Source organism: Meleagris gallopavo, chromosome Z, assembly GCF_905368555.1.
Source record: "Meleagris gallopavo chromosome Z, MGAL_WU_HG_1.1, whole genome shotgun sequence".
In the NCBI taxonomy this organism is placed as follows: domain Eukaryota; kingdom Metazoa; phylum Chordata; class Aves; order Galliformes; family Phasianidae; genus Meleagris; species Meleagris gallopavo.
In genome coordinates, this window is record NC_139435.1 from 63,213,982 (window position 1) to 63,502,339 (window position 288,358).

General features: G+C 39.2%; 1 protein-coding gene across 1 annotated transcript; it reads left to right on the forward strand.

Moving 5' to 3' along the window:
- The first annotated feature begins 29,336 nt into the window (after positions 1-29,336).
- On the forward strand, positions 29,337-184,290 carry CHSY3 (chondroitin sulfate synthase 3). Its single transcript, XM_019610565.3, has 3 exons — positions 29,337-30,311; positions 31,508-31,791; positions 177,526-184,290. Exons 1-3 carry the CDS (start codon positions 29,609-29,611, stop codon positions 179,089-179,091), a joined length of 2,553 nt encoding a protein of 850 aa, XP_019466110.3. The 5' UTR covers positions 29,337-29,608; the 3' UTR covers positions 179,092-184,290.
- Positions 184,291-288,358: the final 104,068 nt, after the last annotated feature.

Here is a 288,358-nt window from a genome sequence, read left to right on the forward strand (position 1 = left end):
TTACTGACTGAATGCATTTCTGCAGTAATGACACCCTTTCTAAAATCTTAGTCTAAATGCATAAATGTTTCCTTACACCTTTTTTTTTTTTTGGAGGACAAGAAAAACAAAAACTAGACCACTAAATCTCTGGGTTCCTATCAAAATAATTGCCTGAAATCTGTGAGAGGGTTTCTTCACTCCAGAGTCCAGATCTACAAATACGGACCATCTTTCACACTTCAAAATGTGGAGAGCTAATATTTTTTAACAGCTAACACTTCAGGATTTGGAGAAAGATTTGGTGAGCGCTAAAGTTGAAACAAATTTGAATATATCTATTTGAAAGACCGAATGTATACAGTCATTCTGTAAAAAAGGGTCTTTGAAAATGAAAGAGAAAAGATTCAACTAAGTTCCAGCAGAAAAATTCAGGAGGATGACAATACAAGGTGAAATTAAAAGTAAGTGAACAAAGAGAAAACCATATTAATTTTTTATTTTATCTCTAAAAGTTCAAACTCTTTATACTCTGCAAACTCTTTATAGCTCTCCCAGGGCAAAGGCCTACAAATACCGATGTGCTGGTGATTTCCCTCAGTAACACAAGAGAACTCTCACTTGATGGAATTGAGTGCACCCTCAGCAAGGTTGCTGATGACACTAAGCTGAGCAGTGTGCTTGCTACATTGGAGAGAAGGGAAGCCATCCAAAGGGACCTAGACAGGCTGGAGAAGTGGGCCCATGAAAACCAGATGAGTTTCCACAAGGCCAAGTGCAAGGTGCTGGGGCAATCCCAGGTATTTATACAGACTGAGGGAAGAACTCCTTGAGAGCAGCCCTGCGGAGAAGGACTTGGGGGTTCTGGTGGACGAGAAGCTGGGCATGAGCCAGCAGTGTGCGCTTGCAGCCCAGAAGGACAACTGTGTTCTGGGCTGCATTGAGGTGATTGTCCCTCTCTACTCAGTTCTTGTGAGGCCCCATCTGGAGTACTGTGTCCAGGCATGGGGCTCCCAGCACACAAAGAACCCTTGGAACAGGTCCAAAGGAGGGCCACTAAGATGATCAGAGGGCTGGAGCACCTCTTCCCTAAGGAAAGGTTGAGGGAACTGGGCTTGTTTAGCTTGGAGAAGGCTCCGGGGAGACCTCATTGTGACCTTCAAGTACTTAAAGGGAGCATATAAACAGAAGGGAGTATGGCTGTTTACGAGGGTGGGTAGTGGCAGGACAAGGGAGAATGGTTTTAAACTGAGACAGGAGAGGTTTAGGTTAGTTATTAGGAGGAAGTTTTTCACTTCCTCCTAGTAACTAACCACCTTTCACAGAGGGTAGGGACGCACTGGAACAGGTTGCCCAAGGATGTTGTGGATGCCCCATCCCTGGAGGCATTCAAGGCCAGGCTGGATGTGGCTCTGGGCAGCCTGGTCTGGTGGTTGGTGACCCTGCACATAGCAAGGGGGTTGAAACTAGGTGATCATTGTGGTCCTTTTCAATCCAGGCCATTCTATGATTCTATGATTAATCTGGTAATCAGCCAACAGCAAAGCTTTAGCAGCATTTAAATGCATTGGCATAAAATTATTATCTGCATTATAATATAGAACATTGCTGTAAATAACGTGGGAAGGAAGCTTGATCTCTCAGCCCGCTGCAGCAGTGGTGTGGATGGGTGTTCTTGTCTGAAAGATCAGAGGCACTTGGCTTCTGAAAGTAAGAACCAAGGGCCATTCCACAAGACTAATAGCTAACATTATGAAGTAATTATTCATATTAAAGCAACAATACTTAACTGTTTTTTGTTTTTTTTTTTTAACCGTGGTGAATTTGCTTTAAGTGAATTACATACAATGCAGAGACATATTTTTCTAAATTATCAAGGCCTGTAGGCGGGACGCCTAAAAGTAAAAAGCTCTGTAATTTCCAGGAAAATAGCCAATAATGAGAGTTTCTTAACTGCATTGCTCTCTGAGGGTTTAGCAGTAGAATAAAATCGTTTTCTCCACAAGTCCATTTACCGCTGCTTCGGCTTTGCTGCTGTCATCTAGCGGAGAGTCAGAAAAGGAGGAAAAGGCTCCAAGCGGCACTTTGCTGGTCCGAAGTAACGCGCGTTTATTTATTTGAGGTTTTTTTTTTTTTTTTTTTTTTTTTTTTAACGGTATGTGCAGGTTCTTCTGCTGCCACCTGGTGGCCGAAGCGCGCCGGGAGCGGAGATCCCGCGCAGTCCCCGCGCAGCCCCCTTCTCCCCCTCCCCCCCGCTTCCGGTCACCCGCACGTAGCCTCGATTATGGAAGTGCTTAAGTGTTAAAAACGGGGCGGGGGAGGGGGAGGGGGAGAGGGAGAGGGAGAGAGGAGAGGGAGAGGGAGGGCGGGCGGGCGGGCGGGCGGGGGGAAGCGTGGAGCTTCTCTGCTGCCCGTGCGGAGAGGCCCCCTGCTGCTACGCGCCTGGAAGAGCATTCGCAGGGGGACAGCCCGTCATTGTCTGAATGAGGGCCGCGCTCTGGCCTTTGGGAAAATACACAACAATTGAATGCTTGAGGGGGGAGGATAGAACTGAGAGACAAAGACCTCTTTTCAAGTAGATGGGAATCCTCCCTGAAATGTGCTTCATCCAGAAGCAGTCGAGGAGACACCCATCTTTAACCCCTGGATGTGATGCAGGGTACATTTATTATACAAGAACAGCTTTATTTGTTAAGGTTGCTTTATGCCACCTCTTTACTATGTGATTTTAATATATTTTTTTTATTCCTTAGAGGCAAGAGCTGAAGCACAAAAGTCATCGTGTAACATTTATAAAGTGGGATTAGGATAGGTGTTTGGAAAACAGAATGTTTAGTGTATTCCAAAAGAGCTTTTAAAACTGGATGAATAAAACAACTCTACTAGGTAATGACATTCAAATGGGACATACAGCATTTTTTCCACAGTAAGTAATCTCCAAGATCTAAATTCATTGGTCTGTTCCTGGCCTGAGAGAATACTTACGCATACGCTCTGCTTGACTTCAATGGGATTTAAGCAGGTGCTTAAGTAAAGAAGTCAATTTTGGATCAGAACAGAAACAAATGTTGGCGAGGTTTTGAATTTTTTATTCCAGCAGTAATCAGCTCAAATGCCAGCAAAGTCTCCTGCTTAATAGCCAGTAAAACTGTGACATGCAGCACCAGGCTGATACATAGATACCATGCCAGCACCTTCTCATATGATGTAGAACAAGAGGGTAACTGCTGCAGAATGCTACCTTTGATGGGGAAAGCTGGTACTTGCAGGGAGATGTAGAAGAATTTGTTCTTATGAAATGTGCAGCTGTAACCTGGAACGAAATAGCAGTGACAGTTCACACAGGCTCTGCCAACTTATAATTACACAGGCAGTTACTGTATTCTGCAAGTGATGTGAGAAAACTTAGTTCCTACTCTTCAGCAATTAAGGATTGGTTTTCAAAACTGCCTATGGATTTGAACTTTATTTTTTATTGCCTTTTAGTACAACTGCTCTAAAATCACTATTTTGGAAAACTCAACCCCAACCTTTCTTTTCCTCTGCCACATTCTTCTTTCCCGAAAACTACCAGTAAATACACACCTGAGTTCTCATTTTATTTATTTTCATCCTGTGAAGCTGTGGGACAGAGGCTCCTGCTTGGGTCTGGGGCACCAGAAGGCATTACCAGGGGAAACTACACCTGCCATTCTATTTTAGTGAAGTACAGAGCTGGCTCAGTAGAGATGGATCTTAGCAGGGCTTATTACTTCAGTATGGTGTATATATTCACACTTTGTCTTCTTTACTTTTCTTCTGCTGATGCACTTATCAAACAACACAGGTTCTAAAACGGAAGAGGATAGGGACAGAGGCATTTTTGTGTTTGCCATGTGTAAACTTGATCATACTAGGATTTAAAAAGGAAAAATACGGCATGAGTTGTGAGGTATCATTTACCATGTTCCTGGACAGGACGGATGTTACTCCTTCATTTATAGCGTATTGATGAGTTCATACTTATTTAAACAACCAAGAATGGTAAGAGTAAAACATGTGGATGCTAAATATCTGACTCACTATCACTGGAAGGTCAGGATGGTCCCTGCAAGTCCTCCTAACCAAGAAGATCCCTCTGATCAGTGCAGATATGTTTTGAAGCTGCTCAGTTGTACTATTAATTCACTGAAATATGAATTTAGAGGTATAAGTCAGTTAAACTAAACTCAGCAAAGCCTTCCAACACAACTACTGTGATGTTCCCACCAATTATTTCCTCATGCAATTTTACTGTTCAGAAAATGAACCTATACTTACAAGATCTGAAGCAGCAAGAAATTGTCTCCATAGAGCATTACGTGCTGTAATAGTGATCAGTATAAGATAATGCGTACTATCTCTTTTGCCACACAAGATAGATTTTAGAAGTTTTGAAGCATCCAGTACTTTAAGTAAATTAAACTTTTTGGTTTAACATCAGATAACATATCCTCTTGTACAATATCTTTTATTAAAAAAAAATTACTTTTTGTACAGATTTTTAAAATTGTTTAGGATTTCCTAGAAAGATTTATCCCTGTAAATAAAGAAAGACACAAGTCTGGAGTTTTTTCTGTGGATTCATGGATCTCTTTTGGCCTCACCTGCACCACTTAAAATTACTATTTGCACTTTACAGGAATGTGTTAATAAATGCAGGGGAGACTCTAGTAACAGCAAGCTTCTGTTCTCACTGAGGATTTCACAGTACCAGTGCTTTCTTCCACAACACTGATTCAGGCCCAGGTGACATGTAGGTGCACACTCAGTGCACCTGGATCCATGGGTAAGGGCATGGCACATGCCACGGCTCAGCTCCTTTCTCAGCTGTTTGGCAGCTGTGTAAATCCGGAATAATACATCAAATCTGACAGCCTGTGCCCATTGTGTCCCATTGGCTGGAAAGAGAAAACAGAACAACGTCTTTGAGAAAAATAAATCTCTTCATATAATACTGCATTCCAGTCTATGAATCTAAATCTTCAAAATATTTAAGTTGCAAAATATTTATGGTCTGAGGAATGTTTTTTACTCCCTTTTTTTTTTCCTACCTTTTTTTTCTTTTTTTTTCCCCCATGGCGTTTTATTCATTTTATTCACAATGTTTCATTTAAGTTCCTGAGGACTGGGATTTGTGTTTCAGACAAATATACTGCCTACCCATTGAGCTAAACCCAAATGATAAGCTTTAATTAAGCTACATCTTGAAGATGGCTAGCTGCGTAGGTCTGCTCAGCTTCTCTGGACTTGTCCAACTGCAAACAGCGATCAATGGATGAAGTTTGCAGCTATCCAAATACAAATACCACTAAGCTACCCTTACACATGTGCTTCCCAACATGAAACAAAATCTAGACAGACTTCTATTGAAGCACAGATACACAGCAAGAGTGAGTGGAAGTGGAATCTGAGCACAGGTGGTTCAAGATAAGGAGCGTCAGCCCAGATCACTGAAGAGGTGTGATGCCGTCTCTTTCCTTTTGCAGCAGTTTTTGGTGGACACCTCCAAGCAACCAGTCTGGCTGCAGTGCATATGCATACCGATTGCTTATCCTCTTCATGCCAGAAGGACTTGTCAGGGTGCTCCGGCTGTGGGACCCGCTTCAGGCTGGTCCTGAAACTCCTCTAAAGCTGACCAGGATATGCTGAATCCTAGAGTCACAGATCCAGTTACCAATGACTTGTTAACTTTTTCATCTCCAGAGCTGATGGAACTCATCTGGCTGTGGAAAATGAATGCTGAGCGCTCTTTCCTGAGAAACATGAAGTTTGATTAAATCAACCCAGCAACAAAATTCCTGTACATAGACTTAATTTCGGTGCATTACTGAAACAAGCTGGCAGACAGTTTTTGTGTTATAAGAGAGAGGAATGGTGAGTCAATAGAAGCATGACATATGGTATTTTCAGGAGAACGTGTAAATCCCAAGTTGCTGTTCATTCTTGCTCCCACCCACGTTTAGCTTCACAGGAAGCTTTAAACAACCCAGGAAAAGAGTCAGGCTTCCCAAAGAGGACTTGTTTTCCTCTGGGATTTTTTTTGTTCATACTGTGCTCTTCTTGATTGGGCTCCAAAAGGCCACTTCCAGCTTACAATTTGCTGCAGCTGCTGCAGTAAACTGAAATTCTTGTAGCAATAAGTAGGCTCATCTGGGAAGATTCTTCATACTTCTTGAAGGAAGTGGTGTGGAGGTCAGGTGGAAAGGAGACAGTTTTGCTCCAGCACACAGCTGCTGTACCACAGAAAGCATTCTGGATTGAATGCTTATTTTCATTTAAATTTGGTAGATTTCTGTCTTTAAACACATCTGAATGTGATGTACATGCCCTGTACATCACCTCATCTTCATTTTCCCCGTGCTTTAGTAGGGCTTTTGGGAGAATCTGCACCATGATCTTGCCAAGCATAGAGGTGAGACTGACTGGCTGTAGTTCCCTTGATCTTCCTTTTTTCCTTCTTGAAAATGATGGTTGCGTTTCCCCTTTTCTAACCAGTGGGAGCTTCACCAGTCTAAGGTTGGAATGAGAAATCAGCTTATTCAGGGTTTTATTGACAAACTAAAAAAACATGTGATGGTAGGATTTATGCAGTGAGTGTTATCGAGTTGTATATGATCTTCCTTTATCTCTGATGGGACTTTTGCCTGTCAGTACTCTGCACTTATTCACATCTGACAATTCTGCAGTGAAAGCAGGTGTTGCCTTGTCTCCAAACACAGAAGAATGCCCCAGAGCTAAATATAGCCTCTTTGGGAAGGAAGTAATTTTCCTTACATGGGATCTACTGCATCATCTACTGCTTCTGAAAAGTGGCATCCCGGTCACCCTTCAGCATGAAGAAGCTTTCAAATTCAACTCGGAGAACAGAAAAAATGAAACAATGAGTGAAAATTCTGTTATTTGATATGTGATGAAGAACACGAAAAGGCTGCCCAGAGAGGCTAGTCTCCTCTATATATTCAAGACCCATCTAGATGCCTACGTGTGCAACCTATTGTTGGGTACCTGCTTCAGCAGGGATATTAAACTCGATGATCTCTTGAGGTCCCTCCCAGCCCCTGCAATTCTCTGATTCTGTGACTGTGATATGGCTCTTTCACTTACCCTAGCATTACAAATGAAACTAAATAAATGTGAGAATGGCACATCTTAAATCTTCGCTATAATGCATAATCTGTCTTAAATTGCAAGAGTCTGACATGTAGTCCTCTGCATCCCCTGTTCCAGGGATCATAGTTTGAAACACATCAGAGCATCAGCCAAGTTTAAGTCAGTATCTTCATGTCATACAGCAAGGTCAACCTGTAGAAAAGGTTTTTTTCCAATAAATAAGTTGCACAGTCTTGTGTCGTTCACAGAATACTGCTCCAAGAGGGTTTTGATGCAATATTCAGTTAGTTTAAGGAAAAATATTTGTAAGCTGTATTTACTGATTTAAATATCAATTGTTTTTTTTGTATTATCAACTTCCTCACTGCAGTGGCAGCTAAAGGTCACAGATAACAAAACAGGGCTCATTGGATGCTGACATAGATTGCACTAGATGCTGACCGGCTGAGATTTAGTTAGAATATTGTTAAAAGAGTCACTAGGTGACAAATATAAGTTATCCTTGAAATTCTCAGTAATGATTACTTGAATGAAAGAAGGTAGAAATAATGATTAGTGATATGCATATTGTATATGCATATTATAAGAAGAAAATGCTTGCTGATTTTCTGTTACCAGTGAAATAAAGAAAAATATGCTTAGTAATAGACTTGTCTACTGAGTTTTATATGAACAGTTTCTTAGGTTGTGAAATTGACTGTTATTAACTCTCCATATTCAAGGAATTCCTCACTCTTAACTGTTTTTCTCATTGTACTTCATAGCTGTGCTTTCAGATGTATTTCAGGTCCTACAGAGCTGATTCTTTTTTTGTTACTTGGCTTGATGGGCCATTACTGACTGGGTTTTTTGGGCTTTTATTTCTTTTTTTCTTTGTCCCTTATTAAATGATAAGATTGAAAAAAGATGTCAGAAAGTAAGCTTTGACATGTGTCCAAGTTAGACCTGCCGGCTTGGCCAAAATGCACTCCTAATTTTCTAATGCAGGGCTCTATGCAGCTGTTTCTTTTGGGTGGACAGATTATAAAAACTCTGCCACGTCTGAAGGTCACTGATCCTTGTGTCTAGAAAGAAATCTACATCATGAAAATGATAGAATATCTTATCTGACAAATTATGTCTGGACGATTGGTATGATAATCAAGGTAAATGAACAGTTTGTCCTTCCAGCCTGAGGAAATTTTCCTGTCCCTGCTCACAAGCCACCAGCAGGCTTTTCCAGCCCCTACCTACTATGTGACATTCACGTGTGCCGCATCAGCTCAAAGGCATGAGACAACATATGGTCTTTTGGATGATAGCGCAGTGCTGTAAGTAATTCTTCCGCTCAGCCAAAGTCTACAGCTTTGCTTAGGACAAAACAGAAAGATGAGGAGCGATGTGAATTTTCTAGCCTATGTGAAAAATTGGAATACAAACAGGAAAACCCTAAAGAACAAGCTCACTCCCTTTTTTGTGGATGCTGAACCCTGCCTGTTCTGTCTAAAACAGCAACCCAATATTCTGTATTGAAATAAAACAGTTCAAACGGACAGATTCACTCTGAGCCAAGATAATGTTCTGGTCTGAAATGCATGGAGTGATTTCAGCACTATTAAACCACAGAATTATAGAATAATAGAACGGCCTGGGTTGAAAAGGATCACAATGATCACCTAGTTTCAACCCCCTACTATGTGCATGATCACCAACCACCAGACCAGGCTGCCCAGAGCCACATCCAACCTGGCCTTGAATGCCTCCAGGGATGGGGCATCCACAACCTCCTTGGGCAACCTGTTCCAGTGCGTCACCACCCTCTGTGTGAAAAACTTCCTCCTAATATCTAACCTAAACCTCCCCTGTCTCAGTTTAAAACCATTCTCCCTTGTCCTGCCACTACCCACCCTCGTAAACAGCTGTACTCCCTTCTGTTTATATGCTCCCTTTAAGTACTTGAAGGTCACAATGAGGTCTCCCCGGAGCCTTCTCCAAGCTAAACAAGCCCAGTTCCCTCAACCTTTCCTCAGGGAAGAGGTTCTCAAGGTCACAATGAGGTTTCCCTGAAGTGCTCCAGCTCTCTAAATACCATTTAACTGGAGCTCTGAAGGCTTTGTCATAAGGGCAAGTGGTGAAGAGCTAAGTCAAATGCTCAGTGGGGCACAGTAGCCTGGAAAACAACAGACATCCTTAGCAAAAATTACATGAATATTAATCAGAATGAGCCTACTGTAGTCCACAGGAGCTGCGTTTCCACATTCCAGCAGTGTTCCCATACAAAGGCAGCTCAGTGTGAGGTGAGGTGGTATTTGTCCGATGATTGCCCTAAGTTTTAAAAGCTTATCTTCTTTGAAATTTATAGTAAACCCATTAATTTTCTACAGTCTCAACCCAAGCCTGTAAGCTAAACTGCAGAATCATTTTGAGTTCTGTATATTCTCTGCAGGTTGTTACATGATGTTTAACAGTTATATAAATGGCAGCTTCCCAAGAAAGCAAATTTATTCTTTGCAACTTTTCCTTAAAATATAGGTAGTTATGTAAGCAGATTGTTATTTCAAAGCATATTTGCCTCAAATTTGCAGTCATTTTTCTAAGAATGCTAGCTGCTGAATGTATATGAAAAATAAACAAACAAATCAAATTTCGTAATTTCTCCACTATTGCAACCTCTTCAGTATAAACATTAATTGAACTGGTTAACTATATTATTTAGCTGTGCATAATTTTGTTATGCTTAAGAAAATAACAAACTTTTTCATTTAAAAAAGGTCGAATGGATATAATTTCAAACATACTTGTTCCACAATCACAGCAGACGTAAAGCTTGTATCAGTGGTTTGGGATCTATGATTCTATATGTACATCTGTAAATTTACCTTGCAAAACCTCTGGCATTTTCCAATGATACAGGTATTGAAAAACAGAAGTTAGTAGCACTTCTTAGTTTCATGCACAAAATGAACTTCCTAAGCTTTTTCCAGACTTTTCTTTTGAGATCTTAGCATTCAGTATCCTAGTACCACTGGGATTACTTCTTAGTTAATAAGAATATATTCTGCAGAATATGGGCTGACATGTAACTGAGCAACAAAGATGTGCCACAAATTACATATTAATCCAATGAAAGAGGACAAAGGAAACAGTAGATGACTTTCTGTAACTGCTGGATTCCTGTCAGCTAAATGCAGGTTTCAGTAAACAATGAAGGTAAAATTTTTCATGTGTTTACTTTACACGATTTATTGTTTAAGTAGAGCAAATGTTTCCTTGTAGGAATTTTCTGAACTCAGCGTACAACTTGGTGTCTCTTACACATATTTTTACTCACATAAAATCCTTTCAACCAGAAAACATTTTTATTGCTTTGAGAAGTTTTTCTTCATGAATGTAACTATAAAATGTTACAACACATAATTTAACTTTTTCTTTAGGGAAAAAAAAAAAAGAAAGAAAAAAAACCCACCCTATGCCTGTAGAAGATTTGTGGATTTTTTAAATTTTGTTTTTTTCCTCCCATATTCTAGACAAGATTCGGTGTATGTATTTGTATAAATCAGCTGATTTTTTTTTATTTTTTATTTTTTTTCCAAAAATACCATTCTTTTGGAAAGTCTGGTATTAAGAACAATATACATTTTGTACAACTTACTCCAGGTACATACTGCAGGAAATCACCAAATAAAACACATTTTCAAAACTGTAGAATACTTTTCACTAAGTAATCCAGAAGAACAGCTTATTTGAAAGTGTCTTCTAGTCAAGGATATAAAATAAAATTGTGTAATAATAACTTGGTTCAGAAAATAGCACATTGTGGTTCGAATGACAGTAAAATGCTGCCAGAACTCATAAGACTGCAACCACATATTACTTCACAAGGTGGCACAATTTCTCTTCATATATTCTTCCTCAGTGCCCAGTGAAGTCCTCAACATCCAATCAGTCTTGCGACACAGCTGTAAAAAGCTTACTTGTGTTAAAATGTATAAAGCATATTTACATAAACTTTGTTTCAGGCTCAGTCTAAGACTTGATACCAATAAGCTTTCCAGTGTCTTTCACGGAAATTCAATAGTTTCACCAAGGTATGTTTATTACTACTTTCAACTTTCAACATTATTTTAATATAGTTTTTATAAGGACTACTTCCCATGTTTGCACTAACCTAATCTGTCTTTTTAGCTTTGAATTTGCCAATTTTGCCATACTATTATGTATAAAATAGGACATAATTTTTCATATGATGCCTTACTACTTTAATTCAATTGGACTGATTTTTCAATTCAAGTGATTTGCATAGCAGTCTTGTCCACTGGACTGGTCTGGTAAATATTGTAACCTTGTTTTCCCCCTTTGTGAAAGCTAGATTTAAAAGAGCAAAACATTGTTTATCAAGATTGGAATTGCTGATCTAAATGGTAACTTCACCTAGTAAACTAGTGAGGTCATTTTAATTTTTCAATAAGGGAAAAGAAATGTCAGAAAGTACTGCTAAACTCAATCTAGCTTCAGTTCTGAAAAATTCATTGAGCTGAGCGGAACAGTTCCTTTGAACAATTCCTTTGGAACAGTTCTGCAGCTCAGTCTTTCAGAGAAAATATTTATCACAGCCGAATGACTACCAGTAACCTAATGAAACCATTCAATTACTATGTGTAGGTAGTTTTTTTTCACCTTCAAACAGGTGTTAAGCACAGAATTGTTAAGTTGTCTTAATTAATATGAAGTCAGTAGTGGTCATGGAGGGGACATAGTCATGTCTCAGCAAGCACCACCAGCTGAGACATGACTATGAGTTGTAGAAACAAAAAAAATCTACTGCTCATTGTACTAAGTAGATTATACATTGCATAGAATATATTTAGGATGAAATAAATAAATCATTAAAGAGGTAGTTAGAGTTACAGTGTTTCCACTGTCTTAGTCTTTTCAAGACACTCCTGCCAGGATTTCTAATCTTGTGCATGAGTAGCTAAAACAGACAACATACTAAATTTATCAGGAACAATAAGCTTGTAATACTCACCTTTCATCTGCCTTTTTAGAAACCTTAGCATGATTACTAATAAACTTTGCCAGTAATAGGAACTAGAAGCTAAAGTGACGCATCCATAATCCTACCAAATTCAATGAGGCTTCTTGTCAGGAAATCCAAAACATTTCTGTACTGCAGAAGTAGCTTTTAAACAGAATTTTTTTTATGTTTTCCTTTCTTAATGTCTCAATCCTATCACTGGTCACCAGAGAGCAGAGCTCAGCACAGTCAGTTCACTCCCTGTGAGGATCTGTAGCCTGCCATAAGGCCTCCCCTCCACCTCCTCTGCACTGGGCTGAACACACCCATGGACTTCAACTGCTCCTCATATATCTTGCTCTATATACCCTTCTCCAACTTCATAATTCTCCATTGGACACTCTAGTAGTTTAACACAGAGATCAGTCAAAGTCTTCTTTTTTGATTATTTGTGCTTCATACAGACATTTAGAGATGCAGACTAGAATGGCATTTCAATACATGAATTGATTTTGTCTCATAAAAAGTGAGGGTAAAATATCTAGAAAATTGGGAAAAAAGTTCATGTTACATACTTAGTAATATGATCTTCCACACTTCTTAAAAAAACAACTACTTCAAAGAAAATAGCATAAGAATATTATCAAAATCACATGCCTTGGGTCAGAAAAAGTCTATGCAGATTGTTGGGCTTACAGAACTCATCTAGACTTGAAGAACAAAATCCAACATTGGACTGTGCAAGTCTAACTTCATTTAATGACCCTAGTTCTATGTAGTTACTCCAGATTTAGACCAACTGGTGTTATTTAAAATTTTTTACAGGCAAGGCCAGTAAAGAGTCACAAACTGGAGATTCCTGAAGCAAATTTATCAGATCTGGATACTGCTGCATTCTGTGGGGGAAAGAGTAGAGTGATGACTATAATTTGTTCATTACATAGTTTTTGGAGTCTCTCAACTCCACAACTCCAGTGAGGCACTGGCACAAGCTGTCCAGAGAAGCTGTGGATGCCCCTTCCCTGAAGTTGTTAAGGCCAGGTTGGAAGGTGCCCTGGGCAGCCTAATCTGGTGGGTAATTGGAACTGGATGGGTTCTAAACCAAGCCATTCTATGATTCTCTGATTTTCTGATTCCATGACTGCTACTACCCAAAGAAGCCCTTTCTCTCTCTCACACAATTTCTCTCTCCCTCTACTGGTATTCTCATCTCTTATCTATGGACTAGTGAAGTAAGTAGGTGTAGATGACTTACATTTTAGTAGTGAAAGTAAAGGTTTTCTTTGGCAAGAGCCTTAATTACAATTCATGTTTCAACTCTCATCATTTTGAATTTGAAGAGCTGTTTGTAGAAAGAATATGTTGAATGTCAAGACCAACATGAGGTCTTAGAAAACTGTAGTTTCTTTTCTTTGAATCTTAAATACATCTTCTCAATGACATAGAACTCTATTGGCTTTTGCAGCAAGACCTGTATAACTCACATATTCTAAGAGAGGTTTTGTGGATAAATACAGATAGTTACCCAGAATACAACTGAAATATAGTATGAGCATTCAGCAGTGCTATATAAAACAATAAGGTAATTTTTTTTTCAGTTGTAAACTGATAATTTTTTCCTTTGAAAATGTCATTTGATTTGGTGACACAAAATATCAGAGGAGATTGAACAAGACCAAGTGCTGGGCACTGTACTTCTGACAAAAAAAAAAAAAAATTCCTGCATCACTACAGGCTTCTGGTAGAGTAGCCAGAAAGTTGTGCTAAGAAAAATAATGTGGGGGTGTTATTCCACAGCTAGCTGAACATATCATAGAATTATAGAATCACAAGTTTGGAAAAGACCTATAAGATCATCTAGTCCAACTGTCTTCTCATTACCATTGCTACCACAAGTTACTAAACCATATCTTGTAGCTCCTAATCCAGATGCTTCTTGAACACTGCCAGCGACAGCAACTACCACCTCCCTGGGCAGCCATTCCAGTACCTGACCACTCTCTGAGAGAGAAAATTTTTCCTCATATCTAATCTAAACCTCCTCTGGTACAACTTGCAGCCATTTCCCCAGGTCCTTTTGTTGCCTGGGAGAAGGGGCCAAATCCCTCCTCATCACAACCTCCCTTCAGGAAGTTGGAGAATGCAATGAGGTCTCCCCTGAGCCTCCTCTTCTCCAGACTGAACAACCCCAGCTTCCTCAGCCAATCCTCATAAGATTTGTGCTCCATATCCTTCACCAGTTTCACTGTCCTTCTCTGGACATGCTCCAGGGCCTCAATGTCTTTCTTGTAGTGAAGGGCTCAAAGCCAAACACAATACTCAAGGTACAGCCTCACCAGTGCTGAGTAGAGGGGTATGATCACCTCCCTGCTCCTGCTGGCTACACTATTTCTAATGCAGGCCAGGATGCCGTTGGCCCTCTTGGCCACGTGGGCACACTGTTGGCTCATGTTCAGCCGAGCACCAACCAACATCCCTTGGTCCCTTTCCTCTTTACAATCATCCAGCCACTTGTCCAAGCCTATAACGCTGCATGGGGCTGTTGTGGCCAAAGTGGAGGACCCAGCACTTGGCTTTGTTGAACCTCATCCTGTTCACCTCAGCCCAGCAATCCAGCTTATCTAGATCCCTCTGAAGGGCCTTCCTACCCTCAGGCAGATCCACACCACCTCCCAACTTGGTGTCACCTGCAAACTTACTGAGGGTGCACTCAATCCCCTCATCTAGGTCATCAATAAAGATATTAAACAAGATGGGCCCCAGTACCAACCCCTGGGGCACACCACTTGAAATGGATCGCCTGCTGGACTTAACTCCATTAACCATTACCCGTTGGGCACGGCCCTTTAGCCAGTTCTTTACCCATAAAAGGGTATACCTGCCCAGGCCACGGGCAGCCAGTTTCCCCAGAAGAATACTTTGAGAGACTGTGTCAAAGGCTTTGCTGAAGTCTAGGTAGACTACATCAACAGCCTTTCCCTCATCTACCAATCTCGTCATCCAGTCGTAAAAGGAGATGAGGTTGGTCACACTTGCCTTTCATGAACCCGTGCTGGCTGGGCCTGATCCCCTGGACACTATGCACATGCCATGTGAGCTCACCCAAGATGATTTGCTCCATAACCCTCCCCAGTACCAAAGTCAGGCTGACAGGCCTGTAGTTCCCCAGATTCTCCTTACAGCCCTTCTTGTATATGGGAGTCACGTCAGCAAGCCTCCAAACCTTTGGGACCTCTCCAGTTAACGAGGAATGCTGGTAGATGGCCGAGAGCAGCTTGGCACACCCCCGCCAGCTCCCTCAGCACCCAAGGGTGTAGCCCGTCCAGTCCCATGGACTTGTGACAGTCCAGATGGAGGAGGAGCTCTCCAACTGTCTCCACCTGAATCGCTAGGGGTATATTCTGAGTAGCATCCCAGATCTCCAGACCAGGCCGTAAAACGCCCGGGGAATAACTGATCCGGCTATTAAAGGCAGATGTAAAGAAGGCATTCAGGACCTCAGCCTTCTCCATATCCTCAGTGGCCACATTCCCTGCTGCATCAAGTACTGGATAAAAATTCTCGTTGGTTCTTCTTTTACTGTTGATATATTTGATATATTTGTAAAAGGATTTCTTATTCTCTTTTACTGCAGTGGCCAATCTGAGTTCAAGTTGGGCTTTTGCCTTCCTAATTTCCTCCCTGCATATCTTAGCTACTTCCTTGTAATCTCCCCAAGTAGCCTGTCCCTTTTTCCAGAGGACAAAGACTCACTTTTTCTTCTGGAGTCTCAACAGTAGTTCCCAGCTCAACCACACCAATCGTCTTCCCTACAGCTCACCTTACAGCACTTAGGGACAGCCAGTTCTTGTGCCTTTAAGATTTCCACCTTGGGGAACGTCCAGGCTTCCTGGACCCCTTTACCCTTAAGAAGCAACTCCCAAGGGACCCATGCTACAAGCATCCTGAACAGATCAAAGTCCGCCCTCTGGAAGTTCAAGAAAGCAGTTTTGCTCGTCACTCTTTTGACATCTCCAAGAATAGAGAATTCTACAATTCCATGGTCACTCTGCCCAAGACAGTCCCCAACCTTCCCATCTTCCACCAGTTCTTCTCTGTTAGTGAAGACCAGGTCTAGTAGGGCACCACCCCGGTAGGCTCTCCTACCAGTTGCATAAGGAAGCTATCTTCCATGCATTCTAGAAACTTCCTGGACTGCTTCCTCTGTGCTGTATTATATTTCCAACATATATCAGGGAAGTTGAAGTCTCCCGTGGGAACATGTACTGGCGATCGTATGACTTCTGCGAGCTGCTCATAGAATGCCTCATCCAATTCTTCATCCTGATTAGGCGGTCTATAATAGACCCCTACCAAGATGTCGCCCCTACAGGCCTTCCCCCTGATCCTTACCCATAGACACTCAACTCTGTCATTCCCAACCCCAAGCTCTTCAACATCAAAACAGTCTTTAATATAAAGGGCCACACCACCACCCTTCTTTCCTTGTCTATCCCTTCTGAAAAGCTTGTAGCACTCCAGTCATGGGAGTGGTCCCACCATGTTTTGGTAATAGCAACAAGATCATAATTAGCCTGACTCACAACCACTTCCAACTCTTCCTGGTTGTTGCTCATGCTGCGTGCATTGGCGTAGATACACTTCAGTCGAGTCATCTGCCTCACCCCCAGCTCAAGCATCGTTCCCCTAGACTCATCTCTTGCGAGGCCTGTTTCGTCCCCTTCCCCCTTTGTAGCTAGTTTAAAGCTCTTTTGATAAGCGCTCCTAGCTCCTGCCGCTAGGATTCATTGCCCCCTTTGAGATAGATGGGTTCCATGGACAGAGAACAGGCCCGGGGCTGAGTAAACTGCCCCATGATCAAAGAATCCAAAGTTTCTGGCTTGACACCAGCCTCTGAGCCAATTATTCATTGCTCGCGCTTTCCAATCCTGCTCAGTGTACCTGAAGATATAGAGCAGAAGATCACTTGAGCTCCCACTCCTTGAACTAAATGCCCTATACCCCTGAAATCTTTGTTCATAGTTTGTAGGCTTGTCTTAGCAATTTCATCACTGCCCACCTGAACTATGAGTAAGGGAAAGTAATCAGATGACCTAACCAGCTTAGGGAGTTTCCTGGTTATGTCCCTAACCCGAGCCCCAGGAAGGCAGCACACACTTCCTGACAGCCCAGGTCAGGTCTGCAAATGGGGCCCTCCATTCCCCTGAGAAGGGAGTCACCCATCATGACAACTCTTCTTTCTTTCCTGTCAGAGGCAGTCTCAAGACGTGGGAGTGACCACTTCGCCCTAGGCGCCCTCCTCAGCAGAACATCCATTGTCTCTCCACTCACCTCCCCTTCAATTTCCAGCAACTGGAACCTGTTGCTTAGAGGGAGCTGGAGAAGTGGGCTAGGCATGCGGGGGGGCTCCTGTGACACTGAGTCAGGACTCTCTTCCAACCCTCCTTATCAGTCAGGTCTGTCCGATTGTGACAGGGCAGGGGGTCCACCACCTTTCTGGGGGTATTTTCCTGGAACCCTTCCCTCTGGCAAGCCAGCAAGTTACTCCACCAGTTGATCTCCCGTTCACACTTCCTGATGGTCTTAAGTCTCTGCACCTCATCCTTGAGCTCCACCACCAGGCTAAGCAGCTCATCCACCTGCTCTCACCTCACACAGGTGGAGACCCTGCCACTCTCCCCAGGCAGCAGCAGGCTCAGACACTCCCTGCAGCCAGAGACCTGAACAGCCGCGTTTCTAGGCAGGCCCTTCATCTAGATCACCACAGTCTTCTTAGAATAAACCCACTGTCTGGTGGAGAACACATTTTGGCCTGTGGTCTCAGAGACTACCAATGAAACCTGGTCTCCTGAGTAACGAGAGATAAAAGCTTACAATCCTTACCGCTTGACCCACCTCCCACACACACAGATGTAGCGCCCTATGGGAAGCATGAGCTATACTCACTCACTGAACCTCCCCTTTCTCAGTGAACAGAAACAACAGTTACTCACCTGGTGTGTTCTGAAGGTGGAAGCTAGCTCCCCGAAGCTATTTAAAGCTTATTATCAGGTGTGAAGGTTAAGGGCAGGTGTTTAAACTGTGCCGCTAATGTGCCAGCTTCACCCCTGACTCAGGAGCCAGCCCACAAGCTGCCAGCTCCCCAGCACAAGCCCCTAGCCTCAAACAGGCTAGTTCCTAGCCTCAAAAAAACCTTAAAAAAAGCTACTCTCTGCAGCAAATTGTGAACCAAGAGTGTGACCAGGTGGTCACAGAATTACAGAGTAACCAAGCTTGGAAAAGACCTTCAAGATCATTCAGTCCAGCCACCCACCTATCACCAATAGTACTCATTAAACCATGTCCCTCAACACAAAATCCAAATATTCCTTGAACACCTCCAGGGTCGGTGACTCCACCACCTCCCTGGGCAGCCCATTCCAGTGCCTGACCACTCTTTCAGAAAAGTAGTATTTCCTAACGTCCAGCCTAAATCTCTCCTGGCACAGCTTGAAGCCATTCCCTCTAGTCCTATCACCAGTTACAGGAGAGAAGAGGCCGACTCCCAGCTCACTACAACCTCCCTTCAGGTAATCATAGAGAGCAATGAGGTCTCCTCTGAGCCTCCTCTTCTCCACACTGAACAATCCCAGCTCCTTCAGCTGCTCCTCATAAGACTTGTGTTCCAGACCCCTCACCAGCTTTGTCGCCCTTCTTTGAACATGCTCCAGGGCCTCGATGTCTTTCTTGCAGTGAGGAGCCCAAAATTGGACACAGTGCTCGAGGTGCGGCCTTACCAGAGCTGAGTACAGGGGAACAAGAAGAAGAAGGTCAATGGTATCCTGGCCATTACAATGTAATAGTGTAGCCACTGGGACTAAGGAAGTGATCATTCCCCTGTATACCTGAGGCCATACCTTCAATACTGTGTTCACTTTTGGGCTTCTCACTGCGAGAAAGACATCAAGGCCATGGAACGCGTACAGAGAAGGGCAGTAGAGCAGGTAAAGGATCTGGAGTCTTATGAGGAGTAGCTGAGGGAACTGGGACTGTTTACTTTGGAGAAGAAGAGGTTCCAGAGAAGAAGGGAAAACCTTATTCCTCTCTGAAAGCAGATCATAGCAATGTGGGGATTGGCCTCTACTCCTACTTAACTAGCGATAGGACAAGAGGGAATGACCTCAAATCTCACCAGGTGAGATTCAAGTTGTATATTAGGAAAAACTTTTTCTCAGAAAACTTTTTCTCAGGACTGGTAAAGCATTGGAACGGGCTGCCCAGGGAGGTGGTAAAGTCAGTTTCTGGGGGTGCTTAGGAAATGTAGAAGTGGCACTGAAGAATGTGCTTTAGTGGATAGGGCGGAAGTGGGATGGTGTTTGGACTTCATGATATTCATGATCTTAGTGGTCTTTTCCAACTTTTATGATACTATCATTCTGTATGTTTATGATTGTTTTTCTGAACAATCTTTCTGAACAAGTCCCACTTGTTTTGGATCATTTATATTGGAAAATAACTATTCATTTGTGGGAACACTAGCTCCTCAGCTTTTTACATACTTATTTTATTGCTTCCTTTCTAGAGTTTTCTTTTAAGTTTTCTTCATTTTTGATATTGTTGTTTAAATGTTACTTTTCCTCTGTCAGTTTTTATGTTGGTGGTGTTTTTTTGTTTTGTTTTGTTTTGTTTGTTTTTATGGCTCAAACAGAGTTTTTGGCATCTGCATCTCAGGTAGCACTTTCTCTTTTTACAGAAATACAATGGAGTACACGCTATGCTGCTTCTTCAGAAACACTGCTCCAGCTTTCAGATTATTGTCTCTTTCCAACTATCGATGGCAAGATGGTTCATAATATATGCATATCTGACGTGAGATTAAGACTCAGAAAGGAGTCAAATATTTACCCAACCAGTTTATTATACAAATTTTGGTTAACTAGGTCTGGGGATGGGAGGTGGGACAAAGAAATTGATAGTAAAAAGACAGAAAATAGAAGCAAGGATTTGTAATAGGAGGGCAGAGATAGTTACCACTGTAGTATTTCCTGAGTTTTGTTGGTAGTGGGGGTGGGAGATGCAGATTCTTTCTCAGCCAGTCACAAGGAGAAGGAAAACACAACAAAGTAGAAAGCCCATACCCAGTTTTTGCAGAGGCCGTATATATATACTGTATGATTCTTCTTGGTTTGCCCATAGTAAAGGCATGTCTGTCAGAGGTGCGACGATCCAGTGCAGGTTTATCCACATCAGAGAAGCTGGGGCTCCCACACAAGGCCAAGCCACTGCATCTCAGTGGAAGTTGATAAGTGTCAAGACATTCCCCTTATCTTCCTTGTTCCTGGCACTCCCGTGTGGGCAGAGATGCTAGAGTTGTCCTTGCACTCCACAGTAATCTTCAAGACAAAAGGAGTTTTTGTACACTGTCGTACAGTTACACAATAAGATACTTGTGTACAGAGAATATAGCTATGAGAAACTAATCTGGCCAGGTTGATCAGATGATGCTGTTACCTTTGGTATGAAAGCAGTTAATAAAAACTATTTCAACAAAATATTTTTTGATCTATTTTGGCATATAAGCATATATTAGAGCTTAAAAGAAAGCATTACATGAGTTGATTTCTTATTGTAAATATTGTAGGCAAGTTATGCTAAGCAAGAAATGTCTTTGCTTTCAGTGTTAGTCTTTCTACGTATAGTCAGTTTTCAGAGTAAATTGAGATTTAAATGTTTCTGCTAAGGTCTTTAAAAGAAAGATTTTCCCTGGTGCTGCTTATGATTGTAGCTACCTTTTTTTTTTCCAGACTGATGTGCATGAGGAGATGCAACACATTGCTGTCCTTCTTTCAAATGGAAGAAAATACTCCATTTAACTCTTGCATTTGCTATTAGAATAGTAGACAATAAATGTAACAAAAGTGTTAATACAGAAAAAAAGTCTGCATTCTCTAGTACTGGAAATATGCAAGAAGCCACGAGAAGCAGACTCATTTTGCTAACTGTTCCACTGAGATTAGCAAATCCTCAGTTCTCCTGAAACATTCTCTGGATTTTTCTGCTTGGGATTCTTTCAAGAACATTGCCCCATCCACCCAGTCAAGGCCAAAACACACTTCTCAGGATGATTACTGCAGAACAAACTCAAAATCAGGAAATCTTCAGATTTATGGTATTTTGGAAACAGTACAGAAAGTCTTATGCAGTCTCTGTCATTACATATATACTATAGCTCTAAAGAGCACTTCCATGCTTTCCAGATGAGAGTGTTTTGTTGGCAGTCCATGAGGGCTGGAGTACCTCTCCACCGAAAAGAGGCTGAGAGACTAGCCTTCTAGCTCTTAAAGGGAGCCCTGAAGAAAGCTGGAGAGAGATTCTTTACCAGGAAGTGTAGTGACAGGACAGTGGCTTTAAAATAAAAGAGGGTAATTCAGATCAGACATTGGGATTTTGAGTCACAGGAACAGGCTTCCCAAAGAGGCTTTGGATGACCCATGCCTAAAAGTGTTCAGAGTCAGGTTGGATCAGGCTTTGGGCAGTCTGATCTTGAGAAGGGTTTTGGAAGTAAGTAGTCCTTAACATCTCTTTCAACCCAAGCCATTTTATGATGATTCTGTAGTTCTATACCTTCTCATTCTGTGACTTTGAGGAGGTTAATTTAACTGTGGACTGGAAGGTACTACCCTGCTTGATCTGGTGTTAGGATCAAAGTTTATAATGTGGTGTGTTACAAAACATACCAACATTGCAGGCTGGAAGTCAACACCATCTCAATAGCAAGACAGTGCAATGAACAAAGTGCGTCTAGAAAGACACATTTTCTATCTTATCTGAGTAATTCATATGGATGTCAGCCCATCTGGGGAGAAATGACACATAACCTCCCTGAAAAACTTAGAACTATGTGAGATTATGCTTTCCATATAGATCTATTGTTATGGCAGCTGGGGAGGAAAGCAGTAAATACTGCTGTTTACTACACTGGATCATTTCAGGAATCCTACATATGGGTGGAAATTGCATATGGATGTCTCCTGTTCATAAGAAATAATAGTTTAATTTCATATCTTGTTTGTACTTCAAGATGGAGCAAGGCAAAACTACTTTTGTAAAATAAAGAAACATATTGAAAGAGGTGCAAAATACTATAGGCTTAATAAAATTTGCATATAAATTGCCAAGGTAAATTTCTGTGTCCTATCTGTCCTTCATAAATAAACATAATATATGTTAAATTTGAAAGGACTTTGATAAGTATGGATTTCAGAACCAAGCCATAGCTTATGTTATTTCACTTTTGGCTTTAGTATAAAAATAAATTATAGTATGCAGTTGCATGTTTACATTTCACTAAATTGCAAATCGACTGTAGTCAGAAGTAAAAGATGGATTTTGCAATAGCTAATGCTGCAAACCTATCTTTAATCTAAAGTTCAAGTTTCTGCTGGTTTCCAGAACCTCATATACTTCTGAAAATTATAAATGCTTTTCTCACATTAATGCCCATTTAACTTCACAGGTTTCAGTTTGGAACATGGATGAGTAAACAGAGCTTCAGAAATGGCCCTGTAGGCAATAGGAAAGGAGCACAACACTGCAACTGAACTTCTGCTCTGTTAACTGTCACTGCTCTGCAAGGAAACAGTAGTAAGATGGTAGGTGTGTAATATGTCTGATCACACAGCAGAGGCTGATCTGTCTTGAAAGAAGGGGCTATATTTATGCAAGGTTTGGCTGGGTCCAGTGCCAAGTAAAGCCAACATAAAAGTATTTAATCATACTCAGTAGAATAGCTGTGAGGGCTAACAGTCTGGACTTTTCAAAAGCAAATATGTTGAAAGGCGGATGTCCCTAAGAGTCAGACACTGCAGTAATGCTGGTATCATGTAACAATACCAAGTTAAGCACAAACACTGAATGTAACAGAACATGATGATAAAAATAAGAACAGTAAACTCTTTTAAAGTAATATAACATTAATGTAGATGATTACTCAAGATTATCAATTAATAAATACATGCTTATAAGAAAAAAAAAAAAAGGATGCTGAAATGTATGTTTCTCCATAATAATATCAAATTCTCAAGGGAAATTTCATATTTTGTTTTTGTATATAAGTTTTAATTAGTATGTTTTGTTGGAATATTGAAATTTGTCTTTTGCAAATGCCTGTCATAGCTCTAATGCGAGCAATTATGTGAGTTGGGCATATTACAGTCCATCACAGACATCCATTACATTTTCTATTATCTCATATACCTAAAAGGGATCCATTCAGTACTTCCTAATGATAAAAACAAAAGTGTATGATTTACTACAAGCAGTCAAGACAATTTTGTTTTGTCTTCAAAGACTCTTTGTCCTCAGTGCAAAATTTCCAGACTTGTCTGATTAGTCACAAAGGAATATTTCAGTCATGAGTTTCTCATTTCTTCCATCAAGAAGATACATTTCTCACTTTTTTAAAATCAGACAGTGGATTTGTGGGTTTTTGTTGTTGTTAGCTTTTTCTGTTATAGCTTTGTCTTGAAATGGCATTAGTTGTTGTGATTTTCTGATTTTTGTTATTGATATTCCGCATCACAGCATCATGTAGTGCACTGGGAGTTAAAGAGTTCATGCTCCAGTTCTGTGGATTGTTGATCTTTCTGGGTAGCTGGTTCTCAGAAGAGGAGAACTACAAACTCCAGAAGACTTTCACTGTTCTGTTTCAGTTTTCCATTTAGTGGGAAAGATAAAACTGTTCGCAAGTCACCAAGATGTCCCTTTTCTTCTTTGATAGCTCATCACTGCAGCTGTGTGCTCCCTACCTGTCTCACCTCCAGCATTAGTGTCAGGCCTTCAATTTTGGACACTCTCATTTTATTTGATTTATTAGCTTTAACTCCAATTATATTGTATTATATTGTGTTATCTTGCATTCTGATACCATATTTAGTAAATTAACTTTCCTGTTCAGATCACTGCCACTTTTGTTTTTAGGCCCATCTCCCTACCTTTTCCCCGTTTTCCCCTTTCCCCCTCTTCCAGGGCATGATTCCGTGGGTTCCCCCACCCCATTAGTCATGGAACTGGGCAGAACAGGCCTGTAAACCATTGACAGTTTCATTACTCTTCAGTAGTTTGGGAGAGTCTGAATAGATCTCAATGACTCTTACCCTATAAATTGAAGTCACCTCTAAGACCGCTTTTTCAATTCACACAATATTCAAAAACCCCTTAAAAAAATACAAAATAAGGACCTGAAATTGTTTTCCATCTCTAGGATTCTCCAAACCTGTCCTTACTAACAAAATGACAACAAAAAAATGGATGAGGCATTAAAGGGGATTTTGGTTTGTCTCAGAGTGAACATAGTTTGGAGAGCTGAGACATTCATAACACTGATAAAACCAAGTAAACAGCCTCTTGGCTGGAATATTGATTAACGTCACAACAGCTACTTGATCTTTCATCTGTACACATATATTTATGTATATACTTATGTATATATTTAATCTTAGTAATTCATGAAGCATTCCTTAGAGCAAAACTTTGAACAATTAAGTGTCAAGTGGCTTCTTTGAAAGGATGACCCTAATACATCTGGAGAAATTAATTTCTCCTTACAATTTCTCTTCAGTTTTCTTTTATAGCTGGAATACTGCATATTTTAGTAAAAAATGCCTAAAGCAGGAAAGAAATCTTGCTCTTCTAGCAAACTTATTTGCATACATAAAATAATTTGAGTTGAGTTTAAAAAAAAGCTGGGGAAGACTTCATTTCAGTAAGTTTGTTTCTGATTGTGAAATTAAATCCAATGCTTTCTCTTTAGACAGAGAGCTGAGGCTGTTCAGCCTGGAAAGGAGAAGGCTCCAGGGAGACCTAATAGTGGTCTTTCAGTACCTAAAGGTGATGTAAAAGAAAGATGGGGACAGGCTCATAGCAAAGCAAAGCACTGGAGCAGATTGACCAGAGAGACAGTGGATGCTCCATCCCTGGAGACATTCAAGGTCAGGCTGGGTGGAGTTTTGAGCAACCTCTAGATTTGAGTGTCCCTGTTCATTGCAGGGGAGTTGGAGGTGGACTAGATGACCTTTGGGGGTCACTTCCAACTCAAATAATTCTCTGGTTCTCTGATTCTCTTTCGTGTTCATCTTTAATTTTCTCCTGGGCTATGTATGTTTCAGCTGATCAACCTGTATTTTATAGCATAATTTCTTAACATTATTGACAAAGGATATGGGACCAGTGGGATAAAGGACTGCCCTAATATACCATTTCACAACCTCACCCTCACTTAAAGTGCAGTTAGTCATGATGCTGAGAACAGACTCTGAATGGAGTTGAGGCTATCTGGATTTAGATGCCATTTAATACAATAAATACAATCTGTAAGCTGCAGCTCAAGTGTGAACATTTTCAGACATCTTCACAAGCTAGTTGAGTGAAAACCAACCAAGAATGTTTCTAAGAGTGAACTTCCTTTATTTTCTGCCCAATTATGAACTTGTAGCCTATGAGGGATTATTTGCAATCTATTGCTAATGGCTTTAGATTTGTGATGGAGAGGAAAATGTCTGACCACTTCTTCCTCAGCTCAAAAAAAACCCAGCCGACCAACCAAAAAAAACAAAACAAACAAACAAGAAAACCCCCAAAAACTCCACACCAAAAAAACAAACAAGCAAAATTTATTTGAAAGCGTTGCAAAGAACTTACACCTCTCTCTGCTTCTGCAGTTCTTCCATAAAAAGGCATGTGATCAGAGACTATTAACCTACCAGTGTGATATTCTATTGCATTTTATATCTTTTTTATGTAAGACAAAAAGTAAGACAAAATGTGTCCCCTAACACTGTAATTTGAAGCACATAACATGGTGGACAGAAAGCAGATTTTCTCATTTGCAATCCAATGCTTACAGAAAATAATCTTTCAAATTTTTGAAATTAACTCTGCACCTTGGTCTCTTCCAAAGACATTCAGAGTTACACTGATGTAGTATTCTTACCAAACATATCATAACATGTAGAAGATATGCATATATGAATCCATGGTAGGCAGTTTAATGTTATTAGAACAAGTCTTTATTTTAATTGCAAAGACAACTTGGATTTTATTTTCTGAACACAGACACATGACTACTATTAACCACTAGATGCCACAGTTGCTCATATAACAGCAATCCAGTCTTTGCTTTGCTCCGTCCATTAAAAAAAAAAAAAAAAAAATTCCAACAGATTTCCCTGTGGTGTATCAAAATATCCACACACTGAGCTAAAAATACAACTGCAGGTAGATACTTGTAAGATTTCTGCTCCAAATATCCTTATACTCAACCCTTTCATAGTCCTCTTTGATAGCACAAAACAGCTTGCAGTTCAGATTCATCTTGGATGTGTTTAAAATATTTATGGTCATCTCCTACCTCCAGGTTCAATTGTTTGTTTGTTTGTTTGCTTGTTGACAAAGATAACTGCTGTTTCCCCTGCTGTCAGATCCGAGGAATCAGTGCTGCTGACATGGACCAGCAGAGTAACTCAGTGTATGTGAGAAAATGGAAGCATGTAGGTGTCATATGTCACCCCTGTGTGACCCACAGCTGCAAGCAAAAGACTGGGGGCACTGTGGCAGTAGGGTGTGTGGGTGTGCATGGGGCCCTCACTGCTGGAGACAGTGCTACAGATGAGTTGCAGGACCCAGGCAAGCTGAGTATGCAAAGCACAGGCAGTGGGAGACTGCTTTTAAGCGGAAGACTTCTATGGGAAGCTGAGATGCCCATAATGCTGGTAATCCCTAATGCTGCAGTGAATGCTTTTGAAGGATGGTTGAACCTGAGGTACAGAGCAGCCTCACTCAGCCAGGACAGCATCTCATGGCCATTGCCAAGTCCAAGAGTGCTGGTTGCCATTGACCAGCTTTTAATTTTATTAAAAATTCTTACCTCTTTTCAGCTTTCAGAAGGGGGCTAAAGCTGTCAATTCTCAAAAGCACACAGGCAACGTCACGAAGGAGGATAAAGGCAGGTGCCACAAGCCTGAGGCCTGAGGTGGGACTGCTTGGGGCTGCATAAACAGCTTGGGCCTGCACAAACTGCTGGAGGCCACTGTGGTGACAGCTGTGAGCAAATGCATAGATGGGCCTGGTAGCCAGAGGTTTGCTGACGGGCATGATAAACACTCCAGTCTGCACGTAGAGAGGCAAACAGCAATGAGCAGCTCTGGAAAGGACGTTCGGCCTCAGGGCAGCCCAGCAGTGTGTTGCCTGAGCCTGAGCGCTCACAGCTCAGAGACATGAAGAGGACACAGTCCATTTTATTTTGCAGGAAAGACTGAAAATTACTCCTGTGTGTAACCACTTCTAGCTGAGGACCATCTATTGCAGGCTTTTTTCTTCTGTTAGGTGGGCAGAGCAACTTCTGTCTATTTAGAAAAACGTCTGACACTCTTTTCTTATTGCTCCATCACTTTTGCTATCATTGCACAATGCTGAAGCCCATACCCTTCTTTTGTTCTGGCATTCATGTATGAGACTTAAAAAAATGATAATAGGCAACTCATGGCCTTTGAGAGCTACAAAATGGGTGATTTTGCTGGCAAACAATTGAACATACATCACTGCTTCTTAATTAACTTGAATTTATTTCCGTGATATGACAATTGGGCACTAGCACCATTGTAGAACTCTATGGATTTTTCTGGAGATGAGCAACTTGCATGTGGTGGATATGAACATAAGGGATGAGGGTGATTAGAAACAATCAGAGTCATAAAACAGCTTAAGTTGGAGGGGACCTCAAAACTCACCCCGTTCCAACATTTAACCATGGGCAGGGCTGCCATCCCCTCAATCTGGCTGCCTAGGACCCCAAAGCTGCTCCTGAGGGGTCCTACGGCTCATGATAACACACTCGGGCCATGGCAACAAAGGAAAATATGCAGTCGGGAAACAGCATGGAGTGGAGGCAGAAGACAGCTTCCCTCATCCCAGTCACAGTCACAAGTGGTGTCCCTCAGGGGTTGGTATTGGGATCGGTGCTCTTCAACATCTTCATCAATGACATAGATGATACACTGGAAGGAAGGGAAGCCATCCAAACCTGGACAGGCTAGAGAAGTGGGCCCATGAAAACCTTATGAGGTTCAGTAAGGCCAAGTACTGCACTTGGGTTGGGGCAATCCCAGGTATTTATACAAACCGGGCAAAGATCTCCTTGAGAGCAGCCCTGTGGACTATTTGGAGGTCTTAGTAGATGAGAAGCTCAACATGAGCCAGCAGTGTGTGCTTGCAGCCTGGAAGGCCAACTGTGCATTAAAAGAGGAGTGGCCAGCAGGGAGAGGGAGGTGAGTGTCCCCCTCTACTCAGTTCTTGGGAGGCCTCATCTGCAGTACTGTGTCCAGGCATGGGACCCCCAGCACACAAAGACATAGAGCTCTTGGAACAGGACCAGAGGAGGGCCACTAAGATGATCAGAGGGCTGGAGCACCTGTCCTATGAAGAAAGGTTGAGGGAACTGGGCTTGATTAGCTTGGAGAAAGAAGGCTCTGGGGAGACCTCATTGTGGCCTTCAAGAACTTGAAGGGAGCATATAAACAGGAGGGAGTACGGCTGTTTACGAGGGTGGGTAGTGGCAGGACAAGGGAGAATGGTTTTAAACTGAGACAGGAGAGGTTTAGGTTAGATATTAGGAGGACATTTTTCATACAGAGGGTGGTGACGCACTGGAACAGGTTGCCCAAGGATGTTGTGGATGCCCCATCCCTGGAGGCATTCAAGGCCATCTGGACAGCCTGGTCTGGTGGTTGGCAGCCTTGCATATGGCAGGGGGTTGAAACTAGATGATCATTGTGGTCCTTTTCAATCCAGGGCATTCTATGATTCTATGATTCTCCCAGCACCACATCCATATCTTTCAGGAGCGCATCTGGCGCAGACACAGCACAGGATGCTCCCGCCGCCGCCGTCCTCGGGCGACTCGCAACCATGCCCGCCGAACAGCCGAGGCGCCGCCGACGCCCGATGCCTGATCGGGGCCCGGCCGTTGGGGGGCGCCGGGGTCCAGCGGGGCACTGGAGGCCGGGCCCAGCAACGGGGCTACGGCGCGGGGCAGCTTACGGAGACCTAAAAAAACCGTTTCCTTCCGGAGCGACGGTGGCGGGGCCGTAACTTCCCCGGTTCGGACTGGGCATCGACGTCCTCCGGAGTGAGGCGCTCGGAAGCCGCGGAGGAATGTAGCGGAGCGGCAAGCGAGGGCCGCTGCCGTGTGGAGGAGGCTGAGCGGTGGGAGGGGCGGGGAGGGACCAGCCGCGGCAGTGACAAGGTGCCAGCAAGCCGAGGGGACGCTGCTAGTGCTCCACCGCCCACGTCGCCGCCCGCCCGGAGAAGTTTGCCTCGGGAGCAGTGCAACCGCCGGGGCCACCGCGGCCGGGCAGGGGAGCCGCGTCCAAGCCGCCGCGTCCGAAGGCGCCGCATCCGGAGCCGCGGCGGGACGGGGGTCGCCTCTGGCGGGACGCGGCGGGGGGACGTCGTCGCCCCGCCTGCGCCATGGCAGTGCGCTCGCGGAGACCCTGGCTGAGCGTGGTCCTGGGGCTGGTGCTGGGCTTCACTGCCGCCTCCTGGCTCATCGCTCCCCGGGTGGCCGAGATGAGCGAGAAGAAGCGGCGCGGCGCCAGCCTCTGTTCCTACTACGGCCGTGCGGCGGGGCCGGGGGCGGCCGGGGGCGCCGGCGCGGCGGGCGTGCAGCCGGCGGCCGCGGCGGTGCTGGGAGGCACGGGCGTGCGGAGCAGCCCATGGGAACTGCTGGCGGGAGAGGAAGGCACGGTGTCCAGCCCCGCCGCCGGCGGAGAAGCGGAGCAGGAGGAGGAGGAGGAAGGCGGCGAGAAGCGGAGCGGACGGCCCGGCGGCAGCCACAACGGGAGCGGTGACTGGGGAGGCGCGGCGGGCTGCGCCAAGCCTCGCAACTTCCTCTACGTGGGGGTAATGACGGCCCAGAAGTACCTGGGCAGCCGGGCGGTGGCGGCGCAGCGGACGTGGGCGCCCTCGGTGCCGGGCCGCGTGGAGTTCTTCTCCAGCCAGGGCTCGGCCGCGCCCCCAGGGCTGCCCCCGCTGCCCGTCGTCGCCCTGCCCGGCGTGGACGACTCCTACCCGCCGCAGAAGAAGTCTTTCATGATGATCAAGTACATGCACGACCACTACCTGGACAAGTACGAGTGGTTCATGCGGGCGGACGACGACGTCTACATTAAAGGTGACCGCGGGTGGCCCGACAGCTGAGGGAGGCAGGGGAGCACGGGACGCCCCGTCGGCTTCGCGGAAAGAGGCCGTCCCGTCCCACCCGGCAGTGCCCACCGCGGGGGCTGCGGTTTGGCGCTCCTCGGAGGCGGTGTCTTCAGTTACAGTGAGAATTCTCACGTGGCTGAATAGTGCTGCAAGCCGAGCAGACCCCGAAGTCTACCTGTAAAGCTGCTGTTGTGCTTTGCAGCGTGTCCAGAAAGTATCGGCCCAGGTGCCGCGTGGGTGTTGTAACACCGTTAGTTAAGGACGTTCTGCAGCCTTCTCCCTTTTGGTATGTGCTTGCCACTGCCTAAGGAAAAAAGTCGTTTTCTGATAACAAGAGAAAAACCGCTGTTATTTTTTATCCCTAGGGAGGGATGGCAGAGGCATAAGTCTGGGTTATGAGCGTGGTACGAACTGTAGAAAGTTAACTTGAGGTAACCGCGCTATTTGTCGTTTGGTTTGTCTGAGTCATTTAATAGGTTCCTAACTTGTCAGCTGTCATTCATCTCTGAACTGTTTACACACCACACCTACATGGGTTTGGATGCAGAAGTAAAAGCTGGCACTGTTGTCTTTGGGCTTAATACTGGGTTGTAGTGAACCTGTCTTTAATCGGGTCTAAGTTAAACCTGTGTGCCAACTCTAAATTTCAGGTAAATGTTGAATTACATTTCTTGCAAAAATTGGTAAGCCATTTAAAGGAAAATGCTGGATTTTTGCCGTGTTCCAAGGGGAAGAACAGAAAATTATTCTGTGTCAAAGATTTTTTTTAATTTAGGCTTGAGCTCATCTTTTCCAAAGTCAATCTCATTAGAAGTAATACCTGATATCTTTCCCCAATGTCTCTTCCTCCTCAACTTAGAACTATATTGACAAATTGTCTCGCATTAGAGAGTTTTAAACTAGTGAGGGAATGATTTCCATCAGTGTTGGCTGAATAGTGTAAGGCTTTGATCATATTTTCAGGGTACATGAAAGTGCCATTGAAATATTAATTGAGGATATTCAAAAAGAGTCTGAGAAATATAAAGTTGCCCAAAGATACTACATTGGAGGTCATTTCCTGTGATAGTCTAAGGCGCCTGCTAGATTTCAAAGAAGCTTGAGATGCAGGAAAACAGATGGCTGACTAAGCAGACAGATAACAGTGGTCTTTTATTTTTTCAGGTGAAAAATTGGAGGACTTTCTTCGTTCACTGAACAGCAGTGAGCCTCTGTATTTGGGACAGACTGGTCTGGGTAACATTGAAGAACTTGGGAAGCTGGGACTTGAGCCTGGAGAGAATTTTTGCATGGGAGGGCCAGGAATGATCTTCAGCCGGGAGGTTCTGAGGAGGATGGTGCCACACATAGGTGAATGCCTTCGTGAGATGTACACCACTCATGAAGATGTGGAGGTGGGCAGGTGCGTCCGAAGATTTGGAGGAACGCAGTGTGTTTGGTCCTATGAGGTAAGTAAAAGGATTTGTCCCACAGGGTTGTTTGTTTACAGGGTTTTGCATCTTGCAGAGTATCTGCCATCTCTTTCCACCATAATTAGGTTTTAACAAACGCATTAGAATGTAAACTGCAGACTGCAAGGAAAAGTGGTGGGGAAACATTCATAGCATGTGGCTGCAACCATCTATTATTTCTACTTGTATTTTTTAGTTTTCATTTAGTGATGGTTACTGTAGCTTCTATCTGTGAGCAGCCATATTGTAAGTATTGCTATGTGATAAGTTGCTAAAGCATTACCTGTAGGTTTTCTATAAATAACCCTTGGCAGGATGCTGCTCTATTTGATGTATTATGTTGAAGTTGGACCCTTTCAGAAATCATTTCTATATAAGCATCTGGCATATCATTTTCTTCTATGGTACAGATTCATAAAATATGTTGTGGTATTTGAAGAAGAATTGCCTGTATTTTCTTAATTATTCATATGCATTTGAACAGAAATCCTTATGGGCAAATGCAGAAATTGGGACTTCTTTTTTCTTTGTACAGACAGGAAATTTGTTATATTGCCTGTGTCCCTGATATACTTTCAACAGTATTTTACTTAGTGAACTTATTTTACTTAGTGTTTAAATTTGTCGCAGACATACACAGCACAACAAATCTTAGTATGCTTAGGTCCTTTTGGGAAAAAATGACTCCATTCAGTAGCAACATTTTCTGAAGTAATAAAGATGTGTTGCAGCTCCAAAAAAGTTTGTTTGCGGTGCTGTGACTAGGAATCAGGGCTATTTCACTAAAAACATTGTGGTTAATGGCAACATCATCTTAGCAGATTAAAATAGACTGAGTGTGCAGCTGACAGGAAAGGTGAAGAATGATAGCAAGTACGATGAATAAAATTTTAGTTATTTTGACTGGTTCTTTAATATTAATCTTTGCTCGTCCTTGTGACGTTACCTCATAAGGCAGAAGAATCATTTAAATGGGCCACTGAAAGAGGTTATGTGCTATTAAAGACAAAAAGTCAGGAAAAATAATTGTTTTTCTGCATTAGTGGTTTTTTTTTTTCTGAAAGGCCTGGAAAAAGGTGTTTGTTTAAAAATGGCTTTGGTAGGCTGCTCAGTATGAATAGTAAAAGAACAGTAAATCTTAAATTGCTAATATGGATTTAGGAGGTGGAAATCTTATCTCTTATTCCACTATAGAAATGTGTTTTTAAAGAGTATTTCAACAAGTGGTTTGAATTAAAATGTGATAAAATACACCAGCTGCAGAGCTAGAGCAGGGAAGGTGTTTGTTGTGCAGATGGGGATCAATGTTATACTAGTAGTTCTTAGTCAGACTTTTAAGCACTTGTAGCTTAATTTATATTCTGATATATTTGGACTTTGCTTGTGAAAGTTTGTTTTAAAATCCTTACAGGCATTCAATGTCTGCTTATCTATATCAGATATTAGAATTCTAATTCTGGCCTGACAGTATTATCTTGGAAGTTTTTTGTTTTCTTTTGTCTGTTTTGTCATCTTGGGAAGAAAAGTGATGATAACTTGGTTACAATTTATTTTGTGATTGAATGTAAGTGGGGTAGAACAAAATAGGAGTTTACTTTTTTTCTGTTTTGGAGACTTGTGTCTAGGATGGACTGCAAAGTGTGTTCCACATCTGTCTTGAAGTCTTCTTGAACTGAAGTACTGAACTGAGTCCTGCTGGGCTGCAAGGTTTTTAAGACCATCACTGCTTCTAGGGAGATTTTGAGGTTCGAATGTGTAGCTGAAAACTAATGTGAACTGGGAACAATTCCATTCAGGTTTGTATGTAGGAATAGAAAACCTCTAGAATAAAGTTGAATCTATGTGACATAATTTTGTTACTGGATTTATTCTTTAGGAATGGGAACTGAAAGTCTTTTTTTGTTGTTGAAGATGAAGGAAATTGAAGAACTCATGAGAAAACGTGATGTGCTTGATCTTTGCCAGGTGCCTCTGGTGGTGTAGGTGAACCTGACTGCCACTCAGGCTTTGTTTTGTTTCTGTGTAGAGGTACAGCCAGAATGTTGTGCTTGCTTGTATGCCTGTATTGGCTTACACTTATACTGGCTGGCAAGGAAAGGACTACAGTGTTATTTTAAGGGTTTTTTTTTCCGTCAGAAAGAACAGGAAAGAAAGAGGTATATGAACCTGCAGTAACTGCTGCTTAGAGAGTAATTTTCTGGACTTTAATCCTTCTTGTGCCCAGTAGGAAGCCAGGGCTGAGAACCTATCTCCCACATGCCAAGTAAGTTATGGCTGAGGTGATCTGTCTCTCTGTCTCTGCTGACAGCGCTCTTCCTCTTTAAATCACAAGCTAGTCACTGGATTGCTGAGAAGGCTTGTCTAATAACAGAGTTTTTGGGGCACTTGTGTGGAGCAGAGGAGAAACAAGCCTGCCCTGGGGCTGCTGTTTGTCAGATGCCCACAGTCAGCTGTGGCTGTTGCTGCTGGGCAATGGCTGCCCTGTACAGCTGTTCTGCTTGGCCCTGCCATGCTATGCATGCCTGTGATGAACTGGAGGAGGGTCAGGGAGAACAGCATTAGGCTGGTAGAATCTTACAGGTCAGGAACAACAGCTGATCTATGGCAGCAATGCAGTGCCCCAGCATGGGCAGGAGAGACTGATGGAGCCCTGTGTTGTGCTCAGATCGTTTCCTTCTTGCTTTTTGCAGGAAATCCATCTTTGTTCAGATGCGTTTTTCAACTGTGTCTTAACTTATTGTCCAGTTTTGGCAATGCTATAGTGATTAAGGTGTGATAAAATTGGCACATTTGCGAAAAGTGCCTCTCTAAAAAGTCTCAGAGATTTTTCTTTTTCAGCATCTTCTGTTTTCCCAGATCAATAATAATAGAAAATAAATAGGATCTTTTGTGTTCTCAGAGTCCATATTTCAAGTGACCAACTCTACCCTGCTACTTTTGAAGCCTAGAAGAGCTTTGCAGTGGATGAAGAGGGTAGCTTGGTGTTAGTGACTCACACTTTGTTTTATTCTTTGGAAAATAGAGGTACAGTTGAAAAACAGACATCGTGTTCCATGCTTTGCTTTTTATGAGGATCTATTCTGTAAGGGCTATTATGTAAATGAGAAAAACTCCCAAAACTCAAGAAGACTGATTGCTTTATTCTCATCCCTTCCTCTTTTCTTTTTTTTAAACTGATACTTATGGTGTTAAAAGATAGCTTTGTAATATATAATCTAAGTATATAACAGATAAGAAAAGGACAAAATAAATAAGGTGACTATAAAAATTCTAACAGAAATCAGACATCGTCAGAATATAGATACTATCAGTGACCCAGGAGATTTTTTTTTTTCCAGAAATGGAAAGGTGAGAAATGCAACATAAAACTAATGAAGATTTTGAGACTTTTATTCTAATGCTAAGTTTGTAAGGGTTGTCTTTTTGTAGACTTTTTTCTACTCTTTACAGGAGAAAATAGGCATTAAAACTACATTCATAGAAAATGCCCTATACACTTTAAATGTTTTGGTAATGCATACTTTGATATTGAAAAAAATGTAATTTGACTGTACATACATGCAATCCACTGCATATATTTTCTCATTGTTTAATTGTCTCATCTCATCAACTTTTTTAAAATTTTATTTTAAATACAAGAACTCTTCAGTATGGTTATTTGTTTTCTATTCCCAGTACTTGGAGTAAGTATCCTGCAAAGATATCTCTTTAGATCAAATTGCTTGCCCTGGCACTGTGACTCTCTTGAGACATAGGAATGTCTACAAATTATCTTCTGCTTCTGCTGAAAATACTTTCTTTAAATGTTGATTTTCCTTTCTTATGTCTCATAATTTTTGGTGAGGGACTTAGTTGTTTGTGTTTTGGTGTTCCTGTTTGGAGCCAGGGATTGGTCTTGGTGATCCTTGTGAACCTCTTCCAGCTTGGGATATCCCATGACTGTCTGACTTAGTCTCTCTCTATTTTGAAGATGGTGGATAAAAGTGGAGCTTTCAGTTGAACACCATATGAGTATTAAGGATGTATTTATTTTGGTGAAGATAGGACGCTGTTTTGCTGTTAGGATACTGGCATGCTTAGTTCTGAAGCAGAGACACCTAAGCAAGTGCACTTGCGATGAGCAGCTACATTAGATGTTTACTTAAATGCAACCATTATATTAAAAAGGCATAGAATACGCTGTCAGTGATCCCAGAGAAAAAAATGTATGAAAGTGTGAATAATTAAGGTTGTAGCAGTGTCTGAGGATGTGAGGAAAGGAATAGGATGATCGCAGAGGCCTCAGAATGTGCTTTCTTTAACTATTTCTTATCTAAAGTTACCTTGCGACAGCAACATTAATTATAGTTATCAGAACTGATCACTTGAAATCACAGAATCACAGAATGATAGGGGCTGGAAGGGACCTCTAGAGATCATCGAGACCAACCTCCCTGCCAAAGCAGGTTCCCTACACCACGTCGCACAGGTAGGCATCCAGGCGAGACTTGAATATCTCCAGAGAAGGAGACTCCACAACCCCCCTGGCAGCCTGTTCCAGTGCTCCGTCACCCTCACCGTGAAGAAGTTCTTACGCACATTCGTGCGAAATTTCCTATGCTGCAGCTTATGTCCGTTTCCCCTCGTCCTGTCTCCACGTACCACTGAAAAGAGACTGGCCTCACCGCTATGGCCGCCACAGCTCAGATATTTATAAACTTGGATCAGGTCCCCTCTCAGTTGCCTTTTCTCAAGGCTAAACAGACCCAGTTCACTTAGCCTTTCTTCCTAAGGGAGATGCTCCAGGCCCTTCACCATCTTTGTGGCCCTCTGCTGGACTCTTTCCAAGAGATCCCTGTCTTTTTTGCACTGGGGAGCCCAGAACTGGACACAGTACTCCAGATGAGGCCTTACCAGGGCAGAGTAGAGGGGGAGGATCACCTCCCTTGACCTGCTGGACATGCTCTTTTTAATGCACCCCGGAATGCCATTGGCCCTTTTGGCCACGAGGGCACACTGCTGGCTCATGGCCAACCTGTCGTCCATCAGGACGCCCAGGTCCCTCTCTGCAGAGCTCCTCTCCAGCAGCTCATCCCCCAACCTGTATTGGTGCATGCAATTATTCCTCCCTAGGTGTAAGACCCTACACTTGCTTTTGTTGAACCTCATCCGGTTTCTTACTGCCCAGCTCTCCAGCCTGTCCAGGTCTCGCTGAATGGCAGCACAGCCTTCAGGCGTGTCAGCCAATCCTCTCAACTTCGTATCATCAACAAACTTGCTGAGGGTGGCCACTATCCCCTCATCAAGGTCATTGATGAAGATGTTGAACAAGACCGGACCCAGCACAGACCCCTGGGGGACACCACTGGTTACAGGTCTCCAGCCAGACTCTGCACCACCAACGACGACCCTCTGCGCTCTGCCAGTCAGCCAGTTCTCAACCCACCTCACTGTCCATTTATCCCACACTTCCTCAGCTTTGTTATAAGGATGTTGTGGGAGACAGTATCAAATGCCTTTCTAAAATCAAGGTAGACTACATCTACCGCTCTTCCCCCATCCACCCAGCATGTGACAGTATCATAGAAGGCTGGTCGAGCACGACCTCCCCTTGGTGAACCCATGCTGTCTACTCCTAATAACCTCCTTTTCTCCCAGTTGTCTGAAGATGGTATCCAGCACAAGCTGTTCCATCACCTTTCCAGGGACAGAGGTGAGGCTGACAGGCCTATAATTACCCGGATCTTCCTTCTTGCCCTTTTTGAAGACCGGAGTGATATTGGCTATCCTCCAGTCTTCAGGGACCTCCCCTGTTATCCAAGACCTCTCAAAAATGATGGAGAGCAGTTCGGCAATGACCTCCGCCAGCTCCCTCAGCACACGTGGATGCACCCCATCAGGTCCTATGGACTTGTGGACCTTAGTACTGCCTAGGCACTCACGCACGTCTTCTTTCCTGACTAAAGGGAAGTCTCCCATTCCCTAGACCCTCTCACTATCCTCCAGGGTGTGAGATTCCTGCTGGAGAGCCTTTTCACTGAAGACGGAAGTAAAGAAGGCATTCAGTTTCTCTGCCTTCTCAGCGTCCCCCGTTACCAGAACCCCTCCCTCACTTAGTAAGGGACCCACATTCTCTCTACTTTCCCTTTTGCTGTTAATATACTTGAAGAAGCCTTTTTTATTATCCTTTATCACTTTAGCCAGATTCAATTCCAGACGGGCTTTAGCCTTCCTCGTTGCATCCCTGCAGGCCCTGACTACATTCCTATATTCTTCCCAAGTGATCAGACCCTTTTTCCACATTTCATGGACCTTCTTCTTTCCTTTGAGCTTGCGCATGAGCTCCTTGCTCATCCACACAGGTCTCCTGCCACCTTTTCCCGATTTCTTGCTCACAGGGACGTACCAATCCTGAGCTTGGAAGAAGAGCTGTTTAAATGCTGACCAGCTCTCAGAGGCCCCCTTACCTTCCAACAACCGAGCCCACGGGATAGCTCCAAGTAGGTCCCGGAAGAGATCGAAGTTGGCTCTCCTAAAGTCCAGGGTAGCAATCCTACTTATTGCTTTGCTTCTTCCACTCAGGATCTTGAACTCCACCATCTCATGATCACTACAACCAAAACTGCCCCCAACCTTTACTTCCTTAACAAGTCCATCCTTGTTGGTGAGAATAAGGTCCAGTAACACCCCTCCCAGCGTCGGTTCCTCCACCACCTGCATCAGAAAGTTGTCTTCAATGCACTGCAAGAACTGTCTGGACCGTGCGTGCCTGGCCATGTTGGTCATCCAGCAAATATCTGGATAATTGAAGTCCCCCATAAGCACCAGTGCCTGGGAACGTGACGCTACATCCAGTTGCTTATGGAAGGCCTCATCAACCTCCTCATCCTGATCAGGGGGCCTGTAGTACACACCCACAACAGTGTCACCCTTACCAGCCTGCCCCTTGATTCTCACTCATAAGCTCTCCACTGCTACATCACTCTCCCCCAAGTGAAGTTCAATGAAGTTCAATACATTCTAGCTGCTCTCTCACATGAAGAGCAACTCCACCACCCTGCCTAGCCAGCCGATCTTTCCTAAAAAGCACATAGCCCTCCATGACAACATTCCAGTCATGCGAGCTGTCCCACCACGTCTCCGTGATCGCAATGAGATCGTGACCTCGCGACCGCACGCGGAACTCCAGCTCTGTTTATTCCCCATGCTACGTGCATTAGTATACAGGCACTTAAGAGAAGCAGCATCCCTCCACCCCTCTCCAAGCCTTTGAACTCCACTGTCTCCACCCATCAAATTCTGTTTGGAGCCTCAAACTGCCCCCTCAGTCCCAGTGGTCCTCATTTTGTCCCCTTCCCCCTTCATACCTAGTTTAAACACCTGTCAATAAGTCTGGCCAGTTCCTCAGCTAGAACCCTGTTTCCCCATGGAGACAGGCTGCTTCCATTTGCAGCCATCATGCCAGGTGCCGAGTAAATTGCCCCATGATCAAAAAAACCAAAACTCCTGCGTTTGCACCAACTCCTAAGCAATTTGTTCAAGAGATGGGTTTTTAGGCTCATCCCAGTATCGTTTCCTGCCACTGAAGGTACAGATGTAATAACCACCTGCACACCTGTTCCTTCAACTACCCACCCCAGTCCCCTGAAGTCATCTTTGATAGCCTTCAGGCTTTTCTCACCAACTTCTTCACTGCCAGCCTGTACTATCAATAGTGGACAGTAGTCAGAAGGGCAGATCAGTCTGGGAGGTCTCCTAGCAATGTCCCTGACCCGTGCCCCAGGGAGGCAGCACACCTCTCTGCGGGTAGGGTCGGGCCGGCATATAGGGCCTTCGGTTCCTCGCAGCAGGGAGTCGCCTATGACAACCACCCTTCTATCATTCCGGGTGGAGGAAGTCTTGAGGCACGGGGGTGACTGCTTCCCCCGAGGCACCTTCACGGGTGGGCCTCCGTCCACACCTGCACGCACCTCTCCCTCGGGTTCCAGAGCCTCAAATCTATTCCGCAGAGGCACCTGGGGCGCTGAGCATGGTCTGGGGGGGGACGCCCATAATGCCGAGTAGGTATCTGTTTCCACCCGTCCTTCTCTCTCAAACAGCTTTGCTCTGCTCGGCAACAACAGGGCAGAGGCTCCTCCACTGAGCAGTGGATATCACCTTGCCCTTTTGGGAGAGAGTTTTGTCCCAGTCCCACATCCCCTAGTTCTTCATAAGTATTGTGAGGGTAAGGAGCAGACTGAGGGCTCACTGTATCAGGAGCACAGTCTGTCTGTCGATTCCTCTCCGTCACCTGTTTGCAAGGCGACTGGGGGCCACATGCTCCATAGGGAGCCTCAGTTGCATGTCGGGACCTCGGGGCTGATAGGGCCTGGCACCACCAGTCAATTTCCTTTTCATAGTCCTTGATGGTCCTCAGCCTCTCCACCTCTTCCCTCAGGCAGGCCACCAGACTGAGAAGGTCATTTACCTGGTCACACCTTACACAGGCTCTGCCTCCATCGCCTGGCACTTCAAGGGCCAGACTCTGGCACTCGTTGCAGCCAGCAACCTGAACGCTAGCGTGCTGTTTTGGGACCTCAGTCTGGGTTGCCACACTCTTCTTGGCTACAGCCTTCCTCTTACGTGTGCAGGGGACCTCTGTCTGGGTCTCCACATGTTTCCTGGCAGTAGGCTTCCGCCGGGATGCAGGCATGGCAATCCAGCAGACCCACTAGCACCAGCACAATCAGAGTAGCCTTACCAAGTGTGACTAACAGCTCCGCCCTGTTACTGAAAGTGCTGGATCTGCCCTCGTACTTTTACCAGGTCGTTGATGGGTGCAACCGCGCTTATCACCCTCTTCACAGTGACAAAACTCCTCCTCCCTGTCTGGGTGGCCAGTGGCACGCCACTGCCCTCTTCAACGCTTTTATTAGGTTCTCACCAGATTAGAAAAGTGATTTGTATTTCCATACCATTTTAGTACAGTGTTTCATAGAATCATATAGAATGCCCTGGGTTGAAAAGGACCACAATGATCATCTAGTTTCAACCCCCTGCTATGTACAAGGTCGCTAGCTTCTAGACCAGGCTGCCCAGAGCCACATCCAGCCTGGCCTTGAATGCCTCCAGGGATGGAGCATCCACAACCTCCTTGGGCAACCCACTCCAGTGCATCACCACTCTCTGAGTGAAAAGTGTTCTCCTAGTATCTAACCTAAACCTCTCCTGTCTCGGTTTAAAACCATTCCCCCTTGTCCTTCACTATCCACCCTTGTAAACAGCTGTTCCCCCTCCTGTTTATATGCTCTCTACAAATAGTGGAAGACCACAATGAGGTCTCCCTGAAGCCTTCTCTCTCCAAGCTAAACAAGCCCAGTTCCCTCAACCTTACTTTGTAGGAGAGGTGCTCCAGCCCTCTGATCATCTTAGTGGTCCTTCTCTGGACCTGTTCCAAGAACTCTTTGTGTGCTGAGGGCCCATGCCTGGATGCAAGTACTGCAGATGGGGCCTCCCAAGAACTGAGTAGAGGGGGACACTCACCTCCCTCTCCCTGCTGGCCACTCCTCCTTTAATGCAGCCCAGAACAGAGTTGGCCTTCCAGGCTGCAAGCACACACTGCTGGCTCATGTTGAGCTTCTCATCTACCAAGACCTCCAAATCGTTCTCCACAGGGCTGCTCTCAAGGAGATCTTTGGCCAGTTTGTATAAATACGTGGGATTGCCCCAGTCCAGGTGCAGCACCTGCACTAGGCCTTATTGAACTTCATTATGTGTTCATGGGCCCACTTCTCCAGCCTGTCCAGGTCCCTCTGGATGGCTTCCCTTCCCTCCAGTGTATTGGCTGCACTGCTTAGCTTGGTATCATCTGCAAACTTTCTGAGGGTGCACTCCATGCCATAGTCTACGTACCTGATCTTGTGTTTCTATGTATACATGTTACAGATTTAAAAGAAGTCATTAAAGAAATACTTCTGCAGTAACTATAGTGTTGAAATTGGGTCATTCTTCTCTTGACCCTCATGGTCCTCATTTGAGCCACGTGCTCCTGTAGCACTGTGCAGACTTTGTGAGATATTTACAGTCAACCATTTGTTCTTCTTTCCGGGCAATTTGGAGACAGATGGCTCCCTCCTTTGAGTTCTTCTCGCCCCACATCATTCTACATGGTGAATTTGGCTGGCAGTTGAAAAGGTTTGTGATTAGAAGGCAAAAATATTCCTAGTATTTTCATTTTCAAAATCTTTTTATTTCCTGTATTCTGAAGTATAACCTTCCTTTTCGCACTTACAAGTTCTATCATGTTTATTGTTTCTGACAAAGAGTTTTGTTTGACTGTGTTGCTTGAGCCTTTTTGCAGATGAGTTATGTGTTGCAAACTGATTTAACTAAATTAAATGGTATAGTGTTGCTCGAAGTGTGTGCAATATTTTTAAAGACTCTAACCAATCTGGTGGCCTTTTATGATGCAGTGACAGCATTGGTGGACAAGGAAAAGGTGACCGATGTCATTTACCTGGACTTGAGCAAGGCCATTGACATGGTCCCCCACCAGATCCTTATCTCCAAATTGGAGGGATATGGATTTGATGGGTGGACCACTCGATGGATAAGGAATTGGTTGAAAGGCCGCAGATGGAGGGTGGTGATTAATGGTTCTGTGTCCAGTGGAGGCTGGTAACGAGTGGCGTCCCACAGGGGTCTGTCTTGGGACCGGTGCTCTTTAACATTTTGCTGCCACCATGCTGGGTGGGTGCAGTTGACACAGTGAAAAGAAGGAATGCCATTCAGAGGGACCTCAGCAGACTTGAAAGGTGGGTCTGGGTCAATCTAATGAGATTCAATATCATTAAGTGCAAGGTTTTGCACTTGGGCTGGAGGAATCCCAGGCATCCATACAAACTGGGAGGAGCGGTCCTTGAGAGTAACCCCGCAGAGAAGGACTTGGGGCTTCTGGTGGATTAAGAACTTAGCATGAGCCAGCAGAGTGCTCTTGCAGCTTGGAAAGCAGATGGTGTCCTGGGCTCCATCAGAAGGGAGTTGGCCAGCAGGGACAGGGAGGTGATTGTCCCTCTCTACTCTGCTCTTGTGAGGCCCCATCTGGAGTAGTCCAGGTCTGGAGCCCCCAATACAAGAAAGACAGAGAGCTGTTGGAGAGGGCCACAAAGATGATCAGAGGGGTGCAGCACCTCCCTTACAAAGACAGGCTGAGTGACCTGGGCTTGTTCAGTCTGGAGAAGAGAAGGCTGCAAGGTGACCTGATAGCAGCATTCCAGTACCTAAAGGAGCCTATAAGCAGGAGGGGAGTCAACTCTTTGAAAGGGTTGATAACTGTAGGACAAGGGGAAATGGTTTTAAGTTGAAGGAGGGAAGATTTAGGTTGGAAGTCAGGGGGAAGTTCTTTAATGTGAGAGTGGTTGCCCATAGAGGCTGTGGATGCCCTGTCACTGGAGGTGTTCAAGACCAGGTTGGATGGGGCCCTGGGCAGCCTGGTCTAGTATTAAATGAGGAGGTTGATGTCCCTACCTGTGGTGGCGGATGTGGGGTTGGAGCTTCACGATCCTTGAGGTCCCTTCCAACCTGGGCCATTCTGTGATCCTGTGATACTGCAATAGGCAGAGGCACTATGTTCCTGCCTCTCTCAACCCCAGAATTGATGAGTTTTGTTACTTTTTCTAGACTTTTTTTAATATCTCTTTTTGTTTGTATTTAGAAAATCTCACGATAACTTTAGTCTGACTTTCCAGCTTCACATCCTTTGATGAGCTCAAAAGATGTGAGATTCTGCTAAAACAGAAATGGATCAGAAAAAGAAACTGGGAGTTTTGTGACATAAAATATTTTAAAAGTACGTCTCTTAATTTGAAGTGTAGCAAGAACTGCTGACTTTTGATGTTTCTTACTAGTTATGACTAATAATTTAAGCTCAGGATTAGTCCACAAGTTAATTACTTTTTCAGTATATATTAGAAACTGGACAGCAAATAAATGTTCCACCTGAGCTGTAATATTCTGGACTTCCTAGCTATTATGCTTAGAAAAGGCTTTTGGTCTGCTTTTAAGAAATCTTTCAAAACATACATATACCTAGGAAACAAAGAACATCTTCAGCTACAGGTATAATTTTAGGAAATTCTGGGGGAGTAATTGGCTTTGTGAATGCTGTTTTATGTATAATTTAGTCTTCAAACAAACCTAGGAAAGCGAAGGTTACTTTTACATTTATTTTAGCTGAGTACTTTGCAGTCACTTTCCACGTTGCTTGAAGTTTTATCTTAAGTAAGATAACCCCTTTTGAATGTTAAAAAAAAGTTTAAGTCTCTTTTGGGATATGTTAGTTTAAACAAACAATTGTAATATTGGAGTCTGAGGGACTTAATAAATAATTAAGTGGGTTTTTCTTTTTTTTTTTTTTGATGAATTATATTGTGGTTAAACATTCTATTTAGAAACTTGCAGCATTCCTTTTAATATTTTTGAAGTAAGATTATCATTTTTGGTACGGGGTAATTTTTTCAATTTTTTTTTTTTGCATTTGATACTGTGAGGATTTTGTTTGCAAGATGACATTAAAATCCGTAAGTTTTTGTGTTGTTTTTTTTTTATTTTTTTTTAAATTTTTTTAAAAATCAACTGGTCAAGAACAAATTAACATCTAAACGGATTTGCTATTGCCCTTTCTGGGTATGGTGTGTGTAAAGAAGCTCCCTGTGGGATGAAAGCAGATAGGCTAAAGAAATATGGTATGTTCATGCCTGTAGTGCAGTGGAAGCTCCTTAAGACCTTTTAAATTGTTCCAGGTATTTATTGCAGCCTTTCTCCTGTAAAGTTTAGGAATTTATCTTTCAGTTTGTTATTTACATTTATATCAGTGCCATATATGTTCTGGCTTCCAGCTTCATTTTAGCTTTTTGGCTTTTCATTTTTCTTGACCATAGTGTGCCTGGTAGCATAATAACTTTTCATCACCAAAGGGGACTTTCTTACCAATGAACTGCTTGAAGTACACAGCTTTTTATTTTTGATTATGATAAACAACAGTGACTTTTTCAGTAACTTTATATTGGCTTTGCGAAAAATTTTCTGAAGTACATGAGTTTTAGTTATAGAAATCAGGGAATTTAACGAGTGATGACGAAACATTTTGTCAAATGAAACTGTTTTATTAAGCTTTCCTATTTTTTTAAATTGTTAACTATTTAATTTATTAAGTATAAACCTTTGAATAACAAATGAAAACAGATTTTAGTATTTTTGATTCTTTTTTTCTTCTTTTTTTAATTTGCCTTTATGTGGGAAGGAAGGGGGAAGCAAGAGGAAAATAATTGCACCTAACCAATGTCAGGAATGAATTAACAAGAATACAAAATATTGGAAAATGGTAAAAAGTAATTTTTCTTAACATCTTGCCATGGAAATTTTGGAGAATGTGTTTTTAGTGTATACAAGAAGGTCATGTAAGTGTATATCTTTTGTGGCATCTTGGTGCTTTGAAGTTTGCTTAAAGCTGCAGAGTGTGTTTGTTTACCTCTCCCCAGCATTGGTTGCTCTTTCTACCTCCAGAAAGAATTCTGCACTGGAACTCTGCATTGGGCATCCTTATATGCATCTTGGTCATGAGTAGTCAGTGTTTGCTGCCCTGTTTGAAGTCAGTAAGCTATCATGTTTAGCATATGAAACATTAGGGTGAACCTAGCTTCAGATTTGCTTCTATTTTCCTCTTCTTCTTGAGCGTAAGCATGTATGTGTGATGGGGACAGACATGGGAGATGTGTCATCTTCCTGTAGTGACCACCTGGAATGGCTGGTTGTCAGTCTGAATGTGTTCACCAGCTGTCCAGCCCAGTCCAGTCTTCCTAGTTCATCAGCATGACAATGCTTGGAGCAGCAGTGGTGGTGTTATTTTACTGTGCATGGTGCTAGAACCAGGAGAGGGATGTGCTGAAAGAAACTAAGTTGGAACAGTAGACTGACGTGCATTGAGGTCGATGTGTTAGGAAGAGCTTCTGTTGAATCAGCACCTTGTGTTTGGGAGTTCTATCTCATAAGACTTCTCTTGTGACATATTGCCTTAAAGCAGGCATGTTTGAGGAATGTAAAAGCGCTTATGCTCCCATATTGATCTGAATAGGATTTCTGTTAGCTGTGGATGCTGTTGATAAAATGCTGACAAAAATTAATTAGCTCAGAAGGGGAAAATCTAATTGACACCCTCAAAACAGCCGTGTTAGGTATTTAAGTATGTTTCAAAATATTCTATTATATGCTATTCTTGGTTGAATAATCATTGATAAAATAGAAACTCTTACAGTTTTCTTATATCTGAACATTGGTGATGCCTACTTTTGCATTTGAAAATAGATGTAAGTATCTCTGTGGGAGCTTCCCATAAGGACTTAAAATAACTCTGCTGTTGCCAATTGGAATGTTGAGTACTGCATCATGATTTTACTAAATAACTTCATTGTTTATTTTCCATTGCTAAACATTATTTGGAAAATCTTCTGTTTTCCTTGGAAGTGACCTTTGAAAAGATCTGTTCAATCTGCATTAAAACTGTAAAGTTGCTGATAGAAGCAAACTAGTTGATAATTCCACTAGTTTTAATACCTTTTAATACCTTTGTGATCTTCATTGTAGAGGCAGTTTGTGGTCTTTATAGCTTGAGAGAAAATAAAAGATGATGCCTGGGAATGAAGTAAGGGAAGGAAGGGATTTGTACTTTTCTTGTTGATTCTGTTGTTTACGTTTAGCCATAATTACATCAGTCATTTTGGCAAAAATACAAGTCTTGGCAGATTAGGTATTACCCTCTACAAATTAAGTAATTATTTTCTTTCGTGTCACATCCATTATAGTCATGCAGGTAGATGACTAAAATGTTTCCTATGTAAAGAATTTCAGATTTATGTTAAGAGAAGCTTTAATGATAAATATGAGGACAGAATAAGTTGTTACTGTGTTTGTGTTTTTTTTTTTAATGGTTTCAAAATGTTTTTTAATGTTTTATAGTGTAATTAATAAACATTCACTGAGGGTAAATACTTCGTAAGGAGAGATGTTCAATAGAGCTCTTTTGGCATCTGTTCATCAGTACAGATTATGAGTACTTTTGTGTCTAACAGATATTTCCATTTATTCCCATATTCTAAGGAAATGCTTCTTAGTTGCTTAAGGTCTAGCTGGTTGCTGATGGATAACCTGATGCAAGAAGCCCAATTTTTTATTTGGATATTCTTGCAGAGCTTACATGGGTTTTACTGTCCAAGCTCATGAAAATCTAGGGCTTTGTGTTGATGTATTCCTGATGTATTGTATTCTGATTGCTTTAAAGGATGTGTACTGGAGCATATCATCTGACTATGTGTTGGTAAATTTTTCTTTGTAAATATGTTTGCAGCTCCTTACTGGGAGTTATTTAATTTTTCTAATAAAATTATGCGTAAATATATCATGTACTGTTTTTAGAACATGTATGTATCACATAGCAGCTCTTTGTTCTCATGAGTAACCAAAACTGACCCAGAAATTACTTAGAAATAGTATTGTAGGGGAAAAAGATTCTGCATACCACTGAAAATCATCCATTTCTGAACCTGTATTCTGTGTGTTCTTTTTCCCTCATGTAAACAACAGAAATTCTCTGTCCTTCTCGATCTTGAATATATGAAGATATTTAAAGGCATTATTGACTTTCTCGAATAAAATTCAATCTTTAAAATGCTGCTAAGTAGTGCTTCTAATCAGTGCTTGAATTATGGTATAGAGACATTTGTACTATTTTATTGCTTTTTTCTTCTTCATAGCTAACACACACATTTAATGACTGATATTCTTTATTTTTCAAAGGTTTTTTTTCTTGTTCTCTATTAAAACACACAAACTTTTCACCATATTTTCAAAAATAAAGAAACCTTCGTACCTTACAGGCTTGCTGATGCGTGATTTACTTTTTGGTTCTTGGGCTAAATGCTCTCTAGCATTTACACCTGGAGACTTGTTCTTTCTCTTCGCTTGTGAAAACGAAAGGACTTTTCTGGGAAGACTTTCCATTATTCAGCTATTATAAGCATCTCTTCACAGCCTTCCCATTTATATTGTGCTGCATTTAAATAGTAGATTTTCCCTTTTTACCTGCGCTGCGCCACAGGCAAACTGTGCCACAGGGATACTGTGAAAATCTGATTGCTTCAGTAAGTAGCTTCTTTTCTTTGCCTTTGAAGTTCAGTTTGACAAATATACAGCCGTTTGGGCCTGTACCATGCTTTATTTACCTTAGAAGGCTCTAGTTTGTTTCCTTGAACTTTGCTTTACCTTTTACTGTGGCACTAGATGTTTCTTCTACTGGAATCTGCTTCATTCCTGCAACTCAGCATTATTCATCACACTGTACATTCATTATCATTCACAGAATCACAGAATCACAGAATTGTAGGGGTTGGAAGGGACCTCTAGAGATCATCAAGACCAACCCCCCTGCCAAAGCAGGTTCCCTACACCAGGTCGCACAGGTAGGCGTCCAGGCGAGACTTGAATATCTCCAGAGAAGGAGACTCCACAACCTCCCTGGGCAGCCTGTTCCAGTGCTCCGTCACCCTCACCGTGAAGAAGTTCTTACGCACATTCGTGCAAAACTTCCTGTGCTGCAGCTTATGTCCGTTTCCCCTCGTCCTGTCTCCACGTACCACTGAAAAGAGACTGGCCTCACCGCTATGGCCGCCACACCTCAGATATTTATAAACCTGGATCAGGTCCCTCCTCAGTCTTCTTTTCTCAAGGCTAAATAGACCCAGTTCATTTAGGCTTTCTTCATAGGGGAGATGCTCCAGGCCCTTCACCATCTTTGTGGCCCTCCGCTGGACTCTTTCCAAGAGATCCCTGTCTTTTTTGCACTGGGGAGCCCAGAACTGGACACAGTACTCCAGATGAGGCCTTACCAGGGCAGAGTAGAGGGGGAGGATCACCTCCCTCGACCTGCTGGACATGCTCTTTTTAATGCACCCCAGAATGCCATTGGCCTTTTTGGCCACGAGGGCACACTGCTGGCTCATGGCCAACCTGTCGTCCACCAGGACGCCCAGGTCCCTCTCTGCAGAGCTCCTCTCCAGCAGCTCATCCCCCAGCCTGATCATTCTGCATTTGGTTGGTACTGCTAGGTCAGCGTCATCTTCAACCATTTTCAAACACTGAGCCTTTGACTAACAGAGTATTTTATATATGCTAAAATTTACTAGTTTAGCAGTCGTGTGCTTAGTCATGCCACCACTGTACAACTGTGCTGTCTTCAATGTGGTGTTTTATGAGATGAAAATTATATTTCCCTATATAAAGAGAGCAAACTTGGTTAGCCTAATGGCCTACACAGCAAAGGCAGGTGCTGCAGCAGTGGGAGGAGTGTGCTGCATTGTGTGGTCACATCCCACATGGAAAACACTCGCAGTTGTTCCAATTCTATTTCTACCTCCACTGAGAAGAATGATTAGTGAGTAAGAAAGATTTTGTCTTGCAAAGACTTTAATCACACGTGACATGAACTGCTAAGTGCTGTTCATTCTGACTATTCAGTGCATTTTACAGCATCTAATCTAAATCTTCCCTCCTTGAGCTTAAAATGTTCCCTCTTGTCCTATCACTGTCTACCCTTTTTAAAAGCTGTTTCTCTTCCTTTGGTCTCTGTGATTAGCGATTTCTTTTTAGATTTTGTTTGTTATAGAAAATATCTTAAATAAGCATGTAAATTACTGTAAATCTCCACATGATTTGAAAGGTCTGTCTTTAAACACTGGACCTTGTTAGTAAAGTCAGTTACTTGAATGTAAAGCTGAACATCTACGGAAGATGAACATGCAGTAGTTTCCAGTGTTTGCTATGCAGCCATTGCAATCAGGACAAATACTGAATGAATACTGGACTTCATTGGTAGAGTTGATGTTTCTGGTTGAAGTATGTCAACCTTGTAGTGCAGAATTTTTCATGCCACAATTTCTTACCTAATTTATGTAAATGTAAAAAACAAAAATCTTGTGTGTGCTGCTCATGAATTCTCTAATTCTTAAGTAAGTGGAAGACTCCAATTAATTGTTTAAGGAATTGTTACTCGGACGAGTGTGTCCATATATCAATACATATGCGTGTGTGTATGTGTGTGTACATGCATATGTGTGCACATATATATATACTTAGGAACTGGGAAAACTGACAAGGTAACTTGACACACCACTAAGTTATGTCAAGCAGGTATTCCCTTGATTACAGCAGCACTGGCTGCATGAGGGTTTGCTCCTGTTGGGCGTGGACACTTGAGAGAAGCAGCGATAACATATTTAGAGGCCTATCATGTACATATTCATTACATTCCAAGGACATAGGCAGAAATTCCAAGAAATAATTAACATCTCTGGTGGTCGTGGGATGAAGGATGAAGTCATTCTCGCTGTAAATTTCCAACCTCTTAGGGGGACGTAGCCCAAACCAGTTTCCCACTGATGTTACGTTGAGCTGAGGCATCTGTTTTGCCTCTTATCTTCAACAACAGGACATCTATCCTACTTTCTTATGTTCACTTGACAACAAGCTCCACAGCTTCCTCCGCAATCTGTTCTTGAGCTTACATTTACACAAACCTCCTGTCCTTCAGTTTATATCTGCTCAAGTTATGCAAAAGGCTGTTCTTACAGTATAGAAATACTGTTCTTGTGATTCAGTACACATAGGTAAATATATATAAAAGTTAACTAGGCTAGGAAAGCAATCCAGTACTTTTAAATGTGGTAGGTAGAGCTGATTTCCTTGAAATGTCAACAATGAAATAATAATTATTTTTTTTTTTAAAGAGGCTTTTAGTTATTCAAAAGTATGTTCTTCTGAAAACAAGGACTTGGTAAATGTGAGCTCTCAAGAAAACAATGTGTATGGTGAAAATCACATCTTGAAAATGCATTATTTAGGAAAGATGTTACAGCGTCATGCATACTAGATGAATAAAGTAGGAAGCAGAATGAAAATTTCTAGTCCTGGGTGGGTACATTCTTCAAGTTTTCTGATTTGTAATGACTCTTAGCTGAACCTGCTGGCTGTTGTGAATGTGCATTTTCTTTTTACAGGTATACTGAATGAGCATTATGAAGAGACTTGCCAACATGTCACCCTGTAGCTGTCAGGAGGTTACAGTGATTTTCAGAGATTATATGGCCTTTATCTGAAATCCATGCTTTTTTTTGTTTTCCAATTATTATCTTAAGAGGCTTCTATAGTGTGTACATAGCATTTATAACCACTGTATTCAGTTGATCTATGGTCTAGTGCTGAGAATGCTGAGAACTGTATTAAAAAAAAAAAAAAAAAGATTTTGCTTTTAGAAGTTAGCAGAATCTGTCTTATTTTTTGATATTGATTTTTTTTTTCAGCCCACAATGGATGATATGTTTCAAAAATAATGCAAGTGGAATATGAATGCTCTTTTTAAATTTAGCAACTAGCTTAAATTACATTCATTACATTCATTTAAATGTGTATGTAATAAAATATTAATGTATGGTCATGTTAAGCAGATTAGCATTTGCCTTTAGTGTGAATTTCTTTGAGTATGAATAAATTATACAGCATTTTGTAAATGGTGCTACACTGAGTAATTTAAGACAGGGAGAATGCTTAAGGAATGGAGAGTCATTCAGAAACTTATCTCAGATTTCACTACAGGAACAAGTCCATACTTGTACTTTAGTTACTTTAATCTAAACATTTGTTTACATTTTAAAAATTAATTTCTAAAAATACAACTTTAATTCTAACATTCAGAGCTTTTCAGCCTCAATAATAAGTTGTAAATATTTTCTGTGCTAAATCTGTACTCCTTAAGCAGTTCAGAGGGTTTGCATCAGTCCTGTAACTAATATGAAGCAAACAACTTACTGTGTAAGTGGTCTACTTCTGCTAGCTCCAGGAGCTTTCTTGAAAGAAAAACATGAGTTTTGGCAGAATCCAGCTTGTTTTTGAACTGTTTTTTTTTCTTTTTTTTTTCCCTGAAGTCCCAAGAAAGCATCTCTACTTTTCTCTGCTTGCTTGAATTAATAACTGTGTTCACAGATACTTCTCAACTACCAACTACATTCTCTTCCTCAAATTTTGAGTTTAAAAAGCTTTTTTTTTTTTTTTTTTAATCTTTCCCAATCAGTATTCACAGAAGAATCATAATATGTAAAATGTATTCTTACATTTCCAGAGCAGCTCTGGATAACCCTTCTGTATTACAGCAGTAGTGCTGAACAGTATGTGCTGTTGCTGGAAGAACTGCTTTGACACAAGACATATTCAAACATGAAGTCAGTTGTGTTTAACAGTTCTGCATACCTCTATCATTAACTTATTTTTAGTAAAATTTTTCTGAAGTGTAGAATCATACAATTATTGCTAAGTTCAAGAGGTCAAATAGTTTATATACATCCTTTCTGTTCACTGTCAAAAATTCACCTGTTATGTAGTCGTGATAGACAGCATTTGTTATCATGAGTTTTCAAAAACTGAATAGTATGATCATCATGGGGCACTTATCTCAAGGCTTCGTCTATAATGGGTTGGAGAGAGCTTCTAGAAAGCATATTTAATGTTTAATAGCTTCATATGCATTAATTCCTAATGTTCTCTAGTTAACAAAGTCACCTAAGAATGCTTTCAGCATGATAATGTATGTTTTCTTCGAATTTTTTCTCGAATGCCAGCAGCCATGTTCTGTGTTCCAAATCTTTCAGATTTCATCAGTGGGATGTGGTTAGTTCTCAACATTAATTGAGAGATTTGTGACAGATCTTGGGTGTTCGAGAGAAATGATTCAGGTAATATCTTACGGAGTTCTTACTTTCCTGAATCCATTCTCAGTGAATGTCTTTGAATGTTGCTGAAGAGTGGAGCACTTAGGGTAGTGATTGTTGAGATGCTGTCTTCAGAAAACATGCAGAGTTTTGGTTCTGTCAACAAATGACCCAAAGAAACTCCTTGATAACTTACTTGACAGTCTTTGTCTAATTTCTTTTTTTATGATCAGCTTATGTAAGTCTCTCTACGAAGTGATAGACTATTGTTATATATCATTAGGCAGCTAATTACTTTTCATTTTGTATCTGGAGGAATTTTTGACCTTTAGAAGACCTGAACTGATTGGACTTCCATCCAATACAATGTTTCTGTGTTCATATTTTTTGTGACCTGCACTTAAGTATCCATTCTCAGTGAGACATTAAATAGTCTGTGTTAAGCAATGTTGTTGTTTCCCAGGTGAGAAGGCCCTGGCCCCGTGGGTGGTTTTGTGCACTAAAAACCCCTGCACATGTTGAGGGGATGGGCTGAAGATGAGGAAATGAAAGGCAAAACTATAAGGTCAAAGTGAAGGTGCTTGTTTGAAAACTTTTGCAGGAACTCTTGAGATGAGAGGACATTAAGGAGGACTTTATGCAACAACATGAAGAATATCAGCTTCTTCTCCAGTATAGAGGAGGAGAAAAGTATTCAGAGCAAAGTGAGCATGTGAAAGAGACAAATCAAAAAGTGAAGAAGAAATACACCCTTATATAAAGGGATGAAAACAAATGAGTCAAGTCAGAGAATCATAGAATCATAGAATGGCCTGGGTTGAAAAGGACCACAATGATCATCTAGTTTCACCCCATCTGCTATGCGGGCTGTCCAGAACCACATCCAGCCTGGCCTTGAATGCCTCCAGGGATGGGGCATCCACAACCTTCCTTGGGCAACCCACTCCAGTGCGTCACCACTCTCTGAGTGAAAAATGTTCTCCTAGTATCTAACCTAAACCTCTCCTGTCTCGGTTTAAAACCATTCCCCCTTGTCCTATCACTATCCACCCTTGTAAACAGCTGTTCCCCCTCCTGTTTATATGCTCTCTACAAATATTGGAAGACCACAATGAGGTCTCCCTGAAGCCTTCTCTCTCCAAGCTAAACAAGCCCAGTTCCCTCAACCTTACTTTGTAGGAGAGGTGCTCCAGCCCTCTGATCATCTTAGTGGTCCTTCTCTGGACCTGTTCCAAGAACTCTTTGTGTGCTGGGGGCCCATGCCTGGATGCAAGTACTCCAGATGGGGCCTCCCAAGAACTGAGTAGAGGGGACAATCACCTCCCTCTCCCTGCTGGCCACTCCTCCTTTAATGCAGCCCAGAACAGAGTTGGCCTTCCAGGCTGCAAGTGCACACTGCTGGCTCATGTTGAGCTTCTCATCTACTAAGACCTCCAAATCGTTCTCCACAGGGCTGCTCTCAAGGAGATCTTTGGCCAGTTTGTATAAATACGTGGGATTGCCCCAGTCCAGGTGCAGCACCTGCACTAGGCCTTATTGAACTTCATTATGTGTTCATGGGCCCACTTCTCCAGCCTGTCCAGGTCCCTCTGGATGGCTTCCCTTCCCTCCAGTGTATTGGCTGCACTGCTTAGCTTGGTATCATCTGCAAACTTTCTGAGGGTGCACTCCATGCCATTGTCTATGTCATTGTTGAAGATGTTGAAGAGCACTGGTCCCAAGACCGACCCCTGAGGGACACCATCTGTGACTGGTCTCCATCCTGACACAGAATCACTGATCACAACCCTTTGGCTGCATCCAGCCATCCAATTATTAATCCATGGAGCAGTCTATCCTTCAAATCCACAGCTTTCCAATGAATAGAGAAGGATGTGGTGAGAGACCATGTCAGAAGCCTTGCAGAAATCCAGGTTGATGACATTCACCGCCCCTCCCCCATCCACTGAAGCTGTCACTCCATCTTGGAGGGCCACAAGATTGGTCAGGCAAGATCTCCCCTTGGTGAAGCCATGCTGGCTGTCTCAAATCACCTCTTGATCTCATATGTGCCTTAACATAGCTTCTAGGAGGATCTGCTCCATGATCTTTCCAGGCACAGAGATGAGGCTCACTAGCCTGTAATTCCCTGGATCTTCCTTTCTCCCTTTCTTAAAAATGGGAGTAGTGTTTCCCTTTTTCCAGTCACCAGGGACTTCACCATACAGCCATGATTTTTCAAATATGATGAAGAGCAGCTTGGCAACCACATCAGCCATCTCTTTCAGAACCCTATGCCAGATACCATCCAGCCCCATGGCCTTATACACATTCAGTTTCATGATGAGGACTTGGACCTGTTCCACCATTACAGTGGGACAGAAACCACTCCCCACACCTTCACCTAGAGGCTTGTGGTCCTGGCAGACACAAGAAGCCTGACCACTCATGAAGACTGAGGCAAGGCACTCACTTCAGCTTTTTCTATGTCTAAGGAAGCCAACTCCCCCTTACCTTTCATGAGATGGTGACCACTCTCCTTGGCCTGTCTCCTCCTGCCTATGTACCTGTAGAACCCCTTCTTGTTATCCTCCACATTCCTCGCCAAGTTCAGCTCCATCTGCGCCTTGGCTTTCCTAATCCTATCTCTACACACATGGACAACATCCCTGTATTCCTCCCAGGATACACAACCCTGTTTCCACTTCCTGTACATTTCTCTTTGCTCTCAGTTTAAGCTGCAGGTCTTTGCACAGCCATGACAGTTGCCTGCCTCCCCTGCTCGACTTCATCTGCTGGGAGATGGAGAGCTGTTGTAATCTCAGAAGGGTATTGTTAAAGAGCTGCCAGCTCTTTTCTGTGCCCATGCCCTTAGGAACAGATTCCCAGGAGATTCCACTCAGCAGTTGCTTGAGCAGCCGGAATTTTGCTCTTCTGAAGCACAGGGTCCTAGCTCTGTTTTTTTCCAGGCCCTCATTCTTCAAGTATGGCTTTGAGGCAGGACCTTGAAATTGAGGACTGCTAGAGTTGATAACAAGATGCTTTCCAGAAAAGGAGATCCACCTGGGGTTCCTGTAAGCATATGAAGAAGGCATGCACTGCAGGAACGATTAAATGCTAATAACTTCAAATGGCAGTCAGTTTAAAACAAAATAGTAGTGGTGATGGGATGTTCTGAGCAAAACTGAAGTATCTGTGGTTAAGATGTGACATATGTTTTGGCAGAAGAAGCTAGTGTGCTGTTTGTTATTCTTTGAAGGACTGTATTTATTGAGGGCATATAGCTAATATAAATGAAATGTGAATGAAGTATTTACTCAATTATAGTTTTAAAAAGAAAGTCATTTCCATAAGAAGCTTTACTAAATCAGGAATTTTTTTACAGCTCTCCAGGTTTGTTCAATATAGGTCGTTTTAGTTTTTACAGCAGCAGCTTTAGACACCCAAAATAAATACAAAATGAATAAAGCTGTGCAAATAAAAGCCGTAATCCCTGAATGGAAGTAGCTTGTTTATCTTTGAAGGTATGTTTTATAATGAACTTGCCTTTACTGATGTTTTCATTTTTATTGTTCTTTTTTTCTCTTAAATTCCCTTTAATGGAATAACATTTCATTATTAAATAAAAAAATAAAAACATTAATGGCAAGTTCTGTGGTAGGATGATGATACAGTTTATTTTCTTCACTTTCAGAATGTTCACATATGTCTCATTCGCTTGTCAACTTCTAGCTTGAAACACCAGGTTGTAACACCTGGTTATTTCACCAGTCACTGAATGTATCCGTTTTACTAGGTTTGGCTCTATGTGGGTACTGGATGTTTTCTTCTATAAAAATTCATGGTATGAGTCCATTTGTAATGAACAGCAGAGAGAAAAAAAGTATAAAATTGCAGCATCTTGACTTCTAATAAACTTGTGGAAACCATTTGTAGGAAGGCATTCTACTGAGCAGCCATTTAATAAATGGCAGGTTCATGGTTTCCTTCAGTCATTACTTTTCAGTCATGGTATAGAAGTGAAGCTCTTCTGTTCAAATGCAGAGTCTAGGTCAGGAACATCTCTCTATCAAGCCTCTTAATCCCGCAGGCTTCCAGTGGTATGGGGCGTAAGACAGGGTTTGATCCCTGGAGAAAGATCTGACATTATGACCTCTCAGTTTATCCAGGAATTGAGTTAGAACTGGTGGTTTAATTACTTTTCAAAGTACTGGTGTATAAGTTTTCCGTCAGTGTGCACTTGTAGCCCAGGAGGCCAACTGTATGCTGGGTTGCATCAAGGGATGTGTGTCCACCTGGCCAAGAGAGGTGATTCTGCCTTTCTGCTCTCGTGGAGACTCCAACTGGAATACAGCATCCAGTTCTGGAGCCATCAGCACAAGAAGGACATTGTGCTGTTGGAATGGGTCCGAATGAGGGCTATAAAGATGTTCAGAGAGCTGGAGCACCTCCCCTACAAGGACATGTTGAGAGAGCTGGGGCTTTTCAGCCTAGAGAAGGCTCCAGGCGGATCTTGCAATGGCATTCCAGTACCTAAATGGGGGCCTGCAGGAAAGCTGGGGAGGGACTTTTTAAATGGGCTTGTAGTGACTGAACAAGGGGAAATGGTTTTAAACTGAAGAGGGTGGATTTAGACTATGTATTAGGAAGAAATTATTTTCTGTGAGGATGGTGCTCACAGAAACTGGAACAGGTTGCCCAGTGAAGCTGCGGATCCCCCCCTTTCTGGAAGCATTCAGGGCCAGGCTGGATGGGACTTTGAGCGACCTGGTCTGCTTTTATCTTTGTCAACTGTTTATGATGACTGTGAGCACTGTTGTTATTAAGGCAAAAAAACCCATGTTTTTTCTCATCAGGATTTTTAAATTCATGTTGTTTTTTTTTCCTCTGCTCATCAGATACATTGTGCTGTGCATGAAATGTTTTCTTTTGTTTTCAGCTGTTTTTGTTTTTTTTTTTTCTTTCTATGGAAAATTATTATCAAAAGAATAAAAGATGCAAAATGTACTCTGTTCATTCTATCAGTTTTACTGTTTTTGCTGCATTAGCTGTCTCTCTGGCAAACTTCAGTCAGTTGTTGCTTCTGTGATATGTACTTTTTTGGACATTATTTATTATTTTTAATCCAGTAAATCTTATGCTGCATATAGTCCTCTTTTATAGATCTGTAGCTTAAAGTACATATTTCTAGTTGTTCTAGTAATATTCAGTAATGAAGGTAGCTGTTGAAAGAACAACTAGAAATACGTACTGAATTGTTTACTGAAAAGCAACTTGGATTTTAATAACCTGATATGTAGAACAAGTTCTAAAGTACTCTAGCTTTGCATTTCTTAGTGTGAAGAAATGTTGGGAGATGCAGAGAAGGGATTTTGAAATGCTGACCTTCTCATCTGGCTACAGAATACCAAAGAAAAAACGGGACTCTTCCTTTTGGCAGCCAAAGAGGGACAAGAACATTTATACCTGAGTGCAGCTCAGGATTTTTTAAAAATTTGAAATGTTAATGTCTGAGTAGTTTAAAGTATCTAGCATATATGTGACATGAAATGGTCTTGCTATTCCTTGCTGATCCAGAAAGAACTCTGAGCCTTCTTGTCTCAAAAAATTTTAACAAAATGAGCTGTGGGGTTTTGTTTGTTTGTTTGTTTTTAAATTACAGAAACTGCGTTTCATTTTTTCTGGATTTTGTGTGTGTGTGTGTGTGTATGGGTATAAATCTGACTGAGAAACACAAAAGGAAAAAAATGCAGTATTTTCTTCAGCTGTAAGTTATGATTCTAAGTTCAATATTCTGAGCACTTGAGTTCTTCATGGTTACGTTATCTGACTGTTTCATTCATGTAAGCAAGGTTTTACTTTCACGTTTAATTTAAAGTTCATATTAATTTTAACCGTGTCAGCTTTGATTTTGCGTAACCATAGTTTTGAATTTCTCTGTTAAGTAATTCAGTGTTTTTTACTAGATGCGGGATTTCTACGTCTGTAAGTGGTAGATGTTCTACTTTGTGCAAGTGCTGGAGGTGTGTGTATGCACATGTATTTTTACTGTTTATAAACATGAACTTCTCTGAATGCATATATAAGTACCTATTCTGTTATTTCTTCATCCAGCCTCTTGTTCCAGACATCTTTTCCACAGAATTTGCCTTGAACAGATATTTTAGGTAGCTCTTTGTGAAAAATAGTTGTCCATCAGCTAATGAGATACATTAAAACAAATGTGGTAATGGAATATATGGAAGAGTTTGGAAGAATCAAAGAATGGCTTGGGTTGGAAGGGACCCCAAGGGTTAGCAAGTTCCAACCCCTCTACCATGGGCATGGCCACCAACCTCCAGATCTGGTACTAGACCAGGTTGCCCAGGGCCCCATCTAACCTGCTCTTGAGCACCTCCAGGGATTCCATCCTCTCTGAGCAGCCTATTCCAGCACCTCACCACTCTCTGTAAAGAACTGCCCTCTGACATCTAATCTAAATCTTCCGTCCTTGAGCTTAAAACAATTCCTTCTTGTCCTATCACTGTCTATCCTTTTAAAAAGCTGATTCTCTTCCTTTTTATAGTCCCCTTTTAAATACTGGAAGGCTGCAGTGAGGCAAGAGAAGACTCTTTCAGCCTTCTCCAGGCTGAGCAAGCCCAGCTCCTTCAGCCTGTCTTTGTAGGGGAACTACTCCAGCCCTCTTCCTTGCCCTCTTCTGTGTAATCTCTCTAACAGCTCCACATCTTTCCTGTACTGGAGGCCCCAGATCTGGACACAGTACTCCAGATGGGACCTCTCGAGGCCAGAGTAGAGCCCTGCTGATCACCCCTCTTCCGATGGAGCCCAGAATACCACTGGCTTTCTGAGTTGCAAGAGCAAAAAGTTGTGATGCAAGTACTGTATTAATTTTCACAGCCTTGCTGGTAGACTGAACTTTAGTATATGATTACTTGGTGATTGTGGAGATTTCCCCCTTTATTAAAAACTGAAAACTAAAACAATATTCTTAATTTGAGTAGAAACTGTGTCCATTAACTACTTTAGCTTGTATTCATAGCTTTAATGAGCTGTACCATAGTGGAATGATAGCATTTTTCCTGCTTAATACTTAAAAAAATTTTTTATTGCTTCTGTTGATTCCGTAGTCTAAAGAACTGTATCATTTCCCCTCTGCTGCTGGAAGTATTCCTTTTGTTTCTTGGATTATAAATGTTTTCCTACTATGCTTAATAATTTGATAGTTATGCAATAGGTTGCTGAGATTTGTAGAAAATTGGCTTGGAATCTGTTATTATAGCAATTAAAGTCAGAATGAATATCAGGTAAGATTTAAAAGACTTCTCTTTCTCTTATTTATTTTAAGGATTTATCAGTATTTTACTTTGGGAGATGTTGATTTATTTTTCTTAAACTTGATCAAAAACGAGAGATGAAATTATTTTGTAATTAAAATGAAAGTGGAGATTGGTGAACCAAAGCCAGTAATTAGCTTACCTATTTATTGAAGGATACATTGATTCAATTTCTTAGCTTTGATGGATGGAGAGTAAACTTAGTCTTTTCACTTGTATGCAGTGAAATGTTTTTAAACGCAGTTGAAAACTACTGTTTGATAGACACTTCACAGTATACCTTCAGTGATGGTAATCTTCTGAATTCTAACTTCTGCAAATAATGAGATTAATTACTGACAGTGATTTAGCCATTGAGATTAGATGACTTTGTTTCTATTGCATTCAATTCATAATCAGCAATTACTATGTGTGTTTTCCCTTCCGCTCTGAAAGATCATAGAGTAGTTGAAATTGACAGGGACCTCTGGAGGCCATCTGGTCCAGCACTCCATTCACACGGAATCCCCTAAAACACATTAACCAGGCTCTTGTCTGTGTGGCTTTTGAATATGTGCAGGGAAGGAGCCTGTTCCAGATCTCTATTACCCTCACAGTAAATATCTTTGTGCTCATGTTCAGTCAGAACTTTCTGTGTTCCAGTTTGTGCCCACTACCTCTCATCCTATCTCTGGGCACCACTGACAAGAGTGTGGCCCCATCCTCTTGACACCCTCCCTTCAGATACTTACATACCATCAATCAGATCCCTCCCGAGCCTTCTCCACGCTGTTAGATGGTGTTGTCGAGGTGGTGTTACCATGATGATGTTCTCTTTAAAGGATGGTAGGCAAAACTATTCTCCTACTAGTTTATTTTCATAATCAAACACTATCAGAAAAAAAAAAGATTAAAAGTAAAAAAACATTTTACATGTCATTTTGTGTAATTGCAACTTGTCATCTTGACAATTGTAACTTGTTTTAAAATATCCTATGTCAGTGTGTATGTAGTTCTTGTCTTTGCATGTCCTTGTGTTGTATGAGTAGAACTTTCTCTTATTAAATCGTAGCTATGCAGAAAAGCATGTTAAAAAATGAATAATGAACTTCAAAAATATGCTTTTGATACATTTTGAATTTTATTATGTTATTGCTGAAGAAGATGGAGATATTTTAGAATTTAAAAAAGAACAGAAAGGAAGATCTCCGACTCAGACTGCCTACTTATTTCATGATGATATTCTTTACATTCAGAGAGTAATTACAAGTGCAGATAATATGCTTTGACTGCATCAGAAATTGACCATGATTGAGAAAAGGCCTCTTTGTTTCCTAAAGGCAAAGAATATTCAAATTAGTTTCCAAACTGGATTTCTGCATTCTTTGCTATAAATACTGAAACTTTGCTATAAATACTTTGCTATAAATACTGAAACATTTTGTACAGGCAAATGAAATACATGCCTGTACAAAATGAATTGTATTTCAGTTCATTAGTAAGGCAGAGGAACAGAATAGATCAAAAAATCATTTCATACAGTGGTTTGAATTGAGACAGTTCTTCGTTATTGCAGGAAATACAATAAAACTCATAATGAAAACAGTAACAAGATAATCTGAGTATTATATGTTTTCTCTAAGTGGTGCTTCAGGCAATTCTAACACAGACTTTAAAAACGTATTTCCATTTGGAGCTGGATTGAGTGTGCTCTCATTTTAGAAGACTACTTGAATTTTCCATGTCATTCTCATCTTATGTTGAATACTTGATGAACAATGTGCTAAGTAGCCTGGAAAATGCCTGAACTACTGTGCCTTGTGGGCAGTAATTTATGATTCAGTGTTTAATTGCTGTTTGGTGGAAAGTGGTGTACTCAAGGTGTCCAGTACTGAATCCAGAATTGTTTATCAGAGCCTGGTTGCTGAGGAGGAAATTACCCTCTGCAAATTAGCAGGGAAGGGAAAAAACATAAGTGAGATGCAGTACAGAACAATTTTAAAGAGAAATGTAATAGCAGCCTTGAGACAATTGAAGATTGGGCATTGTGAAATCTCATGAGTTAAACAAAAATTATTGCTAAGTTCTAAGGGAAAGAATGAGGAAGAGCCAGAAGAGGACTTTGGATTTTTAGGGGATCCCAAATTGAGCCAAAAGTATGCTCAACTTGCAAATTAAGCAACCCACACTCTGGTTTGTGTTAGACATGGTCACTAGGCATTGAAGATTTGTTATCCTCTATTCAGCGGTGGAAGGATAGTACCTAATTTTGAGGGGAAGTGTAGTTGTAGCCTATAGGTAATAGAAGGACAGTTACAGAGATGATGGAAGTGGGCTTTTATCAATAGCTCTAGGCAATATAATGCATCTATCAATGCATTTTGCAGGTACAATGACTTTTGGGTGACATTAATCAGTCAGAATACGTGTTTCTCCCTCTGTTTAGTATTACTATGGCCCTGCATTGAGTATTCTCTGCATTTCTGGCTTCTACAATGTTAAAAATGTGCTGAGGGATTTGAGTATGTCCAGAAGAGCCACAGAGCTGGTAAGAGGGCTGAAAGGCATGTCCTATGAGGAGAAGCAGAGCACACCTGGCTGTCTAGTTTGGAGGAGACCAAGAGGAGACCTCATTGCTCTCTGCAGCTCCCTGAGAAGGAAAGTGGAGGAAGTGCTCATCTGTTCTCCATGGGAACTGATGGCAGAATGTACTAAAGTGGCACAGAGCTGTGCCAGCTGAGGATCAGAATGAACATGAGGAGAAATTTCTTTACTGTGAGGCTGGTCAACCACTGGCAAGTGGTTCATGCCCTAGTCCTGTAAGCATTCAAGAGATTTAACTGAGTTTAAATTTTAGTCAACTCTGGAGTGTTCAGGCAGTTGTATGTGATAACGTTTAAAGGTCCCTTCCAAAGGAAATGTTCTATTCTAAACTGTGGCTTATAAAGTTCAAGTTGTACAAGGGATGCTCTGAAAGTAATCCCTCCTATTTTATTAAGTTGGCCCAGGATGTTAGAGGTGGATTGTGGCGATATAACAGTAGAGGATGAACCAGACAATATGCTATTACTTTTTGTTGATGAGTGATGGATGGCAGCAGAGGAGCAGTCTGACAGAATGGCATCTGACATGGAAATGTGTGTGGATCAGAGGTGTGTCATTGAATTTGTCCATGCATAAAAAAATGGCACCCATTGACACTCATTGTCACCTGCTGAATGTTTATGGAGACCAAACAGTGCATGTGAGCTCAGTGAGACAGGCAGCGGGCAATACATTTCAGCAGAGATGTCAAAGACAGCAGAGGGTCAGCTCAGCTGTTGCAGATGTTTATGAGTGTGGTATGCAGGCTGTTGTTCACTGCTGGCAAAAATACATAGCTAATGGTGATGACTATGATTCAATGTTTAATGTAATTTCTCTGCATTTCCAGAAGGAAAATTTATTCTGAAATCTCCGTTAAAAACAGTTTTGATCTTGTAATGTCCATTTCCATTCTATCTATAGCCACTGGATTTCAACATTGAAATTTAGAAGGTAGCTAATTTTATGCACTGTCAGTTTCCTGGTCCAGTAATTAATAGTGGACAGCAGTAAAATATTCCATACTTCATCAGGAAATGGAGGATTGATGAAATTGTTCAGGTTCATGAAGTTCTACAAAAGCAGAAGGTTTAAGATGAAAGACTGTCTTTGAATCATAGACTCATAGAATTGCTCAGATTGGAAAAAACCTTCAAGATCATCAAGTCCAACTGCAACCTAACCATACTACTCTAAGAACCCTCCCCTAAATCATGTCCCTGAGCACCACATTCAAAGGTCTTTAAAGACATCCAGAGATGGTGACTCAAGCACCTCTTTGGGGAGCCTATTCCAGTGCTTAACAACCCTTTCTGTAAAGAAGGTTTTCCTGATATCCAACCTAAACCTTTCCTGGTGCAATTTGAGGCCATTTCCCCTCGTCCTGTCACCTGTCACCAGTAAGAAGAGACCAACCCTGGCCTCGCTGCAGTCACCTTTCAGATATTGAAAGAGAGCAATAAGGTCTCCCCTCAGCCTCCTCTTCTCAAAGTAAACAGCCCCAGTTCCTTTAGTAACTCCTCATAGGGCATATTCTCCAAGCCTTTCTTCAGCCTTGTTGTCTTTTAGACCTTTGGTCTTGTGTTTTTCCTCTTGTATGCAGAATAATATAGTATTGGCTGCAAGGAGTAAATTAATGTAATATGGAAAGCACTTTTGTCTGTGTATGAAAGTAGGCTTGCTCTTTGTGCCTGAGCTGAATTAATAGGGAGAGCAACAAAACAGTAAGGAGGAACTTAAGGTGACATGGATTGGAAATTAACTAATTGGAGCAGTATGTATAAAAAGTGTGCAGCAATATGTATCTGTTTATTTTTTGCAATAGTACAAATACTGAGTATATGGAAAAGGTTTATTCTACTTCTATTACAAATCAGGCTTGGTGTTTATTATTTAACTGGTAGAGTTATGGTAACAGGAGCCTACTCCTCCTTGCTCTCCTCTCCTTGTCTTTTAGTTTTTTCTGTTGGCTTTCTCAATAATGGTGGTTTTGAGGAGGACTTCTTCCCTGAATCATCCTCTTCTTACTCCGCTGCTTCTTCTTTCTGTTCTAGATGCAATGACACCTGTTCCCATTTCTGTCCCTCCTCACAAACAACTGGTGTTCATACTGGTGCCTCCTATTATTGATCAGGTTGCACAGTTCCAAAGCTCTTTCCCTCTAAATGGGCTCGGAATCTTCTTCTGTTGGCTTGGATCTCAGCTCAGAAGCTCTCTCTCTCTCCAGAATAGTATCATATAGAGCTTGGTAAGCACAAGCCAAGCCCCAAATAAGACATAACTCCTTAGATCTACCTAAGATGAAGCATCCCTGACTTAAATACTTTCTTAGGTTCTCGGGGTTCCGCAGGTGCACAAGAATGAAATCCCATGATGTGCGGTCCTCATCCCTCTAAGATTTTTCCTAAACTCCTCCATATTCCCTGCCACTCAGTAATCTCTGGGTTTGGAGAAGGCTTCTTCTAGATGAAGTGAATGAGAAGGAATACATTCAGGGAGATTGATAACATAATCATCAATTTAGTATTCAAAAAATGTATAAGGAACTGAGAAAACCTGGAAACCTGTTTAAACATTGTGTTGTCTGTAAAATTAGCTATTCGCTCTGGGATGTAACTGTCAGTACTCAAATCATACAGCATTACATAGATGACTCCGTCAATGCTCTCAATTGATTATGTTGTATATATAATCCAATACAGAGAATGGTGAACTTAATAAGAAACCAGTAGGTGCCAAGAGTAAAAATTTGGAACGTAATGGCCTTTAATCAATTATATACTGTTTCTAAAATAAAAAACAACTTCATGGTTGGCATGGTGCTAAAAGAAAAAAAAACTCAGCATAGTGTCCAATGTCTAGCAGACTGCCTGGGCTGTAATCTGATCTATGAAGTCAAAGCTAGCTATGTGACTATGCAACAGCACTATGTGACTCTCCGTATGGCACAGACCTCAATTTTGCAAATGTTAAAAAGCAGTTCTATAGGCCCACCAGCCCGAAAAGGTGGTGGGGACAAAAAGAGGAAAGGGAACAAAGAGGAAAAGTAAAAAAAAGAACGAAAAACCAGCGGCAGTGATTTTAGGAAGAAAACTAATCTATAAATTATAATAGCAGAAATATAAGTTAATTGGGCTTGAAGCTAATCAAATAAATGAGAGTTTCTGGGAACCGAGGTTCTTACTCTGATCCACTAGGAAGCAGAGAGTTAGTCTCATGACCTCCAGTCAGTTTTATCATCCCAACGTCTGAAAAACAGAAACAGAATAGCAGAGTTTTTTGGGAGTTGTAGTAAATTTCTTCTCATCTAAGACTGCCAGTGTACTACAGGATGTGCTGATGTGAAATATTGATAATGAAGATCATAAAACCACAACGCAAATGAAAGAAGTGGTTCCCTTGATTCCTTACTAGCTTAATAATGTGTATTTATCTGCTTAATATACCGTTACTAAATTTTCAAGGAATGAAAATTAAATATTTTAAATGTGTAATTTGAGCAACTTAATAGCATTCCTGTTTTAGTACTTCTAATTCTTTAATATTAAAGGATATGAAAGCTTTTGCCTATTCTTACAGGCATGAATAGTGGTTGTAAAGTATGTTCATCTTATCAGACTGTTTTTGCATCAAATTGGCACAAAATGCTCACAAATACTATCCTTTAATTCAGAGTCATATTGTCTTCGTTTCAGCTGTGGCAGAATTGTTTTCTTAAGAGTGTCTGGTATGATGCTGTTTTGGTTCTAGGAGAAAAACAATGTTGATAACAGACCAATGTTTACAGTTTCTGCTAAGTAGTTATATATAAGGCCAAGGCCATTTGCAGTGAAGGCCCCAAGGAGCTGGGAGGGATCAGAATCAGTACAGCTGACTTAAACTGGCTAAACAGATATTCCATACCATATGACATCATGCGGAATGAGTTTTGAAGAGGGTGGGAGCGCACTTCACTCTCTTCTGCTGCTCAAAACCTAACTGGGCATTAGTCAGGGGATGGGGGGCATTTCCTTGTGCATCACTTGTTATCTATATTGATATATAAATTCATAAGTATTTTCCTTTTCCTTTATCTTAGTAAATAGTTTTATCTCAGCCAAAGAGTTCTACTTTGCTGTTGTTTTTTTTCTCTCTCCTCCATCTCATTGGAAGGAGGGAGTGAATAAATGGCTTTGTGGTGCTGAGCCACCTGCCAGATTAAACTGCAACACAAACAAGCTATAGTTTCAGAATTTGGGGAATTACCTTGAGTTGACAACAATTTGTGTACATAAGAGCTATTTCAGCTTGCAGCGGAAGATAAGAAGGTGCTGACCCTTGCTGGTAATTAATCTGGAATGCTGTGTGGTGTTAGGGAGATCTGTCCTGTCAGAAGAAATTCTTCCTTGGCGAATTTGTTTAAGCTCTTCCATGATTTGTTGCCAAACAGGTAGAAGTTTAGCAGCCGTTCTGTCTTTAGTAATAGAAGCATCGCAGAGTTTTGCGCCAATTTTGTCTCAAAGCTCTCCATCAAAAGAGAAACCAGTTTTCGGAAATTCAGGGACATTTTTGCGTATCCATTTGAGAAAAGTAGCTAATGCTGAGGTAGATACAGGCTGATCCTGAAACGTTAAAACTAACTGTAATGCTGCAGGATTTACTTGCTGCTCCTTCGTTAGCGAACTCCCCATAGTTCCCGACTGCTCACCTTCTGTCCTGCGGAACGGTGCGGTCACGCGCCAAACAATCTCTCTGTAGTTCAGTCGGGCGGTGCTGCCAGGCTGGGCTCGCTCAGCCTTGGCTTGATTTGCCCCACGCAGAGGACACCATTTGCAGCGTCTGATGCACGGCCTCAGATGCGAACAATCCGAATCGTTTATTACAGTTCTCACATCACTTATATACCTTCACAAGTTTTCTTTTTCTAGCTTTCCCGTCCGCCCCTACAACTTTCTCATCCACCTTTACATGTCAACAGAGCATTCTACAAAACACTCTTCAACCGTTCATGCAGGCGCTTATCCAGTCAGAGCCGTGAGACGTTCTTTCTTCTTCTAGAGGTGTCCTTCGTTCTCATGCTGTTTATCTTGCTCCACGGCTTCTGCTCTGAACAGTTTTTCTTGTATTCCCACACTGTCCAGCTTATAAATTATTTGAGTGATGTGTCATCACACCTATCTCATCTTTTGCAAATTTAGATTACTCCTGGTTATCACAACAGGCTGTAGAAATGTCTATGTAGTAATAGGAGAATTTCCAGAAGCACATTTATCCTTACAAAAACTAACTGTGAGTGAAGATAGGAATTTACTGAAAGACAAAACGGTGAACAGAGTAGATGGTTTACCAAATTTCTAGCACTTTTTGAATATAAACTTACTAGAGTAGCATTTTCCATAATATTTAGAAAAATTGAGCTTTTTAGCACTTATATAACAAAAATATCTAACTTTTGACTACAATATTATGTGCTGTATTGTTTGGTTTTATTGATGAACCATTTCATTTTCAGTTTTGTAAACAGGATGTTGGTACCTTTCAAATGTTCAAATGTGACACTGAGATTCATTATTTTGCATTTTTATCTAAGTGTTACTAAGGAAAAATATAAAAGTTACATAGCTCTTGGACATCTGCGTTTTTATAATGCAAAGTTGTAGCAATATTCTTTCTCTAAAAAGTTGAACAAGGGCTTTTATTTGCCAGTTTGGTCTGAAGTCATAGAGCTTTGGGAGGATGACTTCTCTAACCTTTTGTAGCCTTTATTTCTGTTCCAGTATAGAGAAGAAGCTTAGTTTATGAGATTATTAGAGTGGAATCTGTTTTGTAAGTAGCAGATACCAATTCTCAATATATGCAAATTCAGATGTATGAAAACTGAAATTGTACAGTTCTCAACTGAATGAAATTATTTCAGTAATGATAATTGACAGTAAGTACATATTTACAGGTGATGTGCTCTTATAGTATTTATGATCACATAGAAGACTAAGAATAACTGTTGTCTCCTTTTTAAATATGTGAGTTTTTATTTTCTGCTGATTTGGACTAGAGATGAGATTAACTGAAGGAAATGGTCCAGCAGACTTGGCTGAGGTTAAAACTGGAAAAACCTCATACTCACTGTTTTATAGTAGAAATAGGTATCTTTCAATTCTCTCATAGAGAGATTAATTCTTGATAATTTAAAGTAATGATTTGTTATATAAACTGAAACCTATTATAATTTAATTCCAGATGCTGATAAGCCTTTTGAGTATGAGTGAGCAAGAAACTGTCAAATTGACTTTTTATGGATGTTTCTGTGTTTCTTTAATTTATTTACGTATATTAAGTATAATTGTAGGAAGTGAAGAACACAGAGTTCTTTAAATACAGAAAAGAGCAGTTTTACTGAAAATATGAGTTGTGGCCATTTAACATGTTGTTAGGAAATACTAATTAGTCAGAATGTGATTACTAAATAGCTTATATTTGAAGCTTTTTCAAAGGTCATGTCAGATTACTTATACTTTTTCTAAGCTCTTAAATTGTTTGAAGCTGACTATGTGTTATTCATATCATTATATACCCCAGGTGGAGATTGTAAATTCCAGCAGTTGCTTTCTTAAATTGAGATGAGTGATTTGATATTTTTTACCACAGGAAAATTTTCACTGTTATTGCATGCTTTGTGTAATATATTACTTTCAGTAGACTTCCAAAACATTGTGTGTTCTGCTGTTTTTCTCTATTAACAGGTTACCTGCCCTGGACTGATTGGAGCAGTTGTGTTGGCTTGTTGGCGGTGCACAACTGGTACCAGAGTCCTGACACAGGTCTAGATTTATCAGTCGCTGGCCTGGCTTTGTCTCTACAGCATGAACACCATTCTGTCTTCTTAAGTCTTTGTAGCAAGATAGTATTGGAGAAGTTAGAACAGCTGAATGCTCTTGCAGCAAAAGAGGGGTGGCAATGCTAGACTTCCTTTTAATGAAGTAAATGAAAGTGTGTGTGCGCATATATGTGTATATATATGTATGTATGCATAAATAAAATACTGAACATAAATTAATTTCCATACAAAACTTAGTATATGTCATCTTATGTAGGTGTAAAAGCATGCAGAAGCTGAGATGTGGTCCTGGTTCTTCCAGCTGATATATACTTCAAATTTAGGAAAGTTTTAACATGCTGGTGTTCTAAGAGTTGATCCAACTGAAGGAAACTTTTTAGTATCCTTTTTTAAGCCTCTTGCAAGTAGGAAGTTTTTTGGGACATATTTGAAATTTGTTTCTCCATTCTGGTTGTTTTCTTATTTGAACATAACTTTGTGCAAAAATATGACCGAGTAAAATGTGACCGAGTAAATCAAGTTCTAAAATTATTTTGGAAAGGAGATAATAGTCTGTTAGAAAATCCTTGATCTGCTACACTTAAGAGTTGTACATGATCTTTTGAAGTAAAAACAGACAATACAGTAGCTGTACGAACTGCAAGACTAGTAGTAGTAACCTATCTGTAAATATGATTAAACAGAAGAATGAACTGTACACTTCTGAGGACAGTAAAGCATTTAAGGGATTCCTTTGTTACAGATTGCCTCTCATTTTATTTTAATCAGTGAAAAAAAAGAGACCATTTAATGAAGTGAGGTAAAATAATGTGTGAATTGTCTGACCCGAGGATCTGAAAGTGTTTCAGAAGTTGATGTAGCTTACTTTTACATTTATATATAATAATAACTGGAACATTTTATAGGAGATACATCTCAAATATCCCCCTTTACAAAAAGAAAAACAGGAAAAAAAATGGAAAAGTCGTTTGCCATGCCATTTATATGTCACGTTGTGGGTGTGTGTGACTAGAAGACACATAGTACAGTGCAGTAGGAATTCAGTGTTATGGATGTGGTAAAACTAATGGTCATGGTTTGGGCTGAAATGATTCTTTAGCTCTGCTACTTGCTTATAGAAGTCTAGAGGTGTCATCCAGGGTGGTGTTTTGCTCCTTACTGGCAGTGTTCAATTGCTACCAACCTCTGGGAAGAATCCTTCTGAAAAGGCTTGCTTTTTGTTTTGTTCCATTTTATTTTTTGGACCTCTACACTAGATCCAGTAGTCAGGGTATGTTGTAAATTTGCTGCCTATATAGTGAAAGGAAATTACTTAATTGAACTTGCTTCTGGAATTGCTCAGTGAAATTTGAATCTGGGAAATAATTAGATTTCTTTCTAAAATACTTTTTCATTTGTCACTGAATTAAAAGCATTTATATACAGCAAACTAAACCCAGGTATTTCAAAGCAGTAATGTTGCTGTGTCAAGTACTTAAAACACTAGGGCGCAATTTCAGCGTGTCCTGCTTGTGTTAAAATGATGTAATGGTTTCATGATTTGTGATTGGCATTCTACACCATAACATTATGTAGTGCACTGGCAATTAAAGAGGTGATGCTGCTGTTCTGTAATTGTTAATAGTTCTGGTTACCTGATCTCAGAAGAGAGGAGTGAACTACAGTTCCCAGAAGACTGCATTGTTCCATTTCCATTTTCCATTTGGAGGGAAAGACAAAACTTACTGGGAGTTGTGAAACTATCTCCTTTTATCTGCTTTGCTGTGTGTGCTCCCTAGCCATTTCATCTACAGCATTGGAGTGAGGCCTTTGGTTTCAGATACTGTGTAATTTTATTTGATTTGTTAGCTTCAGTTCCAATTATATTGTATTATCATAGAATCGAAGAATCCTTAAAGTTGGAAGGGACTCTGAGGGCCATCTAGTCCAGCTCTCTGCAGTGAACAGGGATACCACAGCTAAATCAGATTGCCCAAGGCCTTATTCAGCCTCGCCATGAAAGTCTCCAGGGATGGGGCATCAAACGCATCACTGGACAACCTGTTCCAGTGCCTCACTTACTACAAAAGATTTTTTCCTTATATCTCGCCTAAATCTACCCTCTTTGAGCTTGAAGCCATTTCCCCTTGTTCTATCACCACAGACCCTGTTTGTCCCCTTTTTTCCTCGATCTCCCCTTTAGGCTGCTATCAGGTCACCTTGCAGCCTTCTCTTATTCAGGCTGAACAAGTTCAGCTCCTTCAGCCTGTCCTCGTAAGAGAAGTGTTTCATTCATTAGAACATTTTTGTGGCCCTGCTCTGAATGTGACCAACAGGTCTGTGTCTCTGCTGTACTGAAGATGCCACATCTGATGAAGTACTCCAGGTGAGGCTTCACCAGCACAGTGTAGACAGGCAAGAGCATCTCCGTTGACTTGCTGGTCATGCTTTTGATTCTACTATTTAGTAATTTGAGTTTTTCCCTCATTTTCTTCATCAAGGCCCATCTTCCTACCTTTTCTTTTCCTCCCATTCCCCCTTTCCTGGTACATAGATCCATGGGCCTTTTGTTCACTGTCATGGAAGTAAGCCAAACCAGGTGAACCATGATAAATAAGAATTTTAGTCACATTGTTGCACGTGCTCTTTCTTAATGGCTACATGTAAAACTTTGTTTTAAGGGATGTTTCTAGTATTATGTAAATGAAGTGAAATCATTGCTGTAAAGTAACATGTACTGACCTTGCTAAGGTTGTGGACTGTGTTTTCTTCTTTTTAGTTTAATACACATTTTGCCACAAATGAGATTGTAGTGATACTAAAAATGGGGTACTTATGTGTTTTGTGTTCTATAAAATGGGCTTTAGTAGCTAAACTATATACTGTGTTTTAGATTTGGGCACAAGAGAGCATATAATGAAAAGGTTAGCCTTGTCATTTGTTTCAGCCATGACTCTGAAAGTAATGGGTCCTATGTATTTCCATGGAAACTACAACAAGTGCAACTATGTTACAGGAGAATTGTCTTTTTCTCTGGCCTGACTCTGTAAGTTTGAGCCTTCAGCTTAGTCAGCATTGTGATGTAGCAGTCAGAATTGATGGGTTTGTCTGGGTTCCAGGAAATCCAGAATGATTACCTTTCCTATAGCAAAACACTGCACATCACTTTACATAATGAGTCTTGAACTTTTTCTTCATATGTGGCCACTCCGTGAACTGCATGGACTCCGACTCATAGTGGTGACACCACTTCTTGTCACTGGTGATGACGCGAGCCAGAAAGCTATCACCTTCGGTCTTGTATTTGTTCAGTAAATCCTGAGAAATATGCATACAGTATTTTTTCTGTTCCTGCAAGACTATTTGTAGGACTCACCCAGTGCAAACTTTGTGATATTCCGACATTGCCACCATTTTTTCAGTGCATTGAAAACACTATTCAGATCTGTACACAGTTCCGTGGTGGTAACCTGCTAATTGGAGCGAATTAGCTGATCAAGACACTCTTCATTTCATGGTGTGGCAGTTGTGCATGGGCATCTGGAAAGTGGCTTGTCTTTCACGTTACTGTTGCCACTGCTGAAACACATCACCCACTGACTCATTGTGCTCACATCCGCTGTTGTTCTCCATAAACATTCAGCAGACATCAGTGAATGTAAGTGGGTGCCATTTTTTTTCTGTATGAATGAATTCAGAGACATGCCTTTGCTCCACTTCCATGTCAGACACCATTTTGTCAGACTGTCTCTCTGCTGCCATCTGTCAGGCAAAAAAATGTAACAGAATATTGGTGGGAAGATTCGACCTCTACTGCTGTACCACCAGCCACGACTCTGATGTGGGCCAACATAATAAAATAATAGGCATTATTTTTCCAGCTTCCCTCAGATACCTGTGCTTGATAATGACACATTAGAGAGTGCAGAGTTGCAGAATGAGTTTTTTTTTTTTTAATTTGTTTGTTTATTTGCTAAATGAGTGCAGTTTTCCTTTCCTGTCCATTTTCGTTACCATGTTACCAAAATGTTACCATTTTGAGATGTAAGCTTTTTAACAAAATTTATTTTCAAAGCCCTTCAACTAATTATACTGAAACTTCAATAAAATGACAAAAGGAATAGAAGGAGAGTAAAAATGTCACCTGGAACATATTAATGATACTATTTAGCATAATAAGGTTTGTGTGAGGTGATGCTGGACTACTTCGGAAGTTTTAGTTGATATAATACCATAATACTTTATAATAATACTGCAACTCAAAAAGGTGTTATTTTAGAAAATAGTAAGGCACCAGAAAAAGAGTGATGAATAAAAAGGAACTATGAAAACAGTTTTAATGGAACAAATGCATCTTAGTTGGATAGAACTGTACTAAAGAGAATTGTGAATTCGAAGTTGAAGATAGTGCACCAGTTAATACATCTTTAAAGAAATTTTGTTAGTGTAGCATTTGTATGTGTGTCTGCTGACTCCAGCTAACTTGTGGTGAGGCTAGAGCAAGAAGCATGTAGTCCCTGTATTATCTGGTGTATTAGATGGGTGTGCAGCAGCTTGTGCAAAATACTTTACTGAAACACAGTGATAAATACATCATGTCTTTATGAAGTGTTTTGGAGTAGCTGAGAATGTTGTCAAGCAGAGGTGGATGTAATGGTAGATAGAAAGATCTGAGGAGTGTCTGTTCTCAACATAAACACAGACAGAGTTTTGGCTGCATACTACTAGGTAGGTAGGGGATGATGATGGTGTGTACTTGATGCCTTCTGAATAGGTTTGATTAACCAGAGAGTCCATTTACATTGGAAAGTGTTCTGATTTCCCCTATGTTACATTTACAAGATGTGTCCAGACGTTTGAGATGGGAGAACATCAGACCATTAGGCAAGTGTTCTATGGATCATTGGTTGTTTTCTAATCAAGTGCATCTTTGAGTAAAATAGACAATTTGTGTAGAATTATCTACATGCATCCTTCTTCATTTCATTTGTATTATGATGAACTTGAATGTTTATCTACTATTTTGTTTTGAACTTTGAAAAACATGGCTTTGATGGAGTGATGTGTAACAGGCTATCATTGCTGGCAGTGTAAAACTGAAGTGCTGTGGTCTCTACGTCTCGAAGTTATATGATAAAAACAACTTCTGTTTATGTTGAGTTCAACTGAATTGCACTCCAGATCATGCTTTAAAAGTTCGAGAAAAATAATCGTTTGTTACGACAGTATAGTATTCTCAAATGGCTAGAGCCATCACTTCATAAAGCAGTGTCTTCAAACACACACAGATCTATTGATTTAATTTCAGAGTTCTGTCTGTATCCAAGCTGGAACTAAAAAATGATAAAACTTCTTGAGTGAGGTTACGGGAAACATTATCTGGAAAGTTCAAGAGGATGAAAATGCATTTTTCCATTTCCTTGCTCAAGAGATAAACTTGAGGATAGTTGACAAGGTTGTAGTTTTATTTTCGTCCTGCTTTTAAGCTCTGCTTCAGCAATCTTTAAAAACATGTAATGCCAAAGGAGAAAATAGTTTCTTTTAACAGTCTTCTGTGGAAAGCTGTGTGATGACCCACTTGCTTGGGTGACATGACATCTGCTATCCTGATGATGTAAGTCAGAGCAGAGCAGATAGATACCTCAGAGGTATTTTTTAGTTATTAACAATTTCTGTGTTTCTGCTGGATGGTAGCTTAGGTATAGATCATTCATTTAAGTAGGTGTTATCTTCACTGCAGCTGAATTACTTGGCTTCATTGTCTTTCTTCAAAATAGATAGTGAAAACAGAGTGAATTCTTAATGACTTTGCATTAGTAAATTCATGAATGCACTAGTGAATGCATTAAAGCATCACTACCTAATGCTGCCTAAGGCTTAAAAGGTGCATCTCTTCAGCTGTAATTTTGTTTTTGTTGTTTAGAATAGTTTTGAAGTTAAATAATTGATATCCCATAATTTTTTTGTATATAATTCAGTAACCTGAATCTATAGGTGAGAACAGTGGGGTCTTGCTCCGAGTGTAAGGGCAGAGCAAGTCCAAGATCAACTCAGAAGATTAAATGTACACAAGTCTATGGGGCCAGATGACATGCATCAGGGTCCTATGGGAGCTGGCTAATATGGTTGCCGAGCCACATTTAAAAAAAAAGTTGGAAAAACTTTGTAGACAATAATAGACTGTACACTTTAATGGAGTTTGATTTAGAAGAGTGCTTTGTAAGATGGCACCTAATGTCATCTACATATCTATGTATTTGTTGATGTCTGGACACTACCATAATCTAAATTGTAAACCTGTTAGCTGGGTTGAAATCAAGACATGCTGTTTGATTTTTTCCTTAAGAATTTCTTTGAAATTAGTGACTAAAAATATGAGGCTCATCTCAGGTTCTTTTCTGCATTAAAAGATGAGTAATTTTTTTTGTACAGTGTATCCTCTAACTTTTCTTTGTGTCACCTTGTTATTTCAGAAAGCTGAGATGACAGCATTGCATTACTCTGATTAAGAAGTTGTTCTGCAAGCATAGTCTGACTCGCCTGTGTTTTTGGCAAGATGAATACTGTTATATTAAATTCGAAGGATGTTATCTGATGTCGCATTCAAGAATATCTTGAATGTCTGTACTTTTGGAATACTTTACTTACTGGGATGAGCACTGCAGAATTCCTTGCATTCTTGTGCCGACTTTTCTCACACTCAAATCTTTTGGGATCCTAATTTATTTTAAACAGTATTTTCAGCAGAATTATGGAAGATGAATGTTCATATCAAATGTTGTGTGAGTCAGTAACATGCAGAAAATTTCTGTCATCTGTGGAAAAGTGTTCAGATGAACCTTTTTTAAGGGAGAGGGAAATTCGTGTCAAATCTTAGATATTCCTTAAATTAAAATAGCCTTAACAAAAGATTGCCTCAACTAGTTGATTTTGAAGAACTGAGGTTGCACAATTAGGCTGAACTCGGCAATTATTTATTGGACTATGCAATCAGCAAAGCTGTCTATACTGTCTAATATATACAGTCCCAGTATAGTCCTTGTTTTTTTGTGATAAGCAAACCTTCTCAGTAGGTCATATATATATATGTATATATATATATATATATATATATATAATTTTATACTTTGAGTATTGTTTTACATAATTACTAGCAATGTTTTTAGTATTATGTGAAGTGTAAACCATTTCATATTCTGTAAACTGTAGTTAACTAAATCTTTTCTGGGTCCTATATTTAGAATTTTGAAAATATTCATCAGATGCCAAGATTAAGCTTCATCTTCTTTTGCAGACTGTCACTTGAGGCAAGGCTACTTTTTTTTTTTTTTTTTTTTTTTTTGAGAAATTTCCAGTGAACAGACTTTAAAAAAAAATCCCCATTCTTTATAACAGTGGTGTATTCACTTTCCTCCTCTTTAATATTGCCACATGCATATTTAAATATGCACCTTGATCTTACTGTAGAAAGTATAAAACTTACTGGTATTTCAACTGACCCAAGTAATTAGTATTCCTTCATTGCATTTTGAGACAGGTGTGAAAGACACAGAGGCTGAAAAAGATGAGGATATAAATACCAAAATTTACACATAAAAAACACAGCCTTTGCATTTTCTTCTACTCTTTTTAGATATAGATGTATTTTTACTTCTATGGGAAGATCAGAATAGTCCCAATTACTGTTCTTGTAATTAATGATGTATATAGTGAATTTAAATATTTATTTTATGTTATACTCTTGACTGTGCTAGCAATTCAACTTTCCTCAAATGCAAGAAGTTTAAAGGGTGTGACCTTTGTAGTTTAAATGCAGAGATCCAATTTTCAAAGTGTAAGCAACTTCTGATTTGGACTGATCATTATAGCCACAATATCCCACTGACACAGCTTATCGTGCATTCACTCCAGAGCTGGAGCTTGAGTAGATCAGTCACACATTCATGCAGGATTCCATCTGCTTGTCCTGTTCATGTGCTTTGTAGTCTCAGAAATTGGTGCCCCTGCCTGGAGAAAGCACAAGTCATAAGAGGTGGAACAGTGGATGAATATTTAGCTTGTCCCCTGGGAACAGCTGAGTTCTGAAGGGTGATGGTTTCTCCCTGGTTTGATTGAGGAAGTGGCTCCCACCATGGTTGGGGGGAGTGACTTACCTCTTGTACTTTTGAGAAGAGATGATGAATGTGCAGAAATATTTGTGTTGTTCAACTTTGTGCTTTTGTAAATATACTGCAGTTTTTCGGAAAGTCTCATTGGGTCAAATTGTTCAGCACTGACACATTTCTAGATAGCTATATTGCAACTCGTAATCTTCAGTGTGGGCTCCCTTTGATGCTCTTGTTTCTCGTTATTTTGTGAAGTGGCAGAAGGGACCGTTGGCAAGAAAATAAAAGCAAGTGTGAACAATACATACCTGTATGATTAGTTATCTGTTAGTATGTGTGCAGTGACTCTCTCCCAAAGGCTGCTGAAAGCAGAAAATTTCACTGAGGGTACTGTGTTTTATCTGCAGAGCAGTTACACGAGCTTGATAAAATTCAGTGATCCTTACAGTATTTTCTCTTGGTCTGCCTTCAGCACTGTCACGTAAATATTGTTTCAGGTTTACGTTTCCGTAAGAAAGATAAACAGTGTGAATACTCCTCCCCTTTTCTATCACTGGCAAGAAGCAGATAAATTGCAGATTCATCTCAGAACTGTCCAGTCTTCTGTCATTCATTATCTGTTTTGCTGCCACTCTGTATTTGCCTGTCAGCACTTTCTTAAGGTAAATCAAAATCCAGTAATCCAGTCTATTTTTCCACTTGTACAAACCAGCACAACCTGTATATTATCTGAACATACAAGCTGCAGTGAACAACCTGCTGGTTCTCAGAAGAGTTTGATTACTGTTTATCCTGCTATATTTGACTTCCTTTAAAAGCTGTCTTCAAAAATTTTATAGAATGGCAAGAACTAAAATAAGAGATACATCAGTGATAAGATTTATGAAGCTCATTAAACTTACATTTTATTCGGTATCAAAGATTAAATTGGAGTTTGCCTCATTTACGTATTTCTCCTGATGATACTTCTTCCTGTGAAGTATTTATAAAGGTGGAACTAATGTTGAAGGTTTGGTAGAATTAGATGAGAAAAATTCAACTGAGAGACAACCCAGCTATGTAACTGGGAGTGTTAGGAAGCTGCTTAGTTCAGAAGCTCCAAGCATCAGTGAGTAATTTTGCATTAATGTCAGGTAGGCAGGCAGTCAGTAAAGATCTTCACATAATCATATAATCATATAATATACATATGTAGTCACATATGTATATTGTATATGGTGTAAATATGCCTATGCATCCTTCCTTTTAAGAAGGTGCACCTTAGGTACGTGGCTGTGTAGTCATGCTAATTATAAGTGTACTTCTGCTGTACTGGTCTCAGCTTCTGTATTAGCAATTATAGGTTAAATTGCATTCTCTTCATTCATTTATTTATTTGATTCTATGCCATCTAAGAGAATGGAAGAGAATTCATATTTACACCATTGGAATAGTTTCAGAGATTTTCAAGCTGCTTCTGTTACTGTGTTGGGGTGTCTCAGAGTCACTGTCTGAGTAAGTTGTGTGCACGTCTGACATCTGCCACATTTCTCATGCCTCTGACTGTAGTATTTTGTAAGATGCAGACTTCATATCAAGTTAATATTTGCTGTCACATAATATACAATGTTGTGTTTAGAGTATTTTTAATCAGCTAATGTGATGTTCTGAGTTACTGATTTTTTTTTGAAAACAGTATTCAACCAAATAACCTTTCCTTCATAGTAAAAATTGTTTCCAACCACTTAGAACAGGAGTTTGAGTTAAAGTGCAAGAACAAATGCATTTAACTAAATGGTCCCTTTCTATGGAGTATCTTCAGAGCAATTTAAATAATGAAGATGGGCTTCAAAGAAACAATTTTTGAATAACTCTTCCAATAAAATTGTGTTGCAGAATCTCTTACTGTTTCAGTTACTGGTGGTAATAAAACAGTTAAGAGTACTTGGCAGAATCCAAACATTTTTTTCCTCCTTTTTTTACCAGACATGTTCGTGAGTTATCACTCATTATACAATGCAGTATTATTATGAGATAAACACAAAACTTGTTCTGTTGTCATGCACAGCTAGCAAGAAATGTATGAAAGGACATGAAATTCTCCAGTAGTTCTCTGTTGTCCTTTATGGAATATGAGAAGCAGAATTGTATTGGAAACAGATGTTTTTATAAAAAAAATGTAACATGCTGTCTTAAACAGGCTGTTGCCTTTCTCATCTTTCTATTCTTTTCTCGTAGCATCCTGTGTTGTTTTACTTGTCCTTTCTCTAAAATACAACATAATTCCTCCTCTTGTATCTCTCTGTTAGCTTTTCTGTTGGATTTCTAAACTTCTGGGAGTTTTTCATGTGATAGTTGATTATTCCCTATTGTGCTATATTTGAAGGATCCTTCTTTCTTCTTTTTCATTCTCCTCACATTTTTTAGTTAGCGTCTGCACTCTGGATTGATTCAAGAAGCAAATCCTTTTCATTTTTGATATTTCTCTTTATTTCAGTCCCCACAATATTAAATTTTGTGGACCAGCCCTGTCTTGTATTTTTTTTTTTTTCCAGGCCTATATGAGTTTCTGTATTTACAATCAATTAAACTTAGATCTGATTAGTCTAAGTGCACTGTGTTTGTGCATAGTCTTTATCTATCTGCATCCTTGTGTTATGAGATGTACTTTTGTGTAATGTTGCAAGGATACTTGGATCTTGCCACTTTTTGTTGTGGAGTCTAGTAACGTTTCTTAGCCAGAGATTTCTAAAGCATTAGAATGTTGTCTCCCTTCTCCCTTCCAAATGTAAAATGGTTCTTTTTGTCATTCACAGAGGGATATCTTCTGTATTATTTTCATAAGTGTGATCCTGCATGTTTTCAAAGTCTTTCTATTGTGAAAGTAGCTGTCATTTCCTGAATGCTGCTCATAATAACTAAGTACCTAGTTCAGATTCTTCTGGAATTTGTACGCTGATGACATTTTATAAAACGTACTTTGCCATCCATTTCAAGACTTCAATTGACAGGTACTCCTGCTGTTTATTAGGGCAGACTTAATGTATTTGGAGCTTCTCAGCTAAAGGATATTGATTGTCATTATGACAGAATTCAGTAGAGACCTTTAAGCTTTTATCTGCATCTCATTAACTAGCTTATAATTTTCTAGAGTGGCTATTAATTATATAAGAGACGGGGTGACTATAAAGGATGGTTCAAAGACAGGCTGTCTTTAAACTTGTCCTTAAGAAGTTTTTCCTATTTTATCTTTCCAGAATTGTACTATCTTTCTGACAGGTCTATATGGAGTGCTTATATTTTGCAAGAAAAAATGTCTAGAGGACCACACCCAAATTTTTATTTGTATTTGGAATCTCTTAATTTAGTCCATTGCCAAGTTCTATACCTTCAAGGCTTAATTGGAGCCTTAGCATAGCTGAAAAGCAGCTCAGAATGAATAAAATCTGAAAAAATGGAGATCTCTCTTAATATAAAATCTTACCAAGCTGTAAATTATGCTGTCAGGATGTTAAAAAGTACTGCTGTGAGTTACACTGTAATGTGTTACTGTGTTGTAAAGGCATGTAGTAAAGGATATAATTACACATTTTATAAAGATGTGTCAGTGAGTATGCTGTGCCTTGTTAACCACATCATTTATGAGAAATTTATATTTCTTACTTGCTGTGGTTTAATGGCTAAATTCAGTTATGACTACATGCTTTAAAAAATGAATAGGATACATTTTCAACAACCTAATGATAAAATTGGTAGAAAATAAAATAAAATGGTATTCTACTAAAATTTAGAGAATATGTGTTGAAGTCTGTTTATTCTCTGCTTGAACTGACTGATGGTATCTTCACACTCTACAAATTTCTCTGAAGGCTCAAGTATTTCAGTAGCATAGCAAAATGAGAAAGAGACGAGAGGTTTAAAGCAGAGGAGAAAGTAGATCGTTTTTGGTTGGAATCAGTAATGAGATTATATTCCTGCTTAAAGCTTTAATCTACTATTTCTTTGCTACTCAACAACTTGAGAAGAAGAATCAGGGGACAGGATGTGACACAGAGTAGACTGCAGTAAGAAACAGAAAACGAACTAATTTAAATTCTGGACAAACTGAGTCTGTTGAGAAGAAAATGAGGCAGCCATGTGGTCTACTAAAAAGCAGTAAAATCTTAATTAGTTATTTCTTGACAGGTTGAAGTTAAGAAACTCAGAAAACAGTGGATGGTATTCTACTTAAGCATGCAAGATGATTTGCTGATGGGTTGGTGGTGATGGTATTTTTTTTGCTATTGTAGCTATTGTTCTAGGGAGAAAAATACAAAAAGTCGAAGGATAAAGAGAAATTCAGTAAAAGAGAGTATGATTCTCCCTCTCACTTCTATTTTTTCTTTTAAAATGAGGGCTGAATGGAGAAAGACTTGCTCATCATTTCCTTATCATAAGTCACTAGTAATGTAATTATTTATATTACATAAAACATGATGAATCCATGTTTTGAAAGAAATATACTCATGAATATCCTTGGCTAACGTAGTCTTTATTTCAGAGCCTTTTGTATTTAAATCTCTAGAGTATCTTGGATCTTTAAGTTTGGTCAGAATTGTTACTGGCATTTCTCATTGGTCCTAAAGTTGGGAGAGGCAAGTAGCACACAGTCTCTCTCTTATATCTGATGAATACGATCATGGCTGGATTTTAATGCTGGATTATATGTGCCTCTGTTAGGATAGCATTTTTTCTGCTTTGGATTGAGATAGCGGCTCAAAGGCATTGGTGTAGCAGCTGGGAGCTGAATCTGGGCTTGCCAGCACTCAGTTGTATTGAAGCCGTGTCTGTTGGAAAGGTGTTTTAGGTGAAAATTGCTGTGTTGCCTGAAAATTTAGGAGAGGGCTTTCGAGATCTGGGTGGAGAAACAGAACTCTGATTTTAAGGGCCTTGTCTTTGCTAGGAGAAACTATTTTTTGACTCAGTGGATTACAGTAGATTGCATAAATTTTACTGAGTGGATAACCGGACCTTTACGTTTTATACTTTGTGGTTACTTCTGAAAAGGAAAACATTTATTCTGGATCTGAGGTAAATCCAAGTTTGCAGTACTGCCACTTGGGAGTGCTTTTTGTCCACTACCTCAGCAAATTTTGCATGGAAGCTGTGAGACAAGATAAATAGAAAACCTTCAAATGCTTTTTATTCAGTCTCTTTTTTAAACTAAGTCATATTTAAAGATTATTACTTTCCAAAGCATGTGTATTTTAGAGGATTGCAAGTTAATCTTATCTTTCATGCAGTAATTATAAGCATGATTCATGTGGTCTTCCATTGTAAAAGCCAATATTGGGTTTAGTAATTAATTCTAGAGTATGACTGATCCTGTTTTCAAAAGTGCAGAAATGGTTTTAGCAAGCAAAATTTAGCAAGTATAATTTCTGTTATTTTAGTTCTTGTGTACATCTTACATGTATCTGTAGGTAAAAAGAAAAAGAATGAGTGATCTTACAGTTGATAAATACCTGCATGGGAAAGAGGACCAACAGAATCAGTGAAAATGCATAATTGAATCACAGTCTGAAAACAAAAGTTGCGCAAATTTAGGTTTAAAGTGAGATCTAAAATCACACCAAGAAGGAGGAAAGACAAAGCAATTTAACTACCTCCCTAAGCAGCTGGTGTGTTTTCTTGATGAATACTAGATCACTTTCTATTATAGGATACTTACAGACATCTGTAAGCATATGAAGAAAGTGAAATCAAGATTCTAGTAACATTATATAATCTGACATTGTACAAAAGATCAAGTGAAGGTAATACTTTCTCTCATGCTGTTGCAATTGTAGAAGTCTAATACTACCTTAGGGATCCAAACTCAGTGTTAGTTTAATTTTGTGAAGAGCAGAGTATTTTCCTGCACTGAAACTTTGTCCTTACAAAGCACAGCCATTTTTTAAGTTCCTCTTGCTGGTAGAGTGTTTGGGCTCGCAATTTGGAGCTTGCATAGCTTGTAGGTTTATTGCAAATTTAGAAAGAATGCGCAAATTGGTTGTATTGTAATACAGTACAGAGAAATGACTATTTTTAACTGTGAGTTCACACGTGCATGCACTCACATGGAAGATCAGTCACTCCTGCAGTTCACCAATGCCTCTGGTTTGTTTGGACTTTTTAGATCAGGTGCTTGAGAAGTGGAGGTTGCTTGTTGATAAGATTGTTGAACTTGTGGCCAAAGTGCATAATTATTTCACTCTTTCTGTCACATGATGGAAATCCCAGTGCATATCATGGATATACTGCAGTTGATAGAGTACCTTTATGTGAGAGCATTCATGAGTATAGTGTGAGTATTTGTAAGTGATCTAAAAATGAAGGATTTCTCAGACTCAGTTTTATGGGCAGATCTGAGCAGTAAAAGACACTTTCTATCTGGGATTGAAGGCTTCTGTAGTTGGGTGATGCTCCATGACGGGAAGGAAGAGTTTCTTTTGAGAGTCCATACATGGTTCATGTTCTCAGCTTTACAAGGTGGTGATGCAGCAGTGGGTACTGCCTACCTCAGTGAGCTGCAGAAAGAGCAGACATTGGCATTTTTCAACCACAGACTACTCCTAGAATTTTCCTTCCACTCAAATTTTGAAGTGTATGACTCTTGAATACATAAATATTTGTAAAGTTGTCAGAAAGATTTGCATCCTCTGAAGTAACGTGTGAATGGTGTTGAAAGAACTTCTTTAAACAATTCTGTAGTAAAAAAGAAGAACGTTTCGATCAAATTTGAGTCTGTTTTAAGCAAGACTGAATTTAGTCCATATGAGGTACATCTGGGAAACAAAAGTAGTGTACTTTGCTTCCAGTTGGGGTCACAGTGATTGTTGACTGACTAGAAACAACATGATAAACTTGTGTTTCAATACCATTTAATGAGGAATATTTTTATATTTAAAAATAGGTGTAATATGACCTAAAATAAAGTATATAACCTGCAGTCTATGCTTTTCATACAGAACTGGGTCTTTGAAAGACTTGATACAGAGAGATGAGATTGCAAAAACTGATGGACATGGAGAATGAGATCATTATGATATGAAAACTTAAATGGATTTTTCCTGCCACATTACTCAAAAACAGAGCACAGCATGTTCTGTGGAGCTGAAAAGTATTAAAATACCTCAAAAACATCAGAACTGGGTATATGTTTTTTCAGTCAATCAGTGTAGCCACAGGTATACAGCTTCTGGAGCATGAAAAATAATGTGGTTTTCTTTTTTGGGGGTGACAGTTTGGACTGGAAGTCATGAGAAATTGTAAGCTCTGTATTTTATTTTTCTGGCTGTTTCTTTTTTGCTAGAAAAAGCTGAGGTGACAGAAACAGACAATGATATATTACACAGCTGTGTTTGAAGTACTTTCTCAATGTATGGGATTGCGGTGCTCATAGTTACTTGCGTATGATGTTTACAAGGCCTGGAGAAGTAATAAATGTGGTGGTGTGCTTTCCACATGCTTACATGAAGGTTACCTGTGCAGCTCCTATTAGTGCCTGGGCTTTCTGGCCTGAATAACAGTGCTCAGCCCCTGCCTATTTGTAGGAGATGCAGTGACATATCAGAAGCCAGCGTGGCTTTTGATCAGCTTCCTCAGCCTGGGTGTGCAGAACTATCTGGGTTTTGTTCCCTCTTGCATTTTACATCTTAAGTTAGTTAGGTGTCCAAAAAAAGTTTTAATGAGAATGTTTCAGAAAGGAGAACCATGGATATCATTTGAAGCCTTGAAGGGCTGCTCCCATAACAGAGAAATACATTCTTGAATTTCTCCTATGGTCCTTTCATTCTTAGTTTTTCTGTGTGGATGATCAGTACTTTACTTAAGTGATAATAAATGAATGCTTTTAGTCTGCTGTGTTGTCAGAGAATATATCCAAATGTATAGTAACCAAGTACAATCCTAAGACAGGTCAGACAGAAGCATCTCTGGCTCTCCTCACAGCCAGATACCCATCCTTGGGAGTTACAGGCTGTAGCCAGTCCTTAATATGTTCACAAGGACAAGCACACATTCCTGGAAGGGATGGTATCCTGAAGTCCCCTGTTGATAGCCACAGTGCTAAGAAAGACTCAAGGAGTGAACATCTGGCAGTATGGAGAGATGGCCCTTGGTGGAACCTGTAGGAGTGGCACAATGATCTTATGTTGGCCCAGAACAGAGGGCTTGGAAACAATCATGAACTGCTAGATTTTATTTGACAGGAATGTCTGATTAGGATAAACTTATGGTTATTATAAATCCAAAGCCAGCAATAATCAGTTATGTACTTGATTTCCCAAATAAATATATGAAGTACTTAAGAGTGAGTGTAACAGCAGTTTTAGTCCTTGAGAAGAATATTAAAGTGCTATATCTGTGTGGCCTGTGTTTTGTTGGATTCAGCTGTTTATGACTGCTGGTTATGACTGTTGGATTCAGCTGTGTTATGACTATTGCACTGTCCTATAAAACTCTCACAATAATGATAGTACTCTCACGTCTCTATTACCTAGAGAAAAATCATTGCCAGCCTATAGATTTTGTTAACGTTAAGTAGCTTATGGAAGTAGACAGTGAGTGGTGATATATCTTCCATGGTATATATTCAACATGTTGACTCCAACTTGTGGTTGTCTGTACAGTTGCTCACAGAGATGTTACAGGATTGGGTTTGATAGATCACGGAGTTGGGTTAATGTTCAGGCATCACAAATCCAGATTAATTTTCATCCTTGATACAATTTGAAGCATATTGGGCTTTCTTTCTGCCGTGTTGTAACAGAGACAAGATACTCTGTATACATATGTAATACTTGGTCTGTCATGTTTTGTTTGTCACAGAGGAACTGGAATATATTTTTAAAGCTGTTTTTTTGATGTTGATTTTGAATGTAAAGTTTATCCTAAGTGAGGCTGTTATCTCTTAATTTTTATGAGAGCCTAATTTTTACAAGAGCATAGAAAACTTCTACAAGTTGTCTCTAACCCTGCAGTCCTATTTTTTTTAACTGTTACTGAGGGCTGTAAGAACATTTCCTTGTTGAGACTGAAGGATATTTCCCTATCTTGACCTTCCTCATTTCTTCCTTTCTGGTCAACTGACTCCTTGGATCTGTTTGAATTTTTCTGTACTTTTAAAGGCCTTTCCTCTAGCTTTGCTTTGCTTATTTTACCTAACAGCTAAGTGAATGTGTTTCTTACAGTATTGTGTGTCTGATCCTATGAAAATAATTGTTCCCTGTCCAAAGCCTGTCAGCAGACACTTGATGAATGTTTTCTGCCTATCAGTACCAACATATTTAGCTTGAGGAGAATATGACATGCATATGCGAAAAGCAGTTGCACTTGTGATGAGTATCCAGTGCTCATAAATTGAAAGTATGTAAGGTTTTGAGGTTGGCTGGACTACATGCCTGAAGGAGAGGGAGAAGTTTGGGTCTTCAAGGGATGAAGCTTTCATTTAGAAACAGCTGCAAAACAGCACATTGAAGGCTTGTTCCTGAAACAGCTTGCAGGCTATCAATTTCAGAGTATTGGTGTCTTGGTCAGAGGCACTGAAATGCTACATTCCACCCAGTTAATCACTTGTGATATTAGACTACAATGTAAACCTAAGAAGGATGTTTTTTTTTTTGCAATTACTAGCTTTAGATGGAAAGGTTACCCTGAGTGGTTGCAAAGAGATGCCTGTTTATGTGTCCTTAATAGTGACTTACATTTTGGTACTTACTGTAGAGGGAGTTAAGTGAGTCCTGTAAGTATTTCCTGTGTCCAATTCTTTGAAGAGCTTCTTGTCACCTTGATTGAGCTAACGTGTCCAGTGTTTGCTGCTAGTTTGGTATTTGTCAAGATGATCAAGATGTGACTAAAATCTCATATGAAAAATGAATGGAAAAGGAATGCTAATGCTTTCGTTGTTGTAGTGCTAAGTTGTAAGGCCTGATCGCTGCTTTTTACCTGTGGCAAAATTAAACTAAAGGTAACACTTAGCAAACTTTCAGAGCTGGTAACAGTACAGTTTTCTGAAAGGAGAGGAAGGAGAATATGTATACTAATCTTGATTAACACAGATTTGCTCTAACTGCACAGTTCTGCTTTAAATTATGGTTAGTAAGCCACAACTGACTTTACTGAAGAGATGTTCAGTGTAGAAGTAGTAATATATATATATATTAAAATAAATAAATGGCTCCTGTAAAAAATTTGAAAATAGAAATACTGCAAGTGCTTGTGGCAGTGGAGCTCTGTCCTGACAATCTGTAAGGAATAATTAACAACCTAAAATAATGATTGGAAAAACAACCACTTGTTCTTTCAAATAGTGCCTAACTTTGCTCAGACTGTTTTTTACTGTTTTGCTTTTAGAAAAGGAATTCTGAACTTAAATTTTACTATGACTTCTATGAAGCAAATCTCGTTTCCAGCACTTCAATCTTGTATGCAGCAGAAAGAGCACTTGACACAGGATTTGTAAAACATCAGGATTATCCATAGAAGGCTGGAAACAGGTACATAGTTGAAATTTTAGATTGATTCTAGAATGGCTACACTGCAAGCTCACATTTTATTCCTAAAAGCTACAGGCTTTGCTTTGAAAATGCCAATCAACCACAACCTCTTGCTTTTAACTGAAATGATCTGTGCTCAGTGATCTGTAAATCAGTTGCAAATCCATTGTAATCTGGGAAGTAGAATTATCTAATCCCCTGCATGATTTGAGTGTGTTCAGGAAAGACATCAATTAAAGATCGTTAGACCTGCATGAATCACTGAGTAAATAGCATTATTAATTGTGTGGATCATCCATATAGCACTTGTCTTTTATCTGCAGATGTACTGTAACAGTTGGCCATTTAATCTGGAAAAGGTGGCTTTATAAATTATTTCTTCACTATCAGCCTTTAGGGAACTAAATCATACACTGGTTTTCTCTGGGCTTTTAAGAAATAATGCAGTAGCTTCCAGACAATATGCAACTTAAAACAGATGGTTAGTAAATTTATATGAAAAATATGCAGTTTCTGTAGCTTAATCCAGAAATTTCAGTTAGCACATGCTGTTCCACTGTGTTCAAGCTGTTTGCCTGAACACAGAAGTGCATGAGGTGTGATGATCAGAACCCAACTTGAATTTTCAATTGCATAATTTAGTTTTTAAATCATGTTGAGAAATAATAGGTCATTACTTTGAAATGCTTTGTGCTGAGTTTTAAAAACAACAACAACAAAAAAGAACAAAATTAGAGAGAAAATAATACTTTATCAGTTATATGATACTTGTTATCTTTTCAAGCCATAATTGTGTTTCAAGTGTTAATTACAGAATGTTTGTATTCATTTGTTTCATATTGTGAATTTTTTGTTTATCTTGTCTATGAGCGGTATCAAATCTGGTATATTCTTTATTGTAGCATAGCTTCTTATAGAAAAAAACAGAATCTCTACATCTTCTAGAGATTTTGCTCGGATGATCACTACTGAGGACAAATGTAAGTTTTTGTTATCAAATCTTTGGCCTTCTCCAGCTACTTGAGGTTTGTTTGACAACAGATATTTTGCATCTGTTGATTTATTTTTTAGAGAGCTTGATGATGAACATTGATGATGACTTTCAGCAAACAAAACTAAGGTCCAGGTTCTGTGTTGGATGAACTTAGATGCTGAAAACTGAGAAGCATGTTCTCACTTAACCTCCTATATCAGTGCAACAGCCTAAACACCTTGTGTCCACTGATTTATTATTATGTCTAGAAGCATTTATTTTGGCTGATCTTAGCAGATACCTGTTCTGCATCTAGGCTTTTTGGAGTTAAAAATGTGTTTTAACACTGTGAATTTTACATTAATTTTAATGCCTAATCAGTCATAGAAGCGCAGTTAGAGGTTACATCTTTGTCTACTTAAATATATATCCCAGAAGCTATGAAGCTATGATCTTTTTCTGTCATCATCAGTTTTACTTTTCTTCTTCTTCATTTGTTTGTTTGGTTGGTTGTTCTTGTTTTAATGACTCTTACTGCCCAAATTCCTGAGAGGCAGTAAAATCTCAGGCATATTCTCACTGAGGCCTTCTAGTACTTAAAAATGGAGCTTATAAACACAAGGGAAATCAACTTTTTGCACAGACAGATAGCGATAGGACAAGGCTTTAAACTAAATGAGGGGAGATTAATTTAGATACTAGGAGGAAACTTTTTAGTCGGGGTGGTGAGGCACTGGCACAGATTGGATGGGGCCCTGGGCAGTCTGATGTGGTCATGGCAATCCTGCTTATGGCAGGAGGCTGGGTCTAGGTGGTCTTTCAGGTTCCTTCTAACCTGAGCCGTTCAATCATTCAATGATTCTGTCATAATGACCTCTTACGGTATCATTCTTTTGGCTGACTTAATAACATATTAATGGAAGGAGGAAGCAGGAATATTTTAAATGTTGCTGGTTTTAATTTTCTGTTTTTTTTCTTTCGAGACATTTGCCTTTTTGATGAATTGTGTGGGGTTCTTAACAGAATAGCTTGGGCTAAGTTGTGTCTTAAGGCTGCAGAATCCTAAGAGTTAGGCATGTCTGTGCTCAGTACGTTCACGTGTTCATATTCTTTCTCTGTGTCTGATTCTAAATCTTTCTTTGTAGAAATCTGATGGCTAGAGCCTGATATGGAAAATTTCCTCCAGGTATATCTCTCGTGTATTTATTTAGTTGGCACAGATTTCTGTATGGATAACTATGCTGTACAGAGGTAAGTGATCATGGATATCAAAAGTGATAGCTTCTGTTACAGGAATACAAATGATAAAGCAGTGAAAACAGGAGGAAGGAGGTAGGAAACTCATTATAAGAATCTTCTGCAAAGGATGAAATAGAAGGCTCTTTGATAGTTTCTCTGAAAGGATGAGATACAGAAAGAGCTATGTGAAACTACTGTACTTGTAAATTACTGCAAATTCTTCATGACGTGCTTCTTGGCCCTTGTTCGTCTTCTTGCAGAAGTTGTATTTGTTTTTAATGTTTTCCTTTCCCCTCCAACCATTGTCTGTTAATCTTTTAGTAGAGTGCTTTACTCTGCTGTCTGCTATCTAAGTTGGAGCTTTTGTTGTCTTTAAAACTTTTTAATCTTAAATTTTTCTGAAGACTGTGAAACAATTTTGGTTTCCTACAGTAACAACTACATCTCCTAATGGTGCTTCCAGAGATAGTCTTGAATTTTGCTGAGAAGAATTACGTTTCTCTTTCAGACCTTTTTCATGATATATTTTATCATCTTCTTAGTATTATCATGTGTCAACAAATATATACAGTCTTTTGGAGAGACATGATCTGATCTAAAACAAAGACTTTTAAGTGCAGTCTCGCGGCCATGTCTTGTGACTGCTGGTTCCTTACATAATGCTAAAAAAATGGTACATGTATCTCAGAAATGCAGCTAGGAACTGCAAAAGAAAAAAAAGAATACGGCATATAAAATTTGATTCTTGATGTTTCAAGATAACAATTAACAAGGAGTGAAAATTGTCTAACTGTACTTGTTCCTAAATTGTAGTAACGCTAATGTGGAAGAAAGGAAAATCAAAGGAAAAAGGTTTATTAAATGCTGAAGTTACATCTCTGACATGATTTGTTGATTTTGACCTAAAATATTTCCATTAAGTGAGAAAAAAAAATGTACTTTTTGAGTTTTGAACTGCTGAGTGACTTTTTTTCCATTAAAACTTTTGTGCTTGCACAGGACGAATTTCTTGTGACATACAGCTTATGCTTTCGCTCACTGGATGGCACTTGATACTAGTACAAAGGTGCTGCCAGAAAAACAAACATGTAGTCTTTCCAGAAAGTATAGCTCCAAGCCAGGCCATTTTTCAAAGTTTCACGACTTTCCATGACATGGACACATGTAATTCATGGTAGCAAAAAATATTCTCATCTTGAAGACTGGAGACATTTTGAAGTAGAGGAGATGATTTGAATGAAAAAAAGGAAATATTTTGTCTTTTATTCATTAAGAATTTCCTTGATGTTAAAGTAGAAGTGTTTTCAACATGATTTCCTAGTCACAGCAGTGCAACATTGTGCTACTACTATAATTTTTTCCTGTTTCATAATGAAAAGAGATTTAAAAATGCAGAGTTTTCAATCACATTTAACTTTGTTGCATGCTAGAGTGTGCACACAGATTAAAAGTCCATCTGTGAATTTTGGCAAATAAAATTGGTGTCTAGCAATGGCAAATGAAAAATGAATTTTTCATTCAGTTCAAGAAATCTCAAATTCAAATCTCAATTTGCGCTCTGGGTGTATTAGCTTAGTGTTAAACTTTTAAGAGATTTATTATATTTGTTATTTATTATAATTTAAAGTAAATACATTAATAGGAGATTTAACAGGAGTCCTTCAGGTTTTTTGTAGGAATGAGATTTAGGATTTTCTTTTAACAGGCATAGCATCACTTTCCTGTTTGGATTATGGTAAAGTATAGCTGTTGACATAGAGTGACAAGCTGGATCCTCCTTTGTTTCTTACTCAGCACATGATGTAGTTTTAATTTAACGTTTTGTTGCTTTTCATCATTCAACAATGAATAAGCAATAGCTCTAGATTTTTCAGAGGAGTAGTTGAATTTTTAAATTTAGATTTAATTTATGGACTACAGATTCTTTCAAGGGTTTGCAAGGAGTTGACACTTCATAAGCAGAGGAACTTCCTGAGGCTGGTTCTGTAAATAGGGTAAAAACATTCCTAAGTGGTAGCTCCTGCAAGCTTCATTCAGTGGTGTTGGTTTTTTGTTTTTGTTTTTTTGTTTTTTTGTTTTTTTTCACTGGAGCACTGGAGCACTGGAGCACTGGAGTCTGAATATTAAGAATGTCATGGAAAAGAAATGAGAGAAGTTACTGTGACAGTAAATATAAGATCTCTGAACGTTTGTCTGATAGCAAAACACCATAGAAAAGACTGCTGCTAAATCTGTCTAGCTTTCACCAGAATTTGTCAAGTCCTTTCCCTTTTCTTAATGTGAAGAAGCAAGTAGTTTATAATTCCAACTTCGGTAAGTGGAAGGTTATGTCTAGATACTAAGTGCAGTAATGACTATCATAGGAATTACTTTTTAGTTACTGTTTAGTCTATTTCAAAATTTATTTTTCCTTGAACTTTTATTTTGTAATCATAATCTTACCTACTACTGTTCTGTATAAACAATTATTGTAGAGCTATGCTGATGGCATTGCTCTGAGCAGTATGATGATGTAATCTACCTTAAGACTAATTGTCCTTGCTTTACTTTTACAAGTGCTTAAGTAGAAATAAAGAGGTTAATTGTTATTAGTCATTTCCTGGCTTGAAGTAATTTCCCTTTTATTGCAATTAGTTGTTATGTTCATCAAGGGATTGCTCTGAATTTTAATGAGCATTTGTATAGTTGTTAGCAAAATTGTTCACTGAAAGTTATGCAGATGACTGCAGAATTTATTTTAAATGTGAAAAATTATCAACTATAACATAGATTTTACAAATAATGAAAAATATTAGTAATAGTTTCCATTATTTGGTGTAATTTCTTTATATTCATAATGTTTTTGCAATGGCAGTTCTTTTTGTTGCTGTTGCAGTTGTTATTACTACATATGAACCAAGTTAGCATTTCTGCATTTTGAATAGAAAAATAATACTGCAAGAACTGAATTCTAATCAGAATTAATTCTGCTACATTCTCTTTGTGTAAGTGCTTTTTATAATGGCTCCTGACATGTCAGGAGGCTGTTTCCCCTCATCCTCTCACCTGTCACCAGTGAGAAGAGACCAGCCCCGCTCTTGCTGTAAGCACCTTTCAGATATTGGAAGAGAGCAGTGAGGTCTCCCCTCAGCCTCCTCTTCCTCAAACTGAACAGCCCCATTTCCTTTAGTCGGTCCTCACTGGGCATATTCTCCAAGCCCTTCACCAGCCTTGTTGCCCTTCTTTGGACCTGCTCCAGCACCTCAATATCTTTTCTGTACTGAGGTGCCCAAAACTGAACACAGTACTCAAGGTGGGGCCTCACCAGTGCCGAGTACAGGGGCAGGATGACTTCCCTAGTCCTGCTCACCACGCTACTCCTGATACAAGCCAGGATGCCATTGGCCTTCTCAGCAAAATAGTAATCCCAGAAACATTAATATTTTGAAGTGGGTTAGTGGAGTTCAAGTAGCTTACATTTTGTTTGGAAGGACATCAGAATTAGGTTAAGGTAAACAGTGAATACAAACAGAGATGAGGTGAGTTGTGGAAGGGAAGACAGAGAAAGAGCCCTTGTGTTTGATGGCAGAAAATTGTTAGTTCGTTTCAATAGTGAAGAGTAACTTCTGTAATAAAATGAGACTGAAGAATGACAGGATTAAATTTAGGAAGGAAGAAGAGTATGTAGTGAGTCAGAAGAAATGCAGGTTTTAAAATCAGTATGTTATTTACTATGACAGTTCATTGAATATTTCCTAAGAGATTTCTGTGTTAAACTGTGAGGCAAGTGTACGAGCTTGGGCACATTAATAGTAATAATTTCAGGTATGTTTCACTTAGTTTTACTGCATTTAACTTACTTTGATAATGTTTAAACTGTTTTAAGGTACACTCCAATAGAATCATTTATGATTTAATGAAGATAAAATAAGTAGGTATTTTCTTTAGCATTAAACCTGTTTGCAGCGTTACTATTTTGAAAGCAACTTGTCACATTATATGTAGTGAAACTTAAATTGCTGAGACTTTCTGAATATGCAAGTCTTCATGGCTGCGAATTGAAGGTAGCAGAGTTCTTACAAGTATTCTGGTTTTGTAACGAGCAGGTGGATCATTTTGTTGTGGTTCGGTTTTACAGGGCATTGCTTGGTTCACTCAGCAGTCTAGCCTCTTATCTGCCAAAAAAATCATGATGACTTCCAGTTTTCCTTTTGGTGAGCAGAAGCGCTTGAATACTGGAAAACAAACATGCTTACAAAATACAAGCTAACTGCTTGTATGATAACTGCTGTCCTTTGTTGTTTCACTGCAGAATGGGGAGTATTTATACAGAAGGCTTTCTATAGTAACTTTTTCAATACCAAAGGTACAGGTAATCTTTAGAAAGTGACATCTTTTCATCACATCTGTTAACCTCTGTTTTAAACGTGATTATATGTGCTGGAGAACTGTAATAAAGCCTCAAAGCTAGATATTGCAGTGAACAGTACCCATATATAACAATGAAGATTTTGTGTTCTAACCATCCAAAATGACTGTATTGGTTTCTAGTCACAAGGATTTCATACTTATTATGTTATAGTGCTGTTGGAAAGGACTTAGGGACACATAATGAGATAAATCTACTGTGAAATGTAGCAACTGTAAGACAGTGTAGCATTTATATTACTGTTACACCACATAGTCTATAAAACATAGGTTTTATAAAAATGAAGAGTAATTAGATGTTGATGTTCTTTAAGATGACTGAAGCAGTGCAAACATCGTGTGGATCTGTTAGTTTAACACTGAATTAAAGGAACATTATTTTATAGTTCTTCACTTTATCTGAGCTACTACACTTAATTTCTTAGCTGCATGTTGTACAATAGCATTTAGGTTTCAAAAATCTTCAGTATTTTGACTATGTTAGACACATTAGGTTTCTTTTTCCTGGATACTGTCAAAATGAACTAGGTAAGAAAATAGAATAAGCTAAGATTGGAAAAACAGTCTTTTTTTGTTTTGTTTTGTTTTGTTTTACCTCAAATTATGATGATTTTCTTGACCAATGCTTCCGTTTCTTTGAAAAGGAATGTGTGAACTTCTGCCTCACAGTACATTAATCACTAGAGCAGGGAATTCCCATGATTTCATGAAAAGAAGTATGGCTCTATTCCCAGAGGCATCATTGCATTTTGAAAACAACAAGATATTACTGCATTTCCTTGGAAGAAAATGCACTTAGGGCAATTCCATTACAGTTTGTTTTCATTATTGAGTGTTCTGGTAATGCTGTTTCCCATACCATTCGTAGGAGCATATGTACCTTAATTTCTTCACCTTGGGATGATACCAGTAAAAAAACACTTTTAAAACTTTTTAGTTTATCTAAGTCATTTCTATCATGTTCTGTTCTTACAAAAGATGGATAAAAGTAGGCATATTCTTAGAGACAAAGTTGTGGGGGTTTTGGAATTTCATAGTTCTGAGAATATAGGCGCTTGCTGTCTATTTGAAGTGGCAGAGGATATGATTCAATGGATAAAGCTTTCTCTTTTGAAGCTGTGTTTATTTCTATTTGCCCGTTTATTAAAATTTCTATCCATGAAAGAGGCTGCCACTTTTATATAATGTATGTGTTTTTCCAACCATTTTCTCATTTAAGCGATCTTACATAATAAAATTTTACTAACTTCCACTACTGTTCTTCTCTGTTTTAACATATTAACAACTTCTTCAGGTCCACTATGTATACTCCTTTCAGTTCTAGTTGTAGGAGTTGCTGTAAGACTTTATATACCTTCCTTGTTTTCAATCTGTGTTGTTCCTCAATCATATTTCCTGTCTCTCTCTAATTATCCTTGTTGGTTTATATCATTGTCTTATAAGGATGGGTTGTTTTGCTTAATTATTGCTCTCTCCTACATAGAAACATATCTTTTTTTTTAACTTTTTAATTCACACTGAAGAACCTTTTCCCTGGATGTCTTTTTCTCTGATGATTCTTTACTGCAATCTCAGATGCGTTTGTGTCAGAATGCATTTGCCACAATATATTGTTTTCACCAGAGGTTGATCTTTGAGAAGAGTTGTTCAGAATCATTTTTGGGGTGTCTTTTCTTCATTCAGTTATGTATTTAAATCAAGCATTACTTCCCAATTATCCTGGGTTTATTCTTATCTTTCCCTGAATGTTTTCCTGTAGTTTTGTATTTTTTATTCTATCATACTCCTGTCAGTCTTTTTTGAAACCTTGTCTGTATTCAGTGTCTTGTGATTTCTCCTCTCAGCTTTCTTTAACTTGTCTGTCAGTATATTTTTCTCTCTTTTGAGTTGAACAATCTACAGTTTTATATTGTGGCACTGTTTCTAGTGGTCTGCATCAGCATACTTTCTGTTCAGTTCATATTCTGGAAGGCATCAGTTTTGTCTCACAGAGTCCATATACTCCAATTTTGAGTTGGAGAGCACAAATAGGAAGATCTATTCCTTCTGTGGGTTTTCTTTCTTTTATATTTTGTTTCTTTAAATAGTAAGAAGATTTGATATAAATTGTGAACATTTTTCATTTTGTATATTGAAGAATTGAAGTTACTTATATTCTTAGAATGATTTTTTCTTTTTCTTAAATGCTCTGTATACACAGTATACATCTTCTTTTAGTTAATTTGTTTTTCAAGTTCTATTCTAGTTCTGAAGTTTTATCCTTATATATGAAGATTGCTTGTATTGATAAAGTCATCAAAGTCCTTCCTGGAATCAGGGGCTGCTTTGACTTTAATCTGTTATGCCCTGAAGAGTGTGTTTATTTTTCACTACTGTCTTTTAATATTTGCATTTTTATGCCTTTTTAAAATTTTGATCTCTAGAAAGACTTTTTTTCCATGGGAGAACAGCCTTTCAAGTAAACCTACCTTTGTGTTTTTTTCCATTCTGATATTCTTCCTGTAAAGTTAATGGAGTTGAAAACTGATTGTAGCTTTTTCCTTTCCTTTTCTTTCCTTTTAGATCTAATACTTTATAAATTGTTTAACACTGAGATTAGACAACATATTTGAACATATATTCTAATCACTTTTTTAATTCACATCTTTATTCGAACAGGAATCAGAATTTTTATGTAGGCTCTGTAATAGTTTCTCACACCGAGTAATACCAAGATCTTTCTGATGCCTCCACTGTGGTGATCACCACTGTTGGTTACAGACACTATGCTACCATCTTCAAAAGGTTTTTTGCACAAAAATAGTTTGTATTTTAAAAAATAATTCTAAACTGTTCACACTCTGGCTATTTTTTGTTTTATTATTATTAGTCTTAGGTCTGATTCCTCAGAAAAATATCATCTGTCTGGCTGTTTCTTTAAAAATGTTGCTTTTTGGCTAGTCATAGTACCGAGCATAAGTGAGAGACTGAGAGAGTGATTTTTTTTGCATTAAGATTCCATGCGACACCTTTTTCTGAGTTGTCCATTTAATCAGCTCTGACAAACTGCCGCTTATGGGAAATGAATCACAAAAATGTTGACTTTTTTTTTCCAGTGACTTGGTCAGGGTCATGTTCTTCCCAAGTAGCTGATGTCAGAGCAGTCAGATGAGAAATTTAAGAGTTTGTTGCCCAGATACTTCTCCTACCGGATCATTCTGAGGATTTTAAAAGAGTTATGAGGAAAGCTTATCAGTTTGAACCACACACAGCAGGGAAAGTGTGTTTGTTTAAGAGTAGTTAAATGACAGATAAGTTGTTGTCAATAATTTAGAGATTCTTCACTGTCTTCTGCACACACGCATTTGTTTGTTAACCTGTCCAAGATACTATAGTTAGAACAAATTTCTATAAACAGTCACAGAGAAATACATGAATAGATAAGTAAATGAAATAAGTACTTTGCTAAAAATATGTGGCTTATGGTGGGACTGAGAGAAATTATTACTGCTTAAAAATCTGTGGATCTGAACAATAATCACATTTTCTACTGTTTCCTACTCTCTCCCTCAAGTTTATATTTTTGAAGTATTTTAATAGTTAATGTAGCACTCAATATAGTATCAAAGTACTCAAGTCTTGTTTAGGTAGAAAAAGAAATAAAAAGTTAAAAATATATTTGAAATCCTTGCATGCTGCACTGGAATGTTTTGGGTTTAATTTAATAGATCTTAATGGAAGCTCTTTTATAAAAGGGTTAGACAGTTGTTTTTTACTTTCGTTTTGAGGTTGGGGTTTTTTGAACTTCTTTGATTTTTAATTTTTTTTTTAATTTTTAATTGCCAGCAACCTTGAGTTTTGGCTGCAAACTGCTTTATGTAGTGGCTTCTATGGAAAAGAGGAAGGTAGTGTGAAATGTTGTCAACGGTTTACGGGCTGGTTCGGCCCGGTTCCGTGACTAGAAGGGCGGAGGGATCCGCGGATCCGCGCCCCCGGGAAAAAAAAAGAAAATAAGGGACCCCGAAATAATTGAAAACAGTGGCAACAATCTGAGGTAAAACAAAGTAATTTACTAAATATGGTATCAACAGAATTTTATAAGGAGAGAGAATGTGAAATTGATAGTGGATCAGCCTTACCACAACGCTGAGATGAGAAGCGCAGGCGAGAAGCGCAGGCAGAGAAGCGCAAGCGAAGCAGCGCAGGCAGAGAAGCGCAAGCGAAGCAGCGCAGGCAAAGAAGAGAGCATCAGGTGACCTTGCCGGGAGTTATATCTCCTCGCTGACCGCAAAGCCCCCTGGGGAAACGTAGCTGCTCTTCTCCTCTGGACAGGCACCCGGAACTTGAGCATCAGCAGTCAAACCCCCAGTGCATTGCATGATGTTATGATGTGGAATACCGATAATGAAAAATCATGAAACCATGACATTCCACCCCTTATTCCACATCACTACATCATGCTTAATATATACAAACAAAATATAAACACACGCACTAGGAATTACTGACTGCACTCCCTCAACATCAAGTTCCCTTGCGGTACACATTGAACATCCCCGTTTTCCTGCATCACCCACCAAGTGGACCCAGGTCCCTGGGCAAAAACAGTTCCACGAAGAGGTTTGTCCTTCTCAGAGGCTGGAATAACCCAAACTGCCTTTCCCAACATATTCTTTACATGTACAACAGGGACTTTATCTCCCTCTACGGTATGTAGGGAGCTGGACTGGGTTGGACCACCACGATTGATAGATCCTCTGGTATTGACTAACCAGGTGGCTTCTGCCAAATGCTTCTCCCAGTGCTTAAATGTACCGCCTCCCATTGCTTTCAGCATAGTTTTTAACAACCCATTGTATCGTTCAATCTTACCTGAGGCCGGTGCATGGTAGGGAATATGGTAAATCCACTCAATACCATGACCTTTAGCCCAGGTACCTACAAGAGAATTTTTAAAATGAGTCCCATTATCTGACTCAATTCTTTCTGGGGTACCATGTCGCCACAGGACTTGTGTCTCAAGACCTAGTATGGTATTTCGGGCGGTAGCGTGGGGTACTGCATAGGTTTCAAGCCACCCAGTTGTTGCCTCCACCATGGTGAGCACATAACGCTTACCATTACGAGATCGTGGCAAGGTGATATAATCAACCTGCCATGCCTCCCCATATTTGTACTTTTGCCATCGCCCTTCCTCCCAGAGAGGTTTCATTCTCTTGGCTTGTTTAATTGTGGCACACGTGTCACAGTCGTGAATGATTTGCACAATAGCATCCATAGTTAAATCCACCCCTCTGTCTCTAGCCCACTTATATGTCGCATCTCTCCCTTGATGGCCTGAGGTCTCATGGGCCCATCGGGCTAGAAATAATTCACCCTTGTTCTGCCAGTCCAGATCTGTTTGGGCCACCTCAATTCTGGCAGCTCTGTCTACCTGATGGTTATTTTGCTGCTCTTCAGTAGCCCTATTCTTGGGCACATGGGCATCTACGTGACGCACCTTTATAACCATATTCTTTATTCGGGCAGCAATATCTTTCCACAGGTCAGCAGCCCAAATAGGTTTACCCTTTCTTTGCCAGTTGTTTTGCTCCCACTGCTGTAACCACCCCCATAGAGCATTTGCCACCATCCACGAGTCAGTGTAAACATAAAGCATTGGCCACCTCTCCCGTTCAGCAACATCCAAGGCCAGTTGGACAGCCTTTACCTCTGCAAATTGGCTCGATTCTCCTTTTCCTTCAGTGGCCTCTGCAACTTGTCGTGTGGGGCTCCACACAGCGGCTTTCCATCTGCGGTGTTTCCCCACAATACAACACGATCCATCTGTGAATAGGGCATATGTCTTCTCATTTTCGGGTAGTTCATTATATGGTGGGGCCTCTTTAGCACGTGATATCTCTTCTGCTGGCGGTGTTCCAAACTTTTTGCCTTCAGGCCAGTCCATGATCACCTCTAGGATTCCTGGACGGTTGAGATTCCCCATCCGCGCTCGCTGCGTAATCAGCGCAATCCACTTACTCCAAGTGGCATCAGTAGCATGATGGGTGGAGGGACCCTTTCCCTTGAACATCCAGTTCAGCACTGGCAGTCGAGGTGCCAGAAGGAGCTGTGTTTCTGTACCGATTACTTCGGAAGCAGCCCGAACCCCCTCATACGCGGCTAAGATCTCCTTCTCAGTTGGAGTGTAGCACTCTTCAGACCCTCTGTACGCCCGACTCCAGAATCCCAGGGGTCGGCCTCGGGTCTCTCCTGAGGCTCTTTGCCACAAACTCCAAGTGGGACCTTTCTCTCCAGCAGCAGTGTAGAGGATGTTCTTCGCATCCTGTTCCATCCGTACTGGCCCCAGGGCCACGGCACGGGCTATCTCTTGTTTAATCTGCTCAAAAGCCTGCTGCTGCTCAGGACCCCACATAAAATCATTCTTCTTCCGTGTCACCTGATAAAGGGGGCTTACAATGAGGCTGTAGTTTGGAACATGCATTCTCCAAAAACCCACTACACCCAGGAACGATTGTGTCTCTTTCTTATTAGTGGGTGGAGACATGGCACTGATTTTGTTGATCACATCTGTTGGGATGTGACGACGGCCATCTTGCCACTTTATACCTAGGAACTGAATTTCCTGGGCAGGCCCTTTCACTTTGCTTCGCTTAATAGCGAAACCAGCACGCAGAAGGATCTGGATTATTTGCTCTCCTTTCTCAAAAACTTCCTTTGCTGTGTTGCCCCACACGATGATGTCATCAATATACTGTAAGTGCTCAGGAGCACCTCCCTGTTCCAGTGCAGCTTGGATCAACCCATGGCAAATGGTTGGGCTATGTTTCCACCCCTGGGGCAAACGATTCCAGGTATACTGAATGCCCCTCCAGGTGAAAGCAAACTGTGGCCTAGATTCTTTGGTCAAAGGAATGGAGAAAAAGGCGTTAGCAATATCAATGGTGGCGTACCATTTGGCTGCCTTTGACTCCAATTCATATTGGAGTTCTAACATATCTGGCACAGCAGCACTCAATGGGGGTGTGACTTCATTCAGGCCACGGTAGTCCACCGTCAGCCTCCATTCTCCACTGGCTTTACGCACTGGCCATATGGGGCTGTTAAAAGGTGAGTGAGTCTTGCTAATCACTCCCTGATTCTCTAGTTGGTGAATCAGCTTCTGAATGGGGAGCAAGGAATCCCTGTTGGTGCGGTACTGCCGTCTGTGCACCGTTTTTGTAGCAATCGGTACTTGTTGCTCTTTCACTCGTAGCAACCCCACGGCAGATGGATCTTCTGACAGGCCAGGCAAAATAGACAACTGCTTAACACCTTCTGTGTCTACAGCAGCTATTCCAAAGGCCCATCGATACCCTTTGGGATCCTTAAAATATCCCCTTCTGAGGTAATCAATACCAAGTATGCATGGAGCCCCTGGGCCAGTCACAATAGGGTGTTTCTGCCAGTCTTTACCAGTGAGGCTGATTTCGGCCTCCAACATAGTCAGCTCTTGGGAACCTCCAGTCACCCCATGAATATAAATTGATTTTGTCCCTTGGTGACTCGAGGGCATTAGAGTGCACTGTGCACCAGTATCCACCAGGGCCTTATATTTTCGTGATTCTGATGTGCCAGGCCATCTAATCCACACAGTCCAATAAACTCTATTATCCCTTTCCCCCCCTGGCTGGGGGCAGGGCCCCTCTATTTGTTACCTTCACTGTCTGCAGCAACTGGAGCAATCACCTTTTTAGAGAAGTTCACCTTGGTGGTTGATTTGTCTTGTAACTCTCTTACCCGTGCTTGAAGTACAGGAGTAGGTTGTTTATGCCACTCCTTCATATCTTCTCCATGGTCACGTAGGTAATGCCACAAGGCAAAACGTGATGTGGTCTTACTGTTGTCACTTGCTCGAGCAGGAGAACGTCTTCTTTTGATAGCTGAGACATTAGATGCCACCGGCTGGGAGGAAATCAAGTTGATCAGCCCCTCCAATAGGCTGTTTTGGGGATTCTGGTCCCCATTTGATGTATCCGTTACCTCCATGGATTTATCAGCTTCAGGCACGGTTGATAGTTTGTCTATTATATCTTCTTGTTTGTTTTCCATTCTGTCCAGCTTTTCAGCTACCTTTGTAATGGCTGAAACACAAGCTCGCAGAGGGCTTAAATGTAACTCAAAGTCTTGAAGTTTATTAACCAATTCACTTATAAGGGGTCTTCTTTCCCCTCTGCCATACATTGCTGCAAATGTGCTGGCGTACCTTTCTGGTGCGGTCTTTGTGAATGTACGCCACATGTTTGGTGTACACCTGACTCTCTCGGGATCATGCTCTTGGTCTGGCTCGTCAGGAATGAAATCGGGGCTATGTAGCATTTCCACCACAGCATATTCTCTTAAATAACAGATGCCTTCTTCCATATCAGCCCATTTCTTTTTCTCAGGCATCAGATCATCTTTGAAGGGGTATCTTTCTTTTACAGCTAACAACATCCGCTTCCAGAGGGTAAAGGCCTGGTTCTGGCATGTACTAATACCTCTGTCAATGGCTGAGTCCCTAGCAACGCCACCCAGTTGGCGAGCTTCTCTACTATCCAGCCACACACTGTTGGCCCCATTGTCCCAACATCGAAGTAACCAAGTGGCAATAGGCTCATTTGGGTGACGTGAAAAGTCTTTTCTCAGACTTCGAATTTCATTCATTTTCAGAGATCGATCAACAATGGTAACGATATCTTGCTCACCTCTTACTCTTTCGGGACTTCTTGTTGCCCTCATTGGCGCCGGTGACCGTGGTCTTACTGAGGGCCCCTCCCCTGGACTTAGGGGTGCTTCTTGTGGATCTTGGAGCCACTCCTCTGGACCTCTCTCCTCTTCTTTCTTCTCTTCTAACTGAGTCGAGATTCGTTTCATTTTCCGTCCTCTTACAGGGGCAAGTGACATCAATTGTGGTGCTTCCTGTAGTTGATCAGGTTGGTCAGTTCCAATGCTCTCATCCTCCAGTTCAGCTCGGAGCCTGTCTCGTTCGATTATGAGAGTATCTAGCTCAGATTGGAGGGTGTCTTGTTGAGATTGAAGACTGTTGAGTTTGGATTGCAGGGAGTCTCTCTCAATTCGGAGGGCATCTCTCTCAGATTGGAGGCTGTTTCTCTCGACCAGGAGACTCTCTCGCTCATTTTGCACTGTTTCCCTGAGACTCTCCTTTTCAATTTCACAAACTCTCTCCCTCTCCAGGATAGTATTGAATAAGGCCCGGTAAGCATTAGCCAGGCCCCAAACAATTTGGGCCTCCTCAGATCTTCCTGAGCCACGACATTCCTGTCTCAAATATCTGTTTAAATTTTCAGGGTCTTTCAGGTGTTCTGGAGTAAAGTTCCATGACACCGAAGATTTCCATCTCTCTAAAGTCTCACCCAGGCCTCTCCACATTCCCTGCCACTCAGTATTTACTGGTTTTGGGGCAGACTTCCTCAAAATATAATAAATACTAATAATAAGTGAAATGGTGAGCAGTACATTCACGGAGATTAATAACGTGATCAGGTGAGCATTGAAAATCCGCATAAAGAATTCAAAGGAGAGGCTGGAAACCTGCTTAAAAATCCCCAACCCTGTAAAATTAGCAGCTCCCTCTGGAATGGTATGCCACATAATATGCAGATGCCACATAGTTATTTCCATCCATGTTTTCAATTGGCTATATATACCTATTGCTCCATAGAGCAAAGTGGTGAACTTAATTAAGGCCCAGTATGTTTTTAGCATTAAGAAAGAAGAGACAGTGGCATGCAGCCCCTTAAAAGGCAGTTTCAGTAGAGAAAGCATTTTTTTCTCTTTTTTTTTTTCTTTTACAGAAACAAGATAGCAAGGCTCAAAGTTTACAAATATCCTAGAGTATTGGCCGTCCGCCTGGACTTTTCAAGGTCACGCTTTCAGACAGTACTGGTGAAACAGATAAACTTTCCCAATGAAGCTGTCTGAGAGCGGAGAGAGAGATTTGTTCAAAAAGCTAAAAAGCAACTGTTGCCCGCATTCTCCACCAAGAATGTCAACGGTTTACGGGCTGGTTCGGCCCGGTTCCGTGACTAGAAGGGCGGAGGGATCCGCGGATCCGCGCCCCCGGGAAAAAAAAAGAAAATAAGGGACCCCGAAATAATTGAAAACAGTGGCAACAATCTGAGGTAAAACAAAGTAATTTACTAAATATGGTATCAACAGAATTTTATAAGGAGAGAGAATGTGAAATTGATAGTGGATCAGCCTTACCACAACGCTGAGATGAGAAGCGCAGGCGAGAAGCGCAGGCAGAGAAGCGCAAGCGAAGCAGTGCAGGCAAAGAAGAGAGCATCAGGTGACCTTGCCGGGAGTTATATCTCCTCGCTGACCGCAAAGCCCCCTGGGGAAACGTAGCTGCTCTTCTCCTCTGGACAGGCACCCGGAACTTGAGCATCAGCAGTCAAACCCCCAGTGCATTGCATGATGTTATGATGTGGAATACCGATAATGAAAAATCATGAAACCATGACAATGTATTTCAGAGAAGGTTTTCTTTAAAGCATGCTTTATTTGGTTGTTTTACATAGATATAGCTTTGAGTGCTATATAGAGAAGTCAGTCTGATTTTTACTTAATTTTTATTGCTGGATGTTAAGATAGAGCTAGGTTTATTTATTGTTTCTTCCCATTGTGTTTAGTTGTTTGGTTATTTTGTATGGCTATTAAGGTAACTTAATTGGTATTTTACCCTCAGCAAGTTTGCTGATGATACGAAGTTGGGAGGATTGGCTGACACGCCTGAAGGCTGTGCTGCCATTCAGCGAGACCTGGACAGGCTGGAGAGCTGGGCAGTAAGAAACTGGGTGAGGTTCAACAAAAGCAAGTGTAGGGTCTTACATCTAGGGAGGAATAATTGCATGCACCGCTACAGGCTGGGGGATGAGCTGCTGGAGAGGAGCTCTGCAGAGAGGGACCTGGGCGTCCTGATGGATGACAGGTTGGCCATGAGCCAGCAGTGTGCCCTCGTGGCCAACAAGGCCAATGGCATTCTGGGGTGCATTAAGAAGAGCGTGTCCAGCAGGTCGAGGGAGGTGATCCTCCCCCTCTACTCTGCCCTGGTAAGGCCTCATCTGGAGTACTGTGTCCAGTTCTGGGCTCCCCAGTACAAAAAAGACAGGGATCTCTTGGAAAGAGTCCAGCGGAGGGCCACAAAGATGGTGAAGGGCCTGGAGCATCTCCCCTATGAAGAAAGGCTGAGTGAACTGGGTCTGTTTAGCCTTGAGAAAAGACGACTGAGAGGGGACCTGATCCAGGTCTATAAATATCTGAGGAGTGGCGGCCATAGCGGTGAGGCCAGTCTCTTTTCAGTGGTACGTGGAGACAGGACGAGGGGAAACGGACATAAGCTGCAGCATAGGAAGTTTGGCACGAATGTGCGTAAGAACTTCTTCACGGTGAGGGTGACGGAGCACTGGAACAGGCTGCCCAGGGAGGTTGTGGAGTCTCCTTCTCTGGAGATATTCAAGTCTCGCCTGGACGCCTACCTGTGCGACGTGGTGTAGGGAACCTGCTTTGGCAGGGGGATTGGTCTCGATGATCTCTAGAGGTCCCTTCCAACCCCTACAATTCTGTGATTCTGTGATTCTGTAACTGTGAGGTATGAGATGACAGACATGAGAGGCAGTACTCAAACAAGCTGCACATTGTCTAGGTTGGCAAACGCCATTAAGAGAATTCTGAATGTTCCTTCAACAGTGTGTAATTCACCTCAAGAAGGTGGGAGAGTGTGGCTCTGAACTAGGTTGAGCTGCTGATGAATAGCTGCAGGGTTAGTTATCTTGAATGGTTCTAAATCTGAGGTTAGATTAAGGTAAATGCGAGGAACTGTTTCTGCCAAAAAGTCTCTGGAAAAAATGTATAACTTAGAATTTGTATTTGTATCTACTCTAGAATTTGGGTTGCTTGTACATTCTATTCTTATTTTTTGAGCTATCAGAGCAGAGAGAAAACGCAATAATTATTAGATTGTGATAAAAATCTAATATTTGTCTTGAATTTTAAGATAAGCTTATACCTTGGACAAACTTGGAAGCTGTGAGCAGAAGCATAATTTTTTCTTACTTCTCAGTGGAATTATTGATTAGAAACTGTTATTGACCTGAATTTATGGCAAGACAGAAAAAGCACTTATTAATTTTTTATTACTCTTCACTTTAGCTGTCATCTTACTATAATATTCAGATCTCATAGAACTAAAAGTGAGTTTACATGAGTGAAAATTCAGATGTAATATTTCAAAGCAAAAAATAGTGCATACATTATATATTGTAAGCTTCATCTCCTTGGGATGTTCTACTTGATATTTAAATCCTGATTCAGATTTTGTTACCTGTTTATTTTCCTTTGCATCTTAAGACAGTATATTGTAAAATAAACAGTGTTCTCCATCAATATTGATGTCACATTAGCAAGAAAAATGAATTGCCATGTGGAAAAAATCAAATTTTCTATCAGGAATGTCAGTAAATAGGAGGTTTCTTTGTAAGAAGCTCTCTAATTGTTGTCTTATTTTTCACAGAAAAAAAAATGCTAATGTTAAAAACTTTTGATGATATTTCTCATTAAGCGAAAGTCCAATTGAACACTCTTTAGCTTAGTTTTGTTTACAGTTGTTGTTCCCTAGTCCTTCATGTTTAATCTGTGGAATGTATAATAAGTTGGAATCTGTATTTTCACTTTCTTAAATGAAAATGTATGAATTTCTTAGCTCAGAATTGGAAAGGAAAAAACAATGGTGTATAATGTGTATAAGGGTAATGGAGATGATAGATTGGCATTCTGTCAGCTTATAGTAAATAGACTTGGAATTCAGTTTATCAGAAACATGGTTACTAATGTGCAGCTGGGAAAACTGAAGAGAAGAAAGAAATGTTTTGGCTTTTTTTCTTGCGAATGTATCATTTTATTTTCCCTTCATCCACAGATGCTCTCTTCTTTCTCTAGGTCTAGATGCATATGCCATACCCCACTTCTGAGCACTGTGTGCATGGGCACTGTTTGCGTGGAAAAGGAACAGTAGCTGTTGGCTAACATCTTAGTATGCTTTAAGAGACTCTTTATTGTGATTGTCTTCAAATAATGCGTCAGGAAGTGTATCCCAGGGGTTCTTAAAGACATTACAGCTTATTTCTTGGTAGGATTTTTCTCCCCCTGAAAATTTTAGTTGACCTTCTGAGTTGCTCTCTCCAGATCAGTGCATATGAATTTGACAGTCTCTTCATACTGACATAGTTGCATAAGGTGCATTGTTATATTGTTATATTTTTTTTTAAATTACAACTTCCAGACTTTTTTGGTTTTGGGGAAAAGGGATTTCTGACCTATATTCAGGCTGTAAAGAGCATGTTATGTCTTAACTAGTACCTTAAAATAAGTTTCAGAAGGAAACAGACTCCACATTTTGCGTAGTGCTTCAACTCTTCATTCCACAGAATACTGAACATAAATTTGAGTAGTCCCTAGGCATTAATACTCTCCTTCAAAGAATTTACCATTTCAATTCAGTAATAAAAATAATGTTTCTAGTTGCCAGAGTTTGAGGAAATCTTTAAGATGTTGAAAGATTGCACATCTGCTAATGAAATCTTAGAGAAGCAATGCACTAAGAAATGAGCATAATCAGAATCAGACAATAAAGCCAAATTAGTTCTAGAGTACGTCCTTAGAAACACTGCATATTAACTCACCTTGGATCTCACTTGGTATTCATACTCCTGCCATTGCTAGGAAAGAAAAAAATCTCAAAAAAAAAAAAAAAAAAAATTAGCTGTGGTTATGTCAGAATTGAGCTGTGGCCAGACCAATGCTTTTATAAGTAAAAAAGTTAATCAATTTAAATGTAACTTTAATGTTTTAGGTTTTTACTTGATTTGATACTAGTCTAGAAAATTAGCTGTTGTATATGTCACCATAGCTCTGTTAACAGTTGGTATACTTAAACTTTCTATTTCTGACTTAGATTTGAGAGAATACCTGGTAAATGCAAATCAGCAGTTTAATGGAAAATAAGAGGCTCCTCTTGTCTGACTCACTTCTGAAATTAAAACCTAACTTTCTATTTCTGACCTAGTCCAAGATTTCAGAGCCAGATACCAGCCTGCTTATCAAAATCTTATTTGAAAGAACAGTGAGTTTTGTGGTGCTGATTGCATCAAGCTGTATATGAGGAAAAAACCTGAACAAGCATTTTCCATCTGTATAGCCCATGTATGAAATTTCCCTAAGGAGAAGATTATGTAATCATGCTGTAGCTAAATTCAGCATCTGAAGGTATGATAATTGTCTTTTGCCCTGATAAGTGCTTTACGCCACCCTTCTTTTTTTCTTTTTTATTTTAATGTGCTTGTGTATGGAATTTCTGACTATTGAGACTTTAAGAAACACTTTACCTTTGAAACTCTTTAACTTGCTTAAGAGTGCTGTACACACCCTCTTACTGTGCTGTATAATCAATGGATATACAGATGGGATAGTATATCCAGGAGTTTGGCTGAGTGTTTTTTGAGTAATTATTATATTGCAGTAAGAAAGACACTCACTCTATCCTGGGCTCACAAAATAGACTCTGGTGAGTGGATCTCCAGAGAGATCCTTCCCCACTGGTGGTCAGCTGTTAAATGGGTCCAGGAGAGGTGGAGCCAGGCTCCACCCCTTCTTGCAGCACAGGTGAATTGCCTTCACCTGCGCTCCCGTGGCTGACTCATTGCTCGCCTCAGGTGATGGATCACAGGTTCAGGCCGTGATTCAGCAGCCCCATACGTGTGCTAAAGGCAAGCCAGAGCGCAGTAATCAGACAGGAGTTCAGTTGTCCGGACAATGCCAAGCCCTGGTCTCCTTTCACTATCTTTCTGGATACCAGCAGTCCATCAGTACATTAGTAGAGGCTCCCAAAATCTTAAAGGAATCTGAGAGAAGAAAGAGAAGCCTTAATAATTGATATTGATACTCCTCCATCGGCAAAAATTGGTTCTTGCAGTAACAAGATGGAATGAAATGAGTAAGTCAGAAAGTGTGTCACATATCATGTTATAAAATAATTTATGAAATCATCCTTTTGGAACTACACAGCTTCATTTTTATATTTATCAGATGATTCTTCTTCCCTGTACACAGTGTTTTCTGTGTCGCTTACAAATACTTCAGCAAAATAATATTCAGAAGTTAAGTGATTTCTCCAACTGATCAAATAAAAGAAAGATTGTCCTTTATGTCTGTGTGATAATGTAGGTGAAAACGGAATATGTAAACATATGAGGTCGGATTTTGTATGTATTGTGTACTGGTTCAGTGGTAAGCTGCTTTTTAGAATATCCTTTGTTTCTACTGATAAAGAGGTTTCCCCGTTCCTGTAAGAAAGCAAAAATGTTGCCCTTTTCTTTAATGTTAGTATCAGTAATTTTAATTTCCAAACATGCTCTATTTTTTAAGGATGGATTGCATTATTTTCAGTTATCTTCTACTGTAACATTTTTATTTCCAATACATTAGTTGACAGTGGAAACTGAACTGAATTTCCTTAACAAAAAACTTGGTAGTTGTATAGAAATGACTTGAAAAATCAGAAAAAAAGCTTATAGAAATTGATAAAGAAAAGGAACCAAAATGTTGTGATACTAAGGGAAAAAAAAAAGGGGGGGGAGGGATTAAAGGAGAAACAAAAACAACTCTCCAAAGTAGTATTTGACTTAGGATAATTAATATATTTCTTATTATCGTTTTTCATCATAAGAACAGGACAAAATAGTACTAGCAAACAAAATATTCTAGAGGACAACTGAGTACTAATCTAGATCTTCCTAGCAACTGTCTTATTCAAACAAGTAGGAATTATTTGGTAATTATTGATATTAGCATCAGGTGATCAGTTCATGAGTGCTTTAATTGTAATTAATATATATATTTTTCTTGTTGTACAGCTTATTGTGGGAGAAAAAAATGTGGAGGTTTTTTTTGTATTTTTAATTTCACCTTGATTGACTTGAACAACTTAGTTATCTCAGTACGACTGAGAATTGAAGAGAGAGTTTGTTATTGCAAAAGAAGCTTTAAGAGTCAGCAGAAGAGGCTGAAACCACTCTTTGACTGTGTCAAACAATCTGGAGGATGTTGCACAGGATTATTCTGGGGAGCTCTTGGAATGCAAGAGCATCTTATTTGGCTGGTAAAAAAGCAAAGCAAAACAAAACTTAACAGCAACCCATCAAGTACCATAAAGAAAATAAATTTTGGATTTTAAACTTGAACTTTTGTCTTTTCCACTAAGTGTGTTCTTCATTTTCTGCTTGAAGTTATTAGCTAGTGCGCGCTAAGCAGATAGTGCAGTGGGCTCTTCCTGCTTCTTTCTGCCACCAGAGCTGTCACAGCTATAGTTCTTACTTCAGAGAATTCTAAAGGCTTTAAAGCATGTGTGTAGGAATATGTCACAGAAAGGATGATAAGGTAGACAGTTTTCATGATTAGTAGAATAAAATCAAAAAGAAAAAAAAAAAGATTTAAGCGTAATAAGTCTTAGGACTTTTGTTATAGAAAAGTTCATCAGCTGTACTGGCAATGTGTTTTCCAAGATAGCAGGATGAAACTGATGTTTCAGTCTTAATATGTAAGACAAGAAGAAAATACAGTTGTGTTTGGCTCTCTGTAGAGATTTAAATGGGGAAAAAATCTCAGATCAGTTTTGATTTAAAAATAAATTTTTAAACAGTTAAGTTTGATGTATATATATAAATGTTGCAAATATACAAAAGAAAAAATTGCATTACAAAATCCTTAAGCTTTCAGAAGCACTAATTATAATGGTGCAGACATATGTGGACAATTTCAAAATTTAGTCTATGTGAGATGAAGAGGGACTGATATGTTTGTTCATCTGTCTGTTTTGTTTGTAGATGACCTTATTCTCTAACACTCTAATTTTAAGCAAGCTTGTGAAGATTACTTGGGTGCACTTAATTTTCATCTGATGGCCTGCTTATAATAATTGAAAGGTGCAAGATTAAAGAGTGTATTGTTTTTACATCTACCTGTGTGGTGTGCAGGATTTTTTAGTCTTCTTGATTTTGAAGCCAGCTGAATATCTGTAGATAAAGGGGTATTTTGTAAAGAGACTTGCAGGTAACAGTGGAGAACATTCATGTGTACAGTGCCCAGTTCAGTGACATTTCAGTCCTGAAGGAGATGTTTAGGTGTTACCAAAACTGCATGATCTCAAGTCTAGCTTCAGAGTATGCAGGAGCTCTTTGCAGAACTGCTAGCTGCAGCAGTGTCATTGAGTGTGGGCGGTAAGAAAAAGGGAGCAGGACTGCATCTGTTATTGTGTATACTCTTTAAATACTGCAGTGCTTCAGATGAGCTGAGAAAATCCAAGTAGTGAATGACATTTGATAACCTTATTCTGACAGGTTGCAAGATGAACAAAAATCTTTTGTCTTAATTGTTGACTTCCAGGCTAGGGAATACAGCTTTCAATTGTTTTCAAGCACTGTTTGCTGAGGACTGGTAAAGCCATGAGGATTTTGATATGGGTAAGATCATTCAGGACAGATCTGAAAGAAACCACAAGTCTTTTTAATATTCAGGAAAGCAGATCTGTCTGGCAAGGGGAGAGGCCACATGAAATGGAAAGGGTAGAGTGCACAAGTCTGGCAAGATCTGTCTGGAAAGGGTACAGTCCACATGAAATATAATCACAGTAATACAGTTAGAAAAGCTAGCATTCAAACCTGAAGGATTTCATCATGCCATGTTGTGTTACTGGTATTCACATTACAGACTACTAACTTCATTTCTACAGGATGGAATCATAAAATATTTTCCTCCCTAATTTACTTGGTTGTTTATCTGAGTGCATTATATTGATCTGAGGCATTCGTAATAGCTATATGCAAGAGTTAATCTGTCTTCCGTCATGCTTTAATTTCTCTAAACGCTATTCCTAGAAATTAATATTTTTTTCCTTCTTATTTTCAGAAATGATATAGTTCATTTTATTTTCTAAAAATGGTAGGAAATTGTAAGAAATGTACTTATATATATTGTGGATATGTGTATGTACATACATACATATATACTATTTTGCTAACTTCTACAGTGAAGTTGGTTGTTACTGTACCAGACATCTGTAGGACAGGAAGTGGAAAAAAAGAACTTTTCATTTAAAATAAAAATACTCTCTGAAGCTACTTTTTATGTTCATTCATCTGTAGATCAAACTGAGGTGCTGAATTTATTAGGCTTAAAAGGAAGAGAGTGTAAAAGGAGAGAAACTGCCTTTTAAATAAATCTGTAGATATGCAGGCATAATGTAGATGTACACAGTGTAAATAATGACTATTAGAATTTGGTGTGAATATAACCTTGAAGAACTATTAGCTGACTGCTAATAAAATTTGGTCAGGTTTTACTGGTATATTTTGTTCTTAATTTCCAAACTTGACTTGCATTTGTAGAAGACATTCTTTAGTTGTAGCCAGTTTGTGCTGCACAGCAGTTAACTGAATGATTCAAATTTAGGTGAATAGGTGATTGAGCAATTCCCAGGAATCTCAAATGTTTTAAACAACACAAGAGTAGTCTTTTCCATAGCAGTTACTGAGCCGTTCTGTAAAAGTTTACACAAAAGATAGATACTTGCATTAAATTCAGTGATTGTTTATAGAACTTCTTTTAAGTCAAATATAAATATTGTGTGGAAAAGCAGTTTGCACAGACCAAAGGCTGGGCTGCATTGTCTCAGGTCTTTTAATATAAGCATCAGTGCACAGCGCTATGAATGTATTAAATCACCACTTTGTTAACTTATGAAAAGAATAGAGTTTGCTTTAAAATGAAATCAAAACAAAACAAAAAACTTAGTTTTTGCTGCTTCTCTGGCCTCCTAATGACCTGCTGTGGATCACTGCTATTCTGAAGTGCATTATGAGTGTTAGGGAGTGGTTTAAACCCATCTCTCTGCCCAGGGAGGCTTACTGCCCTGGTCATGTAGTTTCTCTGTCTCTGGCTTCAAGAAATGATGCAAAAGTGAGCATGAAACCACCTCATTCACCTAAGTAGTGAAATTTTATCTATATGTTGACAGAATCCTCTTTTCTAAAACCAGGCTCTTGTCATATGAGTATGACATGATATTATAACTGTATATGACGTGGAGATGCTTTGTTGCCTTAGTATGATCATCCCAAAGTGAGAAAGCCTGTCCTACTTTCCCTGGCATCTCATAGAGAAATAGTTGCCACAGTGGCATTGCACTCCCACATCATCCTTAAAATCATAGAATGGAATCATAGAATCATACAGTGGCCTGCGTTGAAAGGGACCACAGTGATCATCTACTTTCAACCTCCCTGCGATGAGCAGTGTTGCCAACCACTAGACCAGGCTGCCCAAGGGCCACATCCAGGCTCTTGAGTGGGTTATCCACAACCTCCTTGGGCAATTTGTTACAGTGTGTCACCACCCTCTGAGTGAAAAATTTCCTCCTAATATCTAACCTAAACCTCCCCTCTCTCAGTTTAAAACCATTCTCCCTTGTCTATCAGTATCCACCCTTGTAAACATCTGTTCCCTCTCCTGTTTATATGCTCCCTTCAAATACTGGAAGGCCATAATGAGGTCTCCCCAAAGCCTTCTCTTCTCCAAGCTAAACAGACCCAGTTCCCTCAACCTTTCCTTACAGGAGAGGTGCTCCAGCCCTCTGATCATCTTAGTGGCCCTTTTTTGGACCCGCTCCAAGAGCTCTTTGTGTGCTGGGGGCCCAATGCCTGGATGCAGAACTCCAGACGGGACCTCATAAGAACTGAGTAGAGGGGGACAATCACCTCCTTTTCCCTGCTGGCCACTCCTCTTTTAATGCAGCCCAGAACACAGTTGGACACTGCTGGTTCATGTCAAGCTTCTCATCTACCAGGTCCCCCAAGTTGTTCTCCGCAGGGCTGCTCTCACAAGGTTCTTCTCCTGGTTTGTATAAATACCTGGGATTACCCTGGCCCAATTGCAGCACCTTCCATTTGGCCTTATTGAACTCCATCAGGTTCACATGGGCCCACTTCTCTTCAGGATGGCTTCCCTTCCTTCCAGTGTATTGGCTGCACCGCTCAGCTTGGTGTCATCTGCAGAGTTGCTGAGAGTGCACTTGATGCCATCGTCTATGCTGATGAAGATGTTGGAGATAGTCCCAAGATCGACCCATGAGGGATACCACTTATGACCAGCCTCCATCCTGACACAGAACCACTGATGAAATGATCAAGTTTGGTATGTTCTCTTTCTTAAATGAGTGACTGAGGATATTCAGAGGGAAGGGATAGAAAATGCCAGAAATTTCAGTGTAAAGAAGTTGACAACAGAATAGTAGAATATCTCTATGATTAAATCTGAAGAAGGAGGTATTAAAACCCAGTGAATCTCAATCAAGAGTCAGTTCCACATATCCTGTATATTAAGCTTGTAATATTTTTTAGAATGTACTTCATGAAATTTTATGGCTATAATTTACAAGTCACTTATTTTTTATCTTTGGAACAGCCTGTATTTTCTCAGTTGAACATGATGATTGTATTTGATGATGTGTCACGAGGTCTAGAATGATTTTTATGGTGACTTTCCAGGCTTTGAAGCTTGCCTTTCTTCCACAGATAGCGGAAAATTCCTTGCAATATTTTCAGAAAAAAATGTTTTTTTGGAAATTTTGAATGTATCTGTATTGTATCAAATAAGTAAAGTCTGTTCTGCTGACCAGTATTAATTAATACTTGGTATCCATGTACACTGATGTTACTATAAATTACTCTGGATAAAGGCCTTAGAAAACTTTTGCATTGGAGTGTCCCCACAAATAAACTTGCATACAGTGGAGTGAATGGAAGGGAAAATAAGATCCCTGTTAATTATAGCCATTGATTTAAACCAAGCACCGTATGAATTTTTGAAATCAGGTCGGTCTTTAGATTCTTTCTGGTTACATAGTCATCAAAAACTGGTTATACACAGTCCTTGTTAAAGTACCATTACTTTTTGAATCTCTGATTACAGTCTGATTTGAAAATTGAAAATTGACAGTTGGTTACATGTGGGCAGGGGCAGGGCTGGAATAGCCTTGAGTTCAAGTCAGCCTACAATCCCATGGCAGTGTGGCCTGGCAGGCCTTGGAGCCAGTGGAGGAAACCTTCACAGGAATCCTTAGCGATTTGGCTGGTTTTGTCACTCTGGTCTTAGCATACAGACTTCTCAGTGTAGCAAATGAGCTGTGAAAAGGCCAAAGTGCTCAAGGCTAGTAACTGTAAAATTATAAATGATGTGGTTCATATTCAGTTCATTTATTTAGGCAATTCTTGAAGGCAATGGCTGAACTAAGAATAAATAGAAATGAAACAACTTCTCCTATTTTATTTCTGCTTTTTCAATCTGCATCTGAGTTAAATGAGTGATTTCCAATCCTGTTAGTTGGAGTGCTCCCAGGAGAGTATATTGATGATGCATAGTTGCTTTGTTTTGTTTTTATTTTGGTAGCAAACTGAGAAGAATTTTCTTTGAAATACAGTTAGAATCTATGGAGAGTGTGCTATTCTGCATTATAATTTCATTTGTTAAAATGATTGTAATATCAGAATCGTAATATTTATGCACTTGCTACACTGAAATCGTATTTTGAGATCTCTAATTGCAGGAAACTGTAGAAAACTCCTGAAATGCTCCACGAATAATATAGTTTTAATATAGTATCTATTCTGCATCAAATTTTGGGCAGTGTTTCGTAAGTCAGTGTTTTCTTAAGCTCAGTAACATGTGTTTAAAGTTTATTGTAAGGACTTGCAATAAATCTAATAGATTCAGATTCATTGCTTTTGCTGTTTTCCTTAAGCCAGCTAAACTTTTACTTCATAAGTTTGTGAGAAAATATATTCTCATAGATTGTGATGAGTTCAACTAGATTTTTAAGAATCAGATGTAAGAAGATTCTTTCTGTAAGAATTTTGATTTTCTAAGTTAAGTTATCAAAGTGGTAGGAAAGAATTAACAGCGCATACATTTTATATTATATGCATGTTTCTTATACATTTAGGTAACTCATTCTGATCTGTATGAAATTTACATTTACTACATAAATCTGTAATCTATGAATAGATTTATTTACTTTTTTGTTGTGAAAGCAAGTGGTTTTTTTTGTGTTTTTTTTTTTTTTTTTTTTTACACTTTAAAGACATGCAGACCAGTTTTTTTGCTTGTTTTTATTCTGGCAGTATCTTTTTTTCTTTTTTTACATTCACAGAACAAAAAACTTTGAGAGTGAATTAGGAAAAGATGTGTCATTTTGATTGGCGCATGGATGACACCAAGCATTGCATGCACCAATACAGGCTGGGGGATGAACTGCTGGAGAGGAGCTATGCAGAGAGGGACCTGGGCGTCCTGATGGATGACAGGTTGGCCATGAGCCAGCAGTGTGCCCTCGTGGCCAAAAAGGCCAATGGCATTCTGGGGTGCATTAAAAAGAGCGTGTCCAGCAGGTCGAGGGAGGTGATCCTCCCCCTCTACTCTGCCCTGGTAAGGCCTCATCTGGAGTACTGTGTCCAGTTCTGGGCTCCCCAGTACAAAAAAGACAGGGATCTCTTGGAAAGAGTCCAGCGGAGGGCCACAAAGATGGTGAAGGGCCTGGAGCATCTCCCCTGTGAAGAAGGGCTGAGTGAACTGGGTCTGTTTAGCCTTGAGAAAAGACGACTGAGAGGGGACCTGATCCAGGTTTATAAATATCTGAGGAGTGGCGGCCATAGCGGTGAGGCCAGTCTCTTTTCAGTGGTACGTGGAGACAGGACGAGGGGAAACGGACATAAGCTGCAGCATAGGAAGTTTCGCACGAATGTGCGTAAGAACTTCTTCACGGTGAGGGTGACGGAGCACTGGAACAGGCTGCCCAGGGAGGTTGTGGAGTCTCCTTCTCTGGAGATATTCAAGTCTCGCCTGGACGCCTACCTGTGCGACGTGGTGTAGGGAACCTGCTTTGGCAGGGGGGTTGGTCTTGATGATCTCTAGAGGTCCCTTCCAACCCCTACAATTCTGTGATTCTGTGATTCTGTGAAGCTGAGTGGTGCGGTTGACATGTCAGAAGATAGTGAAACCATCCAGAGGGGACCTCAACAAACTCAAAAGATAGACCCGTGTGAGCCTAGTGAGGTTCAACATACCAAAGTTTTATACTTGGGTTGGAGTAATTCCAGATACATATACAGACTGGGAGAAGAACTCCTTGAGATTAGCTGTGTGGAGAAGGACCTGAGGGTCCTGGTGTATGAAAAACTTAACATGAGCCAGCAGTATGCTCTCACTGCTCAGAAGGCCAGTGGTATTCTGGGCTCCATCAGAAGAGGGGTGGCCAGCAGGGACAAGGAGGTGATTGTCCCTCTCTACTCTGCCCTCATGAGGCCCCATCTGGAGTACTGTGTCCAGATCTGGGGCCCCAATACAGGAAAGATGTGGAGCTCTTAGAGAGAGTCCAGAGGAGGGCCACAGAGATATTCAGAGGGCTGCAGCACCTGTCCTATGATGACAAGCTGAGGGAGCTGGGCTTGTTCAACCTAGAGAAGAGAAGGCTGAAAAGAGACCTCATTGCAGCCTTCCAGTATTTTTAAAAGGTGATTACAAATAGGAGTGGAATCAACTTTTTACAAGGGTAGACAGTGACAGGACAACGGGGAATGGTTTTAAGCTCAAGGAGGGGAGGTTTAACTTGGATGTCAGGGCGAACTTCTTTACAGAGAGAGTGATGAGGTGCTGGAACAAGCTGCCCAGAGAGGCTGTGAATACTTTGTCCGTGGTGGTGTTCAAGACCAGGTTGGATGGGGCCCTGGGCAACTTGATTGCACTGCACAGCTTGGTGTATTCTGCAAACTTGCTGAGGATGCACTGGATTCCATTGTCTGTGTCATAGATGAATATGTTGAAGGGCACCAGTCCCAAGGTCGACTCCTCAGGGACACCACTTGTGACTGGCCTCCACCCTTAAGCAGAACTATTGGTCAAAACCCTTTGTCTGCGACCAGCCAACCAGTTCTTAATCCACCAAACAGTCCATCTTTCAGATCCATACCTCTCCAACTGGGAGAGAAGGATGTGGTAAGAGACCATGTAGGAGGCTTTGCAGAAGTCCAGTTAGATGACATCCATTCTTAAATGATTTAATTTTTAAGTGCTGCTCCTTCTGATCACAGTTACAGGGAGCAATGCTACAAACTTGCTACTATTTTTAATATATTGATGCATTTAATGAATCTTAAGTACTGTTGCAGCTAGTGTATGATAGCTGTTTATTTTTGAAAGAATTTAGTCTTTATGAGCAATTTTCTTTACCAGAATTTAGTGATTGGTCAAATCTAATCAACTAATGTTTCTAGTCTACAAGTGTTCTAGATGATAGAGAAGACTGGTCAGGTATTTTCTTGGAATTTTTTAATGTATTGTATCATAAGAAGAACATACACTTAAAGTTTTCCTTAGAGTACAACATGCGAAATTCGGAATCTTTTATTTGTTATGGTAATTCCAAAAGTAATGCCTCCTATTTACTTCCACTGAAACTTGCCATATTTCTATGTTACCACCTTTTCTTAAGTAAGCAAAAATTTTGAGCTAAGCCAAAATTTGTCACTGTAATTGTTTACTGTTTTGCTAAGAAATTAAATAGGATTTGAGTTATGCTATGAAATTTTAAATTGTGTAAGTATACAAGCAGTGACACAGAATCATTGAGTGCTGAATACATTACACCTTGAATTGAAATAACGCTGTATAAAAAAGAAATTTTATTTCATACTAATTAGTGTGAGGTTGAATATTCAGTAATACTGGCTCTTCTTTAAGTAATTTCTTTGTATTATGCTAATAGATGCATGAAGGAAGTTTTCTTTGATTGGCTTGGCAATTCTGCAGTTACCCAGAGTGTTAGCACCCCAAAATAAGTACAGTTGTTGTTGAGGTCATCTTGAACAGATGAGAAGGATATGCTGTGTAGATAACAGTCATGTAACTCCTTGTTTGTAATTCATCAAAAAGGAGGTAACTGCATATGCCAGCATTGTTTCTGCAACTAAGTGACTTCCTCAAAATTTAGGAGAGCCGAACAGCTAACTCTAATTTCCTAACTCTAATTATGTGTTTTTGTGGGCAGTGTAGTTCTTTCCTGTTCTCAAAGTCATCTATCACTGTGCTTCCAATTACAGTAGGGGCTTCTAGCACAGACTATAACTGGTCCAGATTCAAAGCAGTCTACTTCAGTGTTCAGCATATCCCAGTGATGTGCTGGAAATGAATCCTCAATGAATGAGAAAAATGTCTCATTTCTAGTGTCCTTAAAGTTGCTAGCACAGAACTTTTTTTTCCTTCCCTTCATTTCAAAGTAATGATTCACAGCCTGCCAATATTACAACCTTAGGAGAATGTAATCTCATGATACTGCTACTGTTGTTTAACAAATATCAAGAAAAAAATGAGAGAGCTGGAGAAGCTGACCATTCCAAACTGACTTTAGCTTCCACCACTTAGCAATGAATATTCCTGTAACTGTTGTAATATTTTATATATATCCCCTGTACTGTGTAGAAAAGCAGACCAAAAAATATTCCTGCTACATAGTACTGAGAAGACTTGTTCTAATGAATTTAACAGTAATACTTAGGATTAGAATGGAATCTGCTCTCATGAAAGATGTTCCAAGATTTATTTTTTTTTTCCTCTTTGAATTTTAAATCAGCAAGAAGAGAAGACATTTGTAAGTAACTACATGGTGACATCTTCTTTTCTCTGTTGTTTAACCAACATCTTTTCTATATCCATGTCCTACTTTAGATCGTATTAACCATGCTTAAATCTGGGCTTAACTGAATTTCTTATTTATTCTAAAAGGGTACAACTTGAGCAGGAAAGTAGGAAGGAAACTACGTATGTCCTTGCATCATCTTCCTTATTCCATGGTTTGAAGCAGCAAACACTTACATGTATGTGCACATACATACCTTTTACTATCGATTAAAAAAATGGCATATTTGAAGTATGAAGGAGATAGCAACTGTGAGCTCCATTCAGAAAGGGAAATGAGATTTAGTGGAACTTACTGAAAAAGCATTTTGCCAGTTGTTAGTTTGTTAAATGTAAATGATGATGATCTTTATGACAGTGGAAAATGAGAAATCTTGTCTTAAGTTTCTAATTCTGTATCTTAAAGCTCGGTTTTGATGCTTTTTGCTTTTTCAACAAGGAAAAGCTTTCCTTGTTTTGAAGTTTTGAAGGTCTTCCTCAGATACTGTTTGCTGCTGACACAAAAAAGAAAAGGAATGTTTTGCTGAAGAAAACCATTGTAATTGCTATGAATCTTAGCTACTTTAGAAAAATACTGGAAACATAACAGACTCACAGAATCACAGAATTGTAAAGGTTGGAAGGAACCTCTAGAGATCATTGAGTCCAACCACCTGCAAAGTAGGCCCCCTACAGCAGGTTGCAGGTAGGTGTCCAGATGGGTCTTGAATATCTCCATTGAAGGAGAATCCACAACCTCTCTGAGCAGCCTGTTCCAGTGCTCCATCATCCTCACTGTGAAGAACAGTAAGAAGATGATTGATTTTTTAAAAATGATTATTATTATTAATTTTAAACTTTTTAGATTATCCAGTTGTTAGAAGATGTAGCTGTTTTTGAAGCTGGTTAAATCCAGTGTGTGACATGCGTGTTATTGAGTACGCAGGTATGCCTTGGATTCTGTAGTACTAATTTTTTCTTGTTTGTAATTGAGTTGTACTGTGAATGCTGTGGCTGGACTGCATTTATGATAGCATGCCTGGCTATCATTGTAGACACTGCAGCAATGAGAATGTTCAGGGAGTACAGGATGCGCTTATCGTGATGATGATCTGCTGATATTTTTTCTGATGGATTGCCATATTCATTAAATATCTACATTTGATAGTGTGACTTAAGGAATAAAAACCTTTTTTTTAATTTTGTCCCTCTGCAGCTCTGTCTTTGCCAGATCAATATGCGTGCATCTGTGTATATATGTAAGTTTTATTCTTACTGACGTTAAATACTTTCCTGAGATATATCCATTGAGTTGTGAAAGAAAATGATTACTGTGTAACTGAGGCTGCTGGTCACAGATTACCTAGAAGGTTATCTTGGTGCACATGTGCACAGAGTCACACTGTGAAGGGCCGACTTGCCAGGCACCCACCCAACTGCTCTCACTGCCCCTCCTCAACAGGACAGGAGAAGAAAGTATGAGGAAAAGTTTGTGGATCAAGGTGGATGAAGAGATCACTTTCCAATTACTGTCTTAGACAAAACACACTTGACTTGTGAAAAGGAAAACAGATTTATTGCCAATTAAAAATAGAGTGGTGAGAAACAAGTTAAAAATTGCACTCCTGTCTTCTCCCCTGAAATTCACTTACTTCCCAGCTGTACTGCCTTCTCTTATCATGCCAAGAAGTACAACAGAGATAAGAGTGGGGTTTCTTCTCAGTCTGTAAAGCTTTGTCTCTTCTGTTGCTTGCTCCCTATTCTTGCCCTATGCTTCACTGTGGCCCTCAGGCTGCAATCCTTCCCAAACTGCTCCATTGTGGATCTTCTTCATGGAATACATTCGTGGAGGAATAGAGCACCCTAGTACAAGTCCCATTCAGGTTGCAGCTCCTGCCGAAAGCCTGCTCTTCTGTGGGTTCTCCATGAGTTGTAGCTTTCTTCACAGCTCCAGTATGGGATCCTTTGTGGGCTTCAGAGTGAATATCTGCTCCAGTATGGTTCTGTGCATGAACTGTAGTATCTACCTACTTCACCATGGTCCCCTCTGCAAGCTCTAGAGAAATCTATGGTTAGATGCCAGAAAAAATTCTTCCCTTTCCTTCTCTGACAGGGTGTATTCAGTGCTGTTTTACTCATCTGTTTTTCTTCATGCTGTCAGGGACTTTTGTTCTTTCCTGCTTCTGTTACCCTTGAGGCACCCGCCTGTGGGCTGGGCCCAGCAGTGCTCTGTGGTGGGGCTGTTGGAGGCATCCATGCCTTGGCCTCTTCTCACGGAGACCTGCAGCCCAGCTGCCAGCACCTGAGTGCCATGTGCCCAGCACTCATACACCCGTATACTCACACACACATGCATAAACTCACATTCAGACCCTTAGCTGGCAATCCTTTCTGATTCAGCGCCTCAGATCCCTTTCGTCTGACGTGGTTATTTATTCGTTGAGTAGAGTAATCTTTTTCTTTCATCAAAGATCACAGCTGCACAGATGTGTTCATCCAAGATTGGAGTGATTTTTCCTTTCTGAGGCAATTGGGCACCTTTTTTCATGTTTGTCTCCTGATGCAGAGAGCTGAGTTACCAAACACATGGCTTCCCCATGCTGCTTCTCTACTGTCCCTTGCTGGTCCTAGGAAAGTGGAACTAACAGCTCCTATTGGTCAAACAGTTCTGAAAAAATGTTGGGGTTACATTTGCTTAAGTTACAAAAAAATCTTGTGGATAGAAGAAATGTTTGCATTATGGCTGTTGTGATTATGCCAACTCCAGATTTCCTCCTGATTTCCAGGCTGGTTATGCACAGGTTATCTGGCTTTGCTGGCTGTGCTTTATGGTTACACTGGCCACTGTTGGCTTCTACTGTTTGCACAAAGTGCACATACCAGTCACACTGTATATGGAATGAATGAAACATATTTTCTCTTCCATGTCCAGTACACCCCCTTGCGTAAATTTTTTTTTTAATTAACTTCACTGTTTCACCCTGGGATCTTCCTTAGCGGATTTTAAGTTAATGATTTATTAAATTTTTAAGTATGTTATTGTTGACCAAATTTTCACAAAATTTTATTTTCACTGCCAAGATTTTAACATAGTTGTTTCAGTGATATTGTGAAATAACCATCAAAAAATCCATCTTACTCTGTCTACTGTCCAAAGCAGCAACCTAAAATTGAAATCATTTTATCATCTCTGTAATAATGCTACACGTATAGGGCCCAGGTTTCTTCTAAGAAACAGTAAAACTTAGGAATTCCCTACTGGCTTAAAGGAAACAGTAATTTATTGTTTAAATATATTTCACTTGTATAACATAAAATGTTCACACAGTAGGTGGTATTTGTTCCTTCACAGCTTCTGTGCTGTGAAAGCTTTTAATGTGTACTGTTATCAAATAGTAAAGATCTTTTTTCATTATTTGTCTTGGGTTATGTTTTCTCTGTTTTTAAATGCTTTGATATTAACATAGAGTTGGTTAGTCCAAGATTGCAGAATTTTCTCAAGCATTAGTAGCATATGTAAAAAATTATAATAAAATTACTAAAATTTCGCAGTTGTATATCTCAGTGTTTTGATAAAATAATGTTAGTATTTTAGCTATGTTTTTCAGAAGCTTATACTGAATTTTATTGACTTGGAAATTTTTGCTTAAGCCTGTAACACCCACAAATAAAGCGTAAAAGTGTGATGAAGTTAGTTATTTGAATGTGTGAATACTATATTCAAAGATATGGTGCATATTCACAGTTAAAAACATGTCAAAGTGAAGATTTGTCATATCATCTCAATTTGCTTCCCTTTTTTTTTATGTATGTTATGTTGAAATTTCCATTTTTATATCTGTATACGTCTATGCTTGGATATTTGAAAAATTGTAATTAGGAAATAATTATATGGAGCTCTAGCCTGTGGAATAAGGGATAGTAATTAATGAATGAAAAGTGATTGCAAGTACAAATTAGGTTTACACCCAAAATTACTAAAAACCTTATCATTAGTTTCTCTGCTGTAGTTCTTCCTTCATAAAAGAGAATATTATCAGATTACTCACATAGGGCATATTGAAAAAACTGCAGATTTCCCCACTGTATTGTCTGATGTAGGTTAATAAATGTAGTTTGAAAGTAATTTTAATGGTGTACCACAGAGAATGTATGCAATTCTAAATACCAAAAGTCCATTTCTATGATGATTAACAGTAAGTATTTCAATCTTTCATCTCCTACCACTCAGATCTCTGTCAGCCTTGTTTTGTTGGTTGTTTTTGTTTGTTTGTTTGTTTGTCTGGAAAACTTTATTGGTCTGTTTAAGTATGCAGGCATTATTTATTTCATCTTATTTTCTCTTATTCCAGCTTTTGACATATTCTGAACCTTTCCTATTTTTGTAGAAGTAGTGATAGTTCATTAAAAGAGGAAAAATAAAAAATAGCATTTCCAAGGGGAAGGCCTAAAATAACATAGAACTGAGTTTTACTTTAGCTATTCAGTTATAGTGTCTTGGTCATGATATACTTTCATTGATAGAAGAAATTTTGAAAATACTTTTTTGAATTAGAAATCTAAGGCCTCTGCTGTTGTGCAAAGAACAAAATGTTAATTGTATTATTTAGAAGTTGTGTAACTTAATTCCTCACAAAATGTTTGAATTCTGCTTTTCCAGAAGCCATTCGTACAGTTCTGATCTTTAGATACCACTCTAGATGGATTTTAACAAAATGACACAGGTGAATTTTACACATATTATTCTCCAAAATACAATAAAGCCTTTGTTACTGAGATTTAGGTAGTCTTGGGAAGGAGTGTAACACAAATACTCATCTGATTCATAACTCAAAACTTTTTTTTCCTCTCTCCTTTCCAACAAAGAAATATGTTCTTGCATTACATTTTTCAATGGCCAGGTTGGAATGCTGTGCTAATGACATTTATGGTAGACTGAAACTTTGCTGAATGTTATGTAGCCTCCTGTCTAAGGATGTGTTTTTAAAAGTTGTTCTGTACACAACTTGCACACAAAGTGGGAAAGGAAAGTATGACATAGAGGAGGCACTTTAATTGTGTTTGTGGGCAAGTCTTTTTTGTAGCATATGTAAATTATATGAGAAAAATAAAACAGCTGGTTTCATCCCAAATGTCATTAAAGCTACAAGTTAATGACCATGTCTCCAAGGATAATCAGGTCCATTAGGTTTATCGTTGACGTCATGCAACATGACCTGAATTTCACGGAATACGTAGATTTTCCTGCTGTTCTAGCTTGAATGCATAAATTCAATTTCATATCGTACTTCTCATCTTAACTTGAATGAATATAATTCAAAGGCAGTGTGTTTTTGTTAGCTATCCCCCTTTATGACTGGTTGTCTGGATTTTGTCATGTTATGAGGAAAACATATTTTCCTCTATGTGACTTTTGTATATTTCTGCATTGTTAAACAGTCAAATAATGGCTCCCATCCTTGCATTCTTATGTTTAGGAGGAACTTTTTTTTAAACAAACAAACAAACAAATTTTGTGCTGTTGGAAGCAATTCTGAAAAACTAGATGAGAAAGGGATGCAAATATAGAGAAATTTGTATGCAAAAAATATTAAGGTTACTTGAGGTTTGGAAAACTTTAGAATATGTCATGTTGGGTGACTTGTGTGATCAGATATGAAAGGGTATGGGTATAAGTGCCCTGACTGTCTTCCTGTATGTTTCTTTTCCAATACTATACTTTCCAGTACTCCTTTCCAGTAAGTGAGGGGGAAGAGGGCTTGTGAGCTTTCAGAACCAGGGGGTGCTTGCTCTGTATTTTTATCAACGCAGTAGACTACACTCACGCATGTGATGTTGCCTGTCACAACTGAGACAACTGCCTGAGTTTTTAGAAGGAGCGGAGCTTGAAAGAAAAGTTGCTTCAGAAATTTCTGCGTATGCACTGTTACATATCATAGGTGAGCAACTTTCTGACTACAGTAGGAGTGCTATTAATAATGTGGTAACTTATCCAGGAGGTAGCAAACAGCAAATGTAAAGTTTTACTTTAAAAGTACTAGTAGAATTAGCTGCTAACTTTAGATCAATGGAGGTCTGGTTTTAATTTTTTTATAATTACTATATGCTCATTACTGTAATTTATGGCTGCTTCAGATCTTTTTCTGAGACGGATTTGGAATCAATTATCTTTGCCCTTCTGTGCTATGAATTTGCTGTGGTATAGTGTGTTGCTTTCTGAATCTACCTTTGCATTTCAATTACTTGGATTATCTATGCCCTTGATGAACAAAGAGGGGGCAAGAATGTAACAGTTTAATAAGTGCAAGAGCAGTAATTCAACTCCAGCACAAAGGGAAAGGATGAAAAGTGTTCTCCTTTGATTCACAGTGGAAAAAGGGAATTTCATACACTAAAAAGCTGTACAGTGCCTTTACATAATAACTGATGGAAATGGTTAGATGGAAGATTTTAACTGTTTTATAATAATAAGGACTCCTAATATATCTAGGTTTGTTTTTTAAAATGATTTTCTCAGCTTATAAGGATAATATTATTTTCCACAGCAAATAGTTCATCAGATTTATCTGCCTCATTAAATCAGTCCTTGCATGTAAGGAAAGAAGCTGTTCATATTTAAAAAAAAAAAAAAGAAGAAGAAAAAAAAAAAAGAAAAGGAAACAAGCAAACCACACAGACCTGCAAAGATTACCTTGGTCTGTACAGTCATAGAATAACAGAATGGCTTGTGTTGAAAAGGACCACAATGATCATCTAGTTTTAACCCCCCTCTTGGGGTCTTGAATGCTTCCAGGGATGGGGCATCCACAACCTCCTTGGGTAACCTGTTCCAGTGCGTCACCACCTTCCGTGGGAAAAAACTTCCTCCTAATATCTAACCTAAACCTCCCCTGTCTCAGTTTAAAACTATTCCCCCTTGTCCTATCATTATCCACCTTGGTAAATGAAAGGTGGAAAAGGGGCCCCATAAGAAAAAGTAAAAGGCAAAAAGAAGGTTTCGCAGTAACTAAGAATGGGGGGGGATAGAAGGGAATAGTTAGGGATAGTTTATAGAAGCAGGAATGTAGAGCTCGTTAGAGAAAGGGGGATAGCAGACACGGGGTCTGGGATAGTGAGGGGGATGAAGGCCATGCTGATAAGGTTTGAGACATCTGGCAGGGAGGTTATTAGATGTCCACAGAGCGAGACAAAACTAGTTTGAGGGATGCCTCCCTTCTCTGTCAGGAGTTATGGCGAGGAAGGTCAAGCCTTCACAAAAAAGACAACAAAATTCTTCAACCCACGACCCACTACGCACACGAAACTGGGGAGAGTCTGCTTGCTATGGGGTATAATGAATATGTATCAGAATTCCGGGAAACTATTGATTATGTATTAGTTCACCCTATATCTGTAGCATGATTTTTCCAGATGGTGTGCAAGCTTGGAGGAGTTATCCCCCTTGCACCAGGACTTTTGCGCAATTGCCAATAAAACATACCTTCTCTATATCCTTACAGGCTATAGGGTTTGATTTTCCGCACGTCAGTAAACAGTTGTACCTAAGCCTCCCGTTTATATGTTCTCTTCAAGTTCTTGAAGGCCACAATGAGGTCTCCCCAGAGCCTTCTCTTCTCCAAGCTAAACAGACTCAGTTCCCTCAACTTTTCTTCACAGGAGAGGTGCTCCAGCCCTCTGATCATCTTAGTGGCCCTTTTTTGGACCTGCTCCAAGAGCTCCTTCTTGTGCTGGGGGCCCCATGCCTGATGCAGTACTCCAGATGGGGCCTCACAAGTGCTGAGTAGAGGGGGGCAATCACCTTCCTCTCTCTGCTGGCCACTCCTCTTTTAATGCAGTCCAGTCTGGCAAGCACAGACTGCTGGGTCGTGTCCAGCTTTTCATCTATTGGAAACCCCCAAGTCGTTCTCAACAGGGCTGCTCTCATGAGGTTCTTCTCCTGGTTTGTATAAATATCTGGGATTGCCCCAACCTAATTGCAGCACCTTGCTCTTGGCCTTATTGAACCTCATGAAGTTCTCATGGTTTCACTTCTCCAGCCTGTCCAGCTCCCCCAGGATGGCTTCCCTCCAGTGTATTAACTGCACTGCTCAGCTTAATGTCATCTGCAAACTTGCTGAAAGTGCACTCGATGCCATCGTCTATGTAATTGATGAAGATGTTGAAGAGCACTGGTCCCAAGACTGACCTCTGGGGGATACCACTTGTGACTGGCCTTCACCCAGACATAGAACCATTGACCACAACCCTTTGGCTGTGGCTAGTCAACCAATTCTTAATCCATCAAGCAGTCTATCCTTCAAATCCATACCTCTCCAATGTAGAGAGAAGGATATGAGGGACCATGTCAAAGGTTTTGCAGAAGTCCATGCAGAAGGTAGATGACATCCATTGCCATTCCCCTGTCCACTGAAGCTGTCACTCCATCATAGAAGGCCACCAGATTGGTCAGACAAGATCTGCCCTTGGTGAAACCATGCTGGCTGTCTCAAATCACCTCTTTGTCTTATATGTGCCTTAACACGGTAACCAGGAGGATCTGCTCCACGATCTTCCCAGGCAAAGAGGTGAGGTTCACCAGCCTGTAGTTCCCCAGGTCTTCCTTTCTCCCTTTCTTAAAAATGGGAGTAATGTTTCCTTTTTCCCAGTCACTGGGAATTTCACCCAACAACCACAACCATGATTTTTCAAATATGATGGAGAGCAGCTTGGCAACCACATCATCCGTTTCTCTCAGAACCCTGGGATGCACGTCATCTGGCCGTATGGACCTATATACATTCAGTTTCATGTGGAGGTCTCAGACCTTGTTCCACTGTTACAGTGGGACAAAATTCACTCCTCTCATCCTCACCTAGAGGTTTAGGGTCCTGGCAGATATGAGGAGCCTGATCACCAGTGAAGACTGAGGCAAAGCACTTATTGAGTACCTCAGCTTTTTCCATGTCTGAGGAAGCCAGTTTTCCCTTCTCATTTATCAGAACACTCTCCTTGGCCTGCCTCTTCCTGCCTATGTACCTGTAGAACCCCTTCCTGTTATTTTTCACATGCCTTGCCAAGTTCAGCTCCGTCTGGGCCTTGGATTTTCTGATTGTATCTCTACACATGCAGATCACACACCTGTAGTCCTCCCAGGCTACACAATCCTGCTTCCACTTCCTGTACATTTCTGTCTTTTCCCTCAGCTTAAGCTGCAGGTCCTTGCTCAGCCATTTCGGTTGCCTGCCTCCTCTGCTTGATTTTTTCTGCTGGGGGATGGAGAGCTCTTATGCTCTCAGAAAGGTGTCCTTAAAGAGTTGCCAGCTCTGTTCTATTCCTATGCTCTTAAGGACAGTTTCCTAAGGGATCCCATTGGGCAGTTCTTTGAGCAGCTGGAATTTTGCTCTCCTGATGTTCAGAGTCCTGACTGCTTTTTGCCAGGCCTGCATTCCTCAAGATCACAAAATCCACCAAGGCATGGTCACTTCAGTCCAGGCTGCTTCCAGTCTTAACCTCTCTAATGCTCTCCTCTGCATTGTTGAGTGTCGGGCCTAGTAAGGCTTCACCTCAGGTCGGTCCATCTAATACCTGAACCAGAATGTTATCCTCAGCAGACTCCAGGAATCTCCTGGATTTTCAGCCACTTGCTCTGCTGCTATCTCAGCAGGTATCTGAGTGGTTGAAATTCCCTATTGGGTCAAGAGCCCACGAGAGCAACACTTCTTGCAGTTGAAGACAAAAGGCCTCATCAGCAGGCCCCTCCGTGATCAGACCCCAGCAGACCCCAGCCATGAGATGTCTTTTACTGGGCCGATCCTTGATTTTAATCCATAAGCTCTCAACCTGGTCATGGCTGTTTCTCAGACTCAGCTCTTCCCAATCTATTCAATTCCTAACATAGAGGGCAACTCCCCCTCCTCTGTCTATCCCTTCTGAAGAGCCCATAGCCCACAATCACAGTATTCCAGTCATGAGATTCATCCCACCATATTTCCATGATAGCAATTAGGTCATACTTTTCCAATTGCACCACAGTTTATAACAACTCCTGTTTATTTCCCATGCTGTGTGAATTGGTATAGGAGGTGCTTCAGCTTGGCTAGTGACTTCATTGCCATCTTGGAGGAGCGCTCTGTAGTACCTCTAGGAGACTTTAATCAAATACTGTATTTGCCATACATATTTCCTTTAAAAAAAAAATCAAGGAAAAGTTTTACTTTTTTTTTTTTTTTTCTGTGAACAAACAGTTTTCCAATAGCCATATATATCCAAATTAAAATTATTTTCAAAACTTAGTGAAAGAGAGATTAAACATCAGTGTTATTTAATCACCTCACAAAAACATTCTACATAAAAATTTGTCTTTTTCTGACAATGATTGATTGCCACAGATCTTCCTGAGTAGGAATGAATTATTATCAATGCAAAGTAATATTATGTTTGAACTCATCTCTTCTTAAGGGATTCTGACATTTATTCCATGAGATGCGTTATTAGGATGAATAAACACTTTGGTTGTTTTGATGGGTTGATTGCTATGTGGCAGAATTGTATTATAGGGTGGAACTGAACATTCTGCTGCAGTTGTTTGGCTGAAAATGCTTCTCATGATTCTCATGACTGCTGGTTTGATCACAAGATTTTCCAGTCTTTAAAAAATACTAGCTGAATTCACCAGTGCTAATAGCAGACAAACTCATGATGAAGACTTTTCTGAAAGGCATTTGATGTCAGATTTGTCTGCACGTATGAGCATTACGAAGAATTATGGTGCAAGACAGAACTGCTAAAGTGCAAACAGACTGAACGCAGTAATAAAAGCCTTTGAGTTATACCACTTTGTACTCTTCTAGTGTACTAGACATATGTACTTTGCAGATTTTTTAACACTTTAGAGAGCTTTAACTACTAGTTTAACATCAGTTTGTTTCCTCTATCTATTTTTAAAGGTTCAGGTGACAATATATTTCCCCCAGTGTATTCTTTAAGAAGTCTAAAATGAAAAAAAAAATCATTTTCTCTGAATAACAGTTCTTCAGTTTTCAAATGTGACCTTTCTTTTTTTAAATGTGATCACAGAAAAAGAAGAAAGTAATCAACAGATATTTCCAGAAAGCTTCGTGTGCAGTTGTTATTTCTGTTTTAAATTATAAGTAAGCATGACGTGTTATGCTGAAAGCAAATCATATTCATTCGGTTGCAGAGGTAGTGACAAATGCTCCTTCTGCAAAAGTTGTATGTGCAGATATGCTACTTTCTCCTGCTGTTGTTCCACAGTGCTCTTTTTTATTATTATTATTATTTTTAACAGAGATTAATGTTGTCATCAGTTGATAACTTTATTTGAAAAACTTTCATTCTAACTGAAAGAAAATGGTGAAAGTTGTTGACTTTGAAACGTAGTGCTGTATCTGTTCAAGGAGCAATGGGAAATAAAGTTTTGAAAGCCAGTAGCTAGAAAATTTTTTGTACAGGAATGGAACTAAAATGCTTTACCATGGATTTTTGATTTTTACTTAAGCCATGATAGTAGAAGCATAATTATGTCAGAATTCTGTGCTAAGCCCGATTTTATTATGTTCAAAGTGCTTGGATTTTCGTTAAAAGAAAATATCTGAGTAATGACTTACCTCTTTGATTGATTGCTTAAAATGCTTAGTTTTATTTAAAGCCCAGATAAAGCCCAGATTATGCCATTATCTGCACTTTTGCTCTGAATTGCTCTGCAATACTTTGAATTGTATTGCAGTTTTGTCTTGCCGTTGTTTTTTATTGTGTTTTGCCAGGGCATTCTTTGGAGAACTTGCCTTGATATAGTACAGCACACTAAACCTATTGAAATAACATTGCCAGTTTCATATTCTAAGATTTAAAAAACAATTTAAAAGAACACATTCTTATTTTACATGTAGTGAGTGTACTCTGCAGGTGGAGCAAAACAAGCAGTGTTACTGCCCAGTATCATTCACTTGCAATTAACTTTGGATATTATTAACTTTGGATATGCGATTAATTTTGGATAGCTACTGTTATTTGTGTATTCAGTCATTTCATTGTGGAATACACAGATGTGAACCATAATTCCACCAAAAAGAAACAATATAATCTTTGATGTCAAAATAAGTAAGGATTTGGCTTTAACACTTCTGTGCAGAAGTGTTGGAAAAAAAACCTGCCATTTTTCTTTTTTCTATGTTCTTTCATATTTGGTGATTGATTGGTGAAATATTGCAGAAAAAGTACTAAGAAATTTACATACAGATCATGACATCGATAAATGCACATAAAGGTTTGATGTGTTATGTGGAAACAGACGTGAAAGATTATTGTGACTTTATTTTGATTCAACTTACTCCAAATGTGTGAGAACTAATTAGAAACACTTTTGTATGTTTTGAAATTTAATAGAATAAATTATATTCTTTATGTATTTTAGTTGTTTTAATGTTTTAGACAAGCCCAATCTAACCAGCAAATAACTCAGCCAACCCTAAATCTAAGTGGACCTAGACATTCTCAGTTGCTGTTGTATCGGTTGTGCTTTTCTTGATCATTTAGGACAGTCAACAAAGTATTGTTTTAGCCAAACCACACTGTACTTTGTTTCTATGGGTAAAAAGTATTACTAATGTTTCAGAACTGAAGATTTTGTTCTTGGTGCTGGCGTAGGTTTAGTTTAGGCAATAATGGGAATAATTAGGAATGTGGAAACGCTGATATACAACAACGCATAGCAAGTATCTCTTGTATGGAATTTTAAAACATTTTTGGGTGGCAGAAGCAGTGAGTATCAGCTTTGAAAAAAAAAGATAAGTTTTGGTACTATGAAAAATTTATTGGATTAAGACAGTTTATGTTGATGCATAAACGTTTATTTTCTCTTCCTGTGCAGAAAAAGAAGTGGTTAAATTTTGGTGGTATTTGATACCCAGTTCTCAAAGTCTTTGGAACAGTTTCTTTACTATCAAGATATTATTACTGTTTCTCTAATATATTTTGTGCATTACTTGTTAGTATCCAAATGTTCTTTCTTGTTCATCACAGGTATCTGACTTAGCTGTGTACCTCAACAGCGAGTTAATATCCTAAACCAGGATAAATTAATGGAGTGATACAAGTCTGCAGTTGTGTAATCTTTTAGATCACTCTTTAAAACAATGGCTTCTGTTCCATTTGTCCTTTCAAAAGCACAGAACAATAGCCTTAATAAGCACATGATAACACCTTTTAAGAGAGGAAGGTACAGATATGAACTTTGTGCTCCCATGGCTGTGAGTCTTCTTACCAGCTTACTGAATATTAGTTTCATTAATTCATTGTCTTTGATCTTTCTATGCTATGTGGAAAAAGATGATTCAGAGATGGAGGCTAGATTAGGTTCTTCATTTGATTAATTCAGGTATTTGTCTTCCAGTGTTAGATGTTTTTTTTCTCTCTTTTTTGCACTCCTGTTTACATCTGTGTGTGTTATAATTTCTTCCAGTATTTGTCCAGTGAAGAATAATAAAGAACTGATCTCTTGCAGTGTGCTACTGGCTGTAATGGGCTCTTGCTACCTCTGCTGATCACTATTGAGTTTTGAAAAAGTGTTTTCTGTATGAACACCACAGTTCTGTGAGGCCTCATAAGGTTCTTACAACATGCTGTCATGTAGGCAACCTTGTAAATAAATAAATAAATAAATGCCATCTGATTTAAAGGAATTGGCATTTCCTGACAATGTTTGGAGAGTGATTATATTAAGAATTTTGTCCATAAGGATGTTCTGTACACATGTAGATAACATGACCTGCAAAGTCACAACACAAAGATTGCAGCATTCCAGGTAACTAATTTCCTACCCTTAGTGTATTAGACAGATCTGGCAGTGTTTGCAAAATATGTTGATGTTATTTCATGAAGCTTCTCTTAGACCTTAGAAAGGAAATGTTTACCATCTTTTAGAATGTGTCTCTTTCCTGTAGCTGTCGCTCTGGTGTGCTTGTTGCAGTGCTGAATTGTGTCAAAGTTCAGTGTTTATTTTCAGAATGTGCTGAAATTGTGGATGGATGAGAAATATTGGTCTATTGGTGCTCAGAGTTACAGTGATTTAAATTGTTTAAAGCCATTTTATTTAAACTTTTGGAAGCTCCTTTATTGGATTTTTAATTCAGTTTTAGCACAGTTCAGTTTCCTTTAGCTTTTTTTTCTTAGTAAGGATTTTATTTGAGTAGGCTTCCCTAAGCTTAACTGAATTACTGCTAGTATTTTTAGGATTTTAGTGTTCTACCTTTAGTTAAGCTCACTTTTACAGAAAGCATCTGCTTTTTGGAAAGCATCTTGTTTGTGGTGCAGTCTGAACCCATTCCCATGCCAGATCAGAGATCCAGGGAGATGTGTCCTCTGACAGCATGTTGGGGAAAAAATTACCTATGGACAAATCCAGATCCCACCTACATTATGGCCATGGCATTAGCCATAGAAATGGGCATACATAGTTAAAAATCACAGAATCACAGAATCATAGGGGTTGGAAGAGACCTCCAGAGATCATCGAGTCCAACTCCCCTGCCAAAGCAGGTTCCCTACACCAGGTCGCACAATGAAATGAACACGTGAGAAGCACATCTGAGTTGGAAGCTTTCTTAGCTGTGTTTCATGTGGATGTAAGGGTACTGCTTCCTTGTGAATATGACACATCCCACAAACAGCTCTCAGAAATAAGCTCATATGCTAGCAGAGTTTACACTATCCACATGAGATGGTGAGTTCAATTCAGAAATGTTATATAAAAGGCTAGTCTAGCAATTGTGCTCAAACTCCCATCCTGTGAGCACATGCATAACAGATTATCTCCTCCCACCCCTCCTTGCATCCCACCTGCTGCAGGTTGCACACTGCTGGGTATCTGCCCTGAATGCCAACCTGGTCTGCTGGGCTTTGGGTGATCCATGCTTTATATGAGCTGTCAGCACCACTGATTTTTTTCAGACTGTAGACAGTGATATGACTGGAATTAATGTCCAAGACAGAACTGATGATAAGTACTGACTGAATACTTTGTAAATTACGGCATGAGCGGGGAACACTAATTAAACTCCACAACCTCTCTGGGCAGCCCATTCCAGTGCCTGACCACAATTTTCCGAAAGAGTGGTCAGGCACTGGAATGGGCTGCCCAGGGAGATGGTAGAGTCATCAACCCTGGAGATATTCAGGGAACGGTTGGATTTTGTGTTGAGGGACATGGTTTAGTGAGTACTATTGGTGATAGTTGGACTGGATGATCTTGTAGGTCTTTTACAACCTTGGTGATTCTGTGATTCTGTGATTCTGTTAGCTGACTTACAGTCAGTCGGATGTTATTCAGTATTTCAGATTCTGGGTTATATTTCTTGTCTCCTGACTGATAATTTGATACCTTTAATATGTCAAGAGTCATGCTCTGCCTGTAAGCACTGTGGGAAGGGAATGATGGAGCGTGGGACAAAAGTAGTGAGAAAGCATATACAATCCTGAGCTGAAGGAAAAGTAGAAAAGATGAGAGTTGACTTCGTCATCCAGCTTCTTCTAGCAAGTACCTTATGTCATGCTGAATTTTAATTATTAATGGCATAATCCTCTGCTAGTAATTTTCTCCTTTTTTTTTTTTTCATGCTCTTTTAATTCCTAGCCCTCATAACTATTATTCTTGTTTATCTCCTCACTTCCTATCTCTACTTGTATGTCTGTCTCTCTTGTGTTCTGTCTCTTTTTCTAAATAGATAGTGTCAGGCTAGAGAGCACTTACTGATGAGGACAGTTACGTTTTCTATTTTATTTGACCTTGACCTTTTTGCTCTCTAAAATGCCATCTGTTGTGTTTGACTACAGCTTAGTATTGAGCTGATCTTTTAGTTGGAGTAGAATGTCAAGATGCTGTCTGTCATTGTTGATCATTGATTGAGAGCACACCAGAGAACTTGAAGACTCTTTTCTTTGTGATTTGAAGGTAATGTGTAACATGATATCATGGTTTTATGATTTTTGGTTATCAGTATTCCACATCATCACATCATGTAGTGCACTGGCAGTTTAAAGAGTTAATGCTCCAGTTCCAGGTACCTGTCCCAGAAGAGAAGAACTACATACCCTAGATGGCTGTTTGCTGTTTCTGTTACCATTTCCGTTCATAGGGAAAGATAAAAAAAAACGTTTGTAGATCACTTGACCTTCCCTGTTGATCTTCTGGCTTGTCTCTGCTTCCAGACATATCATCTCAGCTTATGTGGAGTAAGGCCTTCAGTCTTCAGAAGCTCTCTCACATTTTATTTTATTTGCTTAAATTCCAATTATGTTGTATTATATTATAGCATGTTATCTTGTATTCAGGTGTCTTATTTAATACATTGTTTTTTTTCTCCTCAGATCATTGCTGCTGTTTTGTTTTTGGGCCCATCTCCTTACCTTTTCCCTTTCCCAGGGCAATGGTCTGTGGGTTCCCCCATCCTGCTAGTCATGGAACTGGGCCGAACCAGCCCATAAACAGTTGACACATGGCAAGAAGCAGCCATGTGATAGTTTGAAAATCAAGAATAAAAACTTATGTAAAATCTTAGTTTGTCATCAGCATAAATAACGAGTTCTTTTGGAGCTTAAATCTAATACTGAAAGTGTGGATAAAATGGCTGAAACTTTTTTCATTAACATTTTATAAAAGAACCAAATGGAAGTTCATCAGACCAGTGTGTCTACCCTGAGCTGGAATGACACTGGCTCTGACTCATGAAGTAAGTTTGAAGTGCTGACTAGGTAAATGGGATTTGCAGGAATGCGTTCTTCAGTGGTCATATTTTTTTCCCACCCAAGTAGAACTTAATGGTGCATAATGATACATGAGCTGTGAGTGTCATCCCAGTCCCTGGAAGACTGCTTCCTGTTCTTTATGTTTTAGCAGTTCTGTTCAGATCTCAGAAGTCTAATCAATAGAAAGGTACTGGAGCATATTGCTGCTGGTCACTTTCTGGAGACCTTGAGCTCTTCTATCTTCTGTGAGGTGATGTAGTATCACAGCCTGTTTACCAGTTGATTATGTTATTATAACATAACATATATTATAACATAATTATATATATTATAACATGCTGTCTGTCCCTGGGAGTGTTCTGAAAAAAAAAATGTCGTCTTTTCTCCTCTTTACAAAAAGCATGTAAACAGTACCAAAAAGCAGTAAGCTTTATAAAATAAACTTTTTCACCTCAGAGCAAGTTCTGCAATTATCTTCAAGACAGTTAATTTAAGTGAGCAAGACTTTTCTACCAGATAAATAAAAGCTTTGATAGAGCAGATACAGTATTTCTTTGTTAGTAGGTATTTCTCTGAGGAAGCTATGAATGTTTTGACCTTTGTATTTAGAGTGAAACAAAACATAGCCTTTGAGTTAGAAGTGATTTTTTTATTTATTGTCAAGCATTCATTTTTGACAGTTTAGAAAACTCCAGAATTACTAAAAAAAAATTTCCAGAAAAGAATTGATATCTTTCCAGTTAATTTTGGTCTTGCAAATGATTATATTGGCATATTTTGAAATATATTATCCCAGTAATTCCAAGTTTGGGATTTTTGATGGTTGATACTTTTTAAAATACAAGGATATTTACACTTCCTGTATATTAAAAGTAGATGTTTCTGTATGTATACTATCATTCCGTGAATCTATAGAGATTTTTATAAAGGGTAATTTTTTGATCCTTATTTAATGTTAAATGTATCGTATTCCTGATTTGTTCCTTCCAATATGAGAACATAAATATTTTATTACTGAAGTAGCTATACAGGTCTAACTTTTTCAGGCAACTTAGATGTATAGAAATGCAGCTATGTGAAGGTCATCTGGTCGTGCAGCCTTCTTACTGAAGTCTACCTATAGACTATCCCTAATGTAAATTTGTCATAAACATTTTTTAAAACCTCCTGAATGGGGCACTCTGGCATATCTTATTTAATGATGTCAAGAATTTTCTCCAATGTGTGTATAGCTAAAAAGTTCATCACCCCTTCTCAACAGTGATTCCTTGAATACTGGAAGAATGCTACCTTATTTTCCTTCATATTTCATTTTGGAGTTCCTTCATTTATTTTTTTCCAGATAGATGATGTTTCCAGCATTATGTGTTTTTATGTCTTTCCCAATCTCTATAGATTTTTGATACCTCCATGAAAAAATTAGGCTCTCTGGCTTCATTTAAATGCAATCATCAGTATTTGATGTGTCATCTGAAAGCGCTTTTAGTAGATGCAGTGGCATCTTAGCTGATGATTTGCTTGAATTAAGATCAAACGGAAACAGCAGGAGTTTATATTTTCTTTTGTCCTTTTTCCTAAATAACCAGCAGGGATTCTATTTATACATTATCACTTCTTCCATCATTGTTTATATTTGCTATAGGCCTTGGTAGAAAAAACACTTAATATTTCCTCTTTGCAAAACAGGTACAGATATTATAAGATCACCTAGTTCATGTTTGTGTCTTTCCAGGTGAGTCATGGTCTAAGTTGTTTTAGAAACCTGTGACAGTCATAACATCACCTCATTAGGCCGTCTGTTTCAGTGTTAACAGAACTTCTTTTCTCTTGCTCTCTCTTGCTGCAGTTTTAGCTACTAATAATTGTGGAATCCCCTATGGAAACAGAGAGCGTCCCTTTGCACTGAACTGTGTGTTCTCCTTCTGTCTTTTCTAAACGACTTAACACAGACTTTTTCAATCACTTTTTGAATATTTCTTCTAGATCTAGAAATTCTCATTATTCTCCTTTGTTATGATTTCAAGTGTAATGCCCAAAATTGAACAAAATAGGTGTTGTAGTAATGCTCAGAGAATTACTTACTATTTACATATATGCATTTATTAGTCATATTTACTTTGTTTTCATCTTCAATTTTCTAATATTTTCTGGTGGAGTTACCTAACTGAAACTGTAAAACAATTCCTTTTCATGTTCTCAGCACTTTGGCTGGAAAGAATTAAGAGGCATCAAGAATGACTGTTTCAGTGATCTGAAGAAGTGAAGGAATAGAATCCTCTGAAAAAGAAAGGCCTAAAAGTAGAGATTTTGTCTCAAAATAGAATTTCTGATGTCTTTTTTTCTGTAGAAATTACTTTCTGCTCTTTGTCATTTAGATTTTTGAAAGATTTGTTGGAAAACAGATTACTGTAATAGAAAGTACATGATTGCACCTGGATCTCCATGTTGCTTATTGCTTTCTTCTCTTTCCACTCAGTGGAAAAGTGAGACATGAAGTTTAATTAGTGAGAAAGTGGGAGGATAATGCATAGCGCTCATGCTGTGTCTCTCATTTGGTATCTCATTTTCTTTGAGCAATATCTGAGAACTCTGCATCAGTACAGGTTAGGAGATGACCTGCTGGAGATGAACTCTGCAGAGAAGGATCTGGGGGTCCTGGTGGATAACAAGCTGGCCATGAAGCAGTACACTCTTGTGGCCAAGAAGGCCAATGGTATTCTGGGATGCATTAAAAACAACATGGCCAGCAGGTAGAGGGAAGTTGTCTTTCCCCCCAGCAGGTAGAAGGAAGTTGTCCTTCCCCTCTGCTCTGCCTCCTGGTCAGGCCACATCCGGGGTGCTGCATCTAATTTTGGACTACTCAGTTCAAAAAAAGAGGGAACTTCTCGAGAGAGTCCAGCAGAGGGCCACAAAGACGATAAAGAGCCTAGAGCACCTCTCGTATGAGGAAAGGCTGGGAGACCTGGGACTGTTCAGCACAGAGAAGAGAAGACTGAGAGCACTGAAAATAAATGTCAATAAATTGTTTGTAAGTATCTAAAGAGCAGGAGTCAAGGGATGGGATCAGGCTCATTTTGGTGGTGCCCAGAGACAGGACAAAGGACAACAGACAAAAACTGGATCATAGGAAGTTCCATCTGAACACAAGGAAAAAATCTCTTTGAGGGTGACAGAACTTGGAACGTCCTGCCCAGAGATTGTGGAATCTCTTTCAGTGGAGATGTTAAAAAATCTCTGGATGCTATCCTGTGTAAACCACTGTAGGGAGCCTGCTTTAATGCGGGCTTGGACTTCCATGATCTCCAGAAGTACCTTCCAACCCCTGTGATTCTGTGATTCTGCTTTGGAATTGAGAAAGTACCAATATTGCTAACCTAAACAGCGATTTCCTAAGAAACTACTGATATTTTTTACCTGTCATGTTGTATCATTGAATTCTATCTCTGAAGAGTGCTCTTCTAGTGTACGTATTTTGGAGATGAGAAGGTCAGCCTACTGCTCAAAAAACATACTGAGAAGATGTGAACTGAATACATCAGTTCAACCTAAAATTGGGGCTTTATTATCATTCATCCCCTAGGTGTATTCTATCAGCCAGGTACTTAGTGGGTTGTACTTTGTTCTAGAGCCATTTAGATTATTACTCAGATACTGATTTAGCTATCACTTACATTCTCATGGAATTTGCTCAGCCTAGGGGTATATTTACACTGATATTCTGATCGTGTAGCCTGTAATTCTGCACTCAAGTTTGTTTGCAGCTTTTTGGCTCAATGTCCTTGGCCATATGTATCCGGCATCTCTGTCCAGACCAAATTAGAAAATTAGGTCACAGAACAGGACTTGTACTGAAATTTATTGTTGTATCTGCAGTGTACAAGGTGCTTGTACTGAAAAGGGGCTCTTGCTCTGGCTCTTGCCATTATAAAACTAGAAGGTGCTTGTTAAGTATTTACCCTGCGTGGTGGGTAATCCTTGAGTAAGCACCAAGCTTCTACCCAGCCACTCTCTCACTCTTCTGCCTCAGTAGGAAGTGTGGAGAAAATAGGAAAAGTAGAAAGGGGAAAGCTTACTGGTTGAGACAAGGGAGATCACTTCACAATTATAATCATGGGCAAACTAACTTGGCAGGCAGAAAATTAATTTAATTTATTGCCAATTAAAATGTCATCTCTTCCTCATCTTTTCTGACCTTGATATTTCCTGCTCCTCTTGTTTCCTCTTCCCTTCTCTGTCCAGGCTTTCACAGAGGAGCCATGGACAGGGGTTAAATGATGTGGTTAAGTGGTTCCCTTGATGTGGGAACCAGATATACCCAGGACTCTGAAAACATTCTGTGTGCTGGGAGATACATACCTTATCTGTTGGTACAATGCCGCAAATGTAAATACTGCCTGCTGATTGCAAATAACTCTTGTTTTACACTTGTTTTTCACTTGTTCAGTGGTAAAGGACGTGGAAATACTGGCGGATTGCAAGCTGGACATCAGTCAGCTATGCGCTCTTGCAGCCCAGAAAGTCAACCATATCCTGGATTGCATCAAAAGAAGCATGGCCAGCAGGTTGAGAGAGGTGTTCCTGCCCCTCTGCTCTGCACTGGTGAGGCCTCACTTGGAGTGCTGCGTCCAGATGTGGAGTCCTCAGTATGAGGGAAACAGGGACCTGTTGGAGTGCATCCAGAGCAGGGCCACAGAAATAATTGAAGGGATGGAACACCTCCCATATAAGGACAAGCTGAGAGAGCTGGAGCTGCTCAACCTAGAGAAGAAAAGGTTCTGGGGAGATCTGATAGTGGCCTTCCAGTATCTAAAGGGAGTCCATAAGTAAGAAGGGGACAAACTCTTTAGCAGTGTCAGTTGTGATGAGACATGGTTTCAAACCAAAAGAGGGGAGATTTAAACTGGATATGAGGAAAAAGGTAGTGAAGCACCGAAACTTGTTACCCAGAGAGGAGGTGAGTGCCCTGTCCCTGGAGATATTCAAGGTCAGTCTGGACTGGGCTCTGTGCACCCTGTTCGTTGAAGGGCCAGTGGACTAGGTGTCCTTTAAGGGTCCATTCTGACGGACATCATCTAAAAAAAAAAACTAGTTAACTGCAGTGGATTTTTTTACACTGTGAGTTAATTGCAGAAAAAAAGACTGCACATTGGATGTAATTTTGATTCAGATTTTTATTCCAGCTTAATCTGAATTTGTGCAATTTTTACACAGAAGAAATGAAAATTTTTTTACGCATGTGAAAGTTTGATTCTGTGCTTAAAAACTGAGGAAAAATGGACTCTTGTTTATCCTCAACATGCAAGTTGTATGTCAATGTAAAGCATCTCACACTTTCTTTACAAAAATCTATTTCCAATTGTGAACATATTTCTTTCAGTGGGATGAGTGTTATCAGGATATTCTCCACTGGTATTGCAGCTAACAGGGGCTTGTTACTGTCTGTAAGGTACTCTCTTCTTAAGAGTTGTTAATAACTTTAAGTTATGGTTGGTAACAAGGTTAACCTGATTTATCGAGCTCTATTCTTTATTTCTGAATTTCTACTTTGTGCTGGAACGCTTCTGCCACTATTGGAAGGCAGAATGAGAGTTCATTTTGTCTCGTTTGTTATTTTAGTTCATTTAAATAATTTAAACTTCAATATCCTGACTGTTTCTTGGCTGAGAAGCCTGTGGTAAGCATGCAGAAATTGGCAGTGCTTGCATCTTTAGCATGTATTGTTATTGTCTGTGATCATATGTTGCTGAGATCTGCAGATACTGCAGCTGCTGGTCATTCGCAATTTGTATATGGAAAGGGAACTGTGTAACATAAGTTAATATGTTATACATACATATGTATTTATATTTGCATGTATTTTCCTTTTGATAGCTAAATCTCTTGGTCCCTAGGGACTGTACCTTGAAATAACCACAGAAACCACATATCATTTGTGGCATATACAATTCCTCTATATCACTCCTTATGCCGCGGAAAAATAAGATTGTTTTTCTGCTCTCAGGTAGAAAGGAGTAAGTGTAATGTAAGTGTAGTAAAGCAGTATTACATCCTCTTATTGCCTTATTCCTAATGCTGTATTCCTTTTTTTCTTGGCTCTTTTTTTCTTCAGTATCTTTGCTTCTTCAGTTTCTTCAGTCTTTGTCAATCTTCTGGATGTTAATTATTCTTTGTGCTGTTGCCTGAATTGAGTCAGTTTTGATCACTGCAGTAGAGGCACTCATGGCACATTGTAATCAGTTCAGTGTTTGTGACTGCCAGTGGATGCTATATGAAACATACTCATTTACAGAAATGATTCCTTTGGCATAATATGGTTTCACAAACACTTATTAAAATTCCCATTGTAAAGAGTGTGGCTTGCATCCTAGAATTTGTTCTTGGAGTTGTTTTGTGTGGTTACTGGTGGTCTGCTTGTACTATGAATAGAGGTTATAATCTGAGGTGAAAGTCAGTTGACTTTCCTGATGTCACCTGATGAAAATGTTTTATGCATTTGATGAACATTTTCTGGATTCCTTTCTTTCTTCATTTCAATTAGAGTACAATTTATTTAAAAAAATCCATTGACTCTTCTGTCTTCTCTCAGGTAACGTGCAGGAAGCACTAACTGTATTCAAATGATTTCTAAAATGGTGTTTCCTTTTATTTTCTACGTATCTTATTTTTGACACTAATACTTCATTTAAAATGATATAGAGACCTTTTGTGTAACTGCATTTTATTATTATTTTATAGTAATCTATACAGTAAATGGTGAGGTATAAAATGTAGTGTAAAAATTCAGGAAATAACACCACATTCTGTAAGAGCACATTCAGTCATTGATTTCAGCCAGGATTTTCAACCAGTAGTTCAGAAACATAGTGTCATTTGTAATAGGGTCCATAACTGTGAAGTGACGTAACTTTCTGTAAAAGTTAGTAGACTATTTGGTTATTTTGGCTGATGGCCTGAACTGGTTATATTCAGACAGAAGGAACTTTGTTCATCTTGAAGGCTTAACTGTTACAGTCCAGAAAATGTGTGCTACTTTCTGGTGTGGCTGTTCTGTTTGTTCATCTTTAGAATTCCCTGACATGGATATTTCTTGATAGTTTTTCAGCAAAAAGTAAGAGATTACTGTGCTTGAAACCCACTTAATATGCACAGTACTCCCTGTAGCCATTTAGGTAGAAGACAGAGAAGAATAATTTTAATCTAAATTTTTATCAGAACTTTTACCTCTTTCTTGTTCTTGTGATGCTAGTAGGCATGCTATTAGAATAGCAGTGTAGTAAAACCCTAGTATTTTATAATCGATAACTGTATTAAATATTTTACTGTAGTCGATCACACCATGTATGTCATAGAATGGGCAGTTTTGCAGTTGCAGATAACTTTTTCGTATGTTACTAGTTATTTCCTCTCTACGTCTCCATAGAAGGATTCCTTGCTTTGTCCAACTGCTGTAAGATTGCACATGGGAATCATACACCTTGCAGCCTTTCAAACGAAACTTGGTAGCATAAAGAGAAAGGCCAAGTGCTGATTTATTTATTTATTTATTTATTGTGCCCTGCTTCAGGGGATTTTCCATGCCAGCAATTGATGGAGCAGAGTGATCTCACTTACACTAGAGTTGTAGACAGACAAGAGTTAGTGGCTCAGGAATATGGAAAGAAAACTGTTTTTATAAAATGTGGTTGAAGGCTTTCTCTCTCTGAAAACAAATCTCCATACAGGATTCAGTGATCAGAGCAAGCAGGCAGCTGAGCCTGAACACATAGTGTGCTCACCGAGTTAGCAAATCCCTTGAAAATGTGCAATAATTAAGTAAAAAGGAGGAGTTTTTACTTCAACCAAGAAAACTTGCGATTGTCAATGTTTTATGGGCTGGCTTTATGCACATCCATGACTAATAGGGCAGGGTGACCCATGGACTCATGCCCCAGGAAAGGGGAATGAGCAAAAAGGGGAAATGGTAGGGAGATGGGCCTGAAAACAAAACAGCTGCAACGATCTGAGGAGGAAAGTCAATTTACTAAATAAAATACTGGAATGCAAGATAACACAACATGATGCAATGTAATTGGAATTGAGGGAAATAAATAAAATGAGAGAGAGTGTCCAAAGTCTAAAGGCCTGATTCTAATGCTGAAAGCAAGATGGTTAGGGAGCAAGCACTGCCAAGACAAGCAGTAAGGAAGAGGGACTTCTTGTGACTTCTTGTGATAAAGTTCTATCTTTGCGTCTAAACAGAGAAAAGTAATGAAAAGTCCTTTATGATATGTAATACTTCTCCTCTGGGTGCCTGGAAAATTGGCAGTCCACAGAACTGGAGCATTATCTCTCTAACTCCCACTGCTCTATGTGATGTTATCCTGCAGAATACTGATAACAAAGAATCATAAAACCACGACATTATCACATGAAGGTGTCTAGCAAATGCATTTTGAATTGCTTAGGTATTAGAGAACATGTAAGTGAACGAAGACAGGAGTTGAGTGATGCATCTTCCAGGAAAGAAATGGAGATATGACTGGATTATTTGAACATATAAATGAAAATGCTGTTACTATATGGCTTTTTTCCTTATCAACATAAAACAATAATGAAACAAAGAACAACAAAGTAAAAACAGAGAAACTCAAACTGAAAATCTTACAAATTCTTTTAAAGGAAATAAATTTAAATCCTGGAAGAGCTATTGAGACAAGTGGTAGATTATCTTCCCTTTGATGCCTTCAGATTAGGATTTGCCTTTTGAAAGTTTACTTTGCCAAGGATAGCACGTAGACTTTAATACAAGGCTTAACTACAAGGTAGGTGAAGGTTTGCTCTATCTAAACTTGATTGTGATGAATATTGTGATCTATCAGTCTATCTATGAGTCTGTGAAAATGGATGTCCTTTCTTGGCATATTGTTTGTTACCTTTCTTGGCAGGTTGTTTGTTACCTAGTTAAATTAGATTTCTGAAATGAAGTAGATGCTTCCAAAACATGCAACAGAGGAAAGAGAATGAAAGAATGCAAAATATGGCAGGAAATGAAAATGCAGTACTGATCTAGAAGGGAAATGGCAGTGAGTAAACTATGAGCATGTGAGGAACTTTGAGAGTGAGACTGAGTTCTTGGGAGCAGTGATTAAAAGAAATTCTAAGCGAGAGCAACCAACATTTTTGTTAATGAGAATAAGCAGGACAGTGACAGTAATGTCCAAAAGTGCATACTAGACAACATAATCGAAGGGTTAAATTTACTTGTAAGCTAAAATAACATGATGATTAAAGTAAAATAAAAGAAGGTTGAAATATGTCAACACAAAGAGGAACAATCCAACAAGATTGGTACATGAAAGTAATAAGTATTTGACCAGAGCAAAGCAAATATGACATGCAGATATCAGTCTTTGGAAAAGACACCTAAACAGAAGAGTCAAAGGTGACGTCAGAGAGAAGCTGAGGCAGGATCTGTCTGTTGGGCCCTGTGTGTTGCTGTGATCAACCAAATGGACAGCTGCAACAGGGAGAGTTCTTCAGTTGCAGCAATGAACCTGGTTTTATACTGGTGACTTCTTCCAAAGTGTTGTTCTGGGATGATGGACAGCAGCTGATATCTATGCTACACTGTTCACTGACGTAGAAGATGGAATTTGAAGGTGCAATGAGCAGGAAGATTAAATGACTGATAAAATAATAGAATAGATGAGTTTTCTGTTCTTGCTGTAGTCAGGAACTAGTCAGCTCAAATCTAGTGTGTGCACAAAAGTGTGTGAAGCAGCCAGTCAGTGACAAAAAACAGACCCTAAACAGTGATGATATTTTTCTTCTAAAAAAAACTATAAGCCAAACTAAATAAAAATTCTTAAGCTTTTTAGGAATGTATTGTCCCAAGTCAGTGTATGGGCATTTATCAGTGAGATGACTAGATGAAATTGCAAGGTTTTGCATGGATGGGATGTTTCGGTTTGGTGAATATCTTTGTACGCAAAGGCATGGTAAAATACAAAAGCAAACAGAAGTTGAAACAAGACAAATTTAGACAAGAAACAAGGCACAATCCTTAGTATTTAATACAATTAGCTATTTAACAATGAAATAGTACATATGGAGGCTGTTGTCTCTCTGTATCTTTGAACACTGACAGTCTTCTCAAAAGATGTAACTTAATCATGAGTTAAAGGATTGTTTCAGGATTTTCACTATTAAAATGACATATAATATGGCTTTTAATGAGTTTCAGCAAAACAGTACCTGAATGTGACTTTCGGATTAAAAAGAGCATGTACAACTTCCACCTTTGAAGTATGCCTCGAGGTCTCACAGTTCTTCACCATCTATTTTGAAATCCTGCACTATTTCCTTGTCCACTTCATTATAAGTGCGCATGTGATCACGACTGTGTGATAATTGGGGTGATTGTGAGTGCTTACCTCTGTGCTACAAATTACATTAAGAGGAAAACTACATAAGAGATTGCTCTTCCAAAAATGACTGTTTTCTAATTTATTGACAGAAAAACTGATCTAGAGAGAATGGATGATTTTGGCTGATGTCAGAAAATGCAAATATACTGTGAAAGAATCTCCAAAGATTCAATATGCTATAAGCCATGGGTTTATGGAGCTTTCTACTCCATTAGAAAAATCTCACTAATTTCTGATGATAACTGACAGATTTTCTGTGACTTTAAACCAGTATTTTCTCAAAACACTGCAAGTATCAAACAGTTTACTCCAAATAAATTAATTTTTTTAGACTAAATGAGTCCAGAAATTCAACTGAATTAATGTAACACTCTCACTGAAAAATATTAAGTAGTCACATAGAGTTTGGGATTTCTGATGCAGAGATCTGTGAAAAAAAATTGCAACGCAAATCTTTAAACTGACTTTTAAAATAAAGGAAGGGGCAAATCACTGAAGGACAAAGTTTTAAGGAAAGTTTGCATTCTTCATAGTATCCTACTCTCCATAGTCTCTTTAATTGCAGAGGGTTTCGTGGAGTTTTTTGGTTTTTTTTTGTTTCATTTTGTTTTTTTTGTTGTTGTTGTTTGTTGATATTTTTTTTTTTACTGAGAAAGACTGCTCGTTACATTCTTTTGGAAAGTTTAATGGATGGATTTAGTTGAACTGACACGTGTTTTGATCTTAGTTCTTTGAATACCTGTTTCTTTTCACTTTCAGAATAGACAAGGGAGAGGCTAGAAAAAAAAGAGCTTTGTGCAATGAGGAAGAAAACAGGAAAAACAGAAAAAGGAACCTTCCAAAACCTGGAGAATGCGAACTGTCTTCAGCCTTTTAAAGATACATCTTTGAGCTGCTTCCTTGGCTCATCAAGTCAAGTCCATTTCTTTTTTTCAACAAAGGAGAAGGAGAGAGAATTGGCATAGTGAGAGGAAGTGCAGTAGAAAGGGTGAAGGAGGCATAGGAGTGAATTACTGCAGAAGGAGAGGCCTCACATTCCTAGGGGTAGTTTGGATTTAATGAAAAACCTTGCATGGACTTGAGCTCATCAAATGTCTGATGGCCTGTTCAGTGACACCCTAACGATATCGTGGTGTATTCAGTGGTGCCTGTATTTGCAGACAGTGCCTGTTGCTGTTAGTGTCATTTAGCCAATTTCTTGATACCTTTTCTTAGCCAGTGCTGTTCCATAGCAGCACGTGCCAAGAAGAAGAGCCTGCAAGCATTGTGATAGATACATGCAAGCAAAAGCAGAAGCTTTACAAGTAATTTCAATGAAATTGGATTCCAAGTGCCCAAATTTACCTTCTTGACTGTGTTCCTCATTTTTTTTTTATCATCTCTTAAGTGTCTCATCACATGTGTCATCAGTAGATTTGTAATGGCACATGGAATCAAATATGTGTTCCTCAAACTGCAGTGGCTTAGTCAATGTATTGTCATTCCTCTCCTCTTTACTTACCCACTCTTACTTTCTTAGCTTAATAAACAAAATTCGAGGTAGAACATTGTCTCAGTCAATGGCTGGGATGAATTAATCTAGTTTGCACAGATACATTTCTGTGAAACCAGAAAGATTTGCTATTAGTTCTTCTATCTTAAGCAAATGAAACATGACTGACTCTTTTCTTTCTGGAAGAGTCTGGTGGAGATTATAATAAAATGTGTTAACATAGCACCAAGGTGTCATATTTTGGCTAGCACTTTAAAGCAGCAAGGTACTCCCTAATGGAAATTCTTAAGCAATTCTTAAGCAAGTTTGGCATGTAAATCAAATGTCTGTGTTGTGTATGTTGCAGACGACACCAAGCTGGGAGAAGTGTTGATCTTCCCAAAAGTAGATAGCCACTACAGAGGAACCTGGATAGACTGGATTGATGGGCTAAGATAGAACTGTATGAGTTTAAATAGGGCCAAGTCAGTCCTGCATTTTAGTCACAGCAACACCAGGCAACCCTTACAGGCTTGGGGAGGAGTGGTTGGAAAGCTGCCTGACACCTTGGTGCCTTGGTGTACTGATGGACAGTCAGCTGAATATGAGCCAGCAGTGTGCCCAGGTGGTCTAGAAGGCCAATGGCATCCTGGTATGGTGAGCAGGACTAGGGAAGTAATTCTGCCTCTGTATTTGGTACTGGTAAGGCCTCAGCTTGAGTACTATGTTCAGTACTTGGGCACCTCAATACAGAAAGGACATTGAGGTGCTGGAGCAGGTCCAAAGAAGGGCAGCAAGGCTGGTGAAGGACTTGGAGAATATGACCTGCAAGAAATGACTGAAGGAACTGGGGGTGTTTGGTCTGGGGAAGAGGAGGCTGAGGGGAGACCTTATTGCTCTCCTTCAAAATCTGAAAGGTGCATACAGCAAGAGTGGGGCTGGTCTCCTCTCCACTGGTGACAGGTGACAGGACGAGGGGAAATCACCTCAAGTTGAGCCAAGGGAAGTTTAGGTTGGATATCAGGAAAACCTTCTTTACAGAAAGGGTTGTTAAGCACTGGAATAGGCTCCTCAGGGAGGTGCTTAAGTCAGCATCCCTGGATGTGTTTAAAAGCCATTTGGATGTGGTGCTCAGGGACATGATGTAGGGGAGAGTTGTCAGAGTTAGGGTAGTGTGGTTAGGTTGTGGTTGAACTTGATGATCTTGAAGGTCTTTTCCAACCTGAGAAATTCTTTGATTCTGAGATTTTATTGCAGAGTAGCTGCAGGAAAAGCTAATGATAGGTTGATGTCTTCTGCTAGAAAGTCACTGGGGGAACGCCAAAGCATTCTCTTTCTAAGGAAAAACTTCATAATTATATGTTCAAGGACTTTTTTTTTCCCTTTCCTTGCAATGTAGTTAGGGCTCTTCTTTTTTATGTATGTTTTTGCCTTTTCTGAGTTGGAGTGAGTCGTACATAATTAATTTTCAGAATTTCCTTTATGACGTGCAATATTAGAGCCCTGTGAGTAGAAAAGGTACAGAATACATGACTAATGATTTTGGGGTACAAATTGTTCGTATTTTTTTTCCTCCTGGAAATGTAAGTGAAAATAAAGAATCTTATTTACAGTATTGATAAAATAAATCAGTGTGGGACTACTTGCAATGAAGATCATTTTCCAGATACATTCCAATGTACAAGCAAACAGTGAACAAACAGTTAAAGTTCTACTCTGTATAGAAAATGTGCTCATGATGTCCTTGAGTGTAGAGAAGTGCAATAGGATATGAGAGCTAAAATTGATGTCCTCATTATGGCTTTGGTTTTCTATACTCTGCATTTTTTAATTGTGAAAGAGCGATCTTCAGTCCTGCAACCTTAATTACCCCTTCAAATACCCGAGGATAGGCATCCTTTAAAAGAGGCTAGCAAGTGGGGAGAACTGGCATTCACAAAATATTGTTGAGTGCAGTTGAAGGGAAGAGTGATAACAGAAACTGTTCTTTTCCTTAGTGTTCTAAGCAATTCGAGTACTGAAGTAGATTTCACATTAGAAGATGTTTTCCCATTGTTGGCTTTTTTTAGTACAATATATTGATAGTGTATGCAGTGGGAGGACAGAATTCCTACAGCAAACAAACTTGAAAAACAGCATACCTTCTGTCTGACAATTTTATTTTCAATTGGCAGTGGACACAAATAGCAACCCTTAGGGTGCTTTGTTTTGTTTTGTTTTTCCTCATTTATACTTATTTTTCTTGCTGGATTCTCTCCTATCTAGTGATGAGTTTAATCTAAAAATCTTTTTTCTTTTTTTTTTTTTCCTTGAAAACTAGACTTCAAGTGTCAGAAGACAAGTCAAATAGCTTTTGATTTCTTTACTTAATTTAGAAAATATGCGAAGTGAATAATCAAAATAACAAGAGGAAGGATTTCTTTTTCTTTTCTTCGCTTCCACCACATAGATAGATGCTTGCTGCTGCAAATTCAGGATGTAAGCAATGGTGAGAATGGAGGCCATGAGAGGCAGTTTCCTGCATACCCTCCGTTGCTTACATGTAGCTGGGGAAAGCTTTGCTGGAGAAAGGTATCTGCAGAAACATCTTGCTACCTTGCTTCCCAGTACTTAAGGATAGCAGTGGTTTTATCCTTTATGCTTTTCACAGAATAGTGTCACAGACTGGCTTAAATTGGAAGGGACTTCACATAAAGCCCACCCAGTACCAACCTCTTCCATGGGCAGAGCTGCCACCCACTGGACGAGGCTGCCCAGGATCCCATCCAGTCTGGCCTTGAGCACCTCCAGACATAGGGCATCTACAGCTTCTTTTTTGCTGAACATGACCACTCTATTTACAGGAGGAAAACAGAGTGTGAGTCCCAGAGTCACAGAAACCAGCATAATTAGTTGTGTTTTTCTTTTAGTGTTTCTTGAAGAATGATTTTCAGATTGAAGAGGGATGAGCCCTAGCTCATTCTTCTGAGATTTCTTGAATGCACAAAAACAAATGGTTATGGCTAAGTCCTTAAACTAAATGTTTGTTAAGGTTTGTTATTTTGTCAAGCTTGAAAAATATTTTGTCTATTATGTTTAATTCCTTTACTAGGTATATCTGAATATGAGAACAAAGATGAGATACTATTCCATTCAATTCTAGTAATATGAGAACACACAAGAAATTCCAACTTATAACTAGAAAGCAGCAGTTTCTCCCTAAGTAATCCTTTTCCTTTAATGAAGGTAGCACACTTTAGCACCCAATGCAGATATTGTAACTATTTCTCTTCAGCATATTTCTCAACCGTTTTTTCTATATAACACATGAATTCATGAATTCCTGTCTTGGCTCACTATTACGATCATTTTAATTAACACTGTTAAGAGCTGGAAAGCAATTGTAAAAGCAAAAGTTTATCTCTGCTTCAGTATGAAAAGTTTTTTCTGTGGAGCATATTCTGTATGAAGCAAAAGACTAAGGAAAAAGTCTTGCAGAATTAGTTGTGTTATTTGTGCTTGAAGATACAACTGTCAATGAACAATTGTGTTGCTAAAGCAATAAAATAATAATGATGGCTATGTTGTTATAGCACTATAAATGGTTCTCAAACAGACTTTAGCAGAGTAGAAAATTCAGTTTGCAGAAAACTTTGCCTTTCTTACAGTGTTACTTATGTGAGAAATGTACAACACAAACTGGAAAAAAAAACATTAGCAGGTGGAAGACTAGGATGACAAAGTTATGTTTTGATCAGATCTGGCAAATACTGACACATATCAGCTCTCACAGTACTGCCAAAAGTTTCTTAAGAAACTGTGTAATATATTTGTAACAAACTTGACGACCATATTTAGAAGAAGTGAACTAAGTAAAACACAACACAATGTATTAAGTGTAGTTTCAAAGGATACGTAAAGACAACTGACTCAAAAGGCTGATATTGCCTTGGTCAGAATTTGATTATTTTGGTCAGTCAAAGTCTGTCTGAGCTGTTGTACAAATTAGAATGATCGGTGCTCATGCTAAGAATGGTCTTAAGCCTATCCCCTTGAAGATACAAGAGTGCATAGCTTTCTGTGTTTTTATATTCAACTTTATAGTAATAGCAATCACTAACCTAGTCTGCCTAGTCTGCCTGTTTATTTTGAGATGTTCCTTAAAGGATCTAGTAGTTTAGGGAGAGATTTGTCAGTACTGATATGTGTGACCCTGGGCTTAACCATGTGTTATGGCACTGTTACTCCAGCAGATTACCAGCTCTGATGTTGTGGCTTAATTATTACCAGACAATAAGCAATAAATCAAAATAATTCTGTTACTGCTTACAACAAGGCTCCTTCTTCACTTTTAATGAGGGCTTCAATTGTAATTTTCTTTTTAGCATTTTTGACAGATGAAAGAAGAAAAGGCTCTCAAAAAGGCAGCTTAGTTCCAGTAGCCATTCCAAGTCAAAGCGAAAGAAGGGAAGTAATGGTGAGGAAGAAGTAATGACATGAAAAGAGATTCATTACTATTTCAGACATTATGTTAAAAATTTATCTTCTTCAGGTCTGATCATATTTGTCTTGTATTCTGACTGGAAAATTTCTGCATTCTTTCAATTATTTTAGTCTTAGCACAAGATACTAATTTTAAGAAAAAAAATGTGGTTAAAATTGATTTCTCCCTCCTTTTACTTAGGGTTTTATTTTATAATTTTATGTAGTGTGTTCCTACCTGTTTCTAATGTTATCTTTTGAAAGTTTTAACTTTGATCAAAATACAGTACACACAGTACAGCACAAATATAATGGTGTGAAAGCATGAATTTAATCTAAAATTCTTTGGTAACAATTGCAACAAATTACAACAAAACGGATAATAACTTGGTTAACATGAGTCCTGTTCATCTTGTTCAGTGATGCACGTTGACATGTGTCATCTATCAGTTCCTAGGGGTGGATCTTTTTTTTTTTCCCTAATAAAGTACTTCAGCTGTCACATGGAAATTTGCAACTTCTTGCATCTCAAAGCAGTTCTGATCTAAATTAAGTAGAGCTGATGCCTGTAACAGTGGTAGCAAGTTATTTTTTGTTTGCTCCAGTTGTACAGTGTTGATTATTGCTAGGTCAAATGTAAAAGGTACAATTTTTTTGCATAGTATTTGATCCTATTTGCATCAGCATATTAAAAAGTTACATACATCTGTAAAAGACATTTGAATCTGAATTGCTATGCACATCAGCCTGTGGCAATATTTCTTTTCTCTAGGCTTTGCAGAAGTTTTTGCTTATAGTAGAATGTCAGCGTTGAAACATACAGTTATTTTTTGGCAGTTGCTCTTGGAGAGGAAAATGATTTATGAACTAGAGCGATAAATGCCTATGGAGTTTTACACTCCATTTGATTGGAAATATCTTACGTATGTAGAAAAGTCATGAACTTTTAAAAAGTACTGAAAGTATTGCATTTGTTAAAGCAACCTTGCAAGTTATATTTATTCAGGTGATCAATTCTATAGGCTTAACTTACACCATTTTCCTAGATTTTTTATATTCACATAGGTAACTTCAACAATGGAGAACAGGATCAATTGTACTATTTTTTACTATATTCATATGTTTCCTTTTGCTGGCTTAAGCATCTGTACCATTTGAACAGATTAGTGGTAAAATCATGAGAATGCTCATAACCAGACTTAAGCTGTGTTTCACTGATTTTAAAAATGTCACAGACTCTTAGGGGCAGTGTTGCTGGTTTTCTCCGTACATGTAGAATTACATCAAAAATTATAGTGCAGTTCTGAGCAAGAAGTATGCAGAATGAGGTGGAAATTGATGTTAAGTTACACCTCTTACTCTCTGCAGTTTCTTTAGTATTTTGGGTTTGTTTGTTTAGGTTTTTTTCCATGACATCTTACCTTTAAATCTTTGTGTCTTAAAATGAAACATCATCCCTTTCATTAAAAAAAAAAAGAAATTATTTGCATTCATTGCTATAGAAGTAATAATGTGTATGGAAATTGATGTTGTATACTAAAAAGGGAAATAAATCAGTGATTAAATCGTATAGATGGAATAGAGATAATTAAAGTATATATAAAAAATGGTCTTTACAAACCATAAAAAGAAATCCATCTGTTTACAAGAAAAAATATAACCAAGTGTAAAATTAGCTTGACTTGTAATTTTTTCTATAGGCCTTAAACATCTGTGAAAATTACTTTGCTAGTGTAAGTGATGCGATTTTTGCTTTTATCAGCAAGTATTTCATTCATACAAGTAGAAGACTATAAATGCGACAGCCACACCGCTGAGCAGGCAGGTGTAAGTTGGACTCCTTCCATCAAGGATTGATCAGAAGGGAGCTGCAGTTCTGCTTTGGGGCTCTTACAAGTGCAGGTCCTACCTTCATATTACATCCTTCTGGAAGGTCACAGAGACAATCACAGTGTGTGGTCATGCCTTCTGAAGAAAATGTGTAGACTCAGTGAGGAAACAATAATGTAAGTACAAAGTAGTATAAAAAATAGCAGAAGTTAATTCAGGGAGAATTTATTGCAATCCTGTCCTCTCCAAGTATTATATATATTCTTTTAATCTTTGTATGTAAATTTACCTGATTCATAATCCAAAGAATTTCCTTTCCTTTTTTTTTTTTTCTTATTTGATTGTCTCGTGGTGAGGTTTTCTTCTACATTTTAAGGGTAGTTCCAATATTTAGTAATAGATTACAAGAAAGATCCCCAACTCTCAGTTATGTGCTTAGTGCCCACAACACCATGTGTTCACCGTTCTGTAATATGCACCTCTGGCTAATGAGAAATAGCTGGGCTGTGTTAGTACCTAATGGGCCTCCTATCAGAAAATGCCTGGCTCAAACTGAGACCTAAGTTTTACAGTCAGCAATTATCTGCAGCATAATGCCCAGACATTTTGGGTTTGTTTGACATTTGGGTTGTTAGAGAGAATACTGAAGAGTGCTAGGTAAAATACGATACTTTCTGCAAATGAAGATCTGCCTGCACAGTTACAAATGTCAAACTTAGCATTTTTTTTACTAACCATAAATAGAGCAGCATTGGCTAATCTCATTCGAACACAGAGTAACAATTTACTTCAAAAATAGTAATAACTTTTCTAATAGAGAAAAATAAGTAATGGGCTTTCCTATTTTTGTTGTTGTTGTTGTTGTTTGTTTTTGGTTGATTTTTTTTTTAATTTCTGATGAGAAATGAATATCAGGTAGAGCTAAATTTTGTTAAGTGCCAGGGTTTATTTTCTCTGAATGGGGAAAAAAGTCATCCATGGCTGTGTTTGAAAAGTGATAGGAAATGAAACAGTGTAAATGGGGGGAAATAAAATGGAAAAAAAGAAAAAGAAAAAAAAAAAAAGAATTTAAAATTCTATATTTAAATCTTAAGCAAATTATTAAAATCTGTACACCATGACATTAGTACTCAAACAGCTGCAAATCCCTGAGCAGCAGAACTCATTTATCAGACAGAGATACCATAATGACAGGCATGATAGGAAATTTTGTATAAATGAGAACACATCATAAAAACGCGGCTGTACTTGTAATCAAAGACTTTTATTTGTCTTTTGCTTTAGGGAGCAGAATGAAGGCTTAATTCAGTATAAGAAGCTCTGCTCTTCCACACAGCTTATGCTGTTATTTAGGATAGCCTAGACTGATGCTGCCGTGTCCCTTACTTTTGATCCATACATTTCTGGTGAAATAAAAAATCAGAGAAGAGCAATTACTTATGTTATAGGGATGGGTTAGCAAGTATTTGTTTTTAATTCTTGATTCTGTCAAGGAAAAGAAAAATTAAATCCAGAAGGCAGTAAAGATTAGAAGCACTGAAACATCCACGCTCAGAAACTGATGAAAGTTGGGCTTAATTCTTCCGTTCCACCAATGCTCTTGGGCTCTTATATGAGAAAAAAGTGTAATTTACTAGATCTATAAGGTAGAGTTAGAAAAATTACTATTTGGACATACAAGCTGTCTTCAGGTCTACCTCAATATCCAGTGAAATACAACTTGGTAAGAATTACTTGACTCCTTATTATATGAAGTCTCTTTGCTCATCTAAGGAGAAACTGTAGTGAGAGGGAGGAAGCAGTGGTAGGGTAAGGAAGGAGATAAGTAATTTATTCCAATGAGATCCTATGTGAGCGGTGATTTTTGTGGTTACAGGATATGGGATGCGGACTAGGTTTTATTACTTTTAAAATACAATCACTTAGTATTTTTTTAAGGGGTCTTATATTTCCTCACTTCTAAGTCTGAATTTGCAAACTTAAAGTTATTTTAAATCTTTTTGTAATTTGTTTAGTGTTTCTGAGAAACACATATTCTTGTTACTTGTGTTGCTAAATGCTAAATTTGTGAAAGTTTCTATTCTGCACAGCTTAGTTCACATAGAGATGTTGAGCTTATTGAATTTGTAATCCATCTCTGGAAAGTAAATTTGTAGGTAATGGAGATACTTTTGAGAGTCTTGATATTGATATGCTTGTAATTCTCAAGTGGCTGTAAACTTAAGAACAGTAGTCTTGGTATCATGAGGTTTAAAGTTAAGTGAACTGCAAATCTATTTGATTATGGTGAGCATCCTTTATGTAGTGTCTGACCTGGTACTTGCTGAGTCATTTTTTCTGATTCCAAGTTGGAAAGATGTTTGTGCATTTCAAAGACATATTTCAGAGACTTTCTGAAGAAACAATACTCTGCTTGTTTGGAAAAACTATAAATGTACTTTTTTTTGTACAACTAGATAGTAGATCTGACAAGCAGATGCATTCCCTGTACATTCCATGCAATAATTATGTAGAAGATGTTTTCAATTGTTAATGAAGCCATTGCATTGACAGTTCTGCATGACTTCTGAATCTTCTGTGTCTGTTCATACAGAGTCACAAATAGAGATTGTTTAGTCTGGAGGAGGCTCACAGGAGACCTTATCACTCTCCAAAGCTGTCTGAAAGGAGATTGTGGTGAGGTGAGGGTCAGCCTCTTCTCCCAGGTAATTAGCAACAAAAAGAGAAGGAATGGTCACAAGTTGCACCAGGGGAGGTTCAGGTTGGATTTTATGAATAACTTTATCAGAACGCTCTTGGAACAGGGTGCCCAAGGAGGCAGTGGAATCACCTTCCTTGGAGGCATTCAAGAATAAGGTAGATGTGGCAGAGGTTAGTGGATATGCTGGTAATGGGTCAGTGATTGGACTACATGATCTTAATGGTCTTTTCCAGCCATAATTATTCTGTGGTTCTATAAAATAACTTTATCTGACAATCAGATAGCTGATATACTAGTCATGTCACTTGCCTATGGAAAGTGATAAAAAGGAATAATCTACAAAACCAGTTCACTTTGTACCTTGGAATGTGTATCCTCCCTTAGTATATATTCTAGTCTATATATAGAAAATGGGCACATTTGTGGATCTAGTCTTCTTAGTTTTGGTGGAGGTTATTGGTGTCCAAGAAAAAGTTTTGGTTTCAAATGAGAATTACTGATCCTCTGGTTTCTCTGACCTTACTAAGTTAAAGTGGCCTGATTTTTTGGCATATGCTTTTTTTTTATTCAATCTTTCTAAAAAGGAGAATGATAATTGAAGAATTTCTGCTTTTCAGGGTGGTTTTTATTTTACAGTTTTGAGGCTTGCATAATGTTTGGGGCTTGTAGCACTCCTAGTGTAGCAGAAGTAATTTAAATTCACTTTTAAAAAGCTCCTGCGCATCAGCTTCCTGAGAGGTATGAAGATAGTTCAACTCTGAAGGTGGACTTCTGTGCCAAGTGGAGACATTTTAAAACTGCTATTCAAGGACCACTAGAAACTGTATTTCATAAGAAGCAATGATTTTGCATCATTTCCTATTTTAAGTCATTCCGTTTCTTCCCTCTCATACTTCTCATCTAAGCCAATTGAATGAAATTAATCTTTCAGACTGCATCAAAAATAAACGTTGTGTACCAGAAATTGCCCATGTTAAGGCAGTGATTAAACATAATTGTCTGTGGATCCTCCTTGCTCTGGGTGCTGCATCCAAATTATGCTCTGTGCTCCAGGTTTTCTATGGGAAAGATTTTAAGAAAATGGATATAATTCTGTGATTATCCTTCTGTATTTATTATATACAAAAATAGATTTCATGTCATTATGAGTCAAGGCTCCTAATGTGACTGTTTTAAAATTTGAGGTCATTAAGGAATTACTTCATAGACACCTCTCTTGGAAAGAAAAGGGAGGACCAGTTCATACATCTGTGGTTTCTACTAAGTCTGAGAGGAAATAAAACTTTAAGGTGAAGAAATAGCTTTTTCAGTTTGTCACCAGACAAGAAATGAGCTGGTGCAACATACACGCTTCCTAATAATTTCCTATACATAATTTACATAAATGCAGTAAGATCCTCTTAACTAGATTTTCTCAACGTTGTTGTCGTGTTAAACTGCTCAAGGTCACAAAAGGAAGGCTGTATTATACTTACAGTATAGTTACAGTATAGTTACTATTGTGCATTTAAGCTAAGTATGTAAAAGACAAAATCTTAGAGACCAACATTATTTTTGGCTTTTACAAATAAATTAATTATTTAACTTAATTGGTGAAAGACATCACTGCAATTCTAAATGGTGTCATAGCTTCATATTTACATCTGTTTTGGAAAGAAATGGCTTTTGGTGAGGGAAAATATGTTGATGTTAAAAATGTTTTAGATGTTAAAACAAATGAACAACAAAAATAAAACACAACTAGCTGAAAGGAAAGAAAGATGACCAAAGCTTATCTTCAAAGTGATATTGGTGAATTATCAGTTCAGCATATTCACTGTAGTGGCAGGAATAATAACCTATGATGTCTCCCCTTACTACTTTCACTGTTTTTTCAGCTTACTAGAGGGACATTCCAATACAGTATTTCCTTCTCCCTTTTCTCATAAAATTTGTGAACTCCATATATGAGAGAGGTCATCTGCACCTTATAGTATTCTGTTGTTTTTTTCTTTTTTTCTTGAAAGGCAAAAGCTATTTGTTGTTTGAGCAAGATATGGTGACATTTCAATCCACCTTCTTACCACAATGTGAGTGTAAATATACATGTCTAACTACTCATATCCCCCCATTCCACATCTGTTGGCAGTCACAGACCAGGAAAATCAATTTTGTTGTCTTGTATTTGAATAATCTCATTTCTTTGAAGTTCTCTTTTATTTTCCCATTTTGTTTGGTGTATTTAGTACATGTATAATTTTATTCTTTTATAGGTATTGGTAAGTATGCTTGTAACAAAAATAACAGTTCCTTATAGGCATATATCCAAGAAAACAAATGTAATAGGCTTATTAGGTGAGTTTCCCAAGGCTCTATCATGTTTTTTCAAGCTGTTCAGAAAACAAAACTGCTTGAGAAAACTTTCCTTTCTTTCTATATGCTGTGGACATTTCTATGAAACAGCACTTCCTCTGACAGAAGAACTGTTCTCCTTTTGTCATCTTTATTGTTTTGCTGGGGTTTGTTTGTTTGTTTTTTGTTGTTGTTGTTCCTTAATCTTTACAGTTAGCATTTATAGCACTGTTTTCTCTGTATTTCAACATATTTTTCAACATATTTCAACAGTTTTGGCATAAAACAGAAATGTATGATCTCTTATACATAATACAGCATATGTAGATTATGAATACTTAAATAGGTTAATCACTAGGCTAGACATGTTTTATGACTTGTAATAAATATGTAATTTATTATTGAGGAGCCAGTTAATACAGAGATCTTTTACAATCTGAAATAAATTGGTTTGAATTTTGAGTCTTGATTTAGAAATTGACAATGGGACAATGGGAGGGTAATACCACCTTATTCATAACATAAATATCCAAATGTGTATTAGAAACAATAACATTTTCAGCTGTAAAGACTTATGAGCAGTATAAAGTGGATTTTGAATTATCACTCTGTAACTGGAAGACTTTTTGACTTTACTAATGAGCAGCACTTACTAATTCAGAAACTACACAACAAAGTGTCTTATTAATGAAATTTCATAATACTAAGAAAATGAGGAGTCACTATTTGGTGCAACATCTCTCATCATCGTGAGGCATGTAACACACTACGCTTGGATTTTATTTTTAGCATAAGACTAATTCTCAGCAATGTGCAAACATATTCATTTTAATTAATTTTAATTAATTTTAATTAATACTATATTTTCATCCCATCTAGTTAGAAAACTCTGCTCTGCCTGTGGAAAAGTAGAATGGCAATATAATTAGGATTTCTTTAAGAAAATATTGTAACAGACATCCTGCCATGCTTATGTTATTTTAATTGGATGTTTAGCTCAAGGATGATTCATAATTTGCCATAAACTTTAATGTTAATAAAATCAGCTGGAAGGAAGCACTACTTAAACTCCTCGATTACACCATAAGGAGTGAAATCTTAATTTGAACATCCCTTTTTTTCTTTCTTCCCACCCTTTTTTTTTCCCTTTTTTATTTTTTTATCTGACAAGGTAAAAAAGGGAAAGTTCGTTCATGAGGAGCTCATGCTATTCAGCTCCTCAACAGTGCAAGTGCACAAAAATTAAATCAGAGACTAAGCCTGGCCTGTTATGCAGAGTAGCAGAATGCAGGCTGGTCTTTGTGTCAAGGGACTGATGAGACATCACAGAAAATCACACCATATTGATTTTGTGTGTTGCTTTTTGGTGGAGAATTCAGGCTGGGTGATTCTTAATTTATCTACTTCAGTCTTTAATTCTCCAGTGGTTACTGATGGGAAACAACTGTGAGCATTTTATCAGCACCTGGGATAAGGTTTAGGTTGCTCCCAGATTTTGTAGAAGTTGCTGTAAATGTTAGAAGAGAGTATGTGATTGTAAGAAGAGAAAATTTAATCAGAAGAGATCAAATGGGGAGTCTTAGGCCATGCTATATCGATCTGCTGGTGCATGTGTTTTCTTATCTAAAAATGGGACTAGCAATACATTTGTTTCCAGGATGTGCTCACCAAGTTAAAAATAAAGAGTTCTATTTATACTGGTCCACATTGATTGTTTTGTTGTCCAAAGGCACTGAATCTCATTTGCTGAATGTTGGTGTGATGTCACATGAGAGCGTTCAAACCCTCATTTTTCACTAAATACATTTTTCTGAAAAGGGTTATTAATATTGAATCCTGTAAACTTGATCTTTGCTGTGAACTCATACCAAGACACTGTAGCATGCTATTTCTGAGCTACCAAATTGCTTTTGGCCTGGAACAGCAAGTGTCCTCACTTCTCTTGTCTCTTAAAATGTCATCTTGAGTGCTCTTGTTATCTGTATGTTTAAACCTTTTACATTCATGCTAAGTTCATGCTTCAGTAATGTTAAGAAATGCTGTCTCCCTTGAATATTGCAAACAGACTTTTTGTAAGTTTGATGTCTGCTAATCTTTTATTTCTCTGCCCTGGTAAAAGAGACGTATCTGATTTCCCTCAATAACTTTGGTAAGTTACTCCTTCGATTTTGCATGAACCTGCATGACTTCATGTAGGTTTCCTCTTTAAAGTTAATATTCCTGCCTTTGTTAGAAAAAGCTGGCCAGGAGGCAAGTTTCCATTCCCTTTACCTTTGGGGCATAGCTCCCAGTGCCAAATTCAGTCCAGTCTAAGATCTTCAAAAGGATTCCAGTTAGCTTTTTAAATCTGAGTTTTTCTTGCTCTAAAAGCGTATTGTTCTTTTATGGTAGTTAGTTTTAAAAACATATACTTCCTCTTTGGTCCCACTCTTGCCTACATCCTTAGGCCAGCAGTACATGAAAGGTTGCAGTTCATTTTTATCTGATGCAACCTGGCTGAAAGTAATTCAAAATACATGCTGCAGGTTGAATTCTAATCTCCATCTTTAAAGGAAAATCCAGGTATCACTCTAACAGCAGCAGGACCAGTGCAATGAGATGTTATAAAAAGAATACTCATCTGTCTTTGAAGGTCTAGGCTTGCAAAAAAGACTCCACAAAGGAGGGATCTCCAGCAAAAGATCCTTCCTCAGTGGCAGTCAGCCCTGAGGTCTTCCAGTTGCCTCCATCTGTACTCCCTATGCTTACCAAGTCTGTCCTTCCAGCTGCTCAAACAGTGGTTCAGACCTTGACTCAGCAGTTCCCATACACTCCACCCCTTCATGTTGAGCTAGCTGGAGCGTGAGCCTTCCCTAATACAAGGATCCAAAGCATCATGACTCTTACACAATTGCCCATCATGATACAGGTTGACACAATGTAAGACAATTTATGATCAGTTCGTGGCTGAGGTTCATGTTCTTTCATGGGCCAGTGCTCGGTGGTGTTACCATAGGCATGCAGTTGTTTGGTGTAGGTCCATCTTATGTTCTATCAGTCCCACATAGGTCATCACTGGGTGTTGTTCTTGATCTCACAGCGACACTGGAATGCTTTGATGACATTTTGCTCCTTCCAGTTATCCTAGAGACTCCAAAGACTCATGGGAGTAGTACAGATGTTTCAGAGGTAACAAGAGAGGGAAATCTGCCCTCCATGACAAGATACAGGCCATATTCCTGTCCTGGGTCAACACTTCAGCATAGGGCACGTTCCAGCTGTCTGTGTCACATGCTTTGGCCAGATATCTTTGACTGCATAACTTTATCAGGTACCAAAGGTGGAGTCCAGATCTGCCACAGGGAAATGATTAGGATCCCCTTAGCAGTGAAGACTGGAGTGTTGACCAAAGTGTCAGTAGGCCATGTACCAGTTATCGGAGGGACTACCAATCTCCCCACCTCCGAAAGTCTCCCTCAACGTGCAGATAGGCCACATCACTTCAGTCCTGTTTGCATCTTCTAAGGCCATTTTATTCTATGGGCAGATTCTTGGACAGAGAGCAGAAGGTTATTTTCTTTGCTAGTTTGACCTGATTGTTAGTGCCCAAAATTTGGATCCTAAGAGGGAAGGCCCAAATCATATGAAGCATCTTCAGGGCACTGGGTCTGCCATCCCTAGATCTTTCATTCAGATCCTGCAGGGTTTCATGCAAGCTCTTTGTCCACACCTCCAGGGACCACGAGTCTATCTTCAGAGCAGCCTTAAGGACACCATTATAAGTTCAATAAGGCCTACTCCTGTTGGATTATACAGCAGATGTAATCATCATTCAATGCTGTTCTCTTGTGCCCATCATAGTACCATCGTGCTGTGAAATGTGTACCCTGGTCACTCTTGATGGCCTGTGCAGTTCCATATGCTGCCATTAAGTTATTTAAAGCCTTGATGGTATAGGCCTGGTTTGCTTTTGGTACCAGGTAGGCCTGCATCAGTCCACTTCCTATGTTGATGCAAGTTAACACATACCTGGATGATATCTGACATTGTTAAGGGCAGCTCCATACTTCGGCTGCTGCCCACATCATCTTCTGTCCAGCATGTTGCAGGTTCTGGTGTAGCCAGTAGGCAGTGTTCTCAGAAGAAGAGTTCTCAATTCACTGTACTCAAGCCAGTGTGTCAGCTTCATCATTTCCTGGTGACAGCAAAGGATGATGTCCAGAAATGTGATAGACACATATGGTTCCATGTTTAACCACATTCTATATGTCTAACCACATCTCCTTGCCCCAAATCTGTCAGGCGTGGATGGTCCAGTCTTGGGTGGCCCACTGTGCAATTCAAAGAGCAAGCCCTTGATACACAGCCCAACTATCTGTGCAGATGTTCAGTGCACTGTCACCAGGTTCCTCGGTGATAACCATCCACATGGCTTGCAGCTTTGCCCATTGGCTACTTTGACCATCCCCCTCTTCAATCCATATGGTGTCAGTGGAAGGATGTTATGCCTCTGCATTCCACATTCTCGGGTTACCTTTGCTGGATCCATCCATATACCAGGCATCTTCAGGAATGGGATATTTCCCTTCCTGGATGGTACTCTTTTCTGGTGGAGTGACCATCATCTCTTCTGGCACGTCACTATGGTAAGTCACTGGGCCAAAGGTCTTCTGAAGTTCTTCCTTCAACTGGGTTGAAGTTGGAGTGCTCCTCTGGCTGAGGTAAGCAAACCAACCTGCCACAGTCTGGGCTTGGGCTACTACCCCTGTCTTAGGAAGGTGGGTTAGATCTTTTACCTACCCCCAGAATGACAAGGAACAAGAGAAAACATAAGTTATTTTGGTAACATTTTTGAAATGCCTGGAGCATCTCTGCTATGAAGGAAGGCTAAATGAACTGGGTCTGTTTAGCCTTGAGAAAAGAAGGCTGAGAGGGGACCTCATCCAGGTCTATAAATATCTAAGGTGTGGGGGGCAGAGTGACGAGGCCAGACTGTTTTCAGCAGTGTGTGGAGACAGGGCAAGGGGAAACAGCCAGAAACTGCAGCATAGAAAGTTCCACACAAATGTGCGCAAGAACTTCCTCTTTACAGTGAGGGTGACGGAGCACTGGAACAGGCTGCCCAGGGAGGTTGTGGAGTCTCCTTCTCTGGAGATATTCAAGACCCTCCTGGACACCTACTTGTGTGACCTGGTGTAGGGAACCTGCTTTGGCAGGGGGTTGGACTCGATGATCTCTGGAGGTCCCTTCCAACCCCTGTGATTCTGTGATTCTGTGATTCGTTGAAAGCATGTTAGAACTGTTATTAAATCATAAAATAAAATATGTATTCCTCTTAGTAAAACTAATAAATGCCTTGTTGTAGCTATGGAGTTCACTTACTCTAAAAAGTTAAAATCATCTCCTAAATAATGCATGTATTTGAAAATGTTTAGTATTTTTGCTTCTTGATCTTAAACTATCCCTTCTCATGGTGTTATTAAAAGAAATGAAAATCTGTTATCTAATATTTATTTCCATCTTGGCAAATTGGGATGACTTGTCCCAACATGCATTTTAGCAGTAAGTAAATTATAGATTCTCTAATTCACAAGCCAAAACATTAAAATCTTTAAAATTATTAGTCACCAACATTTTGTGTCCGGAAAAAATGGAAAAAAAAGCTTTAAAGATCATGCATTTAAACAGAAATATCAAATTCTGTCCCTTGGATTCCAGAAAAAAATGATGGGATGGTGATGTGATGACTATCTGAATTGTTTCAATGTGTCTTGTGTAATAAGCTAATAATTTTTTCTTAATTATAAACTTACTGAAACAGAGTTGCATGACTGTATAGCTGATCAGAGATCTGAACACTGTAATTATTCTCCTGTGTGCATTGCTGATTTACAATTTACAACTCACACTCAAAATGGAAATGTGATATTTTTGTGATTAATGGATAATATTTATGTGTGGACTCACAACATATCCCATTTTTCAGAATTATACCAGAAAGAATTTTTACTCAACGATTGACCTTTTGTTACAGAAAGTTTGAGCAATTACATTATTCTTGTGACAAGTTGGATTTCTTAAGCTTTTGATTTTTCAATTCTGAGTTTTAACTGCAGAGTTAGGCAGTGTTCTGTGGCTTGTGATACATGGTGCCCAATACTGATGATTTTCAAGGGAATATAAATCCAGCTGAAGAAGATGCATGTCTGTATCTTGACCATTGTCTTCTACGGATACTTGCTCTACAAAAGTTGAAAAGTTCTTCCTTAATTGATTCAATTCCAAGTCTCCTTACTTTTGAAATACCTAATTCATCAGTTGTAAAAAACATTGAGAAAAATAATCCATCAGTTCTGATTCAGTTGGAAAAATGTAAAACATAAACATAAAATATGAAAGTCAGGTTCAGGACTGCAAATCTCTACTGGACCTTTCCGAGGTAAATTTCTTCCCTTTATGGGATCATTATAGATATTTTGCTGTTCCCTTGCATATCTGCTTCTGTATTTGAGTGTCAGTGCTGTATGATTTGTCTGCTTTAGGCTAAACTATAAGATTTTATGTCTTTACCATATATTTTTTGTAATATAGGCATTTTCAGTGTATAGATCTACTAGACTGGCATAGAAAAGTGTTGGTGAAGTATCTGGATGAGGACAGTTAGCATCATGTGCAAGAAAAGCATCTTGAAGCATCCATCTTATAATGTCTGTCCTGCGTTGCAAGAGAACTTGGCTTTTGTTTGTGTTGTTGCTGTTGCTGTTTTTTAATTCAAAGCTTTTCCAAAAAGAGATATAAAAAAAATATCTGCTAGTACCTGCCAGTCTTAGCAGAGCAGCACTGTTTTATGAGAGCTTTATCTCAGATCTTCTTGACAGAACTTGGCTTAAAGAGAGCAGAGCTGATTTCAAACCAATGTCTTTGACTGTCACAGAGTTTTCTCTAGATCTGAGTCCGTGGCAGAGGCACAAGCCCAGAAGGAGACAAAAGAGAGAGGAATAAAAACTACCCTACCTTTTAAGAGCGCGGCGCGGCCGGCCCCGGCCCGTGACCTCCTGAGGCAGGAGACACATTGCGGGCCGTGCGCTCCGGGAGAGGGGGGGGGGGGAAGGGTAAGGAGATAGCAGATGAGTCTTAAAAAAAAAAAAAGGCAACGATGTGAGGAGGAACGGTAATTTAGTAAATCCAACAAAATCAAATAAAATGAGGGAGAAAAGTTTCCAAAATACGAGGTGTTACGATAGTAGACTGCAGGGGAACCACGTGCTTTTCTCAACGGCAAACCGAGAGAGCGGCTGGTGTCCTGCCAGGAGCTGCGCCTTTCTTCCTTTGCCTCCCGGTCCTCCGGGAATGCTGCTCCTCTCCTCCCCTCCAAGAACCCAATATACCCAACAAAGGCAGCCCATAGAACCAGAACATTAACTCCCACTGCTTTACATCATGTTCTGATGTGGAATACCGACAACTAAAACCACAAAACCACAACATTGATTACTGTGAAAAAAAAAAAAAAAAGATGAGGTTTGATATTTACCTTTATTTATTAATCAAAGAAGAGGGCAAACAGAAGAGTTATAAATAATTAATGCAGAATTCTACTTTTTGCAAGAGTCCAAAAAACGTCTATTTTGAGCACTGTATGTTTTTTGTTTTTACTTTGAGCACTGGAAATCTGATTTAGATGTTCTTTTTTTTTTTCTTTTTTTTTAATAGCTAGAAATTTCCTTTTAATTTTGTACCCATGCAAATATATGGCATGGTAGATTTTCTCTTGTTAATCATAGAATCATAGAATCTTTAGAGCTGGAAGGGACTTCTGGAGGCCATCTAGTCTAACTCACCTGCAATGAACAGGAACATCCACAGCTAGCTCAGGTTGCCCATGACTATATCCAGCCTTGCCTTGGAAGTTTCAAGGGACAGGACATCAACCTCATCACTGGGCAACCTGTTCCAGTGTCTTGGCACCCTCACTGTAAAAGATATTTTCTTTATATATTATTTTTTTCTTAAGATTTTTTTCCTTCTATCTACCCTCTTTGAGCTTGAAGCCATTTCCCTCTGTTCTGTCACCACAGACCATTCCGAAGAGTCTGTCCCCTTCTTTCCTGTGGCTCCCCTCTAGGTTGTAAAAGGCCAGTATCAAGTTTCCCCAGAGCCTTCTCTTCTCTAGGGAGAATCAGATCCCCCAGATCTCTCAGTCTGTCATCGTAGGAGAGGCGTTCCATATCATGGATCATTTCTGTGGCCTTCTCTGGTCCATGTGTCTTCTGTACTGAGGACTCATATCTGAATACAGTACTCCAGGTGAGGCCTCACCAGTGCAGAGCAGAGGAGCAGAATCATCTCCTTCGACCTTCTGGCCACGCTTCTTTTGATGCAGCCTAGGATATCATTGGCTTTCTGGGCTGCGAGGGCACATGGTTGGCTCATGTACAGCTTGCCTTCCCCCAGTACCCCCAGCTCTTTTTCAGAAGGGCTACACTCGATCCTTTCTTCCCCCACCTTGTGTTGGTAGGAGGGTTGCCTTGACTTAGGTGAAAGATCTTGTATTTGGATTTGTGAACCTAATGAGGTTCACCTGGGCCCACTGCTCAAGTCTGTCTGTGTCCCTCTGGATGGCATCCCATCCCTCTGGTGTGGCAACCACACTCCACAGCTTGGTGAGAGTGCAATCGACCCCACTGACAATGTCATTGATGAAGATATTAAAGAATATCAGCACCAGTGATGATCCCTTAGGAAGCATCACCTGACACTGAGCCACTAACCACCACTCTCTGGACTCAATCCTGCAGTCGGTTCTTTGTTCATTGAACAGTTCCACCCATCAGATCCATATCTCTCCAATTTAGAGAGAAAGATGTTGTGAGGTATCATGTCAAAGGCACACTGAAATCAAGACGAGATAGATTACATCAGTGGCTCTTCCTGTGTCAACTGATTTAGTGACACCATAATACAAGGCCACTGGGTTGATTAAGCAGGATTTGCCCTTTGTGAAGCCTTGCTGGTTCTCCCATGTCACCTCCATAACTTCCATGTGTCTTAGGAGAGCTTCCAGGATGATCTGTTCCATGATCATTCCCAGCACAAAGGTGAGACTGACAGGTCAGTAGTTCCTGGGGTCATCCTTTTTACCCTTTTTAAACATGAGTGTGATGTTAACTTTATTCCGATCACCACAGACTTCACTTAATCTCTCTTTTATGTATTTAATTTAATTTATGTATTTATTTATTTATTATTTATTTAATGTGTTCAGAGACGGTGCAATTCTTGTCCTTCATTTTGCAAATTTAAACAAGCCAAATAACATTCATCTCTTCTCACAGAACAATTTGCAGTCCTGGCAAATATCATTTGCTTTGATTTGGGCCCACATATTTCATGAAGATGTGGATTCAGATTTGTCTGTAATTGTCTACTGTGTCTTTCAGAAATACTCTGACTGAAGCAAACACAGGATTTCATTTTCCTTTTTGGTGGAGGAAACACTGATGTTTTCCATTCACCTTTTTCTCTGCTAACATGCTAGTGTACTCTTTATTTGTCAGTTATTTTCAGTTCAAAGAAAAATCAACATTCCTAGGATATTTGGTCACCTACTTCACATAACCATGAATGTACAATTTTGTGTGTTGTCCTGAATTTTGGTACTGCCAAGTTCTTTGGCTGTTTCTAGTGGATGTTTCCTCTTCCCTCATTATGTCTGTGACTTTGTGTCACGAGCCAAGCTCCGAACTTTCTGCCACTGTCACTGAGTATGGTAAGGCTCCTCATGGGCTTCTGTAAATGACTTCCCTCAAAACTAGCAGTTTCATATTTCCTTGTCACTAGTTGTTGTCTTTCTGTTGCCCATTTACTACCATTTTTTGATTTTTAAGGAAGTCTTACTCTTTCAATCTTGAGCTAAGTGACAGTTTTTCTCATGGCACCACACCAGATTACTTGCTGACGTGTACTTTCCTACCTAGAAATGTATGATCACCCACTGGAAAGCTGCAAGTTGGATTTTATTTCACTACAAATTATTGAGAACATTCTACAGCACATGTAGCTTTATCTCAAGCCGTTATTATCTCAAACCATTATTGTTATAATTTTTTTTTTCCTCTTGTCTTTTGATTAAGATATTTAGTATGCTGCTGTTCAGCCAGACATTACCATCCCAGACTTGGATCTTGTGTAGATTCTTCATGTGGATGAAATACCCCTTTAAGTCATTGGAAAATATTAAGTCTTCATGTGAAGGAGAACTAAATTCTAAAAAGCAGGATGAATAAAGATCAGCAATAGTTCCTGTTGATCATGTTTCTAATTTTTTTAAAAGCTAAATTTAGGTAAAATGTTGGGCAGTTTAATAGTATTGTAGATTTAAGAATAGCTAGAGTGGCTGGCAGATTAAGTAGCATGTCTTTGCTGTTAAATGGCAGAGATTGTTTTTAAACAATGCTCAAAGAAAAATTATGTTAGTTTAAAATCCACCGTTCTCATTCTGTTATTTAATATGCAATAGTCTTGCAATAATGTGTGTTGGTTTGGGCTTTTGTGTGTGTAGAAAGAAATTTGGTTTTTTATTACATCAGTAAATCACGAAGATTACAATTTGTGAGTTTGCAATGCAAATTACGTTGTACTTACGTATTATCTATTGTATTTCTCTGCTGCAAAAATCAAGTGGTGCCTTTATTCTAATTTGGTTCATCTCTTTCTTTTCTTTTTCTCTTCTTTTTTCCTTTTTTTCTTTTTCTTTTTCTTCTTTTTTTTTTTCCTTTTCATTTTTGTTCCTGCTTGCAATTCAGAGTTCCATTGGGCATGATTAGATTATCTATGTTTCTTGCCAACCTCTGATTTCAGCTGACATTAAAAGAGGCAAGCAGCAAGTCTTGCCAACTCTTGTATTAGTTCTGCTACAAGAATTGTTTAGAAGCCAGCATACTCTTCAGGAAAATCACAAAGCCATGCAATATGAAAAATTAAAATGTTGTGCATACCTTTGTTGTACAGAAAATAACTTTTTCCATTCACCACTTTCAGTAAGTGATCAGTAAGTGATCAGTAAGTGATCAGTAAGTGATTGCGTTATGTCAGGGTTATATGTTTGCTTGGCCAAATATTCACTCTCTGCAGTAGAATGTAGAATAAACCAAGGGAGACATAGAAGAGGATAAAGGGATATTATGACTCAGTCTCACCTGATTTGCCATCAGTCTGTAGCACTGAAATGTTCTGGAGAAATTGTACCTTTGTGTTGAACATATAAACAATGGAAATCTCCCATTAGGGTATGTGCTTAATTTTTGCATGTAAAATTCTAGTATCCGCAGCTTGTTGTACCAGTGAATTCTTGAGTGTGGCAATCCCCACTATCAATTCAAGCTGGGAGATAAAGAGATGAAGCACAGCCCTCTCAAAAAGGATTTGAAGGTTCTGGTGGACAGCAAGCTGAAAGCGAGCCAGCCATGTGCCCTTAGAGCTGGAAGGCCAACCATATGCTGGGCTGCATCAAAAAAAAGTGTGGCCAGCAAGGTGAGGGAGGTGATCCTGGTCCTCTACTTTGTGTAATGATACGTCACCTGGAATTCTGTGCTCTGATGTGGAGTCCTCAATAGAGGAGAGACATGCACCTGTCGGAGTGCATCGAGGGAAGTGCCGCAGAAATGATCCAACACTTCCAAGGGGTTGAAAACTTGCTTCTGAGGACAGGATGAGAGAGCGGTGTCTCTTCAGCCGGGAGAAGAGAAGGCTCATGGGAGATCTGGTAGTGGCCTTCCAGTATCTAAAAGGGGGCTTTAAGAAAGGCAGACTCTTTATCAAGGCCTGTTGTGATTGGACAAGGGGAAATGGTTTGGAACTAAAAGATGGGAGACTTAGATGGGATATAAGAAAAAGATTATTTATAGTAAGAGCAGTAATGCACTAGAACAAGTTGCCCAAAGATGTGGTGGATGCCCCATCCCTGGAGACGCTCAAGGACAGGCTAGACAAGGCTCTGATTCAGATGTAGACGTCCCTGTTGGACTAAATGACCTTTAAAGGCCCATTCCAACTTAGAATGAATCTGTGATTCTGTAAGTCTGTGATCTCTGGTTGATCAGTACCTTCCTAGTTTTGAGTCTTTTATGTGTCAGAGCTCCCTGTATGAGAAGAGATTGTGATTATTCCTATCCCCCCCCCATGGGCCTACCTCAAGCTAACCTTCTCTAGAATACTCCCTTCCACCCTAGTCATCTAGTAATCTAACAGTACACATGAGAGATCTGTCTTTGTCTTCCTAATTTATCAATTTCATTTGGAACAATAAGGTATTGACAAAGTAACTGCAGATGGTATTCAAGATTCAGGTACGCTGTGGACTTACACAGCTTTGCTGTGTAACTGGAAGCACAGTTATGCTTCTGAATCATTCTGGACTTGTCACTGAATCACAGAATGGCAGGGACTGGAAGGGACCTCAAGAGATCATTGACTCCAGCCCCCCTGCTAAAGCTGTTTCCCTATAATACATCGCAGGTGTCCAGATGTGTCATGAATATTTCCAAAGAAGGAGACTCCACAACCTCTCTGAGCAACCTGTTCCAGTGCTTTGTCACCTTCACTTTAAAGAAATTCTTCACATATTTTGTGTGGAACTTCCTGTGTTGACTCTGTATATCCTGTTTGCTTTTTCTTTCATAACTACTGAGCAGTGAGGTGACATTAGCACGTAGTTGCCTACTGTACAACTGTATAACATTACAGAGTGCAAGCAACTGGCACACAGTCAGTCATTCAGGTATAATTAGAATTACGTTCTTCACATGTAGTTTACATTTTTCTGCACGTGATTTAATCTGCTGTTTTATTACGTAGCCATTTGGTATCATGACAGCTTTTGAAGGCAACTTTACTTTTACCTAGCTGGATGGTTTTGATTTGGATATTTTCAAGTATCTGAATTGCCTCCTCCTAAGCAATCATCTTTTCTAGATCACTTACAACAGCACTGATATGTTTACACCCTTGCATAGATCAGTTCTCTGAGAAAAACAGCCATCTTTCCCTTTGCTTCCTAAGATCAAACGCCTTGTTCAGATGTTTCAAGAAGTTAAGATCACGTTGAGCTAATTTAATCTAGAATTTAATAATTTGAGATTTAAGAAGACTTTTCTTTTTTCCTATAGTATTGAAAACAATTTTCTATGTGGAACTAAGATTAAAAAAAAAAAAAATGTACAGGAGAAAAGCATTTTGATAATGTTCATAGAAATTTCAGATCTGAAATTCTAAAATGTCAAAACAATTGTTCTTAAATTTTAAAATGAAAATGTCATAGAGATGTATTAAAAATAAAAAAGAGAAATTTGTTTCCACTGGATTAATTGAAATCAGCTATTTCAAACAAGTTGTTGTTACAACTGCTATGGCTGCACTTTGCAAGGGGAAAAAAAACATCATCTGAAATTTTCAGAAAGTTAATTTCTCTTTTATTTGTTTCCTGCATTACAGTGGCACTTGGGAATTACGATTGGCAGTGGGCAAACAGTGCATAAGAATACTTAATACCTTTCTTCAGAAAGAGTTTATACATTCAGTATTATACATGTTCTCAGTTTTTTCTTGTTATTGAGATAGATTAAAAATATTCAGTAACAACCATGAATATGGTTTAGTACAGTTTTATATATGTGCGATAATACTGTATTACTGAGTTGATAGAAACTTCTTTTCATTGCTGTTGTTAATCTGTTGTTGATTATCAAAAGTTAAGTCATTAATATATGGAGTACATCTCGCTGTGATTTTAGTGGAGCATATCTAATAAAGCAAGGCATCTGAAATTTGAATGTAATAAAAATGCACTATTTAAATAGAATATCCCTGTGAATGAATGCTGCTAATGAATCTGCTGTGATACTGAGCTTTTAATAAGTCAAGATAGGGTTATGAAATATTTGCACAATAAGAGAAGTGTTTAGTTTTACAGTGACTGTCAACTATTTGTGGTAAAAAATACGCTCCTTTAAATGAAACGTGCTTTGAAGGTTGAGATGCCATAAGATAAATGTGTAATGGTTGTTACGATTGTTTCAGTCTTACTCAAATACTCTTTTTGTGGAGAAAGAGAAACTTGTGTGATTATGATCAGAGGATAAAAGAAAGAGAGGTACATGAGGGATTGTGAGGAAAGGATGCTGACAACCATTCAGTAGGCAGACAGCCTTCACTTCTTTCTTTTGTTTTCAAAGATATACATTTTCTTTCTCTCCTAAAAGGAAATTTGAATGTGAGGTTCTGAAAGTGAAAATCACAGATTCAACTTTTGAAATAAATAACATAACCTTTGGAATATTTTTATGATTAATAAAATACTGTTACTTCTGGTGTCTTATGAAAACAGGAATAGCTGTTGGGATTTGTTACTGAAAGAAGAATATAAAAGCACAGTTGCCTTGCAAAGCACAGAGTAGACAGTTTTAATTAAAATGGAGAAGGAGGAGAGTGGAGCTTGTCACTGGAGAGATGGAAATGTCACCTGATCAGATGTTTTCGCATGATTAAAAACATGAATCATAGTGGAAGCAGGGAAAATGACTCTTCCAAAGATAAAGTGTCCTCACCCAGGCCATACCCAGGCCATTCCCAGGAATTTTTCTTAGACTTCAGTCCTCCATCCTGCAATCTTCCTGTTCTGTCCTTGTCTATCTCTCATCCACAAGGAGTCCATGTTTTGATTTCACCAGTGATGCTGGTAACCCCCTCCCAGAGAGTTTGTGTGCCTACATTCCTGAAGGTCTTCACCTGTTCCAGCTTCCCCTGCTAGATCAGAGATTGAGCCAGACGGACAGAGGTCCCTTCCAGCCTCAACCATTCCTAGATTCTGGGATTCTTTAATTCAGTACTTCTAGTGTTGTTGCGTATTATCTATGGGTTATCTATGACAGCAAAGAAATCGCCACACCGTGCCCTTGGTACAACTCATCAGAAGTGAGAAGAAAAATGCCTCTTTCTCTAGATAGGACTAATGTGCTCTGACAGTTTTAGACAGGAGGTGTTATGTGAATGTGAATTGTATGAATTTTTTTGTAACTAATGTCACTCTGAAATATCTGTTAAAGGCAAATTTAAGGTTATTAAAGAAATTTTTCATTATTAGTTTTTTTTTTTGTTTCTTTTGTTCTTTTTTCCTGTCATGATTAGGCCTGGTTTGGCCTAGTTAATAAAACCATGATATTTCCAGTGTAACCTAAAAAATACTCACCTGAAAAATAGTATACACAGGGATTTGCAGCCAAAATGGGATGGGGATAGAGGTTCTATAAATTTGTCTTAAACCTCTTCATTTCTGAATATGACAATGTCTATTTTTTGTACATGCCAATTGTTTTTTGAATACTTGTTGTAGATTTTAGCTTGGTAAGAGTTATTGTATGTTTATTGCCTTATGCTTATTATTATTTCCTGTCGCAAAATCTCCATTCTTTAAAGAAATGCAGTAAAATGGTTTACATGTTTTTAATCTGAGATATTGTGTCTTTAGATGCTACCTGTCTTGATTTCCCCAATATATTAAAGACAAACTACAGTACTAATCTTAAAATCTGATTATACCTAAACTTACAACACATAACGGAACAAGATTTTCTGTTTCATTAGCACATCTTCCATGTATATTAATTACTGACCAGTCTGGTTTTAGATGAAAAGGATCAGATTCTTTATCTACTACTCAGTGGCACGTTCTCTTTTCCTGTGGAATGAATAGGTGTTGTGGGTCTTACATTTATTTATGGACTGAATATTTTACTCCTCCATAATGCTTTTAAGGAATGAATATTCATAACATTAAATATATAATGAGCTAAGTTTGCTTTTAGGGATGAAGCTGAGTCAGAAGAAGTTTTATGACTTCTTTGTAGTTCAGCTGTTTGGACAGAAGCCTATAAAGACCAGATATTTTAAAATCCTATAGTTGTGCTTAATACATAAAATATATCTCTTCACTATTTAGTAAACATTATAATCAGTAATTTGTCAGAAGTAGACTTTTCTTGCCACAGAAATATGTTGGAAATCAGTCAGGAGTTATGTATCTTCGTCCCCTTGTTGGTCCCCAACGGGAAAGGGGAAGGGGAAGGGGAAGGGGGAGGGGGGGGAGGGGGAGGGGGAGGGGGAGGGGGAGGGGGAGGGGGAGGGGGAGGGGAGGGGAGGGGAGGGGAGGGGAGGGGGAGGGGAGGGAGGGGAGTGGAGGGGAGTGGAGGGGAGTGGAGGGGAGTGGAGGGGAGTGGAGGGGAGGGGAGGGGAGGGGAGGGGGGGAGGGGAGGGGGAGGAGGGAGGGAAGGGAAGGGAAGGGAAGGGAAGGAGGAAGGAAGGAAGGAAAGGAAAGGAAAGGAAAGGAAAGGAAAGGAAAGGAAAGGAAAGGAAAGGAAAGGAAAGGAAAGGAAAGGAAAGGAAAGGAAAGGAAAGGAAAGGAAAGGAAAGGAAAGGAAAGGAAAGGAAAGGAAAGGAAAGGAAAGGAAAGGAAAGGAAAGGAAAGGAAAGGAAAGGGAAAGTTGTGTTGAAATGAAGTCCATTTGCTTAATGAATATTGAGTAGCACTATCCATATGTGTATGGCTGTAAGAGGTACAAGCAGCTATGTGCTCTGTAGATAGAAATCCGGGGTCTTGTTAAAAAATGCATTTTCATTAGTGCTAACCTTTTAGTAAGGATCTGTGCTAATTAGGTTTTAGATGTATCTGAAGACTTAATGTTTCATGCATAACATCCATAGTTCAGCCTGCACACAAGAACTCGGAAAAATTACGAACAGACCTCAGTTACAGGTTTGATTAGTGTTGCAGTTAAATCATAGACTCATAGAATGGCTTGGGTTGTAGGAGATTTAAGGCCTATCCATTTTCATCCCCCTGCCATAGGCAGAGCTGCCACCCATTAAATAGGCTGCCCAAGGATCCATCCAGCCTGACCTTGAACATCTCTAGGTGTTCCAGAAGCTGGGCTTCCGGGCAGTCTTCCAGTGCCTCACCACAATCTGAGTGAAAAATTTCTTCCTCACATCTAACCTAAATCTCCCCTCCATTACTTTAAAGCCATTCCCCATTGTCCTATCACTGTCACGATGTAAATGAAGTAAAGATGATCCCAAAATGTCTGCCCTTCTGTTTAGTTAGGTTTAATTACTTACTGTGGCTTGTACTGTAACTAAGACCAAAATCAATCAAAACCAGTAGTCTCTACTGAATACTGTAAAAATCTGTGATTAAAGATAGCTATGATCTGTCAGAATTGCTGATGATCAACAGTACCACTGTAGATTATTTTGTAGGAAGAAGCAGTGTCTGTTAGTTAATGTCTTTCTTTTTCCCTCTGTTTTCTAGATGCAGCAGTTGTTCCATGAGAACTATGAACACAACCGCATGGGTTATATTCAAGACCTTCACAACAGCAAAATTCACACAGCTATAACACTTCATCCAAACAAAAGGCCAGCCTACCAATACAGGCTGCACAATTACATACTGAGTCGCAAAATTTCCGAACTGCGCTATCGAACCATTCTTCTCCATAGGGAACGTGCCCTCATGAGCAAGCTCAGTAACAGCAAAGTAACAAAGGAAGATCAGCAACTGGGAGTGATACCATCTTTCAGTAATTTCCAGCCACATGAAAGATCTGAAGTCATCGAGTGGGAATTCCTGACAGGAAAATTTCTTTACTCAATGGTAGAAGGCCAACCACCCCGGCAGAGTGTGAACAGTGTCCTGCGGGCTGCGCTAGATGACACTGTGATGCAAGTCATGGAAATGATAAATGAGAACTCTAGGTCTAGAGGAAGACTGATTGATTTCAAGGAAATACAATATGGATACCGCAGGGTGGATCCTATGCATGGGGTGGAGTACATCCTGGATTTATTACTCTTGTACAAAAGACACAAAGGAAGGAAAGTTACAGTTCCAGTGAGACGTCATGCTTTCCTTCAGCAACTGTTCAGCAAACCTTTCTTCAGAGAAGCAGAAGAACTAGATGTAAGAAGCCTGCTGGAGGATACCAATACTGACACACAGTCTTTCTCTCTTCTTTCAAATTCTTTAAAGATTTTTTCTTCATCATTCCAAAGCACCAAAGACATTGTGGGACACAGTGACAAAAAAATACATATTCTTGTCCCTCTTGCAGGAAGATTTGACATTTTCTCAAGGTTTATGGAAAACTTTGAGAAGACTTGTCTGATTCCCAGACAGAATGTAAAGTTGGCAATAATTCTCTTCAGTTCTGAGTTAGGACAGGACTCCAGTAAACACATAGAGCTGATGAAAGAATATAGCATTAAGTATCCTAAAGCAGATATGACCCTATTTCCTGTGGCAGGAAAGTTTTCCAGAGGTTTAGGTCTTGAAATGGCTTCATCCCAGTATGACAATGGCACTTTGCTATTGTTCTGTGACGTAGATCTGATATTCACACCAGACTTCCTACAGAGATGCAGAGAAAACACTATTCAGGGAGAACAGGTTTACTACCCTATCATCTTCAGCCAGTATGATCCAAAGGTAGTATATGGAGGCAACCCTCCAGCTGACAGTAGTTTTATTTTCACAAAAAGAACTGGGTTTTGGAGGGAATATGGATTTGGAATTACGTGTATTTACAAAAGTGACCTACTTACTGCTGGTGGATTTGATACCTCAATTCAAGGCTGGGGTCTTGAGGATGTAGACCTCTATACTAAAGTGATAACATCGGGCTTGAAGGCTTTTAGAAGTCAAGAAGTAGGGGTTGTTCATATTTTTCACCCAGTTCATTGTGACCCCAGTTTAGATCCAAAACAATACAAAATGTGCTTAGGATCCAAAGCAAGTACATTTGCTTCAACCATGCAGCTCGCTGAACTCTGGCTAGAGAAACATTGGGGTGTCAGATACAATCGAACTGTCTCCTGACATCCCAGCCCATTTGGCCTTTTAAGGGGAGTTTACCTCATTGTTTTTTTATTTTGATGTTGTATTTTTAAACTCCCTTCTCTTTGTCTTCCAAAGACTGCTGACCTCAAACAAGATGAGTCTGCTGTTCACTGATGTTTCTTATACCTACTGAACTGGTTAGGTGTACTCTTTCAGATTTCTTTTATTCGAAAATCAGTCAAATCATGGCAATCACATGATCTCATGGAGCATATCCATCACAAGAGACTACATCAGAAGAATATTCTTTTTGGCTTTAGGATACAGTATCATCTTTGTTGCATTTTTCAGACTTGATGTGATACAAATATTTAATAGTGAAGGTACCACAAAAGTGCTTTATGCTTCTTCTGGGGATGGAACTTTGTTAGATAAACTTGAGTTTTATAATTTATATGAGGACTTATATGTATAAACACTACTTTTCTTCATCTTTAGAGTTTTTAAAGTAAGCGAATAACTATGATTGTACCTTTATTTTTAAAAAGAAAGAAAAACTGAGGAGTTACTTGCAAATGCAACTGGTACTGGCTACCAAGTTACCTTAAACGTCTTATTAGAATAACAAACTCCTCAATGTTCTTCACTCTAAGCGTAAATGAACTTTATTTTCACAAGGAAAGGAATTTAATCAAATCCTCATATACATTTTAGGAGATTTGTGAACCAGTGTTCTTCATTTGCAGACAAGAAGCTATGACATAACATGGTTATTTATGATAAAGTGCAGGCAAACAACATTCTTTTTTTGAAACACTTAAGTTGGGGCTTCTCTTTTTAGAATGAATCTCTAATATATAATTTTCTTTTACATTCCTCTCATAAACTGCACTATATAGAGAGCGTTAGAAGTTAAAGCTGTATCTTTTTTTTTATGTTTTCTGTGAATATTGGTACTCAGAAACAATTTGTTGTTAAAATTAAAATAATTGTAGAATAATTATTTAAGTTTCAAAATTTATAATTGCTGGTCAAAATTCCTTACCAATATATTTATATTAGTGGAGGTTTTAGGTCTGTGTTAAAATCTATCTCTCTGGACAGCCTGATGTTGTCATATTACTGATTTATGGAGTAATGTATTTAAAATGATATCAACTTAAGAAATAATGAAAGCAACTTTTTGTATTTTAAGAAATGTTTATATGGGGATCTACAAATGTGCGTGTGTGTGTGTGGTGTGTGTGTATATGTCCCTATATATGCATACATATATATATATATATTTATATATATGTACGTATATATGTATAGAGAATCATAGAGAATCATTTTAAAAGATGTTCCTATTTTAATTTCAGGCAGTGAATTTGTTACGATTATTTTTACCACATGCTTAGAACATTTCATATTATACTGTGGTACGAGTTCAAAGACATCCAAGAAACCATCAACTTTCAGTCAAACTTAAATGCAGCGGGTACTTCTGATCTCAGTACTCTAGATTTCAATCTGCATTTCAAATTGAACTGGTGTCAAAGGTTTACGGGCTGGTTTGGCCTGGTCTTGTGACTAGCAGGGTGGGGGGACACAGGGACCTGTGCCCCGGAAAAGGTATAAGAGAAAAAGGGGAAAAGGGTAGAGAGATGGGCCTAAAAACAAGAGAGCGGCAACAATCTCCTCAGAAACAAACTATTTTACTAAATAAGATATTAGAATGCAAGATAGCACACCATAATACAATATAATAAAATACAATTGAAACTAGTAAATCAAATTAAATGAGAGAGTGTGTCTGAAAGCCAAAGGTCTTACTCTAATGCTGTGGTGAGACAGCACCCGCAACAGGGACAAGCCAGACAATTGAAAGGGCTGTCAGATAACCTAAGAAGGCCTTTTATCTTTTCCCACTGAGCGGAAATGATAACAGAACAGCAAGTAGTCCTCTGGGGGATGTAGTAGTTCTTCTCTTCCAGGACAGGTATCCGGACCTGGAGCATTAACAGTGTAACTCCCAGTGCACCACATGATGTTATGGTGTGGAATACCATAACCAAACATCATAAAACAGTGACAACTGGGGGGGAAAAAAAAAAAAGAAAAAAAAAAAAAAGTAAACAGTTATTGAAGTTTTCATATGCTTAAATACATTTTTCATAGTGACTCCCCCTCCTGCTACCCTCTCTGTGTTTCTTTTCAAACAGCAACCAAGGGGTTGGAATTCACTGGCAAGTCTGTTTGTGTGAAGATATCCTGATAAAATAAGGCACCGGGAGGGTACATAGGTCAGTTAATGTCTCTTATTTGTGAGTCCTTGTTCTGGATTTACTGTGCAAGGAAAAAGGCATCCATGAAGGGGAATGGGTAAACTGGATAATAAAGGGCTGGCCATAGCCTTTTTATACGCTTTTAAAAAGGCCAGGTCCATTGCCTCAGAAAAACTAGTAATTGTAGTAGATGACAGCAGATAACTCATGCATGTCTGCCCTCCCAGAGGAGAGCTTCTTGCTTATCATTCTTCTGGAAATTCCTAGCCCAGTATCAGTAGCTCAAATGTCTGGAGAAAATAAAATTATTAGAAAATAAAAATATTTGTTTTGAAGGAATTCTTGTGGGCTTCTCTTTGAATCTGCGTGAGTGCAAAGCTCTCGCTTAATTTGATTAGAAAGCCAAGAGCAAGGAACAGGAAAGTGAATTCCTGCTGATAAATGTTTGTGATGGTTTCATCATAGAATCATAGAATGGCTTAGGGTGGAAGAGACCTTAAAAGATCACCTAGTTCCAAATCCTCTGCCATGAGCAATATTGCTAGCCACCAGATCAAGATGCACAGTGCCTCATCCAGCCTGGCCTTGAGCACCTCCAGGGAGGAGTCATTCACAGCTTCTCTGGGCAGCTTGTGCCAGAGACTCACTGCCCTCCAAGTAAAAAAATTCTTCCTAATATCTGATCTGAATCTCCCCTCTTTTAGTTTAAAGCCATTCCCCCTTGTTCTATCACTACCAGATTGTGTAAAAACTTGGTCTCACTCCTGCTTGTAAGCTCCCTTCAAGCACTGAAAGACTGCAATTTGGTGTCCCTGGAGCTTTTTTTTCTTCAGACTGGGCAAGCCCAGCCCTTTCACACCTTCTTAATAAAAGAGGTGCTCCATCTGTGCATGTTTGTGGCCTGTTGTGGACCCGCTCCAACAGCTCTTCTTCCCTTGTGTGCTGGGGGTCCCAGGCCTAGATGTAGTCCTCCAGATGAAGCCTCACCAGGGCAGTGCAGAGGCGGACAGTCACCTCTCTCTCTGCTGTCACCCCTCTGTTGATGCAGCCCAGGATGGCCTTCAAGGCTGCAGGACTGCAGGAGCACGCTGCTAGCTCATGTCCAGCCTCCCATCTACTAGTACCTGTAAGGCTTTCTCCACAGAGTTGATCTCAGGAAGTCTGTATCTGGGATTGCCCTGACTAAAGTGCAACACCCTGCACTTGGCATTGTTGAATCTCATCAGGTTCTCATGTGCCCACTTTTTGAGCCTGTCCAGGTCCCTCTGGGTGGTGTCCCTCCCTTCCATTGTGTCAACTGCAGCACTCAGCTTTGTATCATCAGCAAGGGTACATTTGCTGAGGGTACATTTGTTCCCACTACATCCTTTCCTATTCAAAGGAAGATATTTCTCTGAGGCCCTCTGCATGCTTTTGTGGGTTTTGCTCCAAGTTTCCTTACACATTTCGTGCACATGAATGAAAACATGAGTGAAAATAATGTAAATAATTATTAGAAACATGTAAGGAAATAATTATCTGCTGAGGTATAATCCGGTGCTTATTTCAATTTTTTAACTTAGAGGCCAGAAAGTATTTGCTCAAAGTAAAATAGTAGAATAGAACAAGAAATTAAAGCAATCATTCTCTGGGGATTGATGTATACAGAGGGCTTGCAGGATCAGGTCCAAAGCAAAAAGTTAGTATCTACTAGTATGAATATTTATTTAATGTCTGACTGGTTCATTTGTTTATATGATGAATGACTTTGTTTAAAAAACAAACAAACAAAAATGAACAAAACATTGTGTTTATTATGAATTATTGCATTGACTTTTGAAATAACTATCCTGAAATAACTTGAGAACTTGTGTTAGTTTGCTTAAGGAATAAATGCTTTATAAAGAGATCATATTAAAATGAAAAAAAAAAAACCACTAAACACTAAAGCATTAGAGTAATATTATGGATGTATAGATTAAAATGGGAATGTCTCTGCTAACCGTTTGCTTTTGTCTAGTTTGAATCACAATTTCAGTTGTAAAATGAAGTTTCTAAATGTACATTGTCCCTTTGTAAATATCTAGTTAATGGATTCACAATGGAGCAAAATGACAAGTTTTTTCCAAAACCTCCTTACCCTGAAAATATGTTCCTTGAGTCTTAGCAACACACGGCTTAGCCCAATCCTGACATGGTTTCCAGTTCACAGTACTTAATTTGAGAGTGCTTGCATCAGAGTATGCTTTTTCTCAACCTGGAGAAAGGCAGAGATGTTGGGGAGTCATTTTGGAATCTCCATCTTGTATCCAACGCACTTCCTGACTGCTACCAGCACTGCTTGAAATGTCTCCTTGGAGCTGCAAGTAGGCAACCCAAATCAGCATGGAAGAGCTGGTTGCTGCTGCTGGATGCTTTTGGGAAGCAGAAGGACAATTTTTTCAGGGCTTGGGATGAGTGAATGGAGGAAGTTACACTGAAGTTTTATTGAGATAGGGTGGCATGGTGTCATGCACATAACTCAGTTTTCCTGTGGAAAGAGGAATGTGATCCCTCTGAAGTTCCTTACTTCCTATCAGGGATCTTGGTGAAGGAAAGGAAGGACAAAAACAGTAGTCCATCCACTCAGTGGGGCTAAACCATATACTTGAATACCGTCTACATTGTATGAGACCTGGGGAAAAAATGCCAAAGGCTCTGTGCCAGAAAGAGATACGGAGAGAGATGCCTTGTGCACTCAGCAAAGACTAGAAGGATGCACAGAAGTGCCTTTTGGAGCCTTAAACCACTGTGTGGTTTTTCAAGAGCCACACTACTCTTGTAAAAAAGACTTGCAACAATGGTTGGCTTAGGAGTGAATTGTAGATCTTAAGGAAATGTGGAGATTTCCAGGAAAAATAACAGATGATTATAAACAGAGCAAATAATTGATTTAAATATATTTTGGTGTGGCAATTAGTTAACACATACTTTTCCACATGGGGTATTTTGCGCCAAAGAACAAAGCCAACTTCAAGAAACAAGCAAAGCATATTTATTGTCTACATCCTTTATTTTCCAGCACCTTGAAGTCAGAAAAAATTATTGGACAAAACTACGAATTTCTAATTTAGTGACTGGAGGATTGTTTGTTTTTCTACTCCACTTTTTAAAAAGAGAAACACGTAAGGGTAAAAAAGAGGACAATGTGAGGGTAGCAGTGATGATTATGGTCCTGAATTGCAGCTCAGAATATTAGATAGAGGTTTAACTATTTAAAATAACTGAATACCACTAAAGGTCTTCCTCTGTTAAAAGTCTGCATATACCACATAAAGTTAAATCAATACTTTCTTAATTCCTTTCTTTTTTAGAATAATTTTCTGTAGTCTTCTGTTGTCATTTATTCACTTGTTTAATGAGTTGGTTTAATATAACTCATCATCTCCTTTCTGTTTTTCCCTTTTCTTAGGTCTTCCCTTTGCAATGTATATTGCTACAGTAGTTGCATGTTTTTGTTCAGAGCCTCCATTTTCCCATACAATCCCTCTCAAGTTCCCTGTTTCCTGTCAGAAATCTTAGAATCAAAGAATTGCTCAGGTTGGAAAAGACCTTCAAGATCGTCAGGTTCAACCACAACCTAACCACACTACCCTAACTCTGATAACCCTCCCCTAAATCATGTCTCCGAGCACCACATCCAAATGGATTTTAAACACATCCAGGGATGGTAACTCAACCACCTCCCTGGGGAGCCTATTCCAGTTTATTCCAGCTTAACAACCCTTTCTGTAAAGTTCTTCCTGATAACCAAGTTGCGCCTGATAACCATGACTCAACTTGAGGCCATTTCACCTCGTCCTGTCATCTGTCACCAGTGAGAAGAGACCAGCCCTGCTCTTGCTCTAAGCACCTTTCAGGTATTGGAAGAGAGCAATAAGGTCCCTCCTCAGCCTTCTCTTCCCCAGACTAAACAGCCCCAGTTCCTTCAGTCATTCCTCATGGGGCATATTCTCCAAGCCCTTCACCAACCTTGTTGACCTTCTTTGGACCTGCTCCAGCACCTCAATGTCCTTTCTGTATTGCAGTGCCCCAAACTGAACACAGTACTCAAGGTGGGGCCTCACCAATGCCGAGTACAGAGGCAGAATGACTTCCCTAGTCCTGCTCACCACACCATTTCTAATACAAGCCAGGATCCCATCGACCTTCTTGGCCACCTGGGCACACTGCTGGCTCATATTCAGCTGACTGTCCATCAGAACACCAAGGCACCAAGGTGTCAGGCAGCTTTCCAACCACTCCTCCCCAAGCCTGCAGGGTTGCCTGGGGTTGTTGTGACCAAAATGCAGGACCTGACACTTGGCCCTATTGAAACTCATACAGTTTACCTTGGTCCATCGATGCAGTCTTTCCAGGTCCCTCTGTAGTGCCTTTCTCCCCTCTGGCAAATCAACACTCCCTCCCAGCTTGATGTCGTCTGCAAACTTACTGAGGATGCACTCAATCCCCTCATCAAGATCATTAATAAAGATGTTAAATAGAAGCGGCCCCAGTACCAAGCTCTGGGATACACCACTAGTGACCAACGGGATTTAACTCCATTGACCACAATTCTTTGGGCCCAGCCATCCAACTAGCGTTTCACCCCATGGAGCGTATGCCCATCCAAACCATGAGCAGCCAGCTTCTCCATGAGGATGTTGTGGGGGACAGTGTCAAAGGCCTTACTGAAGTGCAGGTAGACCAGACTTACTTTCATCCACTAAGTGGGTCACCTTGTCATAGAACAAAATCAGATTTGTCAAACAGCATCTACCATTCATAAACCCATGCTGACTGGGCCTGATCCCCTAGTTGACTGTTAATTGGTCCATGATGGCTCCCAAGATCATCCGTTCCATAACCTTCCCAAACACCAGGGTGAGACTAATAGGCCTGTAGCTATCAGGATCATCTTTCCAGCCATTTTTTGAAGGTGGGCGTCACATTTGCCAGTCTCCAGTCTACTGGACATCCTCTGTTAGTCAGGACAGCCAAAGGATGATGGAGAGTGGCTTGGAAACCACATCCATCAGCACTCTAGTGTGCAAACCGTCCAGCCTCATGGGCCCGTGAGCATCCAGCTTTCAGAGTGGGTCCAAAACCATCTCATCATGGATATGCAGGGCCTATTCTGTTTCCCATCCCTATCTACCAGCGCAGAGGGCTGTGTGCCCGGGAGGTAACAAGTCTTACTATTAAAGACAGGCAAAGAAGGCATTAAGTACCTCAGCCTCAGCCTCATCCTTGGTCACCAAGTTGCCCTCGGCATCCAGCAAGGGATGGAGATTCTCCCTCGCCCTCCTCTAACTGTTGATGTATTTATAGAAATATTTATTGTTGTTCTTGACCTTAGTGGCCAAGTTCAGTTCTAACTGGGCTTTGGCTTTTCTATTTTTCTCCCTGCACAGCTTCATTTTGTACTAACCATAGTACCCTAACTCTAACAACCCTCTGCTAAATCATATCTCCAAGCACCACATCCAAACGGCTCTTAAACACATCCAGGGATGGTGACTCAACCACCTCCCTGGGGAGCCTATTCCAATGTTTAACCACCCTTTCTGTAAAGAAGTGTTTCCTAATGTCCAACCTAAAATTACCTTGGCGCAACTTGAGGCCATTTCCCCTCGTCTTGTCACCTGTCACCAGTGAGAAGAGATCTACCCCGCTCTCACTGTAAGCACCTTTCAGGTACTGGAAGAGAGTAATAAGGTCTCCCCTCAGCCGCCTCTTCCCCAGTCTAAACAGTGCCAGCTCCCTCAGCCTCACCTCATAGGTCTGATTTTCCAAGCCCTTCACTAGCCTCGTTGCCCTTCTCTGGACCTGCTCCAGTACCTCCACGTCCTTTCTGTACTGACCCCAAAAATGAACACAGTACTCAAGGTGAGGCCTCACCAATGCCGAGTACAAGGGCAGGACGACTTCCCTATTTCGGCTCATCGTACCATTCCTGATACAAGCCAGGATGCCACTGCCTTCTTGGCCACCTGGGCACACTGCTGGCTCATGTTCAGCTGATTGTCCATCAGAACACCAAGGTCCCTTTCCATCAGGCAGCTTTCCAACCACTCCTCCCCTAGCCCGCGGGGTTGCCTGGGGTTGTTGTGACCAAAATGCAGGACCCAACACTTGGCCCTATTGAAACTCATACAGTTAACATTGGCCCATCGATGCAGTCTTTCTAGGTCCCTCTGTAGTGCCTTTCTCCCCTCTGGCAAATCAACACTCCCTCCCAGCTTGATGTCGTCTGCAAACTTACTGAAGGTGAACTCAATCCCCTCATCAAGATTATCAATAAAGATGTTAAACAGAAGTGGCCCCAGTACTGAGCCTTGGGGAACACCACTCAAGTGACCACCCTTGGACTTGATGATCCTTGAGGTCCCTTCCAACCTGAGTAATCCTATGATTCTGTGATTCTGTGATTCTATCCCCTCATTGAGGTCATTGATGAAGATGTTGAACAAGACTGGACCCAGCACCAACCCCTGAGGAACATCGCTAGTTACTGGTCTCCAACCGGACTCTGCACTGCCAATGATGACCCTCTGTGCTCTGCCAGTCAGCCACTTCCCAACTCACCTCACTGTCCACTCATCTATCCCACATCCCCTAGTTGGCTCCTTCACCAGCTGTGTCAGGATGCTATCCCCCACACACTCTAGGAACCTCCAGAACTGTTCCCTGTCTGCTGTATGCAGGGAGAGAGACCTTGAGACCTCACCAAACTATCTATAAAGTATCTTGTCCACCTCTTCATCCTGGTTGGGTGGCCTGGAGCAGACTCACATGATAATGTCAGTCTTATTGGTCATCACTTTTATTCTGACCCATAAGCTCTCAACCTGTCATCACCATCATTAATTTCCATACATTCACATTCTTTCTTAACAAGAGGGCTACACCACCACCTTTCTTGCCTTGCCTATCTCTTTTAAAAAGTCAGTCACCATCCATCACAGCACTCCAGTTGAGTCATTCCACCATATTTCCATGATGGCAACTATATCATAGCATAGCTTTCTGACCTCACAATGGCTTCCAACTCCTTCTGTGTATTACCCATGCTGTGTCCATTAGTAAAAAAGCACCTGAGATGGGCCTCGTTTTGAGTGACAGTGGTCTTAAAACCCTCCTGACCATATCCAGGTGTTTCCGTAGCAATCAACCTCACACCAGCCCTTGTTTTCTTCCTATAAAAAGGTGAGTCGTCCTATTTCTTCACCAGGGCACAAGACTGTGTGATCTTACTATTAAATCCTTCTCCTACAAGCACTGTACATACAGGCTCTGTTCTAGTGACCCCAGTTACACTCCCATCCTCCTTTGTACCTAGTTTAAAGCTCTATCAATGAACCTTCCCAACACCCATCATGAGACCCCTTTCCACTGGTAGGATAAGGTACTGCTATTCGTTGCCAGCAGGTCTGGTCTTGTGTAAATCGAGCAGAGGTCAAAAAACCCAAACCCCTGCTGGGCACATCAGGCTCAGAGCCAGGTACTAATCCATTGGTCCATCGTATTTAGTTCCTCATCATTCCCTATAACTGGAAGGATAGAGCAGAACATGACTTGTCCTTCTGAACCCTTGACCTGTCACCCGAAGTCTCTGAAGTCTTTTTTCATAGTCCTTAGAGAACTACTTCCTATACAGTCGCTGCCTACCTGAAACAACAATAGGGGATAGTAATCTGAGGGCCATACAACTGAAGGAAGTTTCTTCCTTACATCTTTAACCTAGGCCCCCAGGAGGCAACAGACCTCCCTGGATAGAGGTTCTGGTCAACATATTTGTCCTTCTGCTTCCTTCAGCAGAGAATCACCGATGACAATGACCCATCATTTTTTCTTTGCTGGAAAGATTTTAATGCTAATTGTAGTCTGGCTGGACTTTGGTGATGCCCCCAACTGGGGAGAACCATCATAACCACCACTGTCCAGCTGCCCCTGCAGAGCACTGTACCTGTTCCACAGGGGCAGCTGGGGAGGCAGGAGAATCTCTGATGCCGGTGCACCTGCATTGCTGAGCAGGGGCCTTTTGCCACTGCACCATTCCCCCTAATTCTTCATCATTATTAGGGGGGAGGAGAGGACGGGGTTCAGTGTAGCAGGAGCACTGTCTGCCTGCTGGTTCCTCTGTTACCTGTTTGCAAGGTGGCAGGGGATGATGCGTTCCATGTTGAGCATCAGCTGGCTGCCAAGATCCCAGGCCAGTAAGGACTGATACCACCAATCAATCTCCCTCTCATATTCCCTAATGTTCCTCAGCCTCTCTGCCTCCTTCTTCAGGTCAACCACAAGGCTGAGTAAGTCATTTAGCTGGCTGCATCTAACACAAGTGCTGTCTCCATCACCTAGCACTACAAAGGCTGAGCTCTGGTACTGCAGCCTGTGCACTACCATATTTTTTTGGGACCTTAGCCTGAGTCTCCACATTTTCCTCGGCCGCAGCCTTCCTTTTATGTGTGCATGGGACCTCAGTCTGGGTCTCCACCTTTTTGCCTGGCAATAGCCTTCCTCCGGGCTGCAGACATAGCAAAACAGCGGACTCACTAGCACAGTTAGGGTAGCCTTAATGGGGTGTGACTGATCAGCTCTGCCCCGCTGCCGGTGGTGCTGACACCGCCCTTGCCCCGTTACCAGGCTGTTAGCAGGTGTTCCCACACTCGTCACTCGCTGCACAGTGAGATAACAAGCCTTCTCACTGTGTAGTAATGTGAATGGGTGGCTCACGGAGTCACACGGACGTGATTCCTCCTCTCTGTCCCTAACGTCCAACGACCCGTCCTTGCTCACCCCGAGGCGTTTTCTAGGCAGGGGTCGTGAATGCAAAGCCGTTGCTCTGGCAACGCCCACGCCAGTCAGCTGCTCTTGCGAGAGCTTCTCCATCATCTCGGTGCTCCCTGGATGAAGGAACTGAGTGAAGATCCCCTGTACCTCCTGGTCAGTCACTGCGGTTCTGGCCAGGACAGCTTCGAAGCAGCTAACTTCGGCAATCAAGTCTTGGGGAAGAAGGGCATGAACAGTTGCCCATCCACTCAATGGGGCTAGTGGGGTTGAAGCACGCACTTGAAGACCTATCACACTGTGCAAGACAGTACAGTAGTTGAACATTTTGAATATTTAATATGTTATTTCTGTTGTGGTTTTGTGATGTCACTGCCATGAAAATCTGCTGAACTAGAATATTTTGCTGAATGAGTTTCCAGTCCTGCTTCAAATTGTTTCCATTTGCCTATACAATAAAATTTATCACTATAATTTAAAACTGTTCTGAATATGTGTTTTTTAACTTTCTCTGGTCACCTGTATAGAATCTGAGAATGGCGTGGATTGGAAGGGATCCCAAGGATCATCAAGTTCCAATCACCCTGACCCTGACAACCAACCTCCAGATCTGGCACTAGACCAGGTTGCCCAAGGTCTCATCGAATCTGGTCTTGAACACCACCAGGGATGGAGTATTCACAGCCTCTCTGGGCAGCCTGTTCCAGCACCTTACCACTCTCTCTGTAAAGAACTTCCCCCTGACATCCAACCTAAATCTTCCCTCCTTGAGCTTAAAACCATTCCTCATTGTCCTATCACTGTCTACCCTTGTAAAAAGTTGATTCCCCTTCTATTTGTAATCACCTTTTAAATACTGGAAGGCTGCAGTGAAGTCTCTTTTCAGCCTTCTCTTCTCCAGGCTGAGCAAGCCCAGTTTCCTCAGCCTGTCTTCAAAGGGTACCTGCTGTAGCCCTCTGATCATCTTCATGGTCTTCCTCTGGACCCCCTCTAACAGCTCCATATCTTTCCTGTATCGGGGCCCTGGATCTAGACACAGTACTCCAGATGGGATCTCATGAGAGCAAGACAATCACCTCCTTGTCCCTGCTGGCCACCCCTCTTCTGATGGAGCCGAGAATACCATTGGCCTTCTGAGCTGCAGGAGCACATTGCTGGCTCACATTCAGTTTTTCATCCATCAGGACCCCCAGGGTCGTTCTCCACAGGGTTAGTATCAAGTTCTTCTTCTCCCAGTCTATATACATATTTGGGTTGCTCTGACCCAAGTACAAAACCTTGCACTTTGCTTTGTTGAGCCTTATTAGGTTCACAAAGACCCACCTTTCGAGTTTGTTATGGTCCCTCTGAATGGTGCCCCTCCCTTTTAATGTGTCATTCATACCATTCAGCTTGGTGTCATTGGCTTTTTCCATGTCTGATGTAGCCAGTTCTCCTTCCTCATTTACCAAAGGAAGTATGTTCTCTTGGGCCTACCTCTTCTGGCCAATTTATTTACAGAATCCCTTCTTGTTGTTTTTAACATCCCTCACCAAGTTCAGTTCTGTCTGCGCCTTGGCTTTCCTAATCCCTTCTCTGCAAACCCAGACAGCATCCCTGTATTCTCCCCAGGTGACACACCCTTGTTTCCACAGTCACTACAATTCCTTCTTTTCCCTCAGTCTAACCATCACATCCTCACCAAGCCATGCTGATTTCCCACCTCCCCTGCTCACTTTCTTATTCAAAGCGATGGAGAGCTCTTGCTCTCTCAGAAAGGTGTCCCTAAAGATTAGCCATCTTATCCAACAATTCCTCAAATAGCCTAAAGTTCACCCTCCCAAAGTTCAGGGTCCTGACCCTACTCTTTGTTAGGCCCACATTCCTTGAGATCACAGATTCAACCAGGGCATGGTTGCTGCAGCTTATGCCTTCTCCAAACTTAATGCCTTTAGTAATCTCCTCTGCACTGATGAGTACCAGATCAAACAGTGCTTCACCTCTTCAATAAATCAGGCACTTGCACCAGAAAGTTATCATCCACACATGCCAGGAGACTCCTGAATCTTTTGCAGCTCACCATGCAGGTACCTGAGTGGTTGAAATCCCCCATCAGGAAGAGTGCCTGCAAGCATGATGCTTCCTGCAGCTAAAGGAAGAAGGTCTCATCAGTAGGCTCCCCTTCATCAGGTGACCCATGGTAAACTCCTAGCAGCAGGTGCCCTTTATTAGTCCTTTCCCTAATTCTTACCCAGAGGCTCTCAACATGCTCCTCACTTTTTCTCAGAGGGAGCTTCTCACAGTCTATCCAGTCTTGAAAATAGAGGGCAACTCTCCCACCCTTCCTACCTACCCTATCTCTTCTAAAAAGGCAATACCCCTCTACAGTCTTCATAATATTTATAATGGAATATCTGCAAAGCAACAAAATAGAAAAGCTTTCCAATTCTTTAAGAAAATGAATGTAATCCTAAGAATTTTCTTTATTTGTGTCTTTTTTTTCCCCCTTAATAATCACTAAACTATCTTGAATTTTACTACTGCTTCCCTCTGTCTCCTTTTCTGACATTTTGAGTTTCTTGCCAGTAAGAGAAACACAAAACCTTTTGAGGCATCTTCGAAATTAAATTTGAAGCATATAAGATTCTCACTGATAGCAGCAGATGCTAAAGGGTTTGGTGACAGAAAAGTGAGCCCTCTAAAATGGAGAAATAAAACATGGAAGAAAGGAGAGGTGCTTCTCTCCAGAGACATGTACTTAATGAGGTCGGGATTTATAATAACTTCCAATAAGAAGTGGCTGAAATTCATAACAAATACATTGATTTATTATAGACTTAACTGCTAAGTATATTCTGACAGTAGAATTTATGCAATAAATTAAAATGTCAGGAAAGGTATTTGGAAGAGAAGCAAAAAGAAAAAAATACACCCATCTGCCTCTACTCCAAAACTGGCTCTGCTAGCACTCCCAGCAACCTGATGACAACCCAAAGCAATGAGGCCAGCAAGGCCTCTACTGCTCACCATCCTTTTAAAATGGTTTGTGTTTCCTGAAGAAAACTAAGTGCCTTACTGAAAACACTCAGGCTTCTGTACTGTCATATTTATGTAATGATACACAATCACAGAATGATTGAGATGGGAAGAGAGCTCTGGAAACCATCAAGTCCAAAGCTCTATCCAAAGAAAAGTCCCAGGGTTCCACTGGACACTATTCAGTCAGGATTTGAAAATTTCTACAGATTGAGAGGCCATAACTCCAAAGGGAAAACTGTATCCTTCTTCAGTTGGACCCACAGCAAAAACACCTTTTGTTAATTTTCCTATATTTCAGTTTGTGCTAGTTGCCTATTTTTCTGTTACAGGACATTACTGAGAAGAATTCAGTTGTTGTCTCCTTTATACTTCCATGAGGTAATCACACATATGATTAAGACCTCCACATACATTCTTTTCTCCAGGTTCAACAATCCCAACTCTCTCAGCCTTTCCTTGTATGACGGGTGCTCCAAGCCCTTTATCATCTTTGTAGCTATTGCTGGACTCATCCCACTATATCCACCCCTATCTTTACTGGGCAGCCTGGAACTGAACATAGGACTCCAGATGTTTCTCCCTATTACTGCACAAGAAAGAATGATCATCTCCCTCCTCCTACTGGCTATGGTCTTCCAAATGCAGTGCAGGAGGTTTTTGGATTTTTTTTTTATATGATGACAAATTCAGGTTGTTGTCCACCAATTTGCCCAAAGCCTTTTCTACAATGGAATTTCAGTCTACACTGGTCTGATAAAGTCAAGAAAAGCAACATCTGCTGCTCTCCTCTTGTTTGCTATGTCAGTCATTTCATTGTTGAAGGCTATCAAGTTGGTCAGGGATTTCTCCTTTGTAAGGCCATACTGACTATTCCATTCACCTGTTTGTCCTACATACATTTGGAAATTATTTCTGGCTTTGTTTGCTCATAGTCCCTTGCAGAAATCAAAAAGGGACTAATTCTTGTCTGAATTCCCTTGAAATAAATAAATTCTACTGCTCTTAAAAAGGCAGTAAAATTGTTTGGGCAAATTCTTCAATGTGTTTTATCTTGTCAGAACTTAACTCTGTTGAAAATCTTCAAACACATTGGCTGTTTCCCAGTGGAAACCACTGAATTATCTCTGAGTTTATTTGGTAGCATGAATTTAGATGCAGATGTGCTACTAAAAACTGCTGGCTTGCTAATTGAAAATCATCTACAGAGTAAGTAGATAGGTGCAAATCAGCTACTATAATCTTCTGCTCAGGGTCCAACTTTTCATTCTGTTGTGCATGGGATACTCTTTTATACAAAGATGTCTGAGAGAAGGCCCAGTGTTAAGCAGGCAGAAAAGTTATGGAGTATCTCAGGGTACTTTTTAATTGTAATTCCAATAGAAACTGCAGTGCTGCTCTCGTTAGGAAGGTAGTTACCTTCTTAACTGAGAACTGAACTGAGGTAGGAAGCTGACAGATTTGACTCTCAGCATGGCAGAAATACCTGTTAAGTGCAATATTGTATACTGATAAACTAAACCATCAGATACGTGGGAGCTGAATACCTGAGACAGAGACCCAACTACCCAACTTACAAACTAGCTTTCCTTTTCATATTCTTTCAAGATCATCTATTATACTGCTAGGTATCTGGAAGCAGCATAAGTTAGGCTTAATTTCATTCTGCAAGTCTATTCTAAAACATCAAAGAGCAATAGCAATATGCTGATTGCCAAAGGAAATGCACTGTAGTCAGTGTCACTGATGTTGAGGGGAAATATTCTATACATATTATTGCAATTATAGAAAGGAGAGAATCTTCATTTTGGCAGTGCTTGACTTTTTTTATACAGTGGTGCTTCCTCCTACAAAAGGGAACATATGGGTATATAGAATCTCTCACACAGACTTTCTAAATGTGGCTGTTACCAGTAGCGGCAACAAGTTATAAACAAAATCAGGCTCATCATAAAGCTGTCAAAAGAGATTCGTCCACCAACCCATGCTTGTAAAAACTCCAGAGAGCAGCAAGTAGCCAATTATATTATTGCTGGTGGTATTCAACAGAAAGAGGTAGAGTTTAGAGTCTAGAAATAAAAATAAATTGACTTTGCAATGGTAAAATGGCAATGATGAATATCAGTTTCTGAATTTACAAAGTAATATCTGGAATACAGACTGAGTTTTACATGCTGATGGATTAAAGAACTCATTGGCATATTCATACTACCTTTTCACATATAGTTTACGTATATAATTTTGACATGAGTCAGACCACAGAAAGATATAATCAAACAATCTTTGAGAATATATGAGTACTAAAGAAGGAAAGTAAAACTAACATGATTTCTGTACAATATGGAGTATAATGTCATAGAGTTGTAGAAACAGTATAATTTGGATTGCAGGGGACCTGAAAGACCATCTTGTTCCAACCTCCTGTCCACAGACAGAGAAACCTTCCACCCAGCTGCCCGAAGACCCATCCAGCCTGGCCTTGAACACCACCAGGGATGGGACATGCATGACTTCTCTGGCACCCTGCTGGGACAGGGTCACTACACCCTGAGTAAAGAATTTATCCCAAATATTTAATCCAAATCTCCCCTCATTTATCTGAAAGCCATTACTTTTTTTTCTATTTGTTCTGTTTTGTTCACTACACTCCCTCGTAGAGACCCTCCCCAACTTTCATGTCTTTTTTGTTTTGGAGGTCTCAGGCTTGAACACAGTACTCCAGGTGGGGCCTCAGAAGGACAGAGCAGAGGGGCATAACCACCTCCTTTGTCCTGCTGGCCACCCCTCTTTCAATGAGCCCAGGCTACTGTTGGCTTTCTGGCCTGCAAGAGCACACCTCTGGCTTATATTCAGTACCCTCAAGTCCTTCTTTGTAGAGTTGCTCACAATCCACTCATCCAGACAGTTCCTTTTCTTCTGAGTTAGTCCATCAATCCAATCTGTTTTTCCTATTTGTAGACAAGGGAGTTGTGTGGGACAGTGTCAAAAACTTTGCATGAGTCCAGGCAGATGACACTGGTCATCACTTCTGCAACCCAATTGTGTAAGGCCACTGAAGGCATCAGAGACTGTTTCCACTACTTTACATGAGAACTCAATTGGTATCATAGAATCATAGAATCACAGAGCATGACCATAATGATCACCTAGTTTCAACTCCCTTGCTATGTGCAGGGTCACTAACCACTAGACCAGACTGCCCAGAGCCACATCCAGCCTGGCCTTGAATGCCTCCAGGGATGGGTATCCACAACCTCTCTGGGCAACCTGTTCCAGTGCATCACCACCCTCTGTGTGAAAAATGGTAGTTTCAAGTTTGATCAAAAACAAACAAACAAAAAGAAGAATGGCTTGGGAATGAACCGATCCTTTTCTTCTCCTCTCCTCTCCTCTCCTCTCCTCTCCTCTCCTCTCCTCTCCTCTCCTCTCCTCTCCTCTCCTCTCCTCTCCTCTCCTCTCCTCTCCTCTCCTCTCTCTCCTCTCCTCTCCTCTCCTCTCCTCTCCTCTCCTCTCCTCTCCTCTCCTCTCTCCTCTCCTCCTCTCTCCTCTCCTCCCCTCTCCTCTCTTCTCCGCTGCTTTTTTTTCTCATTAATCATGATTGTTTTGTATTTTGCTATCATCTTAAGACAATGTGCTTTTCCTACTCTTTCTCAACCACCTTGAATGGGTGAGATAGATGCAGTGTGGCGAGACACAAGCTAGCTAAACAATCTGTGTTTTCCTGCAATTACTGAGCAACTGAACTGCAGTCCTTCAGACCATGATATGTGTAACCTATTTTGAAACATTAGTGAGATATTAGGAATGGTTCAGATGTTTTTTCAGCCAGACATATTTCATAAATCAGGCTCATAAGACAGCTAGCATTAGGACATATTCTGTATAAACCATACTTTTTTCGTTCAATACTTTCAACATTTTAAAAAATTAGCTTTTAAAAAAATATATGAAATTTGTACTGCTTTTCTTCAGCCATATGGATGAAGCATAACTGCCTCTTCAGCTATCTTTACTTGGAGAGTAAGGTGGAAAGAACATTTGTTATTATTTTGTGGCTCATTTACAGAAAATACAGTTTTGATGTAGGATTTTTGAGATTTTCTGAAGGTAGTTTTTTATTAAAATGTACTTATGCAAGGAAGACTAGAGTAAAGAATGAATGTCATTTGGATAACTTTATTTGGCTAATTAAAGCTACACCAGACATAATTTGAAAATACTAAATTGTCTCAAAAGTTTTGCAACATCTTTTTTATTGCGGTAAGATCAACTTTTAGAAAAGGTGTTTAAAAAAACATCATTCAAGAAAGAGCATAATGATGAATGCATAAAATTAAGATTGTTGGGTAAAACTATACTGGAAATTGGACTAAATTTATATGGCAGAACATCACTGTTCTCTTGAGTTCTGTCATTCTTTTTGAAGCTTCAGCACTGTTGATTGCAGACTACACTCTAACAAAAAGAGGAGTCAGCTTGCTATAACTTACCAGATTTGCAGATAGTAGGATTCCTGAGGCTGTAAGGAGAGAAGGGCTGTGAGATGGTTCATGCAGGTAAATTTCCTTGCTTGGATTACCACCCAATCTGTAAGAGCAGATGAAAGGAATATTGTCAGTGCATATGTCTCTAGAACCAGGGAACAGAAACAGCACATGCCAACCCTAGTGGGGCTGTTAGAAGCCTCTTAGAGCTCGTCTTCAGTCTTTCCTGAATGGAATAGTGTCTACAGAAAATTACTTTTTTTGTCATGTCACACAGTTCACATAAACTGCAGCAGACCTGTAATTGCTTTATACCAGGATACCAAAATGGGTTTATACCAGGGCCACCATTAGCTAACAGATCATCTCACAGACAAATATGGCACTATATTTGGCAATGGGCAACTACTACTTTCAAGCCTGAGAAATAGAGGCCATCTCGAGGAAGCACAGAGAGAGACAGAGAAATGCCAGTTGTGGTGGATGTTGTGCCACTTTTCACCTGCAGAAGAAAAGGATTTGCCAAGTTTACTTGGCCAGCTGTCATACTAAGAGAAGTTGGTCTAGATTTAAGGTTCACACATCAGTGGGTGCAGGTAAAAAGGAACCTAGAAAAGATTTTGGAGGTGAGTTTCGAGATAAGATTCTCAGTGACTAGAGAAGTGTAATGAAAGAGTTAATACTTGAGCCTGCTTCTGTGGAGTCCATGCCCAGAGACCCTGCATATTGTGGTTACAGATAAAAATGATAAGTCAGTAAGAAAATCACTGATTACCCTTGAAAACATATTGTTAACTGATTTGCATGAAAAGATAGGGATAAAGATGTAGCTGTGTAACTGTAGCTAAGGAGCTTTTTTGAGAAAAAAATAATTAATCTCCATGGTATCGAAGCTGAAATGGCTTAGAGGACGTTGCTGGCAGAACTTGTGTTGCTAGTGGAAAACTTCTCCAGTCACAGGAGTTATTCTTGAGCAAAAGCCAAAGGAAACAGGCGTGACTTGCTTTGTCAACTAGTGTATTTTTGATCATTGGAACAATCAGTTTGCATCTTAAAGATTAATCAAAGAAATGTAATTTGACAACCTGCTAAAACCTATGAGATCAAGATGCCTCTCCTAGAAATAGGGTGCCATTAAACATCATCATCACCGTCACCACTGTTCCTGCAGAAACTCTAGCGGTTTCAGCATTATCAATTTCAATTAACAGTAATAGTTCATGAAGGATACCTGTTGGCTTATAACCTTTGATTGCTTGAAAACACATGCTCCATTCTGCATAATGCAATTCCCTTAACTTTTATTACAGGTATTGTAACTCAGTAAGAGTGCACGTTTTTGGGGAGGGCAGTTATATTTATTGTGGAAGGAAAAACCTGGCAAGATTTTTATTTTGGGAGCTATTTATGATGGGTTTAATAACTCAGAGGCATGATGCTATAGCTTAACATGAGGATGAAAGCTCAAGCACATTCATACCAGGATATGCACTAGTATTGTCTTTGTGATGTATTTTGAATAGACGTAAGTTAGAAACTGAGCATCACGCCAACCATCATCTGTAATCCCTACGGTAACTGCTGCTTTTCTGGGTGTTCAGATCTCAGCTCACTGCTATACACATTCCCTTTCTTTCATCATCAACACGTGTTGCAACTGAAAAACTCTGTTACTACGTTTTTAAACATGGCTCTTATAAAGCTGCCTGGAGTGGATCCTGCTTGCCCCTTCTGATTAGTTACACAACTTTTGCTCCCCTTCTGTCTTGTTTGATACATTACAAGTAGATCTCTGGGGGTCTATTCAGTTTCTAGGCTTGTGATTGTATCAGATACATTAAGACATGAACTAATTTTTGGTCTCCAATACACGCTAATAAAAACAACAACAAAATTAAATGATTTTGCCTTATATTGTATTTATGCTTCATCTTTTAATATGAATATATACTGAATTTGGATCCAGTGCAGCCAGTTTTGCAGAGAGAATACTTTCATCTATATCAATATGATAGCCAAAAGATCTCCTGCAAAATATAAATGCACTTTTTGTAGAAATATAAGGTTGCATATTACAGAAAATTCAGTTAATTTATAATTTTCTTCAGTTTCTTCACACATAAATGTTTCTGTCAGAAGAAACACACACAAAAAATCTCTGAAGGGCTACATACACATTGAAAATACTGGCCATGCAATTAGCACTAAAATGAGTGAGTTCAGCAGCTAAGTCCCCATGGAACCTAAAATTCTAATGAACGGTTCTGGATTCAGAAGTCTATAGCTAGATCATTCGAAGGAGAAACACGCAAATCCAGAAAACTGTTATTTGGATCTGCTTAAAAGAGGCACACCCCTACTATTGCAGAGATCCCACTTTAAGTACTTAAAGGAAAGGGAAAGAGAGGAGAGGGAAGAGAAACAGAGAGATCTGAAGCCTATTCAGAAGTAGACAGACAATGATTGTATAACCATTGAAGACACTGAACTGAAGCCACGACAAGGTCCATAAAAAATACTTTGGTTTTTTTTTTTTTTTTTTTTTTCTTTTTGTTCTTCTTTCCTGCACATGCTGGATGTTGGCCTTTAAATAGTTAAACTGTATCAAAGACCTGGTGGTAGGAGCAATGATACTTATTAATCATTTGTGTGTCGTTAGCTACTTTAGTCCTGTTTTCAAATATGGGAGTTTTCACCTTCAATTCAGTAGGATGAAAACATGAAAAATGGTCACTATGTGAGTTTGTCAAAGAATGTGGAAAAAAAATACTGTAATTAAGAGCCACTGATGAAAGAACAAATGGCAAAACAAATGACAGCCTAATGTGAAAAGACATTGTAAGCATTTTCACATTCTCAGTAATCTGAGATGAGCTGACAACTGTAACAAAGTGAGAGGGGGAGGGGAAAACCTGCTGATTAGCACTGCTTCCTGCTGTCATGAATCCCATCTTAGTCTCATCTTCCATATTATTTCCATGCATAGTAAAGGAAGAAAGCACAAATAGTGCAATGTAGCAACAACTGGTTGCTTTCTAGGTTGCTATGCAGAACTAGTAACTTCTTCATGAGTTTTCATAACAAGAACTGTGTGTTCAAAAATTACTTTGTTCACATGGACCAGTAACTTTTCCCCAGCATTCTCAAAGATTTTGCAGTGTGTTTGAAGCCTGTAAAATTGTAGTCAATTGTAGTCAGCTACTGGGCAGCCTGAGAGGATCCCCTCAGAGACCAAATCTCACGGTGGTGGGTGAAAGGAAAAGAAGGCTCTGAGAGAAAGGGCTGCTCTCTCCTCTGATCACTTACCTCTTCTGTGAACACAAGAGTTACACCTGGCAGAAGCACTGGGGCTCTCTGCGCTACCCTTTATGCCTCCATAATTATTTATTCTTCGTTACAGCAGTCATTAAAACAGTAGTGAAGGCTATTTGAAAGTGCCTAGCAATGAATATCTTTAAGAATTTCTAATACTACTATTTTTACATTCCCTCTTAAATATTAGAATAACTCAGAGTTTTAATTTAAACTGAAGCAGCTTCATTTGAAATCTTGATATTGAGGTGGAATCTCGTTGTATGTTCTTTCGTTTGATTGTTAATTTTAATCCTCCCCCCTCCCCACACTCAAATAAATATTTCTTACAGTTATTTTCTAATTCTACACGATCAAAGAAAGTGTTCTGTACCTTTTAAGTTCCCCCTTGATGTTCCTCTAATTGTTTCAATGGAATACATTTTTCAAGCCTTTACTGTTCCATACAGAATGCTGCTGTTTGCTGTTTTGAAAACCATGCATTTTAATTTCAGGTAAGCAGGAAGGGAAAATAATTGCTGTCTGATTTTCATACCATATAACATTCTATCTGCAAGAAATACCTATAGTATATTTTCACTTCATATTTATAAACTCTCATGGATTTCAGATCTGAATGAGTTTGCTTGAAATTTCTGTCTATGTTTAAAGATTTTCTTTGTTAAGAATTTAAATGTTTAAATATTTTCATTATAAGTAAGATAAATGAAATGTTGTTATATTTATTTTCTCCTGAGGAAAGAGAACATGTAAACAAGAGTATCTAATTTCAACATAAACGTTTTGAGAGTTGCCATAGTAATTTGTGCTAGCAATTTTAGTGCTCATATATTCCCCTGAAGTTTGACAGTCTCTGAATTTACAAGAAGTGATTCCTGAGAAGAAATATTCTTAGAGCTTTTGAGTGTCAGTTGGCTGATGGTGGCTGACATGGAGGGCCTTACAAAAAAGGCCCTCAGAGGTGGAATAGACTCAGCATCCTTGATCTGTGACCACTTTGATTCTGAACTTATTTATGATAGTGGTTTCATGTGTTGTTCCTTAATGATATTTCTATGTCATATTTTGCTCATAAAATGAGTAGGAATTACTGTACTGTACAGATGTAGCATTTCCAGTAGAGTCCCTCTACTGGTCTCCTTGAGGGGAAGCCCTTTGTATTGAAAATTGGAAAAAATTACACATAGAGAATAACGGTCTCTCAACATTTTAGAATGTCACTAACAAATCTGTACTGACAATTTGACAAATTTTGTTAGGTTTTTCAATTTTAGTAATCTGAGTTTAATTATATCAGGGCCTATGAATATGCAATTTTCCTGTTATTAAGAACATAAGAAAAAGTGTCAAAAGCATTCATTTCCAAGTTAGATTGATATATTCCTGTTCTCTCCTATTTTGACAAGAGTGTTGTGAAGAAGTCTGCGCAATTGTTTTGTCACAGAGTCATGTGTCAAGCAGTCAGCAGATACTAGATTGTCTGGGAAAAATATAGACTCTCCACATGAAGGATTAAAAAAATGTAGCTCGATGGGAAGAAAAAGGAATGACAGAAAGGTCTGCTTCCAAATTTGTTTTTATTGTTAGAGTCCACAGTCCCTCTTCAGTCTAAGAATAATGGCTTGAAGACTATAAGCCCTCCATATACTCAACAATCTTTTTATGACTATAATAACATTGTTGGTTTGACTTTCATTCTTTTCATTATATTACTCTGCCAGATGCGAGACTTACTGGAGGAAAAAAGAACCAAAAAAAAAAAAAAAAAAAGATTCGGGGACTATATGTCCTATATGCAGCACATAGTTTCCTTGAGATGAGTAATGGCCACATTTGTAAGTGGTGCAAGGTTCATTTTTAATTCTTTATTAGGACTGGAAAAGTCCTGGATAGTGGGACTCAGTATTCATACCAATTGTTTTAACTCCTGAAACTTCAGCTTGAGTACTTCTGGAAAAAACAGTAGACATTAAAAAAAAAAAAAAAAAAAAAAAAGATAAATCAGTGTAATATGAACTCTATTTATTTGCTGTTCCACTGACTAAACAAAACAGTGGCAAAAACAACAACAGAAAGTTGAAATCTTTAGAGGCACTGAGTTGAGTTCAAGTAAGAAAATGTAGCAAATATTAAACTGGTTATTCAGCGGTTGTTTTTTTTTTAATCTTCAACAATCTTTATTCTTGTTGTTGCTGTTTGTTTTATTCACTAGACTGAATGATCACATGAGAGAGGGAAAAGGAATTATGGCATCCTTCTAGCCGCTGATGAGAGCAGGTATTCAGAGAAGTTGTGAACATCGAACATCTGCAACAGCAGGCTAAATTCTGAGTACTAACAGAGGTTTCTGACATATGTTATGCAAGGATTTAAGTTTAAGTTACTCTCATTGTGGCCACAGAAGGAAAATCTAAGAATATTTAACACATCCTGAAAAAATTTGAAATTAACCTCCTATTGTTTATTTATCAGAAATTATTGCATAACATGCAACAGAGAACCTGTAGAAGAAGTAATGTTTCTTTTCTTCTTATACATTTTTTGTTAGCACTTTATTGCTTCTAAGTTCTATTCTATTTAAACTGCCCTGTGTTACAGCAGAATTACATGTTAGTAACTAGTGAATAGCCAACCTCAAAAGTCACAAGTACCAACCAGGCGCCTTGTGCATGTTTACATCTGGTGCAAGTAGCTACTGAGCTTGTTTACTCATTTCCAAGGTAATTACTTTCTGTGTCCCACAATTTGTACTTAATTTCTATCTTGCATGTCTTCCTTTGATTAAACTCTGTGTTGCTTCATAAATAATATTTTTTTCCAGTCTGATGAATGCATCCAGACAGACCTCCTAAGAAGCAACAGAGCTGCCCAGATCTCCAGTTGCAAGGAACTCCAGAATGAAGTCCTGTCATGTGAAACAGTGGGAGTTAAAGAGTTAATGTTCTGGTTCTATGGACTGCTTTTTTGGGGCATTTGGTTCTAGGAGGGGAGGGGAGGAGTGGCATTCCCCAGAAGACTTCACACCCACAGGAAGAAAGCTGGAGCTTCCTGGCAGGTCACGAATCTATCTTTGTTCACTAAGGAGAAGCATATGATCCCTGATTGTTTTCACCTGCAGTGGTAGAGTAAGGCCTCTGTTTCAGACACTCTCATTTTGTTTAATTTGTTGGTCTCAATTACAATTGTATTTTGTTACTCTGTATTATCTTGCATTCTGAGATCGTAATTAGTAAATTAATGTTCCTCCTCAGATCGTTGCCATTGATCTGTTTTTAGACCCATCTGCTAGATGATGTTTTTAGACTCCTTCCCTTCTACCAGGGCGAGGACCCACAATCCCCTGCCTCATTAGTCACTAGGCCAGGCAGATCGCCTGGTAAACCATTAACACCTTTTTTTCTTTTCCTCTCTCTCTCTCTTTTTTTTTTTTTTTTTCCTTTTTTTTCTTCCAGGCCTGTGCCCCCTGTCACAGACACAGATCTAGAGACAGTTCTGTGGCAAGTCCCCCAAGCACCTGAGAGCAGACAATGTTCTTGTGGCAGGAAGTATTCCTAACTTCGTGAATTTTTGAGTAAATGGACAGGTTGTATGAGGGAATCACCAGGCAGTGCAGTATTCAGGAATCGGAGATACAAAGTGATGTATGGGTACTGTGCAGTGACATGGGCAGACCAAAAACCCTGTCTTAAGTTCCTGCAACACAGAGAAGCCAGATTTCAACACTGAGGAGCAGGCTGCAACACAAGAGATACTAGCCCATTATTTCTACTCAGACAAATGCTCCCAAAGTGCCTCTGCCCAACAGATATGAAAGTCTGAGGTTGGAAAAAGGAGAAGCCGTGGGTAACAGTCAAGATTCAGGAAAGGACAACCAAATTAAATTGACCCAACCAACCATCCATATTAGAACCACTGCCACACACACACACACACACTGCCACACACACACACACACAGACACAATGAAGAAAATAAATTCTGTCCCAGCTGAAACCAGGACATGATGAAATGTTACTGGATCTGGTGCTCACCACTGCAGATGAATTCACCAAATAAGTTAATATTGTAGGGAGTCTGAGCTATAGCAACCCTGGTTTAATTTGTGATCTTGAGGAATATGGGCCTGGAAAAAAGCAGTGAGGATTCTGAGCTTCTGGAGAGAAAACTCCAGTCTGCTTAAGGAGCTGCTGGATAAGATCCCTTGGGAAGCTGCCTTTAGTGACAAAGGAATAGAGCAGAGCTGGCAGCACTTTAAGGATGCTTTTCTGAGGGCACAAGAGCTCTTCATCCCTCAGTTCATGAAATCAAGCAGGAGAGGCAGGAAACAGGCAAGACTAAGCAAGGAATTGCTGGTAAAACTGAAGGATAAAAAGAAGGTGCACAGGCTGTATATGAGTGGTCAAGGATAAACACAAAGGTGCCATCCAAACCGGTAGAAGAGAGATCTGGAAAGCTAGGTCACAAATCGAACTGAACCTAGAAAGGGATGTGAAGAATAAGAAATACTCAGAAGGCTCTTGCAGCCTAGAACACCAAACGTGTCCTGGGCTGCATCAAAAGAGGGATGGTGAGGAGGTCAAGGGAGATGGTTGTCCCTCTCTACTCTGCCCTCATGAGGTTCCATCTGTAGTATTGCATCCAGGTTTGGGGCTCCCAACACAAGAAAGTTGTGGAGCTGTTGGGACAGTTCCAGAGGAGGGCCACATATGTGGTCAGAGAGCTGGAGCACCTCTCCTATAAAGAGGGCTGAGGGAACTGGGCTTATTTGGCCTGGAAAGGAGAAGACTCCAGGGAGACCTCATGTTGGCCTTTTAGGATCTTAAAAACAGGAGAGACTTTTTCCAAGATCTGAGAGTAGTAGAAAAGGGGTACAGCATTAAACTAAGAAATGGAGTATTTATGTTAGATATTAGGAAGAAGCTCTTTACCAAGAGTACCGTGAGACACTGACACAGGCTGCCCAGATGAGCTGTGAATGCCCCGTCTCTGGAGATGTTGAAGATAAGGTTGGATGAGGCCCTGAGCAGCCTGATCTGGTGATGGCAGCTCTGCCAATGGCAACAGGTTGGAACGTGTCCTGTTTTTAGTTGGGACAAAGGCAATTTCCTTTCAGTAATATCAGTAATTACTGATATGATGCTATATTTTGGCTTTGGGAGAAAAACAATGTTGATAACACTCTAAATTAGTTTTAGTTATTGCTGAGCAGTGACTGCACAGAGCCAAGGATGCTTCAGCTTCTTTTACTGTCCTGACAGTGAGGGGGGATGGGGATGCAAAAGAAGCTGGGAGGGACAGAACCAGGACAGCTGACCTAAACTTGACAAGAGGATATTCCATACACATCATGTAAAAAATCTAAACAGGGGAGAATTGGCTGGGGGGAGTCTGCTTTTGCTTGGAGTCTGGTTTAGAATTGGTGAATGGTAAGCAGTTTTATTGTGCATAATTTGTTCTGTAAATATACACATAAGCATATATTACCTTCACTATTTTTTCTCACTTCTGTTTTAGGGAATAGATTTTATCTCCACCTACAAGTCCAACTTTTTTTCTGATTCTCTCCCCCATCCCATTGGGAAGAAGGGGTAGTGAGCAAAAGGCTGTGTGGTGTTTAGCTGCCAGCCAGGATAAACCACAACAGAAATAAATGATCTTTAAGGTCCCTTTTAACCCAAGCCATTCAGTGATTGCATGATGAGTGAATCCACTATCTGTGTGCTACTCAGACCTGACCTACAACTACTGTTCAAAAAGAAGTTTTCCTAGCTGCTCTTATCCTGGTCTCTGCTTTCAGATTCTTCAGCCAGTGTGAATTCAGAGCTACTGGTGACAAGATAAGTCACATGCTAGCCAACTTGATTGCAGTGGAGAATGGGTGGGCATGGCATTTATTCTTCTAATGTGAGACATCTTGAATAATATGTACTCAAATATTGCTGCCAGTGTGGTCTGAACTTATAAGCAACAACCAATGGTTTTTATCTTCTCTGATGCCCCAAGTCAAGGATGATGGTCAGTGTAACAAAAACAGCACAGTCTCCAGGTTATACTGTCATGAAGCATTACATAGCAACCTGAGCCTGCCATTGTGGAAAGCAGATGGATAAGAATGTGTCTCAATAGCTCTTAAAAACCACTTTAAATGTTGTAAACAGAATGGACAACATTAATTTCAGAAGAATCTTTACAATTAAATCTTTTAGCTTAAAAATGACTAATGATTTAGTTCAGATGTATATTGTTTTATTGTAACAAAAGTTATGTGTGATTTTTGTTTTAAAAAATGGTCATTTCTGGTAATTTTTTTCTTTTCCTAGTGCAAAACATACATCTGAATGGCAAAGGAGGTAAAGGTTACAATTGTTCATGAAGAAAAGCTGAAGAAATTCGCCAGACTACACAATCAAGTAAAGTGGTAAATGTTCTGTAGTATGTCATACTTTTAGACTATCAGTTTATGGGAATACAAGAAAAACTGTTTAGAGCAGCAGCTGTGGAGCAAGATAAACAGCATGAGAACCAAGGACACCTCTAGAAGAAGAAGGAATGGGTCATAGCTCTGATTGGATAAGTGCCTACATGCAAGGTTAAGTAGAATACTCTGTTGATGTGTAAAAGTGGGTAGGAAAGTTGTAAGGATGGATGGGAAAGCTAAAAAAAAAAAGAAGAAAATTTGTGAATGTATGTAAGTGATGTGAGAACTTGCAATAAATGATCTGGATTGTTCACATCCGAGCCTATGCATCAGACACTGCGTCAGTGTAACAAGAACTGTGCCAAAAAAATTCATATTCAAATTATATTTGATTGTTTGTCAGATTCCCAAGTATTCTTCAGGTGTATTCCTTGGAAGTATGAGTAACATAAGCCCTTGTATCCCCAGTGCTCTGTAGTGTTCGTATAATTCTAATAGTACTCCATGAGAAAGAGCAGAAAATACTGGAGAAGAGGAATTCTTTATTCTTTATTATATATCTTCATTCTTTATCATCTTATTGAATCCTCATTAAAAAAGTTCTGGGTGCACACCAGAGCATATTTTTATGTGTCAGCAATGATATGATTCTCTCAAACTCTCCAAATCTGTTAGAACCAATTCTAGCATTAGATCAGTAATTTTAATTAATTTTGCAGCTGCTCTGGCCAGAAATCCCATGTAGGATTTCTGAATTAAAATATTATTTTCACGGTCATGTTTTCATGTAATGTGTAATTGTAAGGAAAAGAGAGTGGTGAAATTTCTGGAAGAGATATTTACTGAAACAAAATTCTTGGCCCAGATGTCTATGAAGTATTAATTAATGCCCTTTGCATTTATTGTTCATGGCTGTGGGGCTTCAATGAGAGAGAGTAGTCCATCAGCTTAGATTAATTGAATGATATAGAAAGTACACTAGACTTTCCTAAGTGTCCTCAGTTACTTTACTTATACAGTGATAAAACTTGTGGCCCACCTGTAAAATGATGGCCACATGAAGGGATGTCAAATAATTTTCCTTTGCATGACAAGATTGTTGTTTCTAATTTATCCTCACATTCCCTCATCTGAACAGCAACGCATCAGCCTGCCCCATTTAATCCAAAGGGAGTGAATTTCAACCAAACAGCTTGTGCAGCCTTCAATACTTGAGATAATGGCCACCCCTGGCAGAGAGAGGAAGGGAAGTGAGCTAACTAGTTTAGAAGCAATTGCACAGAGAAAAAAAATGAGGGGCTGTTCAGTACCTCACACCAGTCCTGCGATGTGTGGCCTTCATCTGACATACCTGGGTGTCATGGTTTTATGATCTTTGCTATTGGTACTCCACATCATAACATCATGTAAAACAAGGGGAATTAAAGAGTTAATATTCCTATTTGTGGACTGACAACTTTGTGGATGCCTGGTTCTCTGAAGAGAAGAAGAACTATGTACCTCAGAGGTCTTTGCACTCAGAGGGGAAGATAGATCTGCAAATTATGGGACTCGCTCTCTCTTGCTGCCAAATGGCTGCTCCACAGCCATTTTTTGTTCAGCTCAGAGTAAGGCCTTCGGTTTTGGGCACTCTCTCATTCTTTTGATTCATTGGCCTCAATTCTAATTATATTGTATTATACTGTGTTATCTTGCATTCCAATATCATACTTAATAAAATTAACTTTTCTCCTCAGATTGTTGCCGCTGTTCTGTGCTTGGGCGCAGCTCCCATCTTCCTACTGTCCCCCTGTCCCTTTCTGGGCCTGCAGGCCTGCTGCTCACTGTCATGGACACAGATTGATCTAGATAACTCTGTGACACCTGGGAAGATGTGACATGCTGGAGAAAGGGAAACTCTTCTTTCAGCACACCGTGCTCTGCAAGAGGCAGTGGTAACTCTCCTGCAGGAGACGGAGTGATGCTTCACATCATGAGGCAGGGCAAGGAGGGCACTGTCTTTACACCCCTTTTCATTTGCATCTGCCCTGGGATAATGGAACAGTTGCACCCTCTATGGAGGGTCAGGAACAAAATCCACGGTTTCCAATGAGCACTAGCACATGAAAATAAGGTAAATCAGCTCCAGCTATTAGTGTATGAAACCAATAAGGAATTTGTTGACTCAGATAATTAAAGAATAATACACAAGGGGACCTAACTGACTCAAGTTGGAAGCTGTAAAACAGGTGAGTTCACATCAATTCAATACTTAAATCCAGCATGTTCGTGTTACTGCTATACCCCAGTTTCTGGCCATTAATAGTTTAAGGACTGCAAGAGAGCTGAAATCCAGCTGATGTTAAGAAATGAGCTGGCAGAGTCACAGAACTAAGTATTAGGCCAGGAAAAGTTCTTAATTCCCTCTGGAATCCAAGGATGACTCAGGGAAGCAACTTGGAAAATGAATATGAAACAACTGAGTATACAAAGGCAAACCCATTGCTAAAGTGAAGTAGCACAAAAGTGAAATCATACATTTGCTCATTAAGAGTAAAAGGTAAGAATGTTTGTCACTGGTAGTATTAATTCACCTAACACTTCAAAAGATGAATATGAAAAAAAGATGGTATGAATGACTTTCAGAAGAAATACAGAAGATGCCTCATAATTGCCCATCTTCACGTAATTGTTCAAGCACCAGGAAACCTGACAAAGTGCCACAAATTAAGCAAAACTCCAGGTGTAGTGAGATTATCATATCATAAGCTACTTTCATGCAGACCTTACTTAAAGAGCACTGTTCCTCTAATTCGAGGTCAGCCCAGGGTTATTACCACAATGGGACAGGATATTGATCTCTGCATTATTACTTTGGCTGACACTGTACTGGTTTTCACAACTGATATATGCTCTAGGCTGTGTTTCTATGGCTGTGGTTGAGGATTCAATGGCCAGGGCTGAATAAATGATTCAAAGGCCTCTTGGAGGGTATCTAAAATGTCATACTGTAGACCTGGAGGAGCTCTCTCTGGGGTATGGTGCACAGAAAAGAACACCTGACCTTTAACAAATTAAATGTATGACATAGAATTGTTAATGAAAAATTGAATTTGTCCCAATATTTTGATAGCATAAATGTACTAGCTATCTTGCCTGTCAATCTTTATTTGCCATTGTAAAATGTTTATTAACAAAATAAAGCCAGCTGCTGGACATTTTAGTGCAACTGGGCTGCTGTGTTGAGCACTACTTTAAGAAAAGTGATCCTCTTCAAAATGTTTTTTCTTGGAAAGATCCTAAAATGAAAAGTTGCAAAGAATAAATTGTATTTGGTCTGCTAGCTCTATTTTCTCTACAGCGGTAATAATCCATTTAGCAGAAAAAGACATCAAAAGGCATTTATATTTCTCTACCTCCTCCTCCCAACTTTGGCCATTTGCAGTGGTGTCGTAAAGCAGCTATAAACCTTTTTTCCTTCTCTTTGCAACCGTGGTACTCATACAACCTAATTTGCAATGCGTTTGGAGAAGACTCACTGTTGGAGGCCCCTGCTGCTGTTACCCAGAGCAGTGTCTTTGGAGATCACTCATGATATTGGACGTCACTCTTGCTATTCCCACTTGTTTTGTTGTTTTGGCTGTTTTCTTGAAGCAGAATTACTTAAGACTCCAAAAGCACTCCAGAGAAGGTTCTAATACTAGTTCAAAGTGTGAAGTGGATGGTCAATAATAAATTCAGCAAACTACAACACAGGCTGATCCTGTATTCATTTAATAGCCAAAATTCAATTTCTAGAGAAGTTTTTCTAGGTTGTAGTTTGCCATTGGGTTTAATCTACACTTACACTTTCTAGATTGAAAGTTTGAGGATAGTAGACCATTTCTAATGGGAGATGGAAGCTCAAATGGATTTTGTGTAGAGGGACATGGTTTAGTGAGTACTATTGGTGATGGATGGTTGTACTGGATGATCTTGACGGTCTTTTCCAACCTTGGTTACTCTGTGATTCTGTGAAAATATTCAAAATCCTGATGTACATTTATTCAAAATACTATTCACAAATTATTGTTTTTGAATATATATATATGTATATATATATATATATTTGTTCCCAGTCAATTACTTCTCAAATACATTCCAATTTCTTATTTCCCACTGCCTTGCTTTCCTTTTTCCTCTGTTTTCTCCTTTTGTCTTTTCTCCACACAAAAATTTTACCTTCAGTCACTTACTTACTTACTGCGAGGAAGATACTTGTATCCTACATGAAACAATTAGTTCTCACTCCTTAATCCTTCCCTTTGTTCCTGCTATGAAGTGTTGTTACCAGAGTACCTGGGCAGTTCCTCAGAGTTAAACTGATTTTGCTTGTTCTGCTTCAGAATGTAGTGAAAATGCTTAGGTTCTAGTTCAGTGAAGCCCTTTATTCAAGATGAAAATCAAGAAACTACGTATTTCCACCTTTTTTCCCATTTTAACAATATATTTTCTCAAAAAACATGCAGTCAGGGGCTGCATGTTATGTGAACATGATGTGATGAGCAAGGAAATAATACTGAGCCACAAATCAGTTTTTCATGAAGTAGCTGTTCTCTATCTCTTTGGACTACCTTAGGATACACAATTACTTCTTGTATCTGCTATGTAGTGGCTGAAAAGGAGTAACTGTATTTGAGTTGTTAGAGAGATGCAATTTACATGGCTGGGAGAATGGTTTAAAAGTGAGTTAATTATGCAGCTGCATAGTATATTGGTGGTATCTGAAACAGAGCCCTTGAACAATACTGGGATCACCATAGATATTAATCCAAAGATAATCCAAATGCCTTGTCTCTTTATCAGTTCTCTAAAAATGTATTTTACCTTCAGTTCAGCTGATGCCTTAATTTCAGTTGTATGCTCATCATTTGTGTAAAATATTCCTGTTATTCACTGACTGGATTTGAGATGGATTATAGAGAAATAGGGAGACAGAAGCAGTTGCTGTAACACTGAGGGTACTGGGATGCCTTTTTGATTGGTGGAAACTTTGAAAAAAACGATATAAAAAATGAATGCCCATATCATTTTGTTCCATCTCTAGCTAGTGATATGCTTCTGCAACTGATTTTTGGCAACTCATTTGGATACAAGTGGAGAAGCATATTTAACCAGTTTGCCCTTGCTGCATACAGTTAGTTTGTTTTAGGATGAGGGAGGGCAGGGCAAGAGAAGGGCTATGGAGCTTCTCTGTCATTACCTTCCTCTAAAGAGGATGAAGCCATTGGCAGAGTGGTTTATCCTCCAACACTGAGAGTGACTGGTCATAAAGTGTATTTCCAGGGAAATTTCAGGAAAAATTTAGGAAACATATATGACTTCAGAAATTGGAATTGCTTCTAGTTTCTCTTCCTTTCATAGCTACAGACGCACTGTGCTGAAAGATTAGAAGATTGAAAAGTCAAAGAACCAACAAGCTGCACCAATGTAGAGGATGCAAAATGTAGAGGAAATGTGAGAAGATCATTTAATTATGGTATTTATTGACTTTTGGCAGCACACACCTGCCTCTGAATAAACAGGACATCTGGATGAAGGGAATTACGTAATGGAAAGATTTTGTTCCAGAGAATAAATGATCTCCTATGCTGGACAAAAATTTTCATGGTCTCTAAGATTTCTTTGTGTGCTTGTTTTTTTTTTTTTTTTTTTTTTTTTTTTTGTGTGTGTGTGTGTGTGTGTGTGTGTGTGTGTGTTTTGTTTTTGTTTTTGTTTTTTTTTTTTCCTTAAAATTTTATGGTAAGCTCTGAAATGAAAATCATTCTGCTGCCTCTTTGTTTAGTTAGAGTATCAATAAAATACATAATCATGGGAAGTCTTCAGTACATTTAATCTCCTTTATTTCATTATTTCTTTCCATGCTCTCGGCAGGAATTTTTTAAAGATGAAAAAGTGACATTGCTAATTGTTACAATTAGAGTTACTGCTGCTAAAACAATTATCTCTATAATTAAAAAAACACCCAATAACATTAACATTTCAATTTCAGCAAGCAGAGAAATAAAATTGATGCAGAGGCTGCTATTCTTGTCTGAAATCGCACTTTCATATGTTCCATAAGAATTTGGGAGTCTGACATTAATCATTGCCACTATATACATCCAGCCAAACTCCTGTTCACTTCATGAAGAGAAGTATTTTCTGCCTAAATTACACATACTTTTTTAGCACTATTCATTTCAGTTTTTTTTTTATCATAGAAAATAGGTAAATTGGTAATGATCTGAGATCCCATTTTATTGTATTTTTTTGATATGTTGATAGTTTATGGGTTGGTGTATGAAGCTGAAGTAAATCATTTAAATTGTTGTTCCTAGAACTAAAGTACTACACTTTCGAATTCATAGAATAAAAAAGTTGCAGAGGCTGGAAGAAGCCTCTGGAGACAGTCTAGTCTACCCATCTGTACTCAAAGCAGATGAACATTGGTCAAGTTCTCAGGGCTATGTCTAGTCAGGTTTTGAATATTTTCAAAGATTTAGATTCCAAAACTTTGCTTGGCAATTTGTTTCAGTTTTTCAGTGCTTTGAATCTTATGGTGTGTTGTTGTTTTTTTTGTTGTTGTTGTTGTTGTTGTCATTGTTTGTATAGTTTGGTGGATTTTGCCTTTTTTTTTTTTTTTTTTCCTGTCACTATGCACTATGGAGATAAGTCTGTTGTTAACTTCTTTATAATCCCATTAGGTAATTGCACATGAGGTTAATGATTCCAGCTCTCTCAGCCCCTCTTTGTAAGACAAGTCCTGCATCACCTTTGCAGCTCTTTACAAGATTCATTCCAGGATGCCCTAGGCTTCCTGTACTGGAGCACCCAGAAATGGACCTATGGCTCTAGATGTGTCTCACCACTGCTAAGCAGACAGAAAGGACCATATCTTTCCAATGCAGTACTGAAGGCTGTTGGTATTATTTATTAGAAGGGAACATTCCTAACCTCTGTGAGCATGGTACTGGAGACTGACAAAAAGTCAAAATAAACAACATCCACCACTATTGGTTAGTTACCTTATTGTAGAAGGCTAATTCAAGGATTAAGAAAATTTACCTGATAGAAATCTCCGCTAATTACTCATGATCACATTCTGGTCCTTAATGTGCCTTTATATGCCTGGAAATGGTTTCTGCGGTTAGCTCCATCATATTCCCACGTGAGGATGACTGGCCTGTAGTCCTCCTCCTTGCCCAGGAGTGACATTTACCTCTCTCTAGTCCTCAAAATCTCTTCCAGTCACCTTGATTATTTAAAGATTGCTGAAAGTGGCCTTATGATGAAATCAGCCAGCTTCCTCAATGATCTTGGGTGCAACCTGCCCAGGCCTTACATGTATCCAGTTTTTAAAGTGCTCCCCCAGCCTATTCTCCCCCTAGAAAGATTGAGTATTTCTTGCTCTACTTCTTCCCAGTAGTCTCAAGAACCTGGGATTCCTGAAGGACAATTTTTTTCTGCTGAAGGCAATGAACATACTGAATACCTTGGCCTTCTCCATTTTCTTTTTCATCAGCTTCCCTGTACTTTTCAGAAGAGGATATACATGTTTTTTTTCTGGCCCATTTTTTTGTTGTTTTCATACTTGTAGGGCTTTTCTTGTTGTCCCTCACGCCCTTTTCAGTGTCAACTCTAGATTGATTTTGACTTTCCTAATCTTATCCCTGCATTATAGGAAAGCAGTTCTCCTCCTCTGAATCACCTATCCACGCTTCCACCTCTTCTGAACATTTTTTTTATGTCTAAGCTTAGGCAGGAGCTACCTGTTCATCCTTGAGGGTTTTCTGTCACTCTGTGGAACTAAACTGGGCTTATAAAGGACATCTTTAAAATTATCCCTTAATATTGTAATTCACAAGCCAGTTCTTTTCAACACTGAGTGGTAAAAAGTTGTTTTGTTTTGTTCCGTTTTGATTTTGGTGTAATGGACATTTAAAAAAGTAACATCCCTGTATTTTTACTTTCTAAACATAACCATTTGGCAACTTTTCCTGAAATAATTATGGCAAAATTACCTTCTGATTTAAATCCCAATAACTGAGTAAGCATCTTTTCGAAGTATCTGCATCACTCAAACACACACATGCACACAAAATGTTATTATTAAAGCTAGCAGAGGCAGGAAATCTCTCTAAGGTCATACATTATTCTCTCTCCTTTTTTTTTTTTTTTTTTTTTTTTCAGCAGCAATGTCTCTGATATCCTTGTTCCTAAACCCCTTTACATGTTGTTTTCAAACACTTGTTTCCCATCACCTAACTCCATTATTTCAAACCATCAACATTGACTAACTGCACATCCCTTTGTATATACACATTGTATGTACATATAATATATACATGAGTTTTCTAAATAATTTTTTTAAAATCTCATAAATATATCCCTTACCTCCACAATTGGGTCTACCTTTCCCCAAACCTGTGTTTCTCACAATTTGCTCTCTTTCCCTTCACAAAATATTTGCAAATAAATGCAATAAATTCCCCTATGCTGAAATATGACACTCAGGAATTCATACAGACAGGATTTATGGCAGGTTCCCCATGAGTGAGGCTGGCAATACGGTGGGAAATAGAAAAAAAATATATATATTAGCTCTTTTTCCTGTTAGTTTTAACTATCCATTCCCATGCAGTCAGAATTCAAGAAAAGCACATACAACCAGAAAGAAAATAAAGGCTGAACTTGAAAATGATTTTGTTGAGTTCAGAGCATGCTTAAATTCCAGTGAAGGAAGTTCCTATTTTATCTGAGTCTAGATTGAGCCCTCGCTGTTATAAATTCATGAGTGGGGTGTGGGGGGGGAGTGAGATATAAGATGAGCACTAATGAGACATAGCTAATGTTGCCAGACAACTCTATAGTAAATATTCCTGATCTTTGTTTTCTCACATTCAGAATAATAAATTGCTGTCATTGTACTGAGGGCATACTCTGAAAATAATAAAGCTCAGAAACTGTAACAGTCCATCCTAAGATTGTATGCCCAGATATTTTCATTATTCAATCAAATTGACAAGGACATTTTTTCTCTTCACTCTTCTTGAATTGCCTTGCCTTTTGGCTACAGTGCTGCAGTGCTGCTGAAACAATTCCTTCTTCAGCCTTCCCCACATTTCTACATCTGAAAATGAACTCTTCTAAAAGGTGTTAACTTCAGCAGGTTGTAATAAATAGTTCAAAAGAAAAGCAGCTGCATTCCATATCTATGAAATAACTTTAATGTGCTACGAAAATGGTAGACATCTGCAGGTCTAGAAATGCTCTTATTTGTGAAGTAAGACATAGGATCAGGTGGACTGGAAGCATTCACATAGTTTCAGCCCATGCCCCAAATCTACACATGATCCTTCTCTGTCATTAGCAAAATTTGCAGTCAGTGGAGAGGAGAGGGCTTTTCTACATTTCTGTTGTTTTCCTCTGGGAGCATGTGTTGAGTTAGTTAAATTGGCTTGATGCCTTTCTTTGTAGCAAATACACCACATTATTTGCACTGTAGTAAGCAGACAAATCAAGGCTGGCAGATTCATATGAAAATAAACTGGATTCTTTTCCCCTAGGAAGAAGAGAAATTTCCTGTCAGGTCAACTGAGCAGCTCCTGAAGAAATGAGGTGAGGGGGAGAAAAGAAAGAGGGAATTCATTGATAATTCAAGGTGTCAGCCTCTCTGGCAGCTTAGGAGCCTGGAGCTACCTGGTTATTTTTGGAAGAGAAGCATAGAGGGGCTCAGCTGTGCAGGATGCCATCTGACAGTCATGCAGGGATGCCCAGGAAGGGTTCTGCCATTTGTGCAATGACACTGAGGGCAGCACTGGAGATGTAACACCAAGTCATTAAGTTTCAAAGTACTGGAAAGACTGTTAAGTCAATCTCCTGGAAATTATGTACTGTGAGAATTAAAGATGGACATGAAGTTGCTTCCTGCCATACTTTGACGTACTGTCTTTCTGACATAGCTACCTATTACCTTCTTTATGCACTTTCCCTCATTTTGAAAATATTTCCCTTTGCCTTTTCTACTTAAAAAAGGGACAGAAGGGAGTGGGATAAATTTGTGTGTTCAAAAACATGTAAAAAGGTTGTAAATAAATGCAGGCAGATGGTTTAAGGAAAATATTTGTAAGATCTGAATAAAAGAGTGAGTTAACTATGGACATTCTTGGTGGGATAACTTATTGTGAAAAGCAAGTACATTCCTTATTTCTAAGGCTACAGTCCTAGTATATAAGTAGATAGGCACTTTAATTTTCAGAAGGTCTATTGCTCTGTTCTCATTATTTTCCCATAGACAAATGGGAAACCCAGGTTTCTAGGATGAGATTATAGGTTTTCATGTGGATCTCAGCACTTAACTAGGTACTGAGTTAAACCGGTGTCAGCTCAGGTGGAGGGCAGGGTGGACCAGTTTATGTTAAATTGGATGCTGCTGTAGATGGATTGTCATCAAAATACGAGCTGACTGCTTTAAGGCTGCCTGCTGGAATGCAGAAATAAGAGTAATATAGAGGGAATGCAAAGGGAGAAGTTTGGTGGTATTGCATTTTCTAGGATGGTAGGTTGGCTGCAGTTGCAACTAAACAACCAGAGTTCTGAACATGCTGAAAACTTCTACTTTATTTTATCTGGGCTCTTGTTCAGCTCGTTAAGATTTGCCTGGCCACTTAGGGGGGCAATTTGGCAGTGTAAAGGAGCGCTGATTCTACTGGTGACCGATGTATCAGGTGAAGTAAATAGTACAGATGCACTTCCAATTTGCAGTTGTAAAAATGGCACTAATGAAAGATTCTGGCAAATTATTAACATCAAAGTGACACCCAAGTGTGGAGAAGACAATCGTCATTTGTATGTACAAGTTTTTGTAACAAACTTCTTCTAGAACATTAAAAACTAAAAGACCATTTCCTTGGATATATGGAAAGGAATATAATGACTCAAATCAGGTCATAGTGGACATTTTCTGTCTGCTGACACCACTTCAGAGAGGAGCAAACAAATAACAGAGGGACCTGATAGCCTCTAAAGAACAATTTTGCATGTATACCTCTTTAATAATAGTTTTAATATATATATATTTTTCTGTTCACTAAGGTCTTTTTCACAGGAAAGTAGAAGAAAAAGAATAGAGAAATTCCACCAAAAGAGATTTTACGAACATTATCCTGAACATATTCAGGAATACTGAAAAGGGAGAGAGCAATAAATACAGACAGCCACTTACATGCGCCTTTAATTTAGTATGTTTAATTTCACTAAGTGGCCCAGCTGCCTTAGTGACTCATTTGTGGCTACGAAAATTGCCTTAAGGTCTGCATGCTAGCATATTTTATTTCAGTACTGCTCAGTTTTGCTCACCACCTTGCAATACTCTGCAATATGTAAATTAAAACATGAATGAGTTTCATTTTTCCAGCCTCATTTCAACAGGTTTACAGCAGAGCTTTGAAAATGTGAGATTGAATCCTGCAGAGCAACTGAATAGCTGTGTTTGCTCTGGTCAATGTCTCAAAGTATTATGGTATTTTTCTTGGTCAACCTTTATTGCAACTTTCTTCCCTTTGTTTTCAACCTTTATTTCTTGGAGATGTAATAGTGAGTTAAGCTGAATGTGTTGAATATATTTGCTCTAAAAGTGAGCATACCCTTTTATCAAAAATCCTCTTCCGCTCCCCTTGCTCTTGTTACTTGTCAAATTTTCTGTGAATAGGAACAGCAAGATTTAATTCATAGGGCGATGTAATTATTCCCTTGAATTACTCTCAGTCAGATTTTTCAATCTTTCATCAAAAAGGAGAGAGGCTGGCAGGTACACCATTAATATAAAGAGCCAAGGCATATGCAGTCTGTTTTTAATAAAAATAATATTTTATATGTAAAAAAAAAAAAAAAAGAAACAAGAAAACAAACAAACAAAAAAACCCACCCAGTTTCTATTTGTTTGCTCTTTTCAGAACTTCCACTAAACAGTCTAAGACTCAACTATAAGAGTATCAGTTCTCTTTTTATGCCTTGTTTTTCTTTCTAAACTATTACTTCCTTCCCATGGCTGGGAATCTCCTAAAAAAATGAATCTTAACTTTTACTTTGTGTTCCATAATTCTGAATGAAAGACAATCACAAAAATTTACCAAATGATCATCAGAAAGTGCAAGCATATATCTCATATAGCTTAGAGGTACAAACTAAGTCTGACAATAATAAAATAAAAGTGAGGCAAAGAAAGCAAGCAGAATCATTAAAATAAATAAAACATATTTTGACATTTGCTCAGGGTATTCTTGTCCATTCACCAGACACTATTACAGGAGGAAATCCTCTACAGTCTGAAGTCTTGACTGAAAATCTCTAAGAAAATTGAAGAATGAAATTCCTCTCTTTCACTTCAAGATTTTAAAGAATTTCATCCAGTTAGGATGGAGATTTCTCAGAGAATAATAACCTGACTGGCTTGTGAAATGAGCTGACATGACAGTAATTTATTTGGTTTACCTTCATCATTACCATTGGAAAATTCTGGTGCAGGCTGACGCTGAATACTTGACATTGCAGCAGTCCAGTATAGCAATATGATTTTTTTCCTAAGCTCTACATCTCTAAGATGTTTAAAACAAATAAGGAAAGAAAAAAAAAAATAGAAAGTGGGAAGGAATTATTTTCCTATGTCTTATTTTGAAATCCAGTTGTGTTTCATTTTAATCTTCCTGCTCACTAAAGGCTCCTTGATCTCATAGCTCTACTAGCAGTATTTATATAAACTGGAGACACCAGTCACTGAAAATCTTACATCTTTCCACCTCCTCATAAAATTAAGATCTTACAGCTGCAGTTTTAACATGTCTGGTTTGCTCTATGAAGATGACAGACTTCTGTTTCTGCAGCCAGTATGCAGTAAGTACAAAATGCCTTAAAACACTTCAGAATACTTTTGTTCATGGTGAAGCACATAATTTAACAATTATTATACTGAAAATACCATATCTTTGATAACAGAAGTCTCTATGACAGAAGCTACTTTCCTTTTATTTATTTATTTTTGCAGGGAATTTCTAGTTTTTGAGTTATAGATTTTTCTGAGAACTCCTGTTTGACATATACAGGGAGATAAATGTTTTCAACATCATTTACCTAACAAAAATGGTTGTTCACAGTGTTGAAAAGCATTCATGGCTTCTACAGACAATGAATATGGAAAATATTGATCACGAAGGTATATGTTAGGGAAAATCAAGAGAAACTGAAAAGAAGTAACTACACTGGAAGTATTACTTCAGTATTTGTTACAGTGATATGGTTACAGCAATATAATGACTTGCACAAAAGAATGATTGATGTTTTTTGGTTGTTCATATAACTACTCTCAAGCAAGATGTTATACTTCATGTCAATGCATTTCAAAGTATAATAGAGAACAACTGTTACAGTTACAGAATTAAAGTTGTTATATAAGATGAACAAGAATCTGCTTGAGTACGGTTTTAATTGCTCTGTGAGGATGGGGTTTTCACAATCAGTATGTAGAAACTGGAACAGTACCAACCTCGCAGATCTGAGGATATGCATCACGATTTACTTAAAATTAGGAAATTTACATTTGATGAGATGATGCTGTTCTTTTCAGATTACATTTAGTGTTGCACAAAGTCATGTTTTGTGCTTCAAGACTATAACACATTCTGACAAGTGTATTTTTTTATGTCAGTGTTGTTGTGTTCTTGTTCAACATATTAAAATTAGGTGAAAATGATTATTTTAAAGTGCACAGGCTGCTTGAAAACAGCAGTCATAGAACCATAGTATGTTTAAAACAGGACAGAATCTCTGGAGATCATGTAGTCCAATTCCCTGACTTAAAGCAGAGGCAGCTGCAGCAGGATATGCAAGTTCATGTCCACTCATATTTTGAATATTTCCAGAGATAAAAGAATTCTTCTACGACTTAAATCTATGAGTAATTATGAGAAGATTCTTTTTCCTTCGTTTTCATTCTGTCCCACTCGGTACTTAGCACATAGATACTTTTGAGCATTCCCTTTTTTATTCGGAAAGAAAATGGTATCCCCCCATCAGAAGAGGAGTGGCCAGCAGGGACAGAGAGGTGATCGTACCACTCTACTTTGCCCTCCTGAAGCCCCATCTGGAATACTGCATCCAGGTCTGGGGCTGCCAGTACAAGAAAGACAGAGAGCTGTTGGAGAGAGTTCAAAAGTGGGCCACAAAGATGATCAGAGGGCTGCAGTACCTCCTCTACAAAGACTGGCTGAGGGACCTGGGCTTGCTCAGCCTGAAGAAGAGAAGACTGTGGGGTGACCTCATCGCAGCCTTTCAGTACCTAAAGGGAGCCTATAAAAAGGAGGGGAGTCAACTCTTTACAGGGGTAGATAAATGCAGGACAAGGGGAAATGGTCGTAAGCTCAAGGAGGGAAGATTTAGCTTGGATACCAGGGGGAAGTTCTTCACCAAGAGGGTGGTGAGATACTGGAACAGGCTGCCCAGAGAGGTTGTGCCCTACCCCTGGAGGTGTTCAAGACCAGATTGGATTAAGCCCTGGGCAGCCTGGTCTAGTATTTGATATAGAAGTTGGTGACCCTGCCTGCAGCAGGGGGGTTGGAGCTTCATGATCCTTGAGGTCCCTTTCAACCCAAGCCATTCTGTGATTCTATGATTCTGTTATTCTATGATTCTATGATTCTATAGTTCTATGATTCTATGATTTCTCTTCTCCAGGCTGAGCAGACCCAGATCTCTCTACTTCTTCTTAAGTGGAAGGTGCTCCAGTCCCTTAATCATATTCATGGCCCTTCACTGAACTCTTGGTAGTTTGGCTCCTTATGTGACTCATATTTCGCAAACTGATCTGTGAGGGTGTTATGGGAGATACTGTCAAAAATCTTACTAAAGTCCAGGTAAGGAACATCCAGTGTTTTTTGGTCAGCAATGAAACCAGTCATCTAGAAGGCTGATTAACAATTGTTTGTCCTTCATTACCCAGTAACTTTTCCCGGGGGCTGGTGTGAGACTGATCAGCCTGTAGTTTCACATGGGGGAGGAACCGCAGCCCTATGATCATCTTTGTGGCTCTCCTCTGAACACTTTCCAACATCTCCCTGTCTTTCTTGTACTGGCAGCCCCAGACCTGGATGCAATACTCCAGATGGGTCTTCAGGAGGGCAGAGTAGAGTGGTACGATCACCTCCCTGTCCCTGCTGGCCATCCTTCTTCTGATGGAGCCCAGGACACCATTGGCCTTCCAAGGTGCAGGAGCACACTGATGGCTCATGTTCAGTTTTTCATCCACCAGGACCCCCAGCTACTATCTAACATTCCTTTGAATAAATTAGTTTCTCCTATCTCACTCGGATTTCTGCTTCTTCCTTCCCACCTCTTCTCCCTAGGGGAGGGAGAGATATTGTGTGATTAACTCTTCAAACCATGACAGGGCCACAGATCTAGTTACAGCACATCAAGCTGGGCCTCAAAAGGGTCCACTGTGAATATGTCCCCCCCTCCACCAATGAATTGGGTACATTTTTCCATGAATCCACATTTCCCCCCATTTTCCTTATGTTCTGATAGATCTATAGGAACACCTTGATGTCCTTCATATCATTAGCTAAGGACAACTCCAGATGTCTTCAGGTGTCAACCTCAATCCTGCACATTTGAGCACTTGTTTCCCCATTTGTCCTGGATCACTTTTTACTGCTTCCACTTCTTGAATGCTTCCTTGTCATGTCTATGTTTAACCAGGAGCTCCTTGTTCAACCATGCTACAGTCACCTACTACATGCTACAGCAACTTCTACAGTCTTTGCTTGATTTTTCATTCACAGAATTCTTTAGCTCGGATGAAAGGTTCCAACCCTCTATGGCCATTTTCTATAGGATTTTTCCAACCAAGCTGCTGAACTAGCCAAAGATTATTCTTTTGAAATCCAGAGCTGTGATCTTCCTATTTGCTTTATTCTCTCCTGATTCCTGAAATTAAGACTTTGTTGCTCCAGTCTATACTACTTTTAAATCTCTGACCAATTCTACTTGCTTGTAAGCAGCAGACTCAAGAAAGTACATTCCACTCCTCAGTGTTTATCAAAGTCCTCACACCACTGATCACTTGCTCCTTGCAGAGCTCCACACATTCCTGCTACCTTCCTGTGTTCAGGGCAACTCCATCTTCTTGCCATTCCCACATATTCTTTACAGCCTAGATCCATCCACTGAAATACTGCAGTTGTGAGAGTTTTCCTACATGCCTCCGCAGTTACCCTGTACGGCACACAGATCTCTAGTTCCTTCTGTTTGTTCCCTGTCCTACCTGTCCTAGTATACAGGTACTTGAAGTGAGGCACCAGGCTGATTTCTCAGGTGAAAGATGAGAGCTTCTCACGTAACGCTTCATTAATGCTCCACTTTTAAAAATAAATAAATAAATAAATAAATAGTGTTTCTTTTTTTTTTTTTTTTTTTTTTTTTTGCATCCTTTGTAATTAAATAAGTTGTTGGGAAAAAAGTCTATCTAATTGTTACTTCTGGTAGAGCTAGTACCCACTAAGGACTACCATTTAGAATTCAACTCCAAATATCTTATTTTAATGTTGAAACAAATACTTACATAGGTATTTGAAAATGAATCTTGTTACAACACTGACCTGAATCTGTGTGGGTATTTGAGCTGTTGTCCTGAGAAGTACGCACTGTAACTTGTATGAAGTTACTGTATATTGCTAAAAACTCATGATAGCAGCAAGCAGGGAGCACAAGTTAAGATGCTGAGTTACAATGTTGACTTGATGAATATGAAAAAGGACTTTCATGGATGAAACTGTACTGTAGAGATGTAATTCTCAGGGCAGAAGAGTCACCCAGTGATGATGTTTGTCAAGAAATCTACTCTGATACTGCCTATTTTTTACAACTGAATTAAAAACACAATATAAATTCAGAACCAAAGATCAACTTAGTTACTAGATGGAGATTACATTTCTTTTAAATTTTTGGTAAGGGAGACCTACTTAAAATTTATCTTCTATTTATCTGTAGAAGATTGCTCTACATACCTATTTATAGAGCAGAATGGGGTACATTCGCAGTAAGAAGTAATATCAAATAGCTGAGTAACTGACATCTTTTGCATGAATTTTAGTTTGGCTATTGATTTTGGGTTTTTCTTTTCATTCATTTCTCTCTAGAACCTTTTCTAACTTTTTGAAGGGAATCATATTTAAACTAAGAAAGATGTGGACATTAAGTGAGACTTACTGTTCTACCAGATAGTACAAATGTGTATATTTAAGCAAACATACAAACAAACAAAAACAGATTTTTTTTTAACCTTCTTTAACAACCAATGTGAACTAGATGAGAATTATAATCTTTATATATACATTTATATATCTTTATATATTTATAATCTTTAATATATCTTCATATTATAGTCTATAATATAGTCTTTTTGTATTTATTAGATAATCAAAGAAAAGAGTTTGATGATTCAGGCATTGATATAAAAGGCATTTCAGTGGTGCCATTGAAGTATGAAGTATAAGGCTTAGTCTAGTATTCTGAAGTATAAGGCTTAGTCAATGGCTTGTTTTTTCTTTTAAAGATGATTAATCATATGCAAATATTAAGGTTTTACCATTTGATCTGCCTTATGTGAGATCCTTGGGCTATATATCTAAAATTATCTTTTGGCCATTTATACAGAAAATGAGTACAATCTGAGGAAAAGTAAATCCCAGAGAGAAAAAAAGAAGTAAAATTTGTGTATGGAGGGACAAATATCATGAAAGAAAGATATACGAACTTAACATCTCCCTGTATCAGTGAAAAAGAAAGAGGTGTTTTCCTTAATACAACCTAAAATGAAATCCACTACCCGATCCATCTATAATAACATCAAAATTCCATTAACATTCAGAAGAATAAAGTAGTATGAGGAATTTGTCTTCTTTCTTGCCAGCTTGTAGTCTCAAGTAGATATTTATTTAACATGAAATACTATTCCAGAATATATTACAACTCAACATGCAACCAGATACTGAGACACCATTCAAGTTCTAAAACTATTTTTGAAACAAGTGTTTAATACCAAACACATGCTGTCTTCTACAATACCAAATAAATATAAAAAAAAAAAATTGTCAAGGACTTGTTGGCTGCTCTTAGATTATTTTTAATTACAGATGCCTAGACCTGCACTGTTGAAATTCAACATAGAGTAGCAGAGACACAGCAAAATGTATTTTATCCATCTTTGAGGATCGAAATACTAAAATACAGTAGATTTCATATAATAGCAATCAGCATTAACTCTCTGCTACACTAGTATTTTTTGACACCATAATCAAAGACATCACAAGTACAGAAGTTTCCAACTTCCATATTCAAAGCGCCCTCTGCTACTGACCTGAACACATCCAAAAATGTATTTGGCCTTTGCCAGGACAAGACTTCTATTTTCCAATCTTGTCCAGTTTTTGGAGTGCAGTGTCTTGTTTCTGCATGAGAAAATAAAGGCCGTTTTATTTGAGGCTTGATATTCCATGAATTAATCTGGATGATTTACAAGAGCTGCTTGTGGCCAAAGGTAAACTATGTCCAGCTGGAGTCTGGTAACAAGCAGTGTCTCCAAGGTTTCCGTCCTGGGAGTGGTATTCTTAACACCTTTTTCAGTGAAATAGGTTATGGGTTATAGCATTGAGTGTATTGTTAGCAAGCTAACACTTGCCGAGCAGTGTAGTTGATACAGCAGAAGGAAGAAATGCCATCCAAAGGGACCTAGATAAACTCAAAAGATGGGCTGTTGTGAATCTAATGAGGATCAACAAACAGAAGTGAAGCATTTTGCACTTGGGTTGAAGTAATCCCAGACATGTATACAGACTTGGAGAAGAACCCCTCAGTCCTGTTGGGAAGGACTTAGGGGTCCTGTTGAAAAACATAACATGAGCCAGCACTGTGCTCTTGCAGCTGGAGGCCAGTGGTATCCTGAGTAAAATCATAAGAGGAGTGGCTAGCTGGGCGAGGAAGGTGATTGTTCCCCTTTGTTTTGCCCTAGCGAGGTCCCATCTAGAGTACTGTGTCAAGATTTGGGGCGCCCAGCATAGGAAGGATGTGGAGCTTTTGGAGAGGATCCAGAGGATGGCCATGAAGATGAGCTGGAGCAGCTCTGCTGTGAAGTAAGCTGAGGGAGCTGGGTTTGTTCAGCCTGGAAAAGGAAAGGTTGTAGGGAGAGCTCCTTGTAACCTTCCAGTAGTTTAAGGGAGTTTATAAACAGGAGGGAAATCAATGTTTTAAAAGAGTAGATAGTGACAGGACAAGGGGGAATGGCTTTAAACTAAAGGAGGGAAGATTTAGATTAGATGTCGGGGAAAGTTTTTTTACTGAGAGTGGTGAGGTGCTGGAACAAGTTGCACAGAGGCTGTGGATGCCTTGACCCTGAAGGTGCTTAAGGTCATGTTGAATGGGGCCCTAGGCAGCCTGATCTCATACTTGATCTAGCGATTGGCAAACCTGCTTGTGTCAGAGGGGTTGAAACTTTGTGATCCTTGAGGTCAATCTGAGCCATTCCACGATTCTGTGAGACTATGACTCTACAATTTTATGAAGCAAGCACAAAAGTAATGATCCCTCCTGGAGTTTTCCGTGGGTACAAAGCCACTCTTTCTACCCTATCTTGAATTTCCAGTGATTTGGACTGGATAGATTTTTGCTAATGGATCTGGATTCCAGGAGTGCACGCTCTGGAGATGACTGACTACTGTGCTGCTGTTTGGAGACTAGCACTGCGTTCCTGAATATGGTGAATGTGCAGCTCAGGAAATAATCTGCTTCCTTTCTCTCTCCGCCTCCCTCACCTCCTCCTTGTCTTAACACTAATTCTTTTTGGGAGTAGAACTGGCCAGCTGGAATGTGCATTTGACTTAATTAGACAGGATAGGTGGAAACAGGGGTGGACACTGCTGTTGCTGGTGGTGAGGAAAGCTGGAGCAGGGTGTAGAAGGCTGCCTCTCCTATCGGCTCTTCTATGGCTGCGTATCTGGATGAGAAGACTCTGCTTGAAGAAGCAGAATAGGAGAAATTGAAGTTGGGAAAGGTGAAACCAAAAGTCTTTCACACTTCCAGAAACCAGATCTTGGATAAACCACGCCTTTGGATTGGAACAAAGTCATATAAAATGTATGTGTATACAGACTTCTGGATAAGGGCAGAAAACAAAGATGTAATGGAGGAAAGCACAAATTGAAGCAAAAATGCAACTTTTTTTCTGTCTTTCCCAGGTTTGGTGAAAATGCTTTGTTCTTTCCTTCCTGAGGATTGTGCCATGGGTGACTGCCTTCAGAGCACAAAGCTATCCACTGTATGAGTTAAGCCCTGTCCTGAGCTGAAGATTTATTTTCCTCTGTGATCAGAGGATGGGGTTATATATTCAGAATTGTCTCAAGTGAAGAGTGGTGTGCAGAAGAGACTTCTTGCCAAAGGATGATCTTAATAAAATATCAGTAGGAATAGTGTATCTCATCAAAAGACTAAGTAACTAAATCTTCTTCTAGCAAGAAGTGTCAAAAGCAAAACTAGTTTAATTGTCTCAATAGGAGCAGGCATATTTTAAAAAAACAGCATGGCACACATTTAGAAGAGTGAGTGGGTGAGAAACAGGAGCCAGGCTGCTTCTGTAAGAAAATCTAAATTGATAATCAGCATTTCATCAAATGAGGAGTAATAACATTAGAACATTATTAACAGTGTTATAATTGCTTCTGGCAATTACCTGTTAAGAAGGAGTTTTTAAGCTGATATCAGCTTTGTTAACAGTTAACAAATGATTTTATGATGCTATGTTAGCAGTTAACATAAAATTGTATAAGTGAAATGTGGGCTTGGTATGTTTTCTGATTTGTTTGAATTTTCAATTAGAAGAAGAATATCAACTTTGAAAAGCTTTTACTTTTGATGTTAGCAGCATTACAAGTTTTTGATACTTTAATAAGGCAGATCTTGATCTTTTCCTAATTATGAAAGAAGGGATAGTTAAAAGTGATTTTGTGAAGAATGGATTGTTCTTTTCCTTCATAGAATGATTGGAAAATGTTTTCCATATTTCCTGCTGTGCCTCATTGTCTCCTTGGTGTTTTCCTAGGCGCACTAACCACAAAACATCACCACAGACATCACAGACCAAGTGTATTAGCTACGCTTAGCAGGAAGTACATTCACTATAAAAGACTGAGGTGGATTCAAGGCACATCCTTTTCTTGTCCCTTGATGATGCACTGAACAGTTACAAGACTGGAAGAACAGTTAGACAAGCCTCATAAACACATCACATAAAATATATCATGGACTATGACATATCGCACACATCCTGCTTGCTTTGGACATGAATTTCTTAGCGAGTTTTAAAAACTTTTTTTGGCTGAAAAAATTTGATTTAATTTAATGTATTAAATATTCTTAAATCAACAACTGAAATTCACTCTTTCGTGTCCTTCATTACTGTCTGAGACAACAGAACGATATTATTTATAAAGACAGAAATATGTAGAATTAGGGATTTACAGGAGGAGAGATGCTTTGTGTAAATGAGAAAGAACCAAAGCCATACATTAGAATTTAACTATGAATGGGCTTAGACCTTTCCTTCTAATCTACCTCCACAAATGTACCAATTATTCTATTAATAGGATCATAATAAGATTTTCTTCTTTGCAGAATATGAGCTTGAGTCAATGCTCTTGCATTTGGAAGTAATGCAAAAAGACAAACTGGGTCTTGAGCTCTTACTAATAATTCATTCCTCAATTGGATGGAGTTAGTAGATAAGTATGCGCTTCTGCCTATTGGTTTACATTAATGACATTAGAGGATTTGGTTTAAATGAATATGAATAGATGTAATGCATTAACAATTCTATGATGATCTGAAGGTCTGTTATTTCATGTTTTTAAAATTATAAAGTGATAATGATTTCATGATTTAAAAATGTTGAGTAGATATATTTTAGGCAACAAGTTGGATATGATTAATCTAAGGCAAATTATCAAATAAATTTTCTTGAATATGTCATCTTCCTTTTACACTGATATGATTTGCTTTATTCAGTGATTTGTAGGATAAAACAGTACAGCTCTAAAGGTGAAACTTTTACTGTTAGATAGAATCTCAGAAGCACAGAACACAGAAATACCAAGGTTGGAAAAGACCTGCAAGATCATCCAGTCCAACCACCCACCTGTCACCAATAGTTCACTAAACCATGTCCCTCAACACAAAATCCAAACATTCCTTGAACATCTCCAGGGTCAGTGACTCCACCTCCCTGGGCAGCCCGTTCCAGTGCATGATCACTCTTTCAGAAAAATAGTATTTCCTGACATCCAGCCTAAATCTCCCCTGGTGCAGCTTGAAGCCATTCCCTCTAGTACTAAAAGAAATTACTCTAGTCCTCTAGAAGTTACTCTTAAGGTTGGGAGCAGTACATTTTTCTGGAAAACTGATTCACTTAGCTGATGGCTTTCTCACTGAGACTCCCCCTTACCTTTAATAAAGCACAGCAAGCTAGCTGGCAGAATTTTCTAGGCAATTCCAACATTTTATAAATCATATGTCGTGAGAGATTCACCATATTTGCATCTGTTTATATTCATAACCTCTAGCTTGTATTTGTTCTTCATGCACGTCATGTGTGACAGTGATCATAAAAATGCTGCATCAGTCGCTTGTATTAGTTTTCCAAAGGTTCCTACTCTTCTTTTTCAACCTACAATTGTCAGAATATTCCCTATAATCTTGTCCTGAAATCACTAAGTTAAATTAATGTGAACTAGGACACTGTAAAATGCTTTTTTATTTGAAGCTATAAAAATAAAAAGATATACAACATACAGAGTGACCTAATCCAAAGTGTCTACCATAAAGATTCTCCCAATTCCAGATTTCTTGTTATAGGTGAAGTAAATGAAACAAATAAATGTCTTCAAATTTTTCTTTTAATTGAATTTGTATTTAACTTCACTGTATTGCTAGCATTTTTGAACTGTAACTGTATCTTAAGATTGTCTAATTGTACATTTGTACATATTTTAACAGAAAGATGCTTACCAACAACTCTGAGAGGTAGGTCAGTTTCCATCCAATATGGTTATTTGTCATCCATAACACTTTCCACTCTGCTTTTTTGTAGTTTACTTTGTTTGTTTGCTTAATACAAATTTAATGCAAATCTAGTTCACAAATTTGTTACTGTGCTCTCAAGATTGTACAAATAAATCTCAGGTCCTAGAAAAGAGGTGACTGGGTAAGACGTATTTGTTTTAACATGTATCCAGGATATTTTGTTTCATTTAATTGGTTAATTTTCAATCTTTACTCCCAGGCATAACTATCAAAGCTGATAAAGCACTCTGCTTACTGGCACTACCAAAACCAGTGCAAACATTGTCAAGGAGAGGCCTTTAATCACACCAGCACTAGGAACAATTAAATTTCAATGACAGTTAGTCTTAATACTGAAAGGTTCATTTTTCAGTTGTTTTAAGTTCTCTGACAGAAGGTTACCATAACTGAATTAAAAGTGTTTGTAATCTTGCAATGATGCATGCTGTCCCTCTTGAACTGGCCATGCTATACTAAATGGAGATTGAGATATTTCAATTGTATTAGCAGACTAACATTTAAAATAGATGTAAATCTGTAATTATCACTGCATTTGAATATGTTAGGGAATCAGAGTTCCAGATGGGATGATAATTTTTCTATTATAAAACCATCTACATGTTAGCATTTATTCATTTTTGTGTAAGAGTTGTTTAGGCATAGTTTATAAATGGAAAGGGCCTCCTATCAGCAATGGTTAATGTTTTGAGATTTTGTGGCTTTATCTCACTGGGACTTCAGAACTTGTTTTTCACAACAAGTCTCCTTTTTGCAGTTACTTCCTATAGGAACTGGTCAACTGTCATGACACAGATCTATCTCATGTAATTTTATTACATTTCTTCTTATATCGAAACAGGCAAAAGTATTCACAGATAGCTGCCTAATAAAACGCCAGATTTATCACTGAGTTTCTGTGATCCATGTGATGCAGCTTGCTAGGAACATGAAGTCTGCCTATGGCAGGGATCGTACAGAAGTGTGGTGCTTGTCTGAGGGTCTGTGCTAGGCCCTGGTGGCACATGTCTGACCAGAATTAGTGAAATGTTCATTCACATTTGAGGGCAAGTACTTTTTACAAATGTCTATAGCAATGGCATTTGCTCTCCTTGAGACAGTCTGGACTTTCAGCATCTCTGCTTGGAAGCAAGTGCTGCATCTTCCTTTTCAAATTCTCTCTCTGCAATATTTTAGTGGAGTCTGATCTGTATTGAGGGGTACCAGACACTGATAAGATGGTTGCCTGCTATGTGAGGTGCAGAGAGGCAACCATCTTACAAAAATATTATGCATTGTCTTCCAAGAGAACCAAGCAGATGCTTTCTTCTGCACTGTCCACAGAACTAGACATTGTGTGAAGACAAAAATTTCCTGCTTCTGAAGACGTACGTTCAAACACATGCTATGGATAAATCACTCAAGAATAATTAATATTCTTAATATTATTCACCTAATGCAGCTGATGTTGTTGCAATTTTTTAGCCTATGTCAGACTGAATTAATGACATTTGTCAAAAAAGCCTTAATATGAGGAACGTTCACTCTCTTTATTTGGTTTTTGTGTAATAAAACTATGTAGCAATTTCAGAGAAATTATGTCAAGTTTGTGCAAGACTTTTGATTTAAGAGTTAACCTCATTCTATAAAATTGTACTAATATGGACTAACTAGCATCTATTATGATTCATTAAACAGTTAATTAATGTTACACCTCTTTTCTGTAAGAATATTCATGGTAAACTTAAAGGGCATGTTTTTTTAGTCTCTGAAATTTATTGTTTCCTCTACAAAATACTCCTTAAATTAGTATTGCTGAGGCTAAAATTAGAGCATGTTCTCAACAAAGCCACCATGGTTTTTGGCTTTTATTCCATGGATGGAGGAAACTGAATGTTTTTTCTCTTGTAATTTCACAAGAAAAAACATCTGGTACTAGCTGAAGTGTTCCAGTAAGATGAATGTGAAGTTAACTGTACATCCCCAGCAGTGAACAATTGTGCTGTTCTGATGAATTACTTTACAATATATGCTCAGGAGATAAGCACCATTTTAAAAAAAAAAAAATTATATATACATTTTTTGCGAGTATTGTGGGAGGTTATTCAACAGCACTGAATTTTTATATAGGAAATTTTTATATTGAGGGAAAATCAAATAATTCTTTTAGGGTTTTCCTAACCCTGAAAGGAACTATGAGACATTGTGGAAACCATTCTGCAGAAAGGGGCTCTGAGATACGTGCATTCTTCAGCTTGTCAGAATGAATATACATAAAAGAGAAAACGCAGCTTAAATACATATCTGAACAAACGTAATCACTTAAAAAGTTAGACACAAAATATTTTATTCTTCCATAGCCAATTAGAAACAAAGTGCTTATTTAATTTTGAATGATACATTAGATTAGGGTTCAGTGGGCTTTTTGGTATTATTTGTCATGTTGTCCTTCATGCGGGTCAGGTCAGGATTATGTTGTGCCTATATCAGTAAAGATACATCAGAGTGTGCAGTACACAGGCCTGAGCACCTCTGTCCTCTGCACCAGTCACTTGCTAAACTGCTACCAAATGAATGAAAATAATTCCATTCACACATAAACCAAAGAAATATAGCAAAAGATATACTGTCGTGTGGCACACAGAGCCAACTGATAAAGTAAGCTTTGCATCAGAAATTGCTCTAAAATTAAAAGAAAATCATTTCATACACTCTTTTGGGTTCACTCATTGCATTTGCTTACACAGGCATGAAAGGAAATGTGGGCGATCATTGGTATTAAAGGCTTACAGAGAACTGATAGAAAGTTATAACAGCAGTCATTTTCACAGTCACAGGATGTCAGGGATTGGAAGGGACCTTGAAAGATCACCTAGTCCTATCCCTCTGCCGGTGCAGGAACACCTAGATTAGGTAATTTTATGGGTATTGTTGTCAAATCAGGCTCTTCTAGCATCCACTTGATAATATCTCTTAGCTATTCCTGCTAAATTGACTTACCAGCAAATGAGATTTATCTATACCTATTCCAGTATATTCTATAAATCTTCTTTAGCTTTCCCACCATTTTTGCAGCTAGAGGGATAGGTAAGATTGATTGAATCTTGTGGTTAACATTTAAACTGATATTAAATTTTTAACATACCTTTTTAAACATACCCTCTTAGTACACCCTTGATACACTTGAAGGAAAGGACCTTGACAGGCTTAAGAGCTAGGCCCATGTGAACCTCATAAAGTTCAGCAAGAGCAATTGATAATCAATAGATCCTGCACCTGGTTAAGAGCACTTGCACTTGCAGCACAGAAAACCAACTGCATCCTGGGCAGCATAAGAAAAGTGTGCCCAGCAGTTCAAGGGAGGTGATCCTCCTGCTCTGCTCTGCCCTGGTGGGGCCACATCTGAATTACGGTGTACACTTCTGGTCTCCTCAGTTAAAGACAAGGAACTACTGGAGAGAGTCTGGTGAAGGACCACCAAAGATAATGAAGGGCCTGGAGCATCTTCACTATGAAGAAAGATTGAGTGACCTGGGACAATTCTGTCTGCAGAAAAGAAGACTGAGAGGGGATATCAGCTGTTTATAAACATCTAAAATGTGAGAGTTGCGTGAATGGGGCCAGGCTCTTTTCAGTGATGCACAGCAACAGTGCAAGGTGCAATGGGAACAAAGTGGAACACATGAAGTTTCATCTGAACATGAGAAAAAACCTCTTCACTCTGAGGATGACAGAAGGAAAAGATTGCTCAGAGTGCTAGTAGAGCCTCTTTATCTGGAGATATTCAAACCCCTCATGGACACTTTGCTGTGTAACCTCTTGTAAGGAACCTGCTTTAGCAGGACGTTGAACTGGATGATCTCAAGATGTCCCTACAATTCTGTGATTGTATGATTTTTAGAATCTGTTGATAAGAAAAGGAAGTGAGAAAAGATTACTTTTATTGCATCATAAGATTCATGGCTTTATGCAGTCATACATCAAGTCTTTTCTTGCTATAGTTCTTAGTATGCAAATCACAGATGAGAACTTCTCTTAAATAAAGCCACAAAAATCCCTTGTCTTCTAGACAGGTTACCCTTCTAGTCTTTTATCATTTCAGGTTTAAAACATGTGCAGTGCACATGAAAGGATGAGCTGCTTGATTGCCAATTTAAAGGCAATTTATAATCTTTGTAGATTTTTGCTGCAGAAAAAAAAGTCAAACTACACTGTAGACTGAATTTGTCAGGCTCGCGAGAGAGATGTTAGTTCAAATCATAGCCTCACCAGGGTTTTGATAATTTGTTTCTGATTATATTCATAATAAACTAAACCAGACTGGTATTTTCTTCTGACACTTGAAAGCTTACATGTTTCACAGATTGTTTTTGTAACCACCAGGACTACACAGCAAAATTATGTCATATGTATGGTAAATGTTTAAAGAAGTAGTCTAATGGTGCTCCCCAAGATATCCAGGAAACAAGGAAATATATTCTAGAGGAGCCTGTGTGCATATCAAGGGATATAGATGTCAAATAGTAAGTGACAGAAAGAAAAAGATAGAATAAAAAATATGAGGAATACTCTAATGGGAAATGGAGAAATTTGCTGGGAAGACCATTCGAGGTAATGCTTAAAATAATTTATTTATTAGTAGAGTAAGCATTCTGCAACTAGATTTGCAGCAGAGGAGTGAAGGTCATAAATCATATTAAGTTGAGTTCACAAGAAATATCATTAGGTGAAACAGTAAAAAAAATCAATAAAAGCAATTTATTCAGGAAACAAACAACATAGAATGAGGAAGAGAAAGCAGGTTGCAGAAAAACTGCTACTTGTTAAATTAAACTGTGCAAATAATGGAGTTTCAAATGGAAGACCAGCTCAACTTAGCACCTGGTTGAGAAATGGTGAAACTATTTCAGATCAAATCCTTCCTAGACAGTTATTACAGCATGAACGTGTTATGTTTTTATAAGATGGTTATAATGCTGACAGGAACTGGTCTCTACTGAGGGAAAATACACTTCTCCTAAATTTTAGATATAGACAGCTAAGAAACACTGCAAGAAAAAACATTCTATCTGTTCTGTAGTCTTAATATAGCCCCAGTATAGACATCATAGGGTTTCTGAGTACCAAATGTTCTCTACCTAATCCAGCATATTATGCTTCCATTTTGATGAGGAACTGCAAAATCAGATCACTGCAGTTCTCCTGAATTATTCACTGTGGAGAGGAAATGCTTCTAGCAGTTGGCAGCCCCTGGGCTCTCAAGAGGGTCTGAGGCTGTTTGTGGCACTTAACTTGATGACAGGTGCAAAGCTGCCAAAGTCAGAATGTAAGATGATGGTACCATTAGCAGGGGAATGACGACAGGAATCCAAAGTAAGGTCAACAAGGGCTGGTTTGCTCTCTGGAGGTAGAGAAGGGGGTGGGCATTTCTTTAAAATATTATCAGACATTTATGTTCCCTAGAATATCCTAGAATCACAGAATCACCAAGGTTGAAAAAGATTTCTCAGATCATCCAGTCTACCTATCACCAATATTTCACACTAAATCATGTCCCTCAGTACAACATTTAAGCATTACCTGAATACTTCTAGGGTTGGTGACTCCACCACCTCCCTGGGTAGTCCTGACCACTCTCTTGGAAAAGAAGTATTTCCTGACATCCAACTTGAATCTCCCTTGCTGCAACTTCAGACCATTCCCTCTAGTCCTATTACTAGGTACATGGGAGAGGTACATGGGAGAAGAGGCTGACCCCCAGCTCACCACAACCCCCCTTCCAGTACTTGTGGAGAGAAATAAGGTCACCCCTAAGCCTCCTCTTCTCCAGACTAAACAATCCCAGTTCTCTCAGCCACTCCTCCCTGTGCTCCTCACTAGCTTCTTCACTGCTCTTCTTTGAACATGTTCCAAAGGCCTCAATGTCTTTCTTGCATTGCATGCTTTAATTCTCTGCAGCTTCTAACGTTTTTTCCAATATTTCTATGACTAAGAAATTATTGCTTAAGCAATGCAAAATGATAACATTATGGATACTTGTTCTAGTGCAAGAAAGTATTTTTTTTTCCCCATGAAATGGGAAATTGGATGATTTCATCCAATATTACCAGCTAGAAATAGAAAGTAAACTAATATGTTGTTGAGACTGAAATATCAGGTGGAGGACATGGGTAACATTAAAGACGAGGAAATATTAATTGCCGTAAAAATAACAGGAATCCCATTATCACAGAATAGATGGGAAAGTTTTCTTGACAACATTAAATTCATGAAACGTTAGATGATTCTGCATGTACTCCACCAGGATTTCTAGTGACTGAAGAACTCAGTTAAGCTTCATCTGAAGTTTCCAGCGGGAAACAGCCCCCATCTCAGGAGAAAATGGATACCCCATGTCCTTGTACTACAACTATTACAAATGTCAGATCTGTAAATTGCACAGATACCATGCCTTCTTAAAAATGAGCTAAAGTTTACATCATGTCACAAGGTCTGCCTGTAGACCTCATTTATTTATATATTACATATCACAGTGACACTGGTGTAGGCCCAATGTGGCAAGTTGGTGTTAGACAGCTAGTTTTCATAATAAGGAATACAGCCTTGAAACCCATAGTATTCAGCATTTTCTAGCTCAAGCTTGTAAGTTTTGTATAATCTTCTACAAAATATTTGCTGAAAAATATGTGGGAGAAATAAAAATTGATATGATTAAAATAGGAATCACTTACTTTTGATTAAGCTGAATCTTTATTTTTTATTAGCTTTTTAGAAAGCTGTGCTTCTCATTTTCTAATCAAAAGCCACTTCTTCCTTAGACTGTATGTTATAAAGATAATATTTATTTATATATTTTCAAGCCTAATGTCTTCACCCATGAGAAGTCAATTACTTCACATTGCGTTGATATAGATGGACATAGATTAAAAAGAAAACACACACAGGAGCTTACACCAGACTGGTGAAAGCTACATTCTTCATGAATCTTCAGGCACATTTGAGCCTGAAGTTGAAAACTGGATCCAAAGTTTGCTACTGATGAGCAAAAAGGTATATAAAAGAGCACATATAATAAAGATTGTAGAGTTTTGGAGGTGAAATTTCTTTCTTGCCCTAATGAACAGGTAATTTTCTTCCTCTAACCTTCGCCTAAAGCACTGTTTGAGTAATTTCACAGACACAAGTCCCAGGGAGGTAATGATAATGGTACATTCTCTGACTAGGCTTTATTGCTGATTAGGTCTTCAAGGAGGCATTGCTTTTGAAAAGTGGCAGGGCTCACTGTAGCAGAGAAAAAGAGTTTTGCTGAGGTATCATGACAGGTTAACTAGGATTTACTGGCTCTTTCTGACTAATAGGTTCTTAGATTAACACATCTCAACATCAGAGTCCATTCAATCACAATGCAGGGTGCAATTTCTTCTTTCAGGTTTGGATTAAAGCAGAAAGACAGAAGGCAGTTAAATGGTATTACATTACAAATATGAAGTGAATTAAAAGAGAGAGATAAAATCTGATTTAAAAAAAATCCCTTAGTAGATAATCTTCAAGAATAATCTTAATACAGGACTATATCACCTGTGAATAGTGTTGCCATGCAACCATTCAAAACGTTTAGGGTTTCAGCCTACACAGCTGCAGAATTTTGTTCACATTTAGAAGAATTGCACTATGAGCAGATAAAAGCTATCAGTTTTGCTAAAAATAAAATAAATAAAAAAGATATCTGTTAACTTTAAATCCATGGCATAAATGAATTCATTAATCGGACATAAAACTACTTTATCTGTAGAAAGACCCTACTTAGGAACTATGTATATGTATTTTAAGTAAAAACTGACTATACCTGTAAAAGTGAGTAAGTAAGAATAGTTTATGTCTTGGGAGCTGTACTGTATGGTTCATAGAGTAATGGAACAAAAAATTCCTGGATTCCAGCCTGAGCCTTAGGGAAGCAAAAGTTCAATTTCCAGCAGCAAGACCTAATGACAAAGCTGTACTCATTTTCTGATGAGTCACTGGCACCAATATTTTTATATTCACTGGCAACTTTTTTTCCCCAAAAGGACCTAGGATTCCCTAAGGTTTAGCTTGGGATCTTCAATAATCTATTTCCTTCCCCATAAGTCCTTCCCTGTGTTTCTCTTGGAGAAAACTTCACAGAAAATCTTGATCGGCACAAATTACTTGGGAAGACAGCACAGTTAGAAAACATTTCAGTGAAAAAAAGAAGGCAAAGCTCTAAGCTAATTATATCTCATCATGGCTGTCTCACCTGGGGGATACTTATTACTGTTATCTCCGTGTTGGTAGCAACACTGAGAAAATGTTGAGAAAATAGAAGAATATACTTCCAATTACTGACAATCTTCTGCCTTGGAAGCTGGCATTCAGATCAGAGCAGTTGGTGAAAGGTCCAGCCGCCTCTCTTTGTATTCAATGAGGTTTCCAGGAGCTCTGATTTGATGTAGCATTACTCATGGCGTGAAAAGTTACTGATCTTCTGATAATGTGTGAAATGGTTTTTGCTCCAGTTCTCCCCAAGCTGAGTGACCCCATCACAAAGAACCTGTCAGTTTCACAGACATCCACATTGAAAGGTCCAGCAGTGAAATGAGGACTGGCACAAAGCCCTCCTCTATAGGGAATTTGTAACTGTACAAAGTTCACACCAGGGTGAGTATGTAGTTGCTCACAGAGCAACTCTGGCTTGATCTATCTCACACATTTCCAAAGGGCTCATCTTTGTGTCAATAAGTTTCTACAGTGAGCCCTTGAGAATAATTCCTGTTACTATTATTAGTTGCTACAATATAGAAATTTTAAAGTATATGTAAAGAAAACAAAGGAGATAACAGAGCCTTTATTTGAGACATAGGTGCCACAGAACAAGATATCAAAGAAAGAGGAACCAACTCCAACAACAGCCTAGAAAAAAGGGCAAGCTGAGGAATGCAGCCCTCTTCCTTTCAAACTCTGGTGTGCTGGGAGAAGCAAAATGGGGGGGGGGGAAACCCATCCACAGACTTAGACTGCATACGCGCTCCCTGAAGCACTTCTGAGATGGGGAGAGAGGAAGGGGTGGATCTAGGCTTCCCCTGCTCCAGGCACTCTTGTTGTCATGTACTGGTTCAGGCTGTGACCTAGGAATTCTGCTGCAGTATAGTATTATTTTGCCATGCTTGTTTTCTCTCTCCCAAAATCACTTGATCTAATTATTTATCCTAAGACAGTATTTTCTATGTGCACTGAAAGTAATGCTTCTTATTTATTTCCTTGGAAACTACAACAGTTACAAAGAGCACAATAACACTACTTGATGCAGAAAATTCTCAGCTACAAAACACAATTTTTTAGTATAGTAATAATCATTAACTTATTTGAGTGGATTGAGCTAAGCGAGATGCTCTTCATTTTACAGTGTAACATCTGTTCATGGCTGTTTGAAATATAGCTTTCTTTCTTGTTGCTGTCACCACTACTGATACATACCAGCCATCATCTCCCAATGCTCATCTCCACAGTTTGTCTCCATAAACATTAACAAAGTGTCAGTTAATACAATTTTTTTTCTGTATGGATGAATTCAGTGACACACCTTTGCTCTGTACACACTTCCACGTCAGACACCATTTTGTCAGACTGCCTCTCTGCTGCCACCTCTCATATGGCAATAAAATGTAGCGGAATAGTGGCTGGAAGGTTCAGCCTCTGCTGCTATACCACAAACATCTGCCTTTGAACGTTGTGGACCAATGCAATAACACAGGAAACTTTACTATAGGAGCAGCCCACTGTAAAAACAAAATTGTGAAACTGAAAACTGCTAACAGACAAACATACCAGATAGTGGAAGACTTGCTGATTTCAACAGCGCTGTCATGACTATGATGAGTGTTTCTTCTTCGAGATTAAATAGCCAGGTTATGCATTTTAAAAAACATCTATTCAGGTGATGGTCTGCTTTTATTTTTAGTGTTAAATAAGCTTTATTCTGAAGTCTTCTGACAGGTGTGTTATGTAATCATTCAGTGTGATTATCAGTTCAACTAACTGCTATCCTGAAAGTCAGCACAAGAACAGAGCACTCGTCTCTATCCCATCTTATTTCCATAATCTATCTTTATATTTAATGCATAAAAAAATTTCCAACAATTTATCTATTACACAATATTCACCCCTTCCTCTCTCTTCTCTCATCTTGCTATTTTGCAGAGATGTTTTATCTTGAGATGAATACCTTACTCTTTAAATACTGTAGAGTGAGCTTAGAAGTATGAATAAACCAATAAAATATAGTTCAGTTCCTGCAGCTACTTCTTCTCTTGTCAGTATCCGATTTGCCAGCACTTGCCAGACACTTGCTGATGAATATAAGAAATCAGTTCACACCAGTGTCAGAAGAAATTTAAGGAAACAATAATCTAAGGTATAACCTTACTATCGCTATACACGCTGATTTACTACAGCTTTTAAAATGAAAGCTTACCTGCTTCCTTATTAAATGCATTATAGCACACCAAAGGAGATGTTTCATAATTATGTTGATAAGAAAACTTCCAAGAAACAAGGCCAAAGGAATTCTGAGAGGTCCAAACCTAGGATGAAGCTTGCTATAGCTTTAACATCTTACAGTTAACATAACTCCATAAAGTTTTAATATATTTGGTTTAACACCACAGTCTTTGTAAATATCTTTGTTTCTGTTATCTAAAACTGTTAAAGAACTACAAAGTCCACAAAATATTTGGAAGCATACACTGAAGACAGACTCAGCTCTTGTAATCAATAAAATTAAAAATTCACAGAGTGATATCTCTATTTTAATACAAAAAAAAAAAAAAAAAAAAAAAAAAAGCCCGATTACAAATCACTGAAACATGTAAACAAGCAGGAAACTTTTATTTCAGACTCTATATACTGTCTAGAAAAGCCGGTGCATTTGCACTTGAGATATTTTGTCTGATTTGTTCTGAGCTGAGTTCTTTTACCTGTTGATTGGGATGACTGAAAAGCAAAACTTGTTCTAGTGACATGTGGAAATCAAACCCTATATCCAAAATAAGGATAAAGAGCAGATATGTTTATTAGCAATGCGCCCTGGTGCAAGGAGGATAGCTCCACCCAACTTGCACCCCGCAGAGCAAAAGCTTGGTACAGATGTAGGCCAAACTTCTACATAATTAATGATTTTCCTGGAATTCACAAACATATTTCTGAATCTATTCATATTATATTTCTGAGAACCCGTTAGCATACGGTCCCTCCCCCTTATGCATACATCGTGAGCAGTGGGAGTCTCCTCCTGGTGGTTGTGGGATGAGGGCTCATCGTCTTCCTCACAAAGGCTCATAGTCTTCCTCGCTGTAAACTTCTGACTCTGTGGGAGGAATAGCCAATTCTAACTTGCCTTGTGGACATTTTATCACTTACTCACCAAACGTCCTTGAGCTGTTCTCAAAACTCTTATCTTCATGTCCTTCACCCCTACATTGTCTTAATCCCAGCTTGTTGCCATCCCCATTCTTTTAGAAGCCTCCACACATTTGCCCTATCTTTTTGCCCTTCGTTTCTGTGAACCATCTTTTACTCTTCGCTAGCAACTATTACTTTGCCCTTGATCTGACTTCAGATGACTGTAAAATTCCTGAAATGTGTTGTTATGTATACAAAAGAATACTCTGAAGGAAATCTGTGGGTTTAATTATGCCTATACATCTCAATATGAAATATGGATTTGGAAAAGGAATTGGCTGGATGACTACTGCCAGAGCATTGTGTTGTCAATGTCTCCACACCCAGGTGGAGGCTGGTTCTCCTCAGGGACCCATCCTGGGACCAGTACTGTTTAACTTAATGACATAGACGGTGGGATTGATTACACTAGCAGCAGTTTTGCATGTGATGCTAAGCTGAGTGCTGCAGTTGGTACAAGAAAGGAAAAGATCCCATTCAAAGGAACCTGGACAGACTTGAGAAATGGACCCAGGGGAACCTAAAGTTCAACAAAGCCATTTGTAAGGTGCAGCACCTTAGTGGGGGAAAGCTTAGATATGTGTAACGACTGTGAGAAGAATTCATTGAGAGCAGCCCCATGGAGAAAGGCTTGTGGATTTTGGTGAACTAAAAGCTCTGCACGGGCCAGCATTGTGTGCTTGCAGGCCTGGGCTGCATCTAAAGAGAAGTGGCCAGCAGGGAGAGAGAAGTGGTTGTCCCCCTCTGCTCTGCTGTCATGAGGCCCCATCTGGAGTACTGTGTTCAGGCCTGGGGCCAGCAGCACAAGAAAGATGTGGAGCTGTTAGAGTAGAGCTGAACAAGGCCACAGAGGTGGAGTACCTCTCCTGTGAAAACAAACTAAGGGAGTTGGATTTGTTCATCCTGAACAAGAGAATGCTCTGGGGAGACCTCATGGTCTTCCAGTAGGGGGGCCAGTAAGAAAGGCAGGAAGAGACCCCTTGGTTGCTGTGTGAGTCTCTGCACCACACACTATTTTGTGCAGTTTGAGCAAGTGGATGATGTACTCACCCTGGTGGCAGAGCTGCAAGAGGAGGTGGGAAGATTAAGGACTATAAGTAGAATGAAAGGGATACAGACTGGTGGAGCCACATCCTTTCATCAGTGCAAAAAGTGCTCCAGGGAGATACTTCACAACTGGTGGAGGATCCCCTGTTCACACATCATTAGGTAGAAGGAGGAAACTTAAGAGACACAGAGGAATGGAACTAGGTCACTGTTTGGGGTGCCTGGTGAATCCCATTTCAGCCTTCCTTCCTTCCGAGATGCCCTTGCACAATAGGTATGAGATTCTGGTGGAAATTTAATTACAGATAAATGAGAAAGGTCCATGAAGAATCATCCAAGGAGTGATCTAGGATGCATCAGTCAGCCCTATGTTTCAAGACTGCCTCTGCCTCCACCTTTGCCTCTGAACAGGGGGCTTGATGTGCTGACCAAAACCTTCTCACATGGGAATCTGCTGCCTCCCTGGGACCTGAGTCAGTGATGTTACTAGGAAATTCCCTATTCAAGAGAGAGTTGCACTTTATTACCTGATTTTGGTAGTTCAGGTCGGCAAAGATTAAGCTGCAGAGAGAAGAACAAGGGCTAATGTAAGGGACTTTAGGGTACTGGGGCAATTAATTGAGGGAGTGGGAACACAGGTTGTTTCCAAGTGGTACTCCTTCAGGAAAAGAGGGAAGTACTGAAAGGAACAGGAAAACCCACCTTATACTAGTCTAAAAGGATGGTGCCAATAGTGGAATTTTGGTTTTGTTTTATAACAGGGTGACGTACATCACTAAGCCCAGCAGATGGGAGTTCACCTGCACCAATACACGTAGCTTGGGCAACAAATAGGAGAAATAATAAGTTATTGTACAATGGAAAAACCATGAAATAGTTGCCATCACTTCAGCATGATTGGATCACTGTTATGACTAGAATGCTGCAATGGATAAGCTATTCAGAGATGATAGGCATGGGAAGGAGGGGTGCTGGGGTGGCACTGTATGTTGAGGAGTGTTTTGAATCTGTAGAGCTCAGTGCTATTAATTACTAGAGTTGACCTAGGGTCAGCTCCCTATTGGTAAGTGTTAGGGAAAGGCCAATAAAGCTGACATCCCAGTGGAGGTCAGGATGCAAAGGCAGACGAAGCATTCAACAAGCAGGTCACAGAAGTTATACAATTGCTAACCCTTGTTCTTGTGGAAGACTTAACTTATCAGATGTTGGAAGTATAGTGCAACAGAGAGAAAATAGTTTGGGAGATGTGTGAAATATGAAGATAACTTCCTGACTAAGCTGAGAACCCAGCAAGAGAGGTGCCCCACTTAAACCCGCTGTTTACAAGCTGAAAAGGACTCGTGAGAGATGTACTAGTAAGAAGCTCTTTTGGGTGTAGTGACCAAAAAATGACCCTTCTCCTGACTTCTTGGTGAAGTCAGGAAAGAGGTCAGCAAAACTGCTACCTTGGACTTCTGGAAGACTTTGAACTGTTTAGGATACTGGTTGGGAGAGCCCCTTTGGAGTCAGTCCTAAAGAGCAAAGAGGTCCAGAGAGGGAGGCTGGACATTGCTCAAGAAAGAAATCTTAAAGGTGCAGGAACAGATTGACAGTATTTGCTGTAAAATGAGCCAGTGGGGAAGTGGCTGAACAGGGAACTTTCACAGAGATTTCAGGGAAAATCATGAGTTAATCACGACTGGAAGAATGGGAAGGAAATTTGGTAGGAGTACAAAGATGTTCCTACGATATGCAGAGAATATTAGAAAAGCAAAAGCCCACTTAGAACTTAACCTGGCTACCATTGTTAAAGATAACAAAAAATGTTTTCAGAAATAGATTAACAGAAAAAGGAGGGCCAAAGAGAATATTCATCCTTTATTGGATGTAGTGAGGAAAATTATCACCAAGGATGAAGAAAAGGCTGAGGTACTCAATGCCTTTTTTCTTCTGTCTTTAATAGTCAGATCAGTCATCCTCAGGATACTCAAACCCTCCAGGTGGAAGACAAGGATGGAGGGAAGAATAAACCTTCCATAATTCAGGAGGAAATAGTTTGCTACCTGCTACTCCACTCGGACTGTCACAAGTCAGTGGGACCAGATAGGATCCACTCGTAGGTGTGGGGGGAAACCAGTGGAAGTGGCTCACCAAGCCCACAGCATTCTCCTTGGGATGTAAATGTGTGGATTAGACAGATGTACTCTTAGACAATAAAATGTGTGGATGGTTGGGCTCAGAGAGTGGTAGTGATTGAAGTGAAGTCCAACTGGCAGTCAGTCGTGAGTGGTGTTCCCCAGGAGTCAGTATTAGTGCCACTCCTGTTTAATATATTTGTTGATGATTAGAATGAGGAAATTGAGTGCACCCTCAGTAAGTCTGCAGATGACAAGGCTGGGGAAAATGTTGATCTGCCCGAGGGTAGGAAGGTTCTACAGAGGGATCTAGACAGACTGGATAAATGGGTTGAGGCTGATTGTATGAGGTTGCTAGTCAAAAGCTGGATGAACATGTTAGCAGTGTGCCCAGATAACCAAGAAGCCAGTGACATCCTGGCTTATATAAGAAATGATGTTGCCTGCAGGACCAGGGAGGAGGTTGTCCTCCTGTGCTCAGAACAGGTGAGGCCATGTCTCAAGTACTGTGTTCAGTTCAGACCTCGCTACAAGAAAGACATTGAGACACTGGAGAGCGTCCAAAGAAGGGCAACAAAGCTGTGGAGGGTCTGGAGCACAAGTTTTGAGAAAAATGACTGGGAGGATTTTTTAGTCTAGATGATCCTAGAGGTCTTTTCCAACCTCAATCATTCTATGATTCTATGATTCTAAGGTATGTAGTGATGTGGCAAGGGTAAATGGTTTTAATAAAATGAAGGGAGATTTACATTACATGTAATGAGAAAATTCTTTACTCAGAGGATGGTGAGACACTGAAACATGTTGCCCAGAGAAACTGTGATGCATGCCCCATCTCAGAAGACATTTAAGACTGTTGAATGGTATTTTTGACCACTTCATCTACTGGATGGTAGCCCTATCTACAGCATGGAAGTTGAAACTAGGTGATCTTTAATGTCACTACCAACCCAAGCTATTCTACGATTCTATACATAAATCTTCATACGTATTATAAAAATTAAAATTCAGTCTGTAATTGTCTTTTCTTTCTTTTTTCCTTTTTTTTTTTTTGCTTCTAAATATCCTCAAGTCAGTTAATATTATATGCTATTCGTCAGCAAGCACTTTGCTATGGGAAGATGTATTTTTTCAAATGTGTTAAAAAAATTCTATTAATGATTTATCTCTAGCGGTAGCAACACATTTGTGTTTAGTTTTCTTAATTCAAATCCATTGATCCCAGAGTCTAGAAGGATGACTATCCTGAGAAATTTTGAGTTTGTAACTGGAAGTTGCTTCTCTTGTTTTGTGATTGTGTTATTTTTTGTTTTGTTTTGCTTGTTTGTTTTTCTTTTCTGTTTTGTTTTGTTTTAATATTGCAGATTGAAGTAACAGTTTAAATGCTGATTTTATTTATTTTTTTATTCATTTGTATTTCACTCACATTAAGAAATGTGAAATGCTATAGTGGGAATGGAAACCACATTATACAGGCAAGGCATTCCTGGGGTTTATGTTGCAATAACTTCCAAAAAGTTTTGTTATTTCAGTAGAATAACTTCAGTAGTACAATAACTTCTTTAACTTCTGCAGGTTGCGTTCCCCAACTTTAACTTCTTTACTCATTACTGCAAGTTTGGAAGGTGTGTGTTTTCTCAATTAAAATGTATGTGATAAATCTCTTGAATTTTGATCCACAACCAAGTACTACTGTACACAATCATCCCAGCAGATCATTATTCTTGATCTTCCCTCCTACTCATTTCCATCTGTCATCATACTAAAAATACCACTATTTTGTATCACAACTGTATGTTAAATTTGCATCTCTCTCAAATTTGATTATCTCTACTTCTTCACCATCTCACTTGGGCTGTATGTAAATCTTGTACTTTCTTCAGAACATTTTAACGTGTGAGTTTTTCTTATCCACTGCATAACCAAAACTCACAACCAGTCACTTCACATCTTGATGCTTTCAGTGTCTTCTTTGCTTTAACATGGGCAGTCAAGCTAGTACCCATAAACCTAAAAAGGACATAGTACTTCAGACAATAATGTTACGTTGTGTTGTTGTTATTGTCCTTTTACCAATGTAAGGTTACAATTCTAATTCTCAAACTGGTCTTAATTGGAGGTCTTCTTACAGCATCTTCAATCCTGTCAACAAAATATTCCTTTTTGGAACCCAATAATATGTGAGTAGAAAGAGAGAAAAAAGACTTGTTGTGAGCTCGTGCGAGATAATGTACATTCAACTAAACAGCGGTTTTCAGCAAGAAAACTTGTCCCTGAATGAAGAACTTCAAACATAATGTCTACATTATTTATGTGATTGCCTTTTCTTGCGAATACATTGCCCTTCTGACACAGTAAGCCCCTAGACTGTGTTCTAAGAAAATATCTATTACATGGCTGAATGTTGTTGGAAGTTTTTATGCATTTGTTGAGCTACATTTTTTTGTCTGTTTTTAATTAATAAGTTCAGCTTGACAATTTAAACATTTCCTTAGCTTTAGTTCTGCACACTCTTTTTTTTCTTCAGAAAACAGTGGAAAATATGAAGACACTCCAATAATCTAACTTGTTGAACATTGACAATAGCATTTAGATTGAGGTTTCATTCTTTCACTGTTCTTTAACTCACAAATTCTGGACTGTCGTACTTTTCCCCCAAGAGCCCAACTTAGTGCCTGTGTGCTTGAGGTGTGCTGCGCTACAGTGGAACCGTCTTGTCCTGTTCAGCAGGGGCAAAGTATTTAGGTTGCAAGCTGAGTTCTGAACTTCACAGACAATTTATCAACTTCTTTTTTAGAAGTGTAAACAGTAAAGAGTCACTTAGATTTTGTTATAGAATTACTTTTATTATAATTATTTTTTTATAAAGTAGACAGGAGATCATTTTTATTATTAAGAAACTTAATTTCTTTAAATAAAATTTTGGACAAGGACAGCAGTTGCTCTGGTCTTATTTCATTTGGCAAAATATGACATAAGCCAGTAGAGAATCTAACTGTTGAATATTCTATAGGTACTATTGCTTTAAGATAATTAGTCCCTAAATTAAAACAAAAATCTTTAGTCCATTCTCTTGTCGGTTATATTGATTCTACAATGGAACTTCTATTGTATTTATAAAGATGAAACTGTCATTTTGCAGTAATTTATGAACAGAGCACAATGACCTAGTTGTTAATTGTAACAGCGTGTATATTGTTTTTCAGCAGGAAGACAAAAAAGCCAAAGGAAAAGCTGCAGCTCAAAGTAACCCTGAGTCAAAAGTTAATTGTAAAAAAAAAAAAAATTCTAACTGTCAAAAAGTTATGAAGTCATGGTATGTAAATATTGTAGATTTTCATTTTGCGCGTATCCACAGGCTAATAAACTGATATAATGGATCATTGCTTCCAAAACAGGAAACTCCATATCTCACACAAAGCTTAGTCTCATTCTTTTCTTGCGTTGGCTCTTGTGTTCAACAGCAGTCAAAGGAACACTTATACCAATTGTAATAACAAACAGTATTTAACCTCAAATTTATAAAATACATTGAGCACTCTAACTGATACAGAAAAATAATTATTTTTGAAGTGGCCTTATCAAAGTTTAATCTCAGGTGAATTACCTTAGTGGCTCAGTTGAAATTCCGCCCTACTTTTATTTCAGTTTTTCTCCTTAGTTAACGTAATGAGAATAACTACTGTTATTTCAACTAAGCTTTCAAAAATCAGACATTTCATTGTAAAAGCACAATAACATTTTGTCTGACTGCATCTTCTTCACTCAGTTGCATCTCATCCGAGCATTTCTGTGCTATGTTACTGCACTACTCTAACATGAAAAACAATGAATGAATGCTCAAAATTCTAAATACAAGACTTTGGCAATATTATTCAAACCTTAAAATCAAGGTTTCTTTTCTATCTAGGTTTTTTTTTTTTTTTCCAAAACTATCTTCTCCTTCAGGCATTGAACTGAGAGATCTATGCAGGTACTAACACTTCTAACACTTCTGTGAGGCAGTGATCTTCAAATGCAATGTCAAAGAAACGTTTTAAAGTCAACAATGAATCTAATAGGAATGTTCATATACAAAAATCTCCTTCTGAAACAGCAGGAAAGGCTGCTGCAAAGGAAAATTTTCTTAGATTTTCCTCAATCAAAGAGGTTCTCCAAGTGGGGAATTTGTCCTTCTTTTACAATTTCTTCCACATTCTTCCTCAAAGATATTGTGCTACTAATAAGATGGGGAAGATTTGTCTTTCATTTAAATAATCGTAGTTAGCTGTTAAGGAGGTATAATCTTTACTTACCAAAACAACTGGAGTGCTGCTGGTTACGAAGGCAATCCTTTTTTTGTTGGGACACCAAATCTATTTTACTGAGGTTCAGTATTTACTGAATAGTCCATCCGCTAAGATACCCTGTCAGGGTACCCTAAGGTGTATCTGATATTTTTTTCTTTTTTTCTTTTTTTTTTCTGTTCACACGAGAAGATTGTGTTGTGTTGCATTATCACAGTTTACTGAGCAGATTTTCTATGAGCAAGTATTCATAATGTACTGCATGCATCGGTGTTCCCTCAAAAAATATTTTGGAATTTAATTAATTGTATAACAATTGAGGACCCATTATGATTACTACTTACACAGAGAAAGAGGAAGAAGATCACCTTTATTATTATTTTAAGTGATCCAGCATCCATATGTCTCAATCCAAGAATCATGATAATTCTATATATGTGGTAGAAATTTGCGTGAGAACCTCCTCTTGCTTACTAGATGAGCTGCAGAAGGTCATTGCAGTGGTTGTTTTTTGCAGAGAAAGTACTTAGGAAAAACAGGCAGTGAAATTATATTAATCATAACAAATACAATTCTGTTTGATATAATGATAATATTCAAGGTTGATTAGCTATAGATTTATGTTATATTTGTCCAAGCATTCTGTTAGTAGTAATTAAATTGATTTATCTATAGAATTTATGCCTAACACAAATGGGCTTTAAATGCTTATTTTGCTAGTGGTAATACTACATCCATCCATCTATCAGAATGTGGCTTTAAAAACAAAATAATTGTTACATGATGAACTTCTGAAAGCTACTGAGAAACTGATCAGTGAAGGAATTACTGTTATTGCCTAATCAGAACATGCATATATAAAACAAATACTTCCTATGTGCCTGTCAAGAGGTGATGCCTATGTGGGATGTGAATAAGATATTTTTCCCATTTGATTGTGTAACTCATATATTAAAAACCTTTCTATATATATTTTTTAAAAAATAAGAATGATACATCCAAAATATAGCTTTATCTTCCATGGACTTTTATGGCATTTATCTTGCATCTAAAAATTACAATAAACACTCTAAAACAGTATGAAGATTAATGTGAGTAAATCAAGGAAAAAATAATAAATAGTGGAAAACACAGGTTACACATATTGCTGGTGTTTATTCCTATGGAACATGCATATAATGACACTTAGTAAATAGAAGTGCTGGAAGAAAGAAAAAAGAGTTCTTTTGAACTGGGGCAAACTCTAATTTCTCAGAATATCTGTATTTTACTGTGCTTAAACACATAATTTTCCATGGTTTCAAGGACTGAAATGACTCCATATTGTTTGATTTTTGGAAAATATTTTTTTTTATATTTGAAGTAAAAATAGAGCACATGGTAGAAATTGACTTTCTATCTTCATTTCACATTACCATCAAGGTCTCCAGTTGAACAGCTATTACTGATTCTTTGCCTCACACAAAATATACCCAAGTGGATGTCAGTATAATATTAAATTCAGACAGTGTGTTAAGCTCACATTCTCTGTATCTTCTCATCTATAAACCACAAACCGAGTACAGCCTTGAAGCACTTCAAAGCAATTTGATTAGAAGAATTAGAGCTTATTTAACATTTTCAAATTTAAAAAAAGTATTTCTTAGGTAAGCCTCAAGATTTCTTCAGGATGAATGCTGACAATGTTGAAGTTATTCAGACTACAAAGGTGAAGGCTCTGGGCAGCTTTTATTGAAGCCTTTCAGTACTTACAACTTACAGAGGACCTACAAGAAAGAGTGAGAGAGATTCTTTGTTGAGGAGTCTAACAATAAAAAGTTAATGGTTTCTAACTAAAAAAGGTATGTCCAAATTAGACATAAGGAAGAAATTCTTTACTTAGAGAGTGATGAGGTACTGTCATTGTTTTATGACTTCTGTTATCAGTATTCCATATCATGATATCATGTAGTGTACTGGAAATGAAAGAAATAATGCTCCAGTTCCATGGACTGCCAATTAAGTTAGCTGCGTGATGGCTGTGTGATAATGACCCTGAGTGCGTGGCTAGGAATGACTCACGACTCTGACTGGAAAAATGCCTGCATGCATGGTTTGTGGAATGTTTTGCTGACACATAAAGGGACGTGGGAAAGTTACAAGAGAAAACTTGTAAATATACGTAAGGGATGTTAGAACCTGCAATAAACTATTTGATTCGTTTGCACCTGAATCCATGTTTCAGAAGTTGCATATGATCAGCAGACATTTAGCAAATTTAAAATTTTAGCTATTTCTATTTAGTAATATACACTGAATATGGCACAGTACATGACTTATTTTACTGCTGCATGTTACGATCATTTAAGTACGTACCTATTGTGTATTCTAAATAATGAATAGCAGAGAATGAAATTTCTGATCCCAAATCCTTAATGAATCTGATTTTACTAAGTTTCTGAAAGATGCTTCCAGCACCCATTTCTTGTCATAGGAGTTTTCCCTTCATTTCCAAAGAACATTTACAAATCAGTTTTAACAATATAAGATGATCAGGATACTTCAGAGCTTCTGAAGAACAGTTGATGTAAGTGGTTGTGACAGACTGTTTCTGACCTAGGCAAAGAGCAAGAGAGCTGAAATGCGTGTTTTATCTACCAGTAGCCAGTATCCATGTGTTTCCCTGCTGGGCTTTGCCCATGAAGTTCTGACTCATTTTTCTGGAAGACCTTGTTGAGACATGATAAGATCTAAACTGTCACAGAGTTTCAGAGACAGTATGAAATTCCAAATTTTAAGTGCCTGGGGGACTATAAACTATTCAGGTAGAGAAGCACACACAGAAATTAATTATCCATGCCACCAAGTTATTCACAATATAATAACCACTGGAATGGATGGTAAATTGTGCATGTACATTTTCTAAATTTCTTTGATATGGAGAGGAATAAGCTTTTTCTTGCTGAGACAAATGTGAATAGGCTAGTCAGTTTTTTTTAAAGAAAATGGTTCCTGGAGTTGAGTGACCTATAGCAAGAGGTGCTCCATGTTATCATTTTGTCAGAAGTTCAGTACAACCATTTGCTCAGCTTTTCAAGGGGACTTTGGACACTTCAAATAGAATACAGGAATGATTTGTCAAATATTTCATTAGGCTTTCAAAAGAATGCAGGTGATTATCAGAATGAGGAATATGCAGCAATCAAAGTAGCCTTCTTGGCCTACTGTGTTTGGAAATTATGTTGTGAAGAATTCAGGGAGTAATTAACACTGAATCATGAGAACAGCTTTTCCATATTGCAAGAACAGCCTTTTGCATAACTTGAGCAGATATAAACTGAATGACGGGGGCTTCTGTAGATGTAAGCTCAAGAATAGAGTGTGGAGGAGGCTGCAGACTTGTTGTCAGGTGAAGAAAAGAAAGTAGAATAGGTGTCCTGTTGTTGAAGAAAAGATGACAAAACAGATGCCTCAGCTCAATGCAAATCAATGGGAACTGGGTTGAACTACCCCCCCCTTAAAAGTTGGAAATCTACCATCTTCATGGGATGCATCCCATGACCACCAGAGACATTAATCATTTCTTGGAGTTTCTGCCCATTGCCTACATCCTCGGAATGTAATGAATAGGTATACATTAGGCCTTCAAATATGTAGTCACTTCTTCTCTCAGTCTGCATGTTTGGTGGGAGCAACCTCCATGCACCCAGCACTGTAATAAAGGGAATATCTGCTTGATTCATTGGCATGGCATGAGAAAACTCTGACGGTTTTCTCAACTTCAACACAGACCTAGAAGTATCTTCCAAAGAATACCCTGCAAGTCAACAGTGAGACTTTTTCCTTCTCTTGCCATGTTAAAAAGCAACTTGAAAAAGATTTTGGCTCCAGATGCTGTTCAGTTGCATAAGTGCCACTATGACTTCTCCCCCTCATGTGAATGGCAGTAAGTATTTATTTTATAAGCTTTATGTAAGTTTGCTCAGTCTCTCAAAAGTTAAGGCCTCTCTGACACCAGGAGATCAATACATCAATTTAAAACTCTACAGCAAAACTCACCTCTGATACCTAGCTAATTATAAGCTATTTTCAGTGCTTCATGTGTGGCAAGTAGCTGACAAACACAATCTTCAATACTCCTCGAAGCCTAAAGCCATAATGGAATGATTTTCGAAAGAAATCAGCCTCTTACTGACATTTCTCAAGTGCAGCACATTAAAAATCAAAGTGCTGTTAAATGATTTTCTTCTCCAGCCTTTGAATGATTTTTTTAATGCTATTTTTAACAGAAATTAAAAATAAAAAAGAGAGAGAACGAACTGTGGAGTATGTGATTTACTGATCCACATCCTAGTTACTATTAAAGTAGTTCAGAGACTTAATTCTAAAAAATTCTGCTAAGTGATGATTTGTCATCTGGACACTAACATTGACCAAGACCATGGATAGAGATTTATTTATTCGTATAACTACATTACTTTGTAGTTTCAATTTGTTCATCCTCTCCTCATGAGGCTGAAGTTGATTCAGTGATATTAGTTCTGAGTTCAAACAAGAGGATGTAGACTGGAAAGATGTATTGAGAAAGGAATTAAAAGTAATGAGAAGTTCTGCGGTTACAGGTTATTAGCCCAGAAAGTAGATAAAGTGATTTGACACACCAGTGAGTTATGTCAAGCAGATATTCCCTTTATTACAGTTCTGGGAGCATGGGGGATCACATCAAAGGGAGAAATGACTACGTATTTAAAGGCATAGCATATACATTTTCATTACATTCCAAAAAAAAACAGGCCAAAATTCCAAGAAATAATTAATATATATAATTAATTAATATATTACATATATATATAATACCACCCTCCTGAGAATACGTGATAGGGGTCTCTATTTCTCATGGGATGAAAGCTAGTAATCATTCTCACTGTGAATTTACAGAGAATTCAGATTACCAGATTTCTAGATTCCTGGAATAGCCACAGCCAACTCCCACTGGTGCTGCGTTGAACTGAGGCATCTGTTATGCCGTTTTATCTTCAGCAACAGGACATATATTCTACTTTCTTATCTCCATACGACAAGAAGTTCAGTGGCCTCCTCCACATTCTGTTCTTGGATTTACATTTATGCAAGCCTCCTGTCTTTTAGCTTATATCTGCTTAAGTTACATGAAAGTCTGTTCTTACACTGCGGAAAAGCTGTTCTCACAATTCATCAAAATAAATATTGTTATTACTCTGCTCTAAGTTTTTTTTGTTTTTCTTTGTAGGAATAGTGCTTTACAGGACCCCAAAATGTAGTGGGAGCTTGGAAGAATATACTTTAAGGCTTTAGAGCTCAGGACAGTATATTTCTATTTGATTTCAAGTAACAGCACACAATGGAAAGATTATCATGAACAAGAGGAATCTGAGGAAACCGAAGAAGGCTGCAGAGAGTGGAGGAGGGGAAACAAACAGAATCGGAGGAGAGTTTTCTTAAAGTAAAAAAAAGACAGATGGACCTCCCTTACAATTAATTTTCTTTGTGTCTACTTGTCAATCTGTATTTGCTTTTTATGCTTGTTTCTTCCAGCCAGTCTTTTTAAACTTCATTTTCATTACCAAGGGCATCTACAGTTCTCACAGCAGTAATTCTTCTAAAACCATAATTTTCATCCTGATTTTCAAATGGCATCAAAATAAGAGAACGCTCTAGATTTCTTGTGCACTGTTCATTACCCAGTTTACTGTTCCTTTTTTATGACAGATAGATATAACAGATAGACATAACATGGAGTCCAGCAGAGGGCCAGAAAGATAATAAAGGGCCTGGAGCATCTCTCCTATGGGGAAAGGCTGAGGGACCTGGATCTGTTCGGCCTTGAGAAAAGAAGGCTGAGAGGGAATCTGATTAATGTTTGTAAGTATCTTAAGTGTGGGAGTCAAGGAGACATGGCCAACCTCTTTTCAGAGGTCTGTGGGGACAGGACAGGGGGAAACATCTGCAAACTCGAGCACAGGAAATTCCACACCAATATGCAAAGGAACTTCTTCACAGAGAGGGTGATGGAGCACTGGAACAGGCTGCCCAGAGAGGTTGTGGATTCTCCTTCTCTGGAGATATTCAAGACCCACCTGGACGCCTACCTGTGCAGCCTGCTATAGGGAGTCTGCTTAGGCAGGGGGGACTGGACTTGATGATCTCTGGAGGTCTCCTTCAGCTCCTACAGTTCTGCGATTTTGTGATTCTGTGATAATCTGAGAAGTGCCAGTTTGTCACCTTATTTTTCTGTGAGTCGGAAAACTCAAATAGCTATAACTATCTAACTATGTTATAATCCCTTATGAATTTTTGGGACAAAGTCAGTTTGTTAATAAGAAACTTAGACTCGCAGACGGTTGAAGCAATCAGTACAAAAATTATCTTTCTACCAATCCCATCTGAAGGTCATTCGTCATTGAAGAACTCCTCTGTGGGTAGAAAAAAAAACTGAGAAGGGACTTTACTTTTTCTTCCTGGGGTGTTCACCATTCATTCTTTGATAGCAATAACTAGATGAGAAAGATGCTCCACAAAAAAATCTAGCATAACAAGGTTCTACATGGAAGTAAAAAAAAAAAAAAAAAAAAAAAAGCCCATCAGTCTCCTAGCAAAATTATTTAGTGAGGTAGCTTCTCAGCCTGGCTGATAAGATGCTTTTTCAAATGACTTATGAACCTATCTACATTTCTATGGATGCAGTTTGCAATTTTTTTTTTTTTATTATTAGTTTTCCCTGATTGTATTTTAATGTTTTGTTTTAAAATCTCTTCCCTCTGGCATCAAATTTATTTGTCAGCTTAAGTTAACTTTCTGTTCTTGTAAGACTTCTATTGTCTTGACTTCTACTAGCTAGTATTCCGACTTGACAGGACCTCTCACCCTTGTGAATTTTTTAAGTGACATCTGAGATCCTATCTGGACCCCTTTTTTGATTGCTAGCTTATGTTAAAATTTAAAGTTTTCTTGAATTTTAAGCAGCCAGCTATACAGTGACAGTATAGCTGTTTCTTAGTCGCTTTCTAAACTAGTGACTGAGAATATACACAGTATTTCTCTGGAACACAAGAATATTTCTGTGTTTAGTCCTCAAAATGAGTGGTCCAGCCATTTCATAACCACTGCTGAAGAGGACCTAGTATCTATCACAAGATGATTGCACATTCTTATTACAAATACAGCGCAGTAGTGAAAAGTGTCACTGTTCATTGGCATCAGTATCAATAATTTCTGTAATTCCAGCCAGGTGCACTGAGTAGACATTGTACTTCAAATATAGTAATATTTCTCATTTTTATTTATAGGCCTAGATTTTTTATTATTTTATGTACAAGTGGCCTCCACATTCATTTTTATATTACATACATAGCTCTAGGTGCCCTAGAGGAACCCAGTGGCACTAACCAGCTCATAAAACCAAACTCAGCTCATGAGCTTCTCATAAGCTCAGACAAGGGCACTTAGCTATTTCAGGTGTTTATCTTCACCAGATGTGCCCATCTTAAAAAATATTTCTTGTATGGACCCGTCAGACCTGTCCAGAGCTGACCCTGCCTAGATCCGTGGTTCTGGACATACGGAACAGATCCATTTCCTTGCTCATGGATGGTTAGGTGCTCTGCTGCTCAAGATGGTGATATTGCTTTTATTTCTTTTAATTATAACTAGACTCTATATTTCTACCAAATTAAATGTACATACCTTAAATTTCTGATCCTCCTTTCGAAAGGAGTTGTGGGATTGTAGCAACAGCTTTGCTTCTGTTACCTTTCTACTCTCCCCTCTATTACAATATTTATACTGTTTTGTCAATCCTTTCTATCAGCGCTGTCATGGATAAAAATATTGAGTTTTCCCTTATGTTTTTGAAGGCCTTTTTTACCAGTATAAACAGATACCAGTATAAACAGAAATACTGAAATCCTACTGAGAGCAAAACAAATCAAAGCAAAAAACAAAATGGTTTAAATAGCACCCCATTTCTTATGAGAGATATTTTTTTCAGGCATTTTCTGTTCTTGTTGTCCTCTATAAACACTCTGTCAAATTTCTTCTTAATATGGTTTAATTTTCTGCTCAAAGTAAGAAGCAGAATAATCTTTGTATGCTTACTACCACACCCACGTTAGGACAGACAATGCCTGGAGTATGTCTCTCCTCACTGGTCACCGAAGAAAAGCTGTAAAATAAACCAGCATAGTTTTGTAGCTTCCAGACATCTCTGTTTTGCATTTCCTGAACTAGGAGTTGTTGCAACATTGAATGTATTTAATGCTTCTGAGTTTCTCTACCATTCAGTTTCCTAACTGATGGTTAGCCTACTTAAACTCTGATATTCTAAGCTTCTTGCGGCAGTGAGCCTTACATGGTAACTCTGCTTTCTAAAGAATAACTTTAATCATTCTTTCTTTTCTCCTTCAGGATGATGTAGAACTCTGTCATAATCTTCTCCAAATGTCTTTTCTTCAAGACAAGAAGTCTTTATCTGTTTAACTTCAGACAGAAACTGTTCCACACTCTGAGCATCTCTACTGTACTCTTTCATTACTAATATAAGCTTTTGATATAGAATTATCAGATTAGAATCCACAATTTAAGATGCAGATGTAACCAGAATAGATATGGCAGTGTACTTGTTTTGTTTTCTGGTATTTTTCTCTCAATTCTCACATTCTTATTTTTACTTCTCTACAGAGTGATAATAGCCAGCTTAGGAGGCATTGATGCATTTTTGGGGCTAAAATTACCTCCTTAAAATGCAAACCAAACCTGTCTTTTTCTTGGACAAAGAAGTCCTGGACATAGTAGTGTTAGGTTGACGATTGGACTCTATTACGTTAAACATCTGTTCCATCCTAAATGATTTTATGAATGCAATGGAAACATCTACAGATTTCATAATATCACAAGCAAAATGTATGTTTTCATTCCGTATTCTAATGTGTGCTATTCTACTATTAGAACTAGGAATTATTACACAGACTACAGGTTATCATGAATAATACATGATATTACAACTCCTGTTGTGAAAAATATAATTGTTTAACAATAGAGACGGCAAAAGTGTGTACTGCTTGCCTGTCATTAAATATTTGAGCTAATTTATAGAATACAAGGGAAAACAAATTAAGAAATGCCAATTTTTTAAAGGAAGGTTTAATATTAAATGATATCTTTATGAAAGTATTGAGAGGTAATGTTCCCTCTTAAATACAAAAAATGTATTTAAAGCAGCAAAAATCATGTTTTTGAGTGTATGTGTAAATCCTTTTATAATTGCTCTTTCTCTCTCAGCGGGCAGTTTTGCAGTGTGCCATAATGTATGCTGGTGGAGAAGACAGACATCCACATAAATTTTTGTGCATATATTTATTTTTTCTCTTTCAAAGCAATTTTTTTCACTCTCAAGGTTAGATCTATAGGTGTTGCTAAATCATCCTGCTGGCATTATAGATCTATAAAGTTCCATCTACCACTTAATGGTACTTTCTTTTCACATACCTTGTAGCAACCTTCTCAGTACACAAGACTGAGGAAAAGATCACTTATAGGAGATTAAATGATATCATCTTGGAGAGAGAATGTTGGGTCAGTGAGGTTTGCAACAGAATGGTGATAACCAAAGTGGAACTGCAGGAGGCTATCTTTCTATAACTTTGTTATAACTGAGATAAAAGACTAAGAGAGAAATAGAAAATTAGTGTATGTTTAAAAAAAAAAATCTTAGGAACTTGCTGTGATATTTCAATAGGCAAACCTACTAACAGGGAAGGTAGGCACAAGGAAAATTAAAAATATTGAATAACAGCTCTGGTGCTAACACAAAATCTCCACTTAAAACAGTAGTCCATAATTAACTATTTCCTTTAGTAACAATTTCAGAGGTGTGAGTATACCCTCAGACAAAGTCTTCTCATATATACAGAATTCATCAGAAATAGTACTACTACTACTAATAAAAAGATTCATTGTCAACTCTTATTTTCTTTACCAGTTGATATTATTAAATAAAAAAAAAATTTAGAGCAGTGTTAGAATTTGATTTACAAGGCAAGCAAATTTAGGACTTGAGAATATGTAATGCATATGCCCAAAGATATAGAGATACTGTGAATTAAAGCTCTTGAGACATCACCTCAGCAGAAAGAATGAATTATTTACTTCTGTAAATTTTCCTGTTGTCTTTAATGACAGAATCTGTGGCAGTTCATACAATGTGATAATCTGATGATGTAAAGTTAAATACATTTGGAAACTAACATTCTAGGAAATGTAATCAGCACAGTTTCTGGTAATACCACTGTAATCGGGAACAAGGTTTTAAGTGAAGTTTTAGATGTGAATGGAGACCATATTTCTCAAGAAACTCTAGGTGTAGAATATTTAGTGAGACTTTTTAATATCATGTCCCAACTACTACATGCCTCAGAACAATTTTGAGTTATATGAATTAATATTAAATATCAAACTTTATAAGAAACAGTCTGTTTTTTAAGCAGATGAAACATTAAACTCACGTAGTGAAGGACTGCTTTTTTGCTAGCATTAACATTTCAGACTTACATTAAACATCAAACAGCAACTCTTCTACTGCCAACTTCCTGTCTAGTGTAATGATTTGTCCTAGATAATAAACTTGAAGTGAGGAACCCTCACAGGGAACTACTCATTAAAATACACAATGTTTTCACAGTACCTTACCCCAGTGTTAACCTCATTTGAACACAGGAAATTAAACAAAGATAAAAAAAGAACTTTTGATTAACCTCTGAAAGAAAATACCACGGAGTATTGCAGCACTGTTCCAATTTTCTCTATCAAGACAGGTGTATTTGATTAAATCAACTCTTTCTAGATATATCTTTTGAGTTTTATTAAGGAAGATATCTGAAATGCATATTTCAGTACAATCCTTTAGAAACCAGCATCTGTATATCATAAATACAGCTATAAAGAATTAAGAACACAAATTTGTTTTTGTCTGTGGAAAGCAAGTAGTGTATGTAATGTTTTTACAAATTGCTGCATGCTCAACAACTTAATCAGCCCAAATTAGCAAATACTCTGTAAACTAATCAAATGATTTTTTTCATGTATAGTAACAAGATAATTTACACCATTTAAGAGCTGTTAACACAGCATATAATTCTGCATAATGTTACCATTCAAAGTTATATACTGCCATGTCATGTACACAATTCTTAATGCATCTCACCCCATGTGGATTTTGCAGCTTTTAATAAGCATTTTTTCTTCTTCTTCAGTTCCTAAATCTTGCAGTTGATATATCTGTGGCTGAAAGACTGCATGTCATGTCATTTAAGCATTTCTTAGTACCTTTAAATATAATGGAAACAATAGATTTACTAGTACTACTCATGGTTCAAACTGTTTTCTTAGTAGTCAGGCCTAATTTTACATGGAACTATGAATTGACGGTTGGATCTTTGCTGCTTTTCTAGAAGTGGAAACATGCATCTTCTTTCATAAAGAGGTTTTATTCAGTCTTTGCATTGGGATCACCTACTTCTGGATAATATGAATAAATACAGAATAAATAGGGAGGTCTACAGAATGAAGATAAGATGTCCTTTCCATCAAACTTTAACATTCAGAATTCTCCCCATCACCAGACTGTCTCCTTTGCAAGTAAGAAATATTTTATATATTTTCATAGGCCAAAGGATGTACAATCAGACATATTTTTATTGTTGTTGCCAGTAACACCAAGCAAAAATGACTGGTATGCTTTAGTCTGTGTCTGGGTTTGCTCTGTTACTTAGTAATTAAAAGATTTATTCATTCTGAATCCAGGTCATTTTTCTGCAACTTCCAGTGCTGACTATCATACTCTATTGGTGACTCAAATGTTTTTGATTTCTCAAACACTTGTGCTAAAAATGACCATTTAAAATTTATAGCAGTGGGCTAGTCCAATATTTTTCCCACTTTTTGAATCCTCAACATAAGTTCTAGTAAACATGCTGAAATTCTAAATAAATATCTGGCATGGATTGTCTTTCCATTCCTATACGTACTTTTAAAAATATATTCATTACCTTCAAAGTGCATTACTCATGTTGGGAAGTCACATAATGTCTGTTTTCCCACGATCATATATTACTAAGATCAACATTTCAGACTATCTGAAGCCAACTCTTCACTTCACTGGGGCCATGCTTTTGGTCTTCCGGAGATGAATCAAGCTATTAGGTTCAGGAGTGAGGAAGCTCTACCACTTTCTGATGAGTATGGTCATCTGCTCTCAACCCAGGGTGACCATAGCCTTTACTGTAGATGCCCACTGACCTATTTAGCTGGTGCTTAAATAAGAGGCTAGCAGAACAGCTAATGGAAATGCTCAAACAGATACAGCATTTTGTGTAGCAGGGTGCAAAGGGAGCCTCATCAAAATCTGTACAAGTGTTAACAGTCTTATGAGTTGTGGCTAAATGCCACAGAGAAGTTTCTCCAAGAGCTGCTGGAGTAGATTCCTATTACTGAGATTCAGCTTGAGAATATAGTCCTCCAAATCCCAAGCAGTAGAGAGTGTCTGGTTCCTCTCTATGATGCTGGGAGAGATGTTCTTCTGTACTGCAGACATATGTTGTCCTGGAAGATGTGGGTGCCAAGTTAAGGAGTAACAAGATGAAGTGGGCAATTCATAGAGCAACAAAAAAAGATGAAAGGGGGATATGTAGGATCTTCTTTGTGATACACTACTTGAAGAGCTCTGGACCCTCTAAGGACAGTAGAGACATAGGCAGTATCCACCTCTAGTATTAAAGTGCAAACTCTGAAGGAGAAGGATGGAAATTGATGACTTCTGGCATGAAGATGAAGGCTTCTGCCCCACCTAAGACCTTACAATGACAAAATAGGTTCCCTGGCCTTACATTTGAAGACCAGCCAGATATTTCTTCAAGCAAAATAACTAGGCTGCCAGTCACGCAAGACCACAAGGAAGAAGCAACTATTGATCATAATGGGAGCCTCCCTGCTATGAGAGACAAGGACACTCATCTGTCACTCTTGCACATCAACTAGAGAGGTTTACTACCTGCAAGTCACTTCGGTCCTGTATATTCTTGGAGGGATAGCTGAAGCTCACAAAACCTTGTGACTACTACTCTTTGCTCTTCTTCAGTGCGGGCACAAATAAGAATGAATCCTTCTCATAGGTACATAGATAATGCAGGTCAATAACTGTGAGTGGAGCTGGTTTTGAGGACAGTGTTTTAATTGCTGTGAGCATGAGAACCTATTTGCAGATATGTTTCATTGAGATGGATGGTATCTACCTCATTAAGCAGGGCACACTTATTTTTGCCAGTAGAAAGACTAATCTGGTAAGGATTGCTTTAAAATGTTAGTGATAAGGATGGAGTGATGAACAGGTTCAACAGCAAAAGGACTGAAGGAATGTGATGGTAAAGGATTACAAAACCAAAGGAACCAAGTCTTTAGCAGGGCCACCTCCAACACTGATATATAAGGAAGTACAAGCCTACAAGGTACCATTATGGAAAAATCTCAAAAAATGCCTATAAAATGTCTCTGCACTAATTCATGCACCATGGGGAATAAACACAACAAGTTAATGATGTGTATGCAGTTGCAGATCATGATCATGTTGGCTAAAAAGTAGTTCTGGACTTCAAAGAGCCAACGGTTTTTCAAATACGTTAATGGAAAAGTCATAGAATCATAGAGTCATAGATTCATAGAACCATAGAATCATAGAATCAAAGAAAGATTTGGGTTGGAAGGGACCTCAAGGATCATCAAGCTCCAACTGCCTTGCCATAGGCAGGGCTACCAAACATGTCCCATGTGACAAAGTCCCAGAGGCAAGAGGGGTCCAAAAAAACTGGTCATTATTCAGGGATTCCTTCCTCCAAGCCCAGAAGAGTCTATTCTACCCTGTTCAAATGACAAGAAAAGTAGTAAAACGTGCTGGAGGACTGTATAGAAAGAAAAGGAGCTCCAGACTGAACTCTAACACAAAAGTAAGCAGGAGCAGATCAGCTGGAAGAAATACAGAGAAAACATCCAAACGCACAAGGATGATAGTAGAGCCATAGAATTATAGAAATATAGAATGGCCTGAGTTGAAAAGGACCACAATGATCACCTAGTTACAATCTTCCTGCCATGTACAGGGTCGTCAACCACTAGAACAGGCTGCCCAGAGCCACATCCAGCCTGGCCTTGAATGCCTCCAGGGATGGGGCATCCACAACCTCCTTGGGCAACCTGTTCCAGTGTGTCACCACCCTCTAAGTGAAAAAATTTCCTCCTAATAACTAACCTAAACCTCCCCTGTCTCAGTTTAAAACCGTTCCCCCTTTTCCTATCACTATCAACTTATCTAAATGCTCATTTCCCCTCCTGTCTATACGTTCTGCTCAAATACTGGAAGGCCACAGTGAGATCTCCCCGGAGCCTTCTCTTTTCCAAGATAGACAAGCCCAGTTCCCTCAACCTTTCTTCATAGGAGAGGTGCTCCAGGCCTCTGATCGTCTCATTGGCCCTCCTCTGGACTTGTTCCAAGAGCTCTGCATCTTTCTTATGTTGGCTGCCCAGGCCTCAATGCCGTTCTCCAAATGGGGCCTCCCAAGAACTGAGCAGAGGGGGACAATCACTTCCCTCCTCCCTGCTGGCCACTCCTCTTTTAATGACGCCCGGAATGTAATCGGCCTTCCAAGTTGGCTGCAAGCACGCGCTGCTGGCTCATGTCCAGCTTCTCGTTTACCAGGACCCCTAGGTCCTTTTCTGCAGGGCTGCTCTCAAGGAGATCCTTGTATGTATGAACATCTGGGAATGCCCTGGTCCAAGTGCAGCACTTGCACTTGGCCTTGTTGAACCTCATCAGGTTCTCATGGGCCCACTTTGCCAGCCTGTCCAGGTCCCTCTGGATGGCTTCCCTTCCCTCCAGTGTATCGTTTGCACTGCGCAGCTTGGTGTCATCTGCAGCCTTGCTGAGGGAGCACTCCACTCCACCATCTATGTCATTGATGAAGTTGTTGAAGAGCATCAGTCCCAAGACAGACTCTTGGGGGATACCACTTGTGACCGACCTCCACCCAGATATAGAACCATTGATCACAACCCTTTGGCTGCATATCCAGCCAACCAGTTCTTAATCGACCCAACTGTCCACCTTTCAAATTCACACCTCTCTAATTTACAGAGAAGGATGTGGTGAGGGATCATGCCAAAGCTTTGCGGAATTCCAGATAGATGACATCCATTGCCCTTCTCCTATCCACTGATGTCCTTCCTCCATCTGGAAGGCCACCGAATTGGTCAGGCAGTCTCTGCCCTTGGTGAAGCCATGCTGGCTATCTCAAATCACATCTTGGTTTCGTATGTACCGTTACCAGATACATACAAATAATATGGTAACCAGGAGTATCTGCTCCATGATCTTTCCAGGCACAGAAGTGAGGCTCATCAGCCTGTAGATCCCCACATGTCATCCTTTCTCCTTTTCTTAAAAATGGGAGTAAAATTCTTTCAGTACATTATTATATATATTTTTAGGAGAGAATTATTTTTACACTTAGATTTGGTGTTGAGCTCTGTAAAATATTATGATTTTAGTACAAAACATCCCAAAATTGTTCTTCTGCTTCTAATCTTGAAAAAAAGACTTTTTTAAATTAATGACTTACAGGTTTTAGCAAGAAAATCACACTTCATATAGGTAACAAAGCCTTCAGTTTCATTCTCACTACAATACTTTTCCATCTAGTGAGATGTAATTCATATGTTGCTGTATTTTTCTATCACATGCAAGTCTTCATTTTCACTGCGTTTCCTATGAACTGATATTCTAAGTACTTCAAAAGCAGAATCATGACAACCCATCTTTATTTTAAGATACAGCCAAGAGTCACAGTAAAAATTGTGTTTGGCAGAGAAGTTAAGTTTGAAAATAAAAAATGCCACGATAAATTGCCTCATAGTTATTGTCCTGTCAGAATGACAAATTATGTATGTCAGATAAACAAGAGAGTTGTCTCTGAAATTTAGTGCTACTTGCTAAATGTTACAGTGATTGGTACCACAGCATTTTGAGTAAAAGCATTGTTCTAGCTGTCTCTCTTTATGCTGTCCCATTTGTTTCTTCTTAAACTAGACCAGTGTGTCATCCTGACTCCTATTGCATGCTGGAAAATTTCTTTTGGAATTTGATTGGCTTGAGAGACTACCAGCACATGTGCCAAAAAGAGTCCCTTCTTGAAAAGAATGTTTGAGACTCTAACTTGATAGCACCACAGTAGACGGTGTTTGCTTGCAGTAAATCTCCACGTCAAGCTCCATGGGAGCTGGCAAAGCTGACAAAGGTCTGCTTTTCTGTGTAAGAAAGTAATACAATACCACTCATGTTTCTGTCATTATTCTGAACTGACACTATTTGGTTTTTCTCAGGATAGGATAGTACACAGGACTGGAGCCACAAATCCGTAACAGGAGCATGAAGTAGTATGTAGAAAATGAGAAATCTCACCTACTCCATGCACATGTGTGAAATGTATGAAATCAGTATGGAGACATTAGACAAAGTTTTCTTGTTTATGTGAACCATAAAACTAGATACAGCAGGAAGGAGCATGTTCTTCAGACACCAAAACACCTCACCTGGTTTTGATTACAGTATGATCCCTTAAACTTTCATGATAATACGAGAAGGTTCTTCTACATTGCCAGGAGAATCACTACTTACTTCTCTTGAAGTCTTTCCTCTTCAAGAGCTTGTTGGTGAGCATTGTGTTTCTATGGACAGGCTTGTGGCAACCACTCCATTGGTGATCCAGCACAGTGTGGTGGAGATGGGGTTGCAAGCTCTGTTTCTCTTTTCCACGATCGGATGGACATTTTTCGATCTTCCTTCCATGATGTGCCATAAAGAGAAAGGATTGGAAAAGAATGTTTCGTTTTAGACACAGCAATACCACCAAGCATTTTACACAAGGAGACAGCAGATATGGAAACGATGTCGTTATTGTGATATTGCCATACATAGTGATAATCCAGTCTCTTGAAAAGCAATATAGTGATTCAAAAGGAAATATCTCCCAAGAGCTAGTAAAACACAGCTAAGGCTCCTCTTGAAATGAAGGGAAATGGACTCAAGTTACGCCAGCATAGGTTTAGGTTGGATATCAGGAAAACCTTCTTTGTACTGAAAGGGTTGTTAGGCACTGGAATAGGCTCCCCAGGGTGGTGGTTGAGTCACCATCCCTGGATGTGTTTAAAAACCATTTGGATGTGGTGCTCAGGGACATGATTTAGTGGAGGGTTGTTAGAGCTAGGGTACTATGGTTAGCTTGTGGTTGGATCTGATGATCTTTAAGGTATTTTCCAACCAGAGCAATTCTAAGATTCTATGACAGCTTCTGCTAGAAAATAAACCTCTATGTCAGGCCAGTCTAAGCAGGAGGGGGCACATGGAAGTAGTTGTAGTCAGTTGTTGGGAGAAAAAGAACAGATTCTGGCACTTCATGAAGTGATAGCAAAATTTATTGGAAAAAATACAACTCTTAAATAATATAAAGTGTGCTTCTGATTGGATGCAGGCATGAATCATGCATAATGCCTCCATGATTGATTGGGTAGTATGTGGATGGCACAAGGCATCCCAGCCCCCCAAGAGAAAAAAAAAAAAATTATTTATTATCACTGCTTTTTTCTCAGTAGGTTATTTGGCCACCGTCTCTCTCACACTAGCTGCTCCAGCCAGTCTAAAGGCTTTCTTTAGCTGAGATTACTCAAGCTGCCCCTTTCCATATGGGTTTGAATAGCTTGGATCCTGCCATCCTTGCTTGCTTGTCAAGCAGTGTAGATGAGAGTTGTCATCATCTCTGCTCTGTGTCTCATGAATAATAAAACAGTAAAATAAGGGGCTGTAATCAGGGTACTAACATTCTGAACATAAGCAGTATAGCATACTGAGGTGCATACTTCTCCCACGAGCTTGGAAATCTGCTGGAAATTTGGAAATTCCATTGTGTGCACAAATTTTTTAAAAAGGTTTCTTTTTCTTTTGTCAGCCAACATGCTGCAGGGAATATACAGCAGGTGTTCAATACACAGGTTAACCCATACAAGATCTTGTTGTAGTAGAAAAGGAATCCTGAAAAAATCCTGATTTGTTTACCAACTTTGAAGACAGTGGCCTGTTGCACTGTACAGGTATTGTTTTTCTGACATATCCTCAGTCCAATTAGAAGTCTTCAAGACGAGATCTAACTGCTGTTCTCTGATACCTCAGAGTCACACTGCAGGCAGCCAGGGAGGAAAAGCTGCTCTGTATGTCTCAGTCAGAGGGTGGAAAGTAGAAGAAAGGAAATATCCTGTGTAAAAATATTAGTTGTGTCCAGATGTAGGAGCTCCTCATTTCCATTTCAGTTGCAGCAATCTCAGCTACACTTTGTGTGGAAACCAGGGGCCAGTAAAGGACTCTGTACTGACTTTCTACACACCTACTCACAGGTTGAGGCAGAGATTCAGTCAGACAATGCAAACCACAGCCTAATTCCTAATTCCTCTCCTTGAATTCACGTTTTCTCCTGAAGTGGATCAAAACAGCCTTGAATATTAGTAAGAGCTGGCCTGGTATGGTTCCCTTCAGTAGCTTATTAAATGTTCAGCATTTTCTCTACAGTATGTTCATAACTGAGAATCAGTTTTGTCCCATTTTTCCCACGCAAGGTATCTCAGAAATTCAGCAGATTTAACAATTTGCAACATTTTGTTGCATAAATACCCTTGCAGAAGTGTGGTCTAAGGAAGTATATCTGTAACCCTCCATAACTATTTGAATATTTGATCATAGATTCTCAGAGGTCCTATCAGCTGCACTTGGTATAGTTTATCACTACAGATAATACAGCTAAATCTTTCTGTTCTTAGTACATTATAGAATTAAGCCCTTACAATGCCAAAGAGCAATCAATTTTTACATTTAACCAGGTCTTAATCCAGAACCTCATGCACAATAGGTAAGCTTTCTGCACTAACATGTGGAGAGTTTGCATCCTCATAGCATAGCTCACAACCCAAGGAGAAAATCACATAGAGGAAATAAAAAGAAAGAGCTATATATGGAATATCCCATGCTCTCCCACCTTTGCCTAAAAACATTTCACATTTCTACTTTCTTCCAGGCACTGCATCATCTAATTAATCCCAGATAGAATACATAGTTTTATTCTTCATCTGTTTTACAGAACAGAACCACTGTAATAAGAGCAGTTACTTTCAAGCATTTTGTTTAAAGCTCCATTTTATTCTGTGTTGTTCGCCATAAATAAACTATGTTGCTAGCAAGCTAGTTTTCAGCTTATCTACATCAGCACAGCTCCACTGATACCAAATTTAGGAAAGGAGGTACAGGTGTAAATGACCCGTCTATATTCCAGCAAGAAGCCACTGAGATAGGTTAAACCTGGCTTAAAGATATCAAGTTTGTTTTTACAGATGAGCTACCAGTTCTGTCCCCCTGTGTTTATAAGAATGGAATATAGGGTTCAGAACATAAGAGGCTGTCATCTCTAGATTAGATGGGATGCAGAAGAAATTCTAGACAGAATAAAGTCTAAAGTCTATAAGGACAGAGCTAATGATTATAGGATCTTGTAGTAGGATAGTAAGTAAGTAAAGGTTCATAAACTAAAATAGGCTGATTTTGTACAGGAAAGAAATGTACCAGCATTGCTATCTGTAACTAACCTAGCAGGGGCTGCTAGTAAAGGCAGTTACCAGATTTGTGTGCTGCCTTTTACAGGTGAATAATCTAGATTAAAAGATGAATTTTGGCACTGTCAAACTGGCTTTTGGGATAATACTGGTTATTTAGTTGCACCTGAAGGCTGATAGACACTGCTGTTTGAACAGGCTCGGGCTGTTAATCACCTACATTACAGGCTTAGTCCTAGAAAGTTTTCTGCTGGGAGGTAGAAGTGTCATACAGCAATCCGTACTGCATTTACCTGAAAGATCTGTGTGGCTCAGCCAAATGTTCAGGCAGAACTGGTTGTCTGTAAGCTAATCTACAGCATGCCAGTCCTAGAAAAGTCCTCATTCACAGAATCACAGAATGGCCCAGGTTTGAAGGGGCCTCAAGGATCATGAAGCTCCAACCCCCCCACCACATGCAGGGCCACCAATCTCCTCATTTAATATTAGACCAGGCTGCCCACGGCCCCATCAAACCTGGCCTTGAACACCTCCAGGGATGGGGCATCCACAACCTCTGGACAGCCTGTTCCAGCACCACACCACTCTCATAGTGAAGAACTTCCCCTGATATCCAACCTAAATCTTCCCTCCATCAACTTAAAACCATTTGTCCTTGTCCTGCAGTTATCTACCTTTGTAAAGAGTTGACTCCCCTCCTGTTTGTAGGCTCCCTTTAGGTACTGAAAGGCTGCAATGAGGTCACCCTGCAGCCTTCTCTTTTCCAGGCTGAACAAGCCCAATTCCCTCAGCCTGTCTTCATAGGGGAGGTGCTGCAGCCCCCCTGATCATCTTCGTGGCTCTCCTCAAGACCCTCTCCAACAGCTCTCTGTCTTTCTTGTACTGGGGGCTCCAGACCTGGATGCAGTACTCCAGATGGGCCCTCACAAGAGCAGAATAGACGGGGACAATCACCTCCCTGTCCCTGCTGGCCACCTCTCTTCTGATGGAGCCCAGCATACCATTTGCTTTCTGAGCTGCAAGAGCACACTGATGGCTCATGTTAAGTTTTTCATCCAGGAGGACCCCCAAGTCCTTCTCTGCAGGGCTTTGCTCATTCCTTGGGATTTCAGCTTCCCTCTGGAAGACCAGTAAGTGCAGTAATTGCATTTTCACCTCAGAATTTTTTCTTGTGCTCCCTTGTGTTTTCTTGTGTTGATTGATGTCTCTCCAAGGTAGCTCTGTTATACTTCCTGTGTATTTTACCAAACACACACTATGAACTAGGTCACTCTATGTTAACAAAAAATTCATCCCCTACAGTCTGGCAAGTCACTACCACAATATTAAAATACTTATCTTCACCACAAAGCAAAGATCAAATAAAGCAGATGCACAGCTGTGCTTCACCCTTCTTCCACAGCTACAGAATCTGTATAAAGAGCATCAACTTTGCTTCTTCCCTTACTAAGGCTTAAAGAAAAAGAAAAGGTTCATTTGAATTCCTGTTTTAGTTATGTTTCCCATTCTTTCAGCATGTCCAACTCTCTTTCTGTAAGAATATTAGACTATAAAATACCTTCCCTACAAAATCATATGCTTCTCCAAATAACATTGCTAAGTGTTTCCTAAACTACCTACAGGAGTCAAAATATTGGTATGTCATTCTCTGCTTTCCTGAGTGCATAAATTTTTATCCTACAGTGCTGTTGTTTATGATGCTTTGTGAATTAGCTAAACAAGTGAATATTGTTTCCAGTTGTCAGTTCCAGTGGTTTGGTAGCCTAGTAAAATAAGTCAGTTGGAACAACACATCAGTTATGGAAACATAAAATGCTCAGCACAGGGATGAGTGTATCATGAACTGAGACACAGCCTCACAAGGCCTTCTCAATGCAGTGGATTTTGAATGTTTATTTTCTAACCTGATGAGCAGTTTCCTCAGGCTGGTGGCACTAATCTCCTGGTTGTGCAGGTGGAGAACTAGAGCGCGCTTTTTGTTCTTGTGGACAAGCATAGCTAGTAGCATACATTCAAGGGAATAGCCATCTGTGATGAGTTTCTTGCTGGTTGCCAGTGGAAACGGCTGAACTCTTCCTAGCCTCCTTGGGTAAAGAGTGTTAGGGACATTGCCAACCAGTTTAATGGTTTAAAAAAAAGAGAAAAGTTGCTCACTTCCCTTAATTGCCATGAGGAAACGTTTATTGCAAACAGCAGTGAGATAAGATACTTAATTCACACTACTAAATGATAATTCAGTGATCAGTGCACTCATTTGTGTTTAATGAGCAACCTGATCTTTTAGCTTCCAGTGCTCTCATCTGGCCACACTGATATCTTATCAACAAGGAGCAAAACCGTCAGTTTATGAAAAGCAGTGCCAGATCCTAAAGGGAGCTACTGAAATCCATGTTAGGGTGAGTCTTCATTCAGGCTCTTTTTAGGACAAAAGGAATGCTTAAACAGGCAGCAGAATTGAAGATATCTGACTCTGGATAATTTTTAATCTGTAAAATGCTCAGTTATTATGAATAGAATGAATTAGTTACGCATTCTTTGCAGCTAGAAAAGTTGCCATCAGTTGTGGAGGCAAGTTTGCTTGTTCTATGCTTCTGGTTCATATGAATTCTGCAGTTTGGGATTACTCTTGAATTGTCACCAGTTTTACCGAGCTTTAGTTTACAGAGTAAATCATCTCTGGTCACATCTGACTCTAAAATAAGTACACATGCATAGTTAATAACAATGCTGTAGTTAGATCGTCCTTTAGTTATTTGTTCTCTACTTCATCATAGTTCAGATGTCTGTAAAATAATATATTTGGATTCACTGCAGTCATGGACACAAAGCTCTTGTGCATCTTTCTATCATTTCAATGACCTTGCTGCATGGTGTAGATAGACTAGAAGTTCCAGAATTAAAGCCATCTTTTTTCTGTTATGTGATAATATCTAACTGTAAAATGGAGGTTTTAGAGTTGAAATCTGATATCTTGTACAGAGAAGTACTGTTGTCTATTTAAAGAATAGTAATTGTTCTCTCAGAAACAGAAGGGGGGAGGGAGGAGAGCTGTAAACAGGAAATTACCATTTCAATTCCTGAAATCTTTCTTTCATTGAGGTTTTCTTACAGAGACACATGGTTCTTTGTGGCTCTTCTTTCTTCCAGAGAAACAGTAAATTTCTTGTCAGAGAATAAGAAATTTAAATACAAAGCGATAAAGTTTTACAGCTTATTTAGCATTTCAAAATTCAAAAATTTCCTTCTCTTTTCTTGAGAATGACTCGTATAAACAACATTGATTTTACTCTAGCTATACTTTCTGCAAAGTCTGATTTTCATGGTTAAAAGGGGGGTATTTTATTATATTTTCTACTCCACCATTTTGCCACTTCAGTGTTTCTAAAATAGCACATATTATTTATTTTATAGTTGGGTTAACTTTGACTAGGAATATAAAGCAATAACATTACAAATTGCTACCGGAAGGGGAAGGAAAAGATATTAGTAAAAGTGAATGCTGGGATGTAGCAAATGTAAAAGGGCTACTGCAATAAATTCAGATACTACCTATTGTAGGGAACGAATGTGCTGGGTGTTGTTTTTTTTTTTTTCTTAAATGAATGTTGAATCTTTGGAAACTGTGTAAAATTATAAAAATAACGAGCTACTGAATATGACAGTAGCTGAATATTAGCTCAAAGGTAGTCCAGAAAGTTTGCATAACCCACCACCCCAAAATTTGGGATAGTTGCCTTCTTTGTGCTTCAGTAATTTAAGTGTGCCTAACTCAAGAATAAAACAGATAAATATTCTATGGTAAAAAAACAGTTTAAACTTAAAATGCCTACGTTTGACCTCTATTTTTTAGCAGTGGTCACTTTATTTATATGACTTTAAACTAGGTTTTACTGTGTCTAACTGTATAATCAATGGATATACAGACGGTATATGGATAACCCAGGAGCTTTGCTGATGTAATTGTTATATTGGAGTAAGGAAAGAAAGTCACTCACCCTATCCTGGGCTCACAAACTAGACTCCGGTGGAGCAGATCTCCAGAGAGATCCTTCCCCACTGGCGGTCAGCTCTTAAATGGGTCTAGGAGAGGTGGAGCCAGGCTCCACCCCTTCCTGCAGCACAGGTGAATTGCCTTCACCTGTGCTCCTGTGGCTGACTCACTGCTTGCCTCAAGTGATCAAGCAGAGGTTCAGGTCGTGATTATTAAAAAAGTATTCTGTTCTTAGAAGTTAAAATTAATTCTCATTAGAAAAGTATTATTTTCTTAGAAGCAGACCTCCCAGTTTTTTTCAAATAGTGAGCATTTTCTGTGGTTTGACTATAGAAGTAGCCTCTAAAATGATTTACTTCCGCTTTCCTAGTTTGTAAAAATAACAAAAACAACATCCGAAATTATACTTCCATGAGAAAAGAGACTTTAATCAGACAATAATACTTGGAAAAAAAAATACACTTCTTATACCTACACATTTTAAAATATGAATTTTTTAAAGCTGTATGGTTCAAAAGTATACTGGACAGTTTGTTTTTCCAATTCTCAATTTTCTCTAAGTTCCTTGCAGTTTCTATTTCTGTTAGAAAAATGTTTGTGAGAAAATTGTCACCATAAACTAAGGTGATAATTCCTATTTAAAGTCATACATCTACACTCCAGGGAGTATGGAGGTGGAGAATCTTGTTTGTTAAAGTAGGATTGATCCAAAATGGACATAAAAATAATCAATTTTCTCTAATGCTGTTCTGACATATTGGCTTTCTGTTGCTGGCATACCAATTCTGAAAACAGTCACATGGCTTTTGCCATTTAATTGGATGATCCTGAGGTTTCTCGTGTCAGAGTGCTTAATAGTCACTAACCATATGTAAAATCAGAGCTTATGTAGCAGCAGTGATGCTGATAATATACCGAAATACTTAATCAGATTAAAGAATCTTATTACAAGATAATGTAAGCGGAAAAATCTTGTGAGGGCTAGTTCAATCCCCTTTCATATGATGACTCAAAATGCTGGAAGTTCAACAGAGAATTCAAATGAGCTTAATTAGAAGAAAAGATACTTGCATTGACTTTGAAATTTCCTGGAGTCTCTTAATCTATCATTCTAAGAGATAGTTTATCTCCCAAAGAAATTGTGGCTAATGGAGAATGGTGGAATTGAATAAACAGTGTAATCTCTTGTGGTCTTCTCCGTGATGAACCTGCTTATCTTCCAAATCACTCCTTTCTTAAGCTCTGTGCAGCCTTGCAATGTAGTTGTAAGTCTAAAAAAAAAAAAAACAAACAAACAAAAAAAAAAACCAGTCAATTCATTTGAGAGTTGCAGAACTTGCATGTGGTCATCTGTTTCGTTTGTCTGTCAGTACATTCACATAAATTCTATGGTTGTTTCCTTACATCCTTATTCAAACTGCAACTTTATGATATCCTTGCTAGGAGAGGGAGGGAGGGGTGAAACAAGTGGCAGTGTAGCCACTTTTCTTCCTTAATTGCCTGGATGGTGTATCTCATGCTGGTAAAGCTGGGGGACAAAATGAAGTTCTGGAAAGTCTTTCTCCCCACATAAGGAGACGGGGATCTCATGGAGTTTAATTCCCTTTGTAGCTCTAAGTGACAATCAGCTGCTGGACTCATGGGCACAGACAGTGTTGGCTGATTTCCAAACAGGTACAGGTAACACTTGGTAGGACCTGGTCTTTCCATCCATCACATTTGTAAGTCTTCACAAAGTACTGCAAAGATACAGAATAACTGAAGTCCTCAGTCTGCGCAAACCTACTGGCCTGAGCCAATATCCAGGAGCTCCAGTATGATGACTTTAGCAGATTTTTGTCTGCATACTCTGCGGCGGTAGTTTCGGAATTCAGTTTCCACATAATTCTAAAGCAGGGAGAAGGTTCTCAGTATTTCTATGTTTCTAGTATTAATATTCTGTCAATGTTAAATGTTTATTTCTATAGCAAAAAAAAAAAAAAAAAAAAGAAAAGAAACAGAAGCAAGGTTTCAGGTGATGTACAGTGACTTTATTCAAAAGCTTTTGAATATCAACCTTGTTAATATGTGTAAGGTCATCATGCAAATTAGGAGCAGAAATCGTAAATGGCTAGTCATTATTACACAGCAGTCTAATGGAAGATTGTACGCTCTAGACACAGAAAGGAATAAAAAGAGTATTACTACTCAGCTTGTTAGTTATATAGCTATAGTTCATTAGAAGATATGTATTAAGCAGCACAGAGATTTGATCCGTTTAATTCTAGTCATGTGGATTTACCTGCTTGCTCTTGTGTCAATGCCTGTATAACATTAACAAAGCAAGGTCAATTATGATGAAACTCAGATTAGCTATGCTCCGTGTATATTTAAGCTTGTTCTAGATCACTGCAATTTGCAACTTCTAATTTGCATCGGTACTGTCCCTTACTGACGTGACATTCAGCACAAACTCCAGTTTTACCAAGCTATTGCAATTATACTTATAATCTGTTAATTACTTGAATGCAAGAAAAAAAAATCTTGAAGAAAAACAAATTGGTCACTATACATAATTCAACAGTTACTACTGGTAATCTAGAGACTTTTTTTTAATTTAATACAGTGCATTACATTTGGAAAAATAACAAATGCAAATGCTTTGAAATACATAGTATACTGACACATTAGGCAGAGGAGAGCTGTAGATTCATTCATTCTATACTGCATGAGTGCTAAGAAACATTGGAATTCTTTAGAAGTGGTATAAAGCTACTACTAAAGTAATGTGGTTTAGAATTTTCTCAGAAAAATTTTCCATTTGAAATTATGTTTGTGAGGAGAAACGTATCCATAGCATTCCAAAGGCTATTATTTGATTAGTTTGTTTAGCTGGCTATGGGGGCCACAGGGATCACTGGCTGTGTAGGGAATGCTTGCACTTTTATTTGGCTCCTTTGGTAAGGGGCTACGCATAGCTGGATTACTCAGTAATAACAATTAACCTGTCTCTTCAGTGCTTTATCATAGTTCTTCCAAAATCCTAATAGTAAAATAAGACAGCTAAAAACTGTGTGAAAAATGTATTGATATATAAAGCAGTATTAGCAGGAGGGAACCAAGAGATTCTTCCAAATTTAAAATGAATGAAAAGAATTACAGGACTGAAGGAGAGTGTATGGAAGAAAGAGTTGGACAGCAGCCATAAAAATAAGCTAAGGACTAAACCCATGAATAATTTTGAACTGAAATAAATTTCTCTCTACAGCTCAAACAGATATAATTTTACCTTCCCATGCATTTTTTCTATCTTTGTTCTGATGAGTTCTGTTGCTTTGCTGCAATTCTTTAGGAGTTCTGTTGACATTTAACTTGCATGAACAGTCAGTTGGATATGCCTAGAGATAAGGGGTGATGTCCCATGCTGTGGATTTTCAAGTACCTGCCTAGAACTGACATGTTGAGAAAGTGTCCTACAAAAGATTTTTTAACAGTGGCTGTTTAGTGAAGTTGCACTAGGCCTCTTATGCAGTGTGTTTTTGAAGCTGCTACACTTCAGAGAGACTGTGATCAGATGAAGTACATGAACCTGAATGGCTGGAGTGACAGCAAGTTTCTCACTGGACTAGCACTGGCACATAGCTGGCAGAATAGAAGTGAGCAAAGAGCTGATGATGGAGAAATTGGATGGAATTGTGCAGGAGTGCCAAATGCCATTGCACCTGGCAGGAGACAGGTTTTGGCCACAGTCTGACAGCCAGTAGTGCTTTCAGCAGGCTGAGGATTTATTCTAGTGAAGCATGCAGCCCAGGCAGATCTCTTACTTGGAAAGGCTCAATGCTCACTACTTGCTATTCACAACTGTAGCTGGTGGCTGAGGTATTTTTTGTCATGCCAAGGGAGAAAATGTGTCCCTTTCAGAACTATTTTGGAACTCATGTAAAGACCTGTGAAATCATGAAGTGGAAGAAAAGAGAACTCTGATAATCTTAGTATCATGAAGCTCCTTTCAATTTTGTTTAATATTTTTGTGGAAAAAAATGGTAAGCTTTGAGAGCCAGACACAATTGTTTGAAAAGGAAAAAGTGGATATATATTGGAAGTGTCAAACTATTTAAAGCTAAATAGAGATGGCTCATAATGAATCATTTTGAAGATGTAACAAATCTTCAGTGGTAAGGAAGAGGGACAGGCTTTTTTTTTTTCTTTGTGGAAACAGCTTCAGATGAATATAGTCTAACACATTATGATTAAAATTGTACTCAGCCAAATTTTCCATATTTTATATAGTTATGATATTATCACAAATGAGAAAGGAGGAAACAGATCCCAGAGGAGTGTGAGTGTCTAATGATTATTTTGTATCCATATTAAATAACTATACCAAGAAGTTTCTACAGTTAGCTAGATGAGCAGATTGATTTTTAAGAAAGACAGAAAGGAAGATCTAGGAAACTACAGGCTGGTAAGGCTTGCCTCTGTGCCTGGAAAGATCATGGAGCAGATACTCCTGGTTACGATGTTAAAGTACTTATGAAACTAAGATGTGAAGCATGGCTTCACGAGGGCAGAGACTGCCTGACCAATCTGGTGACCTTCTAAGATGAAGCAATGGCAGCAGTGGATAGGGGAAGGGTCATGAATGTCATCTACCTGGAATTCCACGAAGCCTTTAATGTGGTCTCTCACCACATCCTTCTCTGTAAATTGGAGAGGTGTGAATTTGAAAGGTGGACAGTTGGGTCGATTAAGAACTGGTTGGCTGGAAATGCAGCCAAAGGGTTGTGATCAATGGTTCTATATCTGGGTGGAGGTCAGTCACAAGTGGTATCCCCCAAGAGTCTGTCTTGGGACCGATGCTCTTCAACAACTTCATCAATGACATAGATGGTGGAGTGGAGTGCTCCCTCAGCAAGGCTGCAGATGACACCAAGCTGCGCAGTGCAGTCGATACACTGGAGGGAAGGGAAGCCATCCAGAGGGACCTGGACAGGCTGGCAAAGTGGGCCCATGAGAACCTGATGAGGTTCAACAAGGCCAAGTGCAAGTGCTGCACTTGGACCAGGGCATTCCCAGATGTTCATACATACAAGGATTTCCTTGAGAGCAGCCCTGCAGAAAAGGACCTAGGGGTCCTGGTAAACGAGAAGCTGGACATGAACCAGCAGCGCGTGCTTGCAGCCAACTTGGAAGGCCGATTACATTCCGGGCGTCATTAAAAGAGGAGTGGCCAGCAGGGAGGAGGGAAGTGATTGTCCCCCTCTGCTCAGTTCTTGGGAGGCCCCATTTGGAGAACGGCATTGAGGCCTGGGCAGCCAACATAAGAAAGATGCAGAGCTCTTGGAACAAGTCCAGAGGAGGGCCAATGAGACGATCAGAGGCCTGGAGCACCTCTCCTATGAAGAAAGGTTGAGGGAACTGGGCTTGTCTATCTTGGAAAAGAGAAGGCTCCGGGAAGATCTCACTGTGGCCTTCCAGTATTTGAGCAGAATGTATAAACAGGAGGGGAAATGAGCATTTAGATAAGTTGATAGTGATAGGAAAAGGGGGAACGGTTTTAAACTGAGACAGGGGAGGTTTAGGTTAGTTATTAGGAGGAAATTTTTTCACTCAGAGGGTGGTGACGCACTGGAATAAGAGTATATTGAATAAGAGCACCATCCCTGCTCAGTTCCTGACCATAGTCCAAGGAATTATTTTTGCAGGTGATTTTACTATCAAGTCTAGTACCAGGACTATTAGAGTCCTGAGCCAGAGGACCATAACTGCAAGAATGATAAACTCCCAGCCAACTCTGAACTTCTACAGGATTTGCTGTTCCAACTGGGTACATATGAGTTTGCAGGATCCAGTGGGATTTATTGCAGAATATTGAGAGACTTGGCTGATGTCACTGCAAGACCTCTGCCAATTATTTTTCACCATGAATCTGGAGATGTCCCAATTAATTGGAATATAGGAAATATCGTCCCAATTTACAGGAAGAGTACAAAAATTATGGAGAAGACTATTCTGGATACTATATTTGAAAGTCAATGCAATCATTGTCAACAGACAGTATGTGTTAGTGCAGGAGAGCTTCTGTTTAACAAATTTAATCTCATTTTAAGACAAATTAACCCACCTAGTTGACAGTGAAAGCCAGTAGATGTAATTTTTTTGTATTTCAGAAAACTTTTCAATACTGTTTCTCACTGAATCCTTCTGGACAAAATGTCCAGCATACAGCCAGGTAAATTGATGACACGATGGGTGAGCAACTGGCTGATACGTTAGGCTCAAAGGGTTATTCTAAATAGATTTACATCAGGCTGGTGACAAGATACTAGGAGGGTTCCACTGGGCTCCATTTTAGAGTTAGTTCTCCTCAGTGATTTTATAAGTGATCTGAATACAGGTTGCCCAAGGAGGTTGTGGATGCCCCATCCTTGGAAGCATTCAAGGCCAGGCTGGATGTGGCTCTGGGCAGCCTGGTTTAGTGGTTGACAACCCTGCACATAGCAGGAGGGTTGAAACTCGATGATCATTGTGGTCCTTTTCAACCCATGCCATTCTATGATTCTGTGATAAGATTTATTCTTCATTATGCATATATATTTGACATGGTTTTATGACTTTTGGTTATCAGTATTCCACACCATAACATCATGTAGTGCACTGGGAGTTAAAGAGTTAATGCTCCAGTTCCAGGCACCTGTTGGAAAGAGAAGAACAACTACATACCCCAGGGGGCTTTGCAGTCAGAGAGGAAATACAACCCCTGGCAAGGTCAGCTGATGTGTTCTTTGTCAGCTCTTCTTCATCAGCTCTTCTCTGTCTCCCTGCTGCTTAACCGGAATGCACATCTCACCTCAGTGTTATGGTGAGGCCTATCCACCTTTTGGACATTCTCTCTCTCATTATATTTGATTTATTAGCTTCAATTCTAATTATATTGCATTATAGTGTGTTATCTTGCATTCCGATACTATATTTAGTAAATTAGTTTGTTTCTCCTCAGATCATTGCTGATATTTTTAATTATTTTGGGGTCCTCTGTTCCCTTATCTGGAGGCACAGATTTTGCGAAAATCCCTCCGCCCCGCTAGTCACAGAATGGGGCCAAACGAGCCCATAAACTGTTGACAATATTTCATTCTTTTCAACCCCATGGAAGTTTGGCTCGAAATGGCATGTAAAACTAAATATTTATATTGGTATTTCACAGAAACCAATAGTATAAAAATATTCCTATATTTACAAAACTTATTTATTTATTTATTTATTTATTTATTTAAATTTTTAGGTAGTTTCACTGTGAAAGTTCTTGTCTCTCAAATGTTCACTTCTATGGGCCAGATCTTGGAAACGCTCATAGCATGAGTAGTTAAGTAGGTACTGCACTTACATCAAGGAGTTGTCCAATTAAATCAAAGCGCTCATTGGATAAAATCCAAGAGCCATTTAATCAATTGAAGTTCTTCCACTAGCTTCAATGAGAGCTGTATCTAAGTCATTATATTTGCAGCTCTCCAAAAGTACCATCACTTAATATAAAATACACCTATTTAAATTCAGTTAAAAATAGAATGAAATCTTTCAGTTTTTTACAAGACATTAAAAGATTCTTCATAAAGACATGAGAAAGAAAATGTGGTGACTCTTTGTAACTTAGAAAACATTTGAACGCTTTGTTATAAGGCCTCATGGGGAGAAAAAATGTATCAGAATTGCTTCTTTCTGACCTCATCTGCCTTATTGATTCATAAACATTTCATTTACATATAAATTCTAATGTAGGTTCATTATCTTAAAGTTTGAAATGAGTTCATATGAATTGGCCATAAGAATTATTAATAATTTTGCAGTTCTGAATTCAACATAGTAAGTACAACCTGAATGGAGTTATTCCGAAATGCCAGTAGTACATACCTAGAAAACAGTTTCATTATATTATTTCTTTTTTTTTTTTTTTATATTACATCACATGATGTAATATGTGAATGGAAAGGAAGTGTGGATGCAATACTAGTCTTATATGGTTCTTCAAAGTTTTCACTGTAAAATCAAGATCAATATGGATACCTTTAAAATTTATTCATAATAATTCATAACCTACTAAATGAGTTCTCAGCTTGTTATTGAAAAGATGCGTTAAAAATTAATTAGCAATTGTAAATTTGCAGACCCACACTCTGAGCTCCACAAATTTTCTGCAGAACATTTACCAGTGAAGTAGCGTAGTTCAAAGGGAATGGGAGAAAAGGCGTTTTGCCAGCAGTTTCAAACTAGCAATGTGCAGCTCTTTGGAAGGAGTACATGCGGTACTGGTGACAGCCAGTGAGCAGGGAGTTGATTTCAATATTAGGTTCGTTGTTAAGTTGTGCTTACTGAGAATCATCTACTTCCATAAAGTAATTTGTACTACAAGGTTCATACTGTCTTTCAATTTTGCAGAATCGTAGAGTGGCTTGGGTTGGAAGGGACCCCAAGGATCATCCAGCTCCAGTCCCTCTGCTGCAGACAGGGCTGCCAACCTCCAAATCAGATACTAGACGAGGTTGCCCAGGGCTTAATCCAACCTGGTCTTGAACACCTCCAGGGACGGGGCATCCACAACTTCTCTGGGCAGAAACTATTTGCAAGTACTCATCAGGTGTTAATAATGTAGTAATCTATTTTTATTTACGGTTCTCTGTTGGGGAAAAAAAAAAAAAAACACTAAAAAAATTGAAATATTTGTCATCTCAAGCCTGTTTGTTCAAGATTAGATGAGTAGCTTACAAAGAAAACATGAAGTAATGCTTAAGAGCAAGTTTTTTAAAGGCGAACCTAGATTTCTTGAGTAGTCCAGACTCATTTGAAAAATACATCATATAGCATAACTGAAAATATACACTACAAACAAGAAATGAAAAGCAGTTTTTCAAACTCATTTAAGAAAAGAGACTAGATTTCATAGCTTATACTATGACTCAGTTTTGAAAGTTCTGGTAAAGGAAATTAAAAATCTACAAATAAATAGGAGAAAAATACATTAAAGTAGTGAGGCTCATTCCAGGACTACGGTTAGACTGACTTGTTCATTCTTTTACCCCTGCTGCCTACAAACTCTAGATCTGCTCTTTAAAAATACATTCAATTTTATGAGTTTCTCTTGAATGTTATATTTTTTGAAAGAATGTTCTTAATTTAGTTATATTTAGGCAATACTGTTAGAAAACTGCACACAGCCAATATATGGAAAATATTTTTGCAGAGTGTAATAGCTTAATGGCTCTATTCTTAAACTTCAAAAAAAATAAAAAAATGTTGCAGCCAATGCAAGTGTGGCATTTCCTCCTTATAAATTTAAACAGTAAAATAATGCTCATGTGAATAGGCTGACAGAAAACAAAAAAAGGAATGCTCACCATTTGCAGCATTTGAACTGCTTTCAGCGACAGTTTGTGTGACTGGCTGTAGTATTATTCATGCTTGATCTAATAAGGGGAAAGTATGAAAAGAGATTTGAAGTAGTTTACAGTAGGAAGACCTACACCTTGCAATATCTTTATAAAACTTCCAAGCTACAAAAATTGTCTTTGATCTTCTTGGATATCTATTACTAGAGATAACAGTGTCTTTGTACAGATTGTTTTAAAAAGCAATAATGTAAATGATTAATACGTTGAAGAGTATGAATACATGCAGACCAAAAACTATAAGGACATTGAAATAGTTCACAATTAAGAATGAAAGCAAACTTATCTGACACTGAGCATTCCTTTGTTAATTGCAAATAGAAAAAATAGAGATTGTAGATTTAATTTGAGAAGTCCAAAAAAACCCAATATTTAAACTTTAGGACAAGGTCTCAGCTGCCATCAGGTTTTCTGTACCTTGTAACAAACCGCACAGTGTAATTATTCCAAACATTTGATATCGAGGCTGAGACTGACCAGCCTTTAGTTTCCCAGCTCCTCTTTCTTGCCCTTCCTGAAAATAAGAGTGACATTTGCTTTTCTGCAGGTCTCAAGTACTTCTCCTGATTGTTAAGATGAATCAAGGATTACTGAGAGCAGCCTTGCAGTGAGATCAGCCAGCTTCCTCATCATGTGTGGCAAAATCCCATCAGAGTACGTGTGGTATTCCCTAATTTATTCCTCTTCTACCAATGGCATATCTCCTTTTTTTCAGCTCTTCTCCTTTGTGTCTAGGATCTGGGTTCCCTCAAAGCTACTCTTGCTAGAAAAGATCAAGATGAAGAACCTTAGTGTTGTGTGTCACTATCTTATTTAGCAGTGGCCCCCCATTTTTCCTAGTCTTCCTTTCATTACCTACACACTTTCTGCCTTTCTTGTTACCTTTGATATTGCTGACCAGATTCATTTCCAAGGCTTATTTTGCGTGACTTTTTCAAACATATATTGGAAGAAGCCAAAGTTTACTGTTTAAAAGTCCAAAACTATCTTTTATAAAATTGTCTTGCTTTTATCAGTATTTCATCATATCATGATATCATGCAGCTGGTCACTGGGTGCAGAGGCAAAGTTCATTGTGGAGCTGTACCTCCTGGTCTTATGCTCCTAGCAGTTTCACAAGAGTTCAGACTCTTCAAGAAGAACTATTAATCCAAAGATCCTCCACTGTTCTAGACATGGTCACTGACTCTGGGTAACAGAGGTGAAGGCCTTCCAGGTGCTAGCAGCACAGCAAGCAGTACAATATAGCCTTCCTCTCTCTCCCCTTTGAGTTACTAATTTTAACTTATTATTATTATTAACTTATTATTATCTTACATTCTTTTACCATTCATAGTAAATTTGTTCTCTCTCTTATCTTAACTGGTTTGCTAGTCTTTGCTTCTCCCCGAAAGGGGGAGAAAGGATCCCCCTTTCCCTGTCACACTTGAAACCACAGGGATCCTACTTCCCCCTCTTTGGGTCCTGAATTTCACCACTTCCTGAACACAGCAGCCAAGGGTGCCTTTGACCTTCACATGGCAAAGTATTGGAGCACGTTGCCCAGAGATGTTGTGGATTCTCCATCTCTGGGGGCATTCAAGGCCAGATTGGCTGGGGATCTGAGCAGCCTGATCAGGTGGGTGACAACTTTGCCTATGACAGGTGTGGGGTGGAACTGGATGATCTTTAAAGTCGCTTCTAGCCTGAGGCATTCTGTGATTCTTTTTGATTCCACTATCAGTAAGACCCTTCTTGTTGGTCCAGCAGAGCACTTCTCCTCGTTGGCTTCTTTGTCAATTGGACTAGGAAGCTAATGTCAGCACTACCCAACCTGGATTACTTCATTGTTTATGGGTGTGGGTTTTTTTATTCTGCAGAAGACATCATAGTGGTTGAACTCTCCCATGAATACTACAGTCTGTGAATGTGTTGCTGCTTGTATCTTTTTTCAGAAGGCCTTGAACAATTTTTCTTCCTACTCATTTTTTCTTCAGCCTCATATCTATAGATTTACAATATTGTATCTTCCAGATTTGTCAGTCATTCAACTTCTGATTGATATGTTTTGAAATTGAGATGCCTTAAGGGACTTGTTTTACCCTTGTATAACAGGAATGTTGTATCTGTTTTAATGTCTCTTTTGTCAGAACTAATGCTGTATTGCTCATAACTCACTGGTATGATCAGCCTGACTTAGATTAAACACTATCTAAGCAATTTCATTCTTATCTTTGTATTGCAATAGTCTCAACCTTGCAATTCTTTCACAAGATGGATATTTTCTGGCTAAACATTTTGTTCATCCTGGCAGGTTGTGCAGGTGACATAGGAGAAACCTAAAACTTCTAAGTGTATTACCTAGATATGCCTTATTTGGTAATTTATTATTCCCTTTCTGAACTGATTCCAAATTTGTGTGAAAGTAACTGTAAATGATTTAGATAAGATTGCTCTAAATAAAGTGCAGGGCCCCAAAGTTGAATAAAGCTTCAAAAGCCATCATATTTCAGACCCCTGTTCCTGCTTTGCATCTTCTTTTCTTGGAGACTTGCAATTACTTCCACTTGGCACTTAAATGATGATCTGCTGGCTGTTTTGGTTATAGAGCTAATCCAGTGAGTCCAGTTAGTCAACTCCCCCTTGACATGCAGAGATTTGTTTTCTTTATCAGTACTGTTTCTTGAGTTTCTTCACTGGAGTGCTGGCATAAGCACCCTGTGAAAGAACTAATTCAAGCATTCTGACTTGCCTTGGCAGCTGTACAACTTTCTGGAACTTCAGTCGTACTCCTCAGATGAAATCTTATGTAAATCAATGATAAGAAGAAAACGTAAACATTTCTAAATATAGCAAAATGTCTTCATGTCCCTCTAAGGCATTTTTTTGTTTTCTTAATCCTGTGGACCTGTCTTAGATCAATCAAGAGTCTGGAAGTCAGTTTTTCTAACGCATTTACAAATGTTTTTCCTTACATGGAATTTTATTTTCAATCTAGAAAAAAAGTCTTGATTAGATCTGTGACAAGAGTCATAATGAAAATATTTCCAGTGGTTAAGAAGTATGTGAGAGGTTCTGCTCTGTGTCTTCTCCTTTAAGATCCTTTCCTTGAGAAGGGGAAACAAGCATAAAATATCTCTCTTCTCCGAGGTACTTCTTCCAGAATTGGATTGGTACAGATATGTTTCTCTCATATCCTTAGGAAGAGGATGTAAACAGATCTGTTGTGCCTAATACATGCAAAGAAATATTTCAGGAGATGCAAAGTGTCAAACCACTGTGTACCAACTGTGCTCTTAAATTTTCCATGCATATGCTGGCCTGTTCATTCTAGATATTTTTCTATGTACTGCTTTTATATATGTATTCTCTACTCGTCTAAAAGGAATGAATATGAGCATTACAGACTTATCTTTACAAACTGGGAGAAGAAATTACAGACTGGGAGAAGAACAGATGGACTTAACAAGTCCAGGCAGATGAAAGACTTAACATGAACCAGCAGTGTGTGCATGCTGCCCATAGGCCAACTGATCCTGGACTACATTAATAGATAGGTGGCCAGCAGAGTGACAGAGAGTATTGTTCCCCTCTACTCTGCCCTTGTGGGGCCCCATCTTGAGTACTACACCCCGTTTGGGAGCCACAGCACAGGAAAGATGTGAAACTTTTGGAGAGGGTCCAGTGGAGGGCCACCAGGATTATCAGAAGGCTGGAGCATCTCTCCTGGCAGGCTGAGGGAGCTGGGCATGTCCTCACTGAGGACTTCCAATATTTAAAGGGAGATTATAGACTGGAGGAAAATCAACTTTTGTTGCTCGTAGATAGTAATAAGATAAGAGGAAAAGGTTTTAAACTAAAGGAGGGAGGATTTGGATTACATATCGGGGGAAGTTTTTCACTGAGAAGGTAGTGAGGTGTTGGAACAGGTTGCTCAGAGAGGTAGTGGACAACCTGTCCACAAAGTTGTTCAAGGCCAGTTTGGATGGGGCCCTAGGCTATTTAGTCCTTGATGTGGAAGTTGGCAACCCTGCCCATGGCATAGGTTTGAAACAAGATAATCTTTGATATCTCTTCCAACCTAAGCTATTCTGTGATTACAGTTGTTAGAACAATCAAAGCTGTGATATCTTCTTAGCTTTCTAACATCTACAAATCCCAGCCAAAGTTGGGCAGAAAAAAAAGATTGTACTGTTATTTTTACAGTTTCCTATCTGGTGATATGATGGAAGCAAGTAGTAAAAAGTATTGAGAAAAAGAAATCTCCACAATATTTTAAAAACATATTTAAGAGTCTTGGGGCACAAGACCTACAATTCCCATGTAATGAATAACACTGCATTACAGACAGCATTCCAAAGAGATTAAGGTTAACATGAATTAAGAAGCAGTAGATAATTGTGTTCTCTCCTTCTTTTCTCTTGTCTGATTAGGTGAAGTATCACATGATAGCTCAATTTCATTGATGTGGGAACAACTGAGATCTTTAGTTTCATTTGCATTGAATGCATAGAAGGAAAAACACATTTAATGAGACAAAAAGGGCAGCTCACTTACTGAATACAAATTAAAAATTACAGTTCATGGTAAAAACTTTATGAAATGCAACCTAATGTTTCCTGTAGCTAGAGAAAGCATGGTGAATACTTCCTTGTTAGTGACTTTATAATAAGGAGCAAGTTGGCAGATTATGTGTGATCCCTGCTTCATAATATGTAGCTATTAACTAAGCCAAGCTACCTGGTATACCATAGAAACCAAGACAATGGACAGATTTTAAAGAGAAATTATTCAATGTTCAGCTCATTGCAGTTTAGAGTGAAACTTAACATCACAACTCTACTATGCAGCAAAGTAACAGTTGTGACACACAGAGAGTGATTTACTGAGAAGTATTAAAAAGCTCTTCTCTTTTATAACAAAAGTCTTCTAAGATAATTTTTCTTACCAAACATAATATGTAATATAGTTATTGATATGTGGAATTGCACTGCAAGTACTTCACTTGACATTTATCCAATAGCCAGGTCACCTTGTTTGCAAAAACTTTCAGTGGCCTCAGGAGGCCCATTTTTTCTTACCAAACATAGTATGTAATATAGTTATTGATATGTGGAATTTCATTGCAAGTATTTCACTTGACATTTATCCAATAGCCAGGTCACCTTGTTTGGAAAGACTTTCAGTGGCCTCAGGAGGCCCATTTTATTAGTTACGAGACAGCATGCATAGGCAGCAGCAGCAGATTCCCAGCCCACACTACTGAATTTCCTGAAAGGTACCGCAGTCCTTAAATGTCAAGAATAATTTCAAAATTATCCTCACAGTTACTAGTATCTTTAAAATAACTGGTGGACTCCCTTTCTCCTTAACCCCCCTCTGAAAATAAATCAACAAGAATGTTTTGAGTAGGCAGAAATGACAACCTGATCTTCCAGCCTGGAGCTGACACTCTAATTTGCAAGAATACTTGGAAGGAAATCTAAAATGTCTTCTACTTCTGCAGATTTGTAATGATTTTGCTATGACAGTAAGGCTGCAGCAGAAATCTGAAGTACTGTGCGAGGAAGAATTTGGAGAAGAAATATCCCCATTTGTAGTACCAACTTCTAGAAGATCCATTTCTGGTTTACGTTTACCTTATTGCACAATCGATCCTATCTAAAAGTATGTTCGTGATCTTATCTTATTGGAGCTTTCCAAGGATTACAGAATCACAAAACTGTAAGGTTTGTGAGTGACCTCTAGAGACCAGCCAGTCCAACCTCCTGCTAAAGCAGGTTCCCTGCAGTAAGTTACAGAGGAAAGAGTCCAAGTGGGTTCTGAATTTCTCCAAATAAGGAGA

What these genes read in the sequence shown, in the direction of transcription:
- CHSY3 (XM_019610565.3), top strand. Translation starts at nt 29,609, where the DNA reads ATGGCAGTGCGCTCGCGGAGACCCTGGCTGAGCGTGGTCCTGGGGCTG. An exon ending in CGACGACGTCTACATTAAAG is followed by an intron (nt 30,312 to 31,507) that starts GTGACCGCGGGT and finishes TTATTTTTTCAG; the next exon opens with GTGAAAAATTGGAGGACTTT. An exon ending in AGTGTGTTTGGTCCTATGAG is followed by an intron (nt 31,792 to 177,525) that starts GTAAGTAAAAGG and finishes TCTGTTTTCTAG; the next exon opens with ATGCAGCAGTTGTTCCATGA.